Source organism: Colias croceus, chromosome 13 (assembly GCF_905220415.1).
Source record: "Colias croceus chromosome 13, ilColCroc2.1".
Classification (NCBI taxonomy): domain Eukaryota; kingdom Metazoa; phylum Arthropoda; class Insecta; order Lepidoptera; family Pieridae; genus Colias; species Colias croceus.
Window position 1 is genome coordinate 8546 of NC_059549.1, and position 212889 is coordinate 221434.

The 212889-nt window shown below is 36.1% G+C and overlaps 15 protein-coding genes, 1 long non-coding RNA gene and 1 other non-coding gene across 21 annotated transcripts; 10 read left to right on the forward strand and 7 right to left on the reverse strand.

Annotated features, from left to right (window-relative positions):
• Window positions 1–4587: 4587 nt before the first annotated feature.
• LOC123697015 lies at window positions 4588–15678 on the reverse strand. The gene is made up of 16 exons (XM_045643433.1): window positions 15359–15678; window positions 13501–13681; window positions 13221–13422; window positions 12912–13071; window positions 12524–12682; window positions 11458–11621; window positions 10812–11220; window positions 10472–10602; window positions 9498–9715; window positions 9128–9278; window positions 8759–8998; window positions 8304–8445; window positions 7221–7402; window positions 6848–6863; window positions 4857–5011; window positions 4588–4813 (listed from the first exon to the last, which is right to left on the reverse strand). Exons 1-16 carry the CDS (start codon window positions 15429–15431, stop codon window positions 4646–4648), a joined length of 2751 nt encoding a protein of 916 aa, XP_045499389.1. The 5' UTR covers window positions 15432–15678; the 3' UTR covers window positions 4588–4645.
• Window positions 15679–16606: 928 nt separating this feature from the next.
• On the forward strand, window positions 16607–17955 carry LOC123696771. Its single transcript, XR_006752121.1, has 3 exons — window positions 16607–16666; window positions 17122–17313; window positions 17771–17955. It is a non-coding gene; the product is annotated as an uncharacterized LOC123696771 (long non-coding RNA).
• A 3279-nt stretch (window positions 17956–21234) lies between these two features.
• Window positions 21235–35458, forward strand: LOC123696705 (molybdenum cofactor biosynthesis protein 1). Of its 2 annotated transcripts, none has more exons than XM_045643058.1 (11): window positions 21235–21584; window positions 21700–21873; window positions 21956–22064; window positions 23511–23678; window positions 24162–24325; window positions 24590–24674; window positions 25869–25932; window positions 27694–27832; window positions 28715–28825; window positions 33071–33191; window positions 33999–35458. In XM_045643058.1, the coding sequence occupies exons 2-11, from the start codon at window positions 21757–21759 to the stop codon at window positions 34691–34693; spliced, it is 1773 nt and encodes a 590-aa protein (XP_045499014.1). In that variant the 5' UTR covers window positions 21235–21584; window positions 21700–21756; the 3' UTR covers window positions 34694–35458. The 2 variants fall into 2 exon arrangements, with proteins under 2 accessions (XP_045499014.1, XP_045499016.1); XM_045643060.1 differs by having other exon boundaries at window positions 21235–21470.
• On the reverse strand, window positions 35259–36468 carry LOC123696706 (prefoldin subunit 2). The gene is made up of 3 exons (XM_045643061.1): window positions 36163–36468; window positions 35932–36073; window positions 35259–35857 (listed from the first exon to the last, which is right to left on the reverse strand). Exons 1-3 carry the CDS (start codon window positions 36297–36299, stop codon window positions 35702–35704), a joined length of 435 nt encoding a protein of 144 aa, XP_045499017.1. The 5' UTR covers window positions 36300–36468; the 3' UTR covers window positions 35259–35701.
• Window positions 36469–45013: 8545 nt separating this feature from the next.
• Window positions 45014–55983, forward strand: LOC123696773 (exocyst complex component 1). The gene is made up of 14 exons (XM_045643136.1): window positions 45014–45884; window positions 45985–46285; window positions 46701–46900; window positions 47385–47762; window positions 49624–49701; window positions 50971–51071; window positions 51304–51326; window positions 51390–51513; window positions 51746–51989; window positions 52253–52365; window positions 53664–53904; window positions 54279–54390; window positions 54473–54597; window positions 55343–55983. The coding sequence occupies exons 1-14, from the start codon at window positions 45717–45719 to the stop codon at window positions 55439–55441; spliced, it is 2307 nt and encodes a 768-aa protein (XP_045499092.1). The 5' UTR covers window positions 45014–45716; the 3' UTR covers window positions 55442–55983.
• Window positions 55976–57467, reverse strand: LOC123696772. The gene is made up of 3 exons (XM_045643135.1): window positions 57262–57467; window positions 56419–56576; window positions 55976–56090 (listed from the first exon to the last, which is right to left on the reverse strand). The coding sequence occupies exons 1-3, from the start codon at window positions 57305–57307 to the stop codon at window positions 56034–56036; spliced, it is 261 nt and encodes an 86-aa protein (XP_045499091.1). The 5' UTR covers window positions 57308–57467; the 3' UTR covers window positions 55976–56033.
• Window positions 57468–59520: 2053 nt separating this feature from the next.
• On the forward strand, window positions 59521–70704 carry LOC123696707 (major facilitator superfamily domain-containing protein 8). The gene is made up of 6 exons (XM_045643062.1): window positions 59521–59973; window positions 66176–66416; window positions 66938–67264; window positions 67541–67787; window positions 68166–68415; window positions 69118–70704. The coding sequence occupies exons 1-6, from the start codon at window positions 59782–59784 to the stop codon at window positions 69385–69387; spliced, it is 1527 nt and encodes a 508-aa protein (XP_045499018.1). The 5' UTR covers window positions 59521–59781; the 3' UTR covers window positions 69388–70704.
• Window positions 70705–72105: 1401 nt separating this feature from the next.
• LOC123697016 (organic cation transporter protein-like) lies at window positions 72106–81477 on the reverse strand. Its single transcript, XM_045643434.1, has 8 exons — window positions 81266–81477; window positions 76812–77013; window positions 76396–76496; window positions 76038–76192; window positions 75583–75842; window positions 74521–74869; window positions 73787–73968; window positions 72106–73228 (listed from the first exon to the last, which is right to left on the reverse strand). The coding sequence occupies exons 1-8, from the start codon at window positions 81475–81477 to the stop codon at window positions 73019–73021; spliced, it is 1671 nt and encodes a 556-aa protein (XP_045499390.1). The 3' UTR covers window positions 72106–73018.
• Window positions 81478–84602: 3125 nt separating this feature from the next.
• Window positions 84603–114433, forward strand: LOC123696613 (solute carrier family 22 member 6-like). Its single transcript, XM_045642922.1, has 8 exons — window positions 84603–84895; window positions 109612–109828; window positions 110566–110666; window positions 111036–111190; window positions 111493–111859; window positions 112243–112502; window positions 113035–113216; window positions 114029–114433. Exons 1-8 carry the CDS (start codon window positions 84765–84767, stop codon window positions 114185–114187), a joined length of 1572 nt encoding a protein of 523 aa, XP_045498878.1. The 5' UTR covers window positions 84603–84764; the 3' UTR covers window positions 114188–114433.
• Window positions 93537–101163, reverse strand: LOC123696612. Its single transcript, XM_045642920.1, has 2 exons — window positions 100685–101163; window positions 93537–95482 (listed from the first exon to the last, which is right to left on the reverse strand). The coding sequence occupies exons 1-2, from the start codon at window positions 100693–100695 to the stop codon at window positions 93811–93813; spliced, it is 1683 nt and encodes a 560-aa protein (XP_045498876.1). The 5' UTR covers window positions 100696–101163; the 3' UTR covers window positions 93537–93810.
• A 12530-nt stretch (window positions 114434–126963) lies between the features above and the next one.
• Window positions 126964–139594, forward strand: LOC123696646 (organic cation transporter protein-like). Of its 2 annotated transcripts, none has more exons than XM_045642972.1 (7): window positions 126964–127199; window positions 133338–133533; window positions 136395–136495; window positions 136817–136971; window positions 137212–137838; window positions 138084–138265; window positions 138787–139594. In XM_045642972.1, exons 1-7 carry the CDS (start codon window positions 127048–127050, stop codon window positions 138955–138957), a joined length of 1584 nt encoding a protein of 527 aa, XP_045498928.1. In that variant the 5' UTR covers window positions 126964–127047; the 3' UTR covers window positions 138958–139594. The 2 variants fall into 2 exon arrangements, with proteins under 2 accessions (XP_045498928.1, XP_045498927.1); XM_045642971.1 differs by lacking the exon at window positions 126964–127199 and adding an exon at window positions 129464–129876.
• A 2118-nt stretch (window positions 139595–141712) lies between these two features.
• Window positions 141713–152882, forward strand: LOC123697017 (organic cation transporter protein-like). Its single transcript, XM_045643435.1, has 7 exons — window positions 141713–141951; window positions 144486–144681; window positions 149832–149932; window positions 150696–150850; window positions 151078–151704; window positions 152191–152372; window positions 152712–152882. The coding sequence occupies exons 1-7, from the start codon at window positions 141788–141790 to the stop codon at window positions 152880–152882; spliced, it is 1596 nt and encodes a 531-aa protein (XP_045499391.1). The 5' UTR covers window positions 141713–141787.
• A 1986-nt stretch (window positions 152883–154868) lies between these two features.
• LOC123696653 lies at window positions 154869–190170 on the forward strand. Of its 2 annotated transcripts, none has more exons than XM_045642981.1 (15): window positions 154869–155015; window positions 155621–155749; window positions 156349–156468; window positions 156877–157003; window positions 177217–177343; window positions 177702–177773; window positions 179420–179503; window positions 179886–180010; window positions 180335–180409; window positions 186789–187161; window positions 187519–187711; window positions 187980–188046; window positions 188128–188183; window positions 188605–188769; window positions 189610–190170. In XM_045642981.1, the coding sequence occupies exons 1-15, from the start codon at window positions 154953–154955 to the stop codon at window positions 189787–189789; spliced, it is 1956 nt and encodes a 651-aa protein (XP_045498937.1). In that variant the 5' UTR covers window positions 154869–154952; the 3' UTR covers window positions 189790–190170. The 2 variants fall into 2 exon arrangements, with proteins under 2 accessions (XP_045498937.1, XP_045498938.1); XM_045642982.1 differs by having other exon boundaries at window positions 186792–187161.
• LOC123696654 (collagen alpha-2(I) chain-like) lies at window positions 163306–171134 on the reverse strand. Of its 2 annotated transcripts, none has more exons than XM_045642985.1 (6): window positions 171021–171134; window positions 168342–168462; window positions 165730–165876; window positions 165310–165403; window positions 164878–164947; window positions 163306–164789 (listed from the first exon to the last, which is right to left on the reverse strand). In XM_045642985.1, exons 1-6 carry the CDS (start codon window positions 171034–171036, stop codon window positions 164119–164121), a joined length of 1119 nt encoding a protein of 372 aa, XP_045498941.1. In that variant the 5' UTR covers window positions 171037–171134; the 3' UTR covers window positions 163306–164118. The 2 variants fall into 2 exon arrangements, with proteins under 2 accessions (XP_045498941.1, XP_045498940.1); XM_045642984.1 differs by having other exon boundaries at window positions 165310–165409.
• On the forward strand, window positions 175525–175595 carry Trnag-gcc. The gene has a single exon. It is a non-coding gene; the product is annotated as a tRNA-Gly (tRNA).
• On the reverse strand, window positions 182413–184576 carry LOC123696655. The gene is made up of 2 exons (XM_045642986.1): window positions 183963–184576; window positions 182413–183865 (listed from the first exon to the last, which is right to left on the reverse strand). The coding sequence occupies exon 1, from the start codon at window positions 184520–184522 to the stop codon at window positions 184115–184117; it is 408 nt and encodes a 135-aa protein (XP_045498942.1). The 5' UTR covers window positions 184523–184576; the 3' UTR covers window positions 182413–183865; window positions 183963–184114.
• A 695-nt stretch (window positions 190171–190865) lies between the features above and the next one.
• Window positions 190866–205997, forward strand: LOC123697018. The gene is made up of 14 exons (XM_045643436.1): window positions 190866–191044; window positions 191269–191494; window positions 192431–192686; window positions 193013–193477; window positions 193778–193936; window positions 194223–194404; window positions 195292–195434; window positions 197719–197944; window positions 198332–198587; window positions 199164–199805; window positions 200544–200725; window positions 201142–201216; window positions 202179–202226; window positions 205884–205997. Exons 1-14 carry the CDS (start codon window positions 190866–190868, stop codon window positions 205995–205997), a joined length of 3153 nt encoding a protein of 1050 aa, XP_045499392.1.
• Window positions 205998–212889: the final 6892 nt, after the last annotated feature.

The following is a 212889-nucleotide window of genomic DNA, read 5'->3' on the forward strand; positions in this document are numbered from 1 at the left end:
CAGTGATTTTTTAGCTCATGCACCAGAATCACACATAAGCTATTCATATTATGCATGCCCACGGGTCCTTCCGCGGATAAAATCACGCGGCACGGGTGGTGCGAATCTAATATCTAATATATAAAAATCAATGCCACTTTTCGTTGTAATTCCATAACTCGAGAACGGCTGAACCGATTTCGATAATTCTTTTTTTATTATATTCCTTGAAGTACGAGGATGGTTCTTATGTAGAGAAAACGTAAACATGTACCACGGGCGAAGCCGGGGCGGACCGCTAGTCTAATATATATTATAAAGGCGAAAGTTTGTAAGGATGTATGGATGTATGGATGTATGGATGTTTGTTACTCTTTCACGTAAAAACTACTGAACCGATTACAATGAAATTTAGCACACATATAGAGGGTAACTTGGATTAACACATAGGATAGTTTTTATCCCGGAAATCCCACGGGAACGGGAACTATGCGGGTTTTCCTTTGCAAACGCGGGCGAAGCCGCGGGCGGAAATCTAGTTGTGAAATAATAAGAGAGTGTAAACAGCATTACCTATAAAACATCGAATAATGTGCATGTTTTCAATGTTTTCGTGCTCAAAATAACAAAGTAGAATACCGGCCACAAAGGCGCAGATTGTGCGCGCAGTGCAGGAAGCGGCGCCAGCGCGCGACCGAGTGCGCGGCGTGCACGTCCCCGCAGCCCGCGCCCGCCGCGCCGCCCAGCGCGCTCGCCACGCCGCACAGCATGCCCGCGCACACCACGCCGCCTCCTAGGTCTCGCTGCACATCAATTGGCTAATTCTAAGTCTGTAGGTACCTATTAATAAAATGGACTACTGTCTCGATTCCAAGACCGCTCGATTCATCACCGCCGAGCGTAATCGAGCTATGGAAGTCACCATTTTAATTATATTAAGTAAAAAAAAAAAATATTAAGACTAGTCCGCGTCGACCTAAAGCGCGACAACATAATATTATTATCACCTCACAAAGCGTATCGCCGCTCAAACAAAACATCCGATTGCGCGAAGCCGCCCAATGCGGTACATCTGCAGCGCAGCGGTCGTCCGGAACCAATTCGAGATCGACCACGCGCAATCGTAAACTTCGAACGTCGGCGCGGCCATCGGAGCCGGGCATCAGACGAGCGAAGTAGCACCTGGAGCCCGTCCGACACACCCTCGCGTCGGTGGCCATGAATATGGGACGGGCGGCGACCCCTCTGCCGAACGGCTCCTCGAGCTCGAGCACGGCCAGGTCGAGCGCGGGGTCGTCGGGGTCGCGGCCGTCCCCGGCGAGCGCCACGCGCAGCACGCGCCGCGACGCGCCGGCCACGGGCGCCGGGCGCGCCGCCAGCAGCGCCGCGGCCAGCGCCCACACGTCGCGCGTGGGCACCCGCGGCCGCGCGCAGCGCGCCGTCGACAGCGCCGTGCGCTGCGACACCAGCGAGCCCGCGCACCGCCAACCGTCTGCGTGCTCTATTATCACCTGACGTCGCAAACGATTCTTATTATTGAGGCTATGATGTCAACAAAACTTTCTATATAGAGAACGAAAATTAATAAATAAACAAAATATTCTCAAATTGATAAAGCATTCAATATAACGACGCCGTGGCCTGCGTTATTTACCATGTATAGAACGGAGTCGCTTTCCTCCTCACTCTCACTATTTGCATCGTCGTCGTGGTGCTCTCGCTCTGCATATCCTGAATTCGATTACGAAGTGGATTAATGATTATTAATTAATGAAAAAAATTATAGGTATACAACAGTTCTAGAAAGGGATGCCGTGTTCCCATCAGCTTTAGCATTGGATTGGACAAGTCAGAGGCGCTCACCGCCAGCGACAGTCAGCAGCAGGACGGCCAGCGCGAGCCCGCCGCGCAGCGCCCTCGCACACATTAGTGCGGACACATCGGCTTAATATTTCCCCGATACCGATTGTTAGGGCACGCGTATTGCAGCACTTTTTTCCTATATTATTTCTAAATTATTCTATTCTGTTTAAATATTGTGACTTTCCTGACAGAGTCAATAAAAGCTAAAGACTAAAATGCTGTTGAATATAATCTATGGTACCTAACTACCTACTCGTATATTTCCATGCTCAATACCCTCACTCGATACTATGTACCTCCATACCCTGTGTCGATACCTATTACTATAAGGACGCGTTTACGAATCTGACAAAAATAAGCAGTTTTTCGATGCATTTTGCGGCAAAATAATACAAAACCAAATTTGACTAATAATTACCATAGATAGATCTTTAAATGGTAGGAATTATTTAATCGAAAATTTTGGTTTATAATATTGTAAAAAATAATTTCCTTTGCCTCTTCACACAAAATTGACAATATCGTGCTGAATATAGAAGCATTTTTCTATTATTTGCTAAAATAAATTTACTTATTTAAAAATATTTTAAGTAAGCAGACATGTCCAACTCAAAAAGGTAGGAACTAAAACTATCAAAATGTTACAAATAAGCTGAGAAAAAAATTAAAATCAAATCTTATTTTTTCACATATTTAACTGTAACGCGTGATACTTATTGCATGGAAATAAGGGTTATTTTATTTGTCACTATCTTGATTTATTGTACAAAAATTTGTAATGAAATATTTAATGTATTATACCTTTGTGAGTAGACGCTGTGACGCTTGTAGGCAGCTCCTCGTTTACGAAAAGATCGCTGTACGTATACAAAATATTTGACCTAATAAACTTGATCATTGACGCATTCTGCACCGACAACCAAGGCACACCAAGGAAAGATTTTATTTATAGTTTTTCATATGGGATTATAAATTTCATATTTAGTTTCTAACTTGATGGAGTGACCTGACGTGTACTTCGAAGAACTGCTACTGGAACTCATAGACGAGTAGAGCTAGATGTACCGAGTTTGGGCTCGTTTTGTTAGTTACGTTGAGACCTTACCTCCGGACTTGATGGAGTGACCTGCAGGTGTACTTCGAAGACTGCTACTGGAACTAATAGACGAGTAGAGCTAGGTGTGCCGAGTTTGGGCTCGTTTTGTTAGTTACGTTGAGATCTTACCACCGGAATTGATGGAGTGACCTGCAGGTGTACTTCGAAGACTGCTACTGGAACTTATAGACGAGTAGAGCTAGGTGTGCCAAATTTGGGCTCATTTTGTTAGTTACGTTGAGACCTTACCACCGGAATTGATGGAGTGACCTGCAGGTGTACTTCGAAGAATGCTACTGGAAATAATAGACGATTAGGGCTAGGTGTAGGTGTTTGTTAGGAGCGAGGTGTATCAAGTTCAACGTAACTAACAAAACGCGCCTAAACTTGGCACACCTAGCTCTACTCATCTATTAGTTCCAGTAGCAGTCTTCGAAGTACACTTACAGGTGACTCCATCAAGTCCGAAGGTAAGGTCTCAACGTAACTAACAAAACTAGCCCAAACTCGGCACACCTAGCTCTACTCGTCTTTAAATTCCAGTAGCAGTCTTCGAAATACACCTGCAGGTCGCTCCATCAATTCCGGTGGTAAGGTCTCAACGTAACTAGCAAAACGAGCCCAAACTCGGCACACCTAGCTCTACTCGTCTATAAGTTCCAGTAGCAGTCTTCAAAGTATACCTGCAGGTCACTCCATCAAGTCCGGAGGTAAGATCTCAACATAACTAACAAAACGAGCCTCAACTCGGCACACCTAGCTCTATGCGTATAATAGTTCCAGTAGCAGTCTTCGAAGTACACGTCAGGTCACTCCATCAATTCCGGTGGTAAGGTCTCAACGTAACTAACAAAACGAGCCCAAACTCGGCCCACCTAGCTATACTCATCTATTAGTTCCAGTAGCAGTCTTCGAAGTACACCTGCAGGTCATTCCATCAAGTCCGGAGGTAAGGTCTCAACATAACTATCAAAATGAGCCCAAACTTGGCATACCTAGCTCTACTCGTATAATAGTTCCAGTAGCAGTCTTCGAAGTACACCTGCAGGTCACTTCATCAATTCCGGTGGTAAGGTCTCAACGTAACTAACAAAACGAGCCCAAACTCGGCACACCTAGCTCTACTCGTCTATAAGTTCCAGTAGCAGTCTTCAAAGTATACCTGCAGGTCACTCCATCAAGTCCGGAAGTAAGGTCTCAACATAACTAACTGTACCTTTTATAGTTTAGATTTTTCAAGGAAACACACACTTCACTTGTTTCACTTTTATTTCGATTTTTATTATAAAAAAGAGCGTGTGTTCCGAGCACACGTGTCAGAAGTCAAACTTCTTTGGCAAAGATGCCAAAATCATCGCATTACTCCATGACGTGACTGCACCGTGACTGCTAAATTCAAATTCATTTATTATCAGAACATCATAGGTCCACTTGTTAGTAATTTTTTAATTACTATGTTAGTACATTAATTATCTATTATCATTATCATTTCACAATTTATATATCATTTTACTATTATTTAAGTTAGACGATGTGTGTACTTGCTCGCAATGGTACAAGTATCAAGTGAGTACCCGACGACCAAAGTGAGACCAGAGGTTGCACGTGTATCGTGATACCCAAAAGAGGACATAAATGAAACGTTCCACAAGGGTGTAATATATTTATTCATAAAAAAATTATTCATAAAACGCGTCGAGGGCTTCGCTAGGGGAGCGCCGGCGGCAGCAGCTCGAGCGGGTGCGCGTGCAGGCGCAGCTGGCGCTCCAGCAGCGCGTCCGCCAGCGCCGCCGCCTCGCCGCCGCACCACGCCGCGCCACGCACGTGCAGCCACTGCAACAGGGGCCCGGGCGGCGGTGAGTGCGGTGGGGGTGTGGGGGGTGGGGTGTTTGGGGGCGAGCGCGCTCAGTGCAACCACCTTGTGCTGGGGCTCCGCCTGCAGCGCGGCGTACAGCGCGTGCGGCAGGCGCGGCGCGGCGGCGCGCGCCTCAACCTCCAGCCGCGCGGCCCACAGCAGCGCGCCGGCGCCGGGCCCGCTCGCGCGCCGCGCCGCGCGCACGGCCCGCTCCGCGTCTGCGAACGCGACGAGTTACGTGTCAGTCGATGGGTGGAAATTTTACATGATCGTTAGTACGAAATTAATTCATGCGTTAAGGCCGGGCGGCGAACAGTCTAAAATACTTTCTACGCAAGCTCCGCCCCATGCACCCCGCCACTCCGCGGTCCGCGCTTCGTTTACCGCGAGCGAGACGAACGTCGCGCGTCGCCAGTTGTCCAAACCTTAAGTCGCGAAAATAAAATCAGCTGTACCTTCAATTTTGACGAGTTATGCGAAAATAAATGTAGAGAACAACTGTTTTCAACAATCTCCAACGCAACTGGCCTTGAACTCACGCGCTAGGTTCAAGGTTGCAGGTGCATGTAATATTATTAGCAACAGTTTTGATACAGAACGTTTTCAATAAAATCTTTATCAGTTCATCATAGAGGTATCTGGAAGTATGTATGTCCATGATTGTGGTCATTGTTGCGTATTTGTCGTAAAGGTACTCGGTGTTTAGACTGAAACAGAACGAAAACATTTTCGAGGAATTTACTGGCTCCATTGAAAATAGGACCGTATTACCATACTTGACACGACTGTGTCATACAATTTTAAACTTTAGATTAGACGTTTCGTCAAAATAATATTTAAGTAATAAGAGTTTTATTAAAATAACTACAAAATAATAAACCTAATGGCAAGGCCGCGTGCGATACAGACCCTCTCACGACGGCGCACAGCGCGGCACTGAGAGTCCGGTGAGACCGCTACGGTGCTAGACGCTAACACAGCCGTAATAAAGTTGATTATCGCGTGCGCTCTTTGATCGCCTTCGAGCTCGGAACTAAATGTCGTAAGTCTCAATTCTTATTTCGTTTATAACCAAATTGATCTAGAGAAAAATTATCTTGGGATTCTTACTGTTAACATTTATTTTAGACATAAAGTCCAAGTAAATCTTAAAAAATGTAATAATCCTTAAAAAACTACTAAAGTTCCATTTTGATTGAATGTGTGACAGTTTCAGAATATTAATGCAAATTCACATAAAATTTAGGGAGCCTCCTCTTAAGGTGAAATGAGACCCAAAACAGACGTTTCGAGCTCACGGAGAATTAATTTTTTCTTCAAAAACTACCAATTTGATTTTTTTTATTTATGGATTTATTTAATTGAAGAGTTTGTCTAGTGACGTGTGGGAACCGAAACACGATTGAAAAAATTTGCCTCGATAGAAAAACGTTGTGAAGTTTCCTAAAAATTTAACGGTCAATCAATTTCATTTGGACAATAGTAAAGTAATATCAATGAAACTTTATCCACATCCACTTCCATTCAATTCTTGAGAGACTAGATTAGAGATTAGATTTTACATTTAATACATCAGTAATTTAAAAAGAATATATTTATAAATTATGAGCACAAAATTGCGCGTAGGCCGGTCGCTTCCGCCGTTCTGCCTCCTGTAGTCGACGCTAACGCGTCTTTAATAAAAATTCATGGGTATAAGAGTTGTACTTGCAAAAACGAAACGCAACAAAAAAAACAAATGTCAAGATGGTTGCTCGAAATTGTATGAAAAATTATGAAAATTTAATAATTAATTTCTAAAAAACTATAAATCTCCTTAGGTTAAGATTTTACGGGTCAGTTACTTAGGCATAGACCTTTCTCCAAAAAAATTTTGGTTGACCAACTCGACGGCCCTTAAAGTACATTTTAGCCAAATATGATATATATTATGTAAAAAAAAACCAAACGTAAATAGCATAAGTCTATTATGTATTTTTATTATCATATTGTACGTAAAGTCCCCACGACGAAAAACTGTAAATTTTGTTTACAAAGATTTTCAAATAACTTACATAGGTAGCGACAATTCTAACAATAACAAATCATTTCATCATAAAATAAATTAGTCGCAAGCTCACTTTTTGTAACCAGACTTGTACCAATTAAAAATCGACCTTCGTGCAAAGGAACAGAGGTCGTTTTTCTAGTCCGATGGGTCCGGCAACGAAAAGACGTTGCCTGATCGCTTTACTCTGCTTCAACCGCGCGAATATAAGAATTTAAGTAAAGTTCATTGAACCTCCGTTAGTTCCGTATGTTTCCGTCATCTATTCAGTTGCGTGGCGTGGCGAGGGGATTTTCGTGAAGCGTCCCGCGCGCTCTTATGCTCCACCCAGGGGGCGTAGCCCAAAAGGTGCACAAACACGATTGTATTTCGCCTTAAACGACCCGCCGGTACCTACACAAATAAAATATAAATGAATAAGTAAATATAGAAGCGTCACCGGGCGGGGCGAAGTCCGAGCTTACGGCGCGCAGCAGCGCGGGCAGCAGGCGCGCGAGGGCGGCGCGCGGGGAGCGGGCGGGGCGGGGCGCGCCCTGCCGCCACACCGCCGCGCCGCTGCACGCTGCATAGTGGACATTGCTCTATTAGTATATAATATTATGTTTTCAATGTATTACTTGAATTTTTATTTCAATTAATTACAATGGCTCGACGGCATGTATTGAATACTAGCATTCCGCCCGCGGCTTCGCCCGCGTTTAAAAAAACCCGCATAGTTCCCGTTCCTGTGGGATTTCCGGGATATACATATATGTTTATCCAAGTTACCCTCTATATATGTATACTAAATTTCAATGTAATCTTCAGTAGTATTTGCGTGAAAGAGTGAGTAGGTACATCCATCCTCACAAACTTTCGCATTTATTATAAGTATTACATTTCCCAACGTGTAGAATCAACAAAGCTAAAAACAGTGTAATATTTATGGCTATTAAAATATTATATATAATATTAAATAATACATCATTTATTTTGATAAGGGTTAATACCAAGGTACAAATAAAGAGCTTTTTGTAGCGGTGGTATTTTAATTTCTTTTTTTCAATAAAAAAACGCTTATTGTGACATGACTGTAATAGTTAGAGATATGCTGCCGCTGATTTTTTGTAGACAATGGTGTGTTCTAAAAAAATGTAGTATATCATTTTGTTCTATCATCAACAGTTTTCGCAGCGCACGCGATGTAAGGTAGTTTTTTGATATTTTTTTCACACCTTGGATTACGTTATCGTAATTTTAGTAAGGATGCCTATTTTTTTTGAAAATGAAATATAGCCTATGTCACTCAGAAATGATGTAGCTTTCCAACAGTGAAAGAATTTTTCAAATCTGCCAAGTAGTTTCGGAGCCTATTCAATTCATACAAACAAACAAACAAAAAATCAAACTTTTCCTCTTTATAATATTTGTATAGATTTGCAAACAGAATATAAACAAGAGTGAATAGAGGAGAATCGTCAGACCGAGCGCGAGGTAGGCGTTGTCGGGGAACAGGTCGGCGAGTGCGGTGCGTGCGGGGCGCGCGTGCGCGGGCAGAGTGCGCTCGCACAGCGCCGCGGCCGCCTCCTCGTGGTAGCGCAGCGCCGCGCCCTCCGAGTTGTGCACCTGCCGGAGGCCCGTCGCTGATTTCGTTATTGGAACGGTGGACGCGGAACGTGCAGATTAGATTATGTGATCTTAGATTTTTAATGTTTAGTCGATTAATGTTTCATAACAATTTATAAACAATACAAGAGTCATAAATCGATAACCTAATCTTGTTACGATGGGCATAAAATAACAGATTAGTTCGTTTTCTTAGAACTGCACATTTGCTTAACCTTAATAAACCATTCTAAACAGAATGAACGTCGTCACTCGTCGTTTAGTATGTACGACTACAATGAATGTGTCCGAGTGCAGGGCGCGGGGGACTCACGTGCACGGCCCGCGCGGGCAGCTCCTGCAGCAGCTGCAGCGCGCGGGCGGGCGCGCACAGCACGGCGCGGGCGCGCGCCCACTGCTCGGCGCCCGGCGCCAGCGCACCGCACACGCCCGCCCCGCCCCCCGCCTCCCCCGGCGCCTCCGCCCCGCCCCCCGGCGCCTCCGCCCCGCCCCCCGGCGCCTCCGCCCCGCACGACTCGAACGACCGCTCCAGTGCGGCGCAGCGCTCCTCGCACTGAATATTACACGCGAGTCGATATGAACATAAAAGTAATACTAGGCATATAAGTAGAATAGAATCGTTTGAAATAAATAAAACCATTTTTATTGAAAATTGTTTAAATGAATATAAGGAGCAACCCACCAAGGCCAGCGCGGCGTCCCGCAGGCGCGGCTCGGGCGCGGCCAGGCCGGCGGGCGGGCCGGCGGGCGGGCCGGCGGGCGGCGCGCGGCGCAGCACCGCGTGCACGAGCGCGCTGTCGCCCGCGCGCGCGCCGCACACCGCCCGCACCGCACTGCAACGGTACACGCCTATGTTACGTATTGGAGATTCACTTTTTTGGAATACTAATAAAAAAATGCACTCTGTTATTTTGACGGGGTGCTCCCGTTTGAATTCGGTTTAGATATGACAATCTGGAGCCGGTTCTAAAAATTTTGTATAAATTTTTATTTGTCTTCTGCTTATTCACTAATTCGTCGTGAGACAAACCCAACAAACCCAACCAGTGTACCTGGCGACATAGATGGCGTGCTCGGTGGGGCGGTCGGGGTCTGCGATGGCGGCGCGCAGCGCGTGGCCGGCCGCCGCCCCGCCCCCGCCCGCCCCGCCCGCCCCACCCACCCCGCCCGCCAGCTGCTCCAGCAGCGCGAACTCGGCGAACGCCAGCGGCGACGCGGGCGCGAACCGCTTCAGCACGGAGCGGGCCTCGCTGCGCAGTCGACCCGCTTCCTGCGACATATTAATATCGAGCTATACTCCGCTTCGATATGTAGAAATTGTAGAGTTATATTTTGCGTAAAAGTTTAAGCTTAATTGACGTCGAGCCCGTGCAACGTATATTTTATTTTATCTGTATATCGACAATCGCGAGTGTCGGCGTTCGGGCCGCCCCCGCACCTCCGACTGCGGCGCCGCGAGCAGCGCGCGCGCGTGCAGCCAGCGCAGGCGCCAGCACGCGAGCGGCTCGCGCGCCGCGCCGCCCGCCGCGCACGTACCTCCGACTGCGGCGCCGCGAGCAGCGCGCGCGCGTGCAGCCAGCGCAGGCGCCAGCACGCGAGCGGCTCGCGCGCCGCGCCGCCCGCCGCGCACGTACCTCCGACTGCGGCGCCGCGAGCAGCGCGCGCGCGTGCAGCCAGCGCAGGCGCCAGCACGCGAGCGGCTCGCGCGCCGCGCCGCCCGCCGCGCACGTACCTCCGACTGCGGCGCCGCGAGCAGCGCGCGCGCGTGCAGCCAGCGCAGGCGCCAGCACGCGAGCGGCTCGCGCGCCGCGCCGCCCGCCGCGCACGTACCTCCGACTGCGGCGCCGCGAGCAGCGCGCGCGCGTGCAGCCAGCGCAGGCGCCAGCACGCGAGCGGCTCGCGCGCCGCGCCGCCCGCCGCGCACGTACCTCCGACTGCGGCGCCGCGAGCAGCGCGCGCGCGTGCAGCCAGCGCAGGCGCCAGCACGCGAGCGGCTCGCGCGCCGCGCCGCCCGCCGCGCACGTACCTCCGACTGCGGCGCCGCGAGCAGCGCGCGCGCGTGCAGCCAGCGCAGGCGCCAGCACGCGAGCGGCTCGCGCGCCGCGCCGCCCGCCGCGCACGCCGCGTCCCACAGCGCGCGCACCCAGCTCTCGTAGCCTGCCAACGTGTTAATCATATTATTAAAAAATAATTTTTCGAAAAGTAATGGTCACCGAAATCCGAAACTGTCCCCTGCAACCCCTAATACTTTTTGAAGTCATTACGAGATTAAGTTTGGTTCTTTAGGTACTTATTATTCCATTCGACGTAACAAACTGCGCGTGTTCACGAAAGTGTATGAATAGTCGAGTAGAGTGGAGCGGTACCGGTGTCGTCGCTGAAGTAGTGCGGCGGGTCGGTGAGCAGGGCCAGCAGGCGCGCGGCGGCGGCGGGCGGGGCGCGCGCGGGGTGCGCGGGCGGCAGGCGGCGCGCGGCGGCCAGCAGCGGCAGCAGCGCCTCGCCGCAGTCCGCGTCCGCCTCGCCCAGCAGGCGCGCGCCCCACTGCGTGCCCGGCAGCAGCGGCACCTTGGCCAGCAGCAGCAGGCGCAGCGCCAGCGCGGGCGCGGCGTGCGGCTGCAGCAGGTCGGCCACGTCGTGCGGCAGCGGCGCGCGCTGCGGGTCGGCGGGCGGCGGGCCGCGCGGCGGGCCGGGCGCGGCGGGCCGCCAGTGCGCCGCCGCGCGCGCGCGCTCCACGCGCACCCACACCGCGCTGCTCGGCAGCCCGCTGCTTATCGCCTGCGCGGGACACGATATGCTTATTGAGTCTGTCCGACCGACGGCTTTGAAACTTGAGCTATGATATTACAAATGTGACCAAAATAGTCAACACAAAATCGTAGCGAATGACGCGATAAGGTATGTTTTACCTAAAATTTCAATTTATGATATTATAATAATATGTGAAAGTGTAAAGTGAAAGTGAAAGAATAAAGGAATGGCTTTGACAAATAATGTAATCTATAGCTGCGCTACCTTATCCTCGAGCTCTTGCAGGCGCTGTTCGTTGCGGAGCGCGGCGGGCGGCGCGGGGGGTGCGGGGGGGAAGGTCACGGGGGAGGAGGGGAAGTTCATCGCCACCAGCAGCTCGATCGCCAGCACGAGCCGCTCCCACAGCCCCGCCGCGCGCAGGTGCGCACCTGACGGCGTACAGTCATTTTGTAATAGGTTATTGTGATAGTGTTAATAAATGATATATTATTTTAAACTTTAACCCACAGAATACTTAATAGTATCTAACGCTACAGAACGGACACTCTACTTCCCGCCAAAAGTAAACACTTACCTCACCCCGCACGATCACGAGTAATATGGCTAGCACTTACCGCAAGGACGATACGCAGCGAAGATTGACAACATTGATCAAATTGTGTACTTTTTTTTTATATGTGATTGTCGTTTTTCTTAATATAAAAAAAATACATAAAAATGGTTAAATATTGTATTTAAATATGATACAAATCAGAAGAGTTTTTAGTTTACTAAGTGACGAGATAAGGTAAGTCAATTAATATTTTACTTAAGCAATAAGGGTACAATGTAATATGTATTAAACATAAATTTGAACGATTTATGTAATCTATCTGAATAATAAATTCAAAATCGCGCGGCATAGGGACGCGAGTCGCGACGGCGCGGCGCCACGACTCACGCCACCCGCGTGGTGCCTCAGCTGCAGCCAGTCACTCGTTACTAACCCTAAAGCATATACGCACACATTTATACTGTGTACATCTGTGCATTAGACTAGTGTAATAGCCTAATGCTAGTGTGAGTGTCAAAACGACAATTTTGTATGGAGTGTCTGGGTTGTGCTTCAACCGAGACTAGAAAGAATCAGCGAATATAAAAAAAAAACGTGTGTCACTCGAGGACTGCCGCGGTAAAGCATTGTATTACATAGCATGCCTTCAAGCCACACCTCCGTGCCCGTCGGAGTGGGGAGCGTGAGGTTTTTTCGTTACGGAATTTCTTAAAAAAATTCTAATCAATAAAACAAAAGAAAAAAATGATACTATAAAATATTGAGTGCAGTGCTCACCGTAGGCGTGCAGCAGGCGCGGGTAGGCGGGCGCGTGCGGGCGCGTGTCGGCGAGCGCGGCGGCCAGCGCGGCCAGCGCGCCCGCCTCGCCCGCGCCCTCCGCGCCCGCCGCCGCCACCAGCCGCGCCCACACCGCCGTGCGCACGCTCATGCGCTTCTCTGCCATTCAATATCATCATATTATTTCACTAAACAATCATTGACAATAATAACAATCAATATCTATTCTTGCAAAATTAATATTTCACCTATAATCTTTTATTTTAATCTTTGCATTGCATGTTGTATTGTGATAGTAGAACTACACAATTTATCATAGTTTCCAATGTGGAAGTAGTTGTTCGGTAATTTTTGACATCTAAAAACTTAAGCATACTAGGTCACTAACCTTCGACGAGCATGTCTCGAAGACCTTCAAGGTACTGTCTGTGAGACAATGCAGCTTTCATTAAAGCAAACAGCCTGTCTCTTAATCGAGTTGAATTAGGCAGTTGCGCTGCAGCTTCACAAGCAATTTCTAAAGCAGACTCCACACTAACACACATTTCCTGTAACAAATATGTTCTGTGTATATGTATATGTAACAATTTATAATTTTTATACATTAAGAAAGTATACCTAATGTCGGAAAGTACTATAAAATATCTGTGTAAAAATTCATAGATTAAAGGCAAAAAAAAAATTAATCATAAAATACCTGGAAATCGATGTAGGCTTCCCACAACATCTGGTCATGTGGTGTCTCTGCTAGCAGCTTGCGGTATGCAGTCTGCCTCTCCACAGCCTCACTGCTATCATCCTCATCTTGTAAATGCTTTGAATAATAACGCCGCCATCCGTTTCCTTTATCTTTGCATGCCTTCTTTACACCAACGCTTAGTGCATTTATATAACTATATCTACATAGAATGACAATATGATTTTAAAAAATATTTAAAATTTTTTGGAATAATAACAGTACAATATCACAAACTTACTGTGGCCTGCCTGGATAGTAAAGTGTAGAGACACGTAGGTTGCCACGATCCAGCTTGCAATCAATATAAAAGTCATTAGAAGACAAATCTCTAGAAGTTGATTCAGACTTCCTTTTTACAGAAATTGTTCTTTCCTCCTCTGAATCACTTGCCAGCAACTGTACTTCCATGGCCTCTGGAACTGGCAATGCAAGCGTGTATAATTATTATTGATTGAAACATATTTTGTAATATTTTTGTTTCATTGACAATGGGGAATGCTTGACCACAATATCATCTGATGTCAAGCTAAGATAAAACAAAATGATAAAATCACCCTAAATTGTTTATTAAATTAGTAGCTGTAATGATTAATAAGAGTTTGTGTAATATAATATATCACTTCTTTACAGAAATTCAATGGGAATTATTAATATAAATAATTTGTTATTTCTTTAGAAATTTGCGGCACGACTTAAGGGGGGGAGGGGTGAGAAAGGGAGGGGGGAGGTAAAGGGAGATCCCCTATAAAGTGGGGGGTGCGGAAACCCCCCCTTTTTTTAATTTTTTCGAGATTATATTTATAAATGTAGTTAGAAGTATATCGAAGATTATGGGCATTCTTGACTGCTGCGGCGCTGCAGAACGTGGCGCTTGCCCCCGTGTACCTCGTTGCAGGCAGGAGTCTTCACTCGCCTTCGTAGCTTCGGCTTTTTGGTCGCCTTTGGCGACCAGCCTCAGCCACTCCAGCTCGCTTGACTCTGCCTGCTCCTCAGCACACGCGGGCGCCACGCTCCTCCGCGCCTCCGACTTTTTTAATACACTCTAGTGTATGACAGACAAGTACCACGTGGATTCGGGGTGGACAGATTCGGTTCCCTTACTAAGAATTTGTGTGCAATATACATACAATATTTTTTTTTAATAATTATTTATTCTAATTATTTGTATGTACATGTTTGATACAATTTACAAGGGTAATGAATGGATCCATTTTATTTTTTTCCACCCAGCGTCTCCACATATCATATTCTTTTATAATATCATCGAATTTTGGGTGGTTTTAGTTATCTTTTTAAAAAATCTTTTTACAACACACCACTGGGACTCAATTTTTTGTGTATGAGTTCCATCAGGGGCAACAAATGGGTTGTCTGGGTCTGAGTGATTAACTTTTTTATGAACATACCAATGTTGCCCCAATCATATACCTTTTTTTTTTTTTTTTTTTTATAGTGGGGAAATCTTCCAAAGATACCCACTGCCCCCGGGGAAGGAGCCGTGGGTTATGTCGGATTCCTACCGACTAAAACCCCACTGTGTTCCGTCGAGCCGCTTTAATGATGGGGCCGCGGGTATTGGTTGGAATTCTTCCGCGACCCCCTCGGCGGCAGCCCATCTCTAGGCCAGGCGCGAGCCAAGAACAGGAAAGATGGTTTGCCTGCTCTTCCCTCCCGTTGGCGGCATGAGCGGAACACGTCTCAAGCCGCCTCACCGAACCGGACGATGGATTACATTCCCCGTTCCACCGCCCGGCCCAATCATATACCTACTACTCGCCAATAATCCTTATGAATTGTTGTCCCTCAGAAACATGCTTTTGAATGCACATTTTGACATTAATTGTTATCTCTTTCAAACACAATATTCCTTCTTGTAGTTTTGTCAATGTAGGTAACTCAACAATTTTTGAACATAACCTCAAAGATTAAAATTAAGATTTCTGTGTAATTATACGTTTCCGCACGAAAAGCCGCTAATGTATGTTTCAGGGCATTATTATCGATCGGAAAAAATAAAAATCACGCCGAAATTCGTGCCGCAAATTTCTAAAGTCAACCCAATAATTTCATAATTTGTTTATGTAACTATTTCACACCTGGTAATTCAGCTAAAGCATTTTGTCCGTCTTTCAACCCTTTATTATCGGAATACGCCGGGAATAGGGCCATAGTAATTAATAGCAATATTTCCTATAAATAACAACTAAATAATACAATGGTGAAAAATACATTCGATTAACCTATATTAACCTAAATTAATAGCAAAGATATTTTACTATATTCCAAGAATTAAAATTAATTTTTAATTTAATTTCTGATTTGCAGACACGAAAAATTAAAATTTGTAAACAAATTATAAAAATGAATAAAAATATCTCAAATCTGACAATTTGACAATTGACATATTGTGACGATTGAGCAAACGTCATGTTGGCAAACGTGAACGTTAAAACAGGTTTTAAAAATAATGTCACAAAAACACACAATGTTATCTACAATGTTAATTTGAATTTGAATTTACAGTTCATAATAGACTTATAATTTTTCTCTTCGGATAGGTCGGTAGTTAATGTTGATTGTTGGTAGTTATTCATTATTGTGTATTTGATGTCCTTTGAGTCTTTCTAGTTTCTCAGTTGCAACTTGCAGTAATGGTTACAACTTGCAGCTTGGGTTGCAAAGACAGTACTGTTGGTACTGTCTAGGTCTCTATCATAATCACAATATCATAATAATAATTAATATTCACCTTGGATCACAGAACATAATATTAAATACTCAGGCCTTGGACACAGAGCAAGTAGTTAATGCCTTGATGCCTTGGATCAACCTTGGATTCACCTGTCCTATTATACATTATACTCTGAGCTTTATACAGTCAACAGCCTCTGAGACGAGCAGTCAACAGTAGGTATTATCTATGCACCTCTCTGTCAAAATGACAAACTGTCTTTTCGCAGCTGTTTGATACCAATGACTAAGGAATCCTATGGACAGGGCATATTGTTCTATACAAACAACTGATTATACAAATATCATGCATTTCGATACCGAAATAATAAAACTAATACTGTCTCTTTCTAACTAATGAATATTCTGATATGTGAAAAAATATGGCTATACGTCAGTCAGTGCTAATTCTATACCGCTTGACATTTGAAGTTAGCTCAAATACCTACTGTGGCCGGTCGCCATTTTATGTTCTCGTTATTACGATGTACATGCTCTGTCATTGCTCCGTAGTAAACATTGAAAAATATTGAATATTTTTGTGATTGTGACAAACATTTGTGTCTAAAACATATAGAGTGGTCAAGAACAAATAGTGGCATAATGCCAAAGCGCAGTATTGTGGGATGTGGCTCCGGAAAGAATGAAAACCAGAAAAGTTTGTCTTTGCACCGGTATGTATACGTTTTGACTGAAATATTAGTTATTTCTTTGCTGATTTAGTTATTGTCATGTATATTGAATTGAGGAGTATTCACAGACTATGTTCAGTGCAAAATTGTTACCAAATATAGCTTTATTTTGTATATTTTCGTTCTAGTAAAATAATGAATTTGGGTGCTAGTGATGGCTTATAATATCGACATTAGCAAAATGTTCGATGAAGACGTGCGTCTCCCAAGGCTGTGTCATTAATCTTAAGAATAGTTGCTTTGGTGAATACACTTCCAAATTAACAAATTAATTTTGCCAAGAGCAAGGAGCAAGGAAAAATAAAACACTTAAATTTACCTAATATGAATTTTAACTTAAGTAAGATTAGTCGCTTTTATAGTACTTTAAAAATGTATTTATAAATAAGTCAGGTCAGGACTAAAATTATAATAACCTAAAAATTCATTTTTTATAGGTTACCAAGAAGTGAAAATAGAAAAGGAAAATGGTTAGAAGCAATTGAAACTGAAAATATCAAGCCAAATGTAAAGGATATATCATAGTATGTTCCCTACATTTCCCCGAAAGTGCTTTCAATAGAACAATGGATGTGATTAGTCTGCACGATGATGCTATACCAGTATGTTTGCCGCTGCATTCACACAGGGTGAGGTTTTTATCTGTAGACACGTGATGTCTTCCAATTTACTTTTGGTCTTTTTATTTAGATTTAGGGCTGTCATTTATATTCTAACGTTTCTCCTATTTTGAAGAGGGCCTGTGAACAAACTGAGATGGTTTTATATGATTTTTTGAGTACAAACTTGGGTGATATTTGGTTGTTGAAATGTTATTGACTGAGGGAAAGTGAAATTTACTTTAAATACATGGGGTGTTTTAATTTATTTTTCTATTCTTTATAAATTTATATTTATAAAGCATTTGAATGCCATAAAATAAAACCAAAAATATAAATTTAAATTCCGCTATTGCAAGCCCTAATGTTAATATTAATTTCAAACCGTCGCGTCAGCATTGCCCTTTTAATTAAAATGTATTGCATGTGAGTTAAAATGTAAAGTGAACAATGTTAGTTAATGTAAACTGTGACATTTCATTTCCAGGTACCGGTTGAGCCTCAAATCCCGAACTCAAAAATGAACAGAGTGAATCCGAGTGCATCACAGGCTGCACGAAATAGTTTAGTTCTATAATTTTCTCTGTTATTAAGTAATTATTGTTTTTTTTTTTTTCTATTACCTACTGTATATTGTGTTGTTCATCGTAATAAAAAACTATTATATACCTATATTAGTATTTATTTTGTATCATTATATTACATTCCTCAAAACTGAAATTAGTTCAGCTAAAAGGTAACAAACAGCACATTCAATGACTGGGTGGTACGAAGTTCACCGGGACCGCTAGTAATTTAATAAAACAATCGAATACTAAATTATTCTGTTTTTCCGGAGCATGCGCCATCCCGCATGGCTGTAATACCATAGCAGCAAAATGCATACAACAGATTTTATACCGCATTCCTGTACCACATTTGCTCTTTACTGGCATGCTTCCGTTAATACTACATTCCAATAATATCTGATTTCAAAAACACCAGTCAAACAAAACAAAATATCCAATAAACCAGTTGGTCAATTTAGCAGATAACTTAAATGCCAAATTGTAAGTCTACCGTAATCCTTATATCCAAGTCAAAATTGAACTGGATTTATTAAATTATACAGGGTTAGCTATCTTGTCCTGCGAGGTTGCTGGTGTTTTACAAGGAACCCTGTTTAGGTGTTACCGTCACGAGCACTCATCGTCATACTTCATTCTCATTATTTTTCTCCATCGCGCCAAAAGAAGTATAACTTCAAAAAATATGTATATATAAAAACCTGCCCGTACTGAATGATCAATCCTGTAATAATAATCCTTGTGAAATGTTTAAAAATCTTTTCAATTTAGTTCATAATGAATTTGAAAAAATATTTAAAGTTAAATCTTTAAATATTACCAAGGATTTACCATTTAGTAAATGGGCGACACCTAGCATACATAGGTGTAGGATCGTTCTTTATGAGTTATATGGTATGAAGCAATATAATAAAGACCCATCTTTTCTTAGTTATGTTAGAAATTACTCAAAAACTTTTAAAATTGTTTGTTTTACTGCGAAGCGATTGTATATCAGAGATAAAATACGCGAATCGGATAATAAAGTTAAAACAGTTTGGTCTATTATTAATGGTGAAATGGGTAAAAGCAAATCAAGTAATACTATAAAACTTGTAGATAATGACAGGGTTATTGACAAAAGTGCTGATGTTGCGCTTGCTTTTGAAGAATTCTTCAGTAGTGTCCCTGTTACTATTACTAATAGTTTAAATTCGTCTTCAGCACTTGCAGAAACCTTTTTGAGGGACCATGTTGCGGGGTGCAGTACATTATTTGAATTACGACACGTAACTGCTAGTGATATTGTTACTGCCTTTAAGACGCTTAATCTAAAAAATACTTGTGATCTTTGGGGAATGTCCGTAAATTTAGTTAATAATATCATAGAAAATATTGCGAAAAATTTAGCTTTTATATTTAATAAGTGTTGTGACTATGGTACATTTCCTAATTTACTAAAGCTTAGTAAAGTTATACCTCTATTTAAGAAGGGCGATCAAGAAGACTGTAACAATTATAGACCTATCTCTATTTTACCAACATTAAGTAAGGTATTCGAGAAGTTAATATTAAACCAACTGAGTAGTCATTTTGCATCTAATGATTTACTGCACACCAAACAGTTTGGTTTCACAAAGGGGCGCTCAACCACAGATGCTGGGGTTGCACTTCTAACACATATATATAAAGCATGGGAAAACTCAAAAAATGCTCTGGGGATATTTTGTGACCTCTCCAAGGCATTTGACTGCGTTGAACATTGTACTTTGTTACGTAAACTTAATCACTATGGAATTAAAGGAAAAGCACAGAACCTCATAGCGTCATACCTGCATGATAGGATACAGACTGTAGTTGTTAATGGAGAACGTTCTAGCGGTGCGTCAATTAACATTGGTGTTCCACAGGGGTCAATTTTAGGTCCCTTCTTGTTCTTGGTATATATCAATGATCTTCCCTATTATTTGCAGGATATGTGTGAAATAGTTCTGTTTGCAGATGATACCTCATTAATTTTTAATGTGGATAGGCATGACCCAAATGTTGACGAAGTGAACAGTGCTCTTTTACACATATCTGAATGGTTTAATGCCAATAATTTATTATTAAATGCCAAAAAAACCACTTGTGTTGAATTTTTACTTCCTAACGTAAAAAAGTTGAACAGAGATATTACCTTGAACGGGGAGGTATTGCATCCTACTGAGTCTACTGTATTTCTAGGGTTAACATTGGACGAGAAACTACAGTGGGGAGCCCATGTCAACACCGCTGCAGGTAAGCTCAGTTCAGCTGCCTATGCAGTCCGAAAAATAAGGCAACTCACCGATGAAGATACGGCTAGACTGGTTTATTTCAGCTACTTTCATAGCATTATGTCCTATGGAATTCTACTGTGGGGCAGGGCTGCAGATATAGAAACTATATTTATCTTACAGAAAAGAGCCATTCGCTCTATATATAATTTACGTGCTCGGGATTCACTAAGAGATCATTTTAAGAATACTGGTATCCTTACTGTACCATCACAGTATATATTTAATAATATTTTGCATGTTCACAAAAACGCCGACTTACACACAAGAGTAGGAGATAGACACGATTATGGCACAAGGAACAGGAATAGAATTGAAATGCCATTTTTCCGATTAGCTAAAGTTAAAAATTCATTTATGGGTCAAGGTATACGCTTATACAATAGAATTCCTCTCAATATTAAAGAGTTTAGTAGTTCTAAATTTAAAACTTATATAAAAAATGTACTAGTTCAGAGAGCGTACTACAGTATTCAGGAATATATGGACGATAAAGACCCATGGAGGGTTGTCGCGTAAAAACCACAGGACAGTTCTTTGCATATTATGATATATTATGTATAAGTTAGATATAAGTTACATATTATGTAATATTGACATGATTTTAAAAGAGCAACTATGGAGTTTCTTGCCGATTCTTCTCCATAGATACTGCTTTCCGAATCGGTGGTAAATGTTAAAAATACTTATGTAATGACGATTCGAAAGTGCTACTAAATAGTAGTCTAATTGAATAAATGAATGTTTGAGTTTGAGTTTGAGTTTTAGCGGTCCGCCCCGGCTTCGCCCGTGGTACATTTTTCGTTTTCTCTCCATAAGAACCATCCTCGTACTTCAAGAAATGTAATAAAAAAAGAATTAACGAAATCGGTTCAGTTGTTCTCGAGTTATGCGCTTACCAACACAATTTGCGATTCATTTTTATATTATAGATTATTTTTATATCGATAAACATATTAATGTTTATCGATATATTCTCGGCTCTAAACACCGCCATGTTTTGTTCCATTCAATATGGCGCCGGCCACACTTTTTTTGTAGGTATGTCACTTCCATGTGATTCCTTATTCATTGTTTGATACCTACTAGTTTGATATAAAAATATGTCAATGTTTCAACTTGTTGAAATGTTGAACCAGCAAGAAGTGACCAATGACTAAAGTTAGACAGACAGCAGTTATCTGATATAATCAGTTATAATAATGTATCTACTCTGTGGACAGCAGTCAGCACTACTCTTCGGGTACTGCAAGGGTACCTACTGTGACCTCAGAGCAATAAGACTGTGACTGTAAAAATAAATATTACTTGCTCACGCTCAGTGGTAAATAATAAGTCGTGTCTGCTTAGCGTGTCTGTGTAATTTCGTAGTGTCTCATTTTTGTGATGCGGTATCAAATTATATATAATAAATGTAAATTATTCATCAAATTATAAGGTTACTAAAGTTTATTTTTCTTATCAATTTCACACCAGATTCGAATTTTACCTGCGCTATCTTGTTTCTCCTTTTTTAAATATATTATTATATTTTGATCCATTGAAATTTTCAGGAGATAAAAGCTTTATCAAAACGAAGCTTAATTTGGATATCAAAAGAAGACATAAATATGAATTTAGTGAAGCAAACGCAGTTCTTTGCACCGCTCTATACTATTGGAATAAACGCAAGACCCCATCTAACGAAAAAGTCGGTAGCATTCCAATACAAAAGATTTTTCAGTGATGTATGTATTATAAAATCGGGAATTATATGATTTATAGATACCATATTATCAGAATTGTATTTGTTATCTTTCTATATTGTAGAATGTAGAAGGTCAAAGTAAAAGCAATAAGGAACCCCCTCTAATGGATCTTCATGGTCGACGACATGATTACCTAAGGATTTCACTGACAGAAAGATGCAACCTCCGCTGTAAGTAAACTAAAACTGTGACCTATACAACTGTTGATTTATTATTTATAATATTTTGTAAAAAATTTGTGTGGAAGTAGTGAGTGTACATTTACTCATAAAGTAAAACATGTTAATTTATTGAAGGAAACAAAAACTGGTTTGAATTTAAACAACTTCAGGTTTTAATTAGTAATTTATAGCAGAAATAAGTAATTATGATTGTGTAACAGTGTACTTGGGAATTTTTCTGTTGTAAATTGAAATTATAATTATCAATTTCAATAGTCAACTTTTACTTACAATTTTTAAGCATTATGAATTCATCAATCTCTAATCATTATAATTTTCTTAAGTTATTGTAACATAAAATCTAATTTTAAGTTTATAATTCTGTCCTACTTTAATATTTTGGAGACTAGCCTAACCTGTTGTTACTGACTAAGGTCATAACCTATGTTTCAGAACTTATAAGATAACATTATCTAAACTGATGACACAATATTATATTATGTATAGTCAATAATTTATATATTTATTGGAGTGAGTGCAATATATGTACTAATAAATAACAATTGAAATTTTTATTTCAATTATTTTCAATACTAACTAAATAATTACCTTCCTATTATTGATTGTGATATATGTATGTATAGTACAATATTGAATGTCAACTATCAGATTCTCCAGTGCAGTTCCATATTGCGTAATATATAGTAATGAATATGGAATTGTGTGGCTCATGATGGTGTGAACTGTGGAGGAAGGAAGGTGGAATTCCTCCATCGAAAAAGGAGGATCCTCGACCAGTCGACTCGACTGGCTGGCTGTGAAGGCCCCAATGGATGATGTCGGAAAGTTGTATATACTATAGCTCTGTAGCGAAACATTTCGCTTGCGCGATTCAGAGCGAGGTGACGCTACAGGACTCCCCTCCGAGACCGGAGGTCGTAGTACGAATTGCCTTGCCAATGCCAGGTATGTTCCAGTGAGCCGGAACAGGAAGCCGCTAGTTCACGGTGAGTCGGAACTGAGTGCGGTGATGCTGCGTGTAATGCTCCAGTGAGTCGGAGTGTGCAGTGAGGATGGCTGTGGAGCTGACCAAGCATGCGCGATCACACATGGTAGTGGACAGGTTTCCATTTGAAGCCGAGTGCGCTGGCTGGCGGGCGGTGATCGTGGGCGGGGAAGGGATAGGTGAGCATGGACATCATGGATGGACAGAAGGAGTTGTGAACTGTCAGGGGTCACCACTGTGGAGGAAGGAAGGTGCAATTCCTCCATCGAAAAAGGGAGGATCCTCGACCAGTCTACTCGACTGGCCGGCCGTGAAGGCCCCAATGGATGATGTCGGAAAGTTGTATATATAGCTCTGTAGCGAAACATTTCGCTTGCGCGATTCAGAGCGAGGTGTCGCTACATGAACTGTGAAGGTAACGGAGTGGTATGTGTGGATGTGTGTCGCAGGTCAGTACTGCATGCCGGCGGAGGGCGTGCCGCTGAGCGCGCGCTCGGCGCTGCTGACCCGCGCGGAGCTGGCGCGCCTCGTGCGCGTGTTCGCGGCGCTCGGCGTCACCAAGCTGCGCCTCACGGGCGGCGAGCCCACCGTGCGGCAGGACCTCGTCGACATCATACGTATGTGTGTTCGACCCTTTCTGTCAGATTGCTTATGCATACGTCTATAATTTTATTAAAAAAAAATATACTATATGGTCGAATTGAGAACCTCGACCTTTTTTTGAAGTCTGTTCAAAATGTTAAAATCAATTATATTAATGTTTAAGTTTTGTTATCGATTTAAGATACATAATATATTATCTATTAGATAGTTAGTTTCATCAATGTGCTCCTTCAATTTCAATTTTAATAAAAACTTTGATAAAACATTAACATAACATAAATTATTTTACATGAATAGCCCAAGCATCAGAGTTCAGACAGACAGTTCATTAAACGGCGTATTTAACGTTAAAGCTGGATGTTTAACAAAGCGGTTAGGGTTTAGGGCTGGCTATTAATTGTACGATCGATTAAACAAGAAGAGATAAACACATAAATATGAATGGGCAAGCGATACGTGAGCACGTTCAGCGTATCACGTGGCGAGTGTCGTTGCAGAGGAGCTGGCGGGCGTGGAGGGCATCGCGACGGTGGCGATGACGTCGAACGGCGTGGCGCTGACGCGGCGCCTGCCCGCGCTGCAGCGCGCCGGCCTGGCCGCGCTCAACGTGTCGCTCGACTCGCTGCGCGCCGAGCGCTACGAGCGCATGGCGCGCCGCCCGGTGAGTCGCCCGCCGGGCGCCGCCCGCACCGCCAGCTTGTACTCGTCGGGGAGTGACTTGCGTTTCCGTTGAACCGCTAAGTCTGGTTATATTACATACGATTGAAGCTGCCTCACTTGCAGTTTTTTCCAGCAATGGATGTTAAAAGCATAAGCTTTTAACCGCAGCGTGTGCATCTCAAGCGGTTTAACCGCTAGGAGGAAAAACTCGTAGGGCAGTATCAACCTTTACTCAATTTGAACATTTGCTTTTCTATATTTACAGGGCCTGCAAAAAGTATTAGCATGCATCGATCTAGCGCTTCAACTGGGATTCAGTCCCGTTAAAGTGAACACAGTCTTAATGAAAGGTAACAGCCATAGAAATCTAAATAACAAGACACTAGAAGTCGTAAACGCGCGTGACCTTGTCGCCACTCAGGTGACTTCCAAGCCACCAGTGCGTTCGTCGCTATTCAGTTGCTCTTGAGACGTGCGTGTGTAAACATAGTGCGTTTCATCATTTCCCATTGCGGAAATTCATCCTGCTATACTAATAAAGGAATAACATTTCATCGGTAATTATTTTTTTTTAAATAATGCCGTTTTTCCTTAAAATGAAATCTGAATATTTACAAGTTATACGAATGTCACTTCGTTCTAATTATCACGTTTAACACAAATTTCAACCTTATTTCTATGTGTTTAGGTTCAAAATTATATCTATTGAAAATTAACACCCTCTGTTGTAGAAAAGCCAAATTTTTTCGAATTTGTATTTTTCTGAGCAAAAAGAAAAAAAACATATGTGCCTGGGGATGTTATTCGAGAATAAACCGTAAAACCGTGCGTTAGGGTACTTAATAAAATGCTGTTTTTAAATGCTTAATAAATTTATCCTAGATTAAAAAAATATAATAAAAACTGTCTTTGTATGAGTGTAATAATATATAATTAAGTGCCAACTAAATTAAAAAACTTAGATACTAAATTATTTTTAGAGAACTTCATAAATGGCTTCAACAGAAATGTTTTTATAGTGTTACAGAATACCTAAACTCGTAATTAACATTGTCTACTTCACTTGCGTCTTAATTTAATAATGTATGTAATTTTTGTAATGAATATGAATGAATTGTGAAATATTAATTATAATATTGTGAATGAATTACAAATGAATTGATTTTAATAAAGTAAAATTAAGAAGACATAAGTAATATAAAATGTATATCTAATGAAAAATGTATTTAAGTAATTTGCATGCCGTTGAATAACGGCTAAACATGCTGAAATAATGTATCTTATTATTAACACCTATGTATATTTATTTATTTAGTTTTCACTAAATGGTCCAATAAAAGGCATAGTTTACTTGTGTGTACTATTTAAGTATTAGCTTTCGGTTTAAACGTGTAGATTTTGGCGACAGTGGTTTTTGTACCAATTATGACATTATAGCACTTCTATAGTGTCTTGTTATTTAGATTACTATGGTAACAGCATATGAAATACAAAATATTTTTAATAATTAATTAATTATTTTTAAACATTAAAATTCGTTTAAGGTTTCAATGATGATGAGGTGTGTGACTTCGTGGAGTTTACCAAAGACCGAAATGTGGAAGTCAGGTACGTTTTTAATAAACATATAATTATTATAAATCCTATTTCACATAGTTCTTTCCGGTAACAAATACAACCTAAAATTTTATAAGACACTAGCTTTCCGCCTGCGGCTTCGCCCGCGTTTTCAAAGAAAAACCCGCATAGTTCCCGTTCCCTTGGGATTTCCGGGATAAAACTTAGCCTATGTTACTCGTGGATAATGTAGCTTTCGAATGGTGAAAGAATTTTTAAAATCGGCCCAGTAGTTTATGAGCCTATTCATTACAATCGAACAAACAAACAAACAAAGTTTTCCTCTTTATAATATTAGTGTAGATATTACATATATATGAAGTACATAAAAACATTGGAAATAGTCACGCTTTATTAGTTCATTATTATAATTTTAACCTTATTTAAATAAAGTGACCACATTTAAAGAGTCATGCAATGAATAAATACCATATTTTGATGTTTCTCTTTGTTTTTTCTTAGAAAAAAATTCTCCCTTAATCATCATTCCAAAATAGGTCACGCCTCTGTAAATATTTGTTTTATTTTCATTTAAAACTAACTAAGTAACTACCTAATTATTGACGTGAAACTCCTGTAGGAGCGTTGAGAGTAAAACTTCAAGGTCGCGCCATGGCAATACAGTAGGTAACGTCTCTATGACGTAAGGCCACAGATTAGATACGTCTAGGTAAGGCATCGAAAACACAAGGTAAGGCGACAAATTTGGTAGGTGGTTAGTTGCTATTGCGTCATATTACACTGTTCAAATTGTGTAAGGAACATTCAAACTCCAACATTTATTTATTCAATTAGTGATTAGAGTGGATCGTGATATTTTGATTCGGTGACTATAGAGTGCTATAGAGCACTACCGAAGTGTGCAATAATAATTATGCCAAAGAACTTTCCCTGGGGCCTTAGACAAAGTAACAATTACAAAACGATAACGAAGTTAGAAATCGCAAAAATGTATGGGATTGACATACGCCGCGTTAGATCACGTGGTCTATCTATGTCAATCCCATACATTTTTGCGATTTCTAACTTCGTTATCGTTTTGTAATTGTTACTTTGTCTAAGGCCCCTGTGGTTCTTACGCTATACCTTTTCATGTATTTTCGTATTCCATATAATATTCATTGATGCTATAATAGGGTCTATAGACTAGTACATTTTATATTATTAAGTAAATAAGTATAAGGGCCGGCGTAGATATGACGGAGCGCAGCGCAGCGCATTTTTCATCGCCAAACTATTAACGACATTTTCCTCATTAAAATAATAATATTCAAAATCAAATGACAACAATTTATTACCGACGAGCTGGGCTCGCCACCACCACCACAAAATGTTCTGTTTCTTCTTTTTTTACTCTTATTTCCTCTTGTTATGTATGTCGGGTTGTATAATAAAAAGTAATTAATATCAATTATATACATTATTTCATGTAACAAATGTAAAGAGTAGGTTAACAAAAGGATTGTATAGAATGCCGTGTATATAATGTAAAATCAAAGATGTCTTCCCGAATAACAGTGTTGCCAGGTGACGCTGTGTGTACCACAGATTATCAATGTCCAATTTATGGTGCCAACACCTCTTATTCTTTTACAAGTAATGTTATCATATCAATAACATGTCCCAATCCATCATTTTATTCGCTAATGTACACGTGTATGATGTATCTCTCGAAAAATTGCAAAGCGAATGACGACGAGTGTGTCGATCTGCGCCGGCCCTAATGATATAGAATGTGTGTGTGTGCGGCAGGTTCATCGAGTTCATGCCGTTCACGGGCAACCGGTGGGACGACTCGCGCATGGTGGCGGGCGCGGCGGCGCTGGCGGCGGCCCGCGCGGCGCTGCCCGCGCTGCGCCCCGCGCCGCCCGCGCCCTGCCGCACGGCCACGGTGAGTCGCCCTTCCAGTGCGCTGCCACCAGGATACTCCCTTTTAGTAGGAGCAATTCCACCTTCCTTCCTTCACATACCTACTCATTAAATAATACACTTTTTTTATTATACACTGCGAGATTGCAAATTTTTGCCAGATTGTTATACGTAAAATAGCCGTAGCTGTCTGACATAACGACTTTGTCAAAGTCCAAATATTTCGGCCTTTTAAAGGCGTTACTAAACAATTTTCATCAAACCTGGGAGAGACCAATTTGGTCAGGCAAACGTCAAAATACAATTTTATTTAATCGGGGATTGACCAGTCAATCTTGAATTAGGTAATGTCTTATTTCCGTATATTTGAAAGCATTTTATCATTTTAGCAGCTTTCAAGTCCAGTCTGACACCTGATTGGTCAGTTTACGTGATTTTACAATTTTATACAATTTAACAATTTAAACAATTTATTTATTCATCAGCATGCCGGTGTGGCTACAAAAGATTTGGAACTTCCCTGTTAGGTAAAATACCTGTAGTAGGGAAGTTCCCTCTTCCTCAGTTATACATAGAGCAGGCTAACAATACAAAATTTATTAAGTTACTTAAAAATAAATAAAAAATTGGATCGACGTTTGACCGAGTTTTGCAGTTGCTTTTAGAATTGACCAGGCCAAAACCGAAACAGAATAATTTACGTTCGACGTTTGACTGAAAAGTTAGGAGCTCCTAGGTTTGAGTAAACATACTTCAGTCAAAGGGCGAAATTCAAATATATTAGTGTAACATTTTTTAAACTATGGTTTTGTTTGTGGACTGCTTTGTATTTGTAACTTAGTTCAAGATATTGAGATTACAATGGATATGAATAATATATACACATCGTAACTTGCGCCGCTAGGTGTGGAAGGCCGACGGGTACGCGGGTAGCGTGGGGTTTATCTCGTCCATGACGCAGCCCTTCTGCTCCTCCTGCAACCGCCTGCGCCTCACCGCTGACGGAAACCTTAAAGTGAGCACTCATATGCACGACCTAACTTTATATTATACTAGCGGTCCGCCCCGGCTTCGCCCGTGGTACATGTTTACGTTTTCTCTCCATAAGAACCATCCTCGTACTTCAAGGAATATAATAAAAAAAGAATTATCGAAATCGGTTCAGCCGTTCTCGAGTTATGCGCTTACTACCAACACATTTTGCGATTCATTTTTATATTATAGACTAGCGGTCTGCGCCGGCTTCGCCCGTGGTACATGTTTACGTTTTCTCTACATAAAAACCATCCTCGTACTTCAAGGAATATAATAAAAAAAGAATTATCGAAATCGGTTCAGCCGTTCTCGAGTTATGCGCTTACCAACACATTTTGCGATTCATTTTTATATATAAGAAGATATAATGTCATACAGTTTAATATAATTTATTGTCCGCAAACAGTTGAGTCAAACGTTTATCATTAAAATCGATACAGAACAGTAAAAACAAATAGAAGTGTGATGTGGGCGTGGCCCACGTGTCACTAGTAAGGTAAGATCACCTAACTTGCTCTCAGTTGTGCGCAGAAAAATATTCGGGTCGGTTGTCAGCTGTCAAACCTTTTTTCCATATTTATTCATTAATTAGGACTTGTCGTTCGGTATTAGAGTGCAAAAATAATAGCAGACGAAATAATATCAGCAATGGAGGCATTCCATACCATCGGTAAGTCTTATTTTTATTTATTTTACATATATTTTATGTTACAACTGCGCTTGTCGTAATTTGTCAAAATTGTATACAAATATCTAGTCAAAATGAACCTTAATCCATTAGTAATTAGTACTATTATAGATTGAACAGCAAACAAGACTTTCTGGAACATTATTGCAATAAACAAAAGAATGTCGGTTTAGTGATGGTTATGGCGCATATCGACAGTATCGATACTTTAGAAAAGACAAACATTATATATATTAAATTTTATTTTATTTTTCCTTAGCTTTCATTGGTCCTATTTATTTATAGATTTCCCAAAGAGGCTAATTTAAAAGAGAAATGGATAAAATATGCAACGTGACGAGTTAACTGGATGCCGAACAGCACTAAGCAGCCTAACAAAGGCCACCGATACATCAAACCTACGGCAGTTCCAAGATTTAAAATAATGCATATTTTCTGTTTGTATTTTGTAAATATAGATTTATACTATTCTATTCCGTTTTTTATTTAATAATAATAATATGAAAAGACGTACTTAGTAGTAATAAACATACTGCAAAATGTGGCACATTATACTATAGTCATATAATAGAAAGAAAAAAAAATGCACAAAATAATATTTATTTGTGATTTATCGATAACAAGGCTGACAACCCTTATCCCTTAGAGCATAGCATCAGATTAATATCAAGTTAATGTCATCAATGTAGAGTGACACAAATTTCAACCTTATCTCTACGTGTTGAGGTTCAAAGTTATATCTATCGAAAACTAACGCCCTCTGTTGTGGAATAGCTGAATGTTTTCGAATTTGGAATTTCTGAGCAAAGAGAAACAAAACAGCTACTATACCTAGGGATGTTATACTAAAATAAACCGTAACATAGTTTACTTGTAGTGTACTGTATAACTATCGGTTTAAATGTGTGGGTTTGGCGACACTGGTTTTCATACTAATTATGACATTATAGCACTTCTATTTGTTTTATTTTATCAATATATTCGAAAAACTTAACCTAATTACACCGGTATAATCACCCGCTCAAACAAACTATACCTAATAACAATAATATTCACGACGTTCGTTCGCGCAATCGTAACTACCTATCTTCACACTGTAAAGCCGGGCTTTTTTTCGCCATACAAATTGCTATAGATTTCTATAGCTAGGTATGTAGCTACTTCGACGAATATCATACGTCAGAAGAGATGAGCGCAAAGCGCGGTAAAACCCCTCGCGTGCAAGCGAGACATCTACATGTCACTCAAGAACGACACCGCACTGTTTATAACTAAGAGCAATTAACCTATAGAGTTCTTATATTAAGACAGAACAAAATACATATTTTCTAATCTACTTACTCTTAGTCAATAACAGCATAAGCCAGATTGAGATAGCGATAGAGTATCTTCACTGTCTTCAAACGTAGCGCGCCGGCAGTCAGTTTGTTTTCCAACCAGCTGGTGGGCTCAGTGCGTCAAGTGTTTTTAACGAAATATTTAGAAAATATAAAGTGTACAGTGTTTCTTTTTATTTGTCAGTGTGCTAAAATAACTATTGTATGTTTAGCAACCGGCTATCACTAGTCGAATGGGAGTTTTGGATAAAAACAATGTAAAAATATCTTTCCATCGGTAAGTGATTTTCAGCAAATTGATAAATATTTATGTTTTAAACCTATTTGAAGGTTTTATCAAGCGCTTTTTTGTAATTTTATGTTGTAACTGTAACATTTACCCACTTTATGGGGTTGTGGAATATAAAATAATGAAATAATTTTTACAAAACGTCACAATAATATCACGTTTGGCATTTTGTTTACCACCGTAGTGTTGTAACACATCTAGCGTATATTATCGATTTATGACAAAAAATCTATTTCATATTAACGTTGATTTATTTATTTTGTTTCATAAATCAGATTTATATGTAGTTGTTGTTGCAAATAATAGATGTAAATTTTTTACCGCAGGAAAATAAAACATACCACGTGGTTGTTTTATTTGCCCTATGTGTTTTAGTTTTCGTTTGTTGTTTATTAATTTCTCTTTCAGATTATTAATAAATTCATTTTGTTTTAGATTTCCAGAGCTAAATAAAAAATGGGTATAAAACGTGAGACATGAGTTGATTGGACGCCGCCACAATTTGCAATATTGTGTTCACTGCATTTCGAGCCTACGTGTTATCAAGATGGATACTCTAGAAGAATTGTGCAATCTTACGCTTACGTTTTTTTTTTGTTCCTGTAGATAATAAATACATTTGATTAAAGAGAGTGAATTTTTATTTTGAAAATTTTTACACATAAGTTACCTACTTTAAATGTGTAACTATGTGAAAATTAAACGGTTGATTAAATGACAGTTCTCATAGATGAGAAACTACTATTGAAATACATACTTAATATACATGCGTTTTCAAAGAAAAACCCGCATAGTTCCCATTCCTGTTGGATTTACGGGATCAAAAGTAATTTTTCCAAATTTCATTGTAATCGGTTTAGTAGTATTCGCGTGAAAGAGTAACAAACATCCATCCTCACAAACTTTCGATTTATTAGTAGGATGTTAGGAAAATGTTTTCATTAAGACTGTCCTTTTATTAACTTGTTAAAATGCTGCATGATTCCTTCATGCTGACTGTGCCTTTCTCCTCACTCCTTTAACTTTATCATCATTTCCTTCTTTATTTTAAATTACATTTCAAGTTTTAAAATTTCTTTTATAATGTACTAACTTTCCGCCCGCGTTTTTAAAGAAAATCCTGCACAGTTCCCGTTCACGTGGGATTTCCGGGATAAAACCTAACATAAGTGTGTATGTACAAAATTTCATTGTAATCGGTTCCGCAGTGAAAGAGTAACATCCCTTCTCACATAATTTCGCATTTATTATATACGTAGGATTAAACAAATAATGTATTCAACTGAAATTAATTATAAGTTTTGTTTTTTTATTATTTATTATTTCACGAAACCGTAAATGCAAAATACATTCACGATTTTATCGATTAAAGCACATCCCATCACTATCACCTTCTATCTATCTAAATACGTACCTATAGTAAAAATGGTGCCATGACTATGTTGAAACGTAGCTTGTTGTCTATAGCTGTCTCATTCTTTCATACGACGTTTTCTTTAGATAGAGAGAAACAAATATATGTAAATTGTATACGCTCGATACAAGTACTCTATAGGTTAATTGCTCTTAGGTTTATAATCTATTCAATTTAGATTGTAATGTCAAAATAAATGGTACACTGGTTTTGTAGGTGAGTTTTCATTGAATTTCGGAGCAAATTATGAATTACTCATTGCGCGCGAATATTCAAACGTGAATTTGGGTATTTTCCTATAGCGTAGCGAATTTCTAAGGCATGCCGGGCTTTTCGGCTTGTATGAACGTACCGCCACTGCGTCAGAGCTACGTCATAATTATTATTTTCTTTATTTAGATTTTAGACGCTTAATTTTAAAAAAGAAATTGATTTGAAATCGACGAACGGAGAATATTATGTCGACGAAAGAGTTGGCTACATTGTGTGTTGCGCAGGTGTGCCTGTTCGGCGGCGCGGAGGTGTCGCTGCGGGACGCGGTGCGCGCGGGCGCGGGGGACGGCGACCTCGCCGCGCTCGTGCGGGCCGCGCTGCGCCGCAAGCTGCCCCAGCACGCCGGTACGTGCCCGCCCATACACACTCGCACACGCGCTCCCGTACACACGTATACGTGACCACTCACCACACACGTGACGCAACTTGCCGCTTTTGCTACTAACATTTAGTAGTTGTAAATCTAGTTATATTTAACTATTCACCTCAAATCACCCTATACACACCTATCATGCAATAGTTCATACTCGCTTATGTTTGATGTTAATTGTTTTTTTCTTTATTTGACAATTTTTGGAAAAGTATTGCGCATTTGATATTTTTTTAAACATAATTTTCTATCTGTAATAAATATAATATTCTTAAAAATGTGCTGTGGATTTTAGTAGGTATACAAACAACTATGACACTAAAAACATGGCTTTTTGTGATAATGTATTGCCTTAGGAGTGTCTGTTCCGTTTTGTAATTAGTGATCCACAGTTAATAAAATCTTAATAAAATAATACATTAGTGATTAATTCTTCTTTCTTTCAAAGAAACATGGTAGATGTCCGATAAATTTTATATATTTTTATAAAAACAGTAAAATAGCCAATCATCCACTATTTCTCGATAGTTAATAAATAAGCCGAATTAAGTACTCGCGCTTAACTTTGCTTATTCTGTAACGTGGGCCTGGCCGGACATCTCATCACTGCCAAATTTAACAAAATTCATTTCCCGGATCGAACTATTCGCACGGATTCAGCTTTTAGAGTGTTCAATTAAAAACAGTAAACGGATCAACGGCGCTGATGTGTTGTAGGCATGCAGAATCTGGCGCGCGCCAAGAACAACAGGCCCATGATACTGATAGGCGGCTGACGGCAGGTGCGGTGCGGGGCGGGGCGTGGGGCGCGCGGGGCGCGGGGCGGGCGCTCCGAGCGGCGCGCGGCTACTGCACGCTGTCGCACCTGGACGAGCGCGGGCGCGCGCGCATGGTGGACGTGGGCGCCAAGCCCGTGCGCGCGCGCGCCGCCGAGGCCGAGTGCTTCCTGCAGGTGAGCGCGCGCCTGCTGCGCCTGCTGCGCGACGCCGCCGTGCCCAAGGGCGACGCGCTCAGCGTGGCGCAGGTGGCCGGCACGCTGGCCGCCAAGCGCACGGCCGACCTCATCCCCATGTGCCACCCGCTGCCGCTGGAGCTGGCGCGCGTGCGCGTGGAGCTGCCGCGCGAGGCGGGCGCGGCGAGCGAGGCGGGCGGGCGGGTGCGCCTCACGTGCGAGGCGCGCGCCACGGCCCGCACGGGCGTCGAGATGGAGGCGCTCACGGGCTGCGCGGTGGCCGCGCTCGCGCTCTACGACATGTGCAAGTCGGTGGACAAGCACATGACGATCACCGGCCTGCGCGTGCTGCGCAAGAGCGGCGGCGTCGGCGGCGACTGGGCCGTGTCCACCGCGCCCCGACCGCACGACCAGCAGGCGCCGCACACAGCGCACGACCAGCACATGCCGCACGAGACGAGCGAACAAACGCCCGCCAAGGCCAAGACCGAAACCTACGCGCCTACCAATTTCATGCATCTCTAGGCTTAAGTTTAAAATCTGCTATTGTAAACATTGTTTTTACATATTATTATGTAATGTTAGTAGTATTTCCATAAAAAAATTCATGTGTAGAATTATATAAATTTTACACAATATATATAATATATATTATATAGGTGTAAGTGTTACATTTGTGTATATCATAGATAAATAATTATGTTGCTATGTTTAAAAAACTAAAAATCCAATTGTTTTTAGTTTTCTAAGCGACTCAAATTTTTTAATACTTAATTATATTGGGAAACTTTTTGAAATTGGTTGTATTAATGTCAAAATGGTAGGAAAAGATATTTAAAAGATCTCGAAAATTAACTAATTTTTCAACCGACTTCAAAAAGGTTCTCAGTTCAACTGTATTTTTTTTGGAATTATTACCTCTTTGAATGTGTGAACTGTGAATGCTTTTTTATCAAAGAATGATGAAATAAATTTTGAATGTATTCACTATGAATATTATATGAGAAAGAGATATTATACATCTATATTTAGAATTAGAATTGTATAAGTTACAAAAATAGTAATAAGGATGTTTAAAGAAAAACAAATATTTTTGTTAAAAACTGTTTTAATACCTTAAGTAAATATTACAGGGTTGCAATTATATTAAATTTTTATAAAGTGTATTCACTTTTTAAATTGTTATACATATTATATATTTTTAATGGTTGTGATTAAAAAATGATATATTGTAGGAATTAAAACGATGTAAAACCATTCCTTCTTTAATAAACTGCTTTTGTTTGTAAATGAAGACAATTTATTTAACTCAACTACCTAAATTTAATACAAGAAATAAATATCTAAGATAGTAACAATACAAATGCACTTGTGTAGACATAATATCAGACGAATATGACATAATATTAGAAGAATATGTAAGCAAAATAAACTTTAAGAGAATTTCAGGACAAATCTCAAAAAGGCCAAATAATGCAGACGTCATGGGGTTTAGTCAAGCACAAAATAAGATATATAAGAGTTGAACGATTTTTAGGCAGTAGCTACGAGTACATTGGACTTGGTGTTGGTGGACTCTTCTGTGGGTTCCTCGGCGGACCGCTCGGCGCCGCGCTGCACGCGGATGTCGTGCTTCTCGATGTACTCATTGATCTCCTTGCCTTTACGTGATAGTTGTTCATTTAAAGCCTAAAATGTCAAAACGTATAAAATACTAAGAACATTGAAATATTTACTTTTACGGTGTAATTGTTAGGTTATACCTCAATAGCGCCAGGTAATCTTGCCCGGTTGCTTTCCAGTTCAGGCAATATCTCCCCGACGGTGCGTTCCACTAAAACTCCTCCGAGCATACGAAAACACTTTCTATTTGGGTCTGTTCCTTGCAATGTTTCTATGACTATCCTGTAACAATTTTTTTTTAACGTAAGTAAGCCCCTTTGTTTGGATGTACTTGTGGTTCGAGGTATGAAAATAATAAAGTAACTAGGTACTTGTGTTCGTTTAAATCCATCTCCAACTCGGAGATTTTATTAGCCAATTGTCTTTGTTCATTTCTTAGCGTTTGGAAACCTGCGAAAACTTCTTCATTGGATTTGCCTTTTGAACCCTTACTTGCAGGTTTAGACATATTGAATGATCAGTATATTCGAAAAGTTTATTTTTATTGAAATAATCACTTATCCGATCAAAAATATCAAAAATATTAATCTATTTTGGATTAAAAAATAAAGTTAGGTTATATTTTGCCTTTTTCTAGATTTGAAATTTGAATCATGATCGCTTTGGGCTTTTGACTTTGACAAATAATTGACAGATAGCTTACGTCCGAAAACCAAATACGTAGACCAAATACCTATGTGTGTTGTATGCAAGTGCATTTTTGATGTATTTATTATACACACAGATTATACATAATATAATTAAAAAATACAATTAATATGGAGAACAGGTACTACAATACTTGATATTACCTGTTATACTATTCTTTCCGCATAATCGAAGTCTACACCATTAATTATATTATGTGAACAGTGAATGGAGCACAGATTAGTACCAATGCAAACTTAGCACTCCATCAATGAAATTTTGGATCGAAAATGACCTTGATCGATAGGTCTCCGTTAGGTCCTTTAAGGTCCCACAATTTTTTCGTTAGGTCCCCAAAAATATTTTTTTTTAAATATTTTTTTAAATTTTGGGTATAAAAAATACACTTTAGCACCCCATCCATAGAATTTTGGATCAAAAATGACCTTAATCGATATGTCTTCGTTAGGTCCTTTAAGGTCCCACACTTTTTTCGGTAGGTCCCGTTTAGTGTTTTTGTAAATATATATTTTTAATTTTGGGTATAAAAAAATTACACTTTAGCACCTCATCCATAGCAAAATTGGCGAATTTTATCAAAATCGTATTCTTTACCGTTAGGACTTAGGTCTGTATAGGTCCATCATTGAAATTAAATTATTTATTTTATTAAAATTATAAAATAATTAAAATCTGCGCATATCGATAATCGTCGATGTATCGTTTAGCGATATGATCAAATCATGTTCACTCGAGTCATGTTTACTCAATCATTTATGTGGCCTCACGAGACTATCATGGAAAGAAAATATACTCAAATTTAATCTTTATGAACTAAGCAATAAAGTTGAATTTAGAACGCGATATTGAACCGCACTCCCCACGAGACTATCTTGGAAAGAAATACAAATTTAAACTTAGTGATAGAGTTGAATTTATAAACTCGTCGCTTAAAAGGTCGTAAATTTTTACGACTTTCTTAGTGACGGACTACTTCTAGCTATCGTTGTCGATAAAAAAATATTTTTATAAGTATAATTTGAAATGAGATGAGAAATAATCTTTATTATTTCAAAATTTTACACAACTGCACAAAAAGGAGTATAATGTTTATTTTGTAAGTTTATATTTATTAAAATTTACGCTCAGTTACTTTTAACTGGCAGACAGAACCCTTCGTGCGCGAATCCTACTCGCATTTAGCCGTTTTTTTGTAATGTTAATTTTGTAATTTTCATTACACCTTCACCTTTCTATTATGTAATTTGTTTATATGTATGTATTAATATTGCGTATGTTTCAGATTATATATTTATGTCATTTCGTTCAGACTGTCATAAACTTTTGTTAATGTTCTTAGAGACATATTTATTTTATTGAAATGTGCTGTGATGAATGAATACATGTTCAAATACAAATAAAATGCCTTTTTATTGTTTTTTCGTATGCATATAATAATGATGAAAACGTTACAAATGACCTGTGTAGTAGTTTTTATGAATATAATATTAATGTTATTTCTAATTTCAACAAAATTATTATTTTTGTAATATCGATATGGTTGCATCCTTTTCGAACGATTGTATTATTACGGATATGTACAGAGATTTTTCTGTGTGATGCAATGTGTAAAAAAATATGTGTGTCAATTTTGTAATAGTTTGAGTTTGTAAAGACACAAATTATTTCTGTGAATGTGTGATTGTGTTTCATAGTGTGAGTTACCCTCCCCACACCAAAATCGGCAGAAAGTTTAGTTAGAACATTTGCTAGCGTACTCCATCCATTACTTAATGATCTAAGGTTGAAAAGTAGGTTTTTAATAAATAAGCACTCTCAGAACAATTGATTTATTATGTCCTTACGCCGTTATTCGAGGCCTTTAAACAATAATGAGAGAGACATCTTTGATTTCCGGCCGACATTACGTAGTTGTAGTTCCAATTATCTCCACAGAGGGCCTCGTTGTCGCGCTTCCGTGTTTACCAGAGTGACGTTTGTACAGCTAAGCTTTTAAATAATGGTTCTCGCAGTAATAAGCTCATTGGCGTCTTAATTTTCGTACCGACAGTATATCTTGGGATAACGCTGTTAGCGTTCGTTTATTATCCTTTGGAATAAAAGTTGTAGTTTGCTATTATATTACGTTTTGAAAAAATAACGTTTTTCAAATAAAAATTTTAAATACTAAAATTAGTAACAGTTTAAAATTTAAATAGAAGTTGTTGTGTAAAGTGTATTTAAAATGAGTGACGGAAGTAGTGAGAAGATGCCAAATGATAATTTGGTATCCAGCGATTCTTCGTCGTCGTTATCGTTGGATGAAGAGGAGGTCGTACGTTCACCTAAAAAGACGGTTAAAAGAAAACGAAAAAGCAGCAAACCTAGTAAGAACAAGAAAGCACGTAAGGAAAATGAAAGTTTGTCATTACTTTCAAATCAGGTCAGTGAAATACAGCATTTTCTTGCGAATTTCTCCTCTTGTTTTGGCTACTACCCGCCGGGGTATAGTTATTGTTCTGATGGAATTAATCTAGATAATTGTGATCATGTAAGCGAACCGGCTGTCGACCCGAGCGTTTCTTTTAACTTCGATTTGACCACAAATTTAAAAGAGCCAACCGTAGCAAATACCTCAGCTGAACATTTGCAATTATTAAATTCTCTTCAACATTTCAATTCGGAGAATTGGACAAACGTACGTTATGCCGATATTCAAAAATTGTATAACGCTCGTCCGGGATTTGTTGATCTTGAAGTAAACGATGAAATTAAACAATTCGAAAAATCTAATAATTTAATTGCAACTGAAAAGTCGTTAAGTGCTATTACTCATGCGTTAATTATGCAAAGCGATGCGTTAAAAAAGGGCGTATCGGAATTATTACAATGGACTAATGACAGTGAGGAAATAAATAAAGAATCTTTGCTTTCTAAAATTAAAGAGACATTTTCGGGCAGTTTTCAAAAAATTTCTCTTGATTGCTTACAATTATTAGTATGCGGTCGGCGAGCGGATATTGTTGAACAAAGAAGGGATTTTTTCTTAAATTTGGTAAAAGATAAGTTTTTAAGGGTTAGTTTAAAAAAGATTCCGCCTTCTTGTGAATATATTTTTGAAAAGGAAGCATTTTCTGAATTTTTAAAAATAAATGGCGGTATAAATAAAATTTTTTCGCAAAATAAATCCTCCTTTTCTGCGCAAGAAAAGCGAGCTATTTCTGGGTCCCAGGCTGCGCAACCTGGACCTAGTTCGTTTATTCAGAACCAAACCGGTCGCCCCTTTGCACCGTTTGCGTTCAATTATAATAATAGTTTTAGACATTATGCACCTCCCAAAGGAGTGCGTCCTAATTATGACTTTAATGAGCGTTTATTTCGACCTCAATTTAGATCACAATCTAAGCAAATGCGTTTTAACCGACCGCAATCTAACAGTACTAGTGCCTCGCGTCCAAGAGGCAAAGGTGATAAAAGATTTTGACTATTTACAGACGTTTCGGGGGGGCAGGTTAACGGAGTTTGTGAGTATTTGGAAAGAGAGGGGTGCTCCAGAAGCACTGCTAAAAATAATAACAGGTTACAAAATTCCTTTTCAAGCGAAACCGCCCTTGGTCATGCCGCGCCATACCAAGGTCCACTATCAAACTGTTCCATCTGTCGAGATGGATTTGGCAATAAACAATATGCTAACCGAAAATATTTTACAGCATGCCCCCGAAACGCCCAGTTTTTTATCTACCCTCTTTCTAACACCAAAAAGCGACGGTTCAATGCGTCCAATTTTCAATTTAAAAAGACTGAATCAGTATCTCAAAATAACGAAATTCCGACTAATTTCGGTACATCGAGTTCCAGATTTTCTACAGCCGCACGATTTCATGGTAAAAATCGATCTCACCCAAGCGTACTGTCACGTGCCCGTGGCCGTGAGTCATCGCTGCTTTCTGAGGTTGATGTACAAGGGCCAGATGTTACAGATGACCTGTTTACCATTTGGGCTCGCAACAGCACCCAAGGTTTTTGCATCCCTGACGAACTGGACAGCGGAATTTCTGCGCGAAAAAGGTATTCGAATCATTGTTTTCCTCGACGATTTTTTAATTGTGTGCCAGGACAGAGCCAAGCTCGTCAACCAAGTGGAGTTCGTGCTAAAAAGTCTACAGGAGCTGGGCTGGAAGGTAAACACCAACAAATCTATACTCTCACCTCAGACCTCTTTAGAATACCTGGGTATAGTATGGGACACGTGGCAGAACAGGAAGAGTTTACCACAAAACAAAATCCGGAAAATAAAGGTAAATATTTCACATCTATTGAAGAGTCAGGTCATAACTTTGAAAGAGGCTCAGAGTACTGCAGGCTTTCTAAACTTTGCCCGTCTCGTAATACCCCAGGGCCGGCTCAATTTCCGTTGTCTTTTAACACTTTCAAACAGACTGCTGAAACACCAAGACCGAACGTCGTTTCATCTGCCGCAACAGGTAGTCAAGGAGCTCAAGTGGTGGTTAGTAAATTGCGAGAAGTTCTCTCGAATTCATCCTCCCTCAACCACACATTTCTTAACAACGGACGCGGCGGATTCGGGTTGGGGGGCCGAGCTAAATGGTATTCATATGAAGGGAGAATGGGTGGGCGCAGAAAGCTTACTTCATTCGAACCAAAAGGAAATGCTCACTGTTGTCAAATGTTTAAGGGAAGTGGGTCCCTCTCTGATTCATTCGTCAGTTCTTCTACAGTGCGACAACAAAGCCGTTGTAGCCTACTTGAAAAACGAAGGGGGTTGTCGGTCGGCGGAACTGATGAAACTAACTTACGAAGTTTACCATCTGTTAGACATTTTCGACATACATTTGATTCCTCACCACATTCCAGGCAGTTACAATATGGAAGCAGATCGCCTATCGCGGAACATGTCCCCCGCGGAATGGCATTTACTACCTTCAACGACAGATCTAGTGTTTGCGAAATGGGGAGTGCCAGATGTAGATCTGTTCGCTTCAACACGAGCTCATGTGGTACCCAAATATGTGAGTCTAGACCAACGGGATCGACAAGCATGGAAACACAATGCGTTTGCTTGGGAGTGGACCTTCAGGTTAGCGTGGGTATTTCCTCCTCCGAGTGTCCTGCCCCGAGTTTTGATGCATCTCAATCGAGCGAAAGGTATGTACCTAATAGTAGCACCGAGGTGGCCGCGGGCATTTTGGAGAGCAGATCTGAAGTCGCGAGCGATAGCTCCACCCTTCACCGTCCGCCACCTGGAGACCAAACTAATAGATCTGACCACGGGCCTCCCTCCACCAAAGGTAAAGAATATGGTTCTCGAAATTTGGAAATGTGGGGGTGGACGCAAGCATTAGAAACATGGTCAAGCCAGCAAAAATCGCTCTTGCGGTCAGGATGGCGAGGCTCTACTCTTAAAACGTATAAACCTGCTTGGGAACGGTGGATTAATTGGTGTTTAAAACACAATGTCGACATTAAGAATCCAACAGGATCTGATTTAGCCAAATATTTAGCTGATTTACATTTAGTCGAAAAACTTGCATATAGGACAATTTTAGTTCATAAATCAGTCGTGTCCACTTTATGTAAAACGGAGGACAATTCTAAGTTAAGTTCGAATATTTTAGTAAAACAGATATTAAAAGCTATAGCAAATACTAGCCCAAAATTGCGCGCGGGTAACATTTGGGATACTTCCATTTTGATATCATGGTTAACTAATCATAATGTGCAGAATAGTAGTAACTTGTGGGAAATTTCACGCCGTTGTGCCATTATATTATTATTGTGTTCAGGTCGTAGAATACATGACTTGACACTTTTGAGTGTTGCAGAAGGCTTTTATGTAGATAGTACCGTAGAAAATTCTATAGTTTTTTGGCCCAAACATGGATCTAAGACTGACTCGGATTCATATGTTCAATCAGGTTGGAAGTTATTGTCAAACGCAAGTAACTGTAATATCGACCCCGTATTTTGGATTAGAAAGTTATTAGATCTGGGCATGGATAGGCGTAACTTGGCTAGCGTAGATAATTTATTTGTAACCGTTTGTGGCAAGGCGAAAGCCGCTTCTAGAACTGTAATAGCTGGTTGGGTGAAATCTGCTTTGAGAGAGGCGGGTGTTGAAGCTGCTCCTGGTAGCGTTCGATCAGCTGTTGCCTCTAGGAGCTGGTTAGACAATGAATCTATAGATAAAATTCTTGCAAGGGGAAATTGGAGGTCACAAAATACCTTCAAAAAATATTATAGAAAAGAAGTGAGACCGGTTAATAATCAGAATAATTCTTTATGTGCTCTGTTTGAGCCCTTATCACAATAATAAATTGAAATGAATATATTAATTTATTTTTTGTAAATAATCACATTGGCGTCTTGTTTACCAGGCGAAACCAAACAATGTCTCATTATTGTTTAAAGGCCTCGAATAACGGCGTAAGGACATAATAGTTGAGTTTTACTTACCATTAAAACTCGTATTATGTCCAGGAGCCTTATTCGAGGCCTTACATTAAGACCTGCCTGGTAGTTAGTTTGATTAAATAATTAATAAAATTAAATTGTTAGAAATAATGAGACTCAATGAGCTTATTACTGCGAGAACCATTATTTAAAAGCTTAGCTGTACAAACGTCACTCTGGTAAACACGGAAGCGCGACAACGAGGCCCTCTGTGGAGATAATTGGAACTACAACTACGTAATGTCGGCCGGAAATCAAAGATGTCTCTCTCATTATTGTTTAAAGGCCTCGAATAAGGCTCCTGGACATAATACGAGTTTTAATGGTAAGTAAAACTCAACTATTTAATAAATGAAACGATACCAATTTAAATTTCGCGCTGCTTATGTATGATATGCGCATGCCTTAATGCTCTAAGGCGCATGCGCAGATTTTAATTATTTTATAATTTTAATAAAATAAATAATTGAACAATTTCAATGATGGACCTATACGGACCCAACGGTAAAGAATACGATTTTGATAAAATTCGCCAATTGTGCTGTGGCTAACACACAATATTTTAGTGTATGTATTTTATCATACGTATATATTACACACAACAAGTATTTAAATATTTTATTTCATATTTATATTCGTATTTAATTATAACACAAACATTCATTACACAAAAACACAAGAAATACAGACATGCATAAACACTTATACAAAGTAATTATAATATTTATTATTTCATGACATAGTCGCGGTATTTGGGTAGTATGCGTGCCGCGACTAAATTATCACGCTCCCAGCGGGTAGATCGGAATACTTTACATCAAGTTCCTTCATATTGTAAAATTACAGTTCGATCTTAGTTACCGAATGCGCATCTAGTCAGTGTCTTTTTTGTTCTTGTATTTTCATGTCCAAAGTGTTGCTTGTATCTGATAATTGTCTCTCTCCTTCTATGTGGAGTAATAAACGTTAAAACTGTGAGTGTGTGGTTATTTGTGCATCACCAAAAGGTACTGTACCTAGTGTAATTAATATCCATTATCATGCACCTCACATGTGCTATGGATGGGGTGCTAAAGTGTATTTTTTTTATACCCAAAATTTAAAAAATTATTAAAAAAAAATAACTAAAGGGGACCTAACGAAAAAATTGTGGGACCTTAAAGGACCTAACGGAGACCTATCGATCAAGGTCATTTTCGACCCAAAATTCCATTGATGGGGTGCTAAGTTTGCATTGGTCAGATTAGTCGGTACCAAGAAGCTTATATATGTCGGTACCTGTGGGATTATTGGCCGATTAAGCTGAATGCCGAATGCTGGCATCTTCACAGTACTCACACTTATGCAATTTTACTATACAGTATATTCAAAAATAAAATATACGATTCTAGTTTAAGTGTAGACTTGAATTGTAAAATGGGTGCGTTGTAGATAATATGAAAGCTCTCATAATTTATATGTAAAATTACAATTTAAAAGTAACTCAATCGATGAACTTAATTATTTATTCTCATAATCAATTGTAAAATAGTATTGATAATCATTCAATTATCAAAATATAATAATTAAATTTAATGTCATACCTATTCAAAATAACATTTCAAAAAAACAATACAAATAACATATGCGCTCACTCCTAATACAATACAATCGAAATCCTAGCACGTAAGAGATAAGGTTACATTCAATGATCTATTATACTAGTAGACGCGGCATACGCCAACATCATTGCACTAAAAAACAGCGTAATTAATACATAGGTACCTACTTACTAACGCATTATCACCAATACAGTTGTTCTCTCTTTCACTCTCACGCACGAGACATAATACATGTCTCACTCATGTACTTCGTAATAACAACTGCCGATTACAATATAAAAAGAACGTCCAGCCACGACGCTGAATGGTGCGTGACTAAGTGAAACTCGGGCACTTAGCTGAGTTTTTTCTTGCCAAAATAGAGAGCGGGTAACGTATCTAGCTTTTTTATATAACATAGTATGAAAATTTTAACTAACGGCGTTTACATTTTGTTTACAAAACATATTAAAATTACTACATAATTTATCCTAGGTAAATTAAAAAAATATTCTAATCCGCGTGCCGCGAAGAAGTTATCTCGTCGAATATAGTTAGTAGTATACCTTTGTTTAAATTACATCACCCTGTATTTATAAACAATTGCAAAATAAAAACAATAATTATTGTCACCTCACTCTCATAAGCTAGTCTGCGTGCGAGAGAGACTGGCAGACATTTCATGATGCGTATGCAGTATGACGTCACGCCGCGCGCGTCTTCACAGACACTACACAATATGTGCAATGTGTAAATGTATTTACGTTCCAGCTCACTTCCAGCTCATCTTAATCGGCCAATACTCCTTAGATTATGTCACGGTTATAATGTCTAGTGCAAGAAGGTCTAGTGCACGGTCTAGTGTCACCTCGGAAGCACAGAGCAAGTAACGTACTAGTGTTCTGTGGCAACTGGCAAGTAATATAGCTCGGAAATGTCACTGTGTTAACGCAACGTCACTTATGACAACTGACAAGTGACAAGTTTCCATTTTCAGAAATTAGAAAATTTAGAATCAAAATAAATAGGTAGTCAGAACTTTTTTGCAAATAATTAATATTTTACTAAGTACTCAGTAACTCATTAAATTTTATCTCGTACAATAAACTTGACAAATGTTTATTTTACCTGAATAAAGCTGTTGAAGTTGTCGTTAGAAAAGGGGGTGTGCAAAGACTGTACTTAACATGAAATTAGAGGAGGGTGTCACAGTCGTCGGAAGTGTCGCGGTGGTAAGCGGCGGAAAGCAACAGCGGCTAGTGGTGGAGAGTGGAGGAACGTTGGCTCTCCACGAAGGAACAACTCGCCTGCGCTCCTGGCCACTAAACATCGCCCGATTGCGCACGGATTTGCCGGTTTGTATTTGTACCAAACATTTTTATTTATGACACACATTTTTGATGTACGTCCTGCTATAATTAATATGGGTTTGGCTAAAGTGAGCTTCAATTTCAGAATGGTGAAATTAGTATTGAAATGGGAGGTGAGACTGTAAAGTGGACATGTGCCGATGAAGCGACTAAAACTGAGCTAGCGCGCGCTGCAGTTGCAGTGACAGCGTCGGTTGCACCACATTCTTTGTCGGAAGCAGAGTTGGGGGCTCTGTTGGAGGATACAGAACTAGATGAGGCAGACGCAGAGAGACGTGTGCAGAGGCTGGGAGAGAAGCTGGCACGCCTCGATGCCTTGAATGTGGGTGGAATGCTCGCTGCCGCTACAGAGGGTGGCGGGGCAAGACTCGCTACACGTCTTGAAGGTCTAGTTGAAAATTAAAAAAACTATAAACAATGGCCTCAAAGTTTATAGTTATTATTTGATTCAATAAATCTATATTATATATAGTGTTTTTATGTCCATTAAAACACATGTTAAAGGTTTGAATATATTAAACGTGTTAGGAAGTAATACAAATGAGGTTGACATTAGATAATTAAAATAAACTTAACCAAATATCTATATTTAATTTGATATTATACAACACACTTAATTATTTATAATTATAATTAATACACACTAAATTTTAGCAATTGTGTTAACTGATGCAAATTAATAGTCTTAAACAAAAATTTTAAGCATCTGGTACGCTGTGTACAGGCAAAGTTGATGTATTACTATTATATTATTTTTGCTGGAGTATTGTTACTCTGGAATGAAAGAGCGTGTGTGCGCAGAGGGCGCGGCTTGTGGCGCGCTGCTGGCGGCGCGCGCGGCGCGGCTGGAGGCGCTGACGCGCGCGGCGGGCGGGGCGCTGCACGCGCGCTCGGGCGCCGCGCGGGCCGACGCCGCCGCGCGCGCGCTGCTGGCCGAGCTCGCCGACATCTACGCCTGGCTCGACGCGCCCGCGCTCGCGCACCTCGACCACTTGCCGGAGGTGACCGCTCCATGTTACTTAAAGCTAGTAACCCATAGAACCCGTCCCATGTTCGATGCTAGATTCAAGGGTTATTTTATTATATTTGTATATTTTAAAATATATGATTTTTAAATTACTAACTATTCTTGAAAACTGATATTTATAAAATTTTTGAAAAATTAATTATCTTAAATCATGGTTAGCATATTTATTTTATTGAGCTCAATCTATACTTCTATACTCATTATAAAGCTAAAGTGTTTGTTTGTTTGTTTGAACGCGCTCAGGAACTTACTGGTCTGATTTGAAAAATTCTAGAAAGCCTTTATCGAGGGAAGGCTATAATAGGCTACATTATTTACGCTAAGACCAACAGGAGCGGCGAAAATCAGCTAGTGCATAATATGCTTGTTAACACATTTTTACTTGTAGGATTCTTTTGTGTTGTTCACCATAGTGTTTTTCAGACAAGCATTTAAAATCATTTGTTGGCGTGTTCTAGATTTCGCTCGCGACCCCAGAAGGTAGATCGCGTGCGCTAGCGGCCGCGGAAGCGCTGCGCAACGCGCTGCGGGCCGAGCGCACGGCACCGGCCGCACGTCTGCGCCTCACGGCGGTGCGCGAGCGACTGCGGCGCCTGGCGCGCGCGCGCGACCAGCTGGCGGCGGCGCTGGCCCGCCACCTCAACAACGCGCTCATCCACCTGGCCAACGAGGCGCAGGCCCCGCCCGCCGGCCCCGTGGCCCCGCCCCCGCCCCCGCCCGCCGGCCCCCCCGCGCCCGCCGCCCCGCGCCGCCACCACGCGGAGCTGCAGCCCTACGTGCCCTTCATGCGCTGGCTCAAGGATATGGACGAAAAGGCGTACGACGCGCTCGTTAAGGTTCACCTCTATACTTTTTTTTATTACAGTGCCAGTGAATTAATAAACCGATGGATTATTTTTCAATTAATTTAATTTTACTAGTGATCGATTAAAAATTATACGACACTAGCTTTTCGCCCGCGTTTTCAAAGAAAAACCCGCATAGTTCCCGTTCCCGTGGGATTTCCTGGATAAAACCTATCCAATATTCCTATTTGTTAATCCAAGTTACCCTCTATATGTGTGCTAAATTTCATAGTAATCGGTTCGGTAGTATTTGCGTGTAAGAGTAACAAACATACACATACACATCCATCCTCACAAACTTTCGCATTTATAATAAAAAAAAAGTATATTAAAATAATATTAGTAGGAATAGGATGGTTGCATATATCGCTATTATACGGGGAAAAACAAAACAAGTGACTGAAATAAAAAATAAGTTTTTCTATTCGAAAAACCTCATTTAATATAAAATCTTATGCCAAATATTAACAAGTGATAACTGCGTTAAAAACAACCGACTTCAAACTTGCACTTGCAAAATTTACAAATACCTACAGACAAAAATGCTCATAAAATAAAAACTACTGGGCCTATCCGAATAAAATTTTTATGGGACCAATTCGACACCATCCCGCATCGAACAAAAAAAGAATCACGTAAATCGGTTCAGAAACCTCGGAGTAATCGGTGTACATACATAAAAAAAAAAAAAATATATACCGGCCGAATTGATAACCTCCTCCTTTTTTTTGAAGTCGGTTAAAAAAAATTGCAGCGCTGTGGTGGCTCAGTGGTGAGACCTTAGACTTCGAATCGATAAGTCCGTGGTTCGAGACCAGGCGAGCGCGCAGGAAATAAATTGATTTTTCAATTTATCTGCGCATGTTGTAACATCACCACTGCTCGAACGGTGAAGGAAAACATCGTGAGGAAACCGACATGTCGAAGAATTAAAAAGTTCGACGACATGTGTCATTCGCCAACACGCACTTGGCCAGCGTGGTGGATTATGGCCTGTACCCTCATAGGAGGCCCGTGTCCCAGCAGTGGGAACATATATGGGCTGATGATGATGATGATGATGAAAAAAAAATTGGTTCGCGTAAAGTCGGTGCCAAGCACTAAACACTTAATATTAAGCCCGTGCACCGACATCAAACCTTTTTAGTAAATAACACATCTAAATAATATATGTAGTAATTAATAATATCAAATCTTTTTTAATTTTCACTTTTCCGTTTTTGAAGTCGGTTGTTTTTAATGTAGTTATTTTTATTTATGTTAGTTGCTGTTCTATTGATTTTTCGTCACTCGCAGTCAATCGCTCACTTAATTCTGTAATCTCAATTATTTCTTTTTGTCAGCTAAAACTTTAATTTACAGTCATTCTTTTATAATTTATATAATCTTACAATATTATTACCTTCTCCTTAGATTTCCTTCTCATCACACTAGTTTCCTTGGTAAATCTTTTGTCATAACTGCTAATTCTTTGCCTATTGCTGTTGGACGAGCTTCCTCGAAAAGTTCCTTTAAAACTCTTAAATATATATTTCTCTAATTTAGCTCTTCCTTCAAAATAAATATGTCTGTATTATATTCTCTCTTATTTTTCATATAATATGTATTTTATGTATTGTCTATTATCTTTATTTTCATTGCCACCCGTGTACCTATAGTCTATACATATATTATCATTAATTCGTTATTATTTACCTAGGGCAGCCTAGAAGAGATCGCTGGTAAGCGATAAGGTTGCCTTATGTGCTATGCATGTTTTCCATTTCTTTTAATAGTATGTAGTGTAATTTGTAATGCTACATAAAATAATTGTTAAATAAATAAATATTACGTAATACACAAAATGTGACAGGTGTACGTTGGCACGTGGAGCAAGGTGTACGAGCGCGAGGTGGGGGCGGCCACTACGGGCGAGCGCCCTCTAGCGGATGTAAGTTTCATACATTTCTGGTAAAAAAGTAGGTACCAACCATTATTAACAATTAATATCAAATATGAAGTATATATATATATATATATATAAGAGCAGTGGTGGCTCAGTGGTGAGACCTCGGACTTCGAATCGATAAGTCCGTGGTTCGAGACCAGGCGAGCGCGCAGGAAATAAATTGATTTTTCAATTTATCTGCGCATGTTGTAACATCACCACTGCTCGAACGGTGAAGGAAAACATCGTGAGGAAACCGACATGTCGAAGAATTAAAAAAAGTTCGACGACATGTGTCATCCGCCAACACGCACTTGGCCAGCGTGGTGGATTATGGCCTGTACCCTCATAGGAGGCCCGTGTCCCAGCAGTGGGAACGTATATGGGCTGATGATGATGATGATGATGATGAAGTATATAACTGTATCTTGTTTGTGTAACATATACCCGGCGCGGCCTAAGATGATCCCTATGACACTGACAGTTATTCTCAAGAGACAAACTTGTAATGGCGTCACCATTAAATTAGAAACGTATTGGAGGCGTCTAAAAATGGCATTTATTAATTTTTACGTAGCTTTATGCCATTACAATGATATTTCGTTGGAATTATAACAATTCTTAACATTTACGAGATATTATATCAATCTGACTTTACGTTTACGTCCTTCAAAACTTACATCGTTGGCATTTATCGACTAGTGCGGAAAGTATCGATAAACAAATTTCGATAATGAAAACAAGTTCACATTTTTTCCATGCTTAAGCTATAGTTCATTCACTATTGAATGGAACAGAAGATCGCAGCATAATTAATTAATTAATTACCGTTCGCGTTAATTTACTTACCTTTGATAATATAAGTTTTTTAGAAAAATTAAATGGGGGATTCCATTTTCATGATAAAATAATATACACTGTGTTAAACGGGTTAAAAATTACGAGAAAATGATAAGGTGCATTTTTATGTTTTGAAAAACTTTCGTTTTACTTACCGTTTCGTTTACATAATAGACGTTAAAAATTCATTTTATAATATTTGTAAAAACATGTTTACCGACGTGGCTGAATGCAAACCACGCCTTTGCCTGTAAAATAGTAAAGTATCGACACGATCCATCATACAAGCAATCACTAAGACGAACTGTCATAGGGATCATCTTGGGCCGCGCCGGGTATAACAAATTGAATTAATGTTCATCTAAAAATTGTTATGCTCATATTTCATTCAAGAGATTTTTTAATTTAAGCAATTTTTTATTCCTTTTTCAGGTCTTAACACTGGTTGAGATAATCTGCAATGCTGAACAAGATTTCTGTACTCAATTTTTCTCACTGGATGTCGATACCAAGGTAGGATTCGCTATTAATGGGTATTTATTTAACTAATTCAGCAATAAGTTTGAAACTGGTATATTTCAATGTATCCATATACTGTGTAATATATACGAGGCATTTTAAAAAAGAAGGCCGAAATTAACTCATTATACGCGTTCATTTGTGTTACCGCGACACTCGCTTGTAAACGTTACGAGTCACGTTTGTTTGTGAGCGTTTGCGAACGTATTGTATGTAGCTCGCGTACTATCCTATGTGCCCGCAGAGCGACGGCAGCGACGGGGAGGGCGGTGCGGTGGGCGGTGCGGTGGGCGGTGCGGTGGGCGGTGCGGTGGGCGGGGCGGTGGGCGGAGCGGGCGGGGCGGGCGAGGGGCGGCGCATGTCGGGCGCCACGCGGCGGCTGATGGGCGAGCTGTTCCCGGCGCTCGACGCGCAGCTCGGCGCGCTGCTCGCCGCCGCCGAGCGGGACGACCCCTAGTCAGTGCGCTCTCCATACTCTATACGGACAGACATTACTTTTTGTGCACAATCTTATCATTGCTATAATTATTACGATCATCATTGTAATATATGGGACCCCGATTTTTTAATGAGCGATACGATAGATTATTTTTATGAAATAAGCTGGTGTTAATTTTAATGAATGACATACTTGGCATAGAATCGGGATTGTGAGTGTAGTTATAATAATATTCGTATCTATCTACAGCGGCGCGATGCGTGCACTGGCGTGCGTGAGCAAACGCGTGTTGGGCGAGTCTCGCGAGGGCGGCGAGGCGGAGGGCGCGGGCGGGGGCGCGGGCGGGGGCGCCGGCGGGGGCGCGGGGGCGCTGGGCGCGGGCGAGGGGCGCTGGGCGCGGCTGGCGTTGGCGGGCGTGGCGGTGGCGGCCAAGCGCGGCGCCGACCGCGCGGTGGCCGAGCGCCTCGCCGCCCTGCCCGACGCCGTCAAACAGGTACAGCCCGACACTCCACAGACTACCTCATGTTGTTTGTTATTAAAGAAAAGGGCGTGGGGACGAGCACACGTGTCAGAAGTGAAAATTGTTTGGAAAGATTAAAAGTAATAAAATCACTAGACGCGATTCAAACATATCAAAGTTGTCGTCTTACTCCATGACGTGACGTTGTTGCCGTGACGCGACCATAAAATTTTACTCTCACTCTGCTTATAAAAATCGTATTCAGTAAGTAATTTAGCGATATTTTCCCGTGGCAGGCCGCCCGCAAGCCGAAGTGCGGCATCTTCAGCTTCATCCCCGAGCTGGAGGAGATGAGCTCGGTGTGCGAGGCGATATTCGCGGGCGGCCGGCGCGCAGACCTCGACCGCTGGTGAGCTGCCACGTGCCACGTTGTGGCCGAACCGCCCACTCGACTGGCCGGGTGGCGAGGCCCCGGTGAATGACGTCGGAAACTTGTATATTATATGCTCTGTAATGGAAAACGATCGTTGTATTGGTGTAAACAGTAATGAAATCACAGTATTTAATAATATAAAATAATTTGCATGTACACAAAAACGCCGACTTACATACAAGAGTAGGAGATAGACACTGTTATGGCACAAGGAACAGAAATAGAATTGAAATGCTATTTTTCCGATTACCTAAAGTTAAAAATTCATTTATGGGTCAAGGTATACGCTTTTACACTAGAATTCTTCATAATATTAAATATTTTATTTAAAACTCATATAAAAATGTAGTAGTTCAGAGAGCGTACTACAGTATTCAGGAATATATGGACGATAAAAACCCATGGAGGGTTGTCGCATAAAAACCACAGGACAGTTCTTTGGCATACTATGATATATTATTATGTAGTTGGATATAAGTTACATAATATTATGTAATATTGACACGATTTTAAAAGAGCAACTATCGAGTTTCTCGCCCTTTCTTCTCCATAGATACTGCTTTCCGAATCGGTGGTAAATGTTAAAAATACTTATGTAATGACGATTCGAAAGTGTTACTAAATAGTAGTCTAATTGAATGCACGAAAGTTAAGGTGAGTATCGACTTCGCGCTCCAAGAGATCGAACATTGGCGCGCGCTCCAGCCGCGTGAAATGGATACCAGTTTGGAACGCGCGCCAAAATGTTCGTTGGAGCGGTCGAACGCGGAGCGGTCCGTTCCGTCGGGTGTCGGTTTTTTACCGCGCATCAATCGTGGCGCGCGCGCCAATGGAGACGGGTTTGTCGTATTTTTTGTGTTTGTTGCGCTCCGAGTAATAATTATGGATAACCAAAGTGAAGTGAAGTTTTTTATTGTGTCTTCTATCACTTCGAACTGCATATCTCTTATAAGTGTCACTCCATACTGCATTCTTTTTCGGTACAGCTCTTTTATCCACCAACGCACTTTTCGTTTCTGTTTTTTCTTTCTTATTATGCTGTGTATAATTACAAAAGCTGCTGCTGCTTGTACACGACTAGCTTCCATGATGAACGGTCAAACACTGGAACGGTTGCCACGCGCGCCAGGCGCGCTTAGTTGATATACTTCAATTATTTGGAACGCGCTCCACGGAACGCACTCTCGGCGCGGTCATTCATGGCGCGCGCGCCAGGAGCGCGAAGTCGATACCCAGCTTTAGAGTTGGAGTTTGAAGCGAATCTCGTGCGGCAGGTACCTGTCGCTGTGCACGGGCATGGTGCGCACGATCGCGCTGGCGACGCACCCGCGCACGCCGCGCGCCGTGCTGCAGCTGGAGAACTTCCACCGGCTGCACGGCGCCGTGAGCGCGCTGCGCGTGGGGGCGCTGGACGCGCTGCGCCGCGACGCCCGCGCGCGCTACGCCGCCGCGCTCAAACACTACGTCACGCACTACTTCGGCCGCCCGCTCGACAAGATCACGCAGTTCTTCGAGGTGAGCCGCCGCAGACACAGCGTAGCGCCATCTAGTGGCGGGAAATATATTAATCTTAAATATTTTGCGTTAAAGCTCCAATTACAATATGAAAATCCAGATTTTTGATGTTATGTTCTTTTATATTATCTTCCTGATTTTTAGTATTTTTTGTCAGAATAGCACGATTACCTGTAACATTACCGACAGAATAATGCCGAAAGCGACGATCTTCCATTTATCGGCACAATATGAAAAAAACTTTTGAACACAATTTGTATACTTAATGTTAATAAAAATATGTTGGAAACTTTTTAACAATTTTGTAACAACGAATTTATAAAGTGGTCCTTCGAGGCCGTTAAATTTATAATAATATGTATAATGTCGGGCAGGGCGTGTCGGAGGCGGTGGCTGCGGGCGCGCGCGAGGAGGAGGTGTGCTACCGCGCCGCCTTCAGCAAGCACGCGCTGCGCAAGCTGCTCGCGCTCTACCCCGCGCACGAGGGTGAGCCGCACCGTCGGGCGCAGTGCACGCATGTTGTTGTTGTTGTTGTTCAGCTGATCACATAGATGTTGTGTGTGTGCAGTGCGCAGGTCGCTGCACCGCCTGTACCGCACGGTGGAGAAGCACCTGAGCGAGGAGGGCGGCCTGCTGCAGGTCGTGTGGCGCGCCATGCAGGAGGAGTTCATCGCGCAGCACGTGGCGCTGCAGGTACACGAGCAGAACGGCTCCCAAAGCGGTTCAGTAATCTCTTACCGTTATTGCACGTGATAAAATGGACACAAAGGATAAGTAAAAAACATCATTGATAAATGCGTATGCACATTTTACTATTCTTTATATAATTAAAAGTCTCTATAACATTGATTTACAACTATAACGGCTTGCGCAGACGACAGACGACGGTCTCTTCCGGTGCGGAAAAAGTACGCTCCGCGAATAAAAGCTCCGCCGCGTATTTACCGCAAACTCAACGCACACGGAGTGCCCGGAATTGTAGAGAACACCTCGCTTCGGAAGCGAATATTCAGAGGTTACAACGCGGACTAAAATCCGCCGTGTGCGTTGCTTCGCCTTGTCACACAATATGTTCTATCCTTTTTGAATACACCCCCGTACTTTTATCCAGTCCACTGTCGGCATGTCAGTGGTTATTTGGGGGTTTGGGGGACTTTTAGTACGCGGTACTTTTAATCGCCCGTTTGCGTTACTCGATACAGTTGTAAGTAATCTTTTTTAGCAGACAAAAATCCCCCGTCTATGCAGGCTTTAACTTTCGACATTTATTTCTCATTTAATTATTTTGTAACATTTCCCCTTATATCTGTATTTTATTTCTTTCTTTTGACATTCATCAATTTTAATAATTGATACTAACATACTTATCAGCAACTTTACTAACAAAATGTGGATATAAAATGTCAAATAAAATAAATAAATAATCTGTATGAATCAGGCGCGCATAGCGGCGTGCTACCCGGGCGCGGGGCTGGCGCTGCCGCTCAGCACGCAGGACATCCTCGACGCCTTCTCCGACATCGCGCAGGAACACTAACCGCACACCATACACACCATACACTTCACACTACATTACACAGTATACTGCACTAAACTGTCCGTTATACACTTAAGAAGCTACATAGAAATAGTGACCACACTTTTGCTTGCACGAGGACCGATAATAATCATTCCTTTTCCTTTCCAAAAAGTTAAATATTTTCACGTGAGATCCTTTATTAAAATTATATGATGATCCATAACTTGTAATGAATTGTACATCATAGCATCACAAAATGTAAAAAAATATAATTCGAATAAAGAACTAATAATATTGTATTTATTTATTAGTTTAATTACATGTCTGTTGACATTCATAATATTTCACAATGCATAGAGAACAAGGTCTCTCTCTTAACTACTAGTATTATGTATATTGGAAAGACAAAAGTAAAAAATATGACTGATCATGCTTGTAATAGGTAATTTCATATAGTTCTTGTTTAAGATATAAGAATATTAAATTATTTTTATTATAAATACTGTTTATAAAGACGTATGTATACAATATTATGTTTGTAAATAAAACACATTTTTAAATACTATAGTTTTATTTCACTAACAATAAACATAATGTGTGTGGAAACTGTTTAATCAATGGATTTGGGAGGAGCGTAGTTCAGGTACAGGAGACCGGAGCCCTTGGCCTGAAAAGGAAATAAAATGTTATTTTTTATCAAAAGTGATTCATGTTTCCAACGCAGAGCCTACTGCATAGCATACTGGAGTATGCAAAGAATCTGTACAAACGCTTTAGGTATTATTTCCAATGCAACAACACAATAATAAAGGCAATATGAGGGCAGCTCAATTATTATAGAAATTAGTCAATACCTTATTCCTACAAGATAAAACTAATGGGAGTCAGTTAATACTGCTAATCTTTACATAAAATAATTATTTAGTTGTAATGCATTATGATTGCATTATGTCACAATTATTTTATGACAAATGAGAATCTCATAAATAACTTACAAGGCCAATGGAGAATACAGTGAAAGCAATGCCAAAAGCGAGGATAGAGTTGTATTTCCTCTGGTCAGCGTCGTACTTGGCCTGCCAGGAGCCGCGGGGGACGGGCAGCTCGTCCATGGAGGGGGGCTTGAAGGAGTGGTCTCCGTGGTAGCGACGCACTGGAATTACCGGAAAAATTATTTATTAAAGCTTCATAAAACATACAGATGGTTAATTTTTATATGAACACAAGTAAAATATGTAATTGGTCATTCCCAGATTCAATTTCAAAGAGATTTAAAACAAACTTTATTTTCCATTTTATCCAGAACTGTAATAATGTAGTAGCAAGACATTTAGCATATGTTCAAAAGTGATGCAAATCAGGTAAAATTAAGAAAACAGTAGTAAAACTAAAACAAATTCAGTATATTATATCACAAGAAACAACTAAATAGGACAACGTACATTATGTTTCTGAAACATTTTCAGTCTCATAAATTTTGTATTATCTAAGCCGTAGGATTAGAAAATTCAAATGTTTTCTTATTATTAAAATTATAGCCTAATTGTAGTAGGTAGGTATATCTAATAATTGCAATGGTTTATATTAAATATTTATTCTAACTTTTCTCAAGTTTCTATAGATAATGTTACATAGACGATAGTCTTTCATACTATTTATCTTTGTCATTTTAAGGTTATATTGTTATGTAATGAGATATCTAAAGGAAAAATAAATGTTATGCCTTTATCTACTCTAAGCAGCGTTTAAAAAAAGGTTTTAATAAACTTATAGGAATGAATAAGACTTTTTTTTTATGATAATCGAAATTCAAATATTGCTTCTAAAATATAATTTACCTGTTTGTTGCATAAGGCGAGAGGCAAGCACGCGTGGAAGGGCCATTATATTTTTTTATAGAAGATTTAACTTGAAGAAGTTACAAGAGACCTCTAGTCTCAAATTTTCAGAATCGATAAATGTTTTTGTCGGTCGTAATTATTTATTGCACAAGTGCCCAATCTTACGTCAAACTGAACTATAGATTAACTATAACAGTTAAGTATCTATGCCAATCTATGCACAGTGCACACCACAGAGCTGGCAAAGAGAATAGACACTAAGTCACTAAAATTGACAGTCGAGTATTGCCATTCTTTTATGATAAACTGGTTAAACTTGGATAAAATAACTTTTAAACTATAATACTATAACTATAGTAATTCTAAAAAAAAATAAGCAATTTAGATAACTTTAATAATTCGATTTAACTACTACTTTATCGTATATGTAAAGATAAAAGATTACTGTCAAAACTAACAATATCAGCTTTATTTAGAAAGAACAAGAGCATTAATTAAATTTCTACTCCTTGTCAACTCTGATCCAGGCTCTACTGTAGGAAAATACTCCTTGTTATAGCGTTAAATCGGCTAATCACGTACTTGCCGCAGGGGCAATATTAGAACCATGGAAATCTAAATACCTAACAAGACACTAGAACTGCAATAATGTCATAATTCGTATGAAAACCACTGTCGCCAAAATCAACACATTTTGAAGTCCCATGTCCCCTAGTGGGGTAAGGGGCAGATGCATTATACCTACATCTGTTTCACTGATCGATTTTCTTTAGGGACAAGTAGGTGATCAGCCTTCTGTGTCCTACCAGATCGAGACATATATTTTTTCTTCGTCTCCAACGGGAATCGAACCCAGGACCCCTCGGTGCTACGCTCACGCGTCAACCACTGTTCCAAGGAGGCGGTCAACACACCGTTAAACCGATAGCTAAACAGCACACACAAGTAAACTTGCCTTTTATAGGACAGCTTGATTTTAATGAATAATAACTTAAATATTAAATTCAGCTTTTTAATAATTATGTAACTATCCTAACACACTATTTTACGGTTTATTTTAGAATAACATCTCTAGGTACATGAGACGTTTTGTTTCTTTTAGTTCCAATACGAAAAAAATCGGCTATTCTACAACAGAGGGCGTTAATTTTCAATAGATATAACTTTGAATCTAAACTCCTAGAAATAAGGTTGAAATTTGTGTTAAACCTGATAATAAGAACGGTCGACTGTGACATTCGTTGTTATTTAGATTTCTATGGTGACACTGATCGTAATACTTGTAAATTTATTATTTAATATTATAAATGCGAAAGTAACTGTGTCTGTCTGTTACTCAATCACGCCTAAACTACTGAACCAATTTTCATGAAATTTGGTATGGAGATATTTTGATACCCGAGAAAGGACATAGGCTACTTTTTATCCCGGAAAAATGACGCAATCCCGGAAATCCCACGGGAACGGGAATTATGCCGGTTTTTCTTTGACTGCGCGGGCGAAGCCGCGGGCGGAAACCTAGTATTCTATAATATTAAGGAAAACCGGCATTATTTCTAAAAAAAATACTTAACGATGAATATATGTTATTCCCTTATTTGTATAATTACAACTTGTGGAAGAATTGCCGCAATCGGAAATGCTGAAACACACCATGTTTGACTACATACGTCTCGAGAGAAACTGAACAGCGACCATAGAAATCTAAATAACAAGACACTAGAAGTCGTAAGCGCGCGTGATCTTGTCACCACTCAGGTGACTTCCAAGCCACCAGTACGTCGTTGCTGGGCAGGGCGCAGGGCGCCGCACAGCACAGCAGCTTGGGAACCCCCGGTCTAACCTATTATTAGATTACCTACCCAGTTAGTAGTATGGGGAGGGGACAACCATTTTTCAATTAAAATACCAAAATTTTTCAATGAACCAAGCACTGTAGAGTACGGTTCACTAGAATACTAGATTGTTGCAGCTGAGAGATTAATTTTACAAATTGCATGATCATTTCAAAAATAATATCAATGTTTTTGTCTATCATTATTGCATCTATTTCTATGTAAGGAGTAGTATAAATAACGACAACAGTGAGTGCTCGGACTAATGTATTATGTAGAATTTTATGATAAAAGGGCATTTTAGTCATTCCTCTGGAAAGCATCTATTGACAATTCATTAAAATATCGATTTACAAAATTGAATTTGTAATGCTAATGTATTGCACCTAACTAATTATGTCGTAATAGTTGAGGAGGTGAAGTTAGTAAGTAGGCTAAAACGATGCCAACAAACAAACAGTCACTGAGCACGTATCGCGAGGAGCGCTTGTCGGCCGTGAGAGCGCGCTCGGTTCCTTTGTTCGCGGTGATGTCGGGACGATAACAGCTCTACCAAGGAGAACAACAATGCGGGGTTCACTACCCTCGGCCTCCCCCGACGAGCACAGCTGACAGCGGACCGTGCTAGTGACAACGAGTGGTCGAAGGCCAATTAGATTAAGTTGAGATTAGTGATAAAGTTATGGAGTGGTTGAAAGACATGATGGGGCGGCGGCAGGCCCAGGGAGAGGCAGGCGACGGTGGGGACGCGCTGGAGACGGCGCAGGAGCGGCGGGAGCGCTGGCGTAGCGTCTACGTGATCTACTTCACCATGTTCCAGATGTCGCTCGGCTTCAGCATTGTCCTGACGGGGGTCTGGCCCTATCTCGACAAGGTATCTAATGGATCCAGTGTAAAAATGATTCACCGTGAAAGTAAAAACAAAGCTTAAGTAAAAAAGTTAAAATTGGCATAGTTACCTACATTTATTTTATTATCGAATCTGATTAGGATAAACAATTATTGCCTGCTCATAATGCTTGCTTGAAATTTCATAAAACTTTGAATAATAAAAAAAATGATATGAAACATTTATCACTTTCTCTCTACCTTTCACCTCTACATCATAAACTTATCCTTAATCAAACTATTAGTTGGCTCCAAGTCATTCTGTGGCCAAGCTTTCTATAATATATTTCTTTAACATGAACAAGTCTGAGATTTTTTTTATCGTACCGTGTTGTGTGTAATCAAGTGTGTAATACAGACACAGTCACAACATGAGTGGCGCGGGTGGGCGCGGGTCGGCACTCGGCAGGTAGCGGCCTTGTCTCATGCCCTCTGTGTTAGGGATTCGATACCACAAGAGTTTGTTTTTTGTAATAGGCAAAGTGTCAGGAATAAAGTAAATCTTTATTCGTAAGCTCTATTAAAGTTGGCGAAACGTCGGGATAATAATATAATGGATAAATCTTTTAAAATCTTTCATTTCTAAATGTAGAGTGGTATTAAAATTTTATAGCTCCTAGTGAGCCACTAAAAAAAACTCAACTTATGATAAGTATTATAAACCATAATGGTAAAGCATATTATCTTTAGTTTCTTTGATTCAGTTTATATTTTATATAATTTGTAAAAACATTATACATAATATTATTATCTCTCTCCCCTGCAATAGAGTCAAATTATTCTAAACACTAATAATATGTTCATAGCTACATTGTGTTGTGACTACCTATTTGACAAATTTTGATCGTTATTTAGTGATCCATTATCATCATTACCTAAATTACATTGTTAAATTGTATGTCAAAGATTTAAATGAATACCTACCTATAACAGACAGCGTTCGATGACTAAAGATTGTTTGTACACAAATAAATGATATTTTCTATTGTTACGTGCTGATTCAACATTTGTTAGCAAGAACGAAAATTATACCTACACCTTGATAACTTTGTCTAACACTCTTACGGCATTGTCTTTCAATATTTTATTAGGTTCATACCTATTTCACCATGATTTAATGCCACAATGCTGTCCAGTTATTTACCTACATGATTCATTCCGTTGATATTACAGGAGCGCGTAAAATTAAATAAATTGAAGTGAAACTTCTTTAGGCGCGTTGAGAGTAAAATTTCAAGGTCGCGTCATGGCAATACCCTCACGTCATGGAGTAAGGCGACGATTTTGGTATAGGTACGTTCGAGCACACACGCACTTTTTTTATTTACCTGCCCATTATCTACATTATGCCTAACTGATCCTTTCAATGAAAAAATAAATCTGGAAGTAGCAGGCATCTATAAAAAGTATTTCCTTTTGGCTGTTGTTATGGTCTATATTATTATTATCCCAAGTGCCCATAGGATAATAATTGCAGAGAAGACAAGGGTCTAAACATGATAATATCCTTTCCGACATATAATTAGTTGATACGAAATAAACACAACCAGTAGGCTTTCTTTGTATTTTGCATTAAAAAAGGGTTTGGTCTGCAAACACGTGTATGTTGTGTGATGAACCTGATACGTGTTATCCTCACTTAAACCTTAAGTCGTAGATTGTGGCAAAGTGTCCACCGCTACTCTAGTTGATAGCATCGATGTGTAGATAACAACACCCGCCACTATAAGTAAACGAGTTTGTACATCGTTTCAAACACTATTTACATTATAAGGAAGCTTATTGTTACTTTAAACAATTCAATTGCAAACAATAAAACTGTAAACAATGTTGCAATTATCTGCAATCGATTTGAGATCATAATATTATGATATAGTAGCTGTGATGTAGATACCTACTTAAAGGAGCAAGAACTATCCAATTTTCTGCTGAAATTATAGATTTAGACGTTTACCATGATTCGAAAGAAACTTGCATTAGACGTAGAGCACACAAACTCTACATACAAATTTGAATCAGGGTCGCCCAACTTTCTAAATAGGTAGTAGGTACTATATTATGGGACCTTATGTAATATGTGTTACTTTATTGAGTTAGTATAGACCACAAATTCACATAAAACTAATAATAACATTAGTTTTTTTTAGAACATAATAAACAATTTCAATATTTATTTGCAATCAACAAATGAATATATTATTACGTTAACTAAACCGTTCCGTTCAATGGGAATATTAATGATTAACGTGGTAATTGTATTCGGTCACTAATGCTAATTCATTAATTATGTACAATTATTAGGAAGTATTAGAGTTCATTTTGTTTATGACATTGTTGTTATCTATATGTTATAATTAGATATGGAAAAAAGAATAACAAAACAAGATTGATAGTTCATTTGTTTAGTTCATAACTCTTGTTATTATAGTACAAGACTGAAGACAGTCACAATATCACAATAACAATATAATATCCGATAGAGTTGCTGTTTTGGGCGCGGAGAGCCGCGAGCGGCGCGGGCGCGGGCTCAGGGTCCACACTTGACACAAAGCAACAGATTGCGCTTATCAAATCGTGTCGTGACGCACCCTTTTATGATTTTAACGTTATAACTATAAATTAGAGTATGAGTGCCTGAATTTTTATATAACTATTGGTTATTTTTAAATTTGATTTCAATAAGAAAGCTATGCAAGTAAATTCTTTGTTTGAAATACTATTCTGTCAATTCTATCAGGTTGATCCAATATCCTATCCCTTTCCCTCTTCTAGTAGGCAACACCCGTTATCTCAATTGTGAATTGCGATAGTCTATAAGGGCGGCGCACTTAGCTTACCACCAGGCAAGGCGTCTGCTCGTTTGCCTTCTCATATCAATAAAAAAGGTATATCAATCTGTAACTAATTATGAGATTTGAATTTAAAAACTCTCCATAATTTACAGAATCGGAGCCAGAAATATTTCTTATTGGTTATTATTTAAGCGATTGATTAATCTTACAACAGTTTTACAGAAATGAAATATCCATATATCAGAAGACATCTGTATTATATTTGCGTCACATTAAATAGATATCATTGTTGCCTAAGATGGCAGTGTCCACCGGATGTCCAATGGAATCATGATTCAAGGGCAAGTTCAAAGTTGATTGTGTGGAGACCGGTGACTGCTCGCTCTCACAGCTGACAACATAGAACTATAACTATACATAATACATATTAGACAAGAGATGTCCAACGCAGACATAAATATTAAATACACTAACACGTGGCGATGTTACAATGTAAGTCTTTGGCTTCCGGTGTTCAGACGATTCGTTAATGGAAATCTTGACAGAAAGAGCATTCTGAGGATATGCAAACGATGCAGTGACTCTATAAAAAAACCTGTTACATAACTTTATTTAATTAATTTAGTACCTAACTAAATCAGCAAAATATCAATTAACACTCGTCGATAAAATAATGCATTTTTTTAATTACAACAAGATTACGTTAATACAAATGTTAAATGAAATGTGTATGTGATATAAATGGCACGTTCGCTAATATTATTTTAATATCAAGTGTAAATTGATTACTTTATTATACAAATCGATAAGATAATTATAACTACATTCAGACTATTAAACTTGCACGAGTTCCTGGATAATTAATGCTAAACGACAATCAAGATTGTTTTATGTTAACGTTTTAAAACAAATGTTTTAATGCATATAAATAGAATTTCAAGCAGCACATCAAGATTCAAGACATGAATGAAAATGTGTTATTTACGGCCGCGGCGGTGCTATCATATGTTTTAGTATTACATAACGTTCCCCGTTTCCCAATGATATTTCCTCCAGTGCATGATCTGAAAGGACGGAAATGAAGCTACATATGCAACTCAAATTACTATTCCGCATCTATTAGTAGTACATTTCCTTTGGTATCATTTAGAGTCTCTATTTCACTTCAGGTTTTGTTTTGACAAAAAATCTATATGTGAAACAAAAATATATTACCTATTACGATCTGCAAGGTTCCATCTGTAACATTACCTACTCTTCTAACGGGCAATAGCTATAATCTTCCGAATCCGTTCAGCGATTGAGGCGTGAGAACGTAATAGATAGACAGACAGAAAGAGTGTCTTTAGCTCCACTAATTTTGTATGAATGTATAATACTATCTCTACAGCCTGGAACAATAGCTTGGTGTCTTTTAGAAAAATATATAAAATTGAAGCTTAATCTAATCGTAAGTGTATCGTAATGGTCTCTACCTAGAGCGTTTTATACCTCAAAATGTCATTTAAAATAACATGCTGCTGATATGATGACTCACGATCGACTATATTATAATAGAAACAGAGTGCAGATCACGGATAGCAGTCGCCGGTGTTAAAAGACTTTCCTTACGGCTCGGGAAAACAACGTAAAACCTTCTACGTAAAACTGCTATTCTGTCGTGATTTATTCTTTCATAAGTATACAGCATATTATCTATACTCTATAGTCTATACTATTACTTTAAAGTTTCGAACCAATTCTAAATGATATTAAAATAAAATTCCATTGCAATTTTAATCCGAAGGTTCTCAAGTTTGTAAATACATAATTATTCACGGCGGAGAAACATAATCATGTTGTAGTCACGCACGGTCGGTGACGTCACTATACATGTGAGCGATATCTTGTGCGTTTTGTTTCCAACTGCGAACACATTATAATATATTATGTCGCCGTCATCTGGTTGAATCTGATATTTGATTGAATGACTAGGCTGAACGTTTATTAGCAAGCGTCACTCAAAACAAGTTAACGAATTAAGCGATAAAGGCGCGCTTCGCGGGGCTCATATTTCTGAGTAGTTAAAAAAACAACGAACCTAACCCACCCCCTTATGAAAACCAAAGACTATAATATGCTAAATGATGTTCAGTCAAGACGTTGAACGTTACATTCAACAACTTGACGAGTAGTCCTTTAGTTATTCAGTTAAATCTCATCATTCAATGAACGCGGTCGTCATTTAATCAAATAACTGTTGAACCAGATCACTGCGACGTATACAATATTGAGCCGCAGCGCCTCGTGCGGCTGGCGGCGCGCCAGGTCTTACTCGTGTCGCCACTACGGACTTGGAATGTGATATTTTTCTCGATAACATTGTGTTTTTCTGTCTAAATGAAATAAATTTTTTGATTCATCGTCTCATTTTACAACGGTTAGATAATTTTTGAATTTATGCTCAGGAAGAAAACACACAAATAATATTCGTAGCTGCAAGAACACCTGTATTGATAAACATATATACTTTGGAAAAAGTTGGAAAATTTTTGCGGAATGTAGTTCGAAAATAGTTTGGAAAATCCAAAAGTGCACGCCTCATAATCTCATCCTTTACAATAAAATTGATTATTTATAAAGAGTACACTATAAATATAAAAAATAAATAAAATAAAACAGTTGGAAAAGTAAAGAAAGCGGTACCGTAATAATTGAGCTATTTTTCTTGTGGCCCCACCTAGATGTGAAACTGCGCAGGTTTAAGGGACTGACTACCAACTTATTTTTTTAAACCTTGGCTTATAGTATAAAGAATTGAGTTTATAATGGTGAATTTTGAGTACACTATAAATATAAAAAACAAAAAAAAAATAAAGAATATATATACTAAAAGTATGGAGAACAGTCGATATTTTTTTTTTGTTTATATTTAATAACAATTAAACCACATCGAATCAGACCCTGAAAAATGAAAGGGTTCTATTCCTGAGCATACTCAAGCGTATGAGAAAAAAAAGACTCGATTAGTAAAGTATTTCGGTCGCTATCGTGTTAACAAGAAAATCCTCCGCACATACAGACACACGGACGTCCAAGACAGAACTTTTTTAAACTGTTTTTTAACTAGTTTAAATAACAAAAATGACATCAAAAATATCATAAATTTTAAAAATAGTGTTTTTTCTTAATATGTGTGTGTATGTATTATCTTACAAGTGCAATGTATGATACATAAAGACATTTTAAGTTTGAAAAATCAGATGTTTTGCGCGAAGTGACAGTAGTGCCCACCTCAACGCTTCGCTTATGAGGCGTGCAAAATGAACGTCCGTTTTATTCGAGTTCTATATTATTTTTTTTTATGTAGAGCATTTTCAATAGAAGTGTAGAGCGTTATGATGCGTTGACTTCCAGTTAGAGCCTGGCGCGAGCAAGGAGGCGCTGGGTCTGGCGGTGGGCGTGAGCCCGCTGGGGCAGCTGGTGGCGTCTCCACTGCTGGGGCTGTGGGCCAACCGCGCCAGTGCGCGCACGCCCGTGCTGGCCATGTTGCTACTCTTCGTGGTGGCCTCCGCTCTTTACGCCAACCTGCACCTCACACGCCCCTACGCGCACCAGTGGATGCTGGCCGCCAGGGCGCTGGTGGGAATCAGTTCTGGTAAGAATATGATATAATCTACTGTCTTGTACAATCTCTGTACTTTTTCGGTTTCACTTGCACTTTAATTGTAAACATTGTTATAAGTCGGGTAGATATTCGGATAATCATGTTGGTGAGTAAATCTCGAAAATACAAGAGAATATTTTTTTGTAAAGTACCTATATAATTATCTAAGTATTGTCATGGACGAATATAATCTATAGATATTTATTGGGTCCATGGTATTGTAAAAAAAATAATAACTGAAGATAAATTAAAAGTTTCAGAAAAATAAAGACTATTAGCTGGTAATTGAACCTACGTTCGTATTGTGGTTCGTATCGTATTGCCGCGATGAGGTGAAGGACGAAACCAATACCGCGTCAAGATCGACTTTTTCTTTGTATTAAATTTCATATTATTAATTTTAAAGTACAAAATTGCATTGAATGACACAAAAATTTACTAAATTTGACTTTGCAGTTGTTTTGCCCAAAATGCTTCTAAAAATTATTTAATGTCTTCAAATCCTATTTCAGCTAACGTCGCCGTAGCCCGTTCATACCTATCAGCAGCGACACGGGAAAGCGAACGAACGCGCGCAGTAGCCAGCTGTTCCCTCGCTCAAGTGTTGGGCTTCGTGGTGGGGCCCGCGCTGCAGGCGGCCGCGGCGCCGCTCGGGCCCGGCGCGCCCTACCCGCCCGCCAGCGACCAGCCCTTCCAGCTGCGACTCGACATGTACACCGCGGCGGGATGGATCAACGCATTCCTGGGAACCATCAACATCTTGCTCTTCCTGCCCTGTTGTTTCAAGGAACGGAAAATAGCAGCTAGGGAGGCTATGCTCGTGCAGGGGAAGGAAACTGGTAATGATCTTACAAATACGGCATTTGATTGAAGAATAAAATACAAGATTTTAAAGTTTCTACTTTATTTACCTTTCGTTTCTACTATATTTCTACCATTCTTCTGAATGGCAGTACAACAAATTGCTAATAGAATTAAAAATGAGAAGAAAAAATGTGCCTGTAATCCGTTAGTGTCAGAAAAAAAAATGGTTTTTGAAACGAGTTTTTATTCGTGTCTTACAGTCAGTATAAAATTATCATTTTAATATATTGTTTGTTGAATTTATTTTTCAGAAAAAGAGGCTCTAAAAGCTATGAAACCCGACTACATCAGCAGCTGGACGCTTGTGGCAGCGTTCTTCGTGTTGGTGTTCAACTTTGTGCTGCTGGAGACGCTGGCCACCTCGCTGACGATGGACCAGTTCGGGTGGAGCAAGAAGGAGGCGCTGGAGTACATGGGCGCGCTCATGAGCGCCGGAGCTATCGTTGCATGCGCTGTTTTTGCGCTCATCACACCGCTAACGAAGATATTTGAAGAAAGGTAGGTTGTTTATTAATATTCTTACTCGCTGTAATAATCAAACCAAGACTGCTATATTTAGTAAACCATAAAATAATTTGAAACAACTTACTTATTACTGTATTTTGTTGAAGTTTAAACTGAAGCTCCTTTCATATTTTCATCACAGTTAGTCGTTGTTGCGTCGATCTTCATTTTTATCCCTCACAATTTGATATTTTGACCTGTCACCCATATTTATTTCCATCTATTGATCAAATGCAATTTTTTCACAACGTAATGATGAATGATTATGACCATTTATGACGAAAACTCTTTTGGATTCGACAAATGGAAATCAATTGATTGTTTTTCAATACAGATATCGATATCGCTTGTTGAATGATAACAACATTCCAGAGCGCTGCTCCTGTGGGGCGGGTTCCTGCTGACCGGGCTGGCATCACTGCTGTGTATCCCGTGGGGGCCGGGCGGGCCGCCTCTGGCGCCGGCCGGCGCGCTGGAGTCGGGTGGCGGCTGCCCGGCGCGCGCGCAGCCCTGGTGCCTCACCTCGCGCGGTCTCACCCTGCCTCAGTTCTTCCTGGGCTACACCTGCGTGTCTATCGGCTACCCGCTCGGGGTCACGCTCATACAGACTATATTTTCTAAGGTGATTAGCCTAGACGTTCCATTTGAGTGTGAAAAGTCTTGTATGTCAAATTGTAATTAGCTTTCCTTACAATTACTACTTATGTAGACTGAACTAATTAAATTTTAATTGTAACAGTAGGTAATAAAAAAATGTCAGGGCTTATTAAAAAAATAAATTGAATATTGATCCTTTATAGAGCAGAACAAAATTAATTATAATAATAGATGCTCCCCGCGGTTTCACCCCCGTGGCTCCGCTCCTGTTGGTCGTAGCGTGATGATATAATATAGCCTATAACCTTCCTCGATAAATGAGCTTTCTAACGCCGAAAGAATTTTTTAAATCGGACCAGTAGTTCCCGAGATTAGCGCGTTCAAACAAACAAACAAACAAACAATCAATCAAACAAACAAACTCTTCAGCTTTATTATATTAGTATAGATTAAAGACAGAATTTAATTTTGTTCAATATAAGTGTTTAAACACCAACCCAATGAATGTCTAATTATTTTCTAATAGATAAGTAATATATTAAACTTTGGTGTGTTAGTAATTTAGATATGAAAACATTCAACGCGTTTCCATGCTCACGTTATTGCGAACTAACGAGACGTATTTTTACTGAAGTGACATGAACATCTGAATGTTTGCACGCTAACTTAGATAACGAACGAGGCGTATATTTAATGAAGATGTGTAACGATTTGAATGTTTGGCTAGGTGTTGGGTCCCCGTCCGCAAGGCGTGTGGATGGGCGTGCTGACGGGCGCGGGCTGCCTGTCGCGCGCGCTGGGCCCCGTGTTCGTGTCGAGCGTGTACGCGCGGCGCGGGCCCGACGCGACGTTCGGCACCACGGCCGCGCTCACGCTGGCGGCGCTGCTCGCGCTGCGCCTCGTGTACGCCCGCCTCAAGCCGCCCCCGCCGCCCCCCGCACCGCAGGAGATGCGACCGCTCAACGCGGCGAATACACAGCCTAATGCTAACGTGTAACAGGACTTAAGTGAATGGACTGTGAACATTGACTAAGTACAAAAACAACTACTCATAATCACAATCAATTTTAAAATGTCCAAAACAAAACTTTGCATATGCGTGTTCATGGGCAGAGTTTTTCAATAAGCAATACAATAGAATTTGGACATAATTTCCATGAAAAATTAAGAGGGTCTAAATTTCAATGAATTTATACAAAGCCGCTTGGATATTTTTTGAAAGCCTTTTAATAGACGATTGTGAGCCTTGTTGTTTGCAGTACGTTAATGATTGTAAGAACTAAAAAATAAGACTGTATTAGGTAAAGTTTTTTGGATTTGTATCAATCGCTCAACGTTCGTAGTATAAGTATTATTCTTAGTACAAGTGATAAACTGTAACGAACTGATTTTATGTGTAAATATAATGTAAATAAGATTTATAAAGCTCCATTTTCGGGAAAGAAATAATATTTGTAGATATAACTATAAATGGTCAATTTAAATCCGAATGCAATAAAACCACAGCAAAACATTGTTTATCAACTTCACGACGCGTGTATGCAATATTTAAGATTTCCAATTTATAAAATTTAAGAAGATTCAGTTAGAGTAAAACTTGACAATTTTATTATTATAGATATTTAGTGATATTCAATGCTAGCATTAGAATTAGTTATCGATATGCAGTGTTCTCCCATATATCTTAAGACTGAGCACATAATAAATAGTATCGAGATTGTAGAGAAATCGAATTTTTACTATTATGTATTTAAAAAATATATTATTTTTCTACGCGATATTTTTGGAATACTGTAAATATTTTGATATGCAAATTATAAAACCTGAGTCTATGATGTTATCTCAGAAACTATAATTGAATAATTGATTGAAATTTTATCTTTATAGGTATTCAGGCTTTATCTTAATGTTAATTTCATTACACCATGGTTAATGAATGATTTTATTGGTGATAGTATTTTATTTTTTATTTCATATCTTTATATATTTTATGATTTGATTGATTTACAAAATTATTGGAAATATTTAAAGATAATAGTTATTATCTTTACAAGTTCATCAATCTTTACAACTTTACTAAAACTAAAATTGAATATCATTAAACAATTGAAATAGTTTAGATAACAAATTGAAAGATGTAGAACCTCTTTGTTTGTGATGATTTTTTTCTTTTAAGATAGGTATTATGTTTTGTCGCTTTTCTATTACTTCTTCACGTCATTCTTACGTCATTATTATCATCATCATCATCATCGATGATAATATTTGTTGTAGATGTAACTTTTTTATTCCATTCGTTAGTGTTTTAATGATTATCTAATATATAAAAATCAATGCCACTTTTCGTTGTAATTCCATAACTCGAGAACGGCTGAACCGATTTCGATAATTCTTTTTTTATTATATTCCTTGAAGTACGAGGATGGTTCTTATGTAGAGAAAACGTTAATATGTACCACGGGCGAAGCCGGGGCGGACCGCTAGTATAATATATTATATTAAATACTAAAATTCTTCCCGAAATAACTTGTAAAAATAACTAAACCGTAAAATTAAAATTGAATACGAATGTGGCTTTAATGCAATTTGTTAAAGCAATGTAAGGTTAAAGCTGTCTTTCAAAAACTCACTTATATTATTGCCATATTACACCTTATACCAAACTTATTTTATTTATATGATATTATAGTGTTAATGTTTCAAATACAGGGATATAGTTAGTTAATTCAGATGTTATATTAATTAAAGTGTTATTAATACTTTTCATAAATAAGAATTATAAATAAAGGTATACTGGGAATTTGATGTTTCATTTTATCAAAGCATTAATTATGACAGGCTTTAGAGGCAATAAAACGCATTACAATTATTGTATAGTATATTATTTATATTTACATGTTATCACAGATACTATAACTAACACATTCAATTGGACACTAGTGTAAACTTATTTATAAAAAAAAATACAATTAAGTACTTATTTTATTTTTTTAAACTAAGTAGGTAACTAGTGAATGAAATTGATAGATAAATAAAAACAATTAGGCTGGAACCAACTAAGCTGGTATGCAGAACTGCTGATACCTGATAAATACGTAATACCTAAGCGTAATACATACCTACATAATTTATGGACACATCCCCAAAAATAAATAAATACCTACTAGATAAATTGAAAGTCAAATAATCTGCTGTCTGTCTTCTGCGTTAACATATTAGGTACTAGCTTCCGCCCGCGACTCCGTCCGCGCGGATGTCGGTCTTCGCGTGGATGGTTTATTTATCCATTTTGAGTACCTCTGACAATAACATCTTATAAATATCTATTGGACCCAATTCCCAAATACGGCTAGGCCTATAATAATACGCAACGTGTGTTCGCGGTTCTACGGAACAACATCTATGGATAAAACTGAAAAATTAAGATTATTTTTTTTCTACGTATTTTTCCAGGATAAAAAGTACCCTATTTTACGCCCAGGATAATAAGGTATAATTATACCAAGTTTCATCGAAATCGAACCGCTAGTTTTCACGTGATGCCTTCACATACAGACAGACAGACAGACAGACAGACAGACAGACAAAAATTTTTTTAATCACATATTTGGGTTTGGTATCGATCCAGTAACACCCCCTGCTATTTATTTTTTCAATATTTTCAATGTACAGAATTGACCCTTCTACAGATTTATTATATGTAAAGTATAGATAACAATCGAGTTAGTTATTTTTCTAATAAATAATTAAACACTTCATGAGATACCGATTTTGCAGTTATCATGAAGAACAATAAAATTTATTATTGTAGTTTATAATTTAATAATCTGTTTTTAGCTGAAATTATGGTAACGGAAAATTAGGTATAACATAATAACATTAGAAGCACTCGATGTAGTTGATAACTATCTACCTAGTGTAATATTATGTTATACTGATAAGAGAATTTTAGATAACGTTGTTGATATTTCACACTGTGCAACTGAATCTGTTACAAAAATATTTAAACTAATCCTATTTTAAACATAAAGTGTTACTTTGTCACTTATTTGCATTTTATAAAATACATACAAGTAATAAAAGGAGACGAATATTGCAATTATTATTGAAAATAAATTCGTAGTTAACAAATAAGTTACTTAAAAAAAAATCTTACCTACCTACTTGTTTATACATTATGGTCTACGCTCTACAGTATACAAATCTTTTACATTATTTATTTTTTACAAGTTTATATAATTTCAATTGTTTCCTTTAACTAAATTTACACAATAATATTATTTTTAATGTATATAACGTAATATTTAAGTACATTATTTACAGATTTTCATAAGAAATGCTTCTATATACAATCTTTCTATACCTACCTATTACCCCACTATTGCCTATATATAACTATGAATATAATGTAAATTGCTTGGCATCAAAATATTACCTAAATAGGAGAATAACTTATTGTACTATCTCCCAGTTCGATGAGGCAATAGATGCCATCCGAGACTACGCAATATTAACAGCCAATTTTGGACACATTTTTACGCAGACTCATTAAAATCTCTTTAGTTCTAGTAAATCAATAATTTTTCTTAACATTTGTCAACATAACACATTGAGTATAATATTCAAAATCAGCTAGAATGAGATATCCTAGTAAAAGAGGGCACCGGTGGCGGCGGCGGGTTCGTGGTGGAGGCGCGCGGCGTTGCTAGTTTGCGCAGGCGCTCCGCTTGCCGCACGTGTTGCGGCAACGGCGCGCGACGAGTCTCCGGCACCAGCACCACCGCGGCGGCCGCTAGCAGCGAGCACCCGGTGTACAGCAGGGTTTGTATTGTGGGTTTCTACATGTACTGATACGGGTTAAAATATCGTCTATGTATGTAAGTAAATGAAATGAAAATGAAAAAAGTGATTTGATGATAAGTTACGACTATGTCAATAAGAATCTACAACGATAATATGTTTTCACTTAACACAAGAAATTTCACAGGGGATAAAAAATGACGATTGATATTAATGGGGTAGTGTTTCTGTAATTCTTAGAATTCTGCATTAGAAATTTTTTTTATCTTGGTTCTGTAAGCCAATTTCAGTATTTTGAATGGAATGGAACTTTTCCGATATCAAATCCGCACAAGAACGATTGCAGAAAAGCAAATTTAAAAATAAACACAACAACGATAATAGGTATTAAATAAAATTCATATATTATTTGAAAGCTTGTAAAATTCATAGAATCAAAAGATATTTTTATAATTTGATAAATAGTTGTCCTGACATTGATACTTTACTAAGTGAATCATCAGCGAAACAGCAGAGACGTCTGATGCCGAGGAACTTTTAATACCTACTATAATTATTATAGTAAAAAATTCAGACTAAAAAAGAGAGGTTCGTACCAGTAGCGGCGTCTGCGGCGCGAGGATGGACCCCAGGCGGCCGACGAGCGATGTCGCCGCAAGCGCAGAGCTACGCACTGACGTGGGGAACAGCTCTGCCGTGAACACGTACAGCGAGTTGAACGCGAACGTGATGGACAGCTTGCCCATGAAGTACACTGATTGGTTCGTGGTTGCGTTTGCTGGATACGAAATTAATAGTTGTTTGGAATATAACATTATCTTTTGCTGAGGGCAGTTTTTCTATGACATTTCGTATTCATTCAAAGCAAAAGACACCCATTTTGTTTTTGAAATTCACTTATATTATTGAATAAAATAAATAAATAAATATTATCTATAGGACATTATTACACAAATCAGGTCGATGTCCCACAGTAAGCTCAATTAAGGCTTGTGTTGTGGGTACTTGGCGACGATAATTATAATATAATATTTAATAAATACATAATATATAGATAATAACACCCAGACCCAAGAACAAATAATTGAGTTTATCACACAAATATTTGCCCTGATCGGGGATCGAATCCGGGACCGTCGGCTCAGTAGGCACTTACTTTACCACTGCGCCAACCCCGTCGTCAAAAAAATGAATGATAGAATGTTTTCTATAATCAGAATAAATATTATTGAAATATTATGAAGAATGATTTTTGGGTACTATTTTTAAGCCCTCTTTATTTTCTAAATACAACGAAAAACATACGTAGCGATAATACAGTAACACTTACATGTCAGAATGGGTATCAGAGAAGAGATACCACAGAGAACAAAGGCTACACAAATGCTGATTCTTCGACCGATGCGTTCCAACGCCATCATAATGAGGAGCGACGCGACGATGTCCATCACCATGTTAAGGGCAAAGTTTGTATATTTGTCTCCAGAGAGTGCTACTGAATTAATCGTCAGGCCGTAGTACACGAAGGCGGCGGCGACCCAGCAGAAGCAGCAGGCAAGAAACCGCACCATTAGCACTCGAGACTTCAAAAGACTTAACCAGGGATTTTCTTTAGGGCCTTCATTTTGAGCAGTGTTTGATTCTAGAGCATTGTTTAGTGATGTTTCGTCCAAAACTACCTGAACACAACATATTACTACAAACAAATTGCTTTACTTTGGCTAAGTTTAATATAAGCAATTAATAAAAAATTGCGCACACCAAACTCTGTCAGTTATATAAGGACGAACAAAGGAAAGATGAAACATGTTTCTCAATTTGTAGTTTTTAAGATTTTTGTGTAATCTAATATTCTAATATCTTAATATATATTATAAAGGCGAAAGTTTGTAAGTATGGATGTATGGATGTATGGATGTTTGTTACTCCTTCACGTAAAAACTACTGAACCGATTACAATGAAATTTTGCACACATATAGAGGGTAACTTGGATTAACACATAGTTTTTATCCCGAAAATCCCACGGGAACGGGAACTATGCGGGTTTTCCTTTGCAAACGCGGGCGAAGCCGCGGGCGGAAATCTAGTTATTAAATATTTCTATTACTTTTCAGTCAAATATTTTCTTAAGACTCAAGATTTTCTACTGGTACCACCTTTAATTTTTTTCTCTTAATTTTCACTCTATGATCTCTGACTCTATTATCCTGGTATTACCTATTTGCTAATACCAATGTTGTACGAAATGCATAATGACTTAATTCTCAACAACGTGATTATACTAATCCTTGGTACAGATTATTATGCTACATAAAAGTGATTAATGAACTGATTAATTATTGGAAGTTCCCAATGCGTTCTGCACTAGGGTTTATGTTTAAGCACAATTACCGTATTCCACCTAGCGGCCTTTTTTACGACAGCTTTAGCCTTATCTGTCTGCTGTGTTGCGTGCAGCCAGCGCACACTCTCGTCCAGGATCAGCCAGTAGAGGGGCAGGAGCAGTGCGGGCGTATGTATGGCCCGGAGCAGGTCGCGCCAGTTGGGCAGGTACCTCGCGATCACGGCGAACAGCACGCCGCCCAGACCGTACGCCACTCCGGTCGCGCAGGCGAACGCAGCGCGTAGAGACGGACGGGCTAACTCTACCACTGAAATTCAAATGTTTTGAATTAATAAGTTCGACTGTTAATATTTTTCGTGGTATTTGTTTAAACATACCATTATGGAAATTAGTTATTGAATAGTGATTCTTCTGTAATCAATCATTGTTAGCAATGAATATTATCTCGAATGAATCATAGTTTTTTTTCCAAAATTACTAAAGGAATTAAATGATTACTTACTCATAACATACGCAGCGCTATTAAAGCCATAGCCGAGGGCAGCTTCAAAGAACTCAAGCGTGATGTAGACATTGTATGAGTTAGCAAAAGACTTGGCCACGCCGAGCACGCCTGCGAATGCTGCGAATATGCAGAAAGCTGTGCGACGACCCCATCTGCATGAAGATTACGTTTGATTGACTATCTCTTTTCTACTTAACATAATATATGATGTTAAAACAATATTTATAATTTATAGAAGTTATTATCTAGATCAAATTCAATTCTAGTAAAGTCTGTGTAAAAGCGATAAAGTTCGTTATTAACTCATTTTCCTGTACTTTTTAGAGACATTACTTCATTGAAATCTATATCATACTTGTCTGAGGTATAGCCAGTCAATATGAGCGCCACCGGCAGCGCCGCATTCCGCACTGTGCCCACCAGCGTGCGTCGCCACTCGCGGCATGCTAACCCGAACTGCGGGTAAACAAGAGAAATTAACACATCATAATATTATATAGAATCATAAATGCATGATAAAATAATACAAATCGTCTTTTGAAAATATATGTCGCAAAATACTAAAATACTATTAAGCAAAATAAATAAAGCATAAATCCGTATAGACTATAATATCACCCAGTTCATCAATTCCATCAGACTGTTTTACTACAACAAATACTTTTAATATTTAATTCCATAATTAACTACTTCAGAAGCTGTCCATTATCGGTAAGATTTAGTTAAAACATCTGTTACAGAATTATCTCAATGTTAATTAATCAATTTTACCTCAGCATAGATAGTGTCATGGTTTTCATACACAAAGCGGTCGCACGGTACAGTATCATTGGGATGGAAGTCCTGCGCGTCGCACGTCAGCAGGTCGGGCTCCAGGGGGGCGTAGCGGCGGCACTCGTCTGTCGGTAGTAGTTGCTCCACTGTAGAGTTGTTGAATTGTGGCTGGCCCCACTCGCATTCCGGGACAACACATCTGAAAACGATAGTTTATAACACATATAGAAATACGTATAGGATACCATTTAAACGTATATTTTCAATACGATCACATACAAGAGTTAAATAAAATTTTCAAAATTATGCTTTTGAGATATTATTTTATTATTTCGCGGTTACCTGAGCTTCTGTTTGAGGATATTAAATCCATTGCTTTATGAGGTCAAGTTAGAGGATTTTTATTAGATATACAATACTGTTGGAACTACCGTGTTAGTGATATTATCTAAACGATTTCGGCGGTAGGTCGATCAGTTAGAATTCTTATCAATCGATAAATTCTAGTTAGCAACGCTACTAGCGTCTAAGTTTGTAACATAAATATTTTGGAAGATAAGTGCAGAGTATTGCAATTTCATCATCTTTTACAATGTCAAGTGATTGTGTACAAGATGGTTTTTGGCTGTTGATAAAATAATATTATGTGGAGACACGATATTCAGTTAAATTTTTTTGTGTAACTTTTGTGTGAATTCTCATATGCTTGTGTTTTGAAACTATTTGTTTTCCGTTTGTAAATAGAGTTATTGAATTGAACATTATTATTTTATCTGGCTATCGAAGTCCATTCCATTGATATCACATGAACTCTGTCACATGAACAATGATGCTTACATTGCAATTCTCGATTGTGTCATCTAACAACAGTTATCTTGGGCTTATCACCAGAGAATTAACGTGTAGACTGTAGAGGTTACGACGCGGACGGTCGGGTCCAATCTTCTCCGATAGACTGAACTGGGTCATGTATTATTTGGGTTATAAGCACCTATCAAAATGGGCTTCGATTGCTGTTATTTTAGTTGTGCTTAATTTTTATAGAAGTTGAAAATAAAAAAGAAACGAAGATTTATTCCTCGACACGACGGGTGAATGAAACCCAAACGATTTTGTATTATTTTTGAATGGACTAAATTATCTATATGGTGTAAATTGTATCAAAGTGGCACGCTATTGCTTTCCATTTTCTTTTGTTGTGATAGAGTCGTTGGTTGAAATATAAATAACATTTTAGTTACACATTGATTGTAGGTTTTGATACCTAGTACCTACGATTCTGTATTTTAATGGAATGTGAAACTTGTCTCTGGTTATGTACTTAATATCGGTTGGTGAGTAAGCGTGAGCTTGCGGTCACCTGCTCATGTTACCAGCATCCATGAACGGAGCCAGCAACGCATGCACAAATCAGGAATTTCCTGTGCACAGTGTAGTGAGACAATATACTTTGGGATTTGGTTAGGAAAGAACGCTTTTTTGTTATTTTCGATTTTTACGAAATTCAGAGAAAGCTCTTGATTGTGCAGTTGTGTTTGTCAATTTCCTTGTAACAGATATTTTACAAAGTACCATAAGAAGCTCGAGTGTTAATCTATATAACGTACGACGCGACGGTAAAGTTTTCTAACTTATTAGATACAACTCTACATTTGCTTGTACCTACAAGAAATTAATTAAATCCATACTCTTCTATGGACACTTTTCCCAAACAAAGTGGACAAAAATCACATATTATACTTATTTATCTGGTCAGTTTCTTCTTGATATGATTAAATATCATGTCCTAATAACAGACGAAATAATATAATTTGCTGTAAAATCCTATTATGTATGTAATTTTTATGATATTTAAATTATATATCTATATAACACGGCTTATTAAGACTTTATTATTTTATATCATAATAAAAAATTCCTGACAGTGTATAGGTATATTTTTTAACGGCGGAATATTTTTTTCACCCTAAAATAATTATAAACCACACAGGGAATCCCAAGTTTTAGAATTATACACATAATATTTTCTTACGTTATATTATTATGTACTTGTTTATGTATGGGACCCTACTTAATGTACTGGTTTGCTCTATTGGTTAACCGTCGAAAGGTCATGAGTTCAATAGTTAACGATGGTCCATAAGAAAAATCTTTGGTGTCAGCCAGTTAAACTGATAAACTATCAGCTATTTGTTTGTTATCAACAAATATAACAGTGAAATGGAAACATTTCTTCAAAAAGTCGTTCAACTATAGATAAATTCCAAAAATATAGGTTAGCTTTGGGCATCGTTTACAGACAAAAATTCTTCTAATTTAAGATTGTCGGTTATGTTGATTGAAATCAATTCAACATTTTGCATGAATTCTGTTGCTTTGTACCAACAGCGTTCTATTTTAGTCTGAGAACTTTGTATTTTTTATAAAAAATAATAATTTGTCATACCAGCTACGACGCATACAGTGGCAACGTTATGTTTGATTACACATATTTACAATTATATATACAATTCAGACGGGAGAGATTATAATAATACTTTTCGAAAGAACGAAAACGAAACGAAAGCTTATTTATTATTATCAGAGTTTAGTCACGTTTCGTAAATCTCGTGAACGCATTTATTTATTATTTTATCGCTAATTAGGTATTTTTATCACCCTTTATCATCAATAGGTACATTTGAAATATCGTACTTAAGATTAATACTTTAGATAAAAATAATTCCATTATTATGGATTTGTTTTAAATTTTAATTAATTATATTGTTATTGTTTTATGATCGATTAAAATAATTTCGTGAAATGTAAGGGTGGATATATCAATTTTCATGCATATCTTTAAAAAGTACACTGCATGTGTAGTAAGTACCTACGTTAACTGACTGTAAACTTAAAAACTTGTAAAATTAAATTTTGAAACACGTAAAGCAAATTTATTTGGTGAGGAAACACTAAACTTGTTAAACCTAGTTAAATTAAAGTTATTAGTTATTAATTCATTAACTATATGTTTTACTTTTTATTGTAATAATAGACAATTAAAAAAATTTTGAGAAAGAGCGAAAATATATAAAAAAATTTCTTGGTAAAAACTCATCAGATTTTGTGATTGCATCAATGTTGTAACGGTATAAGGTTATCAATAATAGCATCAATCTAAAAGGAAAGAATATGAAATTAACTTTGTTCCTTGGCGGTCTAATATTATTAAAATTGCAATTAAAATGCGAGATACATTGCAACAGTTTTATACGACTCTAGTCTGAATTACCAACAAGGAAACTATCGTAGATTTAAATAATGAAGAAAAGGTAAACAGAAAAAAGCAATTGCAGAAAATCAAATATAAAAAATCGCAAACAGAACTTGTGTTTGTATTTGAATATAAGTTTATGTTACATTTTTGTCATCCTAGTCAATGATAATTTCTCGATTATATTAAATTGTAAATTGTAATAATTTGTAATAAATTGAAAAATAAATAAATTTAAGATAGGAAATTAATACGAATTTATTGAATTGATTGATTGATTTTCCTACATTGAGTGAAAAATAATATCATTTATATGAAAAATAATATTTAAGAAAATATTATGTTTAATTAATAACGGTTTTATTATTATTTTGCGATGACTTGTAGAGCATAAAATAGTGTTACATTTCACACAAATATACAATATCTCGGAAACCACCATTGTTATGTCATTTTTATAAGTACCTATACTGTTTTGAACAAAGTAACAACTACATATATGTTTATGTAAATTGTTAAGAAGTTTATGTTAATTGTCAAATATTATGACTGTGGACGCATTACTTGATGAAAAACATGAGCAGAGGCTAGTACAGTCAATGTTATATTATCTGTGGCAAAGGTAAATATAATTACACAGACGACTTATTAGCTGATTAGATATACATATAGCTTGAAATTTTTTTCATCTGTACATTGAGAAACAGGCGGTTTTCCTTATTGACACATACTGCATTGTGTTATAAAGCATTTGTGTGAATGATTCATTGTAAATGTGACTGTTCAACACAAAAGATCTCTTGATTTTTGTAATTAAACATATTTATTTAAACAGAATAATTATTCATTGTACTTAATGTAATTAAACCAAAACGTACATTGAATTTAGAAACGATACATAAAAAAGGACAAAACAGAGTAACATACTATGTGCGGCTACATGCATCCATGTAGGTACCTGCTACAGAGATCCAAGTTATCATTTGCACTGCTAGCAAAAATATCAATTGTGGCATCAGATTCAACTACCTATATCTTAAATCGTGTGCTGGCCGCACACGATTTAAGATATAGGTAGTTAATGCAACATATATCGAAGTCCACTGTCCTGTATCTAATACTTTTTTAAGTGGAGACTGCATTTACGCATACACTCCCGAGCAAAGGGCTTCTATCTAACTATAATCGAGGCCACTACCTGAAAGGCACGCGATCAGCAACAAACACATAATTGAAGGTGTACATCGGCGCCAGTAGGTTGGGGATGAGCAGTAGCACCACCACATAGCGCTGGTACAGGCCGAAGGGGCCGAGCGTGGCCAGCAAGGCTTCCAGCGGGTCCCCCCACTTCTCACTAACGTCACGCACGGCTTCGCACGCGTCGCGCTTGCCGGCTGGCGAGGCGGCCATGTCTCGCGAACTGAGCCACCTGGGCGCCTTATCAGCTCTTACGATTCATTATGATAACGTTCGGATGCTTGTAGATTATCTTGTTTGCTGACAATATTGTTATTTATGGCGTGTGTGTAGCGAGATGCAATACAGTAATGAAGCGTTTATTACATCTATTGTTTGTTTGAACGCGCTAATCTCGGGAACTACTCGATTCCGATTTGAAAAATTCTTTCGGTGTTAGATAGCCCATTTATCGAGGAAGGCTAAAACAGGAGCGGAGCACTGCGGGTAAAACCGCGGAGCTCAGCTAGTATTTGATATAATTCAAAAGAAAACAAAGGGCAGAATACATTTAATTATAAAAAAAATATATTAATAATTTAACCATGTTAACAGTTTTGATTTTGACATACGAATTCGGTTCAGTCAACGGTTCAGTGAATTCAAATAAATATAAAAACTGTGCTAATGATCATAGAATATAGGATCTTAATTAAAATATATTGATAACTTATTTATATTATATATATTATATATATTTAGCCCTTATCACTAATGTCATAATTATATTTTATGCTGCGGACTGCGCGAGCGGTGAGAAAAGATATAGTTTAATATACACAATTATTAAATACTCTGTTGATAAGGGCATCACTTGAACAGACGTAGAGACCGGATATGCATGTCATTAAATAAAGGTTTTTAGGGCAATGCTTTGAAAAGTTGTTCGCATAGTTACGTAATTCATCATCATAAAATAGTACCTATTGCCAATTCAAACAATTTATTTTATCATAGATCAACAGTTCATTTAAATATAAGAAAGAATAAAGATTATTAATTTTATTTTCCGTAATAGATTGTCAATGCTTTTGTTTTTCTAATCATCTTTTCATCGAAGAAACAGAATATGACAATGTATTTCCGTTTCTACGCTTTTTTTAAAAAGGAAAACAATATTACACAGGATTTTCCTTTTATATCATTATTTTAATTAAGATTTAATGTCAAGACTAACACGAAAAGACATTTATTGTTGTAAAATGTAAACTATTGTAATCAGAGTGACCTTTAATTGATTCAATTTTATTATTTCCAAATACATACGTTTAGCGAGTCAATAATTATGCACATTGTATTAAACTATTGAAACATTTTATCGTCACAGAAACATATATAATTGTTACATATATACCAAGAGCGTAATTTTTCATCATTTTATAAAATAGTTTACATTGGAACTAAATGAAAAAAAAAAATCTCACGATAGTATAAAATCTATTGTTGGTTGGGTTCCTCTAAGTTCTAACGTTTTGTTATAAATATAGATGCAGATGCAGCTCATAATATAAATTAAAAATATGTCTACCCAGATAAAAATAACATACAATGTAAACAAGGACAAGGTAATATAAGTCTCTCCAAAGGCTTCTTATCTGGGTGATTATTCTTCAGGCACAAACTATGTGTGATTTATTGCAATTCAACTATATTTGTTTAATCTGAGTGTGTATTATATTTATTTACTTTTATTTATTGTTTATCACTCGTCTTTATTGTATTATTAATTTATTAGTACACATTGTGGTAATGTACATTCAAGTAATTTGGATAAAGAGGTGAGTTTGATGGAATAGAGCAAGGTTACCCGTGACCTTTTATTAGGGTGTGTCACGGGCGTGTATGTTTAACTGTGACGTCATTTTTATAAAACCGAATTGGATATAAGTAGATAAAGAAAAACACGGATTTGGATATGTAATTTATTTAAAAAAAAAATTGGGATTTTAAAACAATCTTTGGTAAAAAATAGAGTTTAACAAATGAGTTCAAAGTTCATAACTTGTTTTAAATGGAAAGATTCATCTCTAAAAGAAGCTAGGTACTTATACTATGAAAAATGTGATATTATGAGGTAATTTTTGTTCTTAAACTAATAATAGCGTAAAAAGTAGAGTTTGGACTTTAGACGATAGCATTAAATTGGGTGATCTAGCGCAAAGGGCATTGGCTACTCCAAACGCAACCCTCACGGAAGCGCTCACGTCCAGCAGAGAGCGTCACGAGTCACTAACCTCCCCCCAGTAGTCCAGGAGTCGTGCTCTGGCCACCACACAGCACACTACCGCAGCGGTTCATTTACTCACTATTTTTATCTGACACACATATAAACGGATATTTTTGTATGTGCGTGCGATTGTAGACAGCACGGGGCGCGCGCGTGCGCCGACTGTGAATGTCTTGTTTATTTTCAACAATCCAATTTGCGAATATAATGGGAATAGTCTATTTTTTGCGGATTACGTTTCGCTTAATGCAACTTGAAAATTTAATTGAATACGAAAATAGCTTATCTTGATCAATAAATTAGTATAATTAGTAATTACGCATCTAATTGGAGATCGTACTTCTAATATAGCGAGTTAATTAGCCAGTTAACTAGTAGAAACTATTAGTACCTATATAATAAATGACAAGTATTTGAATAAAACAAATAATAAAACTGCCTACTGAGCCGACGGTCCCGGGTTCGATCCCCGGTCAGGGCAAATATTTGTGTGATGAACTCAATTATTTGTTCTTAGGTCTGGGTGTTATTATCTATATATGTATTTATTAAATATTATATTTATCGTCGCCTAGTACCCACAACACAAGCCTTAATTGAGCTTACTGTGGGACTAGGTCGATTTGTGTAATAATGTCCTATAATAAAAAAAAAAAAAAAAAATAAAAAAATTATAATCTAAGATTTTATCCCTTCAAAGTATCCTGTTAAATCAACTGGTTAAGGATTCTGAATTCTTTCATTTAATTTACCTAAAACGAAAACCACAATCATCTCATATCATTATACCTTTATTCACAATTTAAAAATAATAATTCTTCTAAAGGATAAGAAAAGTACGAAACAATCGACATGATAATTAAAGACAGTGACACAACAAGGAAATGTGTCAATAAGTTCAATCCCTGAACGTTATTTAAGTATAATTAGATAGTTGCGCACGCGCAAAAAACAAGCGACAGCATGGCCCGCCTACTCGCGCAAGCTTCCGCGATGCCGCGAAGCAATACTTTTCCCGGCCTTAGAGATCACTTTAGCTTATCCACGAGCTCACTTCGACCCCAGCCCGCATTGCCGCTCGGACTTGCCGGCCGGCGGGACGTCTCCACAGCCACCTCGTGTGCATGTAAACAAAGCCTAAGTAAACAATATATATTCAGGACCATAGGCGGTCAGGTCGCAGTTCGCCACCGGTGTTTGCCCCGAACTATTGTGACTCGCTTGTGGATCAGTGATGGACAAGGACGGCATCTCCGGGTGGGGCTGGTGGCAGGCGCGCATCGCGCTGCTGCTGGCGCTGCCGGTGCTGCTGACCGGCATGTACGGCACCAACTACGTGTTCCTGGCTGCGCACACGCCGCACAGGTATTTTTCTGCTAAACTGCTTGCATATCATTTGATTAATCCTAAAGGCATCTACAAGGAGTTTGTTATGTTTTAATAGAGTTAAATGTAGAGTCGTTCAGGATTATTCAGCATTGTTTAGATACATTATGGGAATGTGCTAAGAAATAGAAGAAGACGAATTTAATTTATCCAAGAAATAATTATGACTTATAATTAATTATTAAAAAATAGGGACCTTTTATTTGCGGACTATTTTCTGGATGCCCATTTTAAATGTGCATAGACCAATTACTTATTTATTTCAAGAAATCATAGACGAAAACCCTATTAATAATATTCTCTATGTATAGAGTATGCGAAATATATATATTTTTTTTAAATTACGCTTATTTAAATTCCATGTACATATAATGTATTGCGTCTAAAATTCAATACAACGCTCAAAATTTTGCCTTTAGTTATCACTTAGGAAGAAAAAGGGAAATTTTTATAAAAATTTTCAGATCATTTTTATTTCTATAATTTTCTTAACACTGTACCACGTTGAACTAAGTGTTTGGCGTGGTAGGGCTTGCGTGATTCACTGTAATTGGTATACACACCACAGTCCACACTAGAACCTGCCGCTAAATGTTTACACCTTCACACGTGTCTGTGTTTCTTACAAATCGTATTTTTAACGTATTCCCGTACACGCTCGCGTAGCGTGCGTACTTTATTTTTATTAATGTGTAACTTACCGATTTATAACATGATACGTCTGACATCGAAGTATTTTGGATTTTATTGAAATGAACGAAGAGCTTAGAATCGAAAGAGTCTAGTCCTAGATCTGTGAAGATATTTGTAGCTATATACAATGATTATTTTTAACAAAAAATGCGCCTATATTTTTATTCTGTGTGTATTGTTTAAAAAATACCAGGATACATTCTTAATTATCTAATCTTTGTCTGGCGAAAATATTCTTTGAAACTTTTAATTAAATATTATTGTATGATACCATTTGTTAGACATAACAAAATGATTATAAACAAAAATATGTAGGTACTTACTCAACAAAATTAAAACACCCAATTAAAGATTAAGAAAATAACGAAATAATATTTAGCCGAAAATGTCGATTTATTTAAGTATTGATTTTGATCTCACTAACGTGATAAATAATACTTAAGAAATGTTTGTTTAGCAATATTTACCGTTGATAGTCAATGCTATATATTTTATTTTGGTTCCACATGATTTCGCGCCATTTGACCATAAGCTGATATGTGTTATCAGCTCTCTGCACCCGGAAGTCGGTGTCGAATATTTTCATAATTAATCAAGTGAACTGACATTAAATGTCATGTTCACTTGATTAGAGTACAAATTTTGTTATGGTAACCTGCTAGTCCACTTTGCTACGACTCTTATTAGATTCGACAGTTGGTAAGACGGAGAAATTACAGCTATTTTTCATGAGTTTTTTTGTTAAATTGGAAGTTTTATTTAATGTTTACCAGAAATATACCGTATATTTGGTAGGTATTTCAATTATTCATTTTCTTGTAATTTTTGTAACGAACAGCACTGTATACAATAAAATTTGATCATTTTCCTCAAATGTAGAGTCACAAATTGAAAATTGTCGTTGATCATTTTAACATTTAGTTAAATGAAAGAGCAATTGTACGATCAGGATCAAAATGAAATAGGTGACACATCTTTAATTGACACCATTATTCATCGGGGCAAAATAATTACAATGTTAAACGTTTATTTACAAGCGTTTAAACTGCGTTGCATTCAATAATTATTATCGAGATACCTTTCAAATTGGTTTGTTTATACAAAGGTGTATTAACATAAAGCGTGTAAGATAGTCCAGTGTTAGTTGACCTGTAGAGACTACAGTCCCGTGGTACACGCGCAGGCGCAGGTCACAAGTCGAAGCTTATTTTAATCTGTATGGAGATTACCACGTGCCTGGTTATATAAACAAGCACTTGTGAGAATTGACCTGTCTTATTGACCTATCTAGTGTCAAATGTAGGTCGAAAAACGAAAGCTCACAAAAGCTGAATATAGTTTAAATTACATAAACATTGAAACATACTTCACATAAAATCAAATAATTACCTGCCATACATTCGCATGCACATTATCGAAATTGGTGTAAAACTTGACGTTTGTAATAATACTAGTAGGTAGGTACTTATGTTATTACAGATTGTATGTAATTCTTAAGGAATTTAATTATTCAAGGACTTAATTAGTCTTTCAACTTATCCGACCCATGATAAACTAGTCTTAACAATATGTATAGTTAACAACCTGATTTGAAAATACAAATGCGAATTGTATTCCTTCTAATCTCTACACTACGCATACAGTAAATTTTTTACGCGAAAAAAGCCAGGCTTCAGTATGCATTGCACTCTTTCTTTTAATGTTGTAGTTAAAAATAAATGACAAGCAAGAGCGATTGATCAAAATGTAAGTACATTAATTAAACGAGTGAGTCACGGGTGACACAATCAGACCGATTCAAATTAATACTTTTTAAAACTGTAGTCACTAAGCGTGGTTTGTCGTAGACATTCAAAATTATACACACTGGAGAAATTTCTTCCGCGGTAGTAAAATAAGATTTAAAAGCTTCGTGTGTGACCTTGTTATTTTATTTTTCGTTCGGAACGTCTGAGAGACGAGACGTTTGTAAACTGAGTGAAAAGTTCGTATATTTTTTTTTAATTACTGAAATAGAATTATTCAAACTGTTAGAATATCTTAAAACCGACATTTACTCGTTTTAAAAACCATTGTTTTGTATAAAAATAAAGCGGATGTTAGAAGAATAATAAATCTTATTAGAACGTAAAGCTGTTCACGTAAACATAAACAATGTTGTAATTAATGTAGTCACGTTAAAATTGTATTAATTACAACGCAAGTGGCTTTTAAACTTCTATGGATAAATAATAACACCTTACTGTATAATTATTACTTATTAATTATAATTATTATAAGTACAGTTCAATGAATGGACGCGTGGAGGTGTGATCTTATCTCTCATAATTTATTTGTAAACAAATACATTGTTCGTGCCAATATAAATATTTCGCAAAGTCACTTTATGAATTAATGTAATTATTAAATTAAGATATAGGTATGTATTATGTGTTATAGCAATTGCAACTTTATTACTAATTGCTTAATTTAAAATTCATACAGAGAAAATCTTGATTTCTTGACGCGTCGTCTTTCAAATGGCAATAATAGGAACAATTTTTTTGCAAAGAATCACATTTTACAGGCAAATATTATATTAAGAACTCTAAGAACTGACCTAACTGACCCTACGATATTCCGTTAAATGTTCAAATAAAAAAAAAATTAAGTTTAATCTGAAGTAGCTAACTAATACGTGTAAAAGCTCAAACATCAATTCCGTAAAAGTAGAGCACCGCTTGAGGATTTCGCACATATGAAATAAATCGCGAAGCTTGAAAGCTGAAACTCAATACTATATAAATGAGAAATAAAACAAGTTTAGCGGGTCGGGGGCCGCGGGCGGACGCGGCGGGTCGCGGGCGGGCCTCACGTGACTTTCATAAAAACGAACCACGTGCTCGGCCTATGTGTGCGTGAGTTTGAATATTTGACCACATTTGCCATGTAAACGTATGTATGTATATTTAAACGTATTTGCATTTTATACAGGGTTGCCTCATGAAACATTATTTAGCTTTTGACTTATCGCTTCATAGGTAAATCTGAGGCAAATTATTATCAAATATGTTGTATCCGTCGTCGCTGGCCTATACGTCTATTACAGACGGTTTATGGTGCTATGCCTGAGCATTGTTTGGACACCAAAAGCATTGCTCAGGCATGTTGTATCCAGTATTGCGGATAACGAACTATTTACCTAACAGATTGGTTTAGCAGTTAAAATGTGTGTGCATACAGTTTATTATAGGTCTACCAGAATCTGATGGCATATTTATATTTAAGAAATAAAAGATTTTCATGTGGCAACTTATTTGACAACTATCAAATTGGTTGTCAAATTATTTGTCTTTTTTGCAGTTGATGAATAATTTTTAGGATTTTGTCTAAAAAATCTTCGAAAATGTCGAAAAAGCCGCTGCGATCACAAGCAAGAGGTGTTGTTTATAATGTGTATAGAAAAACATTTGATGAAGAAGGGTCAAACACATCACAATTTTCAATTTTGAAGATTTTATTGGTAAATTGGACTTACCCGTTTTGATACTTTAAATTAAAAAATATTATATGTAGGTAACTATAATATTACACCTGCGATCACAATACATGGTCAGAACATCGACAGAGTAGAAGAGTATGTTTATTTAGGTCAAATGGTTACGCTGGATAGGAATGCACAAAAGAGGGAAGTAGACCGCCGCATTCAACTTGGCTGGGCAGCGTTTGGCAAACTATCAGATGTATTCAAAGACAAACAAATACCAACCTTCCTGAAGAGGCGAACGTTTGAGCAATGTATTCTTCCAGTAATGACGTACGCCTCTGAAACCTGGACACTAACCAAACACCTAGTGAATAAACTCCAAGTAGCGCAAAGGTCGATGGAACGCGCTATTCTCGGGATTTCATTGATGGACAGAATTACAAATACGACAATAAGGAAGAAAACTGGAGTTACAGACATAGCACTCAAAGTGTCTCGGCAGAAATGGAGGTGGGCGGGACATATCTGCAGATTAAGTGACAACAGGTGGACCAACAAAATCCTAGAATGGCGTCCTTGGACCGGACAAAGAAAAGTTGGCCGTCAGCCTACTAGATGGGCTGACGATATAGTGAAGATCTTGGGAAGGAAGTGGATGCGAGCGGCAACGAACAGGAAGGAATGGCGTGCACATGAAGAGGCCTATACCCAACTTTGGGTTTAACCAGGCTGAAAAAGAAGAAAAGAAGAACTATAATATTGTTTGTTGATTAGAATATAATTTTATGAAAACTTATTACAGGAGTTTCCAATACGGCTATTCGTCAAGTCCAAGCTGTCCAAGTCAATTTTATAATGTGTGTTTCTGTAAATACTTACGAAAATAAACATAGTTTTATTTTATTTTTATTTTATTTTATAAAAAAATTGTAGGCAGTTTTGATCTACGTTATCATTATATCGATATTTTCACATGGCATACTGGTAATGAATATACAAATATAGGTATGTGTAAATAATAATAATATGTATTACATGTATAAAAGTAATATGTATAATTGTATATTATACATATTATTAAATAATATGTATAATATACAATTATATACAATTATATTCTTAAATATGTACCTACATAATATTAAGTGGATATCTCATTATTAAGTATAGTAATTGTCCACATAAGTAATGTGACTAATGATATTGAGGACAAAATAAAAAATAAGCAGTATCAAGATCGTTCAGTCCATTTTCCCTAGGGTTGCACACTCAAAATTTTGATTTCCCTAATTGCCATCAGATTCTGGTTTACCTATATCATGTATTTAGTTTAGTTCATGTTCATACCTAGGTATATATTCATACCGTTGGAAATTAACATATACATATTATAAGTTATAACTATAGATAACCGATGAGAATTGGTAGAGTATCCATTATACGATTTTGTCATTAGAATTTTCATATTTTTGTCCCCCATTTTGTTATTTACTTATCAAAATATTATAATATATAATTGAATAATAATTATGAAGGTCGAGAAGTGGTTTGTGAATTGTATGTTTATTTATAAAATGGCCATGTACGACTGATTCACTTATAACTCATTAATTATACATTAAAATTATAATATGCATAGATTTTGTGAGAATTTACTGTTGACACAATTTTTATTAAATTGTCAAATATTTTTCCTCTTAGCTAAGTTAAGTAAAAAATATGCCTATGATTAAAAATGACTCATTCTTAAAAAGCTTCTGGAAGTCCATTGAACTCATCAATGTTTAAATGTAATTATATTTTAATTTTGAAATTTATACAACCAAATACATTTATAAATTGTAAAGAATTTATGTATCTGAATTCTGAAAGTTGGTACCATTATATTGTACGCTGTTTTATAAGCTCCTTATTGAAGATATCTATCTAATATAAAATATAGTACCAACTAAAACTATTTAATTTTCACGCTTTATTTACTGCATATAACGAACAACCCTATTTGTCTATATAAAAGTCACATAGCTATAGGCTCTATAGTCATAAATGTGTGATTGGTACAACCGGTCAGCCTGCGGGCAACCCTGGCCCTAACTCCAGCTCTTCAGGATAGTCGTGTTACAAGATAATAAACCTCTATAATAATAAGGATGAGCGAATAAAAATAAAGGATGTTGTATTGGTAATTATTCGTCTATGCAAGTAAGTAAACTAAATAATAAATATGAGATTGTGATTGTGTGCCCACATTGGGCCAAAATTTCGGGAATAGTATACGTTCTTCTATAAATTGTATTATTATATAAATTATACCTATACTTATTGTAATGCATTAATTTTACTAAGTAGTCTTTAATCTTAGATCGAAAACATCAATTATTTATCGTTGCGGTACGAGTAATGAGAATTTTAATGGTATATAAATTACATAGCAATGTAAACATTGCAATTTGTTTTTGTGAATCTATTTCAGTTCTATTGTTTTTTGTGACGTCCATTCACGAAGTGAACGGCAAATTAACGTCCCGTGCGGTTCAATGGAAATAAACCGATTAAGGTAATCTTGTTGGGTTTTTGTCAACTTAATTGCATTCTAATGTTGTGATAATAATAGAGTTCTTATCTAAATATACCTAATGCCACGTTAATATAGGATTAATGAACTAAAATAAAAAAAAAACAAAACAAACAACTCCTTTCCTTTAATTTAATTTCTCTCAGTAGGTACGCCGCGCCTGTAAGAAATCGCTACATTTCGATAAGACCGATAATTGTTTTTAATGCCTGTATCATTTTCAGAGCAGAAAAGCACAAATAAATAAATACTGTTCAAACGTTCTAATTATAGGCACAGATAAAATTATAAAAAAATAAACAATGAATTGAAACAGTGATGACTGTTAACCGTTTTTCGTGCAAAAAAATGATTGATTGTTTTTTTGTCACACGAATTACAATAGTTAGATCGTTTAATGTTGCTATTTCTAAAATTCCTAGCGGTTAACTGCATTTGGAAAACAAATGGGATTATTTTGTGTTAATCGAACGTTAACAATATCTAACTGTTAAAGCAAGATATTTGATTTAATATTTTCAAGACTCTATATTATCACGTTTTGATTTTCATACATTTTTAATTGACTCTACAGCTGTTATGTACGCTCATGCGCAAATCAGTCGATACTTTATACTAATGAATCGAGGAAGTAATCTTGACTTTACCCAATTACAACCAACTGATTTAACATTGTACTCAGCTGATTGGATATAGGTTATTTTAAACAGCCGTTATTCAGCGTATAGTTAAAATGCAGTTAAAATAACAGTAAGTAAATCTGAAGCAGGTTTTGCGAGTCAGTAAGTCAGTAAATGATATTTTAAGTTTAACAATAAGCTTTAAAGGTACACTTTTTTTCTATAATTTTGTTAAGGTATAAAATTTATGTTTTTTGTTACTGAAATGGAAAGAATTATGGAGCGACATTTTATATGGAAAATAGGTACGTATTAAGCTGTGTAGAATAAGGAGACAATTCCTCCCAAGGACCTAATTTCTAGACACTACTAGTAATAGTAGTATTATTATAACTGAAGGCGTAGATTGAAGACTGGTTAGGTAAGGGTTAGCTTGTTAAATACGAATTATAGGACATTTTCATTTGAAACTTTATTCAGCTTATTAGCTTGTATGAAATAAAAATATCAATTTATACTCGTAGAAATAAACCTTCGTGTCTAATAAGGAGTGATTAAATTGTGATTTATGGGTATATAATATAAAGCCATAGAACATTGAGGAGGTACATTGGTCCATGGTAAATCTCAGAATTACATAATAATATTGACTTATAATAATATTTTTATAATATAATTGATCAAACCTACTAAATAATAGTCACGTCAGCATTCCTGCCCTACAGAAACCAATATAATATTATGTTTTAGAATATCTCGGGTGATTGTAATATTATTTTTATAAGACTACTACCTACCTATATAAAATTATTTAAATTATTTTTATTATGTAAATGTCCTTGTACATATATATAATAACAAAATAAAATAAATATTCCTTATTTAAGACACAGTATTAATAAGGAACTATAAATGAAATATTATTTTATAATATGCATATTTTAATAATTAATTTTCAAATGATAGTTACCTACTTTTTGATTGACAATAATTTCAGAGAAACTCAAAATAATTTATTTATTATTTACGTCGTTATTTGATTGTATAACATCTGTGGTATATATTGTTTCTAAACGTGTATAGATAAAACCTCGGTGACCACAACCGCAGTATCGCATCAATTCCAGTAGCAATTAATAAATCAACACCTATTTTATTTGTTTGTTTGTAAACAAATATCTACGTTAACACAAATTCAAAACAAATACATGCCCGCTAGGCGCTAATTATATCGACCGGCCCGCGAAGGCGCAAAAAAAACCGAAATTTACTTTAAATTATTTATTGTAAAAAAAAATTACATAATAAATTACTCCTAACTTAACCTACGTCCCTCCCGTTCGATGTTAGAACTAAGAGTGCTCGTCCTCCTTGGCGGGGTAGCTGCAGCGTCGCGGTGGCGATGATTGCCGCAACACTCTCTGGAAGCGCAGGTGTGCGCGATGTCGCAATTCCTAACAGGTGCAGCTTCTTGGGTGGCCCCATGCATCCTCTAATCTTATATGTAGGTACATAACACCTCCCTCCTGAAGTTCAGCGATTATTGGCGGGCAAGGCTCGTTAATATCGCTGAAATTTCACCCTCCGCCGATTGATGTTCTATTTCTTCTTTTTGATTACCATGAACACTCGTAGTAATAGGCTTTGATGTACGCAGTCTCCGTACGACGTACCATGTCACTAGGGCAACTGCACTCGTTATTAATATAACATATATCGGTATTATGGAAGGCTGCATATAGAGAATCTCGTATCCGTTGTTAGTACTGATAGGCATTTCCATTGATATAGCTCTGTAACTAGCGTGTAATTTATCCAAATTTATCGAATTCAACTTCAGAACTTCTTCATCTGTATTATATTGGCTGGAATCTGGCAGGTTTGCAATTTTCATTATCTGTCCTTTGATATGGTCTTCTCGATTGACTATCTTGAAAGCCTCCGTTTGAAGAATGCAGTTTTTGGGTATTGTGGCTAAGTAGCTTCCTTTAATGACGTCATATTGATCTTGCGAGCATGATAAGTGGATTTTTGATGGCTTGGGGAAACTGATGACGTAGTGGGCGTCGTCTAATTTTTCTAGTGCGGGCGCTCCGAGCTCCACAGGCGTGAAGAGACAAGATGCGACGACTCGTTGCGTGGTAATAAGGTGATACACGCAGTCATTTTTGGATCGATGATGGTTCAGCTTGTCCTCACATAGATACCCTAGGCCAGACTTCGGGCATTCTGCCTCCATGTACATAAAATCCTCGTTGTGAATTGCCACAAAAGGATAGGGTGGAATTAGGACTTTACTATCTTTATTAGGAACTATGGATAATTTAAATAATTCAAAGGTAGCAGGAAGGACAACCGGGAACATAAAAACTATAACTATATTCCTATTACTATAATAATAGCCTAGTTTAACTAAATCAAAATATTCTCTATAATTAACTTGAGGGATTTGCTCTTTGCCATAAAATTTGTGTAATTTATTTAGCATTTCTTTTAGAGAATTTGAATTGAACATAAGATGATGCGTACTTTTCGCACGAATAAAACCTAATAAATTTTCTAATCTATGTAATTCTTCAGATATATCATCTATATTATCTGATAAAATCGCTACGCGTTGAATTAAATCTATGTATAGAGTAACGTTTAAATTATTGGCCTTTAAATCATTTATAGCTATTTCAATTTTTTCCTGATTTTTAATTAAGTTGTTTAAAATATCAGATTGTTGTTCTATCCAATCTTTACTGAGGCTTATATGATTATTCATTTCTGTGACCAATTTATTCTCATTATTTTGTAATAATTTAATTGCGGTATCATATTTAATTGCATCTGTATAGTCTAGATTACCAGAAATACTTTTTATAACTGAACCTAAACCATCTATGAGACCTCTCTTTATGCGATTGGGTTCAAAAGTTTCCAACTGATTTGACAATTTAATAATCTTATAATGCAAGTGTTCAATATGTGAATTATAAAGCGAAAATAATTTATCGTGCAAATTAGGCGTTAATGAATTTAATTGATCCTTTACTATGGTTATACTATCACGAATATCCTTTAAATTAATAATTTGCAAAAATGAATGATAATGAGTGACAATTCTAGCAGTTCCAATATTAAATGGTAATATACCAGGTCCGTCATCCAAGCTAGTCAGGGTGGGATCTTCTGCTTGAATCTGGCACAGGATCAGAGGAAGGATTCTGTAACAATTTAGGTACCCTCTTAAGCCTAGATTTAGCAACAGCGCCATATTTCTTCTTAGTATAGATATGAATAGGTAAATCAGCCAGTACAGTATCGTGCGTAAAACGCGGTGCGGTCTTTTGTCGACTAGCCCTAGGATTTCTTACAAAAATTTGTTGATCTGGATAATACTGTATTTCGGGTTCGCGGTTCCTATTAATGTTTTCTGTAATTTGAGTACGGCGTTCCAAAGACGATTCATTAATAATTTTGAATACTTTTTGCATACTATCGCGATGTTCTTGCATATATTGCTGTAAGACATTTTCTGATAGATCGATATCTACAGGATCGCGGGGATCTAAATGACCGGTTATAATGTCAAGAGGCCTGCACTTCGTAAAACTGTGGATCGAACTATTATAGGCAAGAACAGCATACGGCATTAAGTTAATGATTAATTCACCACGTCGTTCAAGTTTTAGTAAACGTATGTGTTCTAATAAAGTTGAGTGAAGCCGTTCTACCATACCATTTTCGTTAGGTGCATGAGCTAATAACTTATGGTGATTTATTCTATGAAGCCTTACAAATTCACTGAATATTTGGTTCGTGAACTCAGGACCTCGATCCGTTACGACAGTCATAGGTAAGCCATGATGTGTACCAAACGTCAAAAGAGCCTGAACTACGCTTATTGCGGTTGCGTCCTTTAAACAATATGCTTGAGCATACTTAGAGAATGCATCTATTATAGTGAGATATTTCTGAGAATCAATACTAAGTAAATCGAGATGTACTATTTCAAAAGGTTTTGTAGGAGGAACTACGATTCGAAATTTTGGATTTACTGGAATTCTATCATATTTCCCTTGACCACATATGCTACACTCATTAATATATTTAGTTACTGCTTCCTTCATTTTAGGCCAAAAGTATTTCCTAGATAAAGATAAATGAGTTTCGTTAATTCCGCGATGGTTAGTTTTGCCTTCATGATAATTTCGTATTATTTCCTGTTGCTTAAAGTAATCTTTGACATTTTGCAATTCTAATTTTGTAAGAACTAAATCCATACATGAACTTTTAAAATTACTCTGTATTATTGGAACTATAGTACACATAGCATCAGGGGGATGAACTAGAATTGCAGTTTTTATCTTAGGATCTACATATTTTTTAATTAGTGAAACTATTTCGCTATCAATATTCGCTTTGTTAACATTAATATCTATCTTAGTATGATTTTCAAAAGGTTTTGAAATTATAGGCTTACTCGGTACTCTATCTATTAAAGTAATAACTATCTGTCTCTTAAATTTATTCAACGGGTGATCTGTTATAGGTATATCTAGAATTGGGTTCTCCGCGTCAGTATGAACTGTGACGGTGTCGGAATTTGCTGTAAGAGTACTTGATTTCGAATGTGCAGTAATCGTACTTGAATTTGAATTAACAGTAATTGTATCTGAACTTCTTCTTATTAACGAAGGTGTTGTTTCTGTTGGATTAACCGCTAAAGAATCTGTTTCCTCATTGTTAATTTGAATACGCGATAAAGCATCGGCGTTACAATTTTGCTTTCCCTGCTTATAAATTACGGTGTAATCGTATTCGCTAAGTTTGAGCCTCCAACGTGTGAGACGGGAATTAGGTTCCTTTAAATTCATGACCCATTGAAGGGGCCTATGATCAGTTATAATTTTAAACTTGCGGCCAAAAAGGTAAGGACGGAAATATTTCGTTGCCCAGACAATTGCTAATAATTCCTTCTCAATCGTACTATAATTAATTTCGCTACTATTAAGTGTACGTGAAGCGTACGCAATTGGTTTATCGGAACCAACGGGGCCTTGCGAGAGTACAGCACCGATGGCTAAATTCGACGCATCAGTCGTAAGAATAAATTCTTTATTGAAATCAGGATACTGGAGAATTGGATCGTTCATTAATAATGTTTTACACCTATCGAAACATTCAATGTAATCTTTAGAAAATGTTATCTTTGAACCCTTTTTTAAGCATTGTGTCATGGGCTTCGTGATTTTAGCGAAATCTGGTATGAATTTCCGATAATAACCTAATAGACCTAGAAATCGTTTAATATCGGTTGGAGTTTTCGGAAGGGGATACTTTTGGATGGCAGATATCTTATCTGGGTTAGGTTTTATCCCATCTTTGCTAATAATGTGACCTAGATACGCGGTTTCGAGTTTAAGAAATTCCGATTTATCCATTTGTATTTTAAAGTTGGATTCACGCAATTTCTGAAACACTTTCCCAAGATTAATGATATGCTCCTGTAAAGAAGTGCTAAATACTATTATATCATCTAGGTAGACTAGGCAAATAGAATTTTGCAATTCTCTCAGTACATTATCCATTACTCTTTGAAAAGTAGACGGACTATTCTTTAGACCCATGGGCATTCTTAAGAATTCAAAATGACCATGTTCTACACTAAAAGCGGTTTTTGGAATGTCAGCTGGGTTCATTTCTACTTGATAAAACCCACTTGCTAAATCTAACGTTGTGAAGTATTGACAGTTACCCAATTTATGTAAGACATCTGTAATATTAGGAATCGGATATTTGTCATCCAAAGTTTTCTCATTTAACTTTCTAAAATCAACAACTAAACGCCATTTAACTTTGCCGGATGCATCTGCCTTTTTAGGTACCACCCAAATAGGAGAGCTCCATGCTGAATCTGATGGTCTAATAATACCCTGTTCTAACATCTTACTTATCTGATTCTGTACTTCCTGTCTATGAATAAATGGATAGCGATAACTTTTCGTATAAACCGGTATTTCATCCTTAGTTCTAATAGAATGCTTAATTTTATTCGTAAATGTTAAGGTTTCTCCTTCTATATAAAATACATCCGCATACTGTGAACATAATGACTCTAAATTTAAACGTTCCTCATTATTTAAGTGATCAGTACGCAAGCGAGATAATACCTGTTTCACACGGTCGGACGAACGTTTGGTGCGCGTGCACTCGTTATTATAAACCTCGGCACATACTGGTCGATCCATTGAAAAAATTACGTCATTACGGGTTGGATTAGAAATTTCCACGATAGCGCGATTGCTTTTCGCCTTCGTTAAACATTCAGAAATATGACAATTACATATAATTTGTTCCGGTATAATAGCGTCTCCATTCTCAACATCTATAGGTAATCTAACTAATTTACTACTTCCTGCGGGTATGACGTCCTCATAAAGATTAGCGTTCCGTGAGTCATATACTAATAACCGATTCGTAGCATTGCAAGTATTTAAAGTTTTAGTTTTATAATTAATTGATGCTTCCCATTTATCTAACAAATCTGAACCTATTAAGCCGTCGAAATAATTGTGAAATTTATAAACGAAAAATGTAATATCGTCAGGGTCATTAAATTCAGGAAAACTAGGTAATGTTATAGAATAATTACTACGAGTTACAGCATGAACATTACTTACTTCAAAGGGGTCATAATTAAGAGTAACGTCAGGAAAATATCTCTGTACTGCATCAGGGCTAAGAAAAGATTGGTTAGCTCCAGTATCAATTAACAATTTAAGTGGAGGATTATGAATTTGAATATAAGGAAGTTGACGTTGCGTGTGTAGATTTAATTCTATTTTGGTTTTTCTAATTTTGGTGGATTCTGAAAATCCTGATCGTGTTCTGAACGTACGTCACACGTTTCATCAGAATTTTCAGGTGCGTCTGTCTGTTCGTAATGTACATAAGGTTCATATTCCGTACAGTAATATTCATTATTATAATAGTTATCCTCATAAGGATATAAATCGGTACAGTAATATTCTTCGTTATCTATATATTCATTATGATTCATCTCCCTAGTCTTAAAGTAATTACTCGGGGGTGGATTACCAAATTTTGACCAATTATGAGCGCGTGCAAAAGGTGTTGGTGGTAAAGTCTTTGTAACGTAATGGCTAACGCCACTCATAGGATGCGGTTTCGGTTGCGCGGGATGTTTAGGCTGTAATCTGAACGTATTGCTCTGCGGGTTATAGTTAGGGGGTGCAGCGCGGAAAATTTGCATAGTACGAGTAGGACGTGCTGGTCCCTGTGGTTGATTAAAATTTCGATTAAAATTTGGTGGCTTAAATTGCGGTCTGAACGAATGTAAAGGCTGTAGTTTAGAAGAGATAGGTTCACTAAAATCATTATGTCTATAAAACGGTTCATTCGAGTACGGCATTCTAAAGGGTACGTGGGGTTTCCTATCAAAAGTTTCATTACGTTGTTGAAGGTATAAAGTGCTTTGTTCTTCATTCACGTATTCTAATGCTTTTTCAATGGTTGCGGGGCGCATGCAACGTATACGTGAGCCTAACGGATCTCGTAGGCCACGTAGGAAAGCCTGTAGTGTTAATTTTTGATACAGGTCCCTTTTTGCCTCACGAGTAGTAACGACTGTTTCATGTAATGCTATATACGTCATTATAGTACTAAAAAGATGTTGACATTTTTCGTAAAACTCTTGAGGAGAGCTACGACCTTGCGTTAATAAGGCTAAATCGTTATAAAGGGCGGTCTCATCTCTATGGTCAGAAAAGTTATTAACTAATACGCTTTTGATACCGTGCCAAGTAGTAGGTATACCGTTTGCATTAATAACTCGGGCTGCAGGCCCAGTGATTTTATTTAAAATACCATTACATAACGCGGCAGTTTTTAAAGTATTTCCGGGATCTTTTTCTATAAATTCCTCAGCCAATTGGTCACTTAAATGTATAAATCTTGTTAAAACGTTAACATTACCATCGAATTCTGGCAAAAGCCTAAGTGCATTAAAAATTTTATCCAAATCTGACATTTTAGATTAATTTCCTATACTTATAATATAAAATATATTAAATTTAATTTAATTTATTAACTTCGTTAAACTAATATAAAAAAATAATAATCTTTACCTAATTAATATATCTGAATTATGAAATGAATTAATTCGCAAAATTTGAAAATTAATTAATTCGTAATTAATTAATATTTAAACTTATTAATCTTTTATCAACCTAATATCTATATTTGAATTTTACAATTTGATTTTGTAAAATTCGAAAATTAATTCGCGATGAATTAATATTTTAAACCTACGCGCTACAGTTCCTCGGTTCCCGTGAATGGGTAATCTAGGAAAACTTACAAATCTAGGAATGGCAAGTCACTAAGAGAATTAGTGTACTTACAGGATTTTCATTTCGGCCTTTCTTGCAGTATCAATGTTCGGATACCCTTCGCGTTGCGGCGGCCAATAGATGTAGGTTCTTGGTCCCCGTCGTCGTCCCTCCGATGGAATGGCAATTCTCGATGCTTGTAGTTTCGCGTTCCGAGAGACGGCTCTCGAGGATCATCCACAAGACTGCGCCAATTATATCGACCGGCCCGCGAAGGCGCAAAAAAAACCGAAATTTACTTTAAATTATTTATTGTAAAAAAAAATTACATAATAAATTACTCCTAACTTAACCTACGTCCCTCCCGTTCGATGTTAGAACTAAGAGTGCTCGTCCTCCTTGGCGGGGTAGCTGCAGCGTCGCGGTGGCGATGATTGCCGCAACACTCTCTGGAAGCGCAGGTGTGCGCGATGTCGCAATTCCTAACAGGTGCAGCTTCTTGGGTGGCCCCATGCATCCTCTAATCTTATATGTAGGTACATAACACGCTACCTGTGCCGCTACGTTGAATGACCGAAAAAAGAAGGTGGTTCTAATTTCGAAGCGTGTCCTTTGTTTATTTTTGAAAAAAAAAAACACACATAACAAGTTTTAAAAATAAAAACAGATAAAATCGTTTTTTCGAAGATATACCGTAAATAAATTTGAATATTTTATAATAAAATACGCAAAATTATGTAATAACAAACACCACGTGCGTTTTCCTTTGGAATATTCCGTCAACACAGTGAGCGGTTGACCTTACGCGAAGCCTGCGCCGAAATAATGATAAATCGATGAACCGTAATACTAAGTTCATAGCTACCAATTTGTAGTTTTCTTATTTACTTAGCATACCATTCATAATTCCATTATATTATTGGTGTATAAGTGTTTATTTACATACAACGTTTAAGATTTGTGATATTCCGTCTTACCAAAACGTGATTTTTACACAGATTATTTATAAAATAGAAATCGTGTGTTATACACAATGATATTATCATTTATAATGAACTGGGGAAAATAGTAGTGCTTAATGAAGAAAACTAGTGTCTCTTTACAACGACAAATAACAAAAGCTCTACTGTTGTTAAACCCGGAACAAGGCTTCTTAGCCTTTGATACTATTATATAAAAAAGACCCGTGTTATTTTTGGTTTGCCCTTTTCAAGCTCATGCTCAAGGAGGTGCAATATTTTCTTTTAAATTGACTAGCTCAAGTCCGAAACAATAGAAGTGTTTCCGATATAGTTACGCTCTCTGGTACCTATAGCTGCTGCTGCTACAGATATTGCTAGTCAAATTCGTAAAAGTAGTGATCGCGGACGATGTTGCAGCAAACTAAACTGTTGCTATGGCATGAATGCAATATGTCACACTGAGGAGTACATATACAATGAAAGATATTAAGACCAACCAGAGCATAATAGGAGAAATAGGTAGAGGGTATTATTTTAGACAGACCTTGCTTGAATGTTGCTGGTGTAAATTCAGAAAATAAATTTCTTAGGAAGTTAATTCTGTAATTTAATAATGATTTCAGTCATAATTATTTGTTACCATGGTATTTGAAGAATAAGATTAATAAATACATCTACTCGACGATCAAAATATTTAAAAATCACGTTGAATTTTGACCGATTAATTGATTTTATATTAAAATGTACAGTACACGTTCCTTTAGTTTTTGTTTATTTGGTGAATGTATTGTGGGATACTATTATCATCACGTGATGCAAAACGTTAAATATGGTAATTTACAAACTTGTTCTGTGATACCAGTTTAATATCAATTGGTGGTCATTAAAGAGACAGGCCATTCTTTTTTATACGATTTTGTATTGAGATATGACTGTGCGGTGTTTCACGATCAAAGTCACATATTAAATAATGTAAAAATTTTCTAAGAAAAAAAATATTAGGAAGTAGAGTACTCCAAAAGTGATAATGCGCATAGAAATTTTCGTCACAGTTCGGTAACTGTCATATTCCCGGAGCGTCCGAAGACGATATATTAAGGTAAAGGCACCTAATACGGAGGTATTTCGCAACATTTGAAAGTAAGTATCAAAAATAAGCATTTGTAAGTCTTTCTAAAGGTGCCAAACCACTTTATCGTTAAAAGTGGAACTTAAATTTTGTATTGCTGTTGAGTCTATGTTTATTTTCATGATATTTCTTATTTTAAAAAAATATTTAAATAGTCAGGTCGATTTTCCCTAATACGGAGGTATAATTTTGGTCAGAGCCTAATACTGCGATAGGCGGCTCCGAATACGGAGGGTCAGAAATTATATTCATTGAAGTTCCGTACAAATAATATATTTTGTTAAATAATAGGAATGCATTAGTAAAGTAAATTGTAAGTTTTTTATTCATTGACCATTGGTTTGATTACGTTGATTCACTTTTAATGTGTTTCATTTATGCTTTTAGTTTTATCGAAAAAAAAACACGCATATCAAATAAGAATCCATAAAAAAAGACACAAAACTTCTTATTTATTTACGCAACCCTAAATCTGGTAATTTTAAGTTCTATTATATTAGGGCCGTAATAGGAGATCATATAACCTAATACAGAGTTACCTGGAAATATCTACCACCGTAATAGGAAAACTACTCGTGTTGTTAATAATCCTAATTCTGACCCATCAAAAATTCGATAAACAAGAGAATGTAAATGCTTAATCAAATGATAACAGTTTTTTGGCTCAGATGTGTAAAACTCAAATCAACAGTTATACAAAATAAATGATTTGTGATACATTAAAATACACCTTCCAATTTTTACCCCTTCTAAGAAACAAACATTTTGTACTCAACCGTTTTCATATTTAACTGGATTTCTAATTAAGAACACATACCGCAGAATATGTCTTCTAATTTATCAGATTAATAATTATTTCAACTAATCTTGGAATTAATACAATAAGTAAATAAAATGAAAGTTATAAACAATTAAACATGCCCAGTATTTTTCCTATTTCGGAGTTATGCCACCGTCTTAGGATTAATCTATAAAATTTGTGTCGTATTACGGCGGTATTTTATTTATTATTTTTTGGGTAGAAAATGACTTACAAATATGAAACAAGCTATTTAAATAGTGAGTGTAATAGTAGGAAAATGTAATAAACAATACATATACAAACTTGAACGGCTTATTAATACGAAAAACTTAGTTTATAAATATTAGTGTACTTACTTTTGTTGTTTCGCGTTTGTATGGAAACACCTCTCATGTCGATGCCGTTACACAGATTGATTGATCTTGTTGTGTTGTCTATGTGCTATACTTGCAAACGTTAGTTAAGTCATGGAGTAATAAATTTGGAATAAATAGTTTACGTTTTGGTGTACTTAAAATTAATAAAACAGGAATAAAACACGAAAATAGAAATACCACCGTATTAGGAAGCGATTTTGACTACCGCCGTATTAGGAGCCTTTACCTTATACAGTGGTTAAATGCATTTTCTTCATGCATAATTTAGTAAAATTTGTTTAGTCAAATTAAATCTGTGAATGAAATACATTTTGGAAATACGACAATCAGCGAAAATTTGCATGCGCATTATTAATTTTGGAGTACTGTACGTTGCATGTTTTTAACATAAAAATTTCTTCGGATAAGATTAATCGACTCCTTTAAATGACTTAACTCACGACTTTAGTTAATATCTATTTAAAACTGAAATATTGCACGACGATGCGAAGCATCAGAGAGTGCTTTACGATCGAAAAATTTTTTACGCCTCATTTTTGCAGCTATTCTTATTATTATAGCCTTGTTAGTTCACGGAATCAAGATATTTTGCATACTATTGTCGAGATAATTTAATGGAGATTAATCCCATACTTTTTAAAAATTGATTTACTTCAATAGAATTGGAAAAACACACCGAAACAGGTCAAAAAATTTTCCTGTCCGTCATGTGTGAAACCTGAAAACACTATAACTTGTGAAAAAATCCATCATTTGAGTTAAATTTTTTTTTAAATATTCTAATCGACGATTGTAGGTCACTGAATGCGAATGATTAATTAATTCAGTGTCGTTTAATTGCAATTAATAAAAAACGAAAACTACAAGACTGTATATCTATATATATTTTTTTTTATATTTCATAATTAAATGAGCATTATAAGTCGTGCACTTTTGGATTTTCCAAATAATTCCAATTGGAACATAACAAAGACAAATTATTATTAAAAGAAGAATTCCTTTAACGCTATTTACTTAATATATGAAAAGTGCGCGGAAACGGGTGTGTCGAGGATAGGGCATGCAGAACCGAGTTCGGTTCCAAGTTTCTGAAACCCGGTTCCAAATCGAGCTCAGAACCGGGTAGAACCGGGTTACCCGGTTCTTTTATAATACCTCGGAAAAAAATACGAAATTAAACAAAAGTAACTGTAAAAGTACCTGATGGGCCTTTTATTTTACGCGGCTTGTGTCTTATTTTATTGAATTAATAAAGAAACAAAATTTCAATACTTCTATTTATTTATCAGTCTTACAAAAGTACCTTGTTATCATAATATCACATATAAACTTAAACCTTATTCATTAACTGCAAGCTGTAAAGCAAAAAACCGGCAAAGTGCGAGTCGGACTCGCGCTCCGTCGAGGGCTCCGAACAAACCTATTTTTTATAAACTTTAAAATTTATGTTTGTAGCCATTTTTCCTTTATCTGTGTTATAAGGCGTTTCTTTTACCAAATTTAAAGGCTCTGTGTTCATGAGAAGTACCCTGTAGGTTTTGAGTCCCATGCGAATGTCGAAATTTGCGAAAAAGGATTTGTTCACCCTACCAACGACGAAGACGAACACAAACAAAATTTTCATCCACTCGCAATTTAACAAAATTGTGAAAAACACACTTAAAAATAAAATATTAAAATTTCCGGTCGTTCTGGTGATTGGAATTTTGTTTTTGAGATCAACGAATGAAAAAATAGATTTTTCGTAGAAACGGTGGCTCCTAGATAAAAATGTATTTGAAGTTTTTTTATGGATAATTTTATGATCTACAATTTTGGTAAAAGGTTATTATATGATTAACTTACCGTCTCGGCGAAAATCGCAAAAAAACTTATTTTTATATTAACTGTACTCTATTTTTTTTCTTTCCGAGTACCAATAACCGTAAAATATCATGACCGTAATATGTCAAAAATCAGCGATAGCAGTTTCTATTCCTTAGCGTTTATTTTATTCTCTGTCGTTAGTCTCACCCCCCACGGTTAGACAACCAATCAGAGCCACGCATGAGGCGTGGCACGAAAATTCGCGATGCACGTGAGTCTGACGTTGCCAGATAGTATAAATTTGTTTAAATAATGCAGCAAAATATAAATAATACTTTATATTTTCATATTTTGGTCGGAACCGGGAGAACCGGGTTTCATACTATTCAGACCCGGTTCTCAAGACCATCAAAAAACCCGGGTTTACCCGGGTTTTTCGGAACCGGGTAAACCCGGGTGCATGCCCTAGTCGAGGATACGCGCGTGCTAAAAGCAAATGCTTAACATTGTAATTTGTATGTACATTATACAATCATACATTTGGGTCGACCGTAAAATTTCGATTATTATTATTCTATTAGTTCGCTCTTTCTTCTTCCCTATCTATGAAAGATATATACCTAATTTGACTGGTTCGTCCAATATAAATAAGATACCTACTCTAAACATAAATTAAAGCTAATGAATATATTACAACAAAAGAAATAGAATCATTGGTTATTTTGAAATGAGTAATAAAGTCTTTAAACCAATTTAGATACTGATGATGATGACGAATAAAGTGCAAGTGTTGAAGAATAGTTCGCAGAACGGTAAAGTTCAGCGTTCCTTAGTTCTGAGAATAGACAAAGGTTCAGAAATAGTTAATTCAGATACTAATCGCGTAGCTGATGCATTCAGTCAGTCGCTAAATATAACACCGGTGCACCTGCAGGTTATAAACACCTGGTGATTGCTAACGCATTGTCTTGCTTGTCTTTCATCGCTATTCTAAATAGAAAATGGATTAGATTTTTTGAAGAATAGAAAAAGAATGATTATGGCGCCTTTGGAAACTGCGCTCTTCGCTGTACTGTGGCGAACTTCAATCTCGCCTTAATTTTGTCGTCTTAAAATTTCTGTCAATTAATATTTATTTAAACATTTTAATGTTATAAAATTAAATATTAAGATATGTACTTGATTCGATTATAGTTTCAATATAAATATTATCTTTAGTAGTTACCCACTAATAAGATTAGATTGGTTATAAGAAAATGAGTGACTATAAGCAAATTAAAATATAGACTTATGAAATTTAATACGTATAATAACTTAAATAGGGTCACAGAGTGATACGTAAACAATAATAATTTAATGAGTAAATGTAAATCGTGTATAATAAAGGGCTTTATTGACAAACTCGTTAATTTCTTATTATATCCGGTGAAACCAGTTAACTCCCATTATGCTATAAATAACGCAAACATTTCAGCTTAGGCTTGGTTCACACTGTGTATTGACATAATATGAAGTACTATTATATTAAATTTTATGATAAAAATATAGTTCCATCAAGAAATGACAACAATTACATTGACTATAAACTTATTGTTTCTGCTATTGGGATGCTTATACAGAGTTTAGGGGCTAATTTAAACCTATATAATAGATGAATATTATCAAAGTAGGAAAAGTTTTTTATAATAGAAAGTGAAATATGTAACACGAGAAAGAAAAAATTACATTATAATACGAATTTCCAAATGTCGATTTTTAAAGTACTTATTTCCAGACATGACCTTAAACTATTTTTAGATCGTAATTTTAAAAAATCCATGTAAGATCTAGTTGTACCGCGTCGGTGGGAACCAGAAGCTGTTCGTTTAAAAATAGCATTTTAATCTGTTGTACACAAATACAAGCTCTATGAATATGGGATACACGTTGATGAACCGGCATCACTGAAGCAGCACATTTGGGCAGTATTTAGGTTGGTATTTGACCTGTCACAGCTATAAATATATATCTCACGTAGGAAACATTAAAAAATATGTAGAAGAAGAATAATTCATTGTTGTATTGTGTACTTACCTACTACGTTTTATAAAATGCGAAAGTAACTCTGCCTGTCTGTCTGTTACCAACTCATTCACGCCTAAACTACTGAACCAATTTGCATGTTGGTATGGAGATATAAATACCCGAGAAAGGACATAGGCTACCTTTTATTGCGAAATATGTACCACGGGCGAAGCCGGGGCGGACCACTAGTTATTAATATTTAGAAAGAATATAAATAAAATATGTAGAGCTAAAGTAAAACATTCGTCAACTCGTAAATGATCTAATAATAGAGTTGTAACGACCATTATAAATAACTTACAAGCTTTCAGAACTTTATTTATAGCGTACCTACTATCTGAAAGCAAACACTTCATCCTGGTTGTGTAGACAATTCACATAAACCACACTACTCAACACAACCAATTATCCGTTTTTATCAATAAAAAAAACCTGAATTAAATATTCGCATTATTTACGATGGGAACGTTAATTACCAGTTTTAAAATAGCCGTGAGAAAGTGATAGTGAGTCACGTGACGGCAACAAGCGTGTAAACCCCCCCCCCCGCCCTCCCTTCGCCTCTCCCCTCCCCTCCCCACCCGCCGCTGACTCATAATAGTACTATGTTACTAGACTGAGCGGCAAAGCAGTGGATGTCCTATATGCAATTATTAGGTTACGGCTGGATAAAACAAGATACAGAGGATGTAACTGATTATACTGTCTGTGTCTAATGTTCATGGATAATTATTTTAGACACCTAGATAGCTTAACTATGAAGCTGTATTTGTAAAATGCTTTTTAAATGGTGAGACGCCATTACATCTTTTTGAAAAGAAGTGTCCGGTAGAAATCATATAATTACATATTGAATAATGCTTTTGTGAAAATTGAAAGTTAAAAACGATTTAAACTTTCAAAATTCGATCGAATAAAGTTTTTTTATTATTTTACATGCGATACAAAATCGTTACATTTATTTTTAAATCAACTATTAATAACTATATATTTGATCGTTGCTTTTAATAAATACTCTAAAAATAACTGAAAGCTGTTTTATACTTACAATACGTCAAGCTCAAGCAACTTGTTAAAGCTCGTTGTTTGATCCTCAGATGAAAATAACAATAATTTAATAATAAGTTAGTCTATCTACTTTTGTTATCAAAAAAATATAATATAATTGCAATATTTTTGCGTATGACCACAGATAAACTATACCTTGTATGGCGATATTAAGTTGCGTTTAACAGTAGACTTAATTATAGATTATTCTATAATTATTGAGGAAACAAACAGGTTATTATAAAGTAACCCATAAACCGACCCTTATCAATTATAATTATTGACGTGTCACGTGAGCATTTGCATAAATATAAAAAAATGAGCCCGTCACTTTTTTGAATTTTTTTGATGATAACTAGATTTATTTATTTATTTTTTTTTTTTTTGTATGGTGTTTCTCAATGTTAGCCAGAAGGGCTTCTACATTTTAACGCGGACGCGGGGGTGAACTGAAGGTTCACCCTGGTAGCGACATGCACAAGGGCGTCCCCCCTTGACGGGGACCACGAACCTCGGCTTGAGCTGTCGCTTGAGTGGAGGAGGCCAGAAGGGCTCTAATCGGACGGGAACTAGATTTATAATTTTGAGCGCGCTTTTATTTGAAGCTGGGTATTTTTGAATTCCTTTTTTTTAATATGATAGGAGTTTTTTTTAATAGTGCATAGCATAGTGCGAAATTTATGATTAATAAGTACTATTGATACTAGGTATAGTAATATATTTTGCTGATTTGTGTACGGTATTTTGTCTATTATTTATAAGAAATATTGTTTCTTTCCTAAAAGATAAATTTATACTTATATCTTTTTCAGGTGCCACATTCCAGAGTGCGAAGACAACAGCACACTTCTAGATGTTTCGGAAGAAAGCTGGGCGCCCGACTGGGCCGTGTGGGCGCTGCACCCCGACTCTGTCTGCGAGAGACCTCAAGCGGTGGACGGTAGCTGTAGCGCGGCATCTTTTAATAGTTCAGCTTTGCTTGTCTGTGATGGATTCGTTTATCAGCATAGGAGTAGCATTGTTTCTGAGGTGAGGTGCTAAGTGATTAGTAATTTTAATGATAATACTGTTAGACGTAACTTTTGACTTAATATTTTTGTGTCTACATCAATTAGGTAGTTGTGTGGAATCACAGTACATTTTTAATTACAATTCAAAATAATATTTAACCCAACCCCGTGTAGAATTTCTAAAAATACAATATCTGTGTAACGGATCTAATCCGTTTAAGAAGGAGTCTGACTTCCTAATTCAGGGAAACCTAACGCAGGACACTATTACACAAAATACCATGCATTTCCATTTCCTGATGACCTATTTTTAGTAAAATAAATATTTCAGGACATTTTTCACACATGGCACGATCTGATCCCATACATGCTTTTCGCCACCTTTAAACACCCAGACACAGAGCAAACATCGATATTCATCACACAAATATATGCCCTGGGCGGGAATCGAAACCACGACCTCTAGCTTCGAAGGCAGGCAGAATTCACTACCAACTAAGCCAACCGGTCAGTCATATTGTGAATAATAATAATTTGTTATTTTTGTCGAAATCAACAGATTTGAAACGATTATTATTTTATTTTAAATTAGGATAGGTAATAGTGCATCAATTAGTTTTAATCTTTATTTATACAACTGTTCAATCAATGTAATCGTAAAAAAACTGAAAAAATATTTTGATCACTGCTCTATTTTTTTCGCAAATTAGGCCAAGGTTAAGAAATTGATTGTAAATGAAGAACAATGTATTTCAGTTCAGTCTGGCGTGTCAGGAGTGGAAGCGCACTCTGGTGGGCACCATCCACAACGTGGGCATGCTCGTGTCGCTGCCCATCATGGGTTATGTTTCTGACAGGTATAATAATATGATTTTTAAAGACGTAAAAGATAAAATATGAAAAAAATAGAATGTTTAATGTAGTGCTGGCAGGTAATAAACTCGCCATTTAAATAGGGATATTGATCAAAATCTAAGATACCTAGATAATAATACGTCTATCACAGAAAATTATTAACATTTTCAAGAGTTTCGGGTCAATACCCATTCATTATACTATTATTAATGTTATAGTATTTTGTTATAATATGTATAATTAATGAAGATTTACCTTTAACTTTTAAATGCGTAGACGATGCAACTTACGTGTTTATTTTATAAAAGTATTCCATGATATAATCAACTACATAAAATAAAAACATTCTAACAAAAAACATTAATTGATAGATGGGGTCGTCGCGCAGCTCTCCTCACGAGCGGTGTAGGCGCGGGTTTGCTCGGGCTGTGCAAGTCGTTCGTGGGCTCGTACCCCGCCTACCTCGCCATGGAGTTCCTGGAGACTGTGTTCGGTGCTAGCGTCTATCCCGCTGCTTTTGTGCTGAGTATGTTATTTTCTACTAATGTGTATTGTTTATGATATCAATGAATACGAAAAAAATGGGCAGTACTGAAAAATAAAAGCTTGTAAAAATAAAGCAAACATATTATAGCGGATTAAGATACATGCATTCATTGGTCTTTGTTAAAAAAAATATTTAACATCTTACCTGATTACAAAACTGATTAAAACTGATTCTCCTGGTAGAGAGTTGGTCTGCATAAGATAACAGTGTACCAACCAACGTATTTTCCGGCTATCATGCTTCTATATCATATCATTTTATATCGTCCAATTTTATTTCAGTGATCGAGTGGCTGGGAGTTGAACAAAGGATCTTAGCCAGCTTACTGCTTGGTATTCCACTAGCGGCTGGAGCAGCTACGTTAGCCCTGCTCGATTACCTGACAGGCTACTGGCGGACATGGGCCAGATTCGCATACCCACCGTCCTTCTTACTCCTCCTCTACCCATGGTTACTGCCAGAAAGTATACGGTGGCTGGTGGCCAAAGGAAGATTAACCGAAGCAGTAAGTTCTATGAAGAACGCAGCAAGGGTCAATAAAGTTGCAATCCCTGAAGATATTCTGGAGCGAATGTTGTCCAAAGATCAAATAACTGAGAAAGTTGAACAAGTTGTCGAAGAAGAAAGCTTGTTTAGAGCTTTTATAAAGTAAGTGCATTTTAATTACGCGTAAAAAGGTTGCTCTTTAAAAATTGCCATTTCATTCTACTTTAAATATGATAGTGTCCATAATAATAAATGACGTTTTTGGAGAATTTTTCTATACTTCTATACTAATATTATAAAGCAGGAACTACTGGTCCGATTTGAAAAATTATTTCAGTGTTAGATAGCCCATTTACCGAGGAAGGCTATAGGCTATATTATATCATCATGCTAAGACCAACAGGAGTGGAGCATTGCGGGTACAAACCGCAAGGCACAGCTAGTTATATATGTAGTTAGATCTGGAGTTGAAGAATTACTTCAAAGTGGTTACTGAGTAACTAAGTAACTCTTCGAAATATTACAATGTGTTTATTGAATTGCAGGTACAGCGCGCTCCGGCGGCGCCTGTGCGTGTGCTTCGCGTGGTGGGCGTCCGCAGTGTTCGTGTTCTACGGGCTGGCGGTGCGCGCGCACGCGCTGGCCGGCTCGGCGCACGCCAACTACGCGCTGCTGGCGGCGGCCGAGCTGCCCGCGCTGGCGCTCAACACGCTGCTGCTGGACCGCGCGGGCAGGCGCCCGCTGCTCACGGCCGCGTTCCTCTTGACCGCGGTCGCGCTTATCGCTATACCGTGCTTGCCTAACCGTACGTTTGTTATAACGACTTTTTAAGCTATTGCATAGCTTCTATCGCGGGCCTTGAGCCCGGGGACTGAATCGAGAAATTCCGTAATGAAAAAACCTCACGCTCCCCTCTCCGACGGGCTCGGAGGTGTGGCTTGAAGGCATGCTTACCGCGGCAGTTCCCGAGTGCCACACGTCTGTGGCCACACGTTTTTTTTATCTGCTTAATTTGACGGACTGTAACAACTGTAATCTATACTAATATTATAAAGCTGAAGAGTTTGTTTTTTTGAATGCGCTAATCTCAAAAACTACTGGTCCGATTTGAAAAATTCTTTCGGTGTTGGATAGTCCATGTATCGAAGAAGGCTTATAGGCTATATATTATTACGCTTAAACCAACAGGAGCGGAGTTTAGCTAGTATACATTACAATATAAATGACTGAGGCTGTAGAAACTGTAATATATAATACAAAGAGAGATTTTTTTAGACGTAAAACTTATTTAAGTATCTTGAAAGAATTAAGACTATTAACAAATAGCACGTCCGCAGAGGAGGGTGCAGCGGGCACGCTGCTGTTCGTGTTGGGCAAGGCGGGCGCGACGATGGCGCTGAACGCGCTGTACGTGTACACGGCGGAGCTGTTCCCGACGCGCGCGCGCCAGCGCCTGCTCGCCGCCTGCTCCACGTGCGGCCGCCTCGGGGCCATCCTCGCGCCGCAGACGCCGCTGCTGGTGGGCTTCTTTCCTTTCATTCTAATACTCTAGCCAGTATCGTCGCTCAGTACTTACTGCTCTGCGTACCTGAAACATACGGATTTATGTCGAATCTTGTTATAAGCATGTCTTTTATTGTATTTTTAAGCTATTGCATAGCTTCTATTGCGGGCCTTGAGCGCGGAGACCGAATCCAGAAATTGCGTAACGAAAAACCTCTCGCTCCTTACTCCGACAGGCACGTAGGTGTGGCTTGAAGGCATGCTATGCAATAGCTTTACCGCGGTAGTCCCCGAGTGCCACACGTATTTATTTTTTTATTGTTGTGGTAACAGTATTTTGAATTGTTTTAACGTCTTTCACACTAAGCATTTGTGTATCCATATAATAGGCTTATACATAAAACATTTTTAATTGTAATTTAATAATTTGTTTCTGAGCCATCTAGTTTCCATAACACAAGCGAAAGCTTAGTATATAATCAAGTCGTACCGTGAGTGAAAATTGTCCTGAAATTTTTATATATTTATTTATAAATCTATTCGAGACATTCCTAAGCGAAAAGGTAGGTCCACTTCTAACTTCGAGCAAAGACCAAGCAAATGCTGCGTGAAGCAGCTTGGTCAGAATGGAGTATGGACCCACCTATTCGAAAGCGCTTCCAAAAGAAAGCTTGTACCTACCTATGTTATGTGATAACATGAAATGTATCAGAAAAGCTAATTTTAAAATCCAGCAAACCTATAAACATCAACGTCTAAGAAGTAACAGCTAACAATCACAAATAAAAGTCACTTTTATGTAAAATAATATTTTTATTAATTCTCCAGGCGGTATACGGCAAGTGGGTGCCCACAACGGTGCTGGGCGCTCTGCCCCTGCTCAGCGCAGCCCTGACGCGGCTGGTGCCCGACACGCTCGGGCGCCGCCTGCCCGACTCCTTCGCCGACCTCGACTCCAGCGCCACTGACGTCACCGACCTCGCCTGAAGTGTACAAGCAGATAGTATGGATCTCATTTAGGATTACACGTGCGATGCACTATCATTGGGGGAATTTCGGATGAGGGGTCATTTCAGGAAATTGTGATACCACTTTAGAGCATCGCTTTATCGTAAGTATAGTGACGGAAGGGCATAAAGATATACAGGGTTACTTGTAAAACACCAGCAACCTCGCAGGACAAGATAGCTAACATCATAAGTAACAACATTTGATCTACGACTTTTGGCATAACGCAATAAATTATTTTTAAATGATTTTTTATGCTTTTATTGTACTCTCCTAACATTTGTAAGTCTATGTTCTATTCATTATCGAAAGGACGACGCGACCCCTTTCCCCTCCCGTTTGCTTCTAGTTTACGTAACTTTTGGAATGCGCGTAGAGTTTATAATATTCAAACGGAAAATTAAATGAATATTTATTTTGTATGAAAATAAAATCTAACAAATTATCAAAAGTCGTAGAACAAATGTTGTTACTTATGATGTTAGCTATCTTGTCCTGCGAGGTTGCTGGTGTTTTACAAGCAACCCTGTATATGTTTGATATCATTAGCTTAATCTATCGCGTTACGTTACGTATTAATTTAACATAATATACGTATTTACCCCGTGGCCGGAATTACCCCAATGCACCTTAGTACTTGTTTGTATAATACCATAGAGGTAAACACCGAGACAAGATAGGTTTAGAAGTTAGAACTATGTTTAAAATGTTAAAACTGTGTTTAGGGCATATTTGTATAGTACGACCATGTAAAAAAGCACCGAGGCAATTGATATAAGAGAACTATATGTATACCTATGCGTTTAGTAAGACAATCATTTTTATTCTATTATAACATGCACATTTCCCATTAAATTTAGAAAATAATAAACTTGCTCACTGTAAATTTAAATGAACATTTTTTAACAAATGCATATTATTAGATATTATTTATTGTTGTAGTTGTTGATCAATTATGAACAATTAATGAAAGAGTGGGGTTAATAAACCGTAATATTAACTCGCTTTAATGTTAAAGTAATTACCATGAAATTTTTTATAAGGATAAACTTATTATCTTTGAAAATATATGAACAAACACCTCAGATACTGTGAATTACCTACTATGCAGGTAAATAGTATCTTACGAATTATAGAAAATGACACTGATTACAATGTTTTGTTCACTTTAAATTCTGCTATTTTGTTGTTATTTTAAGAAATAATCATATTTTGTTATTTTATGTAATGATTTCCTCGAATTTAAATTATTGAATTACGTTTTATTGTTTCTTTTTGTTATATTAGGTATAACTCTAAACGAGGGGTTCTTCTCAATTATTTTTTCGTTTTCGAATATTAAAAAAAAGTGAATGATATTTTAATCATGCATTTAGTAGAACACCGCGTCGAGTGAAAACTGGTTCAGCTTTTAAGTATTTAATCTAATTACTATAAGATGCAAATACGTTAAAAATGTATGTTCTAAAAGACGAATAATATGAATATGTATATTCTATATAGGTGTTTAACACATTAATTGACAAGTTGTATGTATAATTGTATACTGAAAAATATTACAGTAAGGTTAAATTTTATGATTGATTTATAATTAAAATAATTTGCATTTAAAATAATTAATTATTACTATTGTATAAACATTTGTTCAACTATTTGATGTATTTGCACAACATGTACAATTTTATTAATAAGAACTTCATTAACTTTAAGATTAATTTAAATTTCACGAGAAAAAATGCACTGTAAATTTAAAAGTTCAGAATCTCTCAATGAATAAAAATAATTGTTTATTATTTAACAAAGAATGCTCAATTTTTCAATAGAAATTAATTGCATAGTTAAACTATGCTGTAGTTTACCTATGAGGGACTGATAAACAATATGCAATTTGTTAAATTTACTAATTTAACATAAGAATAATTAATAACTAGGTACTATTTCTTGCCCGTCCAGTAATTACATACATTGAAATAACATTTTTTACACATATTATGAAAACTGATCGATACAGATACCTAATTAAATAGATTAATTATGTGTTTTGGGTTATCATTCTTAGAATCATTTATAAATATAAGTTAAGTAATAAACTAAGTCGTTATGTAATAAAAACATCTGATGTTTATTGAGGTCTTTTTCTTTCTTTTTTAATATTATCTTTTCGCCACCTAAATCGCATATCCTACAACTAGCTGTGCCTCGCGGTTTCACCCGCATTGCTCCGCTCCCGTTGCGTTGGTCTTAGCGTGATGATATAATATAGCCTATAGCCTTTCTCGATAAATGGGCTATCTAACACCGAAAGCATTTTTAAAATCGACCAGTAGTTCCCAAGAGTAGCGCGTTCAAACAAACAAACAAACTCTTCAGCTTTATAATATTAGTATAGATTATATACGCTAAGCTAGAATGAGATTTTCCTTTAAAATTAAAAACCCTATGGTATCTAAGGTTGCACCAATTATAAACATTCTTAAAAAAAAACATCTGTTAAGAAGGTTAAGATTGATGCAGATAAATGACAAGGAGTTTTAAAATAGAAAAAAACCATCTCTACCTTGTAAAATGAAATAGCAAAAACGCGTATCAACGTTAACTGCACCCAAAGTATTTCATAACATCATTAACAATGGCACTTGCATACAATTGTAACCTGATCAAAGCGGCTGCTCCATTGATACAGGGTTGGCCCTGACCGGGCTTTCTACTGGACCAATTGATGTTAGTTATCTGTTAAGAGTAGTTAGTTTTCGGTGAGAACCCTGTTGGTTCGGTTGTTAGCAGCAATGACGGAGGTAGACGTGGATGGTGTTATGCGGGAGCTGGGCCAGGCTGGACGGTTTCATCTAAAAGTGTATCTCCTGGTTACCTTCTCGGTGCTGCAAGTTGGACTACTACATACTACGTACATTTTTCTAGCCGGGAGCGTGCCGTATAGGTACGTCTATTTCTTCACTATGTAGTATCATCATCATCAGCCCATATACGTTTCAACTGCTGGGACACATACATCCTCTATGAGTACGTTATATCGCAGAATATGGAATAGTTACATGGCACTATTTTTTAACTTTTTTTTATTTACAAAGCAATATACAATGCTTATTAGTTTTGGAACAATTAGATGACGAAGATCAATTAATGTTAGAAAATGATTTATCAATTAAAGTAAGTATTAATTCATTATTAATTGGTAAAATATTATAAAACTAAAGGTAGGTACCTAATGTAAATTTATTTTATTCGATAATAGTAAAAACGTAGGTAGTTGAATCTTATCGCTTATATTTGATTTTAAACATTGAATTGTTAAGACACTCGAAAAAAATAATAAAAAGAAATATTATTCTCTCATTCTGAATGTACGTATATAATTATGATCGTACTATGTTGGCAAAATTGTATCACGATAGCGTAAATATATTATGTATATGGAATTCATAAAATATTATAACATTCTTTCGTATTATACTGGACCAAATCGATACCTAAGAGTTTTTTTAAGCTATTTAAGGCCGTGTACGCGGTCCGTGCGCTGTTTGGCTCAAATATGTGATTTTTCAAACCAGATTGTCCATCAACCACTTATCTTACAAACATATGAATTACTAATAATTTTAGGGAATTTTATTGTCTATATAGTTAGTTAAGAGTTTTTTTCAATTAATACAGTATTTGTGAATACCATCAAGATAACTGAGCCGATGATTACTTGATTTCACTTTTAGTGTCAATTTCGAAGCTAAAAATATCTGAAATTGCTGACAGATCTAACACACATTTTTTTTAACTAACTGCAAAAATCCTTATTAAAATAGTTAGTTAAAAGATTTTTTTAATTTGGACTCCTAACTTACGAAATTAAAATCCGAACAATGTGAATTTTTTTAGAAATTATACTCGACAAAATGATTATTTTCACCAAGATATTTGACTTAGTTGAATATAATTTATACATATTGCAATAAAAGAACGTATTACTTATAAGATAAAATTTAAAAAATCAACTAAGGTACCTCTATTATTTTTCTACAATTTTTTTTAAAGTACTATAAAACACTGCGCGCGACCCGATTAAAATCAGTCGGCAGCGAGCCTTCCCAGAGAGAGGACATGTTGCTCGGCGCTCTCCTGTGGACCTATGCTGTTCTTAGTAAAAGGATAGCGCAAGCCGCGATCTATCGTAATAGATCGCGGAGATTTTGACTTGCGTTAAATTGAATAAGCGCTCTTAATATAAGAAGTAATTATTAGTCTTGTGCAGAGGTGAATAACTAACTAAGAATTTATTAATTGTAAAGTGATATTAATCAGATGAAATTGAGTAGGTATTTTAATTTTAAAATAATTAAAATTTAAACATGGAAAATGAACCAGAACTTTGTGAATTCTCTATTAGTTAAAATTAAAGGAAATATACTTGATTAAAATATGTGCGACTTATTTTTTAAGTAATTAAATTACTTCAGAAATGTAAACATGAAAACATTTTTTTTTATTTAAATAAGTATTTTAAATATTTGCTATTTGTGTTTGACGCAAATAGCCTATAATGCATGCCTATTATTCCTTATCTTTACAACAAAAATGCTAGGTAGTCTAAAATATCATGAAAATCATAAAAAATCGTCATTAAAATGTATGTCAGTCTATCAATACAATTTGGAATCTTTGGCAAGACTACTAATACTTTTCTGACCATCTCGTTGGTAGTTAAACGGATGGTCGGAGAAGATCTTCATGCAAATCCGATTTTAAAACAAAACATCAATGTAAAAAACTTAGTTAAGTAAGTAAGTATTTTGAAATTTATTTGTTAACAATTTTTTGTTCTTCTGTTCTTTCGTTGTTCATTCCATCAATTTTAGATCCGAGTTGTTCAAAAAAATACAAAAAATTCTGATCGTTACTAAACATCGCTGTTTGAAACGTTTAGAAATAAATAATTACTAATTACACGCTCAAAATGTCAGTTTGGCAATCTGTAGCGAGATTCTAAGAGCCAGCGCGCACGAGCAACTTTGTCTCCGCAACTATTTTGTCTCTCCCACCCATGGGCTAGTATGAAAGTGCGCGCACGTAGCGACGCAACTCCCCATACAAATTGATGGGAGAGACAAAATAGTTGCGGAGACAAAGTTGCTCGTGCGCGCTGGCTCTAACTCTGAATTATAAGCATCAATCATTATTCTAATAACACTTTCAATTGTAAAGTATGTTTTTAGAGCTAGCGCGCAAGAGCAACTTTTGTCTCCGCAACTATTTTGTCTCTCCCATCAAGTCTATGGGGAGTTGCGTCAGCGTCGCTACGTGCGCGCACTTTCTTACAAGCTTAGAGTTTATGACGGGAGAGACAAAATAGTTGCGGAGACAAAAGTTGCTCTTGCGCGCTGGCTCTTAGAGCCAGCGCGCACGAGCAACTTTGTCTCCGCAACTATTTTGTCTCTCCCATCAATTTGTATGGGGAGTTGCGTCGGTACGTGCGCGCACTTTCATACTAGTCCAAGGGTGGGAGCGACAAAATAGTTGCGGAGACAAAGTTGCTCGTGCGCGCTGGCTCTTATATTAGCAGTAAAAGACAAAAGTACCTATTTTCAATCAAGCAGTAGGAATTAAAATATAAGAGCTAACATTCTATTAATCGCACACTTAAAACATAAGTGGCACTATACAAAAAAATTCATTTTTGAGTTAAGTATGCAGTCAAAAGGCATAAAACGAAACGCGCCTAACGCAAAGATCCCGGTAGCTCTAATGCGTCAAATTTTTGCTAGATGTCGCTAGTGTCACTTATGAATTTGTCACAATTTGTCCGGTCGGTAATTGATAAACCGGCACTATGCCATTTCGCGTCAAGTCTCCGGTGGAAATCCTTGTCGAGGTGAGTCAAAAACTGGCACTTTGTGTAAAGTGCCACTTATTTAATTAATTTGCTTTCGAATATTTACAGTGAGTAAATGCATAAGTGGCAGTTTGAATATAATGCCAGTTATTTAATAAGTTTAGTGTGGATTTTGTTTTTATACGAAATTCAATAACGGGCATTTTCTTTAAAGAGCCATTTAATCAATAAATATGCTTTTAAATTTTCGCTGTGCGTAATTACATTAGTGTCAGTTATATTATGTTAACTTTAATTAGGACTTTGTTTTTATTCGAATTTAATAATAAAAAAAGGCATTTTGTTTAAGGCTTTTTGTATTATACTATCATGGATCCGAAAAGAAGTAGATGTAGAAGTATAATAGAATTATCAACTCAGAACAATCAAAGAAAAAAAGAAAATGATGACGATGATGGATCTCAAATTACTAAGCCTGCTTCTAAAAGAAATTCCGATATTGTTGAACCGCTTTCAACAATGAGTGCGTCCGATTTGAACATCATGAGAAGTTCATCCTTTAAGCTCTTATCACAACCAAACTAACACTGACGATGGTAACTTTTTTCTCGCCTCAGACGATGACAGAACAAACTTTCCATCAAATAAAAAATGCAGGAGATCAAACTCAAACTCGTCGTCATCGTCTTCGTCGTCCAGCTCGTTCTCATCTTCGTCCTCAAGCACATCATCCAGTTCAGCTTCAGCTTTGTCTATACAAAGGCCATAACCTAACCCAACAAATTACTCAAAGTAGGTACTATAGACACACGTAATAATTTCGACCCTTCTAATCCGGATGACGAAACAGAGAACCCAAAATGTAAAGTAAAAGGAATGACCAAATGCAAAAATTGATGACATTTCCTTCACTCAGATTGTTGAAGTTTCTAATAATCATCAAATAAGTGATCATCTTCCTGCTGATTCGAATCTTAAAAATAGTCTTGCTCCGAATGATGGTTATCTTGTCGCCTCTTCCAACCCTGCTGATAACGTCGAAATCATACATTTTAATACAAATGACACAGGAACGATGAACGATACTGCAAAAGAAGCTCCAACTCAGCCAGTTGATGCAATTACAAGAAAACGAAAAAGAATAAGATCGTTACATACTACAAATATTGTGAAGATACTAATAAATACAGGCAAAAATATGTTTCAAACTCAAAACGTTTTTCCAGCTAAAATGATTAAGCAACCTTGTGGAAGTACATGTCGTCTGAAAATCGCAGATAGAATTTCTGAAGAGTCACGAAAACTTATTTTTAACTTAACAGAGATAAAGCCCAGATATAAAATATATAAAAAGATTAACTCTAATAGAAAACCGAAGAAGGTTAACGAAGTTACTGCAAGATTTTTACTGACCCGTGATAATTAAACCTTTGATACGCTGATTTTTACGTAACTTTAACAGTTCCTACTTGGAAAGAATTTGACCTTAGCAAATTAATTGAAATACCTCTAATAACTGTACTGATTAGTAAGTAGTGAACAAGATTTTAATGTTAATGTTATTTATGACAATACTTTTGTCTAGATTCAAACAGACTTGTTAATTATGAATATGTGTGGTAATTTTGACCGAAAACTATGAGCATGTGCCAAATAAATATAATTCTTTATTATTTTAGTAATTCTACTGTTTTATTTCTCTCTTTGTTATTATTACAATGTAGGAAAAATAACATTTTAGAGGTCATTAAGCAAAAAGTTTTGAATAACTAGAAAACTATAACCGACACAATACTAAACATTTTTTTAAAATGCTTCTCCATTAATAAATAATCAATAATTTTATTGTTTGCCACTGGATACTGAAACAGCGTTAGTCAAACTGTTATTTTAATCCGATCACAAGTCTATATTTATATTTTTTTAGTTCCATATCACCAATTCAATTTTTAAAAAATCTTAAAACGGCCGTACTGTAAAATTAACATTTTCGTTTAGTGCCATTTATGTTTTAAGGGTGCGTAATTATTAGCAAAGTTAACAGTGTAATACTGGCCAGGAGTTACTTACTGTTAGTGTTATTTATTGTGCTTTCATCTGAATAAATCAAGTCGGTATTGTATCATGATACAATTTAATAAAAAGAGATGAAGCGACCACAGAACTTCTATAGTTTTGTGGAAGAACTTCTATAGTTCTGTGGAAGAACTTCTATAGTTCTGTGGAAGAACTTCTATAGTTCTGTGGAAGCGACGCAGAAATTTATTTTTAATTCCACAATAAATTTAGGTACCTACTAAGTACCTAAGTACTCGGGATTATTTTTGTCAATAGTTTAAGATATTTTGATTTTTGACTCATTAAACACAAAAAATCATTATCAACGTGCAGCCCGTGCCCAAAAAAGGCAGTCGTGCCGACCCCTCCAACTATAGGCCAATTTCAGTCACGTCCATACTCTGTAAGACTATGGAACGTGTACTGAACAGTAGGCTCCTGGCACACCTAGAAGCGATCGACCTTCTCAGTGACCGACAATACGGGTTCCACCGAAACCGGTCCACTGGGGATCTTCTAGCGTACGCCACCTACATCTGGAGTGAGGCCATAGAGAATCATGGGGAAGCACTTGTTGTCTCCCTTGATATCTCGAAGGCCTTCGATAGGGTCTGGCATGATAGCCTAATTGGCAAGCTTCCATCCTACGGTCTGCCTGCCGGTTTCTGCGCCTGGATCTCAGTTTTTCTGAGAGACCGGTCGCTTCGAGTAGTCGTTGATGGCTGCTCGTCTGACCAAAAGGCTATTAATGCCGGGGTCCCTCAGGGATCAGTTCTCTCCGCAACACTCTTTCTGCTACACATCAACGATCTGCTGAAACCCGGTATCTATGGGTACGCAGACGATAGCACTGTTGTGGAGAGATATGTATCCAGCGCACGAACCAGTACGGCACAAATCCAGTCTCTACGAGAGTCGATGGTCGATCGCATGAACTTGTCCTTACAGGCGGTCTCCGATTGGGGCGATGCCAATCTGGTCAAGTTCAACGCGACGAAGACCCAGGCGTGTCTATTCTCCGCTAAACGGAGTCCATTCCACCTGACTCCGACTTTCCAGGGTGTGTCCGTGCCGATAACCAACCACCTCGAGCTTCTTGGCATTACCTTGACGCCTACTCTGAACTTTGGTTCGTATATAGAATCCAAAGCCCAAGTAGCCTCTAAAAAGCTTGGCATTCTGGCGAAGGTGAGACAGTATTTCAGCCCGGGACAGCTGCTCAACCTTTATCAAGCACAAGTCCGATCGTGCATGGAGTACTGCTCTCACCTCTGGGACGGTTCCGCCAAGTACCAGCTGGAGGCGCTTGAGGCGATAGAGAGGCGTGCCAAGAGGCTAATAAACGACGATGCGCGAGGGACTGGAACATGCTTCCTGAGTCTGTGTTCCCCGACGAGTACAATATGGGGGTCTTCAAGCGAAGAGTGAACGGGTACCTTCTAGGGAAGCGCGCTCCATCTTAGGCCACATCTCAGCTTACCATCAGGCGAGATCGTGGTCAAGCGCTTCCCTATCACACAATAAAAAAAAAAAAAAAAAAAATCATTTTAGGCTATAAATGTCTATCATACCCACACGCCCTTGAATATTTTTTAACAATGATCTGCCCACAACATGAGTCAATATCATACGGCATTCAAAATTCTATGCAGTATGCACTTCTTATCGAGTGTTGCAAGACATAACGCATATCATCTGATGGACATGTGAGATTGTCTACACTTATTATAAACCTTCACCTTATTGATTTATTAAGTAACAAATAATTAATAGTTTATAATTATATGAACACCTTGTTAAATAAAATATCTGCCCTTGCGCACCATTGTAATCGTTGTTACACTTAATTAACTATGGTCGACATAACATTTCACTATGAATATTTTCTATTATAGAATTGAATGATATAATTTAAAAGTAAATTAGATATTCAAGGTATAGATAGTGATTGGTTGTTATATTTTATGTAAGGAATGTTTGATCCAAATTACAGTTATTTCATAACGAAGTTTGACTGTAGGTAAAACATGAATCTACGATGAGAATGAATGCTGCTAATAAAGTTGGCGACTATGGTTGTTGCTTGAATTTCTAGTTATTTCAAACACTTTTTGTATTTGTTGTGTATCGTATATGTGTGGCATCTTCTCTTTTAAATATTTTAAAAATATCAACATTATATTTAAAAAAATAAGTTAGTCGACTGTCGAAATCTACACCTACGTTCCACAATTTTATTGCTCCTACAGAAAATATACCATTTAGCAGATTCGAAATTTTTGCTACAACTATTTTTTTTTGCTATAAAAGCATAACAATATCAGTGTCATCCATAAGGAAGTTCAATATCAAAATGAAGACATGTGTCCAAAAGTGGCTTGCGGAAGATCGTGCACACGACTTGGTTCAACAAGTGGGCGCAATGCCGAATTATTTGTTTCCTTCCGTTGACCTGCTTTGTGTGCGACTTTATGAGATCAGGGTTAGATTATGGTATCCTCTAATCATAATGCATGGTTAGTTCGTCATGCTATACATTCTCCCGTCACGTCATTGGATCAAGGGGCTTTAGGAGGGGCTTTAGTAGGTAGTTGATTACTTTACGTACATATTTCATTCCAGGTGATTTATGCGCTTCCGGTTATCAAACCTATTATTATTATGAACATTTTGTTTAAATTTGCATAATGTGCCCGCAAATTTAGGGGTTTACACCGAAAATGTACATAATGTGTACCTATAGTTTTTAAGCCTATTTGTGTTATTTCCAATTTGTGCTCAGTCCTTCATGTTTCGTTTCACCCAGTGGCCCTTAATACATTACCATAAGGTGGTGTCCATTTTGCAGCTTAAACACTTAACCCACGACTTTAATCCAAAGAGTTAGCCGATTGGAAGTCGCAAATGATAACAATGATTACTCTAAATTTAACTATCGTTTGTGACCCTCAGTCCGTCGGGATGTGGTCGTTATGTATGTTTGAACGTCTTGTGTGTGAGATACGGTTTAAACAACTTATTGCTAACTCTGTTGAAAAGTTACGGAAATTGAGTCCCTGTGAAAATTGATAGACTGCTCATTTTAATTCTAATTATGTTTCACTCACATAAATTAATTTAAAGTGGGTTTTTGGATAATAATTTTTTATGAAGCAGTATCGTACATTTACATTGTGTTTTCTAGTCATTAATTTAAGTCGAATTGTTTGTATAAAATGACAGCGGAGGTTGGTGTGGACGCAGAAGTGTTGATGCAGGAGTTGGGACAGTTCCGAAGGTTCCACTTGCTGAACTATGTGCTCGTGTTTATCGCCTGCTTCATGTCCTGTATTTACTACACCAGCTATATATTTCTGGCTGGAGACGTGCCTTACAGGTGTGTATTATCACTACAAAGTTGCTTCCCGCTGGCTTTCTGTGCCTATGTATGCTTACCTTTAAAAACTACCCAGAGGATTTAGATAAGATTACTAAAGAGTTACGTACTTAAGTAATACCGTGTTATTTTTTTAACATCAGACGTGTTTTCTAAAATTCTGGCTATTTCTGTTATCACGACATAGACAATGTATCATAGGTATCGTAACATATTTGAATGATGGCTTCCAGATTTTTTTTAATTATTTCAACCAGTCGATGATTTAATATTTATGGCCTATGTAAGTAAAAATGTCCACAGTTTCATTATTTTGTTTTACGTTTCTGAAGTAGGTTAAAGAAAATCTTCGATATGGCAAAATTTTCGATACTATTTAATTTTTTTTTTTAATGAAAATAAAACAAAAGTTTGTAGGTATAATTTTTATTAAGCAGTTAGCAGGTATAAAACTTAAACCTAAAAGTTCAGTCACAGTTCAGTCCAAAACTCGTATGACTCGCCAAACTATAATATAAGTAACTACCTAGGTAAAAATTTAAAAAGAAATAATATTTTCGATACATTTTTAGTTTTTTAAATAAATATATGTTAATGTTATAAAAGCAAATTTACATTTTGAGTAGCATTTATATTTGCACAAGTGCATGTTTGCATGACTGCAATTAAATACTAATTAAAATATATTATTACAATGTTAAACAAAATGAATCAACTCAGCTGTTCACATTAAAAGGATTTTAGCCTTGGTTTATCATTTTTATTGTCAATAACTAGCAAAACGGCCCGGCTTCACTTGAATGGAATTTGCTCGCCATGGAACAATTTGTGGAACAAAATTTTGTAAAAATCTTGAGAATAAACTAATATGGCCTAAGTATGTTGGCTTGTATGGTTTACTAATAACAAATAGAATAAATTTTTATCTTAACATCTTCTCTTTGAAATCTCTTCGACAACGGCGATTTAGGAGAAATTGTATCCTATTTATAACTGACTAGTTTACCGCCCGCGGCTTCGCCCGCTTTATCTAAAACTTAATAAATTATATACTAAAACCTTCCCTTTGAATCACTCTATCTATTAAAAAAAATCGCATTTAAATCCGTTGCGTAGTTTTAAAGATTTAAGCATACAAAGGGACATAGGGACAGAGAAAGCGACTTTGTTTTATAATTTATACTATGTAGTGATGATAGTGAAGCTCAACACTGAATTCCAATTTTACGAAAAACAACAGAAGGCTCCGAAAGCGTTGATTTTTACATTCATAGTCATTCATAATTAATAAAGATTCAATGAATACTGTTTACGTTTACGGTGACTAACCATGTTGTATGTCATTTATGTCGAAATAGCTTAGTAAAGATTCTCTATTCGTGACAATAGATCGCCTAGATAAGCCATGCGCGCACGCACCGAGATCGCGACAGCGTGTAACCTTTGATTTAAATAAAAGCCTATACGTAAAAATTTAAAAAAAACAACGCATTGAAAAAGAAATTAAAAAACACATAGAATAGCCAAAAAAATCAATTTTTTATACTACTTTACCAGTGAGATATGTCATGTGTGGATACGGACAGCTTGCTTCGGGAACTAGGGCAGATCCGGCCCTTCCACCTTTTGAACTATCTTCTCGTCACGATTGCAGTACTTTCAGTCCCTATCTACAACACTAACTATATATTTCTGGCCGCTGATGTGACTTACAGGTAAAAGCACATTTTTATCATAATATTTTCGGTATTTTTCATTTCTCTTTGCCAATTTTCTAAACAAATACCTCATATGGATACCTCATATCCGATAGCTCATATGGATTTTAAAAGTGAAACGCGTAGAGAGTAAACATGACAATACCGTCACGTCATGATTCATGGAGTAAGGTGTGGAGTAAGGCGACGATTTTGGTATCTCTGAATCTTGCCAAAGATGAAAGATTTTCACTTCTGACATGTGTGTTCGGCACATACGCTCTTTTTTATTATTTGTATCTCCTAAAAAAATAATGAAGATATCGTTTATACCTTATACTCAACTCATTGAAATACTTAGATGATTCGTGGAATTTGGCACCGTTTCCAAAACCAAATCACTTTATTTATTACTAGCTTCCGCCCGCGACTCCGTCCGCGGGGATGTCGGTCTTCGCGTGGATGGTTTATTTATCCATTTTGAGTACCTCTGACAATAACATCTTATAAATATCTATTGGACCCAATTCCCAAATACGGCTAGGCCTATAATAATACGCAACGTGTGTTCGCGGTTCTACGGAACGAAAGTCGGTGCCAAACACTAAGCACTTAGTATTAAGCCCGTGCACCGACATCAAACCTATTTAATAAATAGCACATCTAAATAATATGTAGCAATTAATAATATCAAATCTTTTTTATTTTTTACTTTTCCGTTTTTGAAGTCGGTTGTTTTTAACGCAGTTAATTTTATAACCTACGTTTCAAATGACATTTTTACGTTCAAACATTCATTACGTTACGTCTGTTTTGCATAGCTGGTATGGTTCAGATTTTACTATTGGATCATGTTAACATATAATATTATTTCCTTCTACTAATTTAACCCCATAAAGATTTTTTTAATGCTTCCCTAATATTTTTCGGACATTATTTTTTTTATAATAGTCTTAGTAAAAAACCTCGTGAGCAATACCTCGCCTATAATAACAACAAATTAAATAACTGATAAAATAATTGATTTATATTCGAATTTCAAGGTTATTTTTTAATCCAATGCAGACCACGGTTTAAATCGCATTAGATATGGTATAACAAATGAAGCGTATACAATAAATCCATGAATTCAGAATTGTCATTTGTATGGCAAATTGGCAAGTGAGTTTGGTTCTTTAGATGAGTACTAGGTTTTTGTACTGCATGTAACAAAATCAAAGATGAATTGAATTGGAAATTTCCACAGAACTATAATATCTGTGGTCCTGCGAAATTTTATTAGTTCATCAATAAGTGTGGAAATATGCATAGGGGCCGGGCCTGAGGTCGGAATTCGTCCGCGACAATATCAATAAGTAGGTACCTACTCACATAGTTACTTTCGATAATTAAAGGTACAAGTCCGAGACGGGCCGCAGACCGCAAACTGCAACAGCAAACTGCAAGCGACAGCACTTGTTTCTATGAACATCTATGAAATTGATTCCAAGCGCGGCAACACTGCTGCCTGCAGACGCAACGCGCAGCGTGCGGCCGCGGCGCGCAGCGACCGCAGACTGCAGTATGCAAATGCCAATTATTGCCATGGCAACTATTTGTTTATTTATATTTTAATTGGTGAATTCTTATGACTTTTGCGTTCTGTGTATTGTGCAGCCACGGCATGCAGCCGCAGTTGGAATAGCGACCGCAGGCAGCATTGCGGTAACCGCAGCCGGTAGCCACAGTGTCGCCTGCGGTTGCGGTCTGCGGCCCGTCTCGGACTTGTACCTTTATAGTCACATCATTATTCACTAACGTTATGATAATGAATTTAATCGCCTTTTCTGGATAATTAAAAAAATAATTTCCCTCATGTAAATTTTTTAATTTAAGATACTTAAGTAAGTAAATAATTTACTAATGATTAATTTAAACATTTTTAACTTGCATTAGGTAAAAGTAAATTAATGCTAATCACAACATTAACAATGCGAAATACGCAGATATAAAATACTTACCATCTTAGACCGCATCTCAGCTTTCCATCAGGCGAGATGTGGTCAAGCGCTTCCCTATCTTAAGTAAAAAAAAAAAATACTATGTTAGACACTACTTTTGACCTTTACCAAAACACTGCAAGCCTGTGGGGAAGGTACCTACCTATTGATGAATTTTAAATCTACTGAGGTGATTTTACTTTAATAAAACAAACACATAATATACTCTTTCTCTATATAATTTATTCTGCGCTTTAGCCTTTAGTGACACTCGCATGCGGCCTTACCAGTTACCGTGATTCGCCGAACGTTCGCAATGTTCCACGCCGTGTGCACATGCGCGCACGCATCGTAGCCTTCGCGATACCAAGCTTTTAATTTTAACAAAATTTGCTATCATGACGATTATAACTTCGACCATTTCAATATAACATTGACAACTTTAAAAATCGTTTATATATTTTTAACGATTATTTATACGTACCTAAATATGAAATAGTTGTGTAAACAAAATAATATTTCTGAGTGATTAATTTACTTGTGTAATTAAAAATGACGCAAGGGAAGACATGTGTGGATACGGATGCGTTGCTGCGGGAGCTAGGGCAGTTCCGTCGCTATCACCTTATGAACTATTTCCTGATCGCTTTAGCGGGTTTTTCAGCAGCTATATACGGAATGAATTATGTGTTTCTAGCCGCTGATGTGTCGTACAGGTATGTGTTTTAATTTGCTAAATTAATAAAGATTTTGATGATTTTTATTTCAATAATATAGTTCATGTTTTGGTCATTTTTTCTGAGTAACTACGACCTTATTTACGTGTCAACGTTTTTTTAATCGACATGTTATTTTTTTATAATATTGTGTACCTCAGTATACCTAGGTACAGATAGACAGAATTAAACAAGTGTTGGTTGTAAGTTTTTAAAATTATTTTTTTACTTCAAACGTTACCTATTCGGCGTCCTCTCCTTGATTAACAATCACAATCAACATAATCCACAAATTTATTTTTAAGAGGAACTTAATCGATTGTCATATTAACTACCTATGTTTTCGATGATTTATCTAGGTAGGTACTTCGCTTTTAATTATATCAATAACAACTAATATAGGCCATATTGTATTAGTAAAATCTTATTCTAGTGTTAGTATTACAATTACCTATTTATTACCTACAAGTTACACTATAATATTGTATTAGTTTTATTGTCAGCGATCCTTGATACCTAAGTGTAGGTACGTAAAGTTTTAATTGAATCTTAACAGTTTTAATTGAGTTTAACGTGGGTCAAAATCAAGTCTAAAGGAGTCAGTTACAATAAAAGCAAATCTATTATAATACCTAACTACCTACTAGGCTGTTGCGCTCATCTTCACCTGCGGGAAAAGAGAAATTTTATGGTACAAACATTTTATTTTTCATCGCCTTTGATTTATATAAGTAACTAAACCTATATTAGATAGATCGGTGGTAAATGTTAAAAATATGTAATGATGTTTCAAAAGTGCTTCTCGAAGAGTAATTGAATAAATAAATGTTTGAGTTTGAGTTTATGATTTCATATTATTATAAATTCGAAAGTTGATATAAATACGGTCAGATATCATGGTTATTGGATATTCAGATAAAACCGGTTTTTATGCAAAATCGTTTAGTTCCAATAGAGAACCTACATGTTTTAGATAACAAATAATAGGTCAATGATCGAGTACTTTTATGAAAATAATTTTCCTGTTTCCTTTTGTAGGTATTTTTAAATCATCTTAAAAAAAGATCAATCCGATTGTCATACGACGTCCATTAAGCATAATAATTGTAAATTGTAATTATATTTCAAACAATATACCTACCTAATATATAAAATAATTTAACACTACTATATTTTATTCTTAAGATAGGTATACATGATATAAGCTATATATTACTATCAGGAAATAAGAATATTACTCGTCACATGCTTTCTTGCTTTCTCTCTAAAATTACATGTTTCTAAAAACTCTATAAATATTGATTTTAAAAGCAACACACTTATGAATATTTCTTGCTCAATGTGTGACATTTGACATGATTTTTCGCTTTTGATTTCTTCATCCAATGGCTTAAAAATTCTTGCTTCTGCTCGAAGTATTGTAACTATTATATAAAAATGGTATTCCAGGCTGCAATGCATTGAATACGAGATTGTGACAAAATATTGTCACTAAAGAGCATTTAGTAAACCGCATCTCACTGCATTTAGTTGCAATTGACGAAAGGAAATTGCTCATTGAACGTCTTCACTAGGCTCTTATGCAACACATCTTATTAATGTGTGTTGAATGAATGGGATACGTGAATGAACTGTTAAAATGTTTCAACACGTACCTAATGTTATTGTGGTTCCTCATACAAGTCGTACATGGACATGGTGGCATTTACTCATTTATTATTCATAATTATATTGAATCTCTCTGTCTGTTATAAAAAACTGCATCAAAATCCGTTGCGTAGTTTTAAAGATTTAAGCATATAAAGAGACAAGAATATAGGGACAGAGAAAGCGTCTCTGGTTTTATATACTATCTACCTATGTAGTATGAAGTGATAGTGACATTTTAGACTTCGAAAGAGGCGCTAATGTTAACATGTGCACACGCAATAATTGACGGAAGCGTGAGTGATAACAAACTATGGGGTACGTGAGACAATTCCGAATTATGCATATTGTTGCACTAAAAATTGTAAACATTGTTAACTTTTGTTTCAATGTTAACTTCTTGGGTTGATGACATATGTATAATTCCTCTTAAACCTCTTCTGTTTCTTGGATAATTTAAGAAGAAGAAAAGTAAACGAATAATAATAGAACTTTATTGTATAATTTCATTTTTTTAACAGGGAGAATTAAATTTAACCTAATATTAACTGTATTTTCTAGAGTATTTTTTTAAGGTTAATAATTGTGAGTTATCTGTAAAAGAATAAAATGCCCAAACGTTAAAAAGGCTTTAATTTTTCACATGAGAGAATAATTTAGGATCCATAAATAAATTTAAATTAGAAACATCCTCTTGAATATGTAAAAAACTGGATAAAAAACAAGTTGAATATTAAAATTGAAACAAATATTAAATAGTAAACTTGTTATTAATATTTTTTTTGTTTTTCCTTATGTTGAATCGTAACAATTTTTTTTTGTAAATAAACTCGTTTGACTAACGACATACCGTAACTTAAAAACAGTAGTAGTAGTAGTTGTTATGAAGTAGGTAATGATGATAGACCAAAAAACATTATATTGTCAATTGTGATGACAGGTATTTCCATTTTAATAGCATTGCACACAATGATACTATTTATTCTATGTTTTATACCTATTATCTTATTATACAGGTTGTCACACCTATTCTAAGCTTAAGGAGGTTAAAGTTTTGCATACGCTAAGTACGTAAAAAATACTTATAAAATTCCAGATGCATTTATTTTTTCAAATGGATGAATTCTAAAAACTCTTTGTGTACACTCCTAACCCGTCCAACTTTGCCACCCACACGTGAGCTATCATTGAAGATTATGTTTTCATAGAAAAAATGCTCACATAAGCGAAGCATTACATGCCGGCTGCGCGAAGCTAGAGAAGAAAGCAGGAAAAATTTAGTAAAAAACTTTTGGCATAATTTTGTTGTTTATGTATTTATTACGTGATCAGTGTTTGCAAGTTTACAAGTGATAGTCCTTTCGCGCTTAGTAAACCGATAATGGGACACCCTGTATACACGTAAATAAGCAACTTGCTCATTTAAAATCTCAGACTGTTTGCATTCATAAGATCCGTGTTTGTTAACACCGCGGTTAAAAATGTATAATGTGCTCAATAATCCTGACTTCCTAAGTCAATATTATTTTGTTTTGTCACTTACGCCATCATCATTTGTGCCATCATACACAATTTTGCACAACAAATGAACGTGAACAATAAAAACACAAAGCAAAACAACGCAGGCAGTGTTAGGTACTAATAAATCACACTATTATTATTCATTATTCAACATTCTTTTATTGATCCAGGCAAGAGAAATGAAAGACTTATCAACGATTTTTAAACACGATTATTATTAAATCCGACGCGCAAGCGTTGTCACGCGGATAGAAAAGTGTTACGGTTTTTTTTATAGACGCAATTAATTCCAGATGTGTGATCCCAGAATGCGAGCTATCCAACAGCACGGAGTACTCCCCACCATGGCTCGAGCTGGCCCTACCAGAAGGTACCCAGGAGCGCCGCTGCTCCGCGCGCACTCCGGTGGACGCCTGCGACAGCTTCTCGGAGGAACTGCGGCCCTGTGACCATTGGCTGTATGCTTCAAAGGACACGATTGTTGCTGAGGTTAGTTTTAAGTTAAATCGTTTGTTTAAATATTATGTGTACACTGTAACTACTATAAATGCTATCTGTCCAGTTGGATAATATCAACTGATATTGGTCAACGTGGTCAGTAGGATTATGAAAAATAAACTTGGTTACAGGTAAATTGTGTCTTCTAGGCATATTCTGGCTATTAACATAAATAAAAGCAGTTATGTCTTATCCGAGGCAAATAAAGTAGACTGTACTAATAATTGCCTTAATTATACGCTGAGAATACATGTTAGCCGGCTAGTTGATATAAAGTTGTTACAGGGAAATCCTCAACTTGTAGTTATGTGAGGGCAAAGTAATTGAGTTTATTAATTGACCACTAATAATACTGTTGATGAGAAAGATAATATAAATGTAGAAATCATTACAATCGATATTTTGCATTGAAGTGATAAATTAATTTGCAATGATAGAAGTTGCAGTTGTTTATTTGATATACTAGTATTCAATGAGGTCAGGGCAGTTTGGTAAGGTCTCTTTTTGTGCGTACAGTACCAATGAACCAAATAATGCGTTATGATGCCACACTCCCTTGAATTAATTGTCGCAGCTCGCAGCGTAGAAATACGCAAAAAATGATTTGTTTAATTTTTTTTTCAATGTCAGAACAAGCAAAAGGGCAGATGAGCCACCCGATGTTAAGAGGTCTATAAACACTTGTAACTGTGTGTAATTTGTGTGTCTGGTACTCTGTGTAATTAACTAGCTGAAAATCGTATAACATTATTGATTAATAAAGAAATCTGATAAACACAACAAAGCTATACAATATAACATATTGATATTTATTTTATTCGTTATTTAAACAAATAAAAATGCAAGCAGTTAATGATCAGGTTGACCTCGGCAAAGTATCTATAATTTAACGTTTAAGATTTGCAACATATCTAAGATCTATTATATTGTATATTAGATTGTATATTTTTTGTTCGTATGGGTTTAATTAGCATTATACCAGATGATATGCACAAATTTTCATTATTATTTTCAAAACTTCTTCAAGTGTAATTTCACATTTTTTGAGATTAGCGCGTTCAAACAAACATTGTTACCCCCTTGATCCTATATACAGGATTTACAGAAGTACCTATCTGGCATCTTTTAAATATATAAGTTTTAAAGTTTGGTATTGAATTAAATGTTTGTGGGCGATGCTTCTTAAAAAAAGAGTCATAAGTAGGTAAGGCTATTAAGAGTTAGGTACTATAAAAGTTTCAATGACCTCCTTAAAAGTTGTTGACGATTAGCAGCGATTGTGCCATAATATATTTTGCTTAATATTTTATTGAATTGAATTCGAATCGACCTTCAAAGATTATCCAGGATAAAAAATAATCAAGCTCCGAACAAACTTGTTTTAGTTTTTCCTGGTCTGGCAATTGAAAATAAAATACATTAGATTCAAATCATCTGCAGACAATTACCTATCGGCAATTGGTAGAAAAAGATAATTTACAGTATTTTCAATATTTATGTGTCTAATGTATAATTTCTAAGCAATCTTTTGTCTTTCCTCTTCTGTACCTTTAACTTGAATCCTATTCACATTGACATTTAAACTGCTAATCCCACGAAACCTTGAATGACATAGGTACCCACGTGTATCGTGTTACGCAAAATAAAACAAATATTCGAAACCTTTTGTTATGAAACACCTTATATCAAACGTTCAAATCTATTTAAAATTTGTCAAACATTAAAATCTATATTTGGTTTAACAATTATTGTTAAACAGTCAAATCTATAAATACATTTGAATGTTTATCCAAATGAATTCGAGTAAATATTAAGTTGGCTTTCGATACTTTTTATTCTCATCTTCGTCATTAGATTAGCATATAAATAACTTCAAATTCCCACTCATAATGCAGCTGATTTTAGTAAATGTGTCAAGTTTGATTTAATAATCTACTAGGTACTTCTAAATACAGTTCCATCAAGAAGTAACAATACAAAGTATGAAATATAATTTACGCAACTTATAACAAGCTGAAGAGCGTGTATTGTTGGCACAAATGTGATGATATTATAAAGTATAGAGTGGAATTATCGTGCTCTGCGAAGCATGAGATCACTTCCAACAACTATCATTGTATTAGGACGTCTAATGTAATAAACGAGGTACAGTATCTGCAATACATCTCTTGCATTGTTGGGCTTGATAGCAGTAATTGCTGATAATTGATGTATTAAAATAATAGGGGAATATACTTATGTTGGTTCAGGTATAAGTTGGCTATAAGTTAATAATTATTGTAACTTGTAGCAGTTGAAGTTGCTAATTTGCAAATTGTGGGAATTAATCGTTAAAAATGAAATAATTAATTTAAGTAAATGTTTCACTTTTAGTGACGTTACTGAAAAGATAACATAAATTTAGAAATAATTTATTTGCCTGCTAAATATTATAAGGTTTGTTGTAGTTTCACCCACACAAATAAGAGTGTCCTTATTTCGCCGTGAGAATGTTAACTCAATGTGCGTCTGTAATTCAGTTGAATTCTTTAGATTAAACAATTGACAATTATTATCCTATCACAGACACCTAATAGGTCTTCGAATTGATTCGCATTAAATAGCACCTAATTGCTTGGGAAACAGTTTATGTGGGTTAATAATTAATTTATTTTCAATACATAATATTGAATTACAATAAAGAAACGTTTCTTTTATTTTTATATAGGTAATGTAGTTTTCTATTAGTAACAGAAGTTGTATTAATATATATTTATATTTTCGTATAAGAATATAAAATTTAAACTACATTAATAATTCTTATTCTAATGTTACGTTTTACCATAATAAACCTTACGTCTTTTGTCTTTCAGTTCAATTTGGCGTGTCAAGAATGGAAGCGCACGTTAGTAGGCACCATCCACAACATCGGAATGCTGGTCTCTGTGCCCTTATTAGGATACATATCTGACAGGTATTTTTGTTTTTAATTGTTTTAAGTTTCTTGGTAGGTACAATACAAAGTTTAAGGAAAAAATAAACGACGATTGTTATGGAACAGTGATTGATATTGAAGTACCTACTCGTGGGACTGCATCTCGGTTGATGTTCATCTCTTATTTTTTTCGTTAACCTGTCTTGTTCTTATTGGTGTCTTATTATTCCGCAACATCTTTCGCAAATTTGTATTTTAATGGTCTGATAATTTTCTTCTCTTTATTCTCTTCTACTATTCTTTCAGTTAACATTTACAATAACTGAAAATCAGTAACTAAAAAGTACTTGTATAATTCAGATGGGGCCGCAAAAAAGCATTGGTGCTAAGCTGCACGCTGGTGGGCGCGATCGGTTCCCTCAAAGCTTTTTCCATTTCCTACGAAATGTATGTTATTGTGGAATTCTTGGAGACTGTAGCGGGGGCCAGTGCCTTCCCTGCTGCTTATATTTTGAGTAAGTATTATTAACGCTTTTGATATTTTCTTAGAACCTTCACAATCATGATGAAATTTGTCTATCGCATCACACTGTATGTCTTTTTGGCTCTGTTTTTTGTTAAAATATAGCTGTAAAATATACTTCGGAAGTTTGTAGGGGATTAATTATATGAAGCTTTAATTATAATTAGGTACTTACGTCTGTAAGTAAAAAATAATAAAGTATTGCTAACAAATAATCTATTTCTCTTTCTAGCTATCGAACTCTTGGGACAAGACAAGCGAGTGCTAACAACTGCGTTCCTGGGCATCGTGCTAGTCATAGGCGGCTTATGTTTTGCCCTCCTCGCAAAGACCTTCCAGTACTGGCGCACGTTTATCCTCGTTGCTTACCCACCGTCCCTTCTCTTCATATCCTACATATACTTCTTACCAGAGAGCATACGCTGGCTCCTCTCTAAAGGAAAGAAAGAAGAAGCGCTTAAAATAATAACGAAAGCCGCTAAAATGAACAAGGTGACGCTATCAGAGGAAATTATGCGTCAGTTGACAACCGTTGATGAAAAAGTGAAGACAGAAGAGAAACGACCAGTGGAACAAGGGCTTTGGATGCAAGTGGTGAAATCTCCAATAATAATGTCACGATTGGCCATCTGTTCTTGGTGGTGGATTACTTGTACGTTCGTGTTCTATGGATTGGCGATTAATTCTGTGTCTCTGGCGGGAGACAAGTATACGAACTTCATGTTGGTGGTCAGTGTGGAAGTGATAGCGGTGGTCACTAATGCGTTAGTGTTGGATCGGATTGGAAGGAAGCGGACTCTGCTGATTGCTTACATGGTTTGCGGAGTGTCCTGTATCGCGATCGCGTTTGTTCCTAAAGGTAATTTTTTTACGATTTTCAAAGTTTGAACTTTAAAATTAAATTTTCAAGATACCTAGTAACTACAATTTCTGTAGTTGACAATTGACATTATTGCCACTTGCCTAATTTACGTAATCTACATTGTATGTGTTATACATATGCACATGCAGCATGTCTTGGTGCGTTAATTTACATATGAAACATTTTTATATTACCGTTCTAAAATAGCAAATTCTATATCAAAATAAATATTTATCCAACAGGCATGTCCTGGCTCGTGACGCTCTTGTACCTGGTGGGCAAGATCGCCATAACGCAGGCCTTCAGCGGCATCTACATGTACACGTCGGAGCTGTTCCCGACGCACGCGCGCCACTCGCTGCTCGGCTTCTGCTCGATGGTCGGCCGCGTGGGATCCATCGTGGCGCCGCAGATGCCGCTGCTTGTAAGTTGCTTAAGAGTTACTTCAATTTACGTTTCTTATCTTCTATATCTCGTCTCATGTACCTACTATTAGTTTCTTCTCTTCGCAAGGCTTGTACTTATTGCAGCAAAATTATTAGTTGTGTGTGTACGGTGCATTGGGGTAATTCTGGGGTAATTCCGGCCACGGGGTAAATACGTATAAGTTCAATTAATAAGTAACTAGTGTTAGATTATGCAAATATGTATGCTAATAATATCAAACCTATATGTATATCTTCATGCCCTTACTTCACGATACTTACGATAAAGCGATGCTCTGAAGTGGTATTCACAATTTTCCGAAATTACCCCTCATTCGAAATTCCCCCAATGCACTATTATACATTACAATGAAAATAAAATACAGACTTCTTCTTAGACGAGAATATTTTTTTATAAATATGTACCCAGATTCATTATAGCTCAATACGATATAATGCTTAGAGCATTCAATCTTCTGTCACTTTAATTCAAACTTAACTAATTCCTATCAAATTGCAGGCCATCTACATCGACTGGTTACCTTCAGTGCTATTCGGGTCCACTGCGCTTATGGCGGCTGCTCTGATGATGACCACGCCAGAGACCCTCAACGTGCGCCTTCCAGACACTATACTTGAAGCCGAAAACATCGGCAAAGAAAAACCCAACACGGCCACGTCACAGTTTTGAGATTAAACTTAGGAAATAGTTATGAAATAAATAATATAGAGAATAATTTTAACAGTAATCATAATGGTATTTATAAAAAATTAAATGTTATAACAGACAAACGGCGGTTTATTGGTGTTGTTTAATGGTGTTTTAATATGTGCATTATGAGTTAGCTCTGTGATACTGCAAGTGATTATAATAGATGCCCTATAAATATCAGTAATAATGATTGGTGAAATATAAGAGGACTTAATTTAGTAGGATATTTCTAATTCAAAATATAATTATGTTCTGTGTAAATTAGAGAAATATAGATTTTAAACGAATATTTATTCTTGTGTTCTTTGTTATGTAATTTCTAATATAGTATTTTGTACTTTATAAAATGAAATATTATATTGTAATATGAATAACGTAAACGTTGTGATATAATGAGTGATTAGATACGAATTTTGTACCTACCGAAACATTCAAATTATATTTTTTGTAATTCATGGAATGTTAATAAATAAAATATTGAAAAATATGTATTTGTTCTTTTAGGTATTTATTGTAGAGTAATTTATACTTCAACAGATTTAATTTGTTAATTTATATTATAAGTACTCTTATTTTAATGTTTATGAAACAAAATAAATTATCATGAGTGAGCCTATTAAAGTTGTATTATTTGTGTTCCCTTTATTAACACTTTTATTAAGAGACTGACAAGACCCAATTTTTTTAAAAGTTATTTGAACAGTTTTTTAGAAACGATATTTATTCTAGCCCATTAAAAAAATATATGTTCATATTCATCATATTAATTCGTAGACCATGGATGGACTCGATACATAATTGGACGAAATCGGCTCGATAAAAATAATTGCAAAGTTTGGTCTTAAAATCATCATTAAACGATTCTGTCTTTATTTTTGTGACGTACGGGTCTACAATTTAAAACACGAAATCAACATATTCATACCTAAACCTCTAATAGATAGGTTACACGCTCAGTCTGGCGTCAGTTCAGTGAGCAGTCCATCAGTCTGCTCAGAATGACGGGAGAATTATCATCTAACCGGTTGACTGACGGACTGATGGTTCAAAATATACCGTGTTATTCATCCATCATTCTGGCATCAGTCTGCCGGATCAAACTGATGGACATAAGTGACGCCAGACTGAGCGTGTAACCTATGAATATCGAGTCATATTTCTCATATGACACTTTTCCATAAATCACATATTTTCTTATTATTTTCTTTTACGACGTAGGTATATGATACATAATTCCGCCATACATTGTTATGTTGACAACTCCAAGACGGCTTGTTTTCGATCTCTCCAACATAATATATCGTTTTAATTTAGGTAATGTGTACGAAAGCCTTATAAACTATGCTTATTGCTTAAGCCTTCTTCTTGAATCACTCTATCTATTTAAGAAATAAAAACCGGCCAAGTGCGAGTCGGGCTCGCGCACAAAGGGTTCCGTAGCAGCAAATATAATAAACTTATTATTTACAGTTAAATCAACCTATCTCAAAAACTATAAGAGATACTTTGAACAAACCAAAAATCGTTGAAAGAGTTAATTAGCATGCATCACCTCTATTTTTTTTAGAATTTTATACCCCGTAGTTATAAAAATAGAGGGGGGGGGACATACTTTTTACGACTTTGAGAGCTGATATCTCAAAAACCGTTCACTTTAAGAAAAATGTTTTTTAGAAAACTTTATATCATTTTAAAAGACCTTTCCATTGATACCCCACACGGGTATGTACATCGAAAAAAAAAATTTCATCCCTCAGTTACATGTATGGGGGGCCCCACCCCCAATTCTTTTTTTTACTATTTAGTGTCATATTTTTGTAGCGGTTCATACAACACATATTCCCATCAAATTTCATCACTGTAGTACTTATAGTTTCCGAGTAAATCGGCTGTGACAGACGGACAGACGGACAGACGGACAGACGGACAGACGGACATGACGAAACTATAAGGGTTCCGTTTTTGCCATTTTGGCTACGGAACCCTAAAAACTGCATCAAAATCCATTGCGAAATTTTAAAGATTTAAGCATACATAGGGATATAGGGACAGAGAAAGCGACTTTGTTTGTACTGTAGTAGGTAGTAGTTTGACTATGTAGATAAAGGTAGTGATTATTGAGTTGTGACTTGTGACACTACTTACGCTACGTTTTCGACTTTTACTACCTACGAGTTCAAAGGCGTATACTAATGCACACTAAACTTAATATGTATTGTGATATAATGGAGAAAATATAATTAATCTGACTAAAAAATGAAAAAAATAAATATAGTTTTAAAAACTAAAAAACACGCCTTCAAGATTTAAATTAAAAAATAGAAAATAATTCTCAATTATTTAGGAATCAAGCAATAACCAATACATAGTATATATTATGTGAAAAAAGCGTTGGCTGCCATGTATAATCAGTTCTTGAAACTCTATTAATTCTGGCAAGTGGCAACACTCATGATGATATCGGAACCACAGAACTATATCGGAACGATTTTATCGGATAATGTGAAAGAGCAAATTGTATCTGATATCGGATATCGGCTATAGGCGTCCGATACCGATATCGGATTGGATAATGTGAAAACGCTCTTAGGCCACTAGTTACTACAACTGAAATTCGGCGATACTACTTCCTGTACGAAACCGCGACATTAGGGCCAGAGCTGTTAGCAACACTGTCCCTTGCCGTGTGCACATGCGCACACGCATTGTAGCCTTTCCGATACAAAACTTTTAAAATTATTGAATGATAATGAAATAGTTGTATAAACAAATTAAGATTTTTTAAGTGTATTTACTTATGTAATTAAAAATGACGCAAGGGAAGACATGTGTGGATACGGATGCGTTGCTGCAGGAGCTAGGGCAGTTCCGTGGCTATCACCTTATGAACTATTGTCTGATCGCTTTGGCGGGTTTCTCAACAGCTATATACTCAATGAATTATGTGTTTTTAGCCGCTGATGTGTCGTACAGGTATGTGTTTTAATTTGCTAAATAATTAAGGTTTCGTATTCTAATAATATGTTTCAAGTTTTGGTCATTTTATCTGAGTAACTACGGTCTTATTTACGTGTCAGCGTTTTTATTTATGAACATGTTATTATTATTTTTTATTATGTGTGCCTATTTATACCTAGCCTAGCTCTTGTACTATAGATACAGATAGACAAATTTAAACAAGTATTGGTTGTAAGTTTACAAAATAAATATACAAACAAAAAATACTTAAAAAAATTCAAAATCACGAAGAACTAGGTATATTATGAATAGATTGATAAAAACTTTTGATATAGGGTACAGGTAAATCTGGTGGTAAGTAGTATAAACATAAATGTATACGCCTATTATTTCATTGGGATGGGATAATCATCACCCAAAGATCTTCAGTCGCACTTTCCCATACATACTTACGAACTTTAAGTCTTTCAAAAGAAGGAGGAAAAGAGAAGAAAAAAAAAGAGAGATCTTTTCATATTCGTTGTGTATCTGTCGTGGCCATATCGTAGATTTGCTCATTTCATGAAATGATTGATAATTTCACGAAATGGTTGCATTTCATGAAATGGTTGAATGTCTATTAGCCACATCATGATGTGGTTTGAGCAGATCAATAATAAGAAATCGTTTCGCGATATGGGCAACTAGACGCTTCGTCTAAAATCCTATAAATATATCTTACTATATTATTATACTAATTTTTTCTTTTCTAAAAAACGATTCGCTTCTGGCACTCACATGCCGCTGCCTCGGCACTAACTTAAATGACAATACACAAGTTCTTAAAATATTCTGATTTTTTTTAATGTTTTATGGACTCCCTATATTGTATACGATCCGGCCAAATATGGATGACAAAATCGTGAAACGTTGACGATTCAACGATCTGGTCAAACTATGTTCATCAAGAAATGCGACCATTCCGTGAAATGATCAATCATTTCATGAAACAAGCAAATCTACGATATGGCCACGACATGACCCTTCGATAAATGATATAGCGACCATTGAATAACCCGTTATCATTTATAGAATTGTTTCAATTTGTTTCGGTTAAACAGATAATGTCATAGTCGTTACTTAAGATATTAAGATAAATGTCGCTAGTTTTAGATCCCTATTTACGTTTTGATAAAATACATTTCGACGTACGTAAATCTTTCCAAAGCGAACCCAAACAAACATATAAGTTTTTTTTTCGCTGTCCGTCTAGTTTCGTAGTAAAGGTATTAATTTCAGGAGATAAATGCTCTGCTACATAAACTTTGGCAGGTGAACCTTCTATACCCAGGGGGGATGAGTTTATATGGTCATTGGGGTGATTTTTATTGTGATGGTGAATAGCAGAAATGATTTCATCTCGCTGACGCGAAGAGCGAAGCGTAACTAGAATATTACGAGGTCGTGGAGAAGATTGCGTCCTAGTAACACGATGGCAGGCGCGAATTGATGGGTCATCGCATTGTATGTTACACACCTCACAGAGTTTTTTGAATATAGTAACAGTGTTCTCGTCTTTACGCTCGGGTACAGAATGAATCTCAATATTACAAGATCTAGAAATGTTATCTCTGGTCTCTATTTTTGTGTTTAATTTTATGACGGATTCCCGTAAACGCGCGTTCTCACACTGGACGACGATACGTTAAAATTGGTTGTCCAACTTCAAAAACGGAAATAGATAAGAAAATAAAAGAGATTTGATATTATTAATTATAACATATTATTTAGATGTGCTTTTTACTAAATAGGTTTGATGTCGGTGTATATGGGCATAATACTAAGTGCTTAGTGCCATAAGCAGGTTTTTGAAGTTGGTTGTTTTTAACGTAGTTATTTTTATTTAATACTTTTTAGTGTATTTTCAACACGAAACAAACGAGCCCAAAGTCGATAAAGTTGAGTCAATATAATATTGAGTTCCTAAGGCCACCTTCGGATTCCATCATCAAATCAGCTCTCATTTGCTCATGATAATGTTTCATCGCTATCTAATTTACATACTTATACAAAATTTCAGCTGAATCGGTTAACGGGAAGTGAATCAAAGTTACTTGCTACATTTCAATTAAGTCATCGAAATCAGACAAAAATGCTCATAAAATAAAAACTACTGGGCCTATTCGAATAAATTTTATGAGAGTAATTCGACACCATTCCGCTTCAAACAAAAAAGAATCACGTAAATCGGTTCAGAAACCTCGGAGTAATCGGTGTAAAAAAAAAATATACCGGCCAAATTGATAACCTCCTCCTTTTTTTTTGAAGTCGGTTAAAAAGCAAAATAATGCAGGCAGTGTTAAGTACAAATAATTAATTACACTGTTCAACATTATTTTTATTGATTGAGGCAAGGAAATGAAAGACTTTTAAACGATTTTTATACACGATTATTTATTAGCCCGACGTATCAAACACTTTGTAAAGTGTATTTGCACTTTGTAGTGTGACCACGTCACGTGGAGAGAAAAGTGTTACGGATTCTTTTTCATAGGCGCAATTCATTTCAGATGTGTGATCCCAGAATGCGAGCTATCCAACAGCACGGAGTACTCCCCACCATGGCTCGAGCTGGCCCTACCAGAAGGTACCCAGGAGCGCCGCTGCTCCGCGCGCACTCCGGTGGACGCCTGCGACAGCTTCTCGGAGGAACTGCGGCCCTGTGACCATTGGTTGTATGCTTCAAAGGACACGATTGTTGCTGAGGCTAGTTTGAAGTTAAATCGTTTGTTTAACTGATTGTTATGAACTTTTTTAACTTCCATCCACCATCATGGAATGGCGGTCTCCCGTGGCATCTGATTGTGAGACTCATGGAAAGGGGTAACGTGTTTGCGCACTATAATAAAAATAACTCAAACTCAACTCAAACATTCATTTATTCAATTAGACTACTATTTAGTAGCACTTTCGAATCGTCATTACATAAGTATTTTTAACATTTACCACCGATTCGGAAAGCAGTATCTATGGAGAAGAATCGGCAAGAAACTCCATAGTTGCTCTTTTAAAATCATGCCAATATTACATAATATGTAACTTATATCTAACTTATACATAATATATCATAATATGCCAAAGAACTGTCCTGTGGTTTTTACGCGACAACCCTCCATGGGTCTTTATCGTCCATATATTCCTGAATACTGTAGTACGCTCTCTGAACTAGTACATTTTTTATATAAGTTTTAAATTTAGAACTACTAAACTCTTTAATATTGAGAGGAATTCTATTGTATAAGCGTATACCTTGACCCATAAATGAATTTTTAACTTTAGCTAATCGGAAAAATGGCATTTCAATTCTATTCCTGTTCCTTGTGCCATAATCGTGTCTATCTCCTACTCTTGTGTGTAAGTCGGCGTTTTTGTGAACATGCAAAATATTATTAAATATATACTGTGATGGTACAGTAAGGATACCAGTATTCTTAAAATGATCTCTTAGTGAGTCCCGAGCACGTAAATTATATATAGAGCGAATGGCTCTTTTCTGTAAGATAAATATAGTTTCTATATCTGCAGCCTTGCCCCACAGTAGAATTCCATAGGACATAATGCTATGAAAGTAGCTGAAATAAACCAATCTAGCCGTATCTTCATCGGTGAGATGCCTTATTTTTCGGACTGCATATGCAGCTGAACTGAGCTTACCTGCAGCGGTGTTGACATGGGCTCCCCACTGTAGTTTCTCATCCAATGTTAACCCTAGAAATACAGTAGACTCAGTAGGATGCAATACCTCCCCGTTCAAGGTAATAACTCTGTTCAACTTTTTTACATTAGGAAGTAAAAATTAAACACAAGTGGTTTTTTTGGCATTTAATAATAAATTATTGGCAGTAAACCATTCAGATATGTGTAAAAGAGCACTGTTCACTTCGTCAACATTTGGGTCATGCCTATCCACATTAAAAATTAATGAGGTATCATCTGCAAACAGAACTATTTCACACCTATCCTGCAAATAATAGGGAAGATCATTGATATATACCAAGAACAAGAAGGGACCTAAAATGGACCCCTGTGGAACACCAATGTTAATTGACGCACCGCTAGAACGTTCTCCATTAACAACTACAGTCTGTATCCTATCATGCAGGTATGACGCTATGAGGTTCTGGGCTTTTCCTGTAATTCCATAGTGATTAAGTTTACGTAACAAAGTACAATGTTCAACGCAGTCAAATGCCTTGGAGAGGTCACAAAATATCCCCAGAGCATTTTTTGAGTTTTCCCATGCTTTATAAATATGTGTTAGAAGTGCAACTCTAGCATCTGTGGTTGAGCGCCCCTTTGTGAAACCAAACTGTTTGGTGTGCAGTAAATTATTAGATGCAAAATGACTACTCAATTGGTTTAATATTAACTTCTCGAATACCTTACTTAATGTTGGTAAAATAGAGATAGGTCTATAATTGTTACAGTCTTCTTGATCGCCCTTCTTAAATAGAGGTATAACTTTACTAAGCTTTAGTAAATTAGGAAATGTACCATAGTCACAACACTTATTATGTTAATAATATTTTATTTTATGAAAGCTAAATTTTTCGCAATATTTTCTATTATATTATTAACTAAATTTACGGACATTCCCCAAAGATCACAAGTATTTTTTAGATTAAGCGTATCAGTCGTAAATATTTAGTGTATCAGGTTGACCTCGGCAAAGTATCTATAATTTAACGTCTAAGATTTGCAACATATATAAGATCTTTTAACGTTATTAGATTGTATATTTTTTGTTTGTATGGGTTTAATTAGCATAATACCAGTATGATATGCACAAATTTCCATTATTAATTTTAAAACTTCTTCAAGTCTAATTTCGCATTTTTTGAGATTAGCGCGTTGAAACAAATATTGTTACCCCCTTGATCCCATATACAGGATTTACAGAAGTATCCCACGTAATCCCACGAAACGTTGAATGGCGTAACCACGCTTATTGTGTTACGCAAAATAAAAACAAATATGTGAACTTTCGCAATCGAGACCTTTTATTTTCATCTTCGTCATGACATTAGCAAAGCAAATGCGTAGAATTCGCACCTTTAATGTAGATAAGTCGATTCGTTCGTTTACAGTTAATTACAGAGTTTACAATATAAGATTAATAAAAACTGCAGTCACTGGTGTCATTTGTTTTTATTCATTATCTCTTCGAATTGTTCCAGAGAGACGAGACTACCGCTCGTCACAACCTTGGTTTTAGGGAACATATTATAGTTAATTGCAATTGTATATTAAAAAAGGATGGCAGTTAATTTAAATTAAATCAAATTCGATATTTTTTATATCAATCGTTTAATTAGTGTTCTATTTATTACATATTCATGGAATCAAGAATTCCATGTTTGGCAGCCTCTTTATTTACTTTTTTCACAATTAACATCAATCAATCAAAATAATATTTCTATAAAAATAAATATAAATTTTGTGTTTTCAAAAGGATAATTTTTAGTTATGTTTTTAAAAATCCAATAAATCTAATCTATAAGAGGCTTCTTACATTTTCAGTAAAATTTTGAAATCATCTTAAAAATAAAATATTAATTGTTTATTTAATTTGAATTGCAATAACATTAAATACGAGAAAAATTATTACGTTAAAACCACTTATGTAGCAACGGAAGTGTGAAATATCTTTTTACTATAAAATTATAATAATCTATAATTTTGCATATCGATATTATCAACCGTATCTTCAAACTGTATGTTATCGAGATCTTGTCTAGACGTCTAGACCATAAAACTTCCTCGGTATCATAAAGATTGACAATGTCAAAGAATAATTTGTTTAGACAATATTCGAATGGGTTGCAAGGAAATGATTTTCCAAATCCATGAAATCTATCCATACATATAATAAATCTGTAGAAGGGTCAATTCTGTACATTGAAAATAAATACCAGGGGGTGTTACTGGATCGATACCAAACCCAAATATGTGATTAAAAATTTTTTTGTCTGTCTATCTGTCTGTCTGTCTGTCTGTATGTGAAGGCATCATGTGAAAACTAACGGTTCGATTTCGATGAAACTTGGTATAATTATACCTTATTATCCTGGGCGTAAAATAGGATACTTTTTATCCTGGAAAAATACGTAGAAAAATAATTAATCTTAATTTTTCAGTTTTATCCATAGACGTTGTTCTGTAGAACCGCGAACACACGTTGCGTATTATTATAGGCCTAGCCACAGATCACAGAAACTAATTTGGGTCCAATAGATATTTATAAGATGTCATTGTCAGAGTTACTCAAAATGGAAAAATAAACCATCAACGCGAAAACCGACATCCGCGCGGACGGAGTCGCGGGCGGAAGCTAGTCTATAATATTTTATTTACTTTTCATATACTTATCTACGGAATTGAAATAATGATGTTATTAATTTAGATAAAAATGCATTACTACAAATTCTATAAATATTTTGACGTATTACGGAAAGTTTTGTGAAGAATAAAAATTATTAGTTCAGGATACATCGCCCATTTTTGCAAGTGACAAGCTGATTTTCCGTTTGTAGGTTTATTTTGATGAGACACCGAATAATTTCGTGTACGAAACTCTCGATTGTGGTAGCTAACAGAGATAACAAGGATAAAATTTTTTGATTTGATGGTTCTCAAATATTTATTACGCAATTTGTAGGACAATATGTCTGTTGAATTATATAAACATTAACTAAGTGAAAACAAAAAAATCAGCTTGTTAGTAATCATTTATGATGACCTCGTTATCGATACACTTTGGAAAGGGGGACTCTTTGAACCAACCATAGATTTTGTAGGACAAATATTTTTTCGAATAATTTAGGTAATTATCTTGAGATTGAACAAAAAAAAATTCAGTTAGTAATAAATATTTGAGAACCATCAAATCAAAATTTTTTATCCTTGTTATCTCTTTTAGCTACCACAATCGAGACTTTCGTACACGAAATTATTGGGCGTCTCATCAAAATAAAGCTACAAACGGAAAATTAGCTTGATAGTAGTCACTTGCAAAAATGGGCGATGTATCCTGAACTATATAAACAAAGTATTCTATCCATTGCATACTTCCATCAAATTAGGGAGAGGTGTGGGTATAAATAACTACGAATTAGTTTATCGATAAATACTGAAAAATGTCCAGACTACGGTCCCTAGTAATAAATGGTTCTAATTGCTTAAACTGTTTAAATGGGTTAATCTATTCAGAAATTCAAGATTTTTAACGGAATTTAGACGCGATTTATTGTATTATTTTCCCGACATTTCGCCATTGAGATATACATAATATGGAGACGACACCGCCTACATCACTTATGTTCCGCTCAACATACGCCATATGGCGTAACTGCACGCAACAAATACAAACAAATAATACGGAAAAGTGCAAAGGAATAACTTTCATCGGTAAGTACCTAACTAGATAATAATTTTTAAAACTTAGAGCAAAAAAATTGGCGCACAGATTTTGTTCGTGGTGTCTCCTCCATACGTAGTATTATATCTCAATGCATTTCGCACACTTTGCAGCGAGCGTGGTCACGGGAAGACTCCCCAATAAAATCAAACACTGCATTAATTTATTTTCAAAACATATTGAGTTAGCTGTATCCCATAGAATAATGAAACGTTTCTTTTATTTTATATGATTGATATATTATAATGTAGTTTTCTTATGTTATATTTATATAATAATTCTTATTCTAATGTTTCGTTTTACCATAGTAAATAAATAATAAATAAATAAATAATAATAAACAAAATTCATTTATTTCAGGCCGCATAGCCCATATTATTGTATCAGTAAAATCTTATCCTAGTGTTAGTATTATAAACCTTCGTCTTTTATATTTCAGTTCAATTTGGCGTGTCAAGAATGGAAACGCACTTTGGTAGGCACCATCCACAACTTCGGAATACTGGTCTCTGTGCCCTTATTAGGATACATGTCTGACAGGTATTTCATTTATATTTATATAAATTTATGAAGAATAGAAAAAATTCTATCACGAGGCGGGACTCGAACCCGCATCCTTTCGCGCTGAACCGGGGCGGATGTCTGACCAACTCAACCACTCGTGAACCGCCACACCGATCGAATTTATTCTATTCTTTCAGTTTTATGTGTCTAAGGGACACACCGCGTGCCATCTATTGAGATGATTAACAACCATCTCAACCAACATGAAACATTTTTCACTGAATACAATAAATAGGTATTGTAACGATGGAACACGACCTTTTTTTGTTGAATTTGATATTTTTGATTTAACGGCATTCAAGTGCTTTACAAATATGTATAAAATAAAGGTATTTCATTTGTTGAAGTTTCTTGGTTTTAAGGAAAAAAAAATAAACGACGATTGTTATGGAACAAATTGTTCCATAACAATCGTCCGCGAACAATGATTGATTTTGAAATACTCGTTAGACTGGATCTCGCTTAGGCATCTCGGTTGATGTTCATCTCTTAATTTTTTTTGTTCATCTGTCTTGTTTTTATATGTGTCTTAACTTCCGAAAAATGTTGCGATTATTTCGCAACATCTTTCGCAAGTTTATAATATTTTAATGGTCTGATCATTTTCGTCTCTTTATTCTCTTCTACTATTCTTTCAGTTAAAACATTAACAAATTTAACCTACCTAATTTTCAAAGAATCGAGTGTATATCAGAGAGTAAATGAAATTGAGTAACTAAAAAATACTTTTACTATATAGATGGGGCCGTAAAAAGGCGTTGGTGCTAAGCTGCACGCTGTTGGGCGCTATCGGTTCCTTAAAAGCTTTTTCCATCTCCTACGAAATGTATGTTATTGTGGAATTCCTGGAGACTGTAGCGGGAGCCAGTGCCTTCCCTGCTGCTTATATTTTGAGTAAGAATTATTAAAACTTTTGATATTTTCTTAGAACCTTCACAACTAAGATGATATTTGTTTATCGCATCACACTGTATGCCTTTTAGACGCTATTTTTTGTTAAAACATAGTGATATATTTCGGAAGTTTGTAGGGGATTAATTATATGTAACTTTTTTTTTATAATTACGTCTGTATGTAAAATAGTAAAGTATAGCTTATAAATAATCTATTTCTCTTTCCAGCTATTGAACTCTTGGGACAAGACATGAGAGTATTAGCAACTGCGTTCCTGGGCATCTTGTTAGTCATAGGCGGCTTGTGTTTTGCCCTTATCGCAAAGACCTTCCAGTACTGGCGCACTTTCATCCTCGTTGCTTACCCACCGTCGCTTCTCTTCATATCCTACATATACTTCTTACCAGAGAGCATACGCTGGCTTCTTTCTAAAGGAAAGAAAGAAGAAGCGCTTAAAATAATAAAGAAAGCCGCTAAAATGAACAAGGTGACGCTATCAAAAGAAATAATGCGTCAGTTGACAACCGTTGATGAAAAAGTGAAGACAGAAGAGAAACGACCAGTGGAACAAGGGCTTTGGATGCAAGTGGTGAAATCTCCAATAATAATGTCGCGATTGGCCATCTGTTCTTGGTGGTGGATTACTTGTACATTCGTATTCTATGGGCTGGCGATAAACTCTGTTTCTCTAGCTGGAGACAAGTATACGAACTTCATGTTAGTGGTGAGCGTGGAAGTGATAGGGGTGGGCACTAATGCGTTAGTGTTGGATCGGATTGGTAGGAAGCGAACTCTGCTGATTGCTTACTTGGTTTGCGGAGTGTCCTGTATCGCGATCGCGTTTGTTCCTAAAGGTAGGTTTTACGACAATAACAACTTACAAATACCTTTGTTTTGGTAACTATGTTAATTTGCTGTTTCTTAAGACATATATTTGCAATGTTTTAACTTTAAATTAAATGTCCAAGACCACAATTTCTGTAGTTGACAATTGACATTATTTCCACTTGCGTAATTTACGTAATCTTCATTGTATGTTATATACACATTATTATGTTTTGGTAGGTACGTTAATTTCCTAGTATTCGGCCTTTTAAGCTTACATATCAAACATTTTTATATTACCGTTCTAGGAGTAACTTTTCCTATGTCTATGTTAAATTTCCAACATAGTGACCACAGGTTTTTAATTGACTTTATTTCCATTTTCGTAATTTACCATTCGTTGTGTGTATCTCACATGTTTTGGCACGTTAAATACCTAGATTTCAAAAACCATATACTTAAGCGTTCCATGTAAGTATGTACGTTCTATATCAAAATTAAAATTTATCTAACAGGCATGTCCTGGCTCGTGACGCTCTTGTACCTGGTGGGCAAGATCGCCATAACGCAGACGTTCAACGGCATCTACATGTACACGTCGGAGCTGTTCCCGACGCACGCGCGCCACTCGCTGCTCGGTTTCTGCTCGATGGTCGGCCGTGTGGGATCCATCGTGGCGCCGCAGATGCCGTTGCTTGTATGTTGATTGTAGTTTATTTATTCCATAGATGCATTAATGTTGATTATTTTTTTATTTATTACATTTAATTCAGGTGACAGACAATAAATTGTACAGACCCATAGATAGTTATATCTTGCTTGATGCTAGTTTGCTTATTATCAAATGATTAAATACAATGCTGCTACTTTTTGATTGATAAGCTTTCTTGGGCAAATATTAATACCTACCGTATTACTTAGGTACATTGTTCAACACTTTTTTTTACGATCATGCATAGAGCATTCAATGTAGGTACTTTAATAGTATTCATTATACTTTAATTCAAACTTAACTCATCCTTCTATTAAATTGCAGGCCATCTACATCGACTGGTTGCCTTCACTCCTATTCGGTTCAACCGCGCTTATAGCGGCTGCCCTGATGATGACAACGCCAGAGACCCTCAACGTGCGCCTTCCAGACACTATACTTGAAGCTGAAAACATCGGCAAAGAAAAACCCAACACGGATACATCACAGCTTTGACATTTAGCTTAGGAAATAGAATTACAAAATATTAAAATACAGAGAATAATTTTTTAATGATAATATTGATAACAAACATGTTATAACAGAGATAAACGCAGCTTTATATTGTCTAATGGTGTTTAATGTGCATTATTATTTATCGCTGTGATATTGCAAGTGATTATAATAGTCTATACCTAGCCTACCCTATAATTAATATCAGTAATTATTGGTTGGTGAAATATCCGATGAGCTTTTTTCTAATTCAAATATACACCAAGTGTGTAAATTAGAGAAATATAGATTTTAAACGTATAGTTATTCTTGTATTTCTAAAACAGTATTTTGTACTGTATAAAATGGAATGTATATGTTACCGGAAATGTATGAAATCAAGGAATTGTATACAATTCCTAATATATTACAATTATACAATTCATAATACTTGTATTCAATTCCGATACCATTTAGGAAATGTATAAAATATTGTTTAAAAAACTATTTAATGCATGCATATCCTAGGAAATGTATAATTTTCCTAGGAATTGTACACAATTCCTATATCGTATTAGGAAATGTGTAAAGTAAATGCTTTCTGTAATAAAACACGTTGTTATTTTTTTTATTATAGCTCTTATTGATACAATCGGGTAACAGTCATACCGTAAAATTGTAATAATATTATGTTCATATTATTATCTTCGATCGTTCGATCTTCGTCGACGTCTATTTCTGTGTAGTTTTTTTTAACAAACCTGACCTAACCTAACCTAACGGCTAACCTAACCTAAACCTAACCTAACTTTGAGGGCGAATATCTCGGCTATTTTTGATTTTAGAGAAAAGTTGTTCCTATAAAACATGCTTATATAAGCGTAATCTTTACGATAAAACAATAATAAATAGGTGTTATAATGACACCAACTCCATCAAAAATTTTTTGTCCTGCGCCCCCTTTGCTTTAGTCCAACCCTTGCCTGCGACATATCAATATCTTAAATGTTTTACATTTCCGATAGCTATTTAGGAAATGTATAGATTTCCTAGGAAATGTGTATAAAATAATTTATTTCTTACATTTCCGTACGATTTTAGGAATTATATACATTTCCTAGGAATTGTATTACATACATTTCCTGTAAAATATATAATATGAATAACGTAAACGTTGTGATAACGTAAATTAAATTGAGAAATATGTATTTGTTCTTTTAGGTATTTATTGTAGAGTAATTTATACTTCAACAGATGAAATGATATTAAATTATGTAATTCTTAAAGTTCCTTAATTTATATTTTATGGTTATTTTAATGTTTAGGAAATTAAATAAATTATGACGAGTGTTATTGTATTATTTTGTGTGCATTTAATATTTTTTTATTAAATTCAGAATTTGAGTAAATGACAAACACGATAAGTTAATTTAAACATCACCTAAGTAGCAAAAGCAGTATCCAACATTGTTTCTTAAAAACTAGAAATTATGAATTACTATTAATTTATTAAATAGCCTAATGCAATATATTTCATTGATGAAATATGTAGCATATGCGTAAAATTGCAATACAATAACCGCTTATTTTTAGCAAGCCCTTTGACAAATCAGCTAAGTCTTCCTTGGTCCTATATAATATTAATTTCGTAAATAATAAATAATTTAGATGAGATTGCAAAAGCTGTCTTAGTTGAATAATAGCCATCGGTAGGGCATGTGCGTCACTTTGATCGTAAACTTCAGCAATGCTTTGCTCCAGAATCCAGAATTAACCATTCGGATAGCAAGCGGCACGCGCGCCACGTTCGATACTAAATTCAGTATTTTTCCTAAATTATGACCCTGTTTGTTGTGTGTGAACGTGTAAATATATTGTCTGGTGAAATAAAATCAGTTGTAGATGTGGTTTTGCGAAAATGAGGAGTAGACTTTACAATTTTAGAACGTCTACGATTTTTTTATAAAGTTTTGTGTATACTTTTCTGTAAATAATGAAATTTATTTGTTAGTGACTATCTATGGCTAAGATATGCCGTAGTGAAATGAGTGAAAATTTTAGTGTGTGATTTGGAATTTTTATTAAAAAATAAGGATGTCACGAAGACATCGTGTAGAACGACTGGAGTATCCTCCACCTCCCAGTAAATGTGCTAAGGTATGTTATATTCTGACAAATTCTCTTTTTATTGTTTTCTATAAGTTAATAGTTTTTTAAATTGCCTACCCTTTGAAGCCTTAAGTCAACTTTATATGTACGTACGTTTACATATCTGTGAATATAACGAATTTTGTTATTATCTAATATCTACTGATGATTAAATGTTACTTTACTTGAATATAAACAATTATAATTAATGCTAATAGAATATTCAAGTCATGAAAAAAAAAAAAAATCATCTAATAAGCATAGATATGACCAGTCAATTTATTTTAGTTTGCAAAGAACATCTTTGTCAAGTGTATAGCAGCATAACATTTATATCACAACGAAAAATAAGCTGACATTGTACATGACTCTAAGTACAAATAAATTAAATAAAACTTGTATTAATAAATTACCTGTACATGAAAATACGCATACTCTCGATCCAATATAATTATTGTTATTTAAAAGGAGCGTGATTGGGTTAACTTTCTAGAGAAGCGGGACCCTTAGGCCACAGTATCTTCGCTTACCATCAGACGATATTATGGTGATCAAACCTTTCCTCTCGACCAACAATAAAAGGCATAACAATGAACATCTGATGGTATCCCCAGTTCTTGTACTACACGTGGAAGCTATGCTCCGTGGTGTTCTCCCACTTCGTGATGATCAGCCTGGTGGTGGCTTATTGTATCCTCGGCGCTGTCACATTTGAAAGGTTGGAGTCACATCATGAGAGAGAGGTGAGTTATAAACGACTTTTCTGATATTACCAATACTTGTTTATTTTACATGGACTCGAAATTTTTGTCTATAAGATCCTTGTAGCAGTTCATTTTATGTTGAGGTAGCTTATCATAATGCAATATCAATTATTGTATTATATTAAAATTTTGAGAAATCTTACTTATAAAATAATATTATGCAGGTAATAATATTATGCAGGTGCCGAGATTGATGCCGACTTCTAAATTTATAAACATGATTGATCGGTCATATCGATTGATCGCGTAGAAAATACCAAAATAGACGGCAATAGATGAAGTTCCCCACGATACTGTGTTTACAAATATTTCGTATTTCCAGCATTGAGATTTGAGATTAACTGGAAATAAAATCCTATAATTCGTAAAGATTTGCAATAGTTAAGCTGTTGTTTTGACAATTTAAATCGAAAGTGATTTATTTATCATATTATGGATTATGGTCCTAGTGAAATTGAATTACTTTTCGTGTTATATTTTAAGTTTTTCGATGTTATGTTTTACGATGTCAATCAGTCGCCAAGATTTCGTTTCATTGTATGAACTTCACTACCAGTAAATGGAAATAAACATTCCAGGTGAAGAGGAACATATCGCAGATTCGCGGGAACACCACGCACAGCATTTGGACGATGACCAATAGAGTGACGTATCTGAACCAGGCTAACTGGACCTCGGAGGTGGTTGATATGCTTAAGGTGAATAGGGTCAGGTGATATTGGTTTTTGATGAAGAGGTTTCAGATGAATGCGTTGGATTTGCATTAGTGGTATACGTTTTTTATAATATTTTGGGTACTGTTTTGTTACATGCTCCTTTTCTTGTTACTGTATGTAAAAAGTATTAGGTGCAGAGGAAACATATTATTGTGTATTAGAATAAAATAAGTTCCTTATAATCCAAAATGCTCTCTTTATAAATTAATATAGCGTTTTTGAGTTTATTTGTTGATTCTTTTCTTTATCGCATATGTAGTAGATACCTTAGTTTTAATTCAAAAGCAATTAAGTTTGTGTTTCCGACTATTATAAAATATCGTACTTTTATGTCAGCGTATAGACAATGTATTTGATACTAATCAATTGTTAATAAATTGTTATTGTTAGGATTTCGAGAACGCAATCCTGTTAGAGATGAAGGTCCGCGGCTGGGACGGCAACGAGAGCACCGACCACATCCAGTGGACCTTCACGGGAGCTTTGTTTTATTCTATTATCGTCATTACTACTATAGGTAAGTGATATTTTGAGAAATGTGTGATAAAACAATTTCACGAAATGTACGTGTTGCGAATATCAGCTCATATAGAAACTAGTTTAAGGTTTGGAATCCTACGAATTTGATTCGTAGTTGGAATGAAATAAATGTTGAACAGTGTAACTACTATCGCAACATTTAAAAGATTTCTATAAGATACCTAGTTCTTATAGCGGTAAAATAATTTATAATATCTCTCTCTCTATATCTATGTGTAAAATGTTTTAAATAAATAAAAATTAAATCCTGCTGATTTTGTTAATTCTCTTTTTGATCTGTTGCCTTTCTCGTAAATATGTTAATTCTAGCATATAGGATATCTAGACGTATCTACCTCATTATGAGCTCAATACCTAAAAATATACTTAGGATTTTTTTACTCGGCTCAACATTGTTTGCTTATAATACATCAGTCATATTATGATCAAACGAGGTTCCCAAATGACATAAAACTAAGCGATACTTTATAACAGTACAACCTATAGAGGCATAAATATTTTGTCACGGCGTCTGACATAGCACTTGTTTCAGTATGTACGGCCGTAAAATGGAATCAAAAATGTCGGTAGCATTAAATTTTGATGTATGATGTAAACCGCTCTTGGCTTCCCGCCAGAACCGCGCTTGTGGAATAATTCTGGAATTTTTATAATCACTATTGAGGTCAATAATCTTTGCTATTGGTGTAGTAAGAACCTTACTTGCGGTAGTGTTGGCAATTGTCTTTCAATTGGTTATGTAAAGGTGTTGATGCATTTAGAAATTGGGTATTTTACCAAACATTAGAAATGTTATTGAATTTTAGCGATTCTAGAGGTTTGTTTGTTTCCAGTTCTTTTTGAGCGAAGTTTTCTTGCCTTGTAAGTTATAACGAACTAAAAACGAAGTGCTAATAAAGTGTCTGGATGAAAATTTATTTATTTATTTATTCAATTTAATACACACAACAGGCCACGATCTTGCCGGGTCCATAGGCGCCACATCGATTTTACGAGCAGATCGCAGCCCAACAAAATGTGTACAATTACAATACTAAAATGGGATACAGTTTAAAGAATAAAGTTATCTAAAGCGTATTACAATAAATTCATATTTAAAAATTCGATAATTCAATATTACATGTATGAAAGAAAGACAATAAAAATAATGGTTACATTACACAATACATTACAACAAAACTAGGACATCATTTCAAGATTCCAGCCAGAAGAAACCAGCCTTAAGCAACGCTTCTGAAGTCGTTCAATGCGTTTGATGTGAATTGTATAGTGCGGTGACCATATGACACAGTTAAATTCTAGGATTGAACGAATCAGGGTTTCAAATAAATGTAAAAGACTAGATGGTGTTTTAAAACCCTTCGTGATCCTTGAGATAAACCCAAGGAGACGAGAGCTTCTATTGATAATATCATCGAAATGACTTCTAAAAGACAATTTATCGTCAAAGTAAACACTGAGATCTTTAATGACGGAAACACGAGGAAGAACCTGACTTCTAAAACTGTAATTAAAATTTAATTTGTTAAACTTTCGCGTAAAGCTTATAACAGCACATTTATTAACGTTCAGGGTCATTTGGTTAAGTTCACACCATTTCGCTATAGAATCTAGGTCATTTTGTAGTATATAAGCATCTTGAAAATTGGCCACAGTGGAGAATACCTTTAAGTCATCAGCATACATAAGAGATGGGCATTTTAAGTTGTCGATGAGGTCATTGATAAATACGATAAAGAGTAAGGGTCCGAGATGGGACCCTTGCGGGACGCCAGAAGGTATTAGAACAGGTGAGGAAAATAATAAATAATGTATTTATCTTTAATGCTCTAGGATGCGATGACTATCTTTTCGTTTACTCTGCAAATTGAGATGAAAATTTTGAAACTATGAATTAAAATAATGTTAACGAGTTAATGAAAGTCGGTGTTTGATGGATATGCGAGCGCCTGCGCGTTTACTTTAGCAATGATTTATAATTTTGAATTTAATGCATTCAGGAAATATATATATAATATTTTTAAATCATAATAGAATTAAGGTTTTTTGTGTAACAGAACATTGGCTTAAACAATGTCAGTTGGTAATAAATATTGATAATTATACATTAAAAAGTATATACTTCAGGACATATGCTATTCATGGAGGTTCTCTTATTTTTGTACACAATAGTGTAAAATGTAAAGAACGAACTGACATTGTTAGTCTTTCTGTAGAACGGACCATTGAACTGTCCTGTGTTGAACTGGAGCGTTACATTATTGTTTGCGTTTATAGACCCCCTTCCAGTGACTATAATATGTTTGAGACAGTCATGGAAGAAATATTAAAGCGTTTAAGTAGGAGTAAAAAAAAAGTTATAGTATGTGGTGATTTTAATATTGATATACTTTTACAAACACAAACGGCTACACGAATTGTTAATTTGTTTCAGTCATTTAATCTGTATAAACTTTTTAATGAACCCACACGAATTACACCTACTTCTGCAACCTGTATTGATAATATATACTGCGACTGCTTCTGTTTAGAGAAAAATATTCTCAATACACTCACTTCGGATCACTGTGGCCAGAAAGTAGTTTTTGAATGGGATTGCTTACCTGAATTTAAAAGAATTAATGTTAGGCCTATAAGTAAAAAAGGCATTAATAAATTTAGAGATAATATTAATAAAAACCTGCCCGTACTGAATGATCAATCCTGTAATAATAATCCTTGTGAAATGTTTAAAAATCTTTTCAATTTAGTTCATAATGAATTTGAAAAAATATTTAAAGTTAAATCTTTAAATATTACCAAGGATTTACCATTTAGTAAATGGGCGACACCTAGCATACATAGGTGTAGGATCGTTCTTTATGAGTTATATGGTATGAAGCAATATAATAAAGACCCATCTTTTCTTAGTTATGTTAGAAATTACTCAAAAACTTTTAAAATTGTTTGTTTTACTGCGAAGCGATTGTATATCAGAGATAAAATACGCGAATCGGATAATAAAGTTAAAACAGTTTGGTCTATTATTAATGGTGAAATGGGTAAAAGCAAATCAAGTAATACTATAAAACTTGTAAATAATGACAGGGTTATTGACAAAAGTGCTGATGTTGCTCTTGCTTTTGAAGAATTCTTCAGTAGTGTCCCTGTTACTATTACTAATAGTTTAAATTCGTCTTCAGCGCTTGCAGAAACCTTTTTGAGGGACCATGTTGCGGGGTGCAGTACATTATTTGAATTACGACACGTAACTGCTAGTGATATTGTTACTGCCTTTAAGACGCTTAATCTAAAAAATACTTGTGATCTTTGGGGAATGTCCGTAAATTTAGTTAATAATATCATAGAAAATATTGCGAAAAATTTAGCTTTTATATTTAATAAGTGTTGTGACTATGGTACATTTCCTAATTTACTAAAGCTTAGTAAAGTTATACCTCTATTTAAGAAGGGCGATCAAGAAGACTGTAACAATTATAGACCTATCTCTATTTTACCAACATTAAGTAAGGTATTCGAGAAGTTAATATTAAACCAACTGAGTAGTCATTTTGCATCTAATGATTTACTGCACACCAAACAGTTTGGTTTCACAAAGGGGCGCTCAACCACAGATGCTGGGGTTGCACTTCTAACACATATATATAAAGCATGGGAAAACTCAAAAAATGCTCTGGGGATATTTTGTGACCTCTCCAAGGCATTTGACTGCGTTGAACATTGTACTTTGTTACGTAAACTTAATCACTATGGAATTAAAGGAAAAGCACAGAACCTCATAGCGTCATACCTGCATGATAGGATACAGACTGTAGTTGTTAATGGAGAACGTTCTAGCGGTGCGTCAATTAACATTGGTGTTCCACAGGGGTCAATTTTAGGTCCCTTCTTGTTCTTGGTATATATCAATGATCTTCCCTATTATTTGCAGGATAGGTGTGAAATAGTTCTGTTTGCAGATGATACCTCATTAATTTTTAATGTGGATAGGCATGACCCAAATGTTGACGAAGTGAACAGTGCTCTTTTACACATATCTGAATGGTTTAATGCCAATAATTTATTATTAAATGCCAAAAAAACCACTTGTGTTGAATTTCTACTTCCTAACGTAAAAAAGTTGAACAGAGATATTACCTTGAACGGGGAGGTATTGCATCCTACTGAGTCTACTGTATTTCTAGGGTTAACATTGGACGAGAAACTACAGTGGGGAGCCCATGTCAACACCGCTGCAGGTAAGCTCAGTTCAGCTGCATATGCAGTCCGAAAAATAAGGCAACTCACCGATGAAGATACGGCTAGACTGGTTTATTTCAGCTACTTTCATAGCATTATGTCCTATGGAATTCTACTGTGGGGCAGGGCTGCAGATATAGAAACTATATTTATCTTACAGAAAAGAGCCATTCGCTCTATATATAATTTACGTGCTCGGGATTCACTAAGAGATCATTTTAAGAATACTGGTATCCTTACTGTACCATCACAGTATATATTTAATAATATTTTGCATGTACACAAAAGCTCCGACTTACACACAAGAGTAGGAGATAGACACGATTATGGCACAAGGAACAGGAATAGAATTGAAATGCCATTTTTCCGATTAGCTAAAGTTAAAAATTCATTTATGGGTCAAGGTATACGCTTTTACAATAGAATTCCTCACAATATTAAAGAGTTTAGTAGTTCTAAATTTAAAACTTATATAAAAAATGTATTAGTTCAGAGAGCGTACTACAGTATTCAGGAATATATGGACGATAAAAACCCATGGAGGGTTGTCGCGTAAAAACCACAAGACAGTTCATTGGCATATTATGTAGTTAGATATAAGTTTCATATATTGTAATATTTACATGATTTTAAAAGAGCAACTATGGAGTTTCTTGCCGATTCTTCTCCATAGATCACTGCTTTCCGAATCGGTGGTAAATGTTAAAATAATTATGTAATGACGATTCGAAAGTGCTACTAAATAGTAGTCTAATTGAATAAATGAATGTTTGAGTTTGAGTTTGAGTATACGGATATGAAATAGAATTTGTACTGAGCAAAATTTAATTTTATCGTACATTTGAAGAATACATTGCTATGTTTTTGCATTTGAAAATTGAGTTAAAGAGACAACGATATAGAGTTAGTAGAAGTAAATAATTGTACATTGAGCCTGAATAAAATGTTTTAAAATTTAAATCATTCTTAGATGTAGGTACTTTTTTGTTTTTATGGTCATTGTATAAATAATAATGAGTCGATTTAAAGCTATATTTTAACTTACGATAAATGAATTTCTTTGGCCAATATCCTAATTAGTAAATAGAAATACGATCATGTAATGGTTATAATTTTGTTGTGAATAAAATTGTTTATTTTAAGTGTGTATAAATCAATTTTACTAGACTCGCCGACAATTGCTTCGAGCAGAAAATCTCTCGATATTTCGACCGATCACGCTTGGCTCTCCGCCAGAGAAACTTCACACAATTCGTCAAATTTTTATACGCAGTCTAATTAAAGTCTCCGAGGATCATTTTTCTTTGTAATATTATGTCAGTGTTTTTGATTTTTGTTGTCATTTATTTGTGACTATACGCAGTTGTTCTTGGTAATAGTAATTAATCATTAATATTATTGAGTGTGTTTCATTTTTTAATTCACTGTTTTGTTTGAAAATATATTGTGTTAGGTAGATATTTTTCAAAAAAATAATTGATACTTATACTCTACCTACATTACTCTATCCTACAATTAGGTATTACTTCTTCGTACAGGGTGTCCCGCTATCGGTATACTAAGCTCGAAGGGACTTGTAGTTTTGCATACACTGAACACGTAATTTTTTTTTTTGCTTAAATTTTTCCTTAAAATTCATGTTTTCTTCTCTAGCTTCGCGCAGCCAGTATAATAACGCTTTGCTAATGTGAGCATTTTGTCTATGAAAACATAATCTTAAACGATAGCTCACGCGGGTGGCAAAGTTGGGCTGGTTGCTTGTTAGGGGTGTACACAAAAAGTTTTAAGAATTCATCTACATATTTGAAAAAAAAAGCACCTGCAATTTTATAAGTATTTTTTACGTACCTACTGAGCGTATGCAAAACTATAATCTCCATTGAGCTTAGAATACCGACGGTGGGAGTGTTGGGATACTCTGTATACTATACGTACCTATACATTTTTATCAGTTGGTAATAATGTTGTTATGTATCTTGTACCTATGCAATGAAATAGAAATAGGAAAATTTTTGGTACAACGAGTAAATAAAATACAAATTATTGTGTAATACACTTTTATTATGATGATGTTGAAATCTCTTCGAAATTCCTTCATAATTTTCTTTGTCATGTACATTCTGTAATTTTTATAAATCTTTAATCTTACAATAATGGCCTTATCACAGAAAATAATGGTTGAATTAATAATATTACAACAAACAAAATACTAGAAGAACTAAAAGCTAAAATTAAAATACAGTACGCAGAAAAACAACTTGACGTAAATCTGGAGTGATTAATTATTAAGTATAGTAATAAAAAAACAACAAATTAACAGTCAATTTAAGCACAAAAGTTTTCACAGAAATAAATAAAATAAACACTTATTTTACAAAGAGAGCCAAGTTATCACACATGAAAATAATATTATAAACTTAGAAGAATACATAGAACATTTATTGTAAGTTCTACTTCATTAGTGACAGAGATTGTTTACCATTTACTTACATACGAGATGAACTTCATATTTGCATTTTATTGATAATGTCTAATCTTCTTCACAAATCTGTGACACTTTCTGCGTTTAGCTCTTTTCTCTCGCATATCTATTTGTAAAGAAGATGTTTAAGTGTTCGTAAATCATGTTTACATAACTCTTAGTATCAGGCTTTATGTTTCCAGATTGACTCGTCACTCTATGCTATCAAGAAGTCAAGAAACAGTCATAACATGTTATGATAACAAAATTTTCACAACGTTAGCGCTGTTATAATATTATACATATACAACAATGTTCATTTTCAATGATTCAATTACAGCACAAGGAATAAATTAGTCATTGGTTATCACAGATGCACACAAATACACACATTATTTACCGTAGCTGTTTCTCGGACCGATGTGGCCGGTGGGACCGTTAGGGCCAACCAGAATCTGCCTTCCTGGGCCGATTATACCGGTAGGACCACCGGGGCCAACTAAAATTCCTGGTCCATTTGAAGGTCTGTTTATTCCAGCAGGCCCAATGATTCCTGTAGGTCCACCTGGACCAACTAATACCCCCTGTCTCTTCGGTCCAATAATGCCAGTCGGTCCACCTGGACCTACCAAAATTCCTGGCCTGCGGGGGCCAATAATACCAGTTGGTCCGCCGGGTCCAACTAAGACTGGTCTGTTATATGCAGGGCCAATTATTCCTGTGGGTCCCCCGGGGCCGACGAGTACTCCTCTCTGCGCGCTTCCGCTTTGTCCGTAGTTTTGATGTGTATTTTCATTTGGACCAATGATTCCTGTAGGTCCTTCTGGTCCAACGAGTACTGGTTTAGCAGCATCTGCACTGGAACCTAAGTGAATGGGTCTGTGAGGACCGACGTTACCGGTGGGGCCTTCAGGACCAACCAGAATTCCAGGATTTCGGTTTCTATCCCTTTCGTTGTTTTGTGAATAGTTAGGGTTGTAAGTGGGAGGTGGAAAGGGCCCAGCGAGATATTCTTGTCCAGGATAAATTCGGAGACGTTCGTCGTTCACTTCATTGAAGAATTCTGAAAATTATTACAAATAGGTAATGAATGTAAAAATGTTCCAAATGTTTATGAGTAAGGAAAAATTCATGAAATTAATTATAATTACCGGAATTTTGTGGATACACTTTGTTGGGTTTTGTGTAACAACAAAGGTACTGGTTTGCTCCACATGCGTTCTGAAATTATTGATGCGTTACAAATAAACGAAAATAGAACAAAGTCTAAATAAAAAGAGAATGTACGTGTACATTTCACACGTGAGAAGTAAAACTTCTTTATGACTTTTCAGAAATACGTCGAATCACGCGTGGTAGGGATAAGAAAATGATGGCGCGTAACGGAAAAATGTCACGCGTAACGAAAAAATGTTACACTAAATTTTTTTCCAACCCCGATAAAGAAGTTTCACTTCAATTAAGTATACTATAAGCCGTCAAAGAATAAATTTAGTAAATAAATGATAAAATGTATGATAATTGTTTAATCAAAGAGTAGGTAATAAATAATAATCTAAACATACGCAAGTTTCTATACTTACGCTGTAATCAGAGCGCAGGTTGCAGTTAGGCGAATATTCACATTTGCAGTACTGCAGCATGTCCACTGTGCTTTCGGCTTCTAACAATTGATTCCTGTAACTTTCAACAATACAATTAAGGATTATGAAAATACGATTAAAATATAATTTTGAAAAATTTATATCATTAATTTCGATTTAGAAATAATTTACAGGAGATTCTAGTAATATAAATAATTTTTATTAAAATAATTAATAGTTAATAAATGACAGGAAATGTACGTTGTATGTACCCTACATTATATTCATTCATTATATTATATTCGTATGATTGACAAGTTTACATATTTTTTTATGGCTTTACAGACGCCATAAGTAAATCCTAAAACATGTTTTTTAAACCTTTAAACGTATATACACGCTAAAACATCAGAAAATCACCTGTTCCTTGAGTCCTGGTAGTTATCGCTTCGCTCGCTCTTGACGGGGAAACGGCCGGCGCCGGGCGGCTGGTTGTAGAACCCCTCCGTATCTGTGGGCTGCTTGAAGGCCGCATCTTCGTCCTGTTGGATGCTGCTGCGGTGCTCTCTAGAATAAATGACACGATAAACGATAAATGATTAAGGACAAATGATACGCTAAACGCTAGAAAAATATATGAAATATCCGGTTAGATAGTGAGGAGAAATCATTGAACGTACATATAAAAATATACACTTCGCCTGTATACTGCTGAAGGTTGGTTGAACCAGCTAAGAAAACTTCGTGGGCTTATGTACAACACTTTGCTGAAGATCATCACATGATCAAATGCATACCTAGCTTACGATTATTAAGAGGGCACACTGACAAACATTCGTTTTTAGGGTTCCGTAGCCAAAATGGCAAAAACGGAACCCTTATAGTTTCGTCATGTCCGTCTGTCCGTCTGTCCGTCTGTCACAGCCGATTTACTCGGAAACTATAAGTACTACAGTGATGAAATTTGATGGGAATATGTGTTGTATGAACCGCTACAAAAATATGACACTAAATAGTAAAAAAAAGAATTGGGGGTGGGGCCCCCCATACATGTAACTGAGGGATGAAATTTTTTTTTTCGATGTACATACCCGTGTGGGGTATCAATGGAAAGGTCTTTTAAAATGATATAAAGTTTTCTAAAAAACATTTTTCTTAAAGTGAACGGTTTTTGAGATATCAGCTCTCAAAGTCGTAAAAAGTATGTCCCCCCCCCTCTATTTTTATAACTACGGGGTATAAAATTCTAAAAAAAATAGAGGTGATGCATGCTAATTAACTCTTTCAACGATTTTTGGTTTGATCAAAGTATCTCTTATAGTTTTTGAGATAGGTTGATTTAACTGTAATTTTGGTTAAGTTATTGTGCTTACACTGAAAACGATGGCTGAACCTTATAAGATAGATCAAAAAATATACTACAGTATTGTACACCTTTAAAAATCCGCGATGATATAAAATCTACATAAAAGTACAAGGCAAAATATCGGGAGAGTTTAGGCTCCATTCACCAGGTGTATAAATTGACATAATAAGTTTATTATATTTGCTGCTACGGAACCCTTTGTGCGCGAGCCCGACTCGCACTTGGCCGGTTTTTATATATTTAAAATATAGGTAGATAGGGACTGAATTATTTAATTGACGAATTATTTAAAATCTCCATACAAATAATATTTGGCAATTAAATTTGTATTTGGCTCTACCAAATGCATTCCCTCAATATTAAGTTTCTCATAGTACTTACAACATGCTTTTATTACAAATTAAAATATCGGTCATGGAGTACATGCTTTCGTAAATTCAATACAATTGTAAGAGGCTTACACAACTCGCTTCGTGGTTCACTAAGTTGCTCAAAATCGGATATTATAGTAATTAATGTTTTAATATGTGTTGTTTAATGACTCATTAGCATTCTATTAATTGTAGTTTTGATCATCTTTAGTGTAAAAAACTACGATTAAATTTGTATTTGTTGGTTATTGAACTATGAATATGTAGAGAGAATATGATTAATGTGCTATTAATTGATGCTTTTGTTTTGTAAATACTGGTACAACGTGTATTATTCAACAATTATTTTCAATCAACGTGCGTACCAATTTTAATGATATTTTGGACTATTCCGTAAAGCTGAAGTTTTAATGAGTTCTTAAATCAATTAACGTAATTCATTGTTATAATTCTTATGTACTTAGTTGTTTTTCATTATTTATAATGTGTAAAGGATAATTTATTACATATAACTTTGACACGAAACACAGACACTAAACTTGCATTAATTGAGAATAGGACTGTATTAGGACGAACTTACTAAATCACCACCATCGAATAAAACAACGCGCTTAAATTACCGACCTTATCAAGGCAAATCAACTAACAATGGTATTACAATGTGAGATTAACAAGTAACGCAAGCAAGTGATATTGTTTATAGATGTCGGCCAAGGGACCAGAAACCGGCCATGCGAAACTGCGTGTGACCTTGGGTGGCGAATACCGCATCATTGGATGTATGCACTTCCGAATATTCCAAACGTTTTTTTTATAATAAGTAATAACCAATTTGAATAATTATCGGGTTTCACACAGGCCAAACGGATAGAGAACGGATTAAATGTATAATTGACTTGGATTAAGGAGTAAACTAGGAATGCTAGGATATGTATGATTATAAGTTTATTGCGTAATTATTATATTTAATTATTTAAAAACTATAAAAATAAATAACTCCTACCGAGTGATCAACTTAGGTGAGCAAGTTCAATATCAAGGTCTTCATATTAAGCAACTTTCAACATTTTATATCAAGACGGACTCGTAACTTTTCGATATAATGTGTACTTCAATACATTTGAATGGACGTTGTGATTTAAATTTCCTAAAAATTGTTCGTAATTTTAAAGAAATTTTGTCATATTTGATTACGGGGGTCATATTTGATGTATACCTGCATAATTACATTCTTCAAATTAATCTAATTTTAATAAAATTTAATTAAATAGTTTACATATTTAGTTTTAAAATACCTTTCAGAAGTAGGTTTATCGATGAAGCGCACTTTGGTATCGATCCTCACGGACTCAGCTTGGTCCGCGTCAGGCCACTGCCAGCGCTCTGCAAACACACCTGTCAGCAACAGCAATCCACCTGGAATATACATTTATTATTATTAATTTAAATAGCTTAGCTTTAAGCTCTAAGCTAAGCTCTCAAAAGGATTATATGAAAAAGATGCAAAAGTGGGATAAAATCCAATAATTATTTTTTTAATTGCTCCGTTTCTTTTGAGCGTGATGTTATTCTATTTCTTCCCCGAAGGGCGAAGACTTTCTTCCCCGGGAAATAGACTATCAAAAGCAACAATTATTACCACTGTGGTCTCTTTCACTCACATACACTACAACTACCAATATTTCCTGACCCTTTTCAATAAATCATTAAGCAGTGTTTTGCTCTACGGATCTGAAACAATTATTTTTATCGATACAATTTAATGACTACGTATCATAAAATAGGTAATAGCCCACATTAATAATAATATGGTCTATTACCACATTTAATTGCGTTTACATATAACTGAAAACTGCAGAAAACTAACTTCGATAATAATATTTGTACCAAAAATAACAGTCGATCCAAGCATTTATTTACAAAGCGACATGACAAATAACCACACGATGTTTTTGTTATCATTTCATATGATTTTTCATTTAATAACAGCTTCACTCGAATGCAATACAGTGACGTAAGGGCATTGTCTCAATGTTAAACAACCCAATTATAAACAGTAGCCATCATGACATAGTGCGATGATTCATAAGGTTATACCTATAAATAAGATCCTAGTAATTTTATGGATAAATGCTGTTTGAGTGCAAAAACCTAATTGTGTGGAACAAAAAGTTGTTGACACAACTAATAGTGTATTAATTGTTATTCAAACCATTTGTATGTAGAGTAGACCTTAGTTTTCAAACTGTAGCTTGCGTGTGCGCAAACATAAATTTTCTATCCCTATATTTATAACTAGCTGTGCCGCGCGGTTTCACCCGCATTGCTCCGCTCCTATTGATCTTAGCGTGATGATATATTGCCTATAGCCTTCCTCAATAAATGAGCTATCTAACACCGAAATAATTTTTCAAATCGGACCAGTTCCTGAGATTAGCGCGTTCAAACAAACAAACTCTCCAGCTTTATAATATTAGTATAGATTTATATTATGTAGTTCAACGTCCAATTTTCGAAACAAAAACCTAACAGAAACTTAATTATGTCAAATGTTTCAAGTGTAAGGAAAACTAACAAATAGAGATACTTTTGAGTTGACTTTAGTTTTGTAAACTATAGACCTTTTTATAGTCATATCTACTAACCCGAACGAATACATACAAAATTTATTAGCAGAAACTCCGGTTAGAGTTAAGTATAGTTTCCATTCCATTGCACCGTGACTATGCACGTGTGTTATATTATATAATATACACACAGCAATGGAATTAAAAGCTCTGGCGTGGAAAAACGTACGAGTGGGCGGGCGGGGACGTTGCGAAATTTTCAAGGATTATTCTGTTGTAATACTGCCTTTTGGGATTGTATGACGAATTGACCATGGCTTAAGATCTTCGAGGTTTCTTTTAATATTTTAATTTGTATTCCAGATGCGTAGTATGATGTTATTATGTATTAATTTTTAAAATTGTTAAGCTCAATAGGTTGTAGGTAAGTTTCATTTTTTCATAGAATAAGCTTTCTGTTAAATATGTGTGGAACTTTGATTAATATATATGTATATGAAGCAGTAATTAATGCGGTTTAAACTATAAACTTAATAATAAAATCAATTATTAAACACAAAGTGATAGAGTCAGTACAAGTAAAAGAGTCGATTAAATAACGAACATAATGATGCGATAAATCATTAATTTACTTCCGGGTTGTTTTGAGAAATTTCAAGTCTTAATTATGTGTAATATCTATATTAATAAATAAACCTACTATTTTTATAACTTCACCAAACATACGATAAAAATACTCTTCTGAATACAATAATTTTCTAGTACCAGGAACCGAACCGAAACTATTCTAGTCGTAGTAATTAACCACTGTACTATCGGAGTCAATTAGTTGATTATATATACATATATTGACATGATGAAATCAGCCTGTATATCAAGAATGTAATAAAACACTTTGCTAACTTCAAATCTGTTGGACCGTTACTGAGTGATTGAGTAACAGACTAACATTTTGCAAGCGTTATAGTATTGTGATGTATTATATAGATTGGCGAAATAAATGAAATTGAAGTGGTGTTTTAATTTATATAATAGTGTTGTGTTTTAAAATTGATGTTAGTTGAAAATGTAGAGACTCGAAATAATAACATAAAATATTTAATTTTGGAACAGTCTATGCGTATGCCTTAATTGTATTCAGTATGCACTTATTATTTTAATTATTTTAAAATAATCAATTTAAAATTTATAATATAGTTAGTTAGTTATAATATTATGTTTACGATAATTATTTCGTAGATATTTAATAATAGTACCTTTAATTTTAATATAATAAGAAGCGATCAAATTAATTATTTTAATTCTTAATTTAATCAATTAAAAACAAACACACACACAAAAATTACACCAAAATTAACGACATTAACGTGATCTATTAAAAAAAAACTAGAAAAAAATAATACGAACCTATCAGTAATTTCATAGTCACAATATATTAACACATAAATATAATTTAAAAACGTTCAGAGCGACCGCGCGAACCTCTGCTATGTAACTGAGGTTGCGCAGGCGCAGCTGTAGCCTTTTCAGTGGGCAGTGTTGCCAAGTGATGGAATAAGATTTACCAATAATAATGAATAAAAATCTATATGTACTTATATTATGAAGCTGAAACGTTTGTTTGTTTTAACGCGCTAATCTCAGGAACTACTGGTCCAATTTGAAAAATTCTTTCGGTGTTGGATAGCCCAGTCATCGAGGAAAGCTATAGGCCATATATCATCTCGTTGAGATTAAAAGGAGCGGAGCCACGCGGATGAAACCGCGAAGCGCAGCTAGTAATGAATAAATATGGAGTAAATAGCAATAGCTTTGAGTGCAGTTTGTGCGATAACTTGTTTTAAAATTGATATGGTACTCGTACCTACTCTTGGTTATAATCTTTATCCCTATCTTATTATGTTTGCTAAAACTAAAGTCATTGAACAACAAAAGTACAAAAATTTATTATTATACGAAGTAGCAAATTGTATATTTTTGCTTGTTGGTAAAACAACTCTATTATTAGTGTAAATGTTGTATGTAAAATAAAAAGCTCCATTTTCTCTCGATATTTTCTTGCGATTGATATGTACATTGTACCTACAACAAGTTTATCTATTCGTTTTAATATTGATATCTATTTAAAATGTGTCCAATTGATATCAGATTGTTGTGATGTGATTTAATTAATTTAATTATTTCCCTAATACAAGTGAAATTCGGAACGACGGCAACATTAAGCAACTGATTGCGTGCATTGGTCCGCCAATTGTTTTCGCACTGCTAGATCGCTAGCTGATCGCTAGCTTATTACTGCTAGATAGACGCATCAACACTAGATCATTTTGTAATAGTTAGACTATTACTCTTAACAGCTATGACTAAGTTAAGACTACAGATAATAATTTATTATAATGTTAAGGATAGGTTAAGAAAAAATTGATATCAATTAAATTGTCAAGTTAAATAAGTTATTGAACATCTTCATGTGAAAGAAGGAAACCCTCATAAGGGAAAATTATCCTGATATTAAATGATTGTTCATTATTTTGTACTACTAATTAGGTCTTATATCATAATAATTAGGTATATCATTTCTTGTGCTCATGTCATGTCATGTCTTGTGTTTACTCTATTTTGATTAGTGAAAATAAAATATTTACCTTTTTTTTATAATTTAATAAAATATTTTATTTTTACCTACTGTTTTACTAATAATTATGAAACCGATAATTTTTTTGGCAGAGTGATTAGTGCGTATGCGCTAACGTGTAGCTATAAAAAATATTTAAGAACTTAAACCATATACTAGACCCTTGTTTTCAAACAAAATATGAAACAGTGTGTTGAATAGGTTCATCCAAATGAAATCTTTCGATTACATCAGTATAAAAAGTACATTTATTCATCTAGTAAAAGAATCGACACTTTCGAAAACACTTACTCATAATTGGCAATAGATTAGATTCATAGAAGGTCTTTATTCATTTTAAAGTTGGTAATATCTTAACTGGAGGTCGTTTGGTCCCGCGGTTCACTGGGGAAACCCTAAGGTCTAACCTACATTTTTCGGTTTACCTTCACTAGAATGAAGTAGAAATCCCTAATTGCTTGTATTTAATTTGCGTTTATAAAAACTAAGTTTGGTTAGACTTGCGTGTTTTGCGTTTATACCTAGATACTTAATTGAAAGAATATGTAAAAATCGTTTCACATATTTATGTGTTACTAGCTGTGCTCCGCGGTTTTACCCGCAGTGCTCCCCCCTATTTTTTGGTCTTAGCAAGATGATTATAAATAATAATATACCTAATATAGCCTGTAGCGTTCCTCCTATCTAACACCGAATTATTTCTCAAATCGGACCAGTAGGTAGTTCCCGAGATTAGTGCGTTCAAACAAACAATAATAGATTTTTCCATTTTCAGTAATATTTAAATGTCTGAAAATAATTCAAGACACATGAAAATAATTCAAGTTATTTTTGGTGAAAACTGATAAAAAAAATATCTAGACACGCGGCAGCGTGTCAAGCCGAGTTCAAGCGAAGAGAACTGGCGAGCAGCAGCCGTGTGTATATTTACACGAACCATTTCGAGCCACTTTTCACCCCCTTATAACTCGAAAACTATTTAAGTTAAATAAACCAAATTTGGTACATATCAAGAGGACCTCAAGATTAACAAGAGCCTTAAATTTCATAAATACAGATTAAACAGTTGCGTAGATATTAATATCCAAAAATCGCAATTTTTAAGACTGACTGACTTATAGACATATACAAAACCTAACCCACTTCCAGATGACCTAGAAAGTTCAAATTTTGTAATCAACTAGGTAATAGTGAGTGTACAAAGGAAAAAATCAGAAAATACTGAATTTGTCTGTATTTAATTTTTTTTTCAATGACATAAATTTTGTTTGTATGGAAAAATGGAAATGTTTATAAAAATAGAAAATAGTATATTCACCTTACTAGTCTTAAAAAATAGATCAAAACTAGTCAGTGGCCGAAAAAAATTTTGAAATCCATCAATAAATGACTGAGATATAGATTATTGAAGTTTACATATTATTTTAGCGCGAAACATCTGTAGATTCGAAGCGCCTCTGACATCACACTCACTCGCGCTAGTATCGCTAGGGCTAATTACTTCGATTGCATGATTTCTTTATTCAAAACTGTTATTAAACGTAAAATAAAAGAAAATTGTAATAAAAATATTGCTCATACAGGTAACAATAATATCTGGGGGCACGGTAGTGCCCCCGCCAAGACGAGCCAAGCGAATATATAATTTTACATATTCACATTTATTTATTCTTTATTTATGAGTGTTTAGTTTAGTTTTAATTTCAGTGTAATGGAAGAAAGCTTCGTCGAAGGTCGGAATGATTTAATTTGCGTAGGTAGGTAATATAATATAAGTGAAACATCTTTAGGCGCGTTAAGAGTAAAATTTCAAAATCGCGTCATGGCAATACCGTAACGTCATGGAGTAAGGCGACGATTACAACGATCTTTGCATCTTTGTAATAGTGTGTGTACAAATTCACGCTGGATGTTTAGAAAATCATGTAATCTTTTAAACAGAAAACGAGTTTAAAAAATTGCAGATAATGACGGGGCAATGTGCGCTGACATTCATAACATACAAGAAAATATAGAAAATAATACTAAACAAACCATACAAAGAAACCGCAAGAAAAAATATATAAAAAATCGTATATAAAAAGTATTATATTCATAAAGTAAATCAAATTTGCAGAGTAATTTTCTGTACAAAAAGTAATGATATCCCACCAAAAACATAAATGTAAAAATTGGAGCCGAGTTCAATCGTTGACTTAATTTGCCAAAAAAGAAATGAGATCTAATTAATGTGTGCCTAGTTCTGCAGACAGTCCAGAAATTTATTTATAAAGATGTATTAAGTTCTTAGGTTGACTGAAAACTCAATTGTTTTATTTTCCCTTAGAGAACAATGTTTATTCCAAAATATAACTTTTTTAATTTGAATAATATAATTATTTTCACAAGGCAAACAACTAATGACCTATTGAACCCCATAATTTGATGAGGCTAGTTTTATATACTGTTTATATTTTGTGAGGTTCTAAAAACTAGCCTCATCAAATTATGGGGTTCAATAGGTCATTAGTTGTTTGCTTTGTGAAAATAATTATATTATTCAAATTAAAAAAGTTATATTTTGGAATAAACATTGTTCTCTAAGGGAAAATAAAACAATTGAGTTTTCAGTCAACCTAAGAACTTAATACATCTTTATAAATAAATTTCTGGACTGTCTGCAGAACTAGGCACACATTAATTAGATCTCATTTCTTTTTTGGCAAATTAAGTCAACGATTGAACTCGGCTCCAATTTTTACATTTATGTTTTTGGTGGGATCAATATCACAGGAGCTTACAGGATTCAATTTCGCTTACTTTCTCATTGAAATAGATAAATATTTTTTCAGATTACATTATTTTTTTTAGGTTAAATTGAATTGTATTCAATACTTTTGTATTGTGTACGAGAGAAGTTAATTTTTATAACATAAGAAAATATTAAATAGGTCATTATTTCGTGGATGAAGTGGGCAGAGCCTGGCATAAATAAACAGAAATGAAATGAAATAATTTTACCCATATTAATAACTTATAAAGACATAAAAATAATACTGATAGTTTTTTAAAATATGAAAATATATTCAAGAGCAAAAATTATTAATTTGTAATGAAATCTTAAAATACATATTTTATAACATTTTTTTAGAATAAAGCTTTTATTTCAATAGAAATAGAGTTGTTTATTGATTAAAATATGACTCATAGGAAATAAAAAAATAATTGTGTAATAATTCATTGCAGAATATTTTACCACTTCGGTAAGTGTAACAAATTTTAGAACATAATTTGTAAGCATCGGTGGTTCAGTGGTAGAATGCTCGCCTGCCACGCGGGCGGCCCGGGTTCGATTCCCGGCCGATGCAATACACTTTTTACATTTTTTTATTTGATAAATTACAAAATAATTAATCTGTTAATAAGTATTTTAAAATGAAAATTTCTTTTATGTTTTTAAGTATATTATTTTATCAATGGGGCCTACCTCGTTCATAAAAAATTAATATGCTTAGAGTCTGGAGATATAGTATCAAATATGTAAATTCAATATCTACAGAGTACAGACCCTGACCCACTGTAAGCTGTCCATTGTTTGTGTATCAAGTAGTAATTATTTTGTCTAACTCGTAATCTGCTAAACAATGATACTGGTAAAGCCCATTTGCAATACTTCAAACATGGTACGTAATTGGCCGTCTAATTTTCTTACTTATACAAAACATTATAATTAATATAATATGGGTAAATTTAAAGTGACTTCCAGGGTCGCAATTTGCGACTTCAAACATTTTATATTAAGCTATTGCATAGCTTCTATCGCGAGCCGTGAGCGCGGGGACCGAATCCAGAAATTCCGTAACGAAAAAACCTCATGCTCCCCACTCCGATGGGCACGGAGGTGTGGCTTGAAGGCATGCTATGCATTAGCTTTACCGCGGCAGTCCCCGAGTGCCACACGTCTTTTTTTTATAACTAGCTGTGCCGCGCGGTTTCACCCGCGGACTCCCGCGGGTAAAATCAAGCATTTCATGAGTTATTCTGCTGTATAACTTATTTCTATAAATCTTTATCCGAATCCGTCCAGTTGTTTCGTAGTAATTTTGTATATTAGTCAATAGTCACATTAAGTTTATTAAAAATTTTGCGTCATAGGAACATTCACTATTTTTTATTAAATAATGATTTGTAGCTGCCAAATAGTTATAATTTCCGTTATTTTATACCGGATCACGTCAAGGGCGCCCTCTTGTGGCGATATTATATTTAATAACTTATAACTAATTTTTATTTTGGTTTCGATTGAGAGACATGTTTATATTTTTTGTAGTCAAATTACAAACAGTAGTGTAACATGTTTGTAATTACCACGGAAGTTTCGAATGTGTTTAGGTACCTATGTTACCTATGTTAAAAAATATATTATGTATTACATCCATATTATAGACGTAGGTATCTACTACTCTGAACTTTAGCTAGGTACATTATACTGCTGCATCCTTATTCGCTTATCCGCTAGTGTTTATAAATCACTAGGTATATATACAATATTTTACATATTTCTATATTAGTAGATAAGATACTACACTATTTTGAACTTTATCACGATTTACTTTTATTGGTTTTCTACCAAAAGGATGAAAAAAAAATTTAGACTAATATAAAGAACTGAAGGGTTTTTTAAACGCGCTAATCTCGGGAACTACTGGTCCGATTTTAAAAAAAATTTTCGGAGTTAGATAGCCCATTCATCGAGGAAGGCTATAGGATATATTATTATCAACTCGCTACGACCAACAGGAGCGGAGCACTGCGGGTAAAACCGCAGAGCACAGCAAGTAAATCGTTATAGAGCACATAATAAAAGCACTCTGCTATTTTTTCACTCTACCACATTTTTTTCTCAAATATCAGTGCTGTAAAAATACATGAATAAAACTGATTTAACTTATAGGTATAGGTATTTAATTTGTTAAATAATTTGGCCAGGTTATGGTCACATCGCGCCGAAGACTCAAACGGGCAAGGTGGTTACCATCTTCTACGCCATTTTGGGAATTCCGCTCATGCTGCTGTGCTTGTCTAATATTGGTGATGTTATGGCGTCTTCATTCAGGTATTTTTTTTAGTATTCATGAAATAATATCTCTGTACATTAAAAAATAAATGAAAGAGCTATAAGAGGGTTAAATTGCAGAGCCTAGTCTTAATATCGTTTAACAATGTACTTAACTAGAATTATTTTATTTATTAAAGAAAAACTTCACAACATTTATGATAGATACAATACATATCTATGCTATTTCGTGTGCATGTGCATTCAAATGCAGTATAGATATTTTCCGTTACGAGTTAGTGCTTGTATAAAAAATAAAGGCGAAACTTTTTATATTCTGGTTTTAACTTTTACTTGAAATGGTTCTTTTTTTTTCTTTTTTTGGTTTTTACATCGAAATACATTTTGATGATTTCAGGTTTTTATATTGGCGTGTATGCTGCTACGTGTGTACGCGCCCGCCCAAAGAGCACCATCGGTATCATTCCAGGTAGGTAATTTTTCTTCAATGTAATCATTCAATAACCTATAATACGTATATGTGAGTATTTTGATGGTATCTTTACGGCAAATTTATATTTTTTTGAAGTGAAACTCCTGTATCGGGGTTGTAAAAAAAAATAATATAACATTTTTTCGTTACGCGTGACATTTTTCCGTTACGCGCCGTCTTTTCCTTATCTCTACCACGCGTAATAACTTTACAGAAATACGTTGAGTATAGTAAATTACTTTTGTACGCCTCATAAGCGAAGCGTTGAGGTGGGTACTACTGTCACTTCGCGCAAAACATCTGATTTTTCAAACTTAAAATGTCTTTATGTATCATACATTGCACTTGTAAGATAATACATACACACACATATTAAGAAAAATCACTATTTTTAACATTCATGATATTTTTGATGTTATTTTTGTTATTTAAACTAGTTAAAAAACAGTTTAAAAAAGTTCTGTCTTGGACGTCCGTGTGTCTGTATGTGCGGAGGATTTCCTTGTTAACACGATAGCGACCGAAATACTTTACTAATCGAGTCTTTTTTTTTCTCTTACGCTTGAGTATGCTCAGGAATAGAACCCTTTCATTTTTCAGGGTCTGATTCGATGTGGTTTAATTGTTATTAAATAAACAAAAAAAAATATCGACTGTTCTCCATAATTTTAGTATATATCTATATATATTATTTATTTATTTATTTTTTTTTATATTTATAGTGTACTCAAAATTCACCATTATAAACTCGATTCTTTATACTATAAGCCAAGGTTTAAAAAAATAAGTTGGTAGTCAGTCCCTTAAACCTGCGCAGTTTCACATCTAGGTGGGGCCACAAGAAAAATAGCTCAATTATTACGGTACCGCTTTCTTTACTTTTCCAACTGTTTTATTTTATTTCTTTTTTATATTATTAGTATACTCTTTATAAATAATCAATTTTATTGTAAAGGATGAGATTATGAGGCGTGCACTTTTGGATTTTCCAAACTATTTGAAAAATAAGGTCATAAAGAAGTTTCACTTCTTACGTGTGTACACTAGTACAAGCACAATTTTTTTATTTTTATAATTAATCAACGTTTGAATTATAGTAAATAGAAGAAGCTCTATTCGTTGAATATGAATATGAGTAAAATATTTACTTAGAATCTTAAATATTTTACTTTAATTGAAGCTAAAAGTATTTTAATGTATACCAACTAATTAAAGACTAGCTTTCCGCCCGCGGCTTCACCCACGTTTTCAAAGAAAAACCCGCATAGTTCCCGTTCCCGTGGGATTTCCGGGATAAAACCTATCCTATGTGTTAATCCAAGTTACCCTCTATATGTGTGCTAAATTTCATTCAAATCCATTCAGTAGTTTTTACGTGAAAGAGTAACAAACATCCATACATCCATACTTACAAACTTTCGCCTTTATAATAGTAGTAGGATGTATATCGTACCTAGTAACATAATCTAAAATGAAAATTTATGTGTTAAAAGTGCTCTCTTGAATTAAGCACAATTTATTTAAGCTTAAGAAACAGCTATCATCATAGAAAATAAAAGGTAAGGCATAAAAATAAATCATATTTATAGGCGCCATATTTTATTTATTCACAAAGTATAAACATTGCTACACACTTTGTCCAGGCGCGCACAACGAGGTACGAGCATGCGCTGCTCCACGCGGCGGCGGCGGCCCCTCGAGCGGTCGCACTCTGATACTGATTGCAGGTAATTTGCTTTTACTATGGTAATAAACGGCGCTTTTAGCAGAGCAACATTTCAGTTGCGAAATTTGTTACAGAATTAAAAAATAGAGAAAAATATTCAGCTCAAAGCTACATTGTGTTTTTTTTCGCGTTAAGATGTAGAAGCCCTTTTGGATAACATCGAGACACCACACAATAAAAATTTGTTTATTAATTCCTTCATAAACAAAGGTGATATTCACATATATCTGCGATAAAAGCAATGCAGAAATTTTCAAAAATCTACTTCACGCTTTACCTAATTCTCTACAATCGCAAAAAAAGTTATGCATTATGGTACTAATCATCATCACCAGAATTTGTTTAATCCATAGTACGATAATCTAAACCATTATTAAATACAGGTACCGTGACAGCGGCTACAACAGCAATCGACTGAAGCACCCCCGCCGCCCCGCGCCCGACCCTGTGCCTTTGCCATCCACTTCTAGAGCTAGAACACAACCACCAGTGTATTCAAGACCACATGGTAAGAGATTATTACTTTTAAAATAGAAAAAATGACAGTTTGTTGAACGGAACTTTATATAAAAAAAAACAAAGTTAGATATTCATTCAAACGCTCTAAATTTCATTTTCTATAGACATCTTAGATATTTTTACATCTTTGTAATTATTTGATATTCATTGTTATGCAGTAGCAGTGGCATACGGTATCACCCGCGGATAAAACCACGAGCAACGTGGTAGCCACAAGCCATAAAAGTATAACTGATAGACAGAGAAGACTTTATTTTCACATACATTAATATTATGGCCAGAAAAGTAAAAATACTTTATTTTAATCCTTTAGGACACAGAGATTTTGACGATGAGCACATACAGCCGGGATTAAATAGACATGGAAGGCATCTTTATGAAGAAGGAGGTGAGTTTTGTTAAAGTATGTTTGATATATACAGTATATAATAATAGACGGGCATTTCTCCGCAACTCGACGTCAAGCGCCTATTTTGCGTGAGAGAGGGAGGTGGGGGAAACCAGCTAAAACTGAAACCACCCGAGCTCCTCCATGAAGCCAAGCAGCTTGTGAGGGCTGCCAAAGGCTTCGGGGAGGGACCCAGGAGACCCCAGGTATCTTGCCCTGTACTCCGCAACCCCCTTACATTCCATGATGACGTGGGCTGCCGTTTCCTCGGTCGCCATGCATGCTCTGCATAGCGGACTGTCTGTGATCCCTAGATTAAAGAGATGTTTGTTAAAGGGGCCGTGCCCTGTGAGGGTCCCTGTTATTACACGTAGTTGCACTCTACGTAGGTTGAGAAGCCGACGTGCAAGTCTCGAGTCAATGTCCGGTAGGGCTTCTCTGGCTTGCTTGCAGTCAGATCTGCTTGACCATTCCGCTCTCTGAGCAGTGCTAGTGAGCTGGGTAATCATCATCCGGGTCCAGCTAGCAGGTAGCGGTATAATGGGAAAAGGTCCCATGACCGGTGTTTCAGATGCCCTTCTGGCTAGTATATCAGCAGCATCGTTTCCACGTGAGCTACTGTGTCCTTTTATCCATTGTAATACTAGGGAATTTCCCAGGTCACATACCTTAGTTAGGGCTAAGTGACACTCAAGGGTCAACCCTGAAGTGATTTCATGGCTTTTGATTGCCATGAGTGCTGCTTTGCTATCCGATAGGATCCGAATCGAATAGTTTGTTACATTTCTTTTAATTATGGCCGAAGCTGCAAGTAGAAGTCCTAGGCATTCAGCCTGAAAGACTGTATTATGGGGTCCCAAGGGGTGCGAGATGTTAATGTTTAGGTCCTCAGAGAAGACCCCAGCACCCGTACCATTTCCAGTCTTGGACCCGTCCGTGAAGATTAGAAGGTCTTCAACGCTGTTGTGTTCTGACGTGTATTCACGTAGCTGTATCTTATATTTCTTGTCAAAGATGAATTGCTTTGGGATCTTATCACTTATGGCAAGGAGTGAGGACTCCTTCTCAGCTGCTATAGTTAAGATCTTACTGTGTGCTGTAGGCAACATTCTCCAGAGGTTTTGTGTCTTTAACCTTACAGCTGTCGCTAGAGCTTCTTGTCTTACAAAAAGATGTAGGGGTGGCAGGTCGAGCATTGCCTCAATCGCAGCAGTTGGTGTTGTGCTCATGCTGCCAGTGATTGCCAGACAGGCGAGTCTTTGAAATCTCTGCAGTTTGCTTATAGCCGCCGATTGTTGTGTCCTTGGCCACCAAACCACAGAGCCGTAGGTTAGCATTGGTCTTATGACGGTTTTGTAGAGCCACATTGTGATTTTCGGGGAGAGCCCCCATCTATTACCAATCATTTTGTGGCATTGCCAGAAAGAAATGCTTGTTTTTTTCGATCTTGTTTTCAAGGTGTTTGTTCCAGTTAAGTTTATCGTCTAAGGTAATCCCGAGGTACTTAACCTCTTTCGATAACTGAAGTACGGAGCCAAATAGCTTTGGTAGCTGGTAGCTTCCTAGAAGGCGTCGGTTGGTGAATGTGAAAGGTCATATTTGTTGCACCAGCGCTCAACTATCGATAGAGCTCTCTGTGTAATTTCACAGACAACACTCGTGAACTTACCAGAGATAAGTATTACTAGGTCGTCTGCATATCCAATGGTATGGAATTTGTTTTTGTTTAGTGTGCTGATCAAGTCGTTTACAACTAGGTTCCACAGGAGCGGTGAAAGAACTCCCCCTTGTGGGCAGCCTCTGGTGACCAGCACTTTCTTTGATTTATCCTTGCTAAGTTGTATCTCTCTACTGCCTAGCATGTTTATAATCCATGAGGCTACTGTGGGGTTAACCTCATGCTGTGATAGGGCGTTTTGTATACTTGAGTAGTGTGTCTTATCGAAAGCTCCCTCAATGTCTACGAAAGTGCCCAGGCACATTGATTTTTCTTGGAAGGCTTCTTCTATTTTGGACACCACACAGTGTAAGGCCGAATCGGTAGATTTACCATGGCTGTAGGCATGTTGGTTCCGATGTAGTGGAAAACGCGCGAGGGCAGTATCTCTAATGTGTCTATCACATAGCCGTTCCAGTGTTTTAAGTAAAAAGGATGTGAGGCTGATAGGTCTGTGGGCTTTCGCATCCGTGTAGTCTGTTTTCCCTGGTTTAGGAATGAAAATAACGTCAACAGTCCTCCAGCTGGTCGGTATATAGCCGTGAGCAAGACTGGATGTCAGAATGGCAGATAGATGAGACGTGAGTATCGGTCCCCCCCATTGTAATAAAGCTGGGTATATACCATCTGGACCAGGTGCCTTGTATGCTTGAAAGCTGTCGATTGCCCATTGTACTTTTTCCTTACTGACTATGAGCTCAGCAGTACTCCAGTTGTCCTCACATGGTGTGTGGGTTGCCGTATCTTTCCTTTCATGTCGTTGTATGAATTTGCAGCCGGGGAAGTGTGTCTGCATCAGAACAGCTTCCGTCTCAGCTGGTGTTTTTGTAAGAGTGTTGTCGCCTTTTTTGATCGATCCCAGCTTGGTCGTATTGCAGCAGGAGATGACTTTGCGCACTCTGTTTGCTTGATTACAGGATTCAATGCCATCACAGAATTTCTTCCATCCTGCACTGCTTCTGAATCTTATTTGTCTTTTGTATTCAGCTTTGTTTACTTTGTAAGTGTTCCAATCATGGTCGCAGTTAGTGTTCATTGCACGGTTTAGTGATCTTCTGACCAATTGTCTTTGTTTGGCAAGTTCCGGTCCCCACCAGGATTGCTGTTTGGCACCTGCTACTTTCGTTGCCCGCAGGGGGCAGGCAGTGTTATAGCTGGAAATAATATTTGTAGTTAGTTGCTCTGCCAGACGTTCTAAATCCGGTATATTCATAATTCTATCTGGAAAGCATGCATTCGTAAGGAGGTTTTCAAGATGGGCCCGGTAGAGTGTCCTATCAGTTTTCCTGGGATTCCTTGTAGGAATGGGTGTAATAGTGTTTACCTGTAGGTTAAAGCGTAGCCACCTGTGATCGGAGCAAGAAGCCTCCTTTGACACGTGCCAGTTGTTAATGCTACCTATGATGCCAGGGGTCGCCAGTGTGAGATCAATGATAGTTCTACATCGGCGAGTGACGAAGGTTGGTTCGGCACCTGTATTGACTAAATTAAGACTAGTTGTAAATAGGTATTCAACAAGGTCTCTACCTCTGTTGTTACCTGTAGGCATCCCCCATAGGGGGTGGTGTGCATTGCAGTCTGTGCCCGCGATAAGCTCCAAACCCTCTCCCGCGCAGTACTCCACCAGCCTGGCAAATTCTCGCGGTGGTGGGTCTTCATCTGCCGGCATGTACGTCGAGGCGATCACAATGTTGGGCCTGTGGTTGTTGTCGCCTAGTAGTAGGATGGCGCATACATCCCTAGAACAGAATTCTGTTAGTGCATGCACTTGTAGATTATTAGAGACATAAATACAGGATCTGGGTTTAATAGAACCTGTTATGGAAATAATCTTACCTCCGATGTTAGTGAGGCCGTTGATTTTGCCAGAGTTGCTTACCCACGGCTCTTGGATAAGCACAATGGCCGTAGTGGTTACCTCCAGCCATTTCCTGAGCTGAGCCGTAGCGCTCTGACTGTGCTGGAGGTTTGCTTGAAGAAAGTGGCATTCAGATGAGGGGTTCGCCATCATCAGATAGCATCCCCTCTTCCTCCTGACCAAGGGCCAAGCCACCGAACCTTCTGGTGTACTCATCACCACTCTCCGAATCAGCCGACTCTGGGTCGCCCGAATCTACTGAGAGCAGGATGAGTTCATCGTCAGGCGTCACCTCCATAGGCGCATCAGTTGTGTCGCGCGATGTGGAGGGAGCTGTGGCTTGCTCCTCACTTTCTGTTGTTAAACTAGGCAGTGTTTCAGCCTTGTTTAAGTCAGGATCCGACTTTGCAGACGTGGTCGCATTTTCCACCGTTGGTTTGTCCCATTCGGGGGGCCATTCGGTATATTTACCCTTTGGCCCCTGGAACTTAATATAGACCGAGCCAAAGAAGAATCCTAGGCAACGGTTATGCTCCATGACCGTAGAGACCAAATCCTCCGGTATGCTGACGACAACAAACGTTTCCGCTTCCTGTACCTCAGCCCGAAGGAGCAGGATGCCACATTACACACATATATATACACAGCGGTGTACCTGCGCCCAGTCATTGTGGTACCGGAGTTGAAGGCCGACAACCTTCATGTCCTTCCACACACCTGGGAGCAGGATGCCACAGCGCACTCTACGCGGCACGTCCGCAAGTCTTCTGACGCAGATTTTGTCACCAGAAGGCAGTGTAACCTTCTTGGTGGCTGCTTTGAGCCAATCCACCGTCCTCGCATCGTCGCACCATAGCTTAAGGACGCCCCCCTTAAACATGGGTTTGCCCCTAAATAGGATGCACTCGTCTCCTTCCCTATAGTTCAAGGCTTCTTGATGAAGCAAGGGTTGGAGTGATGCCAGGATGTGGTCGGCTTGTTCTTGGTTAAGGTGACCAGTTGGTGTGTCAGATGTTATCGCCACAATTAGGTCACCCTTAACTGCATCCGCATAACTCGCGGTCTGGACAGCCCGGTACTCATTAAGGCATGGCTTCTTTTTCGCCCCTCTCGGTGATATAGTGTCATCGAGACGTGATCGTTTAGAGCCAGCAGAGTCTCTCGAGCTTGTCTGAACGGGTTTTGAATGCCGATTTGGCCCTAGTCCGGAACCCGTAGCAGCGGCAGCTGAACCGCTCATAGCACTTGCGGATTTGGGCTAGTTTTATCCAATTCGGATTGTAGTTTGTGACGAGCCATTAATTTGCGTCGTCGTTTACTGCTCAATCGGTTTTTTGTCGTACCGTCGCTCGAGTTGGAGGTCCGCTTCCCTGGTGGGTCGCTTTCCTGGTGTTTCCCAACTGGTGCATTTTTTCCTTTGCGACTCTGTTGGGGAACAATGGTCCAGTCCGAGGACAGATCGCCACCGGCCGATGACTGGGGGCGACACGACTCAGGCCCCGTAGGAGATTTCTCCCCTGCAGGGTCGAGGGTCCCCCGCAGCCCAACCATCGGCGCCGTGAAGACAACCAAATTTGTAGGGGGGCGGGAGCGTGATTGCGTCTCAGTCACACCCACTAATGGATTCCCTTCAACCAGTTCCATCGGGCCCATCAGGCATTCTGAGGTCCCTCCGTGCGTGGTCGTCGGTGCACCGTCTGGTCGCAACTTTGACACAGCAGCTCGTTCCGCTGTAGGATTTGGTACTGTTGTAGGGGGGCGGGAGCAAGATTGCATCTCGGTCACACCCAAAGCCGGATTCCCTTCAACCAATTCCATCGGTCCCGTCAGGTATTCTGAGGTCCCTTTGTTCATGGTCGTCGGTGCACCGGCTGGTCGCGACATTGACGCATCCGCTCGTTTCGCTGTCGGTTTTTGTAAGGTATGTTTTGATGCGCTACTCACCTTGTTCACCACGTCAGCCGAGGCTTCAGTGTAGCTCGGCGGAGAAGCGCACGCCGAGCTGGCCAACTTTTTGGGTTTCCCCTTAGGATGGCCGTGTTTTGAACGAGGCCCCGCCTCAGCCTCAGGTCGACAACACAAGCCCGAGGGTGGTCGCGTCACTTTGGCCGAAGCAGAGCCCCGTCCCAGATTCGCAGGCTTCGGTCCCTTGGGTTTCCCCGGGGGCCCAGCGCCTGAAGCGTTATTCGGTCCAGCAGTTTTTGGCACAGAGGAGGCCTGGGATCCCACCTCCTCAGTGACGGTTTCTATATGCAAGTTTTTGCCCCCCCCAGAATACGTGGGGCTGCCTGAGTCCAACTCAGGGAGGGATTCTCCACCCTTGGTGGTACCCTCCTGGGGTAATTCCTTTTTGAAACTTGCTTCCATACTTCTCCACCTATCCCCCTCCAGTTTGCAGTACGCCTGCCGGGTTAAACCCGCCAGCCGCTATCTAGGGCTGGGCCCTTTCGGCTCCACAGCGGCCTAATCGGCCCCAACCCCAGTACTAGGTGATGCTGCGCACATACCATCACCTAGGAGTATTATTTAACAGCCCTCCGGCCAGTGTGTCACTCGGTTGGCACCACCCGGGGGGCACGTGTAGGGCAGGCCTAATATAATTAGGTGGTTTAAACCTACGGACGCGAGTGACGCCGCCAAACCCCAAAATATATACAGTAATTAGATCAACACGGTATAGTATAGGTACCTATAGTGTCATTTATTTACCGCACATAGCTATTGTGAATTTTGAATTATATTCTGCAAGGAGAGAATTTGCTTCAGCTAAGTTGATTACCTACTTATGCATTGCTTTTTTTCAGAAGAATTTCCAAAAATATCTCTACCATTACAAGATTTAGAAGCAGCATTGAAGGAATTGGATAACTATCAAAAGAAAGTCGTGAAACCAGAGTTACGAAGCAAATCTTTACCTCGACCGGCGAGAACAAAGTCCGATTTTGGTCCTTTGAGGAACTTTGACCAAAGACATTATGAAATGGACGATGGAAAGGAAATATATGAAATGCATGACCTACATGATGTTGATTATGAGAATTATAAAGAGAGGAAAGCGTTGGAGGAACGGGAAAAACGGCAGAGGGACCGAGAGGACTCTGGTTATAGAGATCACGGGTACGATCCAGAGAGTGATGATTTTGAATTCGACGTGCCGAGAAGAAGGAATGATCGCAGGTAAGTTTTAAAATGATTTGAAATAGAGATAAGCAGGGAAATGATATCCCACTGATACAATTTCCCTGCTTATCTCTATCGCTTCTTCTTCTAATAACTGAAGTTTTTTGATGTTTGACGAGAAAAGCCATAATTTTGGCATCAAAAGCAACAAACAATGAGTCAAAAACAATGCTCGTGATTAAACATAATATCTGACAAATTATAAAACTTGCTTTCTTGTTTCCAAAATATCATTATGTAAAATTAATAAGACACATGACTTTGATATTACATACAGTCCTATGACGTTCCTGATAAAACAGAATAGGAGTCAAGTTATTGAAGAGTAAACATTTTCATTTCATCATTTACCAGATACGACCGCGGCAGATCCGAATACTACGAACGCGACATAGAAGAGTACCCAGACCGCAAGCGAGGCAGGCGCGCCCGGAGTGCCGTGTACGAGAGCGAGCGGCGCGAGGACTGGGGCGAGGACGTGGAGCGCGGCCGGCGGCGGCTGCGGCGCCTGCACACCGTGGAGGAGCCCAGACCACACCGATATTATGTGAGCTTGTGGTATTACACTACACAATACTACGAGCTGGAAGGAGAGTACCAAGATGGATAGAAATAAAGGATATTCAGATAATTCATGTTAATAACAATGATGTCAGGTGTTAAGAATCACCTGGAACTAATTTGGATAAAAATTGTAAAATATTTAAAAGTGTTATCTTTCATGTTATCTTTAAAAGAGAGTACCTATATCAAATTTGTTTAAAGAAATGTAAAGAAGTAAAGAATAATTATCAAAATTATGTATTTTTGTACAGACACCTTCACCAGATAGAGATGAATGGAGTGATGAAGCACCACCCATACATCGTGGTAGACCAGCAGGTAAAGTGTAACTTTAGTAACATCCATTTTGTCGATTTACATTTTTTAAATAATTTTTAATAACAAGAAGTATAATTTCAGCTTGGGGTTCCCGACAATCCGATTTATGTCCAGCACCAATGTCTTATAAGGAAGAAGTAAGTAAAAACATAAAATAGAGGTTTTTTATGTGCGATATGATATTATAATGTTTAGTTAATACTTTAAAGCTTTTAGTGTAGCTGTGTGTAGGGAGATGAAATTAAAGGTAGCTGCCAATTAATTTTATATTGTGACTGTGCGACACGGCCGAAAATCCTGCTGCGTCAGCACAGCACCTACTTACAAGCTGGATACGCCATACGTCCACTAGAATTATTAGAAAACACATAGAATATTTTATTGACCGGGAATGGCGTAAAATCTATTTTATTCCCAAGCGAGAATATAATCTTTCAAATTCAAAGTTTTTCAAATTTACTCCTTACGAAATTCTTCTTTACTTTATGTCCTCAAATAAACAAGAGCCTTCAGCATTTGTTGGATATTCATCAAATTCCATATTACATTTTTTTATAGATAAAACCCGTACCCATTTGGCTGTGCGTGTTTCTCGTAGCGTCCTACATAGTGGCTGGCACGTTCCTCTTCAAGCGGTGGGAGGGCTGGGCGTACCTCGACGCGGCCTACTTCTGCTTTATAACTCTGACCACTATTGGTTTTGGGGATTTTGTGCCTGCTCAGGTATTATTCTTGTGTATTATTTATGAATGAATTTAATATTTAGATTGATGAAGAAAATTACAATAAAATAGACCAATTTGAGTAAGACTTAATGGTTAATGTAAATATGAATGGAAAATGTTATAGTGTGTAAATTTTAAGTGAGTAATCCTCTTAATGCTAAGGAATATGAGGAAAAACCAATGTTGATTAAGAAATGCAATGATACTGATAATTTACAATGTCTGTCTGCTTTTACTTTATCATCAATTAATGTCTACATAGAGCAGTGGTGGCTCAGTGGTGAGACCTCGGACTTCGAATCGATAAGTCCGAGGTTCGAGACCAGGCGAGCGGCAGGAAATAAATTGATTTTTCAATTTATCTGCGCATGTTGTAACATCACCACTTCTCGAACGGTGAAGGAAAACATCGTGAGGAAACCGACATGTCGAAGAATTAAAAAGTTCAACGACATGTGTCATCCACCAACACGCACTTGGCCAGCGTGGTGGATTATGGCCTGTACCCTCATAGGAGGCCCGTGTCCCAGCAGTGGGAACGTATAATATGGGCTGATGATGATGATGATGATGAATGTCTACATAATTTTACAGATGAGCTTTTCAAAAACAGACACACCGACTTGAATGAAACACTGTTTCCTACCGTTTATTGCTTTAAAGCTACCTACGTTCGTGTCCTACGTATATCAACTGTATAATACACAATACTATTCTATTATTATGAGTTTAAAGTGTCTCCTTTTATCGACATATCTATTACTACTTTATGGCTTCTTAATAAATGTTATTTAAACGATTAATAATTGAAATATCTTTCACTTTCTCTGTCTTCTAGGGGCAAAGCGGTGGAGCAGATGCAGTACATTCAATAGCTCTCTGTTCCTTATACCTCCTGTTTGGTATCGCGTTACTGGCTATGTCCTTCAACCTGGTGCAGGAGGAGGTCAGGGCGAACGTCGCCGCGGTTGCCACGAGACTGGGGATCATTAAACCGAAGGAAACTGATGATTATTAGGCTTAGATAATTGGAATAGAACATCGAGAAGTCAAGATTCTGTATGGGTCGCAAAGCTAGTTAAGTTTAAGCCTATTAGAAGAGAGAATGACATGTTTTATAATTTTTGTATATGATATAATTGTAGTGGACAGTTTGCACAATGATCGCATTCGACGGAATCTAATTTAATGTATTTAATGTAATATTTTGCGTTTTAAATCTGTAAAAAGTCCTTAAAAGCAATAATAAGTACGTACTTGTATATGCATAAGATAATTAGCTATATCATATTTCATAAAAAAATGTTGTTATAATTTTTAGGTATATTTTTTTAATGTGTTACTTTTTAACTGTCGTTTTGTAAATAAGTTAATATTACGTATTTATAGAAAATAAACAATATTTGAAAAACATGCGTGCATTTTTTTTACAAAGATACTTAAGTTTTTAAAGCTTTTTTTAGTTTTTATCTAATTCTCTAACTAACTCTATATAACGCCATAAAATGCACAGTCCCTTCGGTGTCGTTATATAGAGTTTACACTGTATATCTTTCAAGGCTTCTTAGGTGCTTTCTTGGTAAGGTAGGTAAGACACGGGTTCGATCCCCGTAAAATGAACATTTTTTTTATATCCAATTTTTCTAATAATACTACTATATAATAATACATTCAATATTATTAAGTATGCATAATAATGCAATTAGAATTAATTTTTATCCCTTTGTTCTGGCAATTAGACAAGAAAGATTGATTTAAAAAGCACATAATTTCTAACAAAAATAAATGTACATACAACCTTGTTTACTTATTTGTTTAAATGAGTATTAGGTACTTTAAACGACATTGCTATCAAGTACAATTAGAAAATGCAGAGAATAAACACACACAAGTGAGTCCCAATATTTCCAATCTAATCGTGCAATTTAAGCATAATTTAAATGTAACCTTCATTCCACTATCAGCTGTATCATTTCCTACAAATATTATCGAAATAATCATGTAAATTATGATCGTATTATCAATTTGATTGTGTAGCGTTTGATTATTTTCCTTTTAATTTAGTTGGTATTCGTAGTAAAGAGTACGGTTAAAATGGCTGAGCCAGAAAAGGGTGAGAGGAAAGGTGTGGATTTGGATACGATCCTGGTGGATGAGATTGGCCAGTTTGGGAGATATCAGATCTTGACGCTTGCTCTTGCGGCTTTCCCTGTGATTTTCTCAGCGTTTGCTGCAGGAGAATACATCTTCACAACAGCCAGAGTTCCTTCACGGTATAATTTTTGGAAGATTATTTAAGTGTAATGTAACCAGATATAATAGAGAATAGAGAATATTAAAAAAATGTCAGAAAATAGAAAATATTTTTCAAAAACGTTTAAATTTTGTAATTAGTGGAAAGATCACGGAATATTATAACTTTGGTTACAGTGGCTTAACCAAATTTCCTTGAACTTTCGTTTTATTTTCACTGATAATTTTCTGTTATTTATTTCAGATGCCTTATCCCGCAATGTGACACAGAAAACCCGGAATACGCTCCACCATGGATACTAAACGCAATACCAGGACGAAGTTTAAATGATTTTGAAAATTGCGAGAAATTTGCGAACAGTTCCGCTTTCAGCGAGAGAAATGTTTGTCCAGCAGAATGGTTTAACAGGAATCAAGTGGTTTCTTGCGATTCTTATGTGTATGAGAACACTCTGAGTGTGGTTTACGATGTGAGTATAAGTAATTGGATTTATTAGAAGAATTTCATGTTTAAGCGTATAGAGCTTGTGGCATGCTGTGTATAGGTACTACAAATTTATTCAATTTTCCTCTTTCCTCTGATCTTGAAGTTAAGTCAAAACTGAAAATAACAACTCAGTGAACACAGCTTCTATTCATTATATTTTTATGTTTTAGTTATCGATTTCTTTAGAGCAGTTTGGTACGTAGAATTCGCTCGCGACCCTCTCAGTTGCTGATACACTTATCATCTAGCATATTGCTGTATCTTCATTGCCATCAATCGATAGTTGCTAAGAACGGATAATAATTTCGGCTAATAACTTACGAGGTTACATCTTAAATGTTTGTATTATCAAGGATCCCACTCTTATGCTAATATTATCACAAAAAACAATATTTACGTAATCAATTACGAATATTTTACGTTAAATTTGTTTGAGTATCTTACAATTGGATTATGAATGTTTTAACATTTTAATGCTGATAACATGAGATAGTAATAATTTTCTATGACAACAATTAAAAATTGGTCGCATTTTTAGCAATTAGTTTAATCATCTTATTAACTTTATTTGCAAATTTTGTATTCAGTCTATAAACTTAAGAATACAACACATTTACGAAGCAATAGGCTTACTCTCAATGATTTGAAAAACTATCGCAATTTTTTAATGCAGTACAATTACATGTATCTCTATGTTAAAATATAGATGGAGGTATAAACATTCCTAACACCTGTTCTTGTTCTTCCATTACGATAATTAAACACGAGCTTACCTATCTTTTTTATTCATTTCAACTTGTATGAGTATTTATGAATACGAGTTCTTACTAATAGTTATTTTTAAATTCTAATATTAATTCAGATTGTCTCTTCTGCCGAGTTGGCAAGAGAATTCATGGCTTAAACCTTTAAATTTCAGTTCGACATGGCCTGCAACGAATGGCAGCGGTCTCTGATCGGCACCATCCGTACCATCGGGACCCTCCTCGTCCTCCCGGTCACCGGCTACATCTCTGACCGCTGGGGCCGCCGCGTGGCCCTCACGATCAACGCCTTCAACACCGGCTGGATTGGCCTTGTGAGGTCCTTCGTCAATTCGTACGAGTGGTTCTTGGTGCTCGAGGTTTTAGAGTCCACGGTCGGTGCGGGCGCGTATTCATCGTGTTATATCTTGGGTAATTTAGATTTTGGAATTTGATTATTTCTGCGTAATTGTAATGCAATCGCTCAAATTATTTATTTTAGTAATTGAATAGATAAAAATGGTACCTCATAAATAAGTAGATATATTTTTTAAGATGAATATAATGAAACTAAATTAAATGAACATAATATAAATCGATTCAAAATTTATTAAAAAGTTGCACCAATTTAAGTGATTCACATAGACCTATCTTACTCTCGACGAAAGTTATAGTTAAATGAATTAATGTACATTCTAATATTGTTTTCGTATTTATATAATAACTTCAATTAACTCACAACTTCGAATCTGTTACAGTAACTGAACTGGTGGGACCTAAATACAGAGTGATAGCAGGAGCCACAATGTCCACGCTATTTGCGACAGGCCAAGTGATTCTTGGGTTCATTGCTTGGGGAGTCCCATCATGGCGACCTCTAACACAAGTACTATACGCTCCACAGCTCTTAGTAGTTACTTACTTCTGGATTCTATCCGAATCAGTCCGTTGGTTGTTGAGTAAAGGAAAATATGAAGAAGCGGAAACCATTTTGAAGAATGTCGCTAAGAGAAATAATAAAGAGCTATCTGAAAAGTCATTACAGGCTTTGCGTGAAAATGCAGAATACGAGAAGACGGCTGAAAAGCCAAAGGAAGCGTGGCTGCCTTTACTTGTTATTCGGTCAAAGGTCATTCTGTTTAGATGCTGCGTTTCGCCAATCTGGTGGATTACGAATACGCTCGTGTACTATGGCATGTCTATTAATGCTGTGAACTTATCAGGTAAAAGCAATTGTTTTTATTTATTGTTGAATATAATGTAGTACAATTGTAATTGTAAGTAATTGTTAACAGTATTCTTTTCGTAATGATACTGATTGATTCACTATTTTCAACCATCGATCTTATCCCGTACGAGCGTCCAAAATCCTTGCAAGAGACAATTTCAGCATTACACCAATATTATTTATTAAAGAATCATAAAAGTGTGTTTGTATGAATAAAAATATACCAATCGACAAATGATAAGCAATGTGATCAATTGAAAAATAATAATTGTAACTTTTATGTATTAAATTTCAGGTAACCGCTACTTGAACTACGTAGCCGTTGCTGCGGTGGAGATTCCTGGATACTGGACAGCTATTTTACTGTTGGACCGCATCGGAAGGAAGCCGGTGTTGATTACCGCCTACTTCTTATGTGCTGCTTGCCAGTTTGCATTCGCTTTTATGCCTGAAGGTTGGTGAACATCAGATATTTTTCTATAAATAATAATCTGTCAGAGATATACATAATATTGTTTAAATGAGCCTTTCAATTGTTTTTTGGAAATTATCCTGCACGTCGCTTCAAAGTGAGGCTAGAGCATGATATTCACAGTTACTCGACTACAACGATGGAATAATTGTTTATAGAAATGTAGGATGTTATTAGTTATGCCAATAATATCAATACTTAAAATTAGATCACATCTACAAGTATTCAACTAAAATAATCTACAAAATAAACCATTTCTCATTTCCAGGTAACGAGGGTCTATCCTTAGCTATATACCTGATCGGCAAGTACAGTATAGCCGTGGTGATGACGTCAGTGTACGTGTACACAGCAGAGTTGTACCCCACGAAGTACCGTCACAGTCTGTTTGCTTTCTCCTCCATGATTGGTAGACTTGGTTCTATTACTGCACCGCTCACACCAGCTCTGGTAAGTATTCCGATCTAGAAGAGGTATAAATTTTAAATTATAAAGCTAAAACGTGTAAATCCAACTTTCGTCGCACTTACAAATCGTTCCTACTTATATTACAACTACTTTAATTTTATTTAATATACGTATCCTAAATTATAAATCTTATACCAATTATTATAATATATAACACATACATACATATTCATACAGACTAACATTTGACCAAATACATATTATTAATATTTTTTTGTTTGTTTCTTATTATTATAATACAGTTTATCCTTACTAATGTTACATCTGTTAATAATTAATTATTCTATCTATTTTATTATATTTATTTATACTTTATTGGAGGCGCAAACTATTCTTCTGGGTATCTGGCAGAATTATCAGCGTTGTGCAGCGTGCTGCTACAACATTATGCTGAGCCAGGGCCTATTAGCAGCTAATACGCACACACACACACACACTTGTTGTTCTTGTTGTTTTAAACTTGTTGTACCTGTATTATGTTCTATTATTGTTATTTTCTTTATTCTATTATTTGATTTTATATTGTGTATGTTTTGGTTGAAATAAATCTTTTTGTATTGTATTGTAATCTAATCCAATGATCCAGAGGCTGACAATAGGCATCCATAAAATTATGGCGTCAGTAATTATTTGTCAATGCAAAAAAGTATAAAAATAATGGTATTATGTTATAGTAAACAGTCATGGCACACATCGCCATCTCCTGACAAAATTCCTTCGAATTCATTCATTCCTTTTGCTTTCATTATTTTATTTTTCTATTTATGCATTTGCTCTTGAATTAATCAATCTAAGTGACCACTAGAAAACCTGTATGGAATTACGATGGGTTTTACTTGCATATTAAATAATTTATGTTCTATTCACAGGCCCAAGAAGTGTGGGAGCCATTCCCATCAGTGCTGTTCGGTGGCTTCGCGGCGCTATCTGGTCTGCTGATCTTCACCACGCCAGAGACCCTCGGCACGAAGCTGCCGGACACCATGGAGGAGGCGGAACAGCTGGGATCGCGGAGAAATTGATCTCTATTGACTATTTATTAAATTATTTATGTGATTACACTGTGTTTAATTTTTTAGGACTCATTATATACTATACTGTTCTAAAGCTCTTTCCCACATCGTTTTTAGGGTTCCGTAGCCAAAATGGCAAAAACGGAACCCTTATAGTTTCGTCATGTCCGTCTGTCCGTCTGTCCGTCTGTCCGTCTGTCACAGCCGATTTACTCGGAAACTATAAGTACTACAGTGATGAAATTTGATGGGAATATGTGTTGTATGAACCGCTACAAAAATATGACACTAAATAGTAAAAAAAAGAATTGGGGGTGGGGCCCCCCATACATGTAACTGAGGGATGAAATTTTTTTTTTCGATGTACATACCCGTGTGGGGTATCAATGGAAAGGTCTTTTAAAATGATATAAAGTTTTCTAAAAAACATTTTTCTTAAAGTGAACGGTTTTTGAGATATCAGCTCTCAAAGTCGTAAAAAGTATGTCCCCCCCCCTCTATTTTTATAACTACGGGGTATAAAATTCTAAAAAAAATAGAGGTGATGCATGCTAATTAACTCTTTCAACGATTTTTGGTTTGATCAAAGTATCTCTTATAGTTTTTGAGATAGGTTGATTTAACTGTAATTTATTATATTTGCTGCTACGGAACCCTTTGTGCGCGAGCCCGACTCGCACTTGGCCGGTTTTATTTATGTGATTTTTTGAGATTTATGATCAATATAATTATCAACACTAGCAGGAGATAATTGTAATTATTCTATGTATGTTTCTAAATGTTTCGACTGTATAATCTACTAAAAATGCAATAGTCAATTCATGCTTTAGTCACATATCCTCGACGAGCCGTATCATTCGCCGTTTTCGATAGAATTTCAGATTATGAGCAAAAAATGCAGAATATTGTGCCTTTACTACCAACATTGCCCGATTATCACAATTTTTATAGACTAATTTATTGATAATATTCACACGTCTTCAGACAATGTATTCATATCTGATTAGATAATTTTTTTAGAAACTTCGGAAGTTCGGAAGTTAATTTTCTTCTCCATATACTTTTTTTTTATTTCCTTATCAGAGAGAGACTTACATAACTTTTCTATTTGTTAAACAAACTTGCAGCTCTATTAACAATAAATTATTTCTTGCTCCAATCTCAGAAATTATGAATTCAAATCGAAAAATTATTAAACATTGGTCTACTATTGGTCGTATTAAATATTATAATTGTGTTCATTGCTGCTCCAAAAGTGTTGTAAATTTTCCATTTGCGAGAGTTGCATGCGTCCACTCGTGCAAAACATAAAATTCGACCGTTAGTGAACTTAATAAAAAGTCTTGCTTTAATGGAATTTGATCATTATCTACCACATGTACAAGTCACTATTTAGCTCAGTGCAATGACTTGCGATTGTTGCGCTTTTCAACGTCACAAAGCCACTAAAATGGAAATATCGTAATTGTACCGGAATCATTTAATCTAGACTTATCTATTGATTCCCCGACATTCATGATATTATATTTAATCTATGTTAACTAGGTGTAGTTCGCATTGAGGTGTCATTGTAACAATGTCTAAGGAAAAGCCCGCATCTGGTCCTCCGAGTGTGTCTTTGGACACTTTGCTGGTGGAAGAAATTGGACAGCTTGGAAGGTACCAATGGCGAATGTTAGGGCTTACTGTAGTTATAGTAATATTTGCCGCGTGGGCTGCTGTTGAATTTATTTTCACTACGGGAAGGATTCCTACAAGGTAAATATTACAGGGAATGGAAATTTTGTATAAGGGGAAAATTATATCATAGGTATTTTTGGTGCTATAAATGCTTGCATGTACTTTTTTTATGCTTACGTTTTATTTTTATTCGATATCAATTCAAATATAACGTGCGTCGCGTTTGTACTTAAATATTCATATGATACTTACATATTGCACTTTTGATACATTGTATATTTATTTTCATAAGCTCTCAATTTAATCTCTGACTTTGTAAGCTCTTATGCTATTCTATACTAACAAATCTGAAAAAGATGGCATAATTAATAAATTATGCCATCTTTTTGAGATTTGTTTTTAAATCCTCGTGTCGATTGTTATTTGTCATTGTTTTTGGAAACTGATTGACCGATTTTGTTCTTTTTTTTAAGTATTTGCGGTATTATGTTGTGTTTCTGGCAGTAGATACTAAACTATTTATATTAGTAGATATAATTGCCGTGTCAGCTAGTCTAGTATCATAGTATGTACATATATTTTTCATTATGATGTTTCTTGCAGATGTGTTATACCCGAATGTGATAACCTGGAAGCTATCGAGTTCAATCCATCCTGGATCCTCAACGCAGTACCAGCAAGTGGGAGCTCTTTTGACAATTGTAGAAGATTTAGCCCGAGAAATGCATCCGCTTTTAGAGACGTCTGCCCCGCTCATCTTTTTAACCGCGAAAGTACCATTGATTGTGAAGAGTTTTTATATGAAAATACTGATACTGTTGTATATGAGGTATGTATTTAGACCAAGTGTTTTTAATTATTGTTCCTAGTAATATGATTTTTGTGTTAAGCAATTGATGTTAGTAGACATATGCTACAAATTGCTTGCTTACGATGTTAGATTAAAAAAAAACAGTTTCATCTTAATACTGATTTAATTCACACGGTATTTAAACATTATTTAAAAGCACTAACCTTTTGATGTGTTAAGCTGAATTTTATTTTCTTTCAAGTGCTTTCGCTATATCTTTTGTGACTCTGTCAAAAAAAATAATGGATAGCGTGGTTCTCGAGGAAATTTAAAGCACATTGTTATGTTTAGGACAAGTTGGTCGAAGCAGCAGCCATAAACCTTTCGATATATTCTTGCTTATGAATTTCATATTATTGACAACAGTACGGCCTTGCTTGCGACGAGTGGAAGCGTTCCCTGATCGGTTCCATCCGGACGGTCGGCGTCCTCGCAGCTTTACCCATCACCGGCTACATATCCGACCGATGGGGTAGAAGAACTGCCCTCTGTATTAATGCCTTCAATACTGCCTGGATCGGAAGTCTGCGCTATTTCGCCGGAACATACGTTGGCTTCTTGATATCTGAAGTGGCCGAAGCTACTTTTGGTTCGGGCAGCTTCTCCTGTGCTTATATATTGTGTAAGTATAATGAAATAGTTAAAATCTTATTTAGTCGATGATAAAATTCATTCATACGTACATACATAGTTTATATTAATGAGATGCAAAATGCCTAAAATATAAACAGTTTAGCTAATATTACGGCATTGAAATTACTCAAGGAAGGAAATAAAAAGACATACTTCACCCTGGAAAGTATGAGATAATGCTAATCTTTCATCATTTATGTTTACTGGTTTACTCTTTTATTTTGTAATCTAAGGGTTTACTATTGTTTTATACATTCTTAGTATACATTATTGCGTCAATTAAGCTATCAATCATGATAACTGAAAATAATTACATTTTTAATGTCAATCTTGTGATAAGTATGTTCATAGACAAAGCTTTAACATAATATACAAATAAAATTTTACATTGATATTTAAAGTAGATCTCCAATTGAAATGATTTTTTCACATTTAATTTTTCTTCAACTGTATTCTGCTACACGACTTAAGAGTCACTTGAGATAATATGTATTTCTTTGTTGCAGTACATTCAATCTAATTTCGGCGTTATGTACAGAGTTAAAACAAAATATCTCTATTGCAGTAATGGAAATCATGGGACCAAAATACCGCGTAGCTGCCGGCGCAACTATGAATACATTTTTCTCTGTTGGTCAAATATTCATGGGGCTGATCGCTTGGGGAGTACCCAACTGGAAAACACTTACATTAATTTTATACATTCCACAATTTATAACCATTTTGTACTACTGGGGCATGTTTGAATCCATCCGTTGGTACATGAGCAAGGGCCGTTATGCAGAAGCTGAAATAACACTAAAAAAAGTTGCAAATATTAACGGTACATGTTTATCAGATAAATCTATAGAAGCTTTAAAAGCATCTACTGAGGAAGAGAAAAGGAATGCTCTGCTAGATAAAGCTGAAAGGAAATCAGAACCGTGGCTGATTGTCCTTTTATTCAGGCACAAAAGGGTCCTCCTACGAGTACTAGTTTCTCCAGTTTGGTGGATCACAAATACCTTCATTTACTATGGTTTATCAATCAATGCTGTTAACATGTCTGGCAATAGATACGTGAATTACATTGCTGTAGCGGCTGTGGAAATCCCGGGGTATTGGACAGCTGTTGTTTTAATGAGCAAAGTTGGAAGGAAACCGGTTCTTACTGGAGCGTTTTGGGTGTGCGCTGCGTGTCAAATTGCATACATATTTATGCCACAAGGTAAGATATGTTTTTGAGATTAATAGCTTTGTAATTGTTATAATAATAGTAATAAGATTTGTAGAATTAATGTAACTCTAACGTAGAATTGGCACCTAGTAAAACATTATGTCGTTATACAATATTGGAAGGAACAAATTATGTAGTTATATTATTTTGACCTATTTTTTATTTTTCGGGATAATATCAGCACTTTAATTTTTATTCGCTAATCATGCCTGTTAGTAAAATAATAAATTAAAATTGAAGTAAGCGTGACTTAGAATAAGTTTCAGCAATATCTTAAACCAGTTTCTCGTAATTAAAACTAGTATGCAAGATAATTTTTATCAGTAATTGTAAATATTTCCATATTTTCATTTTATCAATAATTACATTTTTAAGTATTTATCACACATTATTATTCTTATATCTGACTGAATATACACAGTATTCTATATACACGGTATAAGAACGTGAAACATTAGATAGCTAATGTCCTTATCCTTATTTATTAAAAAAAAATATTTTCTTTACTATAAAGGTAGTTTTTTGTTGACCATTTATCACATTTAGTAGCAGTTTTGCTTTACTGTTTTTGTTTTATTTAGTGCTGTAAAATAAAATAAGAAAAATATATTAAGTTCTAATACAGTCACTAAATCAGAGACAATGTGGAAAATAATAGATTTTAAAGTTTATAATCAGGAAAACTTCTATGACATTTTCACAAACTGATCACAAATCTGTTTTCTGTAGGTCTATACGGTGTATCGCTAACGGTGTACCTGATTGGCAAGTACAGTATAGCGATGGTGATGACGACGGTGTATGTGTACACCACGGAGCTGTATCCCACGCGATACAGGCACAGTCTGTTCGCATTCGCCTCTATGATGGGGAGGATAGGGTCTATTATTGCGCCGCTTACACCAGCGTTTGTGAGTATTTTTTAATACACTTCAAAAAAGGAGGAGGTTCTCAATTCGGCCCGTATTATTTTGTATTTAAAATTTCGGTGGGAGTGAAAATGTAAAAGATTTCTGATAGCCTTGGTTTAGTAGATGGCAGTATAAATTCACCTCATTTTAAATAAGCTTCGAGTTTTTTATTGTTTCCAATTTCTTCCAATGCTATAATTTTCATAGATTTCAATACAATAAAGATTCATTTTAAGTTATGTGGACTTTGTATGGTACGTTTTGACTTAACAGGAATAATCATAAAGTTTACATGATCACGCATTGTTTACATATTTCGTACACTAATTTTACTAACATGAGTAAACATTTTCCAGGGTTCCATTTTTGGTCCACTGCTTTATATAACTTATACAAATGACCTATTTTATTCGCAGGGTGCAGCAATATGGGATGACTTTCCATTTGCTCTGTTCGGTGGTTTTGCATTAGTAGCAGGTCTTCTTGTCCTGGTCACACCGGAGACACTTGGCTGCAAACTACCTGATACTATGGAGGAAGCATCTGATATTGGTCTTAAGAAATCAAATAGCGATAGTTAATCAGTTACAAATTGAATGAGGAATTAGTGTAGCGTTGAAGTGTTCTATATTGTATTTGTAATCTATATAATATATGTTAACGGAAATGCATGTAATCCGTCATTGTATAAAATTCCTAGGAAATGTATGTAAATCCTTAAATCGCACGGAAATGTGTGAAATAAATTATTTTATACACATTGCCTAGGAAATCTATATATTTGCTAAATAGCAATCGGAAATGTAAAACATCTAAGATATTGGAAGGTACGCGGGACGAGGGGGGGAGGGCCGAAAATTCGTAATCAGTAATTTTTGGTTAGGATAAGGGCGTGGGTTAGGTTAGGTTCGTGTTTTTTAAAACTACATAGAAATAGTCCGTCGGCTCGCGACTGTCTTTTTGTAGAATTTTGGAAAAGGCGAATTTCGGCATATTACAAAATGCCGGCCGTTTGTAATACGGCGGATTATACAATCCGACTGGGACGTGTACAAGGGGACAGCGGGACGAGGGGACTGATTACTTACCAAATGAAAATTTGATTTGATTGAATATAAGTTGATTTAAGAAATGTTAATTAGTAAGATAATATGAACATCTTAGATTAAGGATTGGTCTCCGCGCTCCACTAATCTAAGATGAACGTATTATTATTATTTTAGAGTAGACTGTTACCCGATACAGTGTTTTATATCGGACTTGTACACATTTCCTAGGATTTGTATACAATTCCTTGATTTCATACATTTCCCGTAACATCTTAATATATATAAATCTCGTGTCACAATGTTTGTCCTCAATGGACTCCTAAACCACTTAACCGATTATAATAAAATTCGCACACCATGTGCAGTTTGATCTAACTTGAGAGATAGGATAGGTTTTGTCCCGGAAATCCCACGGGAAAGGGAACTATGCGGGGTTTTCTCTGAAAACGCGGGCGAAGCCGCGGGCGGAAAGCTAGTATAGTATATATAAATGAAACCCGTTTCGCGTTGTTACGGCATTACGTGTGAACGGCTGAACCGATTTTGAAATTCTTTTTTTATTATATTCCTTGAAGTATGGTTCTTATGTAAAGAAGACGTAAATATGTCCCACGGGCGAAGACGGGGCGGACCGCTAGTGTTTAGATATTAATGTAAAGACTGTTTTTTTTAAATTTAAAATGGCGCACTTGTTTATGATGCATTGTGTGATAAATAGTTTTAAGACAAATATAAATAAATAAAATGTTATTTCGAAATTGTTTTTGTACCTATTATCCCAAACATTATAGCCATGTGGCTTGCATTTAGAAATTAAAGACTTTTTAACGGATTTTAAATATGATTTATTCATTCGCGGCTTCGCCCGCTTTGACTAACACCTAATATATTGATAATATAAATTATAATGCTAAAACCTTCCTCTTGAATCACTCTATCTATTAAAAAAAACCGCATCAAAATCCGTTGCGTAGTTTTAAAGATTTAGGACATAGGGATTGCGTACATAGGGAAATAGGGAAAGAGAAAGCGACTTTATTTTATACTAGCTTCCGCCCGCGACTCCGTCCGCGCGGATGTCGGTCTTCGCGTGGATGGTTTATTTATCCATTTTGAGTACCTCTGACAATAACCTACCTCTTATAAATATCTATTGGACCCAATTCCAAAATACGGCTAGGCCTATAATAATACGCAACGTGTGTTCGCGGTTCTACGGAACAACGTCTATGGATAAAACTGAAAAATTAAGATTATTTTTTTTCTACGTATTTTTCCAGGATAAAAAGTATCCTATTTTACGCCCAGGATAATAAGGTATAATTATACCAAGTTTCATCGAAATCGAACCGCTAGTTTTCACGTGATGCCTTCACATACAGACAGACAGACAGACAGACAGACAGACAGACAGACAGACAGACAAAAATTTTTTTAATCACATATTTGGGTTTGGTATCGATCCAGTAACACCCCCTGCTATTTATTTTTTCAATATTTTCAATGTACAGAATTGACTCTTCTACAGATTTATTATATGTATAGATTATGTAGTGATGATGATATTCTTTCCCGATGTTTCGAACACTTTAGAGCGAGCGTGGTCACGGGGAGACTGAGATGTTATACGTCTTGACGGTCATACAAAAATTGCTATTTGTAAACTAACTCCACCTATTCCTCCGTAGTTGATATGTGATTATTTGGAGTATTTTTTTATAAATACTAAATAAATAATAAAATCCGTTAAAAAGTCTTTAATTTCTAAATGTATAATACTCGCGTAAAATCAAACACTAGACAATACTATGTGGCATGCAATTGGTTTCGATCTTGTAAATGGTATTGATCTTGTAAATCTTGGGATTAATTTGTGTAATTACTTAACTGATAAAAAATTTTAATTAAAAATTTGAACATTAAAAGTACCAAATACCAAAAATGCATACAATTATAAATAAAGAATTAGAATTTCCTAAAAGTAAGTCAAGTAATTGCTTTCCACAAAATTGTACCCAAGTCATAAACAATAATTTATCCATTTATTTGCGCTAATAGATTACGAGCTCTACTTTATCTAGATTACTTGACGAATATCAAACTTGTGTATTTGTTATGGACCTGAAATTATTATTATGTTGGAAAAACAAATGTACCTACGTTTAATTGATTGATTGATGATTTGATGAACGAAATGTTGAAGTCACGCTGCAGATACTACTGTAATAATACTAATACTGTCATACTTCTTGCTTGAAGATCTAGTAAACTTATAAAAGCATTGCTTAGTTTAAGATGAGAGTGCGTTTTGTGAAACGGAGAAGAATATTTTAATTCCTATCGTATCCTATTCCTATCTTGCCTTCCCGAAGATCCGAACGAATAATTATGGAAGGCAAACGGCAACATACGAGGGCGAATAATTTCTTAATGAGAATAAATGTCTTTAAACCTTATATTTTAATTTTTAATTCATTTAATAAGCACAGATCAAGCTGCAGCTGGTATACGCACAATAAAGTGCCTTCATTAATTGCATTAATCCAGACACCCAAACAAACTAATCTAAGAACAAGCAATTTCATATATTCGGCTTAATACCGGTGAAGGCCATCGATAAAATTGTAAATGTATTATAAGGATAATGTTTGATGTCAAAAGCGTGTGCATTATCTAAATTATAGTAATTAAATATTGTCGCTTTTACTTGTGACGTCAGAGTTTAGTCGTAAATAATCTATTCCTTTCTGAGAACGACTTAAACGTGCCGATTTTAAATAAATTTGCATTAAAAGTTTAATTTTAATTAATTAGGCAAGCATAATAATCCAAATTAATTTATAACATGAAAGTTATCTACACTAATATTATAAAGAGGAAAACTTTGTTTGTTTTTTTGTTTGTTTGATTGTAATGAATAGGCTCATAAACTACTGGACCGATTTTAAAAATTCTTTCACCATTCGAAAGCTACATTATCCACGCTAGGTTTATCCCGGAAATCCCACGGGACCGGGAACTATGCGGGTTTTTCTTTGAAAACGCGGGCGAAGCCGCAGGCGGAAAGCTAGTACTTGATAAAGAAGGAAAATAATGATTAAAGAAATGCTTATAATTTACGAATAACGTTAGATGTCTGTGAATTTAGTAGAGCACTTTACAGCCCATACGAAGAAATGGATTTCCTGAAAATTTTATAATTTTTTGTTTAACGAAAAAGGCTATCGATGGCGAGTCATTTGTCGTAAAATTTTCTGGGCGAGGGGAGCTGACAGCACACTCACATACAAGATTATCTACCATTACTGGGAAACCCTGTATTTTTTTATCCCATCATCTTCAAACTTGACAGTAAGAAGTATCAAACCTTACAAATTGTTGCATTATATCTGTGGTATTTGGTACGTACCACTTAAGTGCAAAATGGTGATTTTTGAGTATGAGCGTTTGAAAGTTTTCACGGTTGCTACCCTGTTGCTACAGATCGGAATAAACACTTGAGTAAAACAAATTTATGATATTTAAATGTCTATTATGTTCAAGTTTTGAACACTTACAAAAAAAATAAAAAAAATGTTCTAGTTCAAGAGTAATTGTTACTTAACATGTTTGTACCAAAAGAAAAAAATGTGAAAATGATGTGAAAATGTCTAAAACGTGTGTACTTAAGTGGATTAGAGCATATTTATTTGTACTCTTAAATTCTTAATTAATATTTATTCCTATTTTTACCTTAATGGAAAGGATTTTTCATTTTTTTTTTCGATGGAGACATAAACAGACATTAAAAAACCAAATATTATGGGGAAACGTCTTCCATACAAATAGATTTAACCATACAAAAACGAATAGGAGTGTGATTTGCCACAAATAAGTACTCATAAAAAAGCCAGGAAATATTGTGATTTTCGTGCAATATGCAATTCTCTGATACTCCCTCTACAAAGTAAAATCCTAAAAGTAGTGTGTGTGTGTGTGTGTGTGTGTGTGGTTCAGAAGTCACGGTAGTTCGCTTGCCTGCCGTGCTTGATGCTGCGGGATCGATCCCATCAACTGACATGTACCAATGTGTCTTTTTCGGATGCATAAGTAGATTCTCTAATAACCAGAGATACATCTTCTATAACAAGAAAACATCATCATTTCTAATCACAGGAAAACATCGTGATGGCAACCGGGATTTTGGTCTGAAATCACCAACCAGCAGTGAGCAAGCGTGGTGATTACTGCTCATGCCTTCTCCTTGTGAGAAGATGCCCTTACCCTGGAAATAGTTACGAGCTGGATCAAGTCAAATAAAATTTGTTTGTAAAACGTACCACTACAACATTCATTCATAGTCACTGTCACTGAAAGTCATAAGATTGTTTCTAGTCGGACCATGAGACAATGATTTGAAATAATCATCATAAATTTGATCACTTATTGGCTGGGAGATCTAAGAGATCTTTGGATTTCAGAGCATCGATATTGATAGGCTCATTAGAGGCCAATGGCAAAGCCACTTCGGAGACTTCTCCCTTTTCTCAGTTCTCTTAAACCAGAAATGCAGAAACTCTTCATTTTCACTCAAAGAGTATTTAAAATCTACGTCATTAGACTTTTCATACGTCAACCAGAAAATACAGTTCTAACCAAATGTAGTTTTGTCTGTCTGAAAATGGAAAGAAGTCAGAGTCATTCATTAATTTTACATCATGGCGATTGCTGGTCATTTTCATTTATCTCGGGGAACGGAGATGGTGCTGTTTCTTTTTTGAATGAATCTTTCAATATCTGCTTAACAGGCAAGATATTATACCGTTTTTGACCTGGACAACACTGAATATAAAATAAGCTACTCTACTTCTTCTGCCAAACCGTTAATAAAATGCCATAAGCATGAAGTGATTTTATCCGCACCTCTTTGAGCTATTCCTTCATACATGATAACATAATGGAATGTTCGTTTAGTAGTAACTTTGCGGATTTTTAAATTAAAAGTCCAAAGTTTCTTTTTTAAAAGGCTACAGATGCAGTTAAATTTGGAATCTGTAAACAAACAGCTTTTATCTTTTAGTTTCATAGTGAAATGTTGCCTTATGCTCCGATTTTTCTAAATTTATTCTAATCTGACACGAAAGAATGAATTTGAAGAGACAAAGAATCAAACCTTGTGCATGTAGGTATCGTTACTTGGCTTTTTAAACGTTTACCAATCTTTAAATCGATTTAAAGATTGGTAAACGTTTCTGAACACACTAAGTCTAAGAGATCTTGCATCACATGCATGTTTCTTTATAGATAATAGGCTTCAGACCTAATGTCTGAAGATTTAAATTATGTGCCAAATAACGTTATATTTAAGTAAGGGAGAAGACCTGTTAAGTTCACAAATAATTTTATTTGATTTGATACAAATAAGTTAAGTGATGATAATAATAATTCAAGTTTGGTCTAATTATGTTAAGTGCTCTTACGTTGTAAATGACTGTTCGTTGATTGAGTATTCGTTTTACAAGTCTATGTTAAGTTATATTAATATATTTGTATCAAATAAAAATTTTTTTTTTTGTACTTAAGGGGTTTTGATACAACCTATTTGAGGTATTTCTACTATCAGTAGGCTTATGTGACATAGACCAAACGAAAGAGGACGTTTTTATCAGTATAGATGGCCAGAAAACAAAAAATGGCCATTTTTGCACTTACGAGGTATATACCAAACACCACAGATATATATTGAAAGGTTATAAACGTTACTTTCCTTGTTCAGTAATTGATAATTTACCTAACGGATATTTAATGAGAGCTCACATTAATGATAGCGATAGATTTTTAATTGCACTTACTGATAATAATTGTCAATTTTAATAATGGTGTTAATCCAAATTGGCATGTAAAGGTTACGATTATCTTATCAAAGATAGTACATGAAATAAAGATAATTTTAATAACGTCTACTGACGATAAATTTTTCAAATTTCAAATTCAAATTTATTTATTTATTATTAAACATACATGTACATACAATTACAATTACAATTTATTACAATAGGTATACAATTAATATTCATGTAAAATAATATAAATAAAAAGGCTACCAAAACAATTATTTATACAAGCTAATGTTTCCCTAGCTAGGTTACTGGGCAACCTGTGTTTAGAAGAAACAGCTTGCCTCTAAAATAAATACACAAAAAGCCTCTTAGCAAGTACTTAATTATAAATTAAAATTGGTTACAATAGAGAGTAAGAGAAAAAAAAATATGTGTAAATTAGTATACACCTTATATAAGAGAATGCGGGTGTGCCGTATGAAACTGTATCTAATGAATGTATATATATTTGTGAATGTATAAATTACGTTTGTTTAATTTTTTATGCTTAAAAGAGGCTACTTTTTGAGATCTCGGTATTATTTTCCGTACTTTGGATCAAAATATAAAACAGATACCTATGTGTTTTATTTTAGTTCAAGTAACGAATATTGAACTCAATCAACATTTAAGAGTCTTAAAGCTTCGTCATCATACTTTTATAAATGAAGTTGTTTGGTAATTTATAAGATTTTATTACATACTAGCTGTGCCCGCGACTTCGTCCGCGTGGAATAGTGACTGCATAGTAGTTACTACTTAATACACAATTATTGAGTAAACACGTCTTGAAACACGTATTACCATAAACAACTAAATTATAAGTACTTACAGATTATTTTACAGTTAAGAAATAAAATAAATAATAACACAAAATAACTGTTAGTAAAGGAGAATGACCACGGGTGGTATCGGTAAAATTTTAGTTGTGCCACGTATTCGTGATATTGTTAATTCCTATTTGTATTTGTAATGATCATATGTATCACTATTAAGTCTTAATTATACCGGATAAATTGAAATAATATAAAAAGTTTGTGTTTTGAAACATGTATGACCACATATGGAATCGGTAAAATACTAATTGTGTCACGTGTTCGTGATATTGTTAATTCCTATTTGTATTTATAATGATCATATTTATCACTATTAAGTCGTAATTATACCACATAAATAGAAATAAAAGTAAAAGTTTTTGTTTTGACACATATATCTATCTCTCTTGCAAGCGTCCTGCGTCATTATTATGTCATAGCTGTGGTCATAGTTTCCATTTGAAATGAATCTTGAATGAATGTGTTCGACGCAATGTTCGACGTAATTTATTTTGAAATAGGTAATGTTTATTACGATTTACTTTTCACATTTGTCTTGTAAATTGAAATATTACCTATGTAATAAATGTAAAACTTAACGTTCATCGTTAGTTTAAACTCGATAAAGTATTTTTTTGAAGTGTTGAATAAAACTATTGTTTTATTTTTATTGTCGCGAACTGCGGCTTATTTATATAAAAACTTTAATCGTTTCTAAAAGTACTAACATCAAGCGTTAAATTGAGCTATATTTCATCTTGACACAATAAGTTTGATTGCGATAACAAGTGCCATAGTCACTTGGGCAATCTCCTTTCCAGGGTATGGCTATCCTCCCGCTCCCATATCCTTCTACTTTCACAGACTTTCAACTTTTCCCTTTTACCCCTAGTAAATGGCAGAACCGATTTTGATGTAAACCATGTCTAATTGTACCTATATGTAAACATCATATCCTTTCGTTTGGTGCTCCATTTGGATTATTTATCCCCACTATATCACCCCTAAGGTGCCCTATATTTAATAAACAGATGAACCGATTTTGATAAAACATGACTAATTGTAGGTAATTCAGACGTCAATTGATATGCCGCTTGAGTATATTATTTGACCACATTCGATTATTCATTCCCATTTTTACCGCTATAATCCAATAAATGGATGAACCGATTTTGATTAAATACCTATGCCTCATTATACTTCTCACGTCATGTCATGCCCTTTCATTTGATATGCCACTTAGGTATATTTGACAAAATTAATTTTTTTATACCTATATCCAATAAATGGATGAACCAATTTTGATAAAATATGTCTTATTGTACTTTACACGTCATGTCTTTCATTAGATACGTCACTTGAGTATATTTGATAAAATTAATTTATTTATTCCTACTTTTACCCCTATATAAAATAAATGGATGAACCGATTTTGATAAAATTTGACTAATTGTTTCTGACAGGTCGTCTATTTTCATTTGATATATCACTTGGGTATAACTGACAACATTCATTTTTTCCATTCCCACTTTTACCCCTATATATAATAAATGGATGAAACGATTTTGATACACTAAGTATATCTAAGAACAACTAATGTAACAAAAAAAAAACGCATCTAATTCGTTTTACCCGTTAGCGAGCTACGGTTGCACAGACGGATACGCAAACATACATAGCGGACTTTTTGCGTTGGGAGTTAAAAATACAATACCTACGACATAATTTGAAAGACATTTTTATGTAGAAAATTTACCTAGAAGTAACCATAATGCTATTTGTGCAGGTTTTAGACTTATGAGCAAAAATCTAAATAAAGGTCCTTTGATCCCCCTACTACCTCCTCAGCTAAACCCCCCCCCCCACGGTACTTTCGATAATATGATCATCTGGACATGTCAAGGAATAACTTTAGCGTAACTACATAATTTACGTAATAAAGTTATTCATGTATAGAATGCCTTAGCAAATGTTCGCCGTGATTACTTAAATGGTCATAACTTTTTTATTTATGAACCGATTGACATGAAATAAACACTAAATGTTAAGTGAAGCTTACCACAATATATTAGTGAAAACCGCATCTAAATCGGATAAGCCGTTTCTGAGATTAGCGTGCACGAACATACAGACAAACAGACAAACAGACAAACCGACAAACAGACAAACAGACAAAAAAATTTTTAACTACAGTTTTGGGTTCAGGGTCGATTTAATAATAACACCTGCTAAGTTTTTTTTAGTATTTTCATTGTACAGACATCACTTTTCTACAATTTTATTATATGTATTGATGATGATGATGATGATTTTATCTTCACTACGTAGTATAAAGTCGTTTCCCGCCGTCTGTTTGCCCCTATACTATCCTTAAAACCACGCTACAGATGTTGATGCATAAATAGATAAATTGTTTTCGTGACAAACAGAAAACTATGTTCATTGTCCTTCTATACATAAATAAATTGTACCTATACTGATTACTGAGGCTAAACTATAACCTTCTAGCACATATTTTTTGACCTAAAAAGTGGACAGAGACACTGGTTTAGCAATTTATAAGGGCTCCATTAATTAATGATTGAAAATTATTTATCTATATAAATATATATATATATAACTCAAAGGTGACTGATATAGTGATCTATCAACGCACAGCGCAAACCACTGGACGTATCGTGCTGAAATTTGGCATGCAGGTAGATGTTAGGACGTAGGTATCCGCTAAGAAAAGATTTCCCGAAATTCTTGAGGGAACGGGGAAAAACGGGGATGCACCTACAAAGTCGTGGGCGGAAGCTAGTTACTTATAAAAACTTAACACAAAACAGTAAAAGGCGTCCTTAGCGTTCTTACAGACGAACGGCAAGTTGTGAATGGTAGAGCCTATGCTTCAGCCGATGTAGCTTAGTAGTAAGAGCGCTTAGGTATAAAATGTGAAATGTCCAATAATGTCCATTCATCGTCGAAACGATATTCTTACATCGATAGATTGCACGTAATATAGGTACCTAATAATACCAATACTATAATATCTGGGCCGATACTGATATGGAAAATATACAGGCAAAATATATTCTCTGCTATTTTGCCTTATATAATATTTTGATTGGTGTACGAAAACCAAGTTATAGTTAAACCAAACACAGGTTATCTTTTGTAAGAGCCAATAAATAACTACATAATTTTCACAATATCCTGTGTCCCTATACCTAGATGCCTAAGTAATATGCCTAAGTATTTTGGTTCACATATTACCCAAGTACCTAGGTAAAATTCTTGCCAAAGATCTTTCGATTGAATGAAAGAAAACACATGTCACAAAGAACAATATACAATAAAAAATACCTATCTAATTATAGAATAAACAAATTTAGAAGACTAGAATAGGCACATCAGTTTAAAAGACAGCACGAAAAAGTGCTTCAGGTTTTTGCATGGCTCTCCATGCAATAATAACTACTTTTTTTTATTCAGAAACTGAACCGAAACCGAACCTTTTTTCAATCAAAATAAACCACGGACCATCTGGGAATTGTGATATTTCTCTCTAAATGCATGACATAAGGATTGTAAAATATAAAATGAGCAAGTATTTTTTATTAAATATTTTGGTAGAAGCTGAAAAATAGTACCTATCGTACTGGTTCTCAAACATGTATTAGTTGCGATAGGTCATTTATGTACATAATATTATTATTATGACTTACATGGTTAATAAAAAAGCTGTTCAAATATTTACTAGGCAAAGGAGTGTTTTAGGGTTCCGTATGCAAAGGTTTATAACGGAAAGGGTTCCGCAAGTAAGAGTGATAGGCAGTAACTATTTAGTAAACTGTGGTAAAAGGAATTACTAAGGCTCCGCAGTCTGTCTCTTTATCACAAGCTGTATCTTAAAATTCGTGAAGTTTTTACTAATGATATAATATATTATGTTGCGTCTACCATAACAAATACCGAAGCAGTTTTTACCGTTTTTTTTTTAGAAATTTGTACGGAATTCTTTACGTGCGCTTGTTAAGTTGTATTTGATACTATAAACATTAGTTTATCTCTGAAACCTTATCAATGAAAGAAATACTTTTTATCAATGATGATGTATCTACAATAAATTTACATTTTGTGTGTTTGTATGTTTAAATCGCTGTTGTAAGAAACTATATAAACGTATATAAGTTTGATAAATATTTATTATATAAAATTATAACACAGAACCTATACTATTAACTACTAGATTTCTGCCCGCGGCTTCGCCCGCGTTTGCAAAGGAAAACCCGCATAGTTCCCGTTCCCGTGGGATTTCCGGGATAAAAACTATCCTATGTGTTAATCCAAGTTACCCTCTATATGTGTGCTAAATTTCATTGTAATCAGTTCAGTAGTTTTTACGTGAAATATATTAATATTAACTATGCTGTGACGAACTAAGGATAGTTTTACAT

What these genes read in the sequence shown, in the direction of transcription:
- LOC123696655 (XM_045642986.1), bottom strand. Translation starts at nt 184,522, where the DNA reads ATGGAGCATAACCGTTGCCTAGGATTCTTCTTTGGCTCGGTCTATATT.
- LOC123696707 (XM_045643062.1), top strand. Translation starts at nt 59,782, where the DNA reads ATGGAGTGGTTGAAAGACATGATGGGGCGGCGGCAGGCCCAGGGAGAG. An exon ending in TCTGGCCCTATCTCGACAAG is followed by an intron (nt 59,974 to 66,175) that starts GTATCTAATGGA and finishes GTTGACTTCCAG; the next exon opens with TTAGAGCCTGGCGCGAGCAA. An exon ending in ACGAAGATATTTGAAGAAAG is followed by an intron (nt 67,788 to 68,165) that starts GTAGGTTGTTTA and finishes ACAACATTCCAG; the next exon opens with AGCGCTGCTCCTGTGGGGCG.
- LOC123696773 (XM_045643136.1), top strand. Translation starts at nt 45,717, where the DNA reads ATGAAATTAGAGGAGGGTGTCACAGTCGTCGGAAGTGTCGCGGTGGTA. An exon ending in GATTGCGCACGGATTTGCCG is followed by an intron (nt 45,885 to 45,984) that starts GTTTGTATTTGT and finishes CTTCAATTTCAG; the next exon opens with AATGGTGAAATTAGTATTGA. An exon ending in CGGCAGCGACGGGGAGGGCG is followed by an intron (nt 51,327 to 51,389) that starts GTGCGGTGGGCG and finishes CGGTGGGCGGAG; the next exon opens with CGGGCGGGGCGGGCGAGGGG.
- LOC123697017 (XM_045643435.1), top strand. Translation starts at nt 141,788, where the DNA reads ATGACGCAAGGGAAGACATGTGTGGATACGGATGCGTTGCTGCAGGAG. An exon ending in GATCGCGTTTGTTCCTAAAG is followed by an intron (nt 151,705 to 152,190) that starts GTAGGTTTTACG and finishes TTTATCTAACAG; the next exon opens with GCATGTCCTGGCTCGTGACG. An exon ending in CGCCGCAGATGCCGTTGCTT is followed by an intron (nt 152,373 to 152,711) that starts GTATGTTGATTG and finishes ATTAAATTGCAG; the next exon opens with GCCATCTACATCGACTGGTT.
- LOC123696705 (XM_045643058.1), top strand. Translation starts at nt 21,757, where the DNA reads ATGAATTTAGTGAAGCAAACGCAGTTCTTTGCACCGCTCTATACTATT. An exon ending in AGCGCATGGCGCGCCGCCCG is followed by an intron (nt 24,326 to 24,589) that starts GTGAGTCGCCCG and finishes CTATATTTACAG; the next exon opens with GGCCTGCAAAAAGTATTAGC. An exon ending in CGCCCTGCCGCACGGCCACG is followed by an intron (nt 27,833 to 28,714) that starts GTGAGTCGCCCT and finishes TTGCGCCGCTAG; the next exon opens with GTGTGGAAGGCCGACGGGTA.
- LOC123697018 (XM_045643436.1), top strand. Translation starts at nt 190,866, where the DNA reads ATGGCTGAGCCAGAAAAGGGTGAGAGGAAAGGTGTGGATTTGGATACG. An exon ending in TAATGCTGTGAACTTATCAG is followed by an intron (nt 193,478 to 193,777) that starts GTAAAAGCAATT and finishes ATTAAATTTCAG; the next exon opens with GTAACCGCTACTTGAACTAC. An exon ending in CTCCTGTGCTTATATATTGT is followed by an intron (nt 198,588 to 199,163) that starts GTAAGTATAATG and finishes TCTCTATTGCAG; the next exon opens with TAATGGAAATCATGGGACCA.
- LOC123696706 (XM_045643061.1), bottom strand. Translation starts at nt 36,299, where the DNA reads ATGTCTAAACCTGCAAGTAAGGGTTCAAAAGGCAAATCCAATGAAGAA. An exon ending in ATGGATTTAAACGAACACAA is followed by an intron (nt 36,074 to 36,162) that starts GTACCTAGTTAC and finishes AAATTGTTACAG; the next exon opens with GATAGTCATAGAAACATTGC. An exon ending in GATTACCTGGCGCTATTGAG is followed by an intron (nt 35,858 to 35,931) that starts GTATAACCTAAC and finishes TTGACATTTTAG; the next exon opens with GCTTTAAATGAACAACTATC.
- LOC123696772 (XM_045643135.1), bottom strand. Translation starts at nt 57,307, where the DNA reads ATGGCCCTTCCACGCGTGCTTGCCTCTCGCCTTATGCAACAAACAG. An exon ending in TCGCCTTATGCAACAAACAG is followed by an intron (nt 56,577 to 57,261) that starts GTAAATTATATT and finishes CGGTAATTCCAG; the next exon opens with TGCGTCGCTACCACGGAGAC. An exon ending in CTGTATTCTCCATTGGCCTT is followed by an intron (nt 56,091 to 56,418) that starts GTAAGTTATTTA and finishes TTTCCTTTTCAG; the next exon opens with GCCAAGGGCTCCGGTCTCCT.
- LOC123696613 (XM_045642922.1), top strand. Translation starts at nt 84,765, where the DNA reads ATGGACAAGGACGGCATCTCCGGGTGGGGCTGGTGGCAGGCGCGCATC. An exon ending in GGAGTAGCATTGTTTCTGAG is followed by an intron (nt 109,829 to 110,565) that starts GTGAGGTGCTAA and finishes AATGTATTTCAG; the next exon opens with TTCAGTCTGGCGTGTCAGGA. An exon ending in TTGTTTAGAGCTTTTATAAA is followed by an intron (nt 111,860 to 112,242) that starts GTAAGTGCATTT and finishes ATTGAATTGCAG; the next exon opens with GTACAGCGCGCTCCGGCGGC.
- LOC123696646 (XM_045642971.1), top strand. Translation starts at nt 129,713, where the DNA reads ATGACGCAAGGGAAGACATGTGTGGATACGGATGCGTTGCTGCGGGAG. An exon ending in GCCGCTGATGTGTCGTACAG is followed by an intron (nt 129,877 to 133,337) that starts GTATGTGTTTTA and finishes AATTAATTCCAG; the next exon opens with ATGTGTGATCCCAGAATGCG. An exon ending in CGCCGCAGATGCCGCTGCTT is followed by an intron (nt 138,266 to 138,786) that starts GTAAGTTGCTTA and finishes ATCAAATTGCAG; the next exon opens with GCCATCTACATCGACTGGTT.
- LOC123696653 (XM_045642981.1), top strand. Translation starts at nt 154,953, where the DNA reads ATGTCACGAAGACATCGTGTAGAACGACTGGAGTATCCTCCACCTCCC. An exon ending in TATCGTCATTACTACTATAG is followed by an intron (nt 157,004 to 177,216) that starts GTAAGTGATATT and finishes TAATTTGGCCAG; the next exon opens with GTTATGGTCACATCGCGCCG. An exon ending in AGTGTATTCAAGACCACATG is followed by an intron (nt 180,011 to 180,334) that starts GTAAGAGATTAT and finishes TTAATCCTTTAG; the next exon opens with GACACAGAGATTTTGACGAT.
- LOC123697015 (XM_045643433.1), bottom strand. Translation starts at nt 15,431, where the DNA reads ATGGCCCTATTCCCGGCGTATTCCGATAATAAAGGGTTGAAAGACGGA. An exon ending in TCGAGACATGCTCGTCGAAG is followed by an intron (nt 12,683 to 12,911) that starts GTTAGTGACCTA and finishes ATTGAATGGCAG; the next exon opens with AGAAGCGCATGAGCGTGCGC. An exon ending in CACGCCATCTATGTCGCCAG is followed by an intron (nt 9,279 to 9,497) that starts GTACACTGGTTG and finishes GTACCGTTGCAG; the next exon opens with TGCGGTGCGGGCGGTGTGCG.
- LOC123696654 (XM_045642984.1), bottom strand. An exon ending in TACCAGGACTCAAGGAACAG is followed by an intron (nt 165,410 to 165,729) that starts GTGATTTTCTGA and finishes TATTGTTGAAAG; the next exon opens with TTACAGGAATCAATTGTTAG. An exon ending in ACCTGCGCTCTGATTACAGC is followed by an intron (nt 164,948 to 165,309) that starts GTAAGTATAGAA and finishes CAATAATTTCAG; the next exon opens with AACGCATGTGGAGCAAACCA.
- LOC123697016 (XM_045643434.1), bottom strand. Translation starts at nt 81,477, where the DNA reads ATGGCCGCCTCGCCAGCCGGCAAGCGCGACGCGTGCGAAGCCGTGCGT. An exon ending in ACTGGCTATACCTCAGACAA is followed by an intron (nt 76,193 to 76,395) that starts GTATGATATAGA and finishes ATCTTCATGCAG; the next exon opens with ATGGGGTCGTCGCACAGCTT. An exon ending in TCTGATACCCATTCTGACAT is followed by an intron (nt 73,969 to 74,520) that starts GTAAGTGTTACT and finishes TTTCGTATCCAG; the next exon opens with CAAACGCAACCACGAACCAA.